At 43.2% G+C, this 269,829-nt stretch overlaps 7 protein-coding genes across 11 annotated transcripts; 2 read left to right on the forward strand and 5 right to left on the reverse strand.

Moving 5' to 3' along the window:
* Positions 1 to 4,825: 4,825 nt before the first annotated feature.
* usp22 (ubiquitin specific peptidase 22) lies at positions 4,826 to 42,233 on the forward strand. Of its 4 annotated transcripts, none has more exons than XM_045209695.1 (13): positions 4,827 to 5,304; positions 22,975 to 23,107; positions 26,352 to 26,465; positions 26,795 to 26,896; positions 29,350 to 29,516; positions 29,883 to 30,030; positions 33,903 to 34,005; positions 34,478 to 34,636; positions 34,870 to 34,996; positions 35,169 to 35,260; positions 36,310 to 36,372; positions 36,528 to 36,677; positions 40,793 to 42,233. In XM_045209695.1, exons 1-13 carry the CDS (start codon positions 5,185 to 5,187, stop codon positions 40,833 to 40,835), a joined length of 1,521 nt encoding a protein of 506 aa, XP_045065630.1. In that variant the 5' UTR covers positions 4,827 to 5,184; the 3' UTR covers positions 40,836 to 42,233. The 4 variants fall into 4 exon arrangements, 3 of the variants coding, with proteins under 3 accessions (XP_045065630.1, XP_045065635.1, XP_041704895.2); XM_041848961.2 differs by having other exon boundaries at positions 4,828 to 5,304; positions 33,900 to 34,005; XR_006657679.1 differs by lacking the exons at positions 36,528 to 36,677; positions 40,793 to 42,233 and adding an exon at positions 35,350 to 35,524 and having other exon boundaries at positions 4,826 to 5,304; positions 33,900 to 34,005.
* A 740-nt stretch (positions 42,234 to 42,973) lies between these two features.
* On the reverse strand, positions 42,974 to 49,122 carry LOC121582118 (tumor necrosis factor receptor superfamily member 13B). The gene is made up of 4 exons (XM_041897703.2): positions 48,985 to 49,122; positions 45,363 to 45,479; positions 43,919 to 44,215; positions 42,974 to 43,685 (listed from the first exon to the last, which is right to left on the reverse strand). Exons 1-4 carry the CDS (start codon positions 49,097 to 49,099, stop codon positions 43,432 to 43,434), a joined length of 783 nt encoding a protein of 260 aa, XP_041753637.1. The 5' UTR covers positions 49,100 to 49,122; the 3' UTR covers positions 42,974 to 43,431.
* Positions 49,123 to 58,412: 9,290 nt separating this feature from the next.
* Positions 58,413 to 62,728, reverse strand: sstr2a (somatostatin receptor 2a). The gene is made up of 3 exons (XM_041848838.2): positions 62,200 to 62,728; positions 59,997 to 60,793; positions 58,413 to 59,801 (listed from the first exon to the last, which is right to left on the reverse strand). Exons 2-3 carry the CDS (start codon positions 60,720 to 60,722, stop codon positions 59,385 to 59,387), a joined length of 1,143 nt encoding a protein of 380 aa, XP_041704772.1. The 5' UTR covers positions 60,723 to 60,793; positions 62,200 to 62,728; the 3' UTR covers positions 58,413 to 59,384.
* A 10,991-nt stretch (positions 62,729 to 73,719) lies between these two features.
* Positions 73,720 to 76,021, reverse strand: LOC121582112 (somatostatin receptor type 5-like). Its single transcript, XM_041897691.2, has one exon. It carries the CDS (start codon positions 75,463 to 75,465, stop codon positions 74,428 to 74,430), a length of 1,038 nt encoding a protein of 345 aa, XP_041753625.1. The 5' UTR covers positions 75,466 to 76,021; the 3' UTR covers positions 73,720 to 74,427.
* Positions 76,022 to 85,125: 9,104 nt separating this feature from the next.
* On the forward strand, positions 85,126 to 242,332 carry LOC121539913 (zinc transporter ZIP11). 2 transcript variants are annotated; one of them, XM_041848589.2, is made up of 10 exons: positions 85,126 to 85,185; positions 85,788 to 85,905; positions 86,628 to 86,666; positions 101,741 to 101,899; positions 167,132 to 167,261; positions 195,969 to 196,151; positions 212,647 to 212,716; positions 238,624 to 238,722; positions 240,358 to 240,516; positions 241,402 to 242,332. In XM_041848589.2, exons 2-10 carry the CDS (start codon positions 85,798 to 85,800, stop codon positions 241,478 to 241,480), a joined length of 1,026 nt encoding a protein of 341 aa, XP_041704523.1. In that variant the 5' UTR covers positions 85,126 to 85,185; positions 85,788 to 85,797; the 3' UTR covers positions 241,481 to 242,332. The 2 variants fall into 2 exon arrangements, with proteins under 2 accessions (XP_041704523.1, XP_041704585.1); XM_041848651.2 differs by having other exon boundaries at positions 167,132 to 167,240.
* LOC121540068 (myosin heavy chain, skeletal muscle, adult-like) lies at positions 227,354 to 228,604 on the reverse strand. Its single transcript, XM_041848725.2, has one exon. The coding sequence runs from the start codon at positions 228,551 to 228,553 to the stop codon at positions 227,726 to 227,728; it is 828 nt and encodes a 275-aa protein (XP_041704659.2). The 5' UTR covers positions 228,554 to 228,604; the 3' UTR covers positions 227,354 to 227,725.
* On the reverse strand, positions 230,312 to 231,335 carry LOC123482382 (complement C1q-like protein 2). The gene is made up of 2 exons (XM_045209795.1): positions 231,258 to 231,335; positions 230,312 to 231,136 (listed from the first exon to the last, which is right to left on the reverse strand). The coding sequence occupies exon 2, from the start codon at positions 231,111 to 231,113 to the stop codon at positions 230,640 to 230,642; it is 474 nt and encodes a 157-aa protein (XP_045065730.1). The 5' UTR covers positions 231,114 to 231,136; positions 231,258 to 231,335; the 3' UTR covers positions 230,312 to 230,639.
* Positions 242,333 to 269,829: the final 27,497 nt, after the last annotated feature.

The raw sequence follows: 269,829 nt of genomic DNA on the forward strand, positions 1-269,829 counted from the left end.
ACAGCACCCGATGTCACAGGAATGCCAAAAAGATAATCAAGGACAACAACCACCTGAGCCACTGCCTGTTGACCCCGCTATCATCCAGAAGGAGAGGTCAGTACAGGTGCATCAAAGCTGGGACCGAGAGACTGAAAAACAGCTTCTATCTCAAGGCCATCAGACTTTTAAATAGCCTTCACTAGCACATTAGAGGCTGCTGCCTATATACATAGATTAGAAATCAATGGCTACTTTAATAAATGGAACAATAGTCACTTTAAAGATGTTTACATATCTTGCGTTACTCATCTCATATGTACAGTGGGGGAAAAAAGTATTTAGTCAGCCACCAATTGTGCAAGTTCTCCCAGTTAAAAAGATGAGAGAGGCCTGTAATTTTCATCATAGGTACACGTCAACTATGACAGACAAATTGAGAAAAAAATATCCTGAAAATCACATTGTAGGATTTTTAATGAATTTATTTGCAAATTATGGTGGAAAATAAGTATTTGGTCACCTACAAACAAGTAAGATTTCTGGCTCTCACAGACCTGTAACTTCTTCTTTAAGAGGCTCCTCTGTCCTCCACTCGTTACCTGTATTAATGGCACCTGTTTGAACTTGTTATCAGTATAAAAGACACCTGTCCACAACCTCAAACAGTCACACTCCAAACTCCACTATGGCCAAGACCAACGAGCTGTCAAAGGACACCAGAAACAAAATTGTAGACCTGCACCAGGCTGGGAAGACTGAATCTGCAATAGGTAAGCAGCTTGGTTTGAAGAAATCAACTGTGGGAGCAATTATTAGGAAATGGAAGACATACAAGACCACTGATAATCTCCCTCGATCTGGGGCTCCACGCAAGATCTCACCCCGTGGGGTCAAAATGATCACAAGAACTGTGAGCAAAAATCCCAGAACCACACAGGGGGACCTAGTGAATGATCAGCAGAGAGCTGGGACCAAAGTAACAAAGCCTACCATCAGTAACACACTACGCCGCCAGGGACTCAAATCCTGCAGTGCAAGACGTGTCCCCCTGCTTAAGCCAGTACATGTCCAGGCCCGTCTGAAGTTTGCTAAAGTGCATTTGGATGATCCAGAAGAGGATTGGGAGAATGTCATATGGTCAGATGAAACCAAAATAGAACTTTTTGGTAAAAACTCAACTCGTCATGTTTGGAGGACAAAGAATGCTGAGTTGCATCCAAAGAACACCATACCTACTGTGAAGCATGGGGGTGGAAACATCATGCTTTGGGGCTGTTTTTCTGCAAAGGGACCAGGACGACTGATCCGTGTAAAGGAAAGAATGAATGGGGCCATGTATCGTGAGATTTTGAGTGAAAACCTCCTTCCATCAGCAAGGGCATTGAAGATGAAACGTGGCTGGGTCTTTCAGCATGACAATGATCCCAAACACACCGCCCGGGCAACGAAGGAGTGGCTTCGTAAGAAGCATTTCAAGGTCCTGGAGTGGCCTAGCCAGTCTCCAGATCTCAACCCCATAGAAAATCTTTGGAGGGAGTTGAAAGTCTGTGTTGCCCAGCGACAGCCCCAAAACATCACTGCTCTAGAGGAGATCTGCATGGAGGAATGGGCCAAAATACCAGCAACAGTGTGTGAAAACCTTGTGAAGACTTACAGAAAACGTTTGACCTGTGTCATTGCCAACAAAGGGTATATAACAAAGTATTGAGAAACTTTTGTTATTGACCAAATACTTATTTTCCACCATAATTTGCAAATAAATTCATTAAAAATCCTACAATGTGATTTTCTGGATTTTTTTTTCTAATTTTGTCTGTCATAGTTGACGTGTACATATGATGAAAATTACAGGCCTCTCATCTTTTTAAGTGGGAGAACTTGCACAATTGGTGGCTGACTAAATACTTTTTTCCCCCACTGTATGTCCAGGCAATCTATATACCAAAAATAATTAGGATCTGATCATTTTAACTTGTATTCACATTACTTGATTCATGAAATGTGTCAAAAGAAAAAAATAAACAGTAACCCAGTGTGTCCAAAGACTAAATATAGTACAATACAGAAACAGCTGTATGTCACAAACAACAATGAGTTGAATCATATATTTGGAATATTTGGCTTAGAACAGGTCAAATAACAATATTGTATGCTTTTAAACAATTTAAGTCTGAAATATATTTAAAAATACATATGCTGAAGTTATTTTCATGATTCTTTTTTGTTACATTTTCTCAAAATCCCAATTTTGACATTGTCATAATCTATCATAATTCCAATCGTAACATTTGGCCAATGTGGCCTGTCTAGATACTTGCACGAACTACAGTGCATTCGGAAAGTATTCAGACCCCTTCCCTTTTTCCACATTTTGTTACTTTACAGCATCATTCTAAAATTGAATAATACAAAAACAAATCTTAAATCTACACACAATACCCCATAATGACAAAGAGTAAACAGGTTTTTAGAAATTGTTGCTTATTTATAAAAAATATAAAACATACCTTTTTTACATAAGTATTCAGAGCCTTTACTATGAGACTCGAAATTGAGCTCAGGTGCATCCTGTTTTTGTTGCTCATCCTTGAGAAGTTTCTACAACTTGATTGGAGTCCACCTGTGGTATATTAAATTGTTGGACATTTGGAAAGGCGCACACACCTGTCTAATATAAGGTCCCACAGTTGACAGTGCATGTCAGAGCAAAAACCAAGCCATGAGGTCGAAGGAAATATCCTTAGCTCCGAGACAGGATTGTGTCGAGGCACCGATCTGGGGGAAGGGTACCAAAAAATGTCTGCAGCATTGATGGTCCCCAAAAACATAGTGGCCTCCGTCATTCTTAAATGGAAGAAGTTTGGAACCACCAAGACTATTCCTAGAGCTGGCCGCCAGGCCAAACTGGGAGGTGACCAAGAAACCGATGGTCACTCTGACAGAGCTCCAGAGTTCCTCTGTGGAGATGGGAGAACCTTCCAGAAGGACAACCATCTCTGCAGCACTCCACCAATCAGGCCTTTATGGTAGAGTGGCCAGATGGAAGCCACTCCTCAGTAAATGGCACATGACAGCCCGTTTGGAGTTTGCCAAAAGGCACCTAAAGGACTCTCAGACAATGGAAAAACAAGATTCTCTGGTCCAATGAAACCAAGATTGAACCATTTGGCCTGTAGTCCCCTGTAGCTCAATTGGTAGAGCATGGCGCTTGCAACGCCAGGGTTGTGGGTTCGTTTCCCACGGGGGCCAGTATGAAAATGTATGCACTCACTAACTGTAAGTCACTCTGGATAAGAGAGTCTGCTAAATGACTAAAAATGTTTTTTTTTTTTTTTATGAATGCCAAGCGTCACATCTGGAGGAAACCTGGCACCATCCCTACGGTGAAGCACGGTGGTGGCAGCAGCATGCTGTGGGGATGTTTTTCAGCGGCACTCACTGGGAGACTAGTCAGGATCGAGGGAAAGATGAACTTAGCAAAGTACAGAGAGATCCTTGATGAAAACCTGCTCCAGAGATCTCAGGACCTCAGACTGGGGCAAAGGTTCACCTTCCAACAGGACAATGACCCTAAGCACACAGCCAAGACAACTCAGGAGTGGCTTCAGGACAAGTCTCTGAATGTCCTTGAGTGGCCCAGCCAGAGCCCGATCGAACATCTCTGGAGAGACCTGAAAACAGCTGTGCAGCGACGCTCCCCATCCAACCTGACAGAGCTTGAGAGGCTCTGCAGAGAAGAATGGGAGAAACTCTCCACATACAGATGTGGCAAGCTTGTAGCGTCATAGCTACAAAGACTCAATGCTGTAATCGCTGCCAAAGGTGCTTCAACAAAGTACTGAGTAAAGGGTCTTAAGACTTAAGTACGTGTGATATTTCAGTTTTATTTTATTTTATAAAAGTGCAATATTTATAAAAACCTGTTTTTGCTTTGTCATTATGGGGTGTGTGTGGCTTGATGAGGAGAAAAAAAGAATTTAATCAATTTTAGAATAAGTCTGTAACATAACAAAATGTGGGAAAAGTCAAGGGGTCTGAATACTTTCCGAATGCTCTGTTTGTCGACCACTAAATGTCATGCCTTTACAAAAAACAGAATGTGTTCTGGACGTGAATGAGTTAACGATGGAACTGTATAAATGTATATTTTACAGTCACAAATAAAAGGGTTAGGTACAGTATCTTTTGTTTAGTCAGTTTGATGTACTGTAATTAACGTATATGCCCACCAGCGCTTTCATGTAGCCAGTGGGAATCGTTTGACAGGCTGATATGGTTTGTAATAAAGAATTGAGCCAATCGCAATATCAGTTTCCGCATAGGGGCGGGACGTAATAGGGACACGCTAATGAGGAATTCGATTAAGCTGCCCCGGGCGCCCGTTTACCGGGTGAAAAGTGATTGCATTTATTTTGGAACCTGGCTGCCTCACGGTCATGAGACCGTTCTCTGCCCCGTTCTGGCCTACGGAGAAATCGGCTCAAACTCTGCTCTTCGGTTAAGCACGCGGAGCAGAGTAGGATTCTGTGTTTTCACATGCAAGAGTGGTTGCTTTTCATAAAAACGCTTTATCTGCCTTCCCAATGAAAACTAGTTTGAAAATGTGAACAAATATTTAATGGAACATTTAAGTTATGTGTCTGGAGGAGACATCATGTTTCCTTGTTGACAACATGACCGAGCGGCGCAGATAACTTCGATGTGAGCAGGTCGTACCTCCCTCACCGGTTTCGCCCTGTGCAACCCGGGCCAATTTAATAGAATCCTCTCAATCAAAACCAGGTACCCCCTTTCCATTGGTCGATAGAGGTATGAATGAGGTGGGGCTTGCAGCAAAGCTCGCGGTGTTCTGTTGAAATGCCATTACCGACCATTAAAACAACTGGGACTGAAAATTTACCGAAGTGGGGACAACGACAAACACGACCCAAAGGTGGATTTAATTGCACGAGAAATGTCAACATTTGGAAATGGGATTACGCAAGGATTGCATTGATGTGTACTGCATTTCCCTCCGGTTTAGCCGTGGCTAGCTACCTCTCAAGCTAGCCGAATCGGAACAATCGGTAGCTAGCCAGCCAGCTATCCAACATAGTTAGCTAGCTAACTACAGTAACTCTATAGACTTAGGTTATATGTAGTAGGACTAGGACGGTGCACGTTTCATCGCTAAAAATACTGAAAACGAATGTTGTTTCTGTCATGAGTCCAGCCGGGTGCCCCCATGTGAACGGTTTCAAAGTGGATAACTGGAAACAGAATCTACGGGTCATTTACCAATGCTTTGTGTGGAGTGGATCTGCCGAAACCAGGAAACGCAAGGTAAAATTGTAAACTGTCGCTAGCTGACTAGCTCAGAACATGCAGCAGCAGACCGCTTCTCAAGAGAAGTTCCCTCGACGTCTCACTGGCTAGCTGTCGCACATCATCACTATGTCTAAGTACCAAGTCACACACGAAGAGGCAACTCATACAAGTGTGTGACAGACCCTGTTTAGTCAATTAGCTAACGTAAACTTTAGAGCAAACTAGTGATATTTGCTACGGTTTGCCACCATAGCACTTGTCGAACGTTGTCTAGGTAACGTTGACTAACTACAGTACACATTTTCAGGCATGTCTGTTTCTCACGGCTTGGGCAGTTGTACGTTTACTAACTAACTGACTGATGCAGTTTTGGACAGGATTGACACTGAAGGGTGTGTGTGATGAAACGGTTAATTTAATACCTAACCCCCTACGTCTCATGCATCACACAATCTTGTGTACATGTGTGCGCGCCTGTTTAAGCAGTCCCATCTGTTTACCATCCTTGCATCCCCAGCTAGCTACATTGCTTGTCTCTCTGGAAAGTATCTCGTAGGCTACAATGAAAATAAGTAAATCTCTACAGTCTGAATAACATGAACACAGTACTTGGGTTATTTCATCCAAATGTGCAATTCCTTTGCTAGTTCTACTTTTCCGTGTGCTATCTGCGCTCATCACCAACCGCCCCCGCGCAACGGTACAGACACACAAAATACGATTATCTTATGTTCCTTATGAGCCAAGTACGGTCGGGTCTGGGGATATTATATAACTAACGTAGTTACCTCTTGTAAAAAAAAAAATTACATGCGTGTATGTCCATATCATGATTAACCCACGCTTCCATTGGATACAGTATTAAGACACGGTTGGAGAGTTTCACCAAATATTTTTTTCCACCAATATATTTTCAAACTGCTTTGGTAGACCATAATCTCAAAGCATATTATCTAGTCTACATTATAATTATCATGCAGTACTGTCTGTGTCCACACAATGCGTCATATAACTGCTGTCATTCTAGCTAGACTAGAGCCTCCGCCTGTTGGTGTCACTGTGTTTGTAGGCAGTGCATCACCTACCATCTCCATATCTTTTCAAAGGTTAGGCCAACTTAAACCCACTTATCTTTATCCCACCGTTGCGTTTTGCCCAAGTTCATCAAGTGATACTGAGAGGCTGCAGTGAAGGATTCACACAAGCACTAAGCCAGCAATGTCACATTTTTTGACCCAATCCAGATATCATGTGTGGTTGGACTAACCCCAGGAGTTTGCATACCTTAGTCCTCATGTAACTGTATTGTTTGTTCAGGGTTGCGCTGTAGACACAGCAGGGGTGCAGGGCTCTAGCATAACTTTTTTACAAGGAGCACGTGTGCGCCTCTGTAGCTCAGCTGGTAGAGCACGGCGCTTGTAACGCCAAGGTAGTGGGTTCGATCCCCGGGACCACCCATACACAAAAAATGTATGCACGCATGACTGTAAGTCGCTTTGGATAAAAGCGTCTGCTAAATGGCTTATTATTATTATTATTGAAAAATGTAGGCGCACACAAATTTAGGAGCACAGTGGAAAATATTTGAGGTAATGAAGCTAGAATCCCTGTCTGTTTCCCCCAGGCCTCTGTCTCTGTGGGTTCAAGGGTTTATTGGTATCATGTGTACAGTGTAGCTTCCTTCCAAATGGTTTCAACATTCTAACTCTTTCATCTCAGGGCCCTCAGCTTGCTAACCGCAACACACACACACACACTGTAGCCAGTGTTTTGTAAGGTAAATGGTAACCATCTCACTATCTAAAAACATTATGAACAGTTTTGTCCTTCTGACTGAGTGAGTCCTCATATCACTTCTGGTTTGAGTTAGGGATGGGCATGGGAACGGACGTCAACTCTATCTTTTACCGGATAAAAAAATTATCAAATACTGGAAAACTATTTGGTGGAATGTGCTTTGTGAAAAAAATGAAATTGTCTCAACTGTTCCAGACAGAGGCACGAACAGATCTACTCCCTATCGGATTATTTAACAAGGGTGTATGTTTCTCATATCGAAGCTAATGACTGAGCACATAATGCATGCATCGCTATGTATCCTACAAAATAGAATATCCGAGTTCAGAGCGTGGTGTCATATCAGAATGCTTCAACCAATATCACGTGTGACAGCTGTGAGCAGTCTGCTGCACCCCCTAACCAGCCATATAGCCTACTCGGCTGCTTCTCTCCGTCTGTTCTTTCTGCGCGTCTCCATCAGTTAAAAAATGTTATGTAGCCGTGATGGCGAGCTGGAGTGTGCAGACAGTGATGGGGTTTCTGTTACATTTGTTTGATTATTGGAGTTGCTTGCAGCGTGAGTGAAGTGGACACGTATCTCCTGTAAGAACAAGCAGGCCAGTCTGACTAGGCTTTGCTGTCACGCTGCCTCTGAGTGCCTCTGCCATAGATGAAAAAGAGAGCTCAGTGAGTCATCCTTGCGCATTTACAACCCTGAAAACCTACTCAGATGTTTCCAAGGTAGGATGCATATGCCTAATCAATGTAATTCGAAGATAAATCAGAGTCAAATCAATCTCTAATTCAGGTGTTACTTAAATTCTGTTTGGTGCCTAACTTTTGGTGTGTGTGAGAGTGAGTGGTGTGTGAGCGAGAGAGGATGTGTGTGTGTGGGAGAGGGAGTAAGTGAGCGAGAGTATGTGTGAGGGAGAGAGTGTGTAGGCTGTGTGTAAAGTTGTCTGAAGAGTAGGCTAAAGATGGTTTCATATTGGCCTAGTGTGTTTTCCCCTGCCGCAATGAAAATGTAGATCATTATGCATTCATATTCCTTACTACATTCCTCCTGCCCAATCATAGGTAGGCCTTTTGGATATGAGCAAATCAGCTATTTTCTGCAATAGCCTTTTCTATTATACAGTAAAAAGTGTGAAGTTAAATAGAGGCGTGACTATCAGGGGAAAGGTTTTTGTGCAGCACACATGCAGAACGTATAGAAAACAGGCTTCCTGGGCGGGGTAAACCCTGTGGTATCTGATATCACATCGGTAGGAACATTTTGCTGTGACAACCCCACTCTGAAAATAGGCCAATTTTATTGTGGTTTACAGATTTTTTTTGTGTGTGTGTATCTGTGCTAAAACGTGTCACCTTTTTGGGCCCTCACCAGTTAGCATCCCTGCTCTCTAGTTGTTTGACTCCACGCAACCCCATCTTGCGTTAGGCCAGGAATCTATATTTAACCATGCGTGTAATGGTAATCTAAACCTACCTGTCCGCTGGGTGGTGATGAGTTATGGGGATACCTGTGTTCAGAGCTGTCATAGACCAGGCTTGTTGTATTTAATCAGGGCTGACGCGACGGTCTGGGGGCGTGGAACGGCGGCGACAGACTGATGATGAATATCTATCTTTTGCTCTGATTTTCACCCACTCTTTCTGTCAGTTTCTTTCTCTGCCTCTTTTTTCCCCTCCTTCAGCTCTCCTTTCCTACTCACTTATCCCCCCCCCCACGCAGTAGCCCCTGCTCCATGGATACCTCAATTAGGGTAAATGGAGTGAGTGATGCATGGATGAGGAGAGAACAAACAAACGGATGGAGCGTCTGGGGTGGACCTCCTAATGAGCAGTTGATTGTCTCATCAGTCTGCTTCATACACGCCTCGTTTCCGCCCTGAGAGGAACAGACCCACAGAGAGGTGACATACCACCCAGGTCGTGTTCACTATGGCAAACTGTAGCAAAAACCTTTGAAACAGAAATGTGTTTAAAGAACTGTAGGTATTACCTCCCTGTATTGCTTTTTCAAACCTGTTCCGTGCCTCAACCTAGTCATTTCTCTTATGATACTGTCTGTTCCCACCTCCTAAAGCCCACTAAGGCAACTCCATTGAAGCAGTTGTTATGAACGCACTGTGTGCTGTCCTCTTCACCACCTTTGACCAGCCACTCTATGCCCCATTTAACTTTGTGAATTTTGCTCGCTTGAAATCGTCTGGCAGGTGGGTCTTTTGAGTGATCTGATTGTTGAGTAAAGCCTAGCGCCTAATACCTTTGGTCAACATCATAACCTTCGTTCGGCCTTGTGTCCCTTCCACCTAAGTCTTTCTCTACTGAAACCTTCAAATCAAAGTTTATTGGTCGCGTACAAAGATTTGCAGGTGCAGCTAAATACTTGTCATACTAGCTCCAACAGTGCAGTAGAATGTCTAGCAAATACAACACAAATAACATAAACATTTAAACAGGAAATGTCAGAATGAGTCCCATGTCAGATTCCAGAATGTAAATATGTGGTGTGACAGTATATCATTTGGGAAAGAAAATTACATGTACAGTAGTAGGTCCACTACCAGTCAAAAGTTTGGACACACCTTCTATATTTTTACTATGTTTTACATTGTAGAATAATAGTGAAGACATCAAAATGAAATAACACATGGAATCATGTAGTAACCAATAAAGTGTTAAACAAATCAAAATATATTTTATATTTGAGATTCTTCAAATAGCCACCCTTTGCCTTGATGACAGCTCTGCACACTCTTGGCATTCTCTTAACCAGCTTCACCTCGAATGCTTTCCAACAGTCTTGAAGGAGTTCCCACATATGCTGAGCACTTGTTGGCTGCTTTTCCTTCACTCTGTGGTCCGATTCATCCCAAACCATCTCAATTGGGTTGAGGTCGGGGCATTGTGGAGGCCAGGTCATCTGATGCAGCACTCCATCACTATCCTTCTTGGTCAAAAGCCCTTACACAGCCTGGAGGTGTGTTGGGTCATTGTCCTGTTGAAAAACAAATGATAGTCCCACTAAGCCCAAACCAGATGGGATGGTGTATCGCTGCAGAATGCTGTGGTAGCCATGCTGGTTAAGTGTGCCTTGAATTCTAAATAAATCACACAGTGTCACCAGCAAAGCACCATCACACCACCTCCTCCATGCTTTACGGTGGGAAATACACATGCAGAGATCAGCCGTTCACCCACACCGTTTCTCACAAAGACACGGCGATTAGAACCAAAAATCTCAAAATTGGACTCCAGACCAAAGGACACATTTCCACTGGTCTAATGTCCATTGCTCGTGTTTCTTGGCACAAGCAAGTCTCTTCTTATTATTGGTGTCCTTTAGTAGTGGTTTCTTTGCAGCAATTCGACCATGAAGGCCTGATTCACACAGTCCCCTCTGAACAGTTGATGTTGATGTATCTGTTACTTGAACTCTGAGAAGCATTTATTTTGGCTCGAATTTCTGAGGCTAGTAACTCTAATGAACTTATCCTCTGCAGCAGAGGTAACTCTGGGTCTTCCATTCCTGTGGCGGTCCTCATGATTATTCTGGCATTTCACATTGTTAAAATAAAGTGGTGATCCTAACTGACCTAAGACAGGGCATTTTTACTAGGATTAAATGTCAGGAATTGTGAAAAACTGAGTTTAAATGTATTTGGCTAAGGTGTATGTACATTTCTGACTTCAGCTGTACATACACAGTGAGTAAACGGCAGTAATTTAAATAGTACATGAAGTGATCAGACCCCTTGACTTTTTCCACGTTTTGTTACGTTACAGCCTTTTTCTAAAATTGATTAAATTGTTTTTTTTCCCTCATCAATCTACACACAATACCCCATAATGACAAAGTGAAAACAGGTGGACTCAAATCAAGTTGTAAAAACATCTCAAGGATGATCAATGGAAACCAGATGCACCTGAGCTCAATTTCGAGTCTAATAGCAAATAAGGTATTTCTGTTTGTTTTTTTAAATAAATGTACAAACATTTCTCAACCTGTTTTTGCTTTGTCGTTATGGGGTATTTTGTGTAGATTGAGATTATATTTAAGTGTGTTCCAAATAAATATCTCCAGCCTGCTGGTTAAGGCGAGGGGCTCAAGGTAATTTCTGTTACCTCTTGAGTGACAAGTCCTGGATAGTTTCAGGTCATTGACCACATGCCCAGTCTCTGCTGGGTTTCAGAGAGGAGGACTGAGTTTATGTGTGTGTCCTAAAGAAAACGTTGGAGTGGCTTACACACACAGTCTTTCACATACACACACTGTTGTATATTAATGCATCTTCATAATTCATGGACACATACATGCTTAAACATGCGGCAGCATTCTTCCTGGAATATGAATTGATGGAATGTATATTCATACATGCTGGCGTTCTGTGTTATTTGATATACACTGAACAAAAATATGAACGTAACAATTTCAAGGATTTTACTGAGTTACAGTTCATATAAGGAAATCAGCCAATTGAAATAAATAAATTAGGGCCTAATCTATGGACTTCTAATGGCTGGGAATACAGATATGCATCTGTTGGTCACAGATGCACTATACAGTGCATTCGGAAAGTATTCAGACCCCTTCCCTTTTTCCACATTTTGTTACGTTACAGCCTTATTCTAAAATTGATATACAATTATTTTTTTCAATCGACACACAATACACCATAATGACAAAGCGAAAACAGGTTTGTATTTTATTTTGCAAATGTATAAAAAAAACGGATACCTTATTTACATTAAGTATTCAGACCCTTTGCTATGAGACTCGAAATTGAGCTCAGGTGCATCCTGTTTCCGTTGATCATTCTTGATGTTTCTACAACTTGATTGGAGTCCACCTGTGGTAAATTCAATTGATTGGACATGATTTGGAAAGGCACACACCTGTCTACGTAAGGTCCCACAGTTGACAGTGCATGTCAGAGCAAAAACAAACAAGCCATGAGTTCGAAGGAATTGGCCGTAGAGCTCCGAGACAGGATTGTGTCGGCACAGATCTGGGGAAGGGTACCAACAATTTCTGCAGCATTGAAGGTCCTCAAGGACACAGTGGCCTCCATCATTCTTAAGTGGAAGATTGGAGTTTGGAACCACCAAGACTCTTCCTAGAGCTGGCCGCCTGGCCAAACAGAGCAATCGTTGGAGAAGGGCCTTGGTCAGGGAGGTGACCAAGAAACCGATGGTCACTCTGACAGCGCTCCAGAATTCCTCTGTGGAGATGGGTGCACCTTCAAGAAGGACAGCCATCTCTGCAGCACTCCACCAATCAGGCCTTTATGGTAGTGGTCAGACAGAAGCCACTCCTCAGTAAAAAGCACATGACAGCCCGCTTGGAGTTTGCCAAAGGGCACCTAATGGACTCTCAGACCATGAGAAACAAGATTCTCTGGTCTGATGAAACCAAGATTGAACTCTTTGGCCTGAATGCCAAGCGTCACGTCTGGAGGAAACCTGGCACCATCCCTACGGTGAAGTATGGTGGTAGCAGCATCATGCTGTGGGGATGTTTTTCAGCGGCAGGGACTGGGATACTACTCAGGATCCAGGGAAAGATGAACGGAGAAAAGTACAGAGAGATCCTTGATGAAAACCTGCTCCAGAGCGCTCAGGACCTCAGACTGGGGCGACGGTTCACCTTCCAACAGGACAACGCTAAGCACACAGCCAAGACAACGCAGGAGTGGCTTCGGGACAAGTCTCTGAATGTCCTTGAGTGGCCCAGCCAGAGCCCGGAATTGAACCTGATCGAACATCCTCTGGAAAATAGCTGTGCAGCGACGCTCCCCATCCAACCTGACAGAGCTTGAGAGGCTCTGCAGAGAAGAATGTGAGAAACTCTCCAAATACAGGTGTGCCAAGCTTGTAGCGTCATACCCAATAAGACTTGAGGCTGTAATCGCTGCCAAAGGTGCTTCAACAAAGTACTGAGTAAAGGGTCTGAATACTTACGTAAATTTGATATTTCCATTTGTATTTTTTGACATTTGCAAACATTTCTTAACCTGTTTTTGCTTTGTTATTATGGGGTATTGTGTGTAGATTGAGGGGGGAATAACTATTTAATCCATTTTAGAATAAGGCTGTAACGTAACAAAAAGTGAAGGAGTCTTTGTTCTCAGGCCTGGAGGGAAGCCAAAGTAATTCCGCTACCCAAGAATGGTAAAGCGGCCTTTACTGGTTCTAACAGTAGACCTATAAGCTTGCTGCCAGCTCATAGCAAACTTTTGGAAAAAATGTTTGACCAAATACAGTGCTATTTCTCTGTAAACAAATTAACAGACTTTCAACATGCTTATATGGAAGGGCCCTCAACATGTACTGCACTGACACAAATGACTGATGATTGGTAGAAAGAAATTGATAATAAGAAGATTGTGGGAGCTGTACTGTTAGATTTCAGTGCAGCCTTTTGATATTATTGACCATAACCTGTTGTTGAGAAAACATATGTTATGGCTTTTCAACCTCTGCCATATTGTGGATTCAGAGCTATCTATCTAATAGAACAGAGTTTTCTTTAATGGAAGCTTCTCTAATGTCAAACATGTAAAGTGTGGTGTACCACAGGGCAGCTCTCTAGGCCCTCTACTATTTTCTATTTTTACCAATGACCTGCCACTTGCATTAAACAAAGCATGTGTGTCCATGTATGCTGATGATTCAACCATATATGCATCAGCAACCACAGCTAATGAAGTCACCGAAACCCTTAACAAAGAGTTGCAGTCTGTTTTGGAATGGGTGGCCACTAATAAACTGGTCCTGAACATCTCTAAAACTAAGAGCATTGTATTTGGTACAAATCAGTCCCTAAGTTCTATACCTCAGCTGAATCTGGTAATGAATGGTGTGGCTGTTGAACAAGTTGAGGAGACTAAATTACTTGGCGTTACCTTAGTTTACAATCTATCATGGTCAAAACATATAGATTCAATGGTTGTAAAGATGGGGAGAGGTCTGTCCGTAATAAAGAGATGCTCTGCTTTTTTGACACTTTTTTTGTCTAATCTTGATTATTGTCCAGTAGTGTGGTCCAGTGCTGCAAGGAAAGACCTAGTTAAGCTGCAGCTGGCCCAGAACAGAGCGGCACGTCTTGCTCTTCATTGTAATCAGAGGGCTGATAAAAATACTATGCGTGCCAGTCTCTCTTGGCTAAGAGTTGAGGAGAGACTGACTGCATCACTTCTTTTTATAAGAAACAATGTGTTGAAAATCCCAAATTGTTTGCATAGTCAACTTACACACAGCTCTGACACGCGCACTTACCCCACCAGACATGCCACCAGGGGTCTTTTCACAGTACCCAACTCCAGAACAAATTCAAGAAAGCGTACAGTATTATATAGAGCCATTATTGCATGGAGCTCCATTCCATCTCCTATTGCTCAAATAAACAGCAAACCTGGTTTCAGAAAAACAGATAAAGCAACACCTCACGGCACAATGCCTCTCCCCTATTTGACCTAGATAGGTTGTGTGTATCTATTGATATGTAGGCTACGTGTGCCTTAAAATAAAAGTATGTACAGTGGGGGGAAAAAAGTATTTAGTCAGCCACCAATTGTGCAAGTTCTCCCACTTAAAAAGATGAGAGAGGCCTGTAATCTTCATCATAGGTACACGTCAACTATGACAGACAAATTGAGAAAAAACATTCTCCAGAAAATCACATTGTAGGATTTTTTTAATGCATTTATTTGCAAATTATGGTGGAAAATAAGTATTTGGTCACCTACAAAAAAGTAAGATTTCTGGCTTTCACAGACCTGTAACTTCTTCTTTAAGAGGCTCCTCTGTCCTCCACTCGTTACCTGTATTAATGGCACCTGTTTGAACTTGTTATCAGTATAAAAGACACCTGTCCACAACCTCAAACAGTCACACTCCAAACTCCACTATGGCCAAGACCAAAGAGCTGTCAAAGGACACCAGAAACAAAATTGTAGACCTGCACCAGGCTGGGAAGACTGAATCTGCAATAGGTAAGCAGCTTGGTTTGAATAAATCAACTGTGGGAGCAATTATTAGGAAATGGAAGACATACAAGACCACTGATAATCTCCCTCGATCTGGGGCTCCACGCAAGATCTCACCCCGTGGGGTCAAAATGATCACAAGAACGGTGTGCAAAAATCTGGATAAGAGCGTCTGCTAAATGACGTAAATGTAAAAATCCCAGAACCACACGGGGGGACCTAGTGAATGACCTGCAGAGAGCTGGGACCAAAGTAACAAAGCCTACCATCAGTAACACACTACGCAGCCAGGGACTCAAATCCTGCAGTGCCAGACGTCCCCCCCTGCTTAAGCCAGTACATGTCCAGGCCCGTCTGAAGTTTGCTAGAGTGCATTTGGATGATCCAGAAGAGGATTGGGAGAATGTCATATGGTCAGATGAAACCAAAATAGAACTTTTTGGTAAAAACTCAACTCGTCGTGTTTGGAGGACAAAGAATGCTGAGTTGCAGCCAAAGAACACCATACCTACTGTGAAGCATGGGGGTGGAAACATCATGCTTTGGGGCTGTTTTTCTGCAAAGGGACCAGGACGACTGATCCGTGTAAAGGAAAGAATGAATGGGGCCATGTATCATGAGATTTTGAGTGAAAACCTCCTTCCATCAGCAAGGGCATTGAAGATGAAACGTGGCTGGGTCTTTCAGCATGACAATGATCCCAAACACACCGCCCGGGCAACGAAGGAGTGGCTTCGTAAGAAGCATTTCAAGGTCCTGGAGTGGCCTAGCCAGTCTCCAGATCTCAACCCCATAGAAAATCTTTGGAGGGAGTTGAAAGTCCGTGTTGCCCAGCGACAGCCCCAAAACATCACTGCTCTAGAGGAGATCTGCATGGAGGAATGGGCCAAAATACCAGCAACGGTGTGTGAAAACCTTGTGAAGACTTACAGAAAACTTTTGACCTGTGTCATTGCTAACAAAGGGTATATAACAAAGTATTGAGAAACTTTTGTTATTGACCAAATACTTATTTTCCACCTTAATTTGCAAATAAATTCATAAAAAATCCTACAATGCGATTTTCTGGAGAAAAAAAATCTCATTTTGTCTGTCTTAGTTGACATGTACCTATGATGAAAATTACAGGCCACTCTCATCTTTTTAAGTGGGAGAACTTGCACAATTGGTGGCTGACTAAATACTTTTTCCCCCACTGTATTTGTGCATGAAAGTTAGGAGAAATACGTTTTTTTTGTGTGAATGGAAATTTTCTGGGACGTTTTATTTCATCTCTTGAAACATGGGACCAAAACCTTACATGTTGCGTTTATATTATTGTTCAGTATACTACCTCAGAGCTATAGCCAAAAGGATAGGGATTCCATTTTTGTTTACTTTAGATTTCGGATGAAGATGGAGTAAGATGCTGCTGTGAACATGGACTCTTCTCAGTAAAGGTTCTTGAGAGAAGGAGCTGAGGATTAGCAACTTTTCAAGCGCAAACCATCAACTATGCTGTATGACCTTTGGCTCCCAAGGTTATCTGAACTCCATTTATCCCTCTCTTCTCTCCCTTTCTCACTCTCTCTTCCCCATCTCTCGGGCACAGCTGATCTCCTTGCTTTCTATCCCATCATGCCTTGCACTTCACAGCCACGCTGACTCACAGCAACAATCCCGCCCCATCTGCATGCGTTTGAACTGTCACTATTCGTCCTACTGCCACGTTCTCTCTCTTCCTCTCTCCTACCCCCCAAGTCACCCTCCATATTTCACATCATCCCTCTGCAGCAGTATGCTTTCCATTCCATATACCCAACCTAACCAGTCACAATGGATTCAGGGTATGGTGGCCCTAGCCATCAGTTATGTGTAGGATGTTCTAGCCCAGTGTTCCCCCTCTGTCTGTCTCGGTCCGAGAACAGTAAGTGGACAGTAAGTGACTCAGTCTTTGTTGGTCAGTACACTGAGGATCTCTCCATCGGCCTGCTGCTCGCCTCTCCTGTGATGTTTGTGTAGTTGGCGCTGTCGCACTTCCTCTGACTAGCCACCTTTCCCCCTCACTGCATCATGCCCCCTCGCCAACACAGAGCAGCCTTTCTCTCACTCCGGCCAAGCCAATGTATGATGTCATCCCGGAAGAAGACCAATCAACATTCTTAGGCCACTCTCACTCTTGTCCAGTTCAACTTCCACAGTGACCCTCAGGATCTAGGGGTGTGTGTGTGTGTGTGTGTGTGTGTGTGTTTAACTAAAAAGCTTCAGCGTGAATGGGTTTGTATCGTGTGTGTGTGATGTATCAGTGTGTTGCGAGCCAGCAGCAGTCTTGTAGGAGGAAGCAGATCTATCTTCAGCCCTCTTTATCAGATGATCTGGTCACGGGGAAAGGCTGCGATGGGATACACCTCCTTATAGGATATTAACACCAACAGAAAATAATGTTGACAACACTGCCATACCCTGGCTTTGTGTTCAGTACGGTGTGCAACGTTGAATTCAACGGCTGTTTGGAGAAATGCCATGACAGCTGCTGTCCATAGAAATGTATAGAGGGGGCACCTCAGATCTGTAATTGATCGCTTCTGTGATGGCAAAGTTCATAGAGGGCTTTCCTGTGCAGTGGCAAGTGTGCCCTCTATACATCTCTATGGGTCCGTGTTAGGGATGTTAACGGTTAACTGCCAAAAATACATTTGACTGGTCATGTTTATCGGGCTAGGTTAATTTTGCTTAATGTAGTTAATTTGCGTAACGTGTGTATTTTCGTTAGTCGTCATGCATCTTATTTATCACACGCGCACAGCATACAGAGAACCTGTTTTGAGGAGTGGAATGGCCTATCACCTGTCAGACAGCGCGAGAGCAGCTCCTCAAAAAGCTGGTACTGGAGTGAAACAGGCTTTTATAAGGCCAGTCATTTTGCCAGAATTAACACACGATTGCATTTAGAATTGTTAACTGTTTTGATGGCCACGATTTTAAAAAGGGCTGTTTTTATTTCTTAACTCGTAATTAAAGCGGGCCTGCCATTCGAGTGCATAGGCTATTGTCAACGATAGGCAAGCTATCAGCGCATCACCCACCACTTTACAGTGAGCTTGAGGCAGTATAGTTGTTTGAAACCTGAACTTTTGACTACTTCAAAGTAACCTCAAAGTAACCTAGCCAAAATCCAACCATATAAATGTGGAGGCAAGACTTCCTCAGGCCATTTTAACCAGCATTTCTCTCCTGAAGAAGGGATGTGTGAAGAAAAGAGAAAATGGGAGAGGGACAGAGGATGGGAAATGCAGATGGATGAAGTGAAGAGGACGATGAGAGGAACAGACGGAAAGGAAGAAAGAAGAGGGGGAGTGAACAGTGGAGGAGAGATGTCAAAGGATGTGGGTGTGTGAGGGCAAGCTGTGAGTCTGGGACAGACCGAGGAGAGGGAGGCTGAGAGCAGCTGTACTGCAGTGCAGAACACCCAGTACTCTGTGTGTGTGTATTTCCTCTGTTTTATGGAGATAACCTGATCCTAGGTCTTTCCTTTGGCTGGATTATATTACTCCAATAAATAGAGGAGGAATCCATTGAGTTCTTCCATCCTTTTTGCAGATTCCACATCCTCTGTATCCTACCGCTCTCTCACGTCTTGCTGCTTTTACTCATTCACCCACTCCCCTTTGCTCCCGACATCATCTCTTTTTACATCCCCCGCTTTACTTTTCTCCCTCCATCTCTTTGTCTCCCTCTGGTCTGGCAGAGATCAGCTGTCTCAAGGCTCTGCTTAGATCAGGCAGGATTGACTTTGGCATCCCTCTTTCTTTCCCTCCATCACTCCTCTCGCTCCCCTTCGATCTCCCTTTTTGTTCCCCTGCTCTAGTCTGTTTTCACACACACACACACTCTGAGATTGTGCTTCCACTGCTGCCACTAGGGACACCTTGGCAGGACAGCTTTCCACAGCAAAATGGTATCGGTGCATAAATGGGGTGCAAAATGGTACAGCAGAGGTTAGCCTTACTGTTACGGTTTCTAACGGCAGCCTAAAGAAAAGGGTCCAAAAATGAAAGCAAGTGGTCACCAAACCGCCGATCGGCATTCCTAGTCAATTGCGTAACATTTCTATAAAAAACCTAACGAAAAAACCTTGCATTCCTACTCTTTTCTGTCTACCGCTGTTGGCAATAGGTGCACTTGTTTCAGCTGCCCTGCGCAGCTGGTAGGCGACGCGTTCCCATTTTGAACCATTTCATTGTGTACAAACTCTGCCTATTCGGCGTGCCCGGAGAGCAAATCAAGTGTACCTATAGGCCTACCGCTAGCCAGTCGGATTGCTCAGATCAGTGTGTGCAGCTTCCGCGTTGATACTGTGATTTCTAAACGTAATTCAAATACTTTGTTTCCAAACTTTGCGTCGTCTTCAGTCCAGCCAGAGTCCGTCGAAGAACAGGAAGTGACCAAACCACAGAAGATGATTACTGTGGTTTTTGGTGACGGCTTTATGGGATAGCTAGCAACTTGTAAACAATTACCCATTCCTGTAAGTGAGTGCTATTTTAATGGTAATGTTAAATAATAGGCTACATGTACATGTTGACTGTTGCCTCCCATTTTAAGTTTATTGGGATGTAATGACGTTTTGTTATTGATGATAATTATTAGGTGGAGGTCGCTAGCTACAGTGGGTATCTCCAACCTAGCCTAGCTTTTAGCTAGCTAGCTGCTCTGCAAGCTAGCTTGACTTGCTATAAAGTTAGAGAAACAAATTGAGGAAAAAGTAATAAACAAAGCATGTTTTATCACCTGAAACAATATATTTCTGTCTTGAATGAAAAGGTCATGTTTTGCAATCTCCCAAAATAAATGCGATCTCTGACGAGCGACAGGTTCTCCTCCATCTTGCGTTACAAAGACTTCACTGTGACGTGTCTGGGGGAAACCCAGACACATCACATGGGCTATGAAGTTGAAGCATCAGTTTAGAAAGTTTTCTCACCCTCAAATATGGTAGTGGGAGGAAGTCCAGTAGTGGGAGAAGATGGAACGAGGTGAAACTGGGCTGACATTCTGCTAATTTTGTCATCGATGAAACATCTGATCTCAATACATTTTCCTGTTCCCAAAACTATAGTGAAAAAATATGTATAAACACAACATGTAAAGTGTTGGTCTCGTTTTTTCATGAGCTGAAATGAAAAATCCCAGAAATTTCATACGCACAAAAAGCTTATTTCTCTCAAATTTTGTGCACAAATTTGTTTACATCCCTGTTAGTGAGCATTTCTCCTTTGCCAAGATAATCCATCCACCTTACAGGTGTGGAATATCAAGAAGCTGATTAAACAGAATGATCGTTAGACAGGTGCACCTTGTGCTGGGGATAATAAAAGGCCACTCTATAATGTGCAGTTTTGTCACAGAACACAATGCCACAGATGTCTCAAATTTTGAGGGAGTGTGCAATTGGCATGCTGACTGCAGTAATGCCCACCAGAGCTGTTGCCAGAGAATAGAATGTTCATTTCTCTACCATAAGCCGCCTCCAACATTGTTTTTAGAGAATTTGGCAGTACATCCAACCGGCCTCACAACCGCAGACAACGTGTAACCACGCCAGCCCAGAGCCTTCACATCCGGCTTCTTCACCTGTGGGATGGTCTGAGATGAGCCACCCGGACAACTGATGAAAGAATTTCTGCACAAACTGTCAGAAACCGCCTCAGGGAAGCTCATCTGCGTACTCGTCGTCCTCACCAGGGTCTTGACCTGACTGCAGTTAGGCGTCGTAACCGACTTCAGTGGGCAAATTATCACCTTCAATGGCCACTGGCACACTGGAGAAGAGTGGTCTTCACGGATGAATCCCAGTTTCATCTGTACCGGGCAGATGGCAGACAGCGTGTATGGCATTGTGTGGGCGAGCGGTTTGCTGATGTCTATGTTGTGAACAGAGTGACCCATGGTGGGGTTATGTTATGGGAAGGCATAAGCTACGGACAACAAACACAATTGCATTTTATCGATCCTGAGGCCCATTGTCATGCCATTCATCCGCCGCCATCACCTCGTTTCAGCATGATAATGCATGGCCCCATGTCGCAAGGATATGTACACAATTCCTGGAAGCTGACAATGTTCCAGTTTTTCCATGGCCTGCATACTCACCAGACATTTCAACCATTGAGCATGTTTGGGATGCTCTGGATCAATGTGTACGACAGCGTGTTCCAGTTCCCGCCAATATCCAGCAACTTCACACAGCCATTGAAGAGTGGGACAACATTTTACAGGCCATAATCAACAGCCTGATCAACTCAATGCGAAGGAGATGTGTCGTGCTGCATGAGGCAAATGGTGGTCACACCAGATACTGACTGGTTTTCTGATCCACAACCTACTCTTAAAATTTGTTTTTAAGGTATCTGTGACCAACAGACGCATATCTGTGTTCCCAGTCGTGCGAAGACCATAGATTAGGGCCTGATTAATTTATTTCAATTTACTGATTTCCTTCTATGAACTGTAACTCGGTAAAGTCTTTGAAATTGTTGCATGTTGCGTTTCTATTTTTGTTCAGTGTAGAATTTGTTACGAACACAGTGCGCTAAGTTTCATAGATTTAACGCTTTGTGTTTAGGAGTGCAAGGTTGAATTGAGTTTGCACTTCACAGAGAAAATATGCAAATACATGCTACAACGCGCCAATAGGATCTCGCTAGCTTGTGCTTGGCTTCGTCCACCACCTTGCTAATTCTGCTTCATTTGCTGCTACTGTAAACGACACAGATGAACTATCTTGGTTTAGTGAATATAAATATATTTGCTACATTTATCTGTTCAGTAGCGGGGCAAGCCTCCGAGAAGATGGTGTACGGCGTAATGAAATATGTCACTGTGTACCGAGCATTCGCAGAGGGGGAGAGCTGAAGGGCGGTCCGACTTTGAGAGGCGGACCATCAGATGCAGACACCATCAGTCCAGTAAAATAAAGAAAGCAAACTATTTCAGTTTTATGCTCATTTAGCTGTGCGTCACAAGTAATACAATAAATGATGATCTATTACCAGTGTGATCATATACCTAATGTTTTGAAATATATAATTTTGATATGGTTTGATAAGAACAACATTGGCAGGGCAATTCAAGCATAGCCAACAGACAGTGATAATGTATTGGGCCTATAGCCTACTGCACAAACCTCATTTCTCCAGAACTGCTTTAAATAGGTTGTTGCATAGGCTTACTTTTTTTAAGTCATGTTAAAACATTTTATCTGAGCGGTAGAGCTAGGCCTGCATTTTGACTCTAAGTGATCTCGGCTCAGAAAAGTTTGGTGACCACTGATCTAGGTCTATTTCAAGAGCAGGTTCTAGGCAATGACGTGTATCAACCCTGGCTGACTGACAGGGGGCACTGTATTGAATCCACCGCGCATGGGTACTCTTGTGTTTAGTGGACTTGTGATCTCCAGACTGATGGTGCCATTGGTGTGGGAAAAGGGAGATTTGGCAGGTGTGGGAACTGCTGATCTGGCAACCCTGTTCTCAATCTTCTCCACTCTGCCAAAGGTGCAGAGATGAGGCAAGGACAGTGAAACTAAAAACGTCAGCTGAAAATGGCACACTGGCGTTCTCTCGCTCGATGACAAAGGGATATGGTGTTTCATCATTAGCCCTCCATCCCTTTTGTGTCTCAGAGATGCCAGGTGTGCAACCTAGCCTGTTTGTCTATGTTCGTTACGATCTTTTCACCAATGTCCATTTGCTCCTCATTTCGTTGCAGCCTTTGTCTCCGTTAGGCTCCAACATGGCTGCCCATATTCACTATAAACTGGGTGAATCCAGTCTAATTGACTTACCAGCGTCTTCATGAGTTTGATGATAATGATTTTTTTGGTTTATCTGTCAGTAATCCTCAACCTGTGGCCCTCTCTCGCCCCCTGCAGGCCAAGTCGTGTATCTGTCACATGTGCGGCACCCACCTGAACCGGCTCCACTCCTGCCTGTCCTGTGTCTTCTTTGGCTGCTTCACCAAGAAACACATCCACGAGCACGCCAAAAACAAACGACACAATCTAGGTAAGATGCACACAAGCACGACAACCGACACAACCCTGCTTATAAGAACATCACAGCAAAGAGCTCACCGTCCTATCTTGGGCGGGGCTGTAGTGTAGCTCCTCCTCCATAGCCCACAGCCTGTCCCACCGTCTCAGCCCTGCCCTCACAGAGAGGAGAGGCCATAGAACATCTGCTCTGCTCCACTGCCTCAGTCTCCTAACTCATTCATATTCAACACATCAGACCTGTCCATCACCATCAGCACCACCACAACACTCACGCCCACTGCCAGGTCTCCCACCTACCTCCCCCTGAAACATCAAAGACTCCTAATTATCCCCTCCGCCTCCTCTACTCACACAAGTAGCTAATTGTACTGTTGTGGAGGAGGGTAATAGAGCACCCAGCCTGCTTCATAAAGCAGACTGTAAATAAACACACTGTACCCTTTTGTTCTCCTCAAGGGAAAGCATGAAGACGAGAGACACCACTGCTTTTTTATTTGCGGCAAAACCTCAAATGATCACCCAGAGACCCCATGTCATGCTGAATGTGTCAACACACTTTGTTTGGTTGTTGTTACCGGCAAATCACCAACTCATTATGGAACATAATCACAACACAATGCAACACTCCAGGACTATTCCCCAGGGGCTATTGAACGTCACCTGTGAATTTGGTCACACCTAGACACTAGGCACCAATGAGTTGGTTGCTGCAGCTTTGTTGCACCAAAGTGCCTGAGTAGGTCAGTGCATTAGCCTTGGCCTCGTCCTTTTATCAATAATGTGGGGGCGACTGCACTGCAACACTAAGTAATGGGCCTCCGGCTCGGAGCTAGGATAGGATATACACTCGCCGGACAGTTTATTAGGTACACTCATCTAGTGCTGGCTCGGATCGACCTTTTGCCTCCAGAACAGCCTGAATTCTTCGGCGCATGGATTTTACAAGTCGGAAACGTTCCACAGGGATGTTGGTCCATGCTGACGCGATTGCATCACGCAGTTTCTGCAGATTGGACGGCGGTACACCACCGCCACCAGCCTGTACTGTTGACACCAGGTAGGATGGGTCCATGGACTCGTACTGCTTACGCCAAATTCTGACTCTGCCTGGTGCGTCATGCTGATGGCAATGTTTTTCCACTCCTGAATTGTCCAGTATTGGTGATCGCGTGCCCAATGGAGACTCTTCTTCTTGTTTTTAGCTGATAGGAGTGGAACCCGGTGTGGTAGTCTGTTGCAATAGCCCATCCGTGACAAGGATCGACAGGTTGTACATTCCGAGATGCTGTTCTGCACACCACAGTTGTCCTGAACCGTTATTTGTCTGTTTGTGACCCGCCTGTTAGCTTGCACGATTCTTGCCGTTCTCCTTCGACCTCTCTCATCAACAAGCAGTTTTCACCCACTGGACTGCCGCTGACTGGATGTTTTTTGTTTGTTGCACCAGTCTCTGTAAACCCCAGACACTGTTGTGCATGAAAAGCCCAGGAGGGCAGCCAGTTTCTGAGATACTGGATCCGGCGTGGCTGGCACCGACGAGCATACGGCGCTCAGTCGCTTAGGTCACTCATTTTGCCCATTCTAATGTTCAATCGAACAGTAACTGAATTCCTCGACGCCTGTCTGCCTGCTTTATATAGCAAGCCACAGCCACGTGACTAACTGTCTGTAGGAGCGATCCCTTTCTGTGAATGGGGTGGTGTACCTAGTAAACTGTCCACTGATGTGTGTGTGTGTGTGTGTGTGTGTGTGTGTGTATAGCTTTTCTCTTCCCAATATAGGGAATAATGGACTAAAAGTTATTGTGTCGTGTTTAGATGTAGGAATGCTTGTTAGGGGGATGATCTAGGCTAGTGTTAGTGATGCGGCAGTGCAGGCTTCCCATGTGCTTGGCAACACAGTCAGTTCAGTGTTATCTCGTAGCCCAGGCCCGTGTGTGCGCGCTCCCTCCCAGCCCCTCTGGAGAGTAATTAGGGTGTTAATTAGTTTAGCTACTGAATACAAATGTGCCAGCGTGCAGATAGATTTACTCTACAGCAGCAGCAGAAGAAAAGGACAGATCTCACTAGACTAGTGTGCAGGGTAATTAACACCTCTTCATAAACGCTACAGAATTAAATTAAAGATATTCCTTCTCTTCTGGATCATACACTCCGTTTTCCTTTCATTTTCATTTTTTTCTTCCTTTCAGATATTTGGTCTGTTCTTCTATTTTAGCTCATGTTATGTTTGTCTTCTCTTTCTCTCCTTCCCTCTTCTGGGTTCCCATGGTTACCTGAAGGTCCGTGGGTTTATTTTAGTTTTAGGCTCCTCTCCAGCAATAAGTCTGGTCTCACCTTGTTACGCAACTCTGTTCGTTCTCTCTCCTGGTCTTATTGTGCCATTTTAACAGCGTGGCTGTCATTCAATCTGGGGCCTAAGGCTAGTGTTTCGCTCTCTCTGTCCTGTTTCTGTGATCGATTAGGGAGTCGCCTCCCTCGTTGATGTGACAATCAACAGGGAAGTTCTCTTTTCACTACAATATCCACGGCATATTGCATCTGTAAAACACTTTTGGTGTGCATTGAGTCTACAGGCAGACTAGATGTTCTTGTATTTGCTATCAGCTACAGCTTGGTACTGACCCACCTGTACCTGCAGGGCCCAGCCTGACATTTCAATACATTCAGTCACACCAGTCAACACCATATCGTATCTAATCCACATAAATACTGTAATTAATCATGCGGGCGACCATTCACACACACACACACACACACACACACACACACACACACACACACCCACCCTGCATGCCCCTTGCTCTCTCGACATACACCTGATGCTCATAACGTCTGCCTCAAGCAGACAATTGAATAGGCAGGTTGTCATGGGAACTGCCAACAGCTATTGGCGCTGCGGTCGCTGAAAAGGTGAGGAGGATATGGTGGATAGAGAGGTGGATCTCTCCCTCTGTCTGTGTGGGTACCTGCATGAATGGTCGTCAACTGGACTCCCATTTCTCTCACTGTCTTTTTCGACTGCGCTAGGGGTGTTAGTAGAAAAGTAAAGATGTCAGCACGTAAGCTGTCCTTGCAGAGGTATAGAACGTGTTCAGGAGGACAAGAAGAGGACTAGCTAGCTGCATACCCACCTTTCTCAACAACTAACTTGAGGGCTACAAATTTGTTGAATGTTCCAACATAGCCTTGAGCTTATTCCTTCCTTCCTCCTCCCATCTCTAATTTCTTCCTCTCTCTCTTTTTCTCTTCCAGCTATAGATCTATTGTACGGCGGGATATACTGCTTTGTGTGCCAAGACTACATATATGACAAAGACATGGAACAGATTGCCAAAGAGGAACAAAGGAAAGTGTGGAAGTTGCAAGGTAGGTTCTTTCCCTTATTCAATCCCTCAGTAGGGCCCTCTGGCTTGCAACATAGCACACTGACACCTCAGCTATAGGTGCAGCTTTAGGGATCCACAGTGTAGTTCATTAAGGCACCTCTCGTTGTGTTAAAAAACACCCATATTCCCTAAAAGATTCCACTGCCTTGGGCCATGTATGTTTCCATATTTTGTATTCCCTTCCGCTTTGGCTTATGGTTCAGCTACCTATACGCTTGTTAAATATAAGTCCCCACATCCACTCTCTCCGCTCTGCACTCGTTTAAAAAAAAAGTGTTTTAATTCCTGTCGTTTGTGTGTGTGTGTCAGGTGTAGGGGAGAAGTATTCGACGTGGGAGCCCACCAAGCGAGAGCTGGAGCTGCTGCGGCACAATCCAAAGCGCCGGAGAATAACGTCAAACTGCACCATCGGTGAGGGCACCTCCAGCGCTGCACAGGCTGGCTACAGCAAGAGTTGTCTCTTACCCTGGTCCCTTATCCTAGCTCCTTACCCTGGTCCCTTTTCCTTGTCCCTTATCCTAGCTCCTTACCCTGGTCCCTTATCCTAGCTCCTTACCCTGGTCCCTTATCCTAGCTCCTTATCCTGGTCCTTTATCCTAGCTCCTTATCCTGGTCCCTTATCCTAGCTCCTTACCCTGGTCTCTTATCCTAGCTCCTTACCCTGGTCTCTTATCCTAGCTCCTTACCCTGGTCCCTTATCCTAGCTCCTTACCCTGGTCCCTTACCCTGGTCCCTTATCCTAGCTCCTTACCCTGGTCCCTTATCCTAGCTCCTTACCCTGGTCCCTTACCCTGGTCCCTTATCCTAGCTCCTTACCCTGGTCCCTTATCCTAGCTCCTTACCCTGGTCCCTTATCCTAGCTCCTTACCCTGGTCCCTTATCCTAGCTCCTTACCCTGGTCCCTTATCCTGGTCCCTTATCCTAGCTCCTTACCCTGGTCCCTTATCCTAGCTCCTTACCCTGGTCCCTTACCCTAGCTCCTTATCCTAGCTCCTTATCCTGGTCCCTTATCCTAGCTCCTTATCCTGGTCCCTTATCCTAGCTCCTTATCCTGGTCCCTTATCCTAGCTCCTTACCCTGGTCCCTTATCCTAGCTCCTTACCCTGGTACCTTATCCTAGCTCCTTACCCTGGTACCTTATCCTAGCTCCTTACCCTGGTCCCTTACCCTGGTCCCTTATCCTAGCTCCTTACCCTGGTCCCTTATCCTAGCTCCTTACCCTGGTCCCTTATCCTAGCTCCTTACCCTAGGCTCTCCCCTTTCTGTGTTTCCAAATCTGAAGAAACCCAATGATGGGATAAGCGATATAGCAGAAGGAAGTTATAATGTTTGGTGGAGCCATTGCCATATTGAACACACCAGACCTGCAAACACAGAAGGGTTAGAGGAAGGAGGCAGACTAACGCAACCCTGGTCTGCATTTCTCTATATGGGTGTAGGTCATTCCCTATGAGGTTCAGTGTGATGACCGCAGCTGCAGTGCAGACTGTGGGTGTATGGAGCACGTGGGTGGATAGAACCCCCAGTCTCTCCTGGGGGGGATCTGAGTTTTATGAAGTGCTTTCCAGTGGGGAAATAAGACCAACCTATCCTCTCCTCTTTTTTTCCATCGCCCTCTCATTCACACCCCTCCTCCACACAGCTAGGGAGCAGCTCTGCTCAGACTGAGATGGAGAATGAATGGTGTTAAACAGCATCGCTGCAGGCTACTGCTAACCGCTCGCTGTCCCTCTGCTCTCCTCTCCTCTCTCTATGCTAAATGTAATGAGGTTGGAAGAGATGAAAAAGCCCAACTCTAAATGTCTTTTTGTCAAGCTGCCTGTGTGTGGCTGAGTCAAAGTACATTGAACCTGATTGAAGCCTATGTGACACACAGAGAATGGTGCATGATGGGGAATGTATTCATGTCCAGAAGGCAGAAGCCTCCGCTCTCTGACAGGATCTGCTTGTCTCTCCTCTTCCCTCTTTTCTTTTAACTAAACTCACAGGGTTGTAGCGTGAGCAGGTGGTCAGGAACAACGGGTTTGGAGCATGTCCAGGCTTCAGAGCATGGTATTTTAGCGTGTGTCTGTGCAAGAGAGAGACAAATATTCAGTAGTATGTTATCGATCAGGGGTTTATGAAGTGGGGAAAATGACCTTCCTTTCTCACCCCTCTCTTTCTCACCCCTCCTCCACACAGCTAGGGAACAGCTCAGAGATGGAGAATGAATGGTGTTAAACAGCATCGCTGCAGCCTACTGCTAGCTGCTAACCACTCGCGTTCCCTCTGCGTTCTCTCTCTATCTCTCTCTCTCTCGGTGAGAAATATAAAATGTGAATTTTTATTTTTTGTCATGATGCCCTCTTGCCCCCGTAGGTGACACACACAGAGAATGGGGTTTGTGTCCGGAAGGCAGCGAACTCCTCGCTCTTGTCTCTCCCTCCTCTCCAGCCCCCCTCCTTTTCCCTCCGTCCCTCTTTTTCTTGTAACTAAACTTCTAGCGTGAGCAGCTGGTCAGGGCCAACGTGTGTGGCGCGTGTGCCTGATCTCACCTGTCAGGGTCTCCCATCTCTGTGGGTCTCTTACCCTGTTGTCCTCCTGCCAGTGTGGGGCTGCTGTGTTCACTTCAACCTTCCTCTAGGGACCACTGTGGCCATCTGTGATAGTGTGGCCTACACTGGTTCTCATTTACTGTGGTGGTTTAGGCACTGGAAATTATATTCAAGATGGGTTTTCTCTCTGTTTCTAAGTGTCTCGCTCTCTCTCTCTCGCTCTCTCTCTCGCTGTCTCTCTCTCTCTCGCTGTGTCGCTGTCTCTCTCTCTCTCTCTCTCTCTCTCTCTCTCTCTCTCTCTCTCTCTCTCTCTCTCTCTGTCTCCCTCAGGTCTTCGAGGTCTGATCAATCTGGGCAACACGTGTTTTATGAACTGCATCGTCCAGGCCCTCACCCACACACCCCTGCTGCGGGACTTCTTCCTGTCCGACAGACACAAGTGTGAGATGCAGTCCAACTCCTGTCTGGTGTGTGAGATGTCACAGCTCTTTCAGGAGGTAAGGGGTTAAAAATATATATATCTCTTTCAGTCTCACACGTTCTCCTACCTCTTTCTCTCTCAGCCCACCTCTACAGCTGTCTAACCTCTTCTAAATCGTCCATCCGTCTCAGCCCAACTACACTCTCTCTTCTTCTCTCCCTCTAAAGCCATGATTGTGGACGTACTTAGTACGTAGTATGGTTTAAGTGCCTGTTTCATCTCCAACCTTTTCTCTCTCCTTGTTTTCCCTTACTTTCTTTCCCTCTCTTCATCCCCCATCTATTTGTCCCATTTTTATCTGTCCCTCTTTTCCACATCCTCTGCCTCTCCTCCTAACGTTTCCCATTTCTTCCCTGCTCTTTTCCTCCTCTCTCTCTGTCAGTTCTACTCGGGCCACCGTTCGCCCCACATTCCCTTCCGGCTGCTGCACCTGGTGTGGACTCACGCGCGCCACCTAGCAGGCTACGAGCAGCAGGATGCCCACGAGTTCCTCATCGCTGCCCTGGATGTGCTGCACCGCCACTGCAAAGGTCTGCATCATGGGACACACACACTACATTATAAGCCTTAGACCTACCTTGTGTATACAGTGCATTCGGAAAGTATTCGGACCCCTTGACTTTTCCCACATTTAGTTACATTTACAGCCTTATTATTAAATTGTATTTTTTCTCAGCAATCTACACACAATACCCCATAATGACAAAGCTAATTTCTTAGAAATAAAAAAACGGAAATGTTACATTAGTATTCAGACCCTTTACTCAGTACTTTGTTGAAGCACCTTTGGCAGCGATTATAGCCTCAAGTCTTCTTGGGTATGACGCTACAAGCTTGGCACACCTGTATTTGGGGAGTTTCTCTCATTCTTCTCTGCAGATCCTCTCAAGCTCTGTCAGGTTGGATGGGGAGCGTCGCTGCACAGCTATTTTCAGGTCTCTCCAGAGATGTTCGATTGGGTTCGGGCTCTGGCTGGGCCACTCAAGGACATTCAGAGACTTGTCCCGAAGCCACTCCTGCGTTGTCTTGGCTGTGTGCTTAGGGTCGTTGTCCTGTTGGAAAGTGAACGTTCGCCCCCAGTCTGATGTCCTGAGTGCCCAGGAGCAGGTTTTCATCAAGGATCTCTCTGTACTTTGCTCCGTTCATCTTTCCCTGGATCCTGACTAGTCTCCCAGTACCTGCCGCTGAAAAACATCCCCACAGCATGTTGCTGCCACCACCATGCTTCACCGTAGGGATGGTGCCAGGTTTCCTCCAGATGTGACGCTTGACATTCAGTCCAAAGAGTTCAATGTTGGTTTCATCAGACCAGAGAATCTTGTTTCTCATGGTCTGAGAGTCCTTTAGGTGCCTTTTGGCAAACTCCAAGCGGGCTGTCATGTGCCTTTTATTGAGGAGTGGCTTCCGTCTGGCCGCTCTACCATAAAGGCCTGATTGGTGGAGTGCTGCAGAGATGGATGTTCTTCCATCTCCACAGAGAAACTCTGGAGCTCTGTCAGTGACCATCGGGTTCTTGGTCTTGGTGGTTCCAAACTTCTTCCATTTAAGAATGATGGAGGCCACTGTGTTCTTGGGGACCTTCAATGCTGCAGAAATGTTTTGGTACCATTCCCCAGATCTGTGCTTCGACCAAATCCTGTCTCGGAGCTCTACGGACAATTCCTTTGACCTAATGGCTTGGTTTTTGCTCTGACATGCACTGTCAACTGTGGGACCTTTTTATATAGACAGGTGTGTGCCTTTCCAAATCAATTGAATTTACCACAGGTGGACTCCAATCAAGTTGTAGAAACATCTCAAGGACGATCAATGGAAACAGGATGCACCTGAGCTCAAGTTCGACTCTCACAGCAAAGGGTCTGAATACTTAAGTAAATAAGGTATATCTGTTTTTTCTGAATGCTCTATATATACAGGGGCAGAGACGCTTACATACACACACACACACACACACACACACACACAGATTGTAGAAAGTAGACTCCTCTACTCAAATGGCACCCACACTCTCTACTTAAGCCGCAGTCAAAGGGTGGGAGGAAAAGCAGGAATGTGAGAGAGGGGGTGAGACTGAACTACAGAGGAGGAGAATGAGGGGACATGGCTGTGCTGGTCTGCTAACTAACTGCCGGGATGAGATGAGGCTACTGACTGACTGACTACCTAGATGAGATGAGGCTACTAACTGACTGACTACCTAGATGAGATGAGGCTACTGACTGACTACCTAGATGAGATGAGGCTACTAACTGACTGACTACCTAGATGAGATGAGGCTACTAACTGACTGACTACCTGGATGAGATGAGGCTACTAACTGACTGACTACCTGGATGAGATGAGGCTACTAACTGACTGACTACCTGGATGAGATGAGATTACTAACTGACTGACAGCCTGAATGAGATTAGATTACTAACTGACTGACAGCCTGAATGAGATTAGATTACTAACTGACTGACAGCCTGAATGAGATGAGATTACTACTAACTGACTGACTACCTGGATGAGATGAGGCTACTAACTGACTGACTACCTGGATGAGATGAGATTACTAACTGACTGACTACCTGGATGAGATGAGATTACTAACTGACTGACAGCCTGAATGAGATTAGATTACTAACTGACTGACAGCCTGAATGAGATTAGATTACTAACTGACTGACAGCCTGAATGAGATGAGATTACTACTAACTGACTGACTACCTGGATGAGATGAGGCTACTAACTGACTGACTACCTGGATGAGATGAGATTACTAACTGACTGACTACCTGGATGAGATGAGATTACTAACTGACTGACTACCTGGATGAGATTACTAACTGACTGACTACCTAGATGAGATGAGGCTACTGACTGACTACCTGGATGAGATGAGGCTACTACCTGACTGACAGCCTGGATGAGATGAGGCTACTACCTGACTGACTACCTGGATGAGATGAGATTACTAACTGACTGACAGCCTGAATGAGATGAGGCTACTAACTGACTACCTAGATGAGATGAGGCTACTAACTGACTGACAGCCTGAATGAGATGAGATTACTAACTGACTACCTGGATGAGATGAGGCTACTAACTGACTGACTACCTAGATGAGATGAGGCTACTAACTGACTGACAGCCTGGATGAGATGAGATTACTAACTGACTGACAGCCTGAATGAGATGAGATTACTACTAACTGACTGACTACCTGGATGAGATGAGGCTACTAACTGACTGACTACCTGGATGAGATGAGATTACTAACTGACTGACTACCTGGATGAGATGAGATTACTAACTGACTGACAGCCTGAATGAGATGAGATTACTAACTGACTGACAGCCTGAATGAGATGAGATTACTAACTGACTGACAGCCTGGATGAGATGAGATTACTAACTGACTGACAGCCTGGATGAGATGAGATTACTAACTGACCTAGATGAGATGAGGCTACTAACTGACTGACTACCTAGATGAGATGAGGCTACTGACTGACTGATTACCTGGATGAGATGAGATTACTGACTGACTGACTACCTGGATGAGATGAGGCTACTAACTGACTGATTACCTGGATGAGATGAGGCTACTAACTGACTGACTACCTGGATGAGATGAGATTACTAACTGACTGACAGCCTGGATGAGATGAGATTACTAACTGACTGACAGCCTGGATGAGATGAGATTACTAACTGACCTAGATGAGATGAGGCTACTAACTGACTGATTACCTGGATGAGATGAGATTACTAACTGACTGACTACCTGGATGAGATGAGGCTACTAACTGACTGACTACCTGGATGAGATGAGGCTACTAACTGACTGACTACCTGGATGAGATGAGGCTACTAACTGACTGACTACCTGGATGAGATGAGGCTACTAACTGACTGACTACCTGGATGAGATGAGGCTACTAACTGACTGACTACCTGGATGAGATGAGGCTAACTGACTGACAGCCTGAATGAGATGATATTACTAACTGACTGACAGCCTGAATGAGATGAGGCTACTAACTGACTGACAGCCTGAATGAGATGATATTACTAACTGACTGACAGCCTGAATGAGATGAGGCTACTGACTGACTGACAGCCTGAATGAGATGAGGCTACTGACTGACTGACAGCCTGAATGAGATGAGGCTACTGACTGACTGACTACCTGGATGAGATGAGGCTAACTGACTGACAGCCTGAATGAGATGATATGAGCTGAGAGGCTACTAATTGACACAGTCACTCATTACATAAGCACTGATTGTGTTAGATTGGCTCTGTGTCCTCCTCCACCATCCCCCTTTCTCTCACTCCGTCTCTCTGATAATGTGGTAAGGGGGACGGGAGGGTTTATATGGTAGTTCTCAATTGTGTCCCTGTGCTCACCAAGGAGATGGTAACGGGAAGAAGGCTAACAACCCCAATAACTGCAACTGCATCATCGACCAAATCTTCACTGGAGGCCTGCAGTCTGACGTGACATGTCAAGTCTGCCAGTAAGCTCCTCTCTCTTTGTGTGTGCTTGTTTGTCAGTGGGGTTTTTTCTTCTATGTTACATTTATGCTTCACCCTTACTTAGTGTGTGTGTGTGCTCTTGGTGCATCATGTTTTACATCACTCACTGTCAGTCCTGGTCTGACCCCCTCTCCTCTGCAGTGAGTCAGGGAGAGTGGGACTGATTTGAACAGACACACACCACCCACTGTTTCACTCCCTCTGCTGTAGCAGTGTTCTACCCCCACCTGGTGGACACATGGAGCATTACACTATATTCGTTTGATACACTGATATAGAAACATTTGTGCAACATTTTGAATACATGCATACATAGATGCATGCAAACTAATATTGTCAAAGTGTTGTGACTACTTATATGGTGGGGTCATAACATGGTTCCATAGGCTTCAGGTCTGTCAAAGCCCAAACGTTAGTGCCATTCCCTCAGACTCCTCCCCTCTCGTCCTGTAGTGGTGTTTCCACGACGATAGACCCGTTCTGGGATATCAGTCTGGACCTGCCGGGGTCGTCCACACCCTTCTGGCCCCTCAGCCCCGGGGGGGACGGCAGCACACTCAACGGAGAGAGCCACCTCTCAGGGGCCACCACGCTCACAGACTGTCTACGCAGGTATCTCATCCCTTTATCTCGATTTCTCCCTCTATTTCTCTATCCCTCTCTCCATCTATCAGGGGCCACCACTCTGACTGTCTACTCCGGTACCTCATCACGATTCTCCACTTCCTGTTTGTCTCTCTAGTCTGCTGTCCAGCTCTCTCCACATCCAAAGGGGACACCACCAATCTCTTTCACACACACACACTCACCCAAGTGTGTTCTGACCATGGTCCCGTCTTCCGCAGATTTACCCGACCAGAGCACTTGGGGAGCAGCGCCAAGATCAAATGTAGCGGTTGCCATAGTTACCAGGAGTCCACCAAACAGCTGACCATGAAGAAGCTCCCCATTGTGGCGTGTTTCCACCTCAAAGTGAGTGTGTGTGTGTGTGTGTTTTCTCTGTATTTGTGTAAAAGGTAGTGAGAGCTCCAGGTTTAGTTCCATTTTCCACTTCAAACTCATGTCCTACCACTTATCGCTCTACCCGCTCTCTTTCTTCATCTTATTTTTCTCTCTCGCTCTCCTCTTTCTCTCCTCTCCCCAGCGGTTTGAACACTCGGCGAAGCTGCGGAGGAAGATCCCTACGTACGTCTCCTTCCCCTTAGAGCTGGACATGACTCCCTTCATGGCCTCCAGGTCAGTCTGAACAATGAGCCAGTCCCACCGTGGAAGAGATGAGGGCTGCATCTCAATAGTCTGAAGTCACTTCCTCATATTTTCACCAGGTGAAGTCACCAAGTGAAAGTCAGCCCACTGATGGTCTCCTTGCCATGTAGCTTTCACGTGGCAATTCTCAAATCAGTGCTAACGAAGGAAGGAGACAAGGAAAGGAAGCCCCAAGGAAAGGAAGCCCCTTGAGTCAACTGAAATGCAGCCCTGCTCTCTCATAGAATTAAATAGGTGTGTGTATGTGCTGTCAGACCAACCACGCCCATTTTCTGTGTATGTAATTGGTGTGTTAACTTAATTAGCCAAACACGTGTGTGTGTGTGTGTGTGTGTGTGTGTGCGCACGCACACACTAACGCAGAACCCCCTGTGCATATCCCCTGATGCACAGCATGTCAAAACAACACCTGCTGCTGAGGGGGACTCAAATGGATTCAGATCGCTCTCCTCCAGAGAGAAAGAGCGATGCCAGGAACTGCATTAATTAATTGACTGAATGAATGTGTGGGTATGTATGAAAGAGATGCGTTATATTGTTGTGGAGGTGGGAATGTAATCTCTAGGGTTAGTATCTCACCAGGCAGTCAGTCAGGGGCCTCATTAGAAACCGTGCATGGCAGGGTGAGGTGTTAATGTCATAGCGAACTCAACTTCATAGGGGTGCTTTAGGATTCATTGTAATGTACATGTGTGATATTAAAGGGATCGTTCACCCAAATTACAAAATCACATTGGTTTCCTTACCCTGTAAGCAGTCTATGGACAATGTGAGATGGCATTCCATGCTTTGGTTTAGTTTCCCTGGTACTGTTAGCGTTAGCATGTGGAAACAGTGCCAGGGAAACTAAACCAAAGCATGGATTGCTGTCTCACCTTGTCCATAGACTGCTTTACAGGGTAAGGAAACCAAAATGTGATTGTCATTTTGGTGAACTATCCCTAGAGTGAAGTCTAAAGATGGCTTAGTATGACAACCTTTGTTCATCGTTTCTGACATGTTGTCTGTGTGTCTTTCAGTAAAGAGAGTAGGATGAACGGACAGTACCAGCATTCAGTAGACGTGTTCAACAACGACAATAAGTACGTGCACTGTCCCTCTAACAATGGTACTAGATTGCATATAAAGAACAATATAATGACAGTGAATTGGCTCTTATGTTCTCTTTTGCTTTGACTTGAACCAATTCTCACCTATTTTCTGCCTCGCTTCTTATCTCTCTTTCTGTCCCTCCCAGGTATTCTCTGTTTGCGGTGGTCAACCACCAGGGTACTCTGGAAAGCGGTCACTACACCACGTTCATCCGGCAGCACAAGGACCAGTGGTTCAAGTGTGACGACGCCGTCATCACCAAGGCCAGCATCAAGGACGTGTTAGACAGTGAAGGGTAAGCCCTGAAAATATAGCCACAGGAAGTAGGGGTTCTGAGGGTGCTGCAGCACCCCCTGAATTTTTTTTTTTGGGGGGGTGAATATTAAACATCAATTTTTTGAAAAATACAAATTGTTCACAAAAGTAGTACACTGGGCTTTTACTAGTATTATCGGACCGATATAGATGTCTGTAGCGTGGGCGTTTCTTTGTTGTTGCAGCATCTCTGCTTTGCCAAAAAAAAGGTAGTTGTATGATTTAAGAACAGTAAGATTCAATAATTGGAATTGTAAGAGTTGTTGCCCTGTCCCTTTCTCTGCAATTGTCATTCTAATGGAATCCAGAAAGAGCAAAATCATGTCCTCAAACATTGACATAAAAATTTGCAAAGTATGGGCAAAGACCCAAAACATCCACATCAAATTAAATATTTTTCTTGATCAAATATATCAAGCAAGTATTTGTATATGTCACAAGTATTATCAGATTAACTGTTTTGTACATATAATTATCAGACTCAAGTTACAAATGCTGTTAAACACTCAAATACATTTAGTTTACATTTTTTCACAAAAGTAGTGCACTGGGCCTTTACTAGTCCTGTATTAGCGTACCGATATAGAAATCTTCAGCACAGCCAATATTTTTTCTTTCTGCATTTGCCCCCACCTCCGCGGCTATGCCTGTAGTGGTTTAAAATTAATATCTGACCCTGTAGTGGTTTAAAATTAATATCTGACCCTGTATTACTGGTTAGGGGCAACTTTTACCTACTTCAGCTACAGTTAATAGGCTGTGGTCAGTCAGTGGAGACGTCCGCTCCAAATGTAATCCAAAACTCCATCTCCCCTTTCTGTTGATTTATCTTGTTTGTTCATTATCATTAATAATTACTTGTATGTATGTATGTATGTATGTATGTACGTACAGTGGGGAGAACAAGTATTTGATACACTGCCGATTTTGCAGGTTTTCCTACTTACAAAGCATGTAGAGGTCTGTAATTTTTATCATAGGTACACTTCAACTGTGAGAGACAGAATCTAAAACAAAAATCCAGAAAATCACATTGTATGATTTTAAAGTAATTAATTTGCATTTTATTGCATTACATAAGTATTTGATACATCAGAAAAGCAGAACTTAATATTTGGTACAGAAACCTTTGTTTGCAAATACAGAGATCATACGTTTCCTGTAGGTCTTGACCAGGTTTGCACAAATTGCAGCAGGGATTTTGGCCCACTCCTCCATACAGACCTTCTCCAGATCCTTCAGGTTTCGGGGCTGTCGCTGGGCAATACAGACTTTCAGCTCCCTCCAAAGATTTTCTATTGGGTTCAGGTCTGGAGACTGGCTAGGCCACTCCAGGACCTTGAGATGCTTCTGGCTGTGTGTTTCGGGTCGTTGTCATGCTGGAAGACCAAGCCACGACCCATCTTCAATGCTCTTACTGAGGGAAGGAGGTTGTTGGCCAAGATCTTGCGATACATGGACCCATCCATCCTCCCCTCAATACGGTGCAGTCGTCCTGTCCCCTTTGCAGAAAAGCATCCCCAAAGAATGATGTTTCCACCTCCATGCTTCACTGTTGGGATGGTGTTCTTGGGGTTGTACTCATCCTTCTTCTTCCTCCAAACACGGCGAGTGGAGTTTAGACCAAAAAGCTCTATTTTTGTCTCGTCAGACCACATGACCTTCTCCCATTCCTCCTCTGGATCATCCAGATGGTCATTGGCAAACTTCAGACGGGCCTGGACATGCGCTGGCTTGAGCAGGGGGACCTTGCGTGCGCTGCAGGATTTTAATCCATGACGGCGTAGTGTGTTACTAATGGTTTTCTTTGAGACTGTGGTCCCAGCTCTCTTCAGGTCATTGACCAGGTCCTGCCGTGTAGTTCTGGGCTGATCCCTCACCTTCCTCATGATCATTGATGCCCCACGAGGTGAGATCTTGCATGGAGCCCCAGACCGAGGGTGATTGACCGTCATCTTGAACTTCTTCCATTTTCTAATAATTGCACCAACAGTTGTTGCCTTCTCACCAAGCTGCTTGCCTATTGTCCTGTAGCCCATCCCAGCCTTGTGCAGGTCTACAATTTTATCCCTGATGTCCTTACACAGCTCTCTGGTCTTGGCCATTGTGGAGAGGTTGGAGTCTGTTTGATTGAGTGTGTGGACAGGTGTCTTTTATACAGGTAACGAGTTCAAACAGGTGCAGTTAATACAGATAATGAGTGGAGAACAGGAGGGCTTCTTAAAGAAAAACTAACAGGTCTGTGAGAGCCGGAATTCTTACTGGTTGGTAGGTGATCAAATACTTATGTCATGCAATAAAATGCAAATGAATTACTTAAAAATCATACAATGTTTTAGATTCCGTCTCTCACAGTTGAAGTGTACCTATGATCAAAATTACAGACCTCTACATGCTTTGTAAGTAGGAAAACCTGCAAAATTGGCAGTGTATCAAATACTCCCCACTGTATGTATGTATGTATGTGCAGTGGGGGAAAAAAGTATTTAGTCAGCCACCAATTGTGCAAGTTCTCCCACTTAAAAAGATGAGAGGCCTGTAATTTTCATCATAGGTACACGTCAACTATGACAGACAAAATGAGATTTTTTTCCAGAAAATCACATTGTAGGATTTTTTATGAATTTATTTGCAAATTATGGTGGAAAATAAGTATTTGGTCAATAACAAAAGTTTCTCAATACTTTGTTATATACCCTTTGTTGGCAATGACACAGGTCAAACGTTTTCTGTAAGTCTTCACAAGGTTTTCACACACTGTTGCTGGTATTTTGGCCCATTCCTCCATGCAGATCTCCTCTAGAGCAGACTTTCAACTCCCTCCAAAGATTTTCTATGGGGTTGAGATCTGGAGACTGGCTAGGCCACTCCAGAACCTTGAAATGCTTCTTACGAAGCCACTCCTTCGTTGCCCGGGCAGTGTGTTTGGGATCATTGTCATGCTGAAAGACCCAGCCACGTTTCATCTTCAATGCCCTTGCTGATGGAAGGAGGTTTTCACTCAAAATCTCACGATACATGGCCCCATTCATTCTTTCCTTTACACGGATCAGTCGTCCTGGTCCCTTTGCAGAAAAACAGCCCCAAAGCATGATGTTTCCACCCCCATGCTTCACAGTAGGTATGGTGTTCTTTGGATGCAACTCAGCATTCTTTGTCCTCCAAAAACGACGAGTTGAGTTTTTACCAAAAAGTTCTATTTTTGTTTCATCTGACCATATGACATTCTCCCAATCCTCTTCTGGATCATCCAAATGCACTCTAGCAAACTTCAGACGGGCCTGGACATGTACTTGCTTAAGCAGGGGGACACGTCTGGCACTGCAGGATTTGAGTCCCTGGCGGCGTAGTGTGTTACTGATGGTAGGCTTTGTTACTTTGGTCCCAGCTCTCTGCAGGTCATTCACTAGGTCCCCCCGTGTGGTTCTGGGATTTTTGCTCACCGTTCTTGTGATCAGTTTGACCCCACAGGGTGAGATCTTGCGTGGAGCCCCAGATCGAGGGAGATTATCAGTGGTCTTGTATGTCTTCTATTTCCTAATAATTGCTCCCACAGTTGATTTCTTCAAACCAAGCTGCTTACCTATTGCAGATTCAGTCTTCCGAGCCTGGTGCAGGTCTACAATTTTGTTTCTGGTGTCCTTTGACAGCTCTTTGGTCTTGGCCATAGTGGAGTTTGGAGTGTGACTGTTTGAGGTTGTGGACAGGTGTCTTTTATACTGATAACAAGTTCAAACAGGTGCCATTAATACAGGTAACGAGTGGAGGACAGAGGAGCCTCTTAAAGAAGAAGTTACAGGTCTGTGAGAGCCAGAAATCTTGCTTGTTTGTAGGTGACCAAATACTTATTTTCCACCATAATTTGCAAATAAATTCATAAAAAATCCTACAATGTGATTTTCTGGAGAAACATTTCTCAATTTGTCTGTCATAGTTGACGTGTACCTATGATGAAAATTACAGGCCTCTCATCTTTTTAAGTGGGAGAACCTGCACAATTGTTGGCTGACTAAATACTTTTTTCCCCCACTGTATGTATGTATGAGTGTGAAATCTTATCGTTGACGTAAGTGTTGATTCTCTCTCTGTTCTCAGGTACCTCTTGTTCTACCATAAACAGTTTCTGGAGTACGAATAGTCACCTTCCTTCAGCACTGATGTCAACAGCCACCAAGAGTCTTGCAACAACAAGATGGCAACCTGAAACTTTACATCAGTGAAGATTTGAAGCTGGGGGAATGGAGGGAAAAGAAAATGAAGCATGCATCCTTTCTGAATAAAGGACACTCAAAAACGAATCTGCACTGAAGCTACTAGGATCTACTTGATAAGGAGGAAGAGAGTGGGGTGGGGGAAGGGAGATTGCAGGATGGAGAGTGAAAGGAGGAGTGTGACTATGGAGGCTTTGTTGGAAGAGAAGGCGCTTCCTTCACTTTCGCTCTCTCTATCGCCCTTTTTCTCTCTTGTTCCAGACAGACAGACAGGCAGATGGAGGGACAGACTGATCGTGGGCACATCTCATCAAAACTGTCAACTTCACATTCAGTTATTTTATCATTTCTGAATTCCATAATTCCACCCACACACACACACCCATCTACAAGTGACCAAGCATTTTCAAAGGAGGAAATACATTTGGTTGTCTAATTTCATTATGCATTATTATTGCGCGGACTGCAAAACAAGCTGACAAATGGTATTTCGAATATTGCAAAGACAAAGTGATTACTATAATTGTTGTTTGTGACTTTTTCGTTTTGAAAATACTGTATGATTAATCTAGAAGACATCTGACTGAGTTGAAGAAGTGGAGTGTGGTTCTGTGAAAAAGCTATCCTCTTTTCTTTTTTCTTTTTTTTTACTTTTCGCGAGGGCAGAGAAAATACATAAGTATATTTTTATAATGAATATGAGTCCTTGTTTATAGTTCCCCATCCTCCCCTCTCCCTCGAACAACCCGTCCTTGTTATGTTGTGCAGTCAGTCATGTCTTTTTCAAAAAGAGAAAAAAAAGTTATGCTTCATCTCATGAGACTGCTGTTGTGGAGCTTGTTTCACATTTGTTTGTTACTTGTGCTGATGGCATAATTCTTGTGTTGCTGACATATGGTTGTGAATTTGTTTCAGGTGATGCGTTTTTGTGAAGAAGAAGAAAAAGACTAGCACTATTCTTACCAAGTGTGTATCCTGCCGGAGACAGTGACTCGATCTGACACTAGTAAACCTTGTCCACATGTTGCTCTAATTCCATGTATGCACACACGTTGTGCATATGTTTGTGTACTGAATCAGTACTTCCATTCAGCATGCTGTCTACGATGGATATAAAGTCGGTGTCGGATGAGTTTTTTTTCACATTATTATATATGTTAAAGTATGTATGTATGCTAAAAAAAGAAACCAAGGTATAAATTGAGTTACGTTATCGGCCAAGGATCAATATGTTCTAGTCAAGACTACATCCCCAACACTTTATTTGCTGCAAGAACTGGACACTGATGGTGAGACCCAAAATAAAAATCTATATCTATACTCTCCTATGTGCTGCAGGGTTTTATTAGCTTGTTCAGGATTTACTGGAGGTCTTTCATGGCACATGGAGGCCACCCACCTGTGAATGTCCAGCCAGGTCACCTGTGATAGTCGGTATTTGATGTCTGAGCATGTCGGGAGATGACGTGGAAACCTGCCACTAGGGGGCAACAGTGAGTGCTTAAGCATCTGCCTCCGGTGCCAAAGGTTGCATGTTCAAATCCAGCAATAGAAATATGTTTTAGAGATTTTTGTTTTAAGCCTATCCCAAACTATAACCCTTACCTTAACCATTCGGAGTTAATGCCTAACCTTAGGCATTAAATCCGAAATCTTAAACTTAACCTTAAACACAAACGTTGTAATTTGACTTTTGAGAAACATGGATGAACGTCTAATTCTGACTGTGAGAGCTAGTTTTAATGTCTCCCGAGAGATGGAGAGGGTGTGGAGCGGCAGGTAGCTTAGTGGGTAAGAGCGTTGTGCCAGTAACCGAAAGGTCGCTGGTTCTAATCCCCAAGCCGACTAGGTGAAAAATCTGTCGATATGCCCTTGAGCAAGGCACTTTTAACCCTAATTGCTCCTGTAAGTCGCTCTGGATAAGAGCGTCTGCTAAATGACAAAAATGTAAAATGTGTGTTTGGGGTATGTACATACAGATGTAGGATCTTAATTTGATCACACTTTAGTTGCTGAGAATCTTCCTGCACAGCAGGAAATATAAACTTGTGTATTCAAGGTTTAAAAAGGCTTCTAAAATGTCATCTCCAAATGTCAGACTTGATTCGCCCTATTGAAAAGTGTATCAACCTCTACAAAAATGTCCATTAATTATAAACCACATAATTCACATTTCCTGTTGCTGCAGGATTATTTTCCTGCTGTAGCGAACTGGCTCAAATTAAGATCCTACATCTGTACAGCCATATATCAGGTTCTCTGTCACTCCCTTCTGTCTCACTCCCTCAATACCGGTTCTCGTATATCCTTCCTTCACCACCTATTAATTTCTGCTCTCCAGACTGCTCACACATCTGATCTTGGGACAGTTTTGCATTTTTCCCCCACTAATTGTTCAGGTTAGGATTGGGGAGGAGAAGCTGATCCTAGATCTGTACTTAGGGGAAACTTCACCCTAGAGTGGGCGGTGTCAGATCTGTCTAGAGTTGTTTATTTAGTGTCCAGTCTGGTTCAGTTCTGCAATCAGAAGCTGGGCTGACAGGGGGAGCAAATTATTCTCTGTGATGAGCCACAATGAGGGGCTCTGGTAGGAGAGTGGAAGTCCTGGGGGACAGCCTGCTGGTAGAGGGTGAGAGGGGGTCTCTGCTTTTTCTCTCCCCTGCCAGGCACGCCGAGGTCAGGGAAGCAGTGGACACACACACAGGTCTCTGTTGGGCTGGACGAACGGCTCGCTGTCACACTGTTCAGCTGGGGCAGGGACGGATCCATCAGGCAATCTAAAGATGGTACGTACACACACACACACACACACAGAGAGATAAGCAATCTAAAAGGAGCCATGTTGAGTTATAAGATTGTGATCTTGGATCAGTTTTGCCTTTTAGATCTTAATGAATATAAATAAATGGACAGGGGGGGACCTGATCCTTGATCAGCACTCTTACTCTGAGTGGCTTTATGAAGATGTGCCCTGGACTACCTTTTAGACTAGATGTGTGCCCAAACTGACCTTTGGAGGACTGGCTGTGCTGGTTAGGCTCTTGGCCCTCCTGGCCTCTATGACCCTGGGTGTGACTGTTCTGTGTGGCCCCTGGTCGGGGGCCCATGGCTCTGGCCCTCCTCAGCAGCACCAGCAGAGCCACAGACAGGGTCAACAGCAGCAGAGCCAGACACAGGCCCAGAAGAGAGTACACCAGGATGACTGAGTTTGGCAGGCCTCTGGGTAGGTAGCCCCCCCTGGTGGTATGGTTCTGGAAGGCATTCCCATCCACAGGCCTCAAGATTGCAATCAAGGCAGGCTGTTGGGCTTGAGGGAATTAAATGACTAAAATTCAATCCTTATGTACCCTGCAATAACATCCATGTAATGTGAAGTGAGTTGTAACATAACTTATTCACCATTTCCAAATGTCAAAGCTCTACTTCTAGACAGTTCTCAGTTCTGAACATCATCAAAGCCAAATGCATTTAATCCCAAAGTTGTCTTATTTAAATTTAACTGAATTAGAGAAAACACCAAATGGCACCCTATTCCCTATATAGTGCACTACTTTTTACTAGGGCCTTATGGGAGGGTACCGTTTGGGACTTAGATAATACATTTGAGCTAGTCCAGCTGTGTAATCCTGAGGTAATGAAGCTGGGTAAAAGGGCTGGGCTGGGTAAAAGGGCATTTGAAAAAGGAATTGGCGAGCCCAACTCAAATGTTTGTAGTAGAAAAAAGAATTTGGGTGCTGGGTTCAAAAGGCATATATTTTAAGAAAGGGAAAAACCTACACTGGAATATTCTTAAAGTTTTCAAATCATATCTTTTTTATTTTTTTATTTTTTATTAAATTGTATTTAACTAGGCAAGTCAGTTAAGAACAAATTCTTATTTACAATGACGGCCTACACCGGCCAAACCCGGACGACGCTGGGCCAATTGTGCGCCACCCTATGGGACTCCCAATCACGGCCGGTTGTGATACAGCCTGGAATCGAACCAGGGGGTCTGTAGTGACTCCTCAAGCACTGAGATGCAGTGTCTTAGACCACTTAGCAGCAGAGGTCAGAGCAAACGGACGCGTTTCGGCCACAGCCTTGACGAAACGCTGACGAAACGCTCGTCCGTTTGCTCTGACCTCTGCTTCTTAAAACAAAAAACAAAAAGGAAAGAATATTCCTGTGAGTGGAAGCTGCTGCACTTGTGAAGGGGTCGCTTGCATGTCAGTTGTTATACATATTGGATCGACTGCCAGAAACTATATTGGAGATGGCTGTAGGCTCAATGAATTACTTAGTAGTGTACAAACTCTTATGATGGTTTGAGAGAGGTGTGTGTGTGTTACAGAGAGCGAGAGTGAGACAAAAAGAGGACATTTAGCACCTAATATTCTCAGTGTCCTATATGTTTTGTGATATCTACAACATACTGGGTGGATGTATAGTACTTTAGAATACTGTTCACTCACTCTGACACTGGTTGGAACACTCTGAGGGATGGTTGCCACACACCGCAGCACACCTCAGACACTTCTTCAGCAGCCTGTCGTAGTACTGCCCTGGGACCGCCTTACACCCCAGAGACACTGGCATAAACAGACACACAATGGCACAGGGATGGTCTGAGTATTATAACATGCATGGTATATTCTTCCTGTGTTTTGACACAAAATGGCTACCATGTATCAACCACGATTCCAGTAGGCTATAAATGTTACTTAACCCTACAAAAAGGGTCTTGAGATTCATTGATCCTTTTACCACTGCTATAGCACCATATACATAGTGTATATATAATTAAGTACAGTGCCTATCAAGAATTCACCCCCCTTGGATTTATTCACATTTTATTGTGTTACAAAGTGGGATTAAAATTGATTTAATAAAGAAATGTTGTCAATGATCTACACATTATACTCTGTAATGTCAAACTGGAACATTAGGAACACCTTCCTATAATTGAACTGCACCCCCTTTTGCCCTCAGCACAGCCTCAATTAGTTTGGGTATGGACTCTACAAGTTGTCAAAGACATTCCACAGGGATGCTGGCCAATTTTGATTTCATTGCCTCCCACAGTTGTGTCAAGTTGGCTGGATTTCCTTTGGGTGGCGGACCATTCTTGATACACACGGGAAACTGTTGAGCGTGAAAAACCCAGCAGCGTTGCAGTTCTTGAAACACTCCAACCGGTGCACCTGGCACCTACTACCATACCCTGTTCAAAGGCACTTAAATATTTTGTCTTGCCCATTCACCCTCTGAATGGCACAAATACACAATCTATGTCTCAATCTCCTCAATGCTTAACAATTATTCTTTAACCTTTCTCCTCCCCTTCATCTACACTGATTGAAGTGGATTTAATAAGTACCTCAAAAAGGGATCATAGCGTTCACCTGAATTCACCAGGTCAGTCTGTCATGGAAATAGCAGGTGTTCTTAATGTTTTGTACACTCAGTGTATATTGACTAGATAAGTATTCACCCCCTGAGTCAATATGTTAGAAACACCTTTGGCAGCGTTTACAGCTATTGAGTCTTTTTGGATAACTCAAAGAGCTTTGCACGCCTTGATTGTGCAATATTTGCCCGTTACTTTTTTCAAAATACTTCAAGCTCTTTAAATGTTGTTCTTGATCATTGCTAGACAGACATTTTCAAGTCTTCCCATAGTTCTTCAAGTAGATTAAGTCAAAACTGTAACTCAGCCACCCAGGAACATTCACTGTCTTCTTGGTAAGCAACTCCAGTGTAGATTTGGCCTTGTGTTTTAGGTTATTGTCCTGCTGAAAGGGGAATTCATCTCCCAGTGTCTGGTGGAAAGCAGAATGAACCAGGTTTTCCTCTAGGATTTTGCCTGTGTTTAACTCTATTCTCTTTAACCTCTTAAGGATTGGACACTTTTTTTCAATTTTGTCCTTAAATGACATACCCAAATCTAACTGCCTGTAGCTCAGGACCTGAAGCACGGATATGCATATTCTTTATACCATTTGAAAGGAAACACTTTGAAGTTTGTGGAAATGTGAAATTAATGTAGGAGAATATAACACATTAGATCTGGTAAAAGATGATACAAACAAAAAACCATGCTTTTCCCCCCCAAAAAAGTTTCAGCATCTTTGAAATGCAAGAGAAAGGCCACAATGATATTGCAGTTCAGGCGCAGTTTAGATTCTGGCCACTAGATGGCAGCATTGTGTACAAAGTTTCAGATTGATCCAGTGAAGCATTGCAATACTGGACTATTTTGTATCAAGTCCGCCCAAATGTGCCGAATTGGTCAATTGATACATTTTCAAATACATAACTATAGAGAACATACAAAAATGATATGGAAATACAAAATGTAAGTTTACACACTCCAAGGAATGTCATACATGATGGATCATTAGCTTATACACTAACTTTCACATATCTAGATGGCTGGGCGGAGTGGGTGTGGAGCCAGAGACAGCAGGGGTTCAAACTGTAGAACCCAGTTCCTAAATTTGAATATAAAAATTGATTTTATCAAACAAAACTATGCTACATTTTATCTCTGAGACTCTTAGGATGACAAATCAGAGTAAGATTACTGAATGTAAGTACATTATTTACCTTCAGAGGTGAATGTATCAAACCAGTTGGAGGACTGGCTGATCCCGTAGAGGTAAATTTTATCCTGAAAAACTCCCCAGTCCTTGCCGATGACAAGCATATCCATAACATGACGCAGCCACCACAATTCTTGAAAATGTGGAGAGTGGTACTCAGAGATGTGTTGTTGGATTTGTCCCAAACATAACTTTTTGTCCTGAACACAAAGAGTTCATTATTTTGCCACATTTTTTGCAGTATCAATGTAGTTTTACATTTTAGTCATTTAGCAGACGCTCTTTTCCAGAGCGACTTACAGTTAGTGAGTGCATACATTTTCATACTGGCCCCCCGTGGGAATCGAACCCACAACCCTGGCATTGCAAGCGCCATGCTCTACCAACTGAGCTACACGGGGCCACGTGTAGTGCATTGTTGCATACAGAATGCATGTTTTGGAATATTTGTATTCTGTACAAGCTTCCTTCTTTTCACTCTGTCATTCAGGTTGTTATTGTGTATTAACTGCACTGTTGATCCATCCTCAGTTTTCTCCTATCACAGCCATTAAACTCTGTAACTGTTTTAAAATCAACAATGACCTCATAATGAAATCCCAGAGAGATTTCCTTTCTCACCGGCAACTCAGTTAGCAAGGACACCTGTATCTTTGTAGTGACTGAGTATATTGATACACCATCCAAAGCCTAATCAATAGCTTCACCGTGCTCAAAGGGACATTCAGTGTCTGCTTTTTTTATTTTAACCCATCTACCAATCGGTGCCCTTCTTCACGAAGCATTGAAAAAGCTCCCTGGTCTTTCTTGTTTAATCTGTGCTTGAAATTCACTACTCAACTGAGGGACCTTACAGCTAATTGTATGTGAGGGGTACAGAGATGGGGTAGTCATTAAAAAAATCATGTTAACCCCAATTATTGCACACAGAGTCCATGCAACTTATTATATGGTTTGTTAAGCACATTTTTACTCCTGAACTTATCTAATCTTGCCATAACAAAGAGGTTGAATACGTGTGCAACCAAGACATTTTAGTGATACATTTTTCATTAATTTGTCAAACAAAAATATTATTTTGACATTATGGAGTATTTTGTGTAGATCAGTGACACAAAATAATCCCACTTTGTAATGCAACAGAATGTGAAAAAATCCAATGGGGTGAATACTTATGATAGGCACTTTATCTCTATGTATAACTTCGTAGATTGAGTCCACAGGAGGTTGGTGCACCTTAATTGGGGAGGAGAGGCTTGTGGTAATGGCTGAAGCGGAATAGGTGGAATGGTGTCAAATACATCAAACACATGATTTCCGTGTGTTTGATGCCATTCCATTTGCTCCGTTCCAGACATTATTTTGAGCCGTCCTCCCCTCAGCAGCGTCCACTGATTGAGTCATATGGACAATCATACGGGATCTCATTGACTTCTCAAGTCAGAGTATGTGTAATTTCCCCCGGCATGCGTTTGTGTGTATGAGAACTTACCACAGTACTCAATGCATCTGAGGTGGCGATGGGGCTGCTGGCAGACCATCTGACAGGTCAGACACTTCCTGACCAGGCCGTCCCAGAAGTAACCCTCAGAACAACCTAACCCCATGGCTCAGTTCGGGTGTCAACTCACACTCTGACTCACTGAATGACAGATGGGGAAATCAGGGTCAGTTCATGGGATCTTTGCATTATTTGTATTTATTAAGGATCCCCATTAGTTCCTGCCAAGGCAGCAGCTATGCTTCCTGGGGTCCAGCAACATTAAGGCAGTTATATACAATAAAAAATATTACATTTCATAACACTTAGTAATCAGTCTTGTATCGGTTGGTTTGGATGGATACAAAACTGTTTTGTTTTACACGATATTATCCTGTCCAACTAGCTCAAGAAGATATCAGAAGAGAGGGCAAGCCTCCATATACAACTTCAAAGATTTAAATGAACTTTTCTTGACAGAGGAATACTGCGCTGCGCTCTACTGGGCACAAAATCACTGAGCTGGAGAAAGTACACAGAACCAACGAATGAAGCTGCGCCTCACCTTGTTCTTCAACTTCATAAAATTGAATAATACATTTGTTCTTATCTGTGCATTTGCTTAAACCATTCTCCAATAGTATCATGTAATGCCTTTACTGATCATTGATTCCTTCACCACACGTGATGTTATCAACAGTGTCTTTGTTGGTGTAACACTCTAGCATAAACAATGGCTCACATGATGTTCATCTTTATGTCTGGATATCCGATTAGTATGTTTTTTTGTTGTTTTCCTTCATTACCATTCCCAGGTGGTCAATTAATAATCAAAGAATCCATCTTTTAAAAAGTTATAAACCATGAACAGCATAACCATTAACCAACTCACATGTAAATAAAAATACATCTCATAATATAATGTAATAAACCAAATATCATATGACTTACCTACAGAGGGAAGCAAGATGTCTATCGACCTTTGCTTGAAATGTGCTTCTCATGCAGTGACATTGGGCTACGTGTATTTGAGTTGGGGGCTGATTTGGGTACAACCACAATGTCTTTTCTGGGACTTCCCCCTTTCACAGAAGGTGAGCTCCTCTCTTGGTATAGTGAGTCAGGCTTGACTTTTACCAAGCAATATGAATTTGCCTACCTTTCCCAAATATTGAATGAGACGGTATGTTATTTACAGTGGTGTGTCACTGGTACATGGTACAATTGGTAAAATGATACATTGGTTAAATGTCATGCAGACTCACAGCAGCCTTGTAGTATGATGAGGATTTGGAGCGCAATATAAAGCTCTTATATTGCAGTGGACTTACATGGCCATCTCACTATGCTATTTGAAAGAGCATGGACCCATCTGTCCTGCGTAACCATATTCTGTTTCATTGGTCAATGTTCATGAATACAGCTAGACCTACATTTACTGTAAATCAATGTTTATGTTTTCACATGCATGTGAGTCGTTTTTAGATTTAATAACAATGCCAGTTCAGTGGTCTTGTGGTTAGAGTGTCCACCCTGAGATTGGAAGGTTGGGAGTTCGTTCCCCGGCCGAGTCATACCAAAGACTGTAAAAATGGGACTTGAGATAGATTCAGGGTAAGGCCCTGCAATAGACTAGTGTCCTGTCCAGGGGGTGTAATTGTACATCAAGCTGCCTCATGTTACAGAAATTCCTATGACCATTCTGGCTCGTGCAAGGCTACTTACTTAATTTAATAATAATAACACATTTCCGAAGGAAGGAATTTGCAATGACTTTACAGCAAAGTAGATATGCATGGGTGTTGAGTCACTGTGAAACTAAAACTGGCGACACATAATTACACCCTCCTCTGCACCTGGTGTACTAGTTCTCTACCAGTGTGAAGTAGATGTCATGTAGAAACAGACAACAGTTCACCTACAGAAAGCTACTAACCCTCAGAATAGACCTACAAGAAACAGATGTTCAGTCAAATAGGAGGAAAAAGGAAGAACCCACAAGTCAACACACACAAATCTCAAAAGCTAACAAATTAGTCAACCCAAATGAGTATAGCCATCCATTTTCAAATGTAACTGCTTTTAATTGCAAGTAGTAGTCGTAGTAACAGCAGTAGCAGAAGCAACAATATGACATATTTACAAAAAACAGACATTTGATGAAACCAAGATAAACGTTTACAGTGGTCTTTGAACACAATGGTTGTGCAGCTATATGGACAAAGAGCCTTCTTCAATCCTATCAGAGTATGCAAAGTCAGGTCCATAATTATTGGCACCCTAGATAAAGATGTGCAAAAAAAACTGTCTAAAATAAAGAATACAAATACTGAGCTATATTGTATGTAAAAAAAAAAAAAAAGAAGAAAAAAAGGAAATTATATTATTTTATACTAATTCAATTGTTTAGCTAAATAGATTTTGTTTAACAAGTAATTTTAAAAAATCTAAAAAAGATAGGGGTCAAAATTATTGGCACCCCTGTTTTCAATACTCCCCTTGCAAGGATAACGGCACTGAGCCTTTTTATAAAATGTTTTATGAGATTGGAGAACACATTGGGAGGGATCATAGACTATTCCTCCATACAGAATACTTCCAGATCCTTGATATCCTATGTCTGCTCTTATGGACTGCCCTCTTCGATTCAAACCACAGGTTTTCAATGAGGCTCAAATCTGGAGACTGAGATGGCCATTGCAAAATGTTTAACCATTTCTTTGTGGATTTTGATGTGTGCTAGGAGTTATTGTCTTGCTGGAAGATCCACTTGCAACCAAGCGTCAGCCTCCTGGCAGAGGCAACCAGGTTTTTGGCTAAAATGTCCTGGTACTTGATAAAGTTCATGATGCCGTTGACCTTAACAAAATAGCCCCATAACATCTTTCTCTGAGCAATTGTATCAGTGTTAAATAATATAATTTCCCTACAATTTTTTTGCATACAATGTAGCTCAGTATTTATATATTTTATTTTATACAGTATTTTTTGCTAATCTTTATCAAGGGTGACAATAATTATGGACCTGACTGTGGATTTTGAGTTTTGAGAATGACACATATTGGTCTTCACCAAGTTTGCTGCTTCAGTGTTATGATATATTTTTGTCAGATGTTACTATGGTATACTGAAGTATAATTACAAGCATTCCATACGTGTCAAAGGCTTTTTATTTACAATTACATTAAGTTTATGCAAAGAGTCAATATTTGCAGTGTTGACCCTTCTTTTTCAAGACCTCTGCAATCCGCCCTGGCATGCTGTCAATTAACTTCTGGGCCACATCCTGACTGATGGCAGCCCATTCTTGCATAGTCAATGCTTGGAGTTTGTCAGAATTTGTGGGTTTTTGTTTGTCCACCCGCCTCTTGAGGATCGACCACAAGTTCTCAATGGGATTAAGGTCTGGGGAGTTTCCTGGCCATGGACCCAAAATGTCGATGTTTTGTTCCCAGAGCCACTTAGTTATTACTTTTGCCTTATGGCAAGTCGCTCCATCATGCTGGAAAAGGCATTGGTCGTCACCAAACTGTTCTTGGATGGTTAGGAGAAGTTGCTCTCGGAGGATGTGTTGGTACCATTCTTTATTTAAGGCTGTGTTCTTAGGCAAAATTGTGAGTGAGCCCACTCCCTTGGCTGAGAAGCAACCCCACACATGAATGGTCTCAGGATGCTTTACTGTTTGCATGACACAGGACTGATGGTAGCGCTCACCTTGTCTTCTCCAGACAAGGTGTTTTCCGGATGCCCCAAACAATCAGAAAGGGGATTCATCAGAGAAAATGACTTTACCCCAGTCCTCAGCAGTCAAATCCCTGTACCTTTTGCAGAATATCAGTCTGTCCCTGATGTTTTTCCTGGAGAGAAGTGGCTTCTTTGCTGCCCTTCTTGACACCAGGCCATCCTCAAAGTCTTCGCCTCACTGTGCGTGCAGATGCACTCACACCTGCCTGCTGCCATTCCTGAGCAAGCTCTGCACTGGTGGTGCCCTGATCCCGCAGCTGAATCAACTTTAGGAGACGGTCCTGGCGCTTGCTGGACTTTCTTGGGCGCCCTGACGCCTTCTTCACAACAATTGAACCTCTCTCCTAGAAGTTGATGATGATCTGATAAATGGTTGATTTAGGTGCAATCTTACTAGCAGCAATATCCTTGCCTGTGAAGCCCTTTCTGTGCAAAGCAATGATGACGGCACGTGTTTCCTTGCAGGTAACCATGGTTAACAGAGGAAGAACAATGATTTCAAGCACCACCCTCCTTTTTAAAGCTTCCAGTCTGTTATTCTAACTCAATCAGCATGATAGAGTGATCTCCAGCCTTGTCCTCGTCAACACTCTCACCTGTGTTAACGAGAGAATCACTGACATGATGGCAGCTGGTCCTTTTGTGGCAGGGCTGAAATGCAGTGGAAATGTTTTTGGGGGATTAAGTTCATTTTCATGGCAAAGAGGGACTTTGCAGTTAATTGCAATTCATCTGATCACTCTTCATGACATTCTGGAGTATATGAAAATTGCCATTATCAAAACTGAGGCAGCAGACTTTGTGAAAATTAGTATTTGTGTCATTCTCAAAACATTTGACCACGACTGTAGTTTGAATCTCTATATACCCGCCCAACATCCTTGGGGCAATCACACTACGAAATCTCAGAAACTAACCAGGTGAGGGAGACATTTAGCAACATTTGGGGTGATATCCCAACCCGATTCGCTGTATTACAGTATAAGCCATTCGACACATTCAGTTTTCCAACGATTTTATAGAATGGCCATTGTGAGTAAAACAGAACCTCTAAACATATTTCTAATAATTGGCTAACAGTGTGCCAATTTAGCTAACTCTAGCTCTTCAAAAACTAAGCAGCCATTTTAGGGGTGCAGGTTTTCAAAGAGAACAAAGTATCAGAGGAGATACATTGTTGTGTTATATACAGTGTACCTGATAACTGTCTGTGGACAGTAAATTACCATCCCAGTAAAAACTATTTCCAGCCCCAGTAGACCACCTCAATAAACATTGAATACTCTCTATCAAACCAATTGGAACACCAGGGGCATCATGCACCCAATATTTTTGAGGTGGCACGATGTATGTGAGGATGGGGGATTTAGCATTTTTCAAACACCTGAAACAGCTTTTTCCTGCAATCTATAGCCATAATCATTATGCCTAATTCTAGTCTACACATTCCAGAGGGTGTCATTCTGACTGTTATAAATCACACATCTCAATATACTGTACTAACATGCCTCGGATATTACATTGAAATTACAACACAGTACATGTGATGATTACACACATCATCAATACAGGCAAATATCATGGCATCATAATTAATACACAAATATCATGATATTATCATAAGGTGCCTGATTACATTTAAACCAAGTATTTTTCTGCATATCTAAGCATATGTCAAGCTGTCTGTATCCTCCTAACTGGTGTTTATTTTATTTTATTTTATAAACGAAATATGCTTCTCTGCTAAAATCTGGGGGAAAATATTGAAAGGAATGTGAGTCTTATTCAGTATATTTAGTAATTGCTTGCTTTTCTAAAGTCTACCAACCTTGTCAGCAGGCATGGCAGCTAAGATAGTTTGACAAGCTGATCTAACTTGATTGATAGCCAGCGGTGGACAAGTCCCCTGTAGCTCAGTTGGTAGAGCATGGCGCTTGCAACGCCAGGGTTGTGGGTTCGTTTCCCATGGGGGGCCAGTATGAAAATGTATGCACTCACTAACTGTAAGTTGCTCTGGATAAGAGCGTCTGCTAAATGACTAAAATGTAAATGTAAGTACCCAATTGTCATACTTTAGTAATAGTAAAGATACCTTAATAGAAAATTACTCAAGTGAAAGTCACCCAGTAAAATAATACTTGAGTAGAAGTCAGAAAGGATTTGGTTTCTAAATTTACTTAAGTATTAAAAGTAAATATAATTGCTAAAATATACTTAAGTATCAAAAGTAAACGCTTCAAATTCCTTATATTAAGCAAATCATACAGACCGATGTTTATAGTATTTTTTAATTTACGGATAGCCAGGGGTACACTCCAACACTCACATAATTTACAAAAGAAGCATTTGTGTTTAGTGAGTCCGCCAGATCAGAGGCAGTAGGGATGACCAGGAATGTTCTCTTGATAAGTACGTGAATTGGACAATTTTCCTGTCCTGCTAAGCATTCGAAATGTAACGAGTACTTTTGGGTGTCAGGGGAAATGTATGGAGTAAAAAGTACATATTTTCTTTAGGAATGTAGTGAAGTAAAGGTTGATAGCCTGAAATGGCTTGGTAGTTACCCACTGGGCACAGGCGTCAATTCAACGTCTATTCCACGTTGATTCCACGTAATTTCATTGAAATTACGTGGAAACAACGTTGCTCCAACTAGTGTGTGTCCAGTGGGTAGTATTGAGGTTGGGAGACAGGGAACCTATCTAGCTGGCTAACTAAAGCCAACTTCATAAAATTGCTAGGTGGCTAGTATTACAGAGAAACAACAAAACATTGTAGTTTTATTTATTTATCAAGATGGAAGCAGTAGGCTAGAGTATCTAGCATCAACTGTGTTTGCCAGTCTGTTTGTGCTATCATGAAAACTCCTTGTCACTCGTTGTCAGGCCAGACCTGTTTGGCTTGACAACGACAGCAATGGAGTTGGCAAGAGCACAAGCAGATCGTGGACCAGGTTCCTGTATTTCACCTTGTAGACCAAGAAGAGGAGCAGATATTGAGAAAAACACAGAGAAAAATACTGTATATCTGATGACGAGAACTACTCCTTCCTTTGACTCTCATTCTATAGTATACGGCCCCTGTATCATTTAGAGGTGAACCACTTGTGATGCTTGAACCTGAGAGACAGACGCTTGACACGATGGAGGTGATGGTGTGGTTTGACCTCTGCACTTTTACAGTTGCTTTAACTCCTATGGAAAAGACTGTGTTTGAGTACAGTGTATGATCGTGTTAGACCCCTTCCTCTAGCTCTCTGTGGCTAGTTTGTTTAGTTAGTAATCATTACACACACAATGGTCTGTACTTATGCCATCTCTCCAGATGACCATCTATAATATAATGTTTGTACAAGGTTCAGGAGCGTTCACTGGGGGCTTTATTCACTAATGAAGTAGATTTTATTGTAACACTAGCACAGCTGATATGTAGTAATGAATGGGCTAGATAGATAAATATGTGCACATCGACTCAGTGTTCTGTACATACACTAGTGACCGTAGTGAGTCATGGCGACAGAAATTATGAGTGACATCAAGCGGCAGTCCCTGACTCCTTGCCAAATGTGATTGGACTCTAAAGGAGATTGAACTGTACACTCACATTTTGCTCTTCTATCCTCGTGGGGACCTAAAATGTATTTATATTCAAAATCCTATCTCCCTAAACCTAACCCTAGCCCTAACCTTAATCCATAATCCTAACCCAAACCCAAACCCTAATTGTAATCCTAATCCTAAACCTAACCTTAAAATAGCCTTTGTCCTCATGGGGATGTGGGAAATGTCCCCACGAGGAAGCATTTCCCTTGTTTTACTATCCTTGTGGTACTTTTGGGGATTTTCGGTCCCCACAAGGATAGAAGAGCCAACACACAAACACACCCACACAAATTGCCCTGTATTATGAAATAATATTATCTCGTTAGGTAGCTAGCTAGCAAATGTAACTTCACACAATAATACCAAAGTCAATATCAGCATGTGAAGTAGCTAGTTAGCTGTAAAATCCCCCCCCCCCACAAAATGCACTATCTCACCATGTTCAACCTGCAGATCGATGTGCCTCACAGAGTGGAGTCTGACATTCGCAATGTCCATGCAACCGCAACATGCAGTGCACCCTGGACTGAAGAGACAGACAAATAGGAGAAATGTGGTGGACCCTCCCTTAAAATAGCCTTTGTCCTCATGGGGATGTGGGAAATGTCCCCACGAGGAAGCATTTCCCTTGTTTTACTATCCTTGTGGTACTTTTGGGGATTTTCGGTCCCCACAAGGATAGAAGAGCCAACACACAAACACACCCACACAAATTGCCCTGTATTATGAAATAATATTATCATCCATCTGAGAACTCACACGTAACAATAAACTAATTATGACACGTCTTTAACAATATTTTACACTGCGCTTACTGTTTACAAACTGAAGGAAAGCAAGCGATTAAGAGAGAAAGAGATCACACATAGAGTACAATAGGTGCTTACTGTAGAATAATATATGAACTCATCTAATATCTGCCCTCCTTGCTCTCATTTAAGTAAATTTTGGGTGAGGCAGAGTGTAGATGGTTCCTCCATACAAACACCACCTGTTCTCCTCAATGCGTCTGAGACTTTTTCTGTGTATCTGTGTGTGTGTGTTCAGGAACAAGATAGTGATTCAGTGGTATACAGACAGTTAATTTTGAATGGTGCACCCATAGGTTAGCAGCTTCTAGCCCTTCACAAATGAACAACACATTGAGAGAAGGCTGAGGTTCCATCCTCCTGATCCTATATGTCTTTATCCTACGCCCTCCTCTTCTTGGGTTAAATCTATGTACAGGTCTACCTAATCTACTGTACATGTGGGAGAAAGTTCTCAACTGCCTCTGGCATAATGTTGCTAATTACAACGCCTGATGTCACCACTTAAAGAAAAAATCCACCCAAAACCACTAATTCCTATAATTTACTGTGTTAAATAACACTAATATGTGAGAACATCATTTTTTGTGAACAAATGTTTCATTTTGTCCTCATAATAAGGTCGGTAGAAAATCGTAATAAGGTCGGTTGAAAATCGTTGTGGAAATCTGTTGCAGCTCAAGTCGACTAGAAAACCCACAATGCAATGCTCTATCTATGGGCTGGCTGGCTAGCTAGCTAGCTAGCTAGCTAGTTAGGTAGCTAGCTAGCAAATGTAGCTTCACACAATAATACCAAAGTCAATATCAGCATGTGAAGTAGCTAGTTAGCTGTAAACCCCCCCAAAAAATGCACTATCTCACCATGTTCAACCTGCAGATCGATGTGCCTCACAGAGTGGAGTCTGACATTCGCAATGTCCATGCAACCGCAACATGCAGTGCACCCTGGACTGAAGAGACAGACAAATAGGAGAAATGTGGTGGACCCTCTGTTAAATTAACAATTTCTCAAGGTAGGAATATCGCAAAAATATGATCAATGGCTCGTTCAAGAGAAGACAACCTCCATATTGAAATCTGACATGTATGATAGACATTTTCGCGATCTAAAAGTCGTATTCCTATTAACTTCCAGTGTAGTGAAAATGCAATGCTACACCATGCCGGACAGATTTCTGCCTGCTTGAACGGCAATAATTCAGATACATAAGAAAACATGAAAGGACCCTGGAAATTGATATAACATCGCTCAGAAATACATAAAAACAATATAACATTCCAAATGGGTGAATCTTTCCTTTAATGGGCTATGAAATTAGTGGCTCACACACACCCTATCACGATGAGGCCTTCCAGCGAACAAACACACACACACACACACACAACCATGGATTCCCCATCTGTACACATTTAGAGAGATAACAACGTTGCCCTTGGACTGTGGTAGTGAAGAACACCCATCTCTCTACCAACCAAAACACTGCTGCTGTAGCTCCCTCCGTGATGCAATGCTGTTAATTCAGAAATCATCAGCGTCACTCTGACAGCATAGAACTGATGCTGAAACACAACTCATCCTGTTGAGTATCAACAAGATTGGCACCACGACAGCTTGGTTATGCTAGGAGCATATCGCCTTTAAGCCAACTAGTGCTGACAGCAGAAGAGAAAATGTCATACCAGATTATAAACTGTACACAGTATATGAACAGCCCATCTCGGAGACGGTGTGTATGTGAGTGTGTGTGTGTGTGTGCTTGGCCGTGCTAGCATCTAAAGGTTGAGCCAAATATAAATCAGAGAGTAATGATCTTGATAAGTGCCTACAGACAAATGGTATTAACAAGGGGAAGTCTATGTACAACATCAAGATCGTTTGAAGTTAGAGAATCAATGATCAATGATCCTGGATGCAAAATTCAAAAGTCTCCAGCTTCAGTCAGAGGACATCTGACTTGGTGAGTAACATCAAGGTGGGGGGGACGACCCTGTTGTAAAGGACAGTATGAACCTCCTTGGTGTTTGGGCCGCTGTACAAGAGATTATAGAAGAATGGCTTAAATATGAGTAGTCCGTCTAACTCTTCCACACCATCCATCTGCTCAAGGAGACGACACACACAAGCAGCCCCACAGTCACCTCAGATCAACCGACTACTGTGGTGAGTTCATACCCGCACACACTCACACACACACCACACACACACCACACACACACCCACAACACACACAACACACACACACTCCTTCACACACTCAGATACTGGTCTGTAGCTCGCCATTGAGCAGCACGGCGTTGTGCATTTCCGCGGTGAAGTCGTTGACCATTCGCGTCCGCTCCATGCGGCTGTCGCTGCGCTCCGCCTCGTCCAATCCCGCCACCTTCTTTAAGCACAGAACATTCTGAAAGCTCTTCTTGAAGTTGTCCGACAGGAAGGCATACAGGATGGGGTTAGCACAGCTGTTGGCGTAGCCCAGCACCACCACGAACTCAAAGGTGCTCTTGAGGACGGGCGTGGTGTCGATGGTGCCAGTCACCGAGGTGACGTTGAACACGTAGAAGGGCAGCCAGCAGAGCACGAACATGGCCACTACGATGGACACCATCCTGGTCACCTTCCTCTCCGAACGCTTACGCTTAGTGGAGCCCACCCGCATGCCTGACGACTTCACCTATTGGAAAGGGAGAGAGGGTGATACTACCTTCTTAGATACCACAACTGTACCTATCTCTATGGTTACAGATAATAGGTAGATAGATAATAGGTTCAACTATATCAGAATGGAGAACTTCACCAAAGACGTCGTCAATAATAAAGATAAGTGAACTTGAAAATAAAACACCATGAACAGGGAGGAGGGGCTCACCTTGACGATGATGAGCAGGTAACAGAGGCAGATGACGATGAGCGGCAGGAAGAAACCCAGAAGGAAGGTGTAGAACATGAAGGCCGTCTGATAGGCCTCCTGAGGCTCCGGCCACACAATGGTACACGCCCACGCCTGGTTATTATTGGGCATCAGACCGCTGAAGATCATGATTGGCAGGTTGACCAGAAGGGACACTCCCCACACGGTCAGGTTGATGATCTTAGCCACGCGTGGCTTCCGCCACTTGGTGGACTTTATGGGGTGGACCACGGCCAGGTAGCGGTCGACACTCATGACCGTCAGGCAGAAGATGGAGGTGAACTGGTTGAGGGAGTCCACGGTCATGACCAGGCGGCAGAGCACGGCGCCGAAGGGCCAGTGGACCAGGGCCAGCTGCATGGCGATGAAGGGTAGACTCAGCATACAGAGGACGTCGGCCACGGCCAGGTTCAGGATGTAGATATTAGTCACCGTCTTCATCTTGGCGTAGCGCAGGATGACATAGATCACCAAGGTGTTGCCGGTCAGGCCCACGGCACACACCGTGAAGTAGACAAAGGTGATGACCACGGAGCTGGTCTTATCGAAGGCCTGGTGGGTCTCGTCCGGAGTGTCATTCCGGGACCCCAGGTCAGACTCGTTCCCTGGGAAGTAGCTGTCGTAGTACAGGGGCTCGGGGATGGAGAGGTTGGGGGGCGACGGGAGGAGAGGCCAGGGATCCATGCTGACAGAGAGGAGGGCTGGGTTAGGTCTGTTTCAGGGTTGAGATAGAAGACACTGTTCTCACATCCCACCTGAGTGTACAGTACATAGAGAGAGAGAAAATGGAGACAGTGGGTGAGAACAGAGCAACTCAAGGATGAGGGTGAATACATTCCTTCAAAGCACCATGGTAACTGTTAGCCTGCTATATAATGGTTTACTCTATGGCTATGTATTTTACTCAACATTAAGTTACATAATAAAGCCTGGCCCTTTATTTATAGGCCCCCACACAATATAGGACTTGCAGGACTCAACACTCCTCCTGTAGGGATTTCTGTGTTTTCATTTGAATGTGTTGAATGGTTGGGACTTTACACCCTTGTGACACACTGATGACAAAATGTTGATCTGAGTTGAACAAACAGCCCCGAGCTGATGTGAAACCCTTTGAAAAACACCTATGGATTCTGTCCAGTAATGAAACTACTCTCTAATGCAAAGGTGTCTGTTTTAGGATAAAGACCAGACCATGCCAAAATAATTGTGTAATTTAATTTGTTTGTTGAGAGTTGATTAAAATGGAAAAACAAAACCCATGTGCAGAGAAAAGGTCATTTATTTCATGTTGTTATTTCTGTTGGGCATAAGGCTATCTGTGGATCTGGGTTTATTACGCAAACACAGGTCCTCTATTGGATTGGTGGTGATTAGCAGCTCGCACTGCATGGGAAACCTGTAGCGCTCTGGTCAGAGACAGCGGCAGCATTTTTTATGTTATAAAAAAAAAACCTTGCCAATAGACAAATGTTAGATAGTAAATACTATGATTTTATTATTAGATTACTCTTTGGTTCAGTATCGATTATATGCATATTTTATGCAGAAATATTGGTATTTTAAAATGCAAGATGGTTATGATTATTCTGTCTTCTATCATTCTAAAATATTTATTCACGCCAAACGAGACTTCACATTATGATATTCTTTTCAATATTGCTGATGGAGAGGTTATTTTGTGTTATCATTTATTGGTTTCTCTGTTTGGCCACCAATTTTAGGCACTAACGTTCAATTAATTTCATATGTCAAGGGCTATATGGCGTTTGGAATTTCAACAATGGACAATTACGGATACATTTGGGGCATTAAAATTCAACAGCGCGCACAATGGCACACAAATGCGCACGATAAATAGCCTAACCTTGATCAGAATATAAAATAACAGGTGCGCTGTTATAATTTACTACAGATATAACATAATTGAAAAGAAGGTGACAATTGAACTAAAGAAGTATGCATGTCCGATTAAAAATATACGTTTAGTTATGCGTTTGGTAGGCCTATTTACCTTTGACGACTGGTTATCGACAATGTCCAGAACGAAATGTTATAGGATTATGCGTGCACTTTTTCCAAAACCAAGATCACAATGAATTGACTTATTGTTTGGTAATAGCATATGTACAATTTCAAGATTCATGTAGGTTAAACTTACCTTAATTGTGAAACTTTAACGTCACATTAAATCCATCTTGGCAAGGTGTTATTTCAGCCAAGAGTATTCCGACTTCCACTTCTGGGCATCAGTGAAAATCCATGGGAAGGCAGCATTCTGCCCCGTGGCTTCCACTTATTAAAGTATGATACACCTGTTCTCCCATTACGCACAGTGGTATCTTGTGCACCAAAGTGGTGACGGTCATCACCACATATCTAACATTGATGTGTAATATGTCAAATAGGCAATAGGCTACAGTATATATTCTATTTTTCTTTAAAATACCTCAGATTACAATTAAAATTGTATAAATCATTTGTAGATCATTTTGAGTAACTGATGTATCCAAAAGTAGCCTACTGGCGCTGAATCAGTGACCAGAGCAAATGCGAAATCTGTTCTAGTAGGACTGACCCGCAAAGTAGAGTGCAGCCTGTTCAGCGCGCTGATGAGCGGTGCACTCACTGCTGCGTTCAGTGGAATTGGATGATGGGTGAGTGCGCGTTTGCTGCAGGTTTCGTCTCTACATGCAGATGGAGCTGCCGATCCGCTATGCTCTCGCCCCCTCCTCCTCCCTCCTCTCCCTCCTCTCCCCTCCTCACCAAACTCCCCCAATGTGCGTCAGTGTCCATCCGCCTGCGTGAAGGAAACTGCCATGCAGAGTTTCTCGCTCTGATATTTTCTAGGTGGGATATGTGCTCGTACTAATGACCTTAATGGAAACAGTTGGCTCAGTCACCAGACGGAGCATTTTCTCTGTTTATACTGGAGCTACAGCGCGACAGACTCTGCGCAACCAGAGTTTATAGTGAACCACTGGAGGACAAGCATCTTCTGAACTACCTCTATCAAAAGCGTCTGAGAAAGTTCCCCTTGTTCAATCACCTTCTTCCGCATGGGGCATGTATTTAACACTAGGTTAACTTAGTTCCCCAAAAAGTTAATTCAGTCGGGGTCTCAAGTTACCATTGAGAGTAAGAATAGTATAATACAACCAGGTGCAATTCGAAATATGGTTGTGTATCAGCAGTTTTTCTCTTCTTATGTCAGTCACTGACAGGCACTCAATTAGGGACATATCGACATTTAGTGAGTGGGAGGGGTGGTCCAAAATAGTGGAGGGTTGTCAAACTTTTTTTGCTTTGGGGAGGGTTGTGTGGTTTTTTATTTGGCACAGGGTAGGGTAGTACGTTTTTCCATAGTTTACATTCGCCCTTCTGCTCATATTTTCCCTATAAACAATGGCTTGACTTACTTTTGGTATTACCCTAATAAAGTTTAGAAACCTTTGAAGGTTTGGTATGGTGTGGCTATTACTAAGCTTTAGCTACTGCAGGCCTATGATATGAAGGCAGTGCGCCACGGCACTCCAACTGACTCTGACAGTTGAACATGAGGTGAGGAAAACTGGTTCAGGCCTACCAGAGTTACTCCTATAATCTAACAATATCATGCTTATCTTTATACAAAATATTCGTATTGAAAATGTACGAATTACCTCCTTCAGTACGTCTATATCTGTATAGCAGACGCAGTAGCCATCTGACATGAAGAAATGCATGTCGGTATCGTAGCATGCCACCGGCATATCTCTACATCTCTATCTCTCTGGGGTTAGGCCTAAGCTTATCATCCTTTACATAGGCTATTAAAAATATAAATGCAACATGCAACAATTTCAAAGATTTTACTGAGTTACAGTTCATATTAGGTAATCAGTCAATTGAAATACATTCATTAGGCCCTAATCTAGAGATTTCACATGACGGAATACAGATATGCATCTGTTGGTCACAGATACCTTAAAAAAAAAAAGTAGGGCCGTGGATCAGTATCTGGTTTGACCACCATTTGCCTCATGCAGCGCGACACATCTCCTTCGCTTAGAGTTGATCAGGCTGTTGATTGTGGCCTGTGAAATGTTGTCCCACTCCTCTTTCATGGCTGTGCGAAGTTGCTGGATATTGGCGGGAACTGGAACACTCTGTCATACACGTCGATCCAGAGCATCCCAAACATTCTCAATGGGTGACATGTCTGGTGAGTATACAGGCCATGGAAGAACTGGGACATTTTCAGCTTCCAGGAATTGTGTACAGATCCTTGCGACATGGATTTGTACATTATCATGCTGAAACATGAGGTGATGGCGGCAGATGAATGGCACGACAATGGGCCTCAGGATCTTGTCACGGTATCTCAGTGCACCTGTGTAATGATCATGCTGTTTATTCAGCTTCTTGATATGCCACACCTGTCAGGTGGATGGATTATCTTGGCAAAGGCGAAATGCTCAGTAACGGGGATGTAAACAAATTTGTGCACAACATTTTCGAGAAATAAGCTTTTTGTGCGTATGGAACATTTCTGGGAAATGTTATTTCAGCTCATGAAACATGGGACCAATACTCTACATGTTGCATTTATATTTTTGTTCAGGGCGTTTATATTTGTATATCAGGGCTGCCCAACCCTCTTCCTGGAGATCTACCGTCCTGTGGGTTTTCAATCCAATCCTAATTTAACACACCTGATTCTACTTATTAGCTGCTCAACAAGACCTTAACTAGCTGAATCAGATATGCTAAATTAGGGTTGGGCAGCCCTGCTGTATATATTTAGCTATTTTTTATGAAGGTCAAAACTATTTGTCTCTTTTCGTTTGTGAGTTCTTTGCCTTTCACCATGGTGATGGATGTCAAATGGATTTTACATGCGTGTAACAACAGTTTTAGACCCCAGTGAAACAGGAAGCCATGGAAGGCCACAATACAGTTCCTTAAGATGAGATGATCTTAAAAATGTAGGATGTTAATGCAGATTTAATTTTGTTTGATTTTATTTATAAGAATCTTTAGGGGTGCCAAGAATTTTGACACCTATCCTATAGAGATGTTTTTGTATTACTTGTTAAAAAAAATATTTCTCTCTGACCAATTGTATTATTATAAAATAATATATTTTCCCCCATTTTTTTTGAGCATACAATATAGCTCAGTATTTGTAATATTTATTTTATTGTCTTTTTTGCTCATCTTTATGAAGGGTGCCAATCATTTTGAAGGTGACTGTATGTCTGAATTCAATTAAATTGGTTCTGGAAAACATTACAAGAAAGTTCTGCTAATGTTCATGGAGACATCATCCAGAACACCCAAAACAACATGTGACGTTATGACATGATTGTTCCAAACATGTCATCTGAACATACAGTACACTGAGTGTACAAAACATTAAGAACACCTTCCTAATATTGCGTTGCACCCCCTTATTTTTCCCTCAGAATAGCCTCAATTCTTCGGGGCATGGACTCTACAAGGTGTCGAAAGCATTCCACAGGGATTGTGGCCCATGTTGACTCCAATGCTTCCTACAGTTGTGTCAAGTTGGCTGGAAGTCCTTTGGGTGGTGGACCATTCTTGATACACACAGGAAACTGTTGAGCATGAAAAACCCAGCAGCATTGCAGTTCTTGACACACTCAAACCGGTGTGCCTGGCACCTACTACCATACCCCGTTCAAAGGCACTTCAATCTTTTGTCTTGCCCATTCACCCTCTGAAAGGCACACATATACAATCCATTGTCTCAAGGTTTAAAAATCCTTCTTTAACCTGTCGCCTCCCCTTCATCTACACTGATTGAAGTGGATTTAACAAGTGACATCAATAAGGGATCATAGCTTTCACCTGGATTCACCTGGTCAGTCTATGTCATAGAAATATAATCTGTTAACATTCTTGCATTCTTGTATAATCATTCTTGATGATTAGACAATACCAACATTGTATAATTAAGCAATAAGGCACGAGGGGGTGTGGTACACGGCTAAGGGCTGTTCTTATGCACGACGTAAAGCGGAGTGCCTGGATACAGCCCTTAGCCGTGGTATATTGGCCATATATCACAAACCCCCGAGGTGCCTTATTGCTATGATAAACTGGTTACCAATGTAATTAGAGCAGTAAAAATAAATGTTTTGTCATACCCATGGTATACGGTCTGATTTACCACGGCTGTCAGCCAATCAGCATTCAGGGTTCGAACCACCCATTTTATAATCATCAACAAAACTGGACAGATTGTGTTATTTTAACTTTTTTGGGCTGGATGGGTCACACTTAATTTGGATAGTGCAGATAGTCCATCTGTAGATGCTCTACAGATGGTCATATTATCAACAAAATATCTGTTGACAAGCAACTTCTTACTAAAGTTAGGATTAGGGTTAGGTTTAGAATGAGGATTTAGGTTAGGGCTAGAGTTAGGATAAGTGTTAAGTTCCGGGTTAGGGCTAGAGCATCTACAGATGGACTGTCCAAACAAAGTGTTGCCGGGGAATGTTCTTACACCTATTCCACAACGTAATGAAATGTTCAGGAAACATTAACAGAAATTAGTTTTGGTTTGCTGGGTATGCTCGTCTAGATTATTTTAGCTGATTTCCAAATCCTCCAAAAATGACTTCAATAAACATGTCAAACCTGTCACAAACAGACTACCACCATTATAAATCATAGATATTCCACGAAACGTGGGTATTTAAAAACTTGTGATCTTTTACAATATCAAGGCTTTGTGATCAATCATTTTGCACCCTGAAGCTTCTAATCCTTCATTGGTGGCCTTGCCAACTTTACAAATGAAACTATGTTAATGTGCCGTTTCAGATATCATGCAGGCTATGATGACATGAATGACTTGTATTTTTTATTTTTTCCCCCATGATCTATCTCATAACCACTTACAGTTGTTTGTAAGGATGCTTGAGTGGATGTGTGAGGGCTAGCACCAGGATTGATGGCTGTTTGTTCCAGAAGGGTCCCCAGGGTCAGAGGCTGAGTGGGGGACTCCTTTACCTCTGAAGGACACCCCGCTGTGCTGTAGTGGACACATCTCATCTTCCTATCTCAGGTCATCTGCAGTCATGTTGTTTTGTTGTGCTTTTTCATTCCCCACATGTCCATGACATTGATTCTCTCCGCTCTGTCTGCCCTCGCAGCACGTCGCAGAGAGTGGCGAGAGTGTGGCGTGTCAAGAGGATATAGAGATAGCGAAGTGACATGTTGTGATTCTTCTCTGACACCTCTGGAACCGGACACACAAGGATTCCGATATCATCATGACCATGATATCCATTGACTCTCCAAACAATACAGACCCTTAGGATAGTTTGGGGGATTCTATGCTAAATGTTTCCCAGGAATGTGCAGGCCAAATCTCAATTAATCAAAAAGTAGCAGTTGCGATGTCATACCTCCATAGTCAATGAGTTATTCTTGGTTTTAAAGCCAGTGGTAGCATAGAGGAGTATGGCTGAAAAATACATTGATTTCCATGTTTATTCTATAGCTTCCTGTTGCGCATGTAGACTTTTAAAGCTGTCATATATGTTTGTAATGAGGAGTGATTTTTATCTCCCTGCTGCCTGAGAAAAATATGGAGTAGACTGCCAGGACAACACACCCCAGGCCCTCCATGAGAACAACAAACCAAGGGATTACATAGCCCGCCTGGGAGAAATGTTATCAGTGTGAGAGTCAGTCTCACTCAGGGAACCCAGTGCCACACAGCTTAGTGATAAGCCCAGTTCTGGTTCTGGAGTTTTGTTGTGCTGTGACTAGAATATGAAAGAATGTTTATCTTATTCGGCCTATATTGGGATATGATATTCAGAGTGGGTCTTTGGTAAATTATTTTTTTAAAGGCTGACATTTAAAAAATCTGAGGATGAAAAACAAGATGCCATCACACTGGGAACACACTGGTTGAATCAACGTTGTTTCAACATAATTTGTCAATGTATTGTGACGTGGAATCAACGTGGACAATACATATGATTTGAAAAAGTCATCAACCAGTACTGCTTTCATCTCATTTAAACCAGTGTTGTGAAAATGTTAATTAGGGTCAAATTGAATCTGAAATATATTGATGTAACAAACTGTTAGTCAGGTTAAGTCAATCTAATTTCAACATAATCATCAGAACTATGTATACATTGAAATTGCGTTGACAATTCCACTTGAAATGTAAAAAAATGAATACAAAAATATCCTATATTGATTGGGTGATAGATGTTATGTTGAATTTGAGATTTGATTAGACATATTTTATTTGACCTTTTTCCAATGTTGATAGTAAAATGGTACGTTTGAATCAACATCATCCCACTGGGCACACACTGATTGAATCAATGTGGTGTCCATGTCATTTCAATGAAATTACGTTGAACCAACTTTGAATTGACGTCTGTGCCCAGAGGGATTGTTTTAACGTCATGATATCAACCCAAATAAAGAGGTATATTGAAATAAAATGTGAAGCCACAGTCCAATGATTTCTTCCTGAACAGTGACTCCTACTGGTATATGACAGGTAATGCACTTCAGTGAGAACAAGTCTACCATCCAGATGCCTACCGCTATGTATCCTGTTTAGCTTTAGAAATAAGCTGTGTTTGTTTTAGCTGAGCCATCATGTCAACACATTTAGACATTGATCAGCTTCCATACTCCTTTGCGTAGACTACCTAAATCACATTGAATAGCTGAAAGTAACTCTAACTTTTCTTACATAAGCTGTATGTGAAAGTACATTTGGAGTGAGGTTGGATTTATGAAGGCTACATTGACATCTGATTTGCCCAAAGGACACCATAATTTCAACATGTAGCTAGGTATACTATCATTCATCCATGGTTGATTGGATCTTTTGAAGTTAGAAGTAGTCACCATTAGCCCTATACAGTGGGGGGAAAAAGTATTTAGTCAGCCACCAATTGTGCAAGTTCTCCCACTTAAAAAGATGAGAGAAGCCTGTAATTTTCATCATAGGTACATGTCAACTATGACAGACATATTGAGAAAAAAAATCCAGAAAATCACATTGTAGGATTTTTAATGAATTTATTTGCAAATTATGGTGGAAAATAAGTATTTGGTCACCTACAAACAAGCAAGATTTCTGGCTCTCACAGACCTGTAACTTCTTCTTTAAGAGGCTCCTCTGTCCTCCACTCGTTACCTGTATTAATGGCACCTGTTTGAACTTGTTATCAGTATAAAAGACACCTGTCCACAACCTCAAACAGTCATACTCCAAACTCCACTATGGCCAAGACCAAAGAGCTGTCAAAGGACACCAGAAACAAAATTGTAGACCTGCACCAGGCTGGGAAGACTGAATCTGCAATAGGTAAGCAGCTTGGTTTGAAGAAATCAACTGTGGGAGCAATTATTAGGAAATGGAAGACATACAAGACCACTGATAATCTCCTTCGATCTGGGGCTCCACGCAAGATCTCACCCCGTGGGGTCAAAATGATCACAAGAACGGTGAGCAAAAATACCAGAACCACACGGGGGGACCTAGTGAATGACCTGCAGAGAGCTGGGACCAAAGTAACAAAGCCTACCATCAGTAACACACTACGCCGCCAGGGACTCAAATCCTGCAGTGCCAGACGTGTCCCCCTGCTTAAGCCAGTACATGTCCAGGCCCGTCTGAAGTTTGCTAGAGTGCATTTGGATGATCCAGAAGAGGATTGGGAGAATGTCATATGGTCAAATGAAACCAAAATATAACTTTTTGGTAAAAACTCAACTCGTCGTGTTTGGAGGACAAAGAATGCTGAGTTGCATCCAAAGAACACCATACCTACTGTGAAGCATGGGGGTGGAAACATCATGCTTTGGGGCTGTTTTTCTGCAAAGGGACCAGGACGACTGATCCATGTAAAGAAAGAATGAATGGGGCCATGTATCGTGAGATTTTGAGTGAAAACCTCCTTGCATCAGCAAGGGCATTGAAGATGAAACGTGGCTGGGTCTTTTTTATTTATTTATTTTATTTCACCTTTATTTAACCAGGTAAGCCAGTTGAGAACAAGTTCTCATTTACAATGACAATGATCCCAAACACACTGCCCGGGCAACGAAGGAGTGGCTTCGTAAGAAGCATTTCAAGGTCCTGGAGTGGCCTAGCCAGTCTCCAGATCTCAACCCCATAGAAAATCTTTGGAGGGAGTTGAAAGTCCGTGTTGCCCAGCGACAGCCCCAAAACATCACTGCTCTAGAGGAGATCTGCATGGAGGAATGGGCCAAAATACCAGCAACAGTGTGTGAAAACCTTGTGAAGACTTACAGAAAACATTTGACCTGTGTCATTGCCAACAAAGGGTATATAACAAAGTATTGAGAAACTTTTGTTATTGACCAAATACTTATTTTCCACCATAATTTGCAAATAAATTCATAAAAAATCCTACAATGTGATCTTCTGGATTTTTTTTTCTCATTTTGTCTGTCATAGTTGACGTGTTCCTATGATGAAAATTACAGGCCTCTCTCATCTTTTTAAGTGGGAGAACTTGCACAATTGGTGGCTGACTAAATATTTTTTCCCCCCACTGTAAATAGGATGCCACATGCATGATATTAATAATACACTTTTACCTTTGGATATTGTCTTGTACATGAAGGATGGTTGTTTGATTTTAAATGTAATCTACAAGTTATAAATATGTTGGATTCACGTCTCCATCTCAACCAAATATCTAAGTTGAAGAATAGGACTGAATCAAATCAATGTTTATTTATAGTGCATTTAAAGTTTGATTTGGTGGTACTCTTTAACTCTTTGGTTGAGATGAAGACGTGAATCCAACATATCAATCATTAATTTGTAGACAAACTGGATATTGAATTGTGAACGCAACCAAATATCAACATTTGAAGGAGATGTATCTTCTGCTTGGATAGTATATACAGTATACTGTATATAATTAATAACATATATAAAAGAGGGGACTGTGGATCTGTCTCTGTCCATTAAAACGTTAGTACTTTAGTATGTTCGTACGTTCATAAGCTCATACATTCGTCCATTCGCCACACGCTATATCTCAGACAGCACTGGCCCAATTTTGACGAAACTTGGGTGAATGATGCATCTTGCCATAGAGATCCAGCATTTACACTGATTAGCCCAAGGCAGGCGCTATAATAATGAACTGAAATGTGTTAGTCACACGCAATATCTCGATTGGCCCAAGGGCAAGTGCTGCATCATTCGTGGGGGACGACATGTTTACTGCTGCCTCAATGTTTCAACGCTGGTTAAAATGAGATGAAAACTGTGCTGTTGATAACCTTTTTTTAAATCCAATGTATTTTCCATGTTGATTCCAGGTCACAATACATTGACAATTTACGTTGAAACAACGTTGATTCAACCAGTGTGTGTGTGAGAAAGAGAGAGAGAGATTGTCACGCCCTGACTCTGGGGACTCTTATTTGTTGAGTAAGGGTGTGATTTTCTATGTTGTATTTTCTATGTTTTCTATCTAGTATGTCTAGATCTATGTTGGCCGGTGTGGTTCCCAATCAGAGGCAGCTGTCGCTCGTTGTCTCTGATTGGGGACCATACTTAGGCAGCCTATTGGCACTGTGTAGTTGTGGGATCTTGTTCTGTGAAAGGTATGTTTGTGTCTACCTTGGACTTCACGTTTCGTTTCGTCGTTGTGTTTATTCGGTTCAAATAAACATGTATGCATATCACGCTGCGCCTTGGTCTGACCCGTTCATCAACGATCGTGACAGAGATTGAGAGTTTGTGTGTGTGTGTGTGTGTGTGTGTGGAGAGAGAGAGAGAGAGAGAGAACGAGAGAGTTATTGATAAAGACGTGCTGACAGCTATTAGACATAAATTGTGTAATTTAACTTTATTGATTAGTTTCCCACCTACACTCCCATGGCGGCCATTACTTTTCTTTACTGCAGTCTCTCACAGGCAGTTAACAGCTGCTTCTTATTACTGAAGAGGGTTCGATCGCATCTAGCAGAAATAACAAGGAAAATGAACCGTCTGCAACACCAAGCCAAGTCTTTAATTAAAACCATGTAGTAGGATGACCTTTTAAATGTTTTAAATGCATTGACCCCTAATGACCCATTTTCAGATACCCATAATTCCTATGGATTTGCACATCATAGAATTGCACATATATGACCTTGGAGTCACAGTAAAGGATTATATCTCCCTTTTTTGTTGTTCAAACCCAGAATGATGACACATTAAGCAAACATGCCCCCATTGGCCCTCGACATTGATCAAGCGGGGCTATGTGTCATTGACCGTCAAACCTTTACCTCGAGCTCCGAGGGCTGGGGGCCCATGCATACACACAGACCACTATGGAGTCCAGTTGTGTGGGTTCACTTTATTTCTGCCTCATTGTCACTCAAATATGGACAGGCAGGGAGCTTCCAAATCTTTTTGAATGTCTTCCCTTTGCAATAAGAAGTTGTTAAAAAAAATACTAGCAAAAAATAAGTGACAATTTACCAGAAGCACAGTTTTTTGAAATCTGTTAGTGAACCCTTGAAGAGGAGCACTTTTTAGCCAGTGGAATGCCAACTCCTCTTAAAACCTTTCTGTAAACGCTACACATTTTATTGCCTCTTAAACATAGTCCACATGCCAGACAAAAGCCAGTCCAAGTCACTACCCACTGGGCACAGACGTCAATTCATCGTCTATTCCACGTTTGTTCAACATAATTTCATTGAAATGATCAGTGTGTGTCCAGTGGGTAGTTAGCAGGTCTTACACTTTGGACTCAAAGCAGCTCTAGACTATGCTTCACATAGAACCACAAATTGTAACAGAGAGTTGGTCAGAATTAGGCTTGCAAAGCTACTGGTCATTTACGAAAGTTACCAGAATCTTCAGTAATTTTGGCAATCTATCGTAACTTTGGTAATTTATACTTGAACTTTAAAAAATATATATTCATATATAGTATTCATTTATTATATCTGTGTCCATATTGTCCATGAGTTCCTAGTAGATACACTGTAGACCGTATGGTTCAAGAGAAAATAACCTAATTAATGAAAAAAGCCTCTAATCAACAACGGCATTATTTTCAATTAACTCTGCAACTCTTCCAACTATTGACTTTTTTCACAACTGCCACCAGTTTGATGTTAAAATATTGACAACAAATACATATTGACATAGTAAAATAAATAAAAGTTTGTAAACAAAAACACATAAAGGATATTTCATGCTGGAACCCTCATATTAAACACCAATCGTATTCACTAAGTTCATGGTTTATGTTTAGGATAATGTTTTACAGCTTTGACATTCTATTTTTTTATTTAAAAATCAACTTATTCAATGATTCCATATATTTTACATGTGATAAGGCCACACAGAGTGCCAGAGATAATTACAGACACCTGTCTTGTGAAAGATTACATCCTTGAAAGTTACCAAAATTCTGGTAGTTTACTGGTAAACTTGGAATGTTTCCAGTAATATACACTCCCTCAGAAACCCTAGTCAGAGCCTCTCTTATAATGCGACCTCACCACACAATCCACCACAAGTAAACTGTTTATATACTAGGTAGGCTACTGTCATACGCGCATGCTACTAAGTAGTCTACTAACTTGAGCCTCACAGATTAATTATTTTTGTAATGAACCTAAGAAGACAAACACAACATTGTGATTTATATGTTTTTAATGCACATTTCCATCAGTTACTTTTCTCTCGTGTGATTTTATATTCAAAACAGAAAGGTGATGATACTGTAGTGAGTAAGTGAGATTCAATCAGCAATATGTAATACGTATCCATAAACAATATTTGTAAATTGTGAAACTAATTTAACACGACAATAAGATGCGCCTTAAATCGATCCTGCTAGAGAGACGGACACATAGCAAACTTGCCATCATTAAGTCACCTTCTTTTGTGGGGTCTTCTGGGAGCTCTTTGTCTTGGCCAGCAGCACATATTGTAGCTACCATCTTGTTTACATGCCACCTGTTGTCGCCTCTCTGTTGTCACAGAATTTATGCCTCATTTAATTAGTTATGGAAAATCGAATTACAGAGGTGTGATAGAGCAGTGGGGCCTCACCGCAGCCTTATTTGAAATGAAATTAGAGAACAAGTCAGAGCGGAGTGGAAATAGAAAGTCTATTATCCAGTAGAAAAACAACAGCTGTACAGAAACGAATGTAGAAACACTTGTATAGAAAAACACTTGGCATTATAATCTTTACCAACCTCCTTTATATACAAAGGACATGTCCAAAGACACAGAATGAAGGTCATCATTTATAGGGAAAGTTAGCGTACATACAAAAAAGTTTCCACAATTCCATATTGCCCCTTTGGGCTGATGTGGAATGTTTTTCAGGATTCTCTATGCCACCGCACTTGTGTCGTTGAGGTCATAGCGCTCCGTGTCAGGGTTGCAGTGCATGCTGGGAGACCTCTTGGTGGGGCAGAGGAGTGTGAGGAAGTGGCGTCCGAAGGTTTCTGAGAGGCAGGCATACAGGATGGGGTTGGCACAGCTCCAGGAGTAGGACAGCAGCACCACAAACTCAAAGCACCTAGCAAAGGTCAGCACCAGGTCCGCATGGTACAGCGAGCAGAAGTTGAAGGCGTAGAAAGGAAGCCAGCACACAGCGAATGCCAGCACCACCGCCACCACCATCTTGGTGACCTGGGTCTCCAGGCGAGGGCTCTCCTGGCCTGGGGAGCTGGCCTGGCGGCAGTTGGTCCTCAGGGTGACCACCAAGGCGGTGTAGGAGACAATCATAACCAGGAAGGGCAGAGCGAAGCCCAGGACAAAGGTATAGGTGATGAAGGCCAGCCACCAGGAGTCTGAGGCCACCTGGGGGTCCAGGTTACACAGGCCGTCCCTAGCCGAGAAATGGATGGTCATGGGGAGGACAGGCAACAGAGAGAACAGCCACAGGAAGCCGCTGACTATCTTGGCCCGCCTGGGCGTGCGCCAGCGGGCAAACCGCAGCGGGTCAACAAGCGCCATGTAGCGGTCAATGCTCATCACGGTCAGGCAGAAGACACTGGTGAACTGGTTGATGCCGTCCAGGACCATGACCAGCTTGCAGGCCAGGTCCCCGAATGCCCAGTGGTTCTGGAAGTTCTGGATGGCGATGAAGGGGAGGCCCACCATAAAGAGGCCGTCGGCCAGGGCCAGGTTAAAGATGTACACTGTGGTGGCAGAAGCCATCTTGTCCAACTTTAAGATGGCGACGATGACCAGGGTGTTCCCGCCCAGCCCTACGATGCACACAGCCAGGTAGAGAACAGCCATGGTCACACTGAACACATCCAGATCCTCCTGCACATACATGTCCTTGTCCACGTAACTGGTGGTGGGGTCAGCTATCGACCCCGCATTGTAAAACATCTCTGAGGCGAATGAGAAGTCCATCTTCGCTCAATACTTCTGTTTTTCAGTGTTTGGTTTGGATAAATTGTGGATAATTAAAAAAATATGATAAACTTGATAAAAAGTGGCAAAAAAGTCACAATAACTGTGGGTTAGAGTTCAAAAACATTTCTGGCTATCTATCTTTTCCTCTGCAAACAGCTTGACAGTGCCTGTCCACCATTAACATTCACATAACAAAAATAACCCCAAAAACCTGGAAGCTACTTAGCCCAAAAAAACATCCATCCTCAAAGACAGGCAATTTCTGTGGTCACCTGCTGTCCAAACCAACTGTTTATTTTTCCTTTAAAACCTTTCAAGCTGAGTCCTGTGGTGTCCTGGAGGAAAGCATTCTCTGTGGTGAGAAACTCACACCCATGTCAAATGGAGCACTTCAGTGAAGCTGGACGCTGTGTGTGAGAGGGCTTTTATATCTCCCCTGCAGCATTGAAGTGTGTGTCCACGGCCGCGAGCTCATCAGTCTCCCTCTGGCTCTCCTTTTAGCCTAATAAGCTCTCTTGGCTCTCCCGGCCCCGCTGTTATGCCGTTTCCAAGGTGTAGCCGGCCCCATCTGTTACAATACTTTTGTTTTCATAACTAAACTAAACATTCTCCACAAAGTGCACTCCAGCTTTTTTTTATTCTCTCTCCTCTTCACCCTCACCCCATCCTTCTGTCTCACCCACCCCACCCCTCTGTCTCACCCACCCCACCCCTCTGCTCTCCTATACTCCCCTCACAGTTCAGTGGGGGGTCACTCGGAGCTGAACTACCCCCCACTTCCACACACACACCACCCCACCACTTCCCGCTAGTGCCACCCACCTTCTAGATTGGCTCTAACGGATGAATTGTGGACAGGAATGAAGCCCCTGTCGGTTATTCGGGCTAGGTTTTTTTTAGCAGTTGTTTTTCGTCTTTTGTCTTTTGCTTTTCTCTCTGATTGGCTTTATTCCGTGGCAGTTCATTCATCGCGGGGAGAGAGAGAGCAAGTGAGTGAGAGAGAGAAAATAAAGAGAGAGAAAGAGAGATGGCAGGCAGGCAGACACAATGCAGGGTGAGTGATTGTCTCTGTCCTGTTTTTCCTCAGACATGCATAGCTAGAATACCCCGACAGCCCACAGACCCAGGAGCCACCTGACACTAAGCAAAAACATCAACACCAATAAATCAAATGTTATTTGTCACATGCGCTGAATACAACAGGTGTAGACTTTACCGCGAAATGCTTACTTGTGAGCCCTTCTCAACGACAAATAATAAGAATAAAAATATTAACATAAGAAAAATTAAATACACAAGAATGACGCTATCTATATACAGGGAGTACCACTACCATATCAATGTGCAGGGGTACGAGGGATTTGAGGTAGATATTTACAGTGCATTCGGAAAGTATTCAGACCCCTTCCCTTTTTCCACATTTACGTTACAGCCTTATTCTAAACTGGATTAAATAAAAAATGTCCTTATCAATCTACACACAATACCCCATAATGATAAAGTGAAAACAGGTTTTTAGAAATGTGCAAATGTATTAAAAATAAAAAACAGAAATACCTTATTCACATAAGTATTCAGACTCTTTGCTATGAGACTCGAAATTGAGCTCAGGTGCATCCTGTTTCCATTGATCATCCTTGAGATGTTTCTACAACTTGATTGGAGTCCACTTGTTGTAAATTCAATTTATTGGAAAGGCACACACCTGTCTATATAAGGTCCCACTGTTGACAGTGAATGTCAGAGCAAAAACCAAGCCATGAGGTCGAAGGAATTGTCCGTAGAGCTTCGAGACAGGATTGTATCGAGGCACAGATCTGGGGTAGGGTAACAAAACATTTCTGCAGCATTGAAGGTCCCCAAGAACACAGTGGCCTCCATCATTCTTAAATGGAAGAAGTTGGGAACCACCAAGAATCTTCCTAGAGCTGGCTGCACTGCCAAACTGAGCAATCGGGGGAGAAGGGCCTTGGTCAGGGAGGTGACCAAGAACTCGATAGTCACTGAAAGAGCTCCAGAGTTCCACTGTGGAGATGGGAGAACCTTCCAGAAGGACAACCATCTCTGCAGCACTGCACCAATCAGGCCTTTATGGTAGAGTGGGCAGACAGAAGCCACTCCTCAGTAAAAGGCACATGACAGCCTGCTTGGAGTTGCCAAAAGCCACCTAAAGGACTCTCAGACCATGAGAAACAAGATTATCTGGTCTGATGAAACCAAGATTGAACTCTTTGGCCTGAATGCCAAGCGTCCCGTCTGGAGGAAACCTGACACCATCCCTACAGTGAAGCATGGTGGTGGCAGCATCATGCTGTAGGGATGTTTTTCAGAGGCAGGGTCTGGAAGACTAGTCAGGATCGAGGGAAAGATTAATTGAGCAAAGTACAGAGAGATCCTTGATGAAACCATGCTCCAGAGTGCTCAGGACCTCAGACTGGGGGCGAAGGTTCACCTTCCAACAGGACAACGACCCTAAGCACACAGCCAAAACAACACTGGAGTGGCTTCGGGACAAGTCTCTGAATGCACTTGAGTGGCCCAGCCAGAGCCCGAACTTGAACCCAATCGAACATCTCTGAAGAGACCTGAAAATAGCTGTGCAGCAACACTCCCCATCCAACCTGACAGAGCTTGAGAGGATCTGCAGAGAAGAATGGGAGAAACTCCCCAAATACAGGTGTGCCAAGCTTGTAGCGTCCTACCCAAGAACACTCGAGGCTGTAATCGCTGTCAAAGGTGCTTCAACAAAGTACTGAGTAAAGGGTCTGAATACTTATGTAAATGTGATATTTCAGTTTTTTATTTTTAATACATCTGCAAAAATGTTTTACAACCTGTTTTTGCTTTGTCATTATGGGGTATTGTGTGTAGATTAATTAGAGAAAAAACCAATTTAATCCATTTTAGAATAAGGCTGTAGCGTAATAAAATGTGGAAAAAGTCAAGGGGTCTGAATACTTTTCGAATGCACTGTACATGAATGAAGGGTAAAGTGACTAGGCATCAGAATAGATAATGATAAGAGTAAAATAAAGAACAGAGTAGCAGCAGCATATGATCAGTGTGAAAGTGTGTGTGTGTGTGTGTGTGTGAGTGGGTGAGTGGATAGAGTCTTGTGAGTGTGCATTGAGTCAGTGCAAGATAGAGTCAATGTAGTTAGTCTGGGTAACCATTTGATTAACGATTTAGCAGTCTTATGGCTTGGGGGTAGAAGCTGTCTCGAAGCCTGTTGGTCCAAGAGCCGATGCTCCGGTACTGTTTGCTAGACGACAGCAGAGCGAACAGTCTATGGCTTGGGTCGCTGAAGTCTGGCAATTCTTGGGCCTTCCTCTGACACCGCCTGATATAGAGGTCCAGGATGGCAGGGAGCTCGACCCCAGTGATGTACTGGGCCGTCCGCACCACCCTCTGTAGCGCTTTGCAGTCGAGGGCGGTGCAGTTGCCATACCAAGTGGTGATGTAGCCAGTCAAGATGCTCTCAATGGTGCAGCAGTAGAACCTTTGAGGATCTGGCCCATGCCAAATATTTTCAGCCTCCCGAGGGGGAAGAGGCGCTGTCGTGCCCTCTTCACAACTGTGCGGGTGTGGACCTTAGTGATGTGGACACCAAGGAACGTGAAACTCTTGACCCACTCCTCTACAGCCTGTCGATGTGGATGGGGGCGTGCTCTCCCCCCTGTTTCCTGTAGTCCACGATCAGCTCCTTGGTCTTACTGACGTTGAGGGAGAGGTTGTTGTCCTGGCATCATACTGCCAGGTCTCTGACCTCCTCCCTACAGGCTGTCTCATCGCTGTCGGAGATTAGGCCTACCACCGTTGTGTCGTCAGCAAACTTGATAATGGTGTTGGTGATGGCATGGCCATGAAGTCGTGGATGAACAGGGAGTACAGGAAGGGACTAACCACACACCCCTGAGGGGCCTCCGTGTTGATGGTCAGCGTGGCGGAGGTGTTGTTGCCTAACCTCACCACCTGGGGCCGTCACGCCAGGAAGTCCAGGATCCAGTTGCAGAGGGTGGTGATCAGTCCCAGGGTCCCTAGCTCGGTGATGAGCTTTGAAGGTACAATGGTGTTGAATGCTGAGCTGTAGTCTATGAACAACATTCTCACATAGTTATTTCCCCTCTTGTCCAGATGAGAGAGCAGTATAAAGTGCAATTGAGATTGCGTCATCTGTGGATCTGTTGGGGCGGTGTGCGAATTAGAGCGGGTCCAGGGTGTCTGGGATGATGGTGTTGATGCGTGTCATGACCAGCCTTTCAAAGCACTTCATTATTCAATTTTTTATTGAACCTTCATTTTGACAGGGAAGACATATTGAGACCTAGGTCTCTTTTCCAAATGCGCCATGATTACAGATGCGTGTGCTACGGAGCGATAGTCATTTAGGCAGGTTACCTTAGAGTTCAACACTTGAACAACATCATCAACACTTCAAACACATCCAGGTGCTAAAGTGGTGCAGGCGAGTGGAACATTCAGTACCATCATAGTTACAGTGCCTGTAGACAGTATTCACACCCCTTGACTTTTCCAAATTTTGTTGTGTAACAGCCTGAATTTAAAATTGATTCAATTTATATTTGTTGTCAATGGCCTACACACAATACCCCATAATGTCAAAGTGGAATTATGGTTTTCGAAATGTTTACAAATGAATAAAAAATGTAAAGCTGAAATGTCTTGAGTCAATGAGTATTCAAACCCTTTGTTATGGCAAGCCTAAATAGGTTCAGGAGTAAAAATGTGCTTAACTGGTCATATAATAAATTGCATTAATATTTCAAACACAGATTCAACCACAAAGACCAGGGAGGTTTTCCAAAGCCTCACAAAGATATAAAATAAAAAAGCAGACATTGATATCCCTTCCTAACTCAGTTGCAGGAGAGGTAGGAAACCGCTCAGGGATTTCATCATGAGGCCTAAGGTGACTTTAAAACAGTTACAGAGTTTAATGGCTGTGATAGGAGAATTAATAATTGCAGCCTTACCGCAAAAATGGAAGAGGAAAGTGGAAGGAGGAGAAAGTAAGGAACTTGTCTGTCGGCCTTACATTAAAGAACATAATTGGTTAAGGAAAACTGTGATAAATAAATAGGTATATCAGTTTCATTTAAGGACCAAAGGATTGACAGCCGTCCCATATAGATTGTAAAATAGTTGGGAAGAGATTTTTGACGTACCGATCCCATGGCATATCGTTTATGAACTGATACGCAAAACGACACCGGATTCAAAACTTAGAATCTTTCAAATTAAATTATTATATACAATTCTTGCTACCAATAGAATGTTATTTACATGGGGTATACAATCTTCCCAGCTCTGCAGATTTTGCTGCGAAGAGACAGAATCATTAGATCATTTGTTTTGGTACTGTCCATTTGTAGCTTGTTTTTGGACACAGGTCCAGGAATGGCTAAAGGATTGCAATATTTACCTGGAGCTAACCCTGCAGATAGCACTACTGGGTGATCTGAAAAGTCATAGTCAATCGATCAATAACATCATAATACTATAAGCAACATTTTTATTTTCAATTCACAATCTGTAGAAACAATGAGAATAGAAAGGTTCAGAACTTTTGTAAGACATCACAGTACAGTTGAAATATATGTGGCAAATAGAAATCCTATATGGATGGTGTTAAAATATAGATGGGAGGTGTTGAATGGAATTGAAGGATGGGACTAATAACAACTAACAACAAACAATAACAAGATAACTAATAATGTAGGCACGCTGTGTCCATAATAAGTGTATGGGTTGTAGGTTGGGAGCTTTTGTGGAAGGAGCACAGTTAGAAAGATATGGCATATAGAAGCAAACCGGATGGACATCATGAAAATAATTGGAGAGGTTGAGAGTAGAAGAAGATCAGGAGAAAGAACAAACAAAATGTAATTACTGTCCATAAAATGTAGATAGTGGGTATGGGCTGGAAGTAGAGGCCTAGGCGTTGTTGTTCACTAGTTTACTCCAAGTGGGGAAAGGGTGGCGGGGTTGGAAAGTAATAAAGGGGAATATATTTTTTTAAAGGATATGTATGTGTATGTATGTGTATATATATATATATATATATATATATGTGTATATGTATATATATATATGTATATATATATATATATTTATATATATATATATATAATAATAATAATAATACTCCACAATACTAACCTAATTGACAGAGTGAAAAGAAGGAAGCCTGTACAGAATAAAAAATATTCAAAAACATGCATCCTGTTTGCAATTAGGCACTAAAGTAAAACTGCAAAAAATGTGGCAAAGAAATTAACTTTATCTTTTGAATACAAAGTGTTATGTTTGAGGCAAATCACAACACTGATTACCACTCTTCATGTTTTCAAGCAGGGTGGTGGCTGCATCATGTCATGGCTATGCTTGTAATCTGCAAGGACTAGGGAGTTTATGATAAAAAGAAACGGAATAGAGCGAAGCACAGACAAAATCCTAGAGGAAAACCTGGTTAAGTCCGCTTTCCAACTGTCAAGGGGTGCTGAAGGTGGGTGTGGTGCAGGAATCAAGCGCAGGACGCAGAAGCTCAGTCCAAACGAGATATTCACGTAGTTAATGAGCACAATAAGCCCAGAGGCGAAATAACGGCGCACACAGGTGTCAAACAAACGGCGCACTAACATGTGCGAAAACCTCTCCAAACACTGGAGGGAAGTACGTAGCTCAAACACCAAAACAGAGGAGCAATCACACACAAACTCAGACACACACAACGAGAACTAAATAGGACACTAACGAGGACTAACTAGACACAGGTGTACAACATCAAGACAAAACCAAACGAACATGAAACATAGATCGGTGGCAGCTAGTACTCCGGGGACGACGACCGCCGAAGCCTGCCCGAACCAGGAGGAGGAGCAGCCTCGGCCGAAACCGTGACACCAACAGACAATGGGAGACAAGTTCACATTTCAGCAGGACAATAACCTAAAACACAAGGCCAAAAATACACTGCAGTTGCTTCCCAAGACGACATTGATTGTTCTTGAGTGGCCTAGTTACAGTTTTGACTTAAAATGGCTTAAAAATCTATGTCAAGACTTGAAAATGGCTGTCTAGCAATGATCAACAACCAACTTGACGGAATAAGAAAAATTTTAAGAAGAATAATGTGCAAATATTGTACAATCCAGGTGTGTAAAGCTCTTAGAGACTTACCCAGGAATACTCACAGCTGTAATCGCAGCCAAAGGTGATTCTAACATGTATTGACTCAGGGGGTTGAATACTTATGTAATCAAGATATATTATTATTATTTTATTTTTTACAAATGTTAGACATTTTCTTCCACTTTGACATTACAAGTATTTTGTGTAGATCGTCGACAATTAAATCAATTTTAATCTCACTTTGTAACACAACAAAATGTGGAAAAAGTCAAGAGGTGTGAATACTTTCTGAAGGCACTGTACCTGTCTGATCCACTGTCTCCTGTATCTGAGAAGATCTCAAATTCTAAATGTTTCCCTAAATGCTCACTTTCCATTACCCACACCCATCAACTCCCGGTGGCTGGCCTTTTACATGCCTCTTCATCTTCATAGTGAGAAATGCCTTTGTAGTCTCAGTACCTGCTTAGGTTGCTAATACTTCCCCAGAGGAGTAGTACTTCATAGAGTGGTGATGGTTTTCCTCTCATAAAACTACTCTAGAGGCACTCGGTTTCATGGAGCTAAATGTTTCTCAGAGGCCTTGGATTTCACATATCATTTTTTCTAGCTGTATTTAGTAAAGTAAGTGCAGAGATGTTGGTTTGTGATCAAGTAATGCTCAGGAACACATATGAAATGTATGTACTGTTTGTAAATAAATAACCAACAAGTACTGATGTCGAGTGTCCTCTGCTCTCTTTTACAGCAAGTGTTGAGCTGTGAAGTCATATAAATGACGGATGATCACTACAGGGGTCAGAGGTCAGACGAAAACTAAAGAACCATGAGGATCTACTAGCCAAAGCTGTAATGAGGTCAAAACTGGATGGAAACTCTCTAAATTTCCACTGTGTCTGTGTGGAAAGAACATTCCTGTGTGCCACTATGTTTACTCTATTCCCATCTTTATCAAAACACAGCATGGACCACTCAAGCAGAGCTGTGATGCACTTTCCACAGCACACACAATACTTAATGCCTTTGGCTCGAAGACTAGAGAGCTGAGCTTCCCTCCGTCCTCTTTGCTGTGGATTGTCAGAAGATTTCCACAGAATGGAATCTAGGGCGATGCGACCCACACAGCCTGACCATTCAATAGCTTCTTAGCAAAGAGCAATTTCTCAAACAATAATTTTGCTAGGACTGTCTTGGAGTGGTCTGAGTGGCAAGGGGAAAACTGAAAACTAGCTGTTATTGGCAGAGAGGTTTGGAAATCTCTTTCTTACTGGTCTAGTAAATAATTTATCACCTGGTGATGTCACCAGGCAGGCCAAAACTCCATCCCACCAAAACAGGCTGAAATTTCAGGCACTATTTTTAAACAGCCCTTACACTAAAAGGGCATGATCATAATTTTCCTGATTTCACAGTATAATTCCAACCTCATAGTGGGGAAATATATATAAAACACAGGAAAATCACGTTTTTGACTGCACTGGGTCTTTAACTGGAAAATAGCACTATTGATTAACAATAAGAAAAAACTAACTGGCTGTCTTGAGGCTTCATGGGCTTAAAAACCCTGAAACATGCATTATTCTCACTCCTTATGCATTTGAGAGCTGGTCTGCACAATCACGTGTCACATAAGAGGGTGGTAGCTCTGACAGCTTAGCCTATGTCATCCATGGTACAGACCAGAAGAAAAGATCCAAGAGCACACTGTGAACTCCCCTAATGATCATAATGTACCTACAGTTCCAATTAGACTAAGCTAAGCAGAGCCAGAACAACTGATCACCAAGAGAACGTTTAAAGCCTTAGAGTAGACCCAATAGGCACAGACGTCAGTTCAACGTAAATTATATTCCACGTTGGTTCAAAGTTATTTAGTTGAAAATGACATGTGTTGAAAATGACAACCAGTGTGTGGAACATTTTGAATTGATCTGCTTAAGGCCCTACTGCCACCACAGGGACAATTTACATATTAAAGCTGATATAGGAAGATAATCACAATGGTTACTTACAAATCATCAAGCACGATAACAGACTATTTATAACAGACTGTGGCAAATAACAGACCTTAACGAATTGTCAGTGGGATATTGACATAAAAAAATTGCTTACAGCTTACTTTCACAGAGGCACTTCATGGGGTGTAACTAGGTTATCTTACCTGAACTGTCCCAAGCAGTGGCACTTCAACCTATTTTCTGTTACATTGCTAAACTGCTTCACCTCATCCGCTGGGCATGACATGAGAGATTGTAAATAAAAATTGCCTCCTGCCAAAATCACTGAAAATAATTAAAATAATACTATGCAGTAAATGATCAGTTTGAAAAAATCTAACATGACATTCATAAAACACAATTTGTAATATTGATGTCAAAGGTTAGTGGTGTAAACTGGCTGTGGCTTTGCGAATAAAGGCTCATTGTCCTATCAAATTCCAATACACGCCTCCAAATGCTGGACAAGCCAATGGCATCTTGCGAGGGGCATTGCTCATCCTGTCACAGACACGTGTACAGGGAAGTAGGAAGTAAATACATTCGGTTTTCGGTGCCAGAAGTGACAGTAAGTATTTTAAAATATTTAATGAATTAAAACCATAGATCGAAATGAGGATATATTAATCTGCCCCCGGATAACGCATGTATCTTGGTAATGCCGAAAAGGACGTGTTTCGTTGCAACAAAACCAGCGAACAAAAGCAAAGTTCCCTGACAGTGACAGTGTTGTCTGATACTAACTGGGCCAACTCTTTTGATGAAACTAGCAAAGCACATTGATTTCAGATATAGAGCCAGTAGAGACAGCTATTTTGGACACATAAAGATGGAATAATGAAAGGCAATAGCAAATGCTTCTCTTCTTGCTTGCCAAACAAGTGTATTTATTTAGCTAGCTAGATATCTAAGCAGTACGCTTGTTGGGTTGGGCAGTAATTTGCAAACATGCCATCCTGTCATGCTCCTGAACCAACAGGATTTAGCACGCACGCCTTTGTTCTACAAAGGGATCTGTTATTTGGAGCACTCATATTACAGGAATTTCCTTACAAATGTACCTTACATTATATTCAAATTAGCTAGCTACCGTGACTGTGTCGTAAAAACAACCTAAAGTATCCTGTGCGGCTCCACTTCACTCCACTGTGTGTATCTCTCTGTCCCCAGGATTGGCACCATGCTTCCAGGCTACAGTCCTGTGACCCAGGCCCTGCTGGGGACTCTGTTCACCTGGGGCCTGACTGCTGCTGGGGCTGCCCTGGTCTTCGTCTTCTCCAGCCGACAGGTAAGAAACTGGCATAACGTTTCTCTGTGTGTTCCTGCTGTATGATGTTTTACTCTATTGTGACACTGGCATTATGTACAGAAATACAGTTTGTTATATCCCTGGTGTACACTTCAATATGTCCCTTAGTTTCACTAAATCAATTAAAGTATATTTGAATGGCTTCAGCAGTTTTAGTTCCATAGAAATTGATTGAATGTTCAACAATATCTTTGAAGATGTGCTTTACTTTCTTCTTTGTCCTTGTGAAGAACAATTCCATGGTAATGGAATTACACTGACACTCAGATTTTTCAGTTTAAAATGTATGCCAAACAAAAAACATTGATTTCAAAGTTTAACAAACCATACAACTCTATACACAATGACTACTTTGAAAAATGTACGGTCATAAAATTATAAAACATTTACTGGAAAGACTGCAGATGCAAAGTTTGGGAAGAGAATTACAATAAAATCTCCCTCAGTTTTATTCTGTTACCAAACTTTGTATCTGCACAGTTCTTCCTGTAAATGTGTTTTAGTAAAATTTGTAGTTAAAATTCTTAAAAGTAGTCCTTGTGCATAGAGTTCTATGGTTTGTTAAACTTCGAAATAACATGGTTTTTGTTTGGTATACATTTTAAAGGGAAAAATCTGAGTCTCAGCGTAATTCCGTTACCATGGTTGTTGATGCCCTTGGTTTGACTTCACTCCTCCTTTCTCTCTGCCCCCCTCTTCAGAAGCGGATATTGGATGGAAGTCTGGGCTTTGCTGCTGGGGTAAGAAAATATGCTTTTGAACTTCACCACACACACACCTGTCCACCCATCTTTTCCCAACCCAGTGTTCCTCTGCTATCTGTCAACACGTGAATACAAGCAGATGTCAGATGTGACAGCCTTTTGAGTTGTTGTGGCAGACTCAGTTCTCTGTTTCCCAAACAATTCTTAAAGATCCTCAAAGCCAAAGGAAGGGTGAGACTTTTCCAAGGTATTGCCTACTGCCTTATAAGAAGAAGTGTAACTTTCTGGGATAGTTTGGCAGACGTATCGCCTCCCTGACAGTTAGGAATTTGATTCAGGATTTTTTGTTGTTGTTTTTGTATTTACCCCCTTTTTCTCCCCAATTTTAATCTTGTCTCATCGCAACTCCCCAATGGGCTCAGGAGGCGAAGGTCGAGCCAAGCATCCTCCGAAACATGACCCGCCAAACCGCGCTTCTTAACACCCACCCGCTTAACCTGGAAGCCAGCCGCACCAATGTGTCGGAGGGAACACCGCTCAACTGACGACTGAGGTCAGCCTGCAGGCGCCCAGCCCGCCACAAGGAGTCGCTAGAGTGCGATGAGCCAAGTAAAGTATCTCTATCCCCAAAGTCTTTTATTTTCTAAGAAACATTAATATACTGATTGATTAAAATTAAATCAAGAGAGCCAAGTGACCGCTATGGTTGCTAAATTTCAGAGAGATTTAGTTATTTTTGAACTGCCCAGAAGTTCACAGCAGCAATCAAGAAAAATTATTGGCCTAATCCTAAAGTATGAGTTCATTGAATAATTCATAAAATTGGGTAGAATGTATTATTATGTTTTGGATTTTCATCTTTGTTTTAAGCCTTTCAAATTCTGAGTGAAATTCATTTAGCAGTTGATGCTTTTACATCATTCTGATGCTTGCATAAAATATTTTCACTGTGAGGAGTTCAGACAGAAAACACCACATTCGTTTAACAATTTTTTACAAGGTATATGACAATACATTAGGTCTTGGCGTTAGGCTCTGCAGCTTCAGGGTAGCTAACTGCCATATCAAAGCTAAATCATTACCATAAAAAACTTCAGGCAGTGAGCGTGACATAGTAGTGGTGGGTTAGCAGAAAAGAGACAATGCAATGTAAGCGACGCATGTTACAGCAACTGCATAGGTAGTAAGAAACCACAGTGCATACTGTAGCCATCAGAGGATGGGTGCGCAGAACTGGTGAACTTACATAGACCGCCATGAGTGATGAACCTAATTGGTGCAATGATCAGCTGATGCTATCAAACACTCAGGTTTCCTGTCTGAACTGGCTTCGCTTTATTTCTGGGCCCAACTATTGTCTAGATTTGAGATGTTTCTGAGGGAGGAAGTAAGGAGCAGACCCAAAGATTGATCACTATAAACATGAATTAAACTATTAGCCTACACAGAGTGTAGAAAAATACTTGAAAAGAAGCTGTAGACATTGAGTATGTTTGTGTACCTGCTACTTTTTCTTGTGCCGGTTAACTTTAGGACTATTTTTGGCTCCTCAGTACTAGCAGAGTGGAATGTAACAGTCGGCTTGTGGTGACTGAGGAGTGTCTGGACTGGAAGGTAATGTAGTGATAACATTACAAGGCAAAATGCCAATACAGTCCTCCAGTCTTGCCCTATGCAGAGGCAAAGCCGAGAGCTGCTTCTACCTGTCTCTCTCATTCGTCACTCCTCCTCATGGTGACCTTCTCGCAGGCAGTGGGGCTCTGTTCATTAAGGTCTGTTCTAGGCATCTGCTCCTCCACTGCCTCACTCACTTTGTATTCCGATGCTCACATTTAGCTCACGCAGTCCCTGAAATGCGCTAGGAATAGTTTTTCACTGAGGAGTTCAATACCATTCCTCTCTCTGCTTTCTCAGTCTTTACTGCTGCTCTTCCCAGCTTTTACATTTGGCTGTAAAGTCTGGCATCTTGGACCGTGGCATAGACATTTAGTTAGTCTTGGCAAACAAAATCATGTGCTTTGTTTTACTATGGGGTGGGTCCCTATGGGAGGAGAGCAGGTTAAAGTAAGTGCAGTGCAGTTCTATTGTTGCTAGTCCCACTGGTCTCTTCAGTCCTAACAAATTAACAGCAGACTAGACACAAAACAAAGGGCTGTATTCAGTCAAGCACCTGTAGAAAGTTTACAGTAGAACACAACTGTGTTTAAGTGTGTCTATGTCGACGTCTTTGGAGTGGTTGCATTTCCTCATTATTTTAGAGGTTCCGGTAGCAAAGCAAGGCTGGATTTGCTCTTTGCATGTTTAGAAGTGTGTGTGTGTGTGTGTGTGTGTGTGTGGGGGAAGGAGAGAGAGATCCTTATCCTACCCATGCTCATTTAAGAGATGCTGGTGTGTGCAGTCAGTCGTGCGCCGTCGTGACTGCTTAAGGGGAGAGGAAATTTAAAGAGACTATTGATCTGAGACAAAGACCTCCTGAGCTCTATAGCACAATGGAGAGCTCTCCCTCAGGGAGATGAGAGAATCAGGATGGAGGAAAGGTGAGCTGTCCCTCAGGTAGATGAGGGAATCAGGATGGAGGAAAGGTGAGCTGTCCCTCAGGGAGATGAGGGAATCAGGATGGAGGAAAGGTGAGCTGTCCCTCAGGGAGATGAGGGAATCAGGATGGAGGAAAGGTGAGCTGTCCCTCAGGTAGATGAGGGAATCAGGATGGAGGAAAGTGAGATCAAAGATGGTAGAAAGGATTGTCAGAAGTAGGTGTCACAGATAGATACTAGGCTATACCAGAGAGGTGACCACTACTGTGACAATGTCTCTGGCTACAGTGTCTCTGGCTATGAACAGAGAAAACAGACAAGAGGGAGGCTGCAGATAAGAAACGTGAGATTGAAGTGTAGGGGAGCTGAAAACAGTACCTTTTTATTATTTTATCGACATTGCTCTCTTTTTTCCCAGCTCCTGTGCCAGCTATGGATGTGCATCAACATTCAATTTTCATCTTTCTGACGTTCACCTAATTTGGCACTGAGTCAGTTAGCATTTTCTAAATGTAATTTATATGTCCACAAACACCACATGTGGAGGGAGAGAGCGAGAGAGAGAGAGAGAGAGAGAGAGAGGTAGGTTAGTTTTAGGTAAAGAGTGTGCCAAGTTGCTTATTTATTCAGGTGTCATGCATGGCATTCCCTTCGCTCAGGAGAAATGTGGCTTATGAGGCATTAGACCCAGGAGGGAGCTGTCTGTGGAATGCAAACACAAGCTCCTGTATAGAAACATGTAAAATAACAGAATGAGATAGGAAAGAGGAGATATGTGTATTCTCTTAATTTGATCACTCTTTTGTTGCAGAGAATTTGGTACTGCAGGAAATTCAAACTTGTAGTGTATTCGAGGTTTAAAAAGGCTTCTAAAGTTGATAATTTCCACTATAACATTTCAGACTTGATTTTCCCTAACGTAAATTGTGTCAACCCCTACAAAAATGGCCATTAATTGTAATCCACATAATAATTCACATGTCCTGTTGCTGCAGGATTATTTTCCTGCTGTGAGAAACTGGTCAAATTAAGAGAGGACATCTGTAGGAAAGAGTGAACTACAGTGAAGAAAGAACTGAGGTTAATGTTAATTGTCTTTCTTCCCACAAGGTTGAAATTGAATAATTGTTGACCTGACGTGATACTGTAGGCGATATTGTAATCCTTCACTGGGTGCAAATTGGAATTTGATATTAAGGAATTTCGCAGTGACTTCACATGATTGGATTTTTGTATGACGGACATTCTTACAATGCGTTTGCATTTTACTTGAGTGGATATGACGGGGTGCATACATAGCCTAGTGTGGGAGAAAGAATGCAGTCAAGGAACATAAATAGTATTGAGGAATGTGGTTATTCCAGCACATGCAAATAATAATTACATTCTGACAACAACAGGATCTTCAATGCATTGAAATTAATCAAAATATATTTGTAAAAAATCATAGGGAATAAAACAGCAATATATATATTTTTTTGCTGATAAAGATCAATCATGTCTCGTTCCTTATCGATTCCAACTTCCATGAGTTATAGGTCTCTGTGCTTACTTTGCATAACCTGCCACATTTTTCAAACATCATAGAGTGATGGAATGTTGTGCTGGAAACTTAAGTTTGTCTAGAGTTGCAGTAGGCGAAAATAAACAGAGCTAGCTACTCTTCAATGTGTCATGTGTTTATTTCTACATTCCATAGTTCGTAATAACAGGCCATCGGTATTACGTTGGTATTTATCAACTTAATGCTGAGAATGTAAGCCTAGACGGACTTTCTGAAATGATGTTTTTCTCTACCGAATTTGAGGCCCATCACTCAGACTTGAGTTTTTTTATTTTAGTCATTTAGCAGACGCTCTTATCCAGACCGACTTACAATTAGTGAGTGCATACATTTTTCATACTGGCCCCCCGTGGGAAGCGAACCCACAACCCTTGCGTTGCAAGCGCCATGCTCTACCAACTGAGCTACAGGAGGGCAAATCTCATGTCACATCGGCTACATTGTTATTCTGACTGTTGGTTGCATATTGTCCTTGGACCTTTATCCATCTACAAGGCATTGTGCTTTATACAGCGATGTCCTCAGCTTTGTGTTGATTGTAGAGATAAACAAACATGATGTTCTACCCCCCAAAAAACAAAAAAGAAACATGATGTTTTATAGGAAAGTTGGGATGAAAAGTAATGAAGGTGATTTAAAGCTCAACCTATGAGAAGTACCTTCACTACAGTGACTGCACACGACCCTGGTTTGATTTAGGTCTACTGTGAATGTGCCTTTGCAATTATAGTGTACTAACAAGCCAACAAAGGTAGAAACATGGTCAATTAATTGCAGGGTTCCATTGTTGCGTCTCACACCTCACACTGTGCTGCAAGATTTTGACCAAATATGTAATTGTGAATTTTTTGGCCAGATATTGCAATTGCGATTTTCATACACTTAGGTGAAAACTTGGTAATTCTATCAGACATGGTTAAAGCAAGTGTCAGGGTAGAGCGCATCACTTTTAAAATGAGTTAATATGAATTAATACATACTGTGCTAACTGAATACAAAACCAAATGAAACAAATATTTTCTAACATTGTTATATATATAGATAGGATTATTAAACCTACATAACAAACAGAAATGTTTAACATGATCATCAAAATAGTGTGCTGTAAGCGCAGCACTTATTAATTAATTCATTCATGAATGACATTGAGTTCCTATTTCCTATTTTACCATTTATGAGTTCTTAAATAACCTAAAGTGAATACTTTTTTCAGGATGGAATAAGGAACTTATGATTGTGTTTATTATGTGTAGGCTTAATCATTATTATAATTGAAATTCTGAGTCTAACATGTAACACGTAGCCTACCTATGCAGGTGCAGCCTGTGTCCAAAACCTTTGGAGTCTGGTCCAGTCATTCAATGTGATGTCCTTTACCACGTTTTCACTGTTATCGTTATGCAGACTTGCTGCTCCTCTTTCAGTCCCCAGGCGGCTAAAGCTTCCCTCAACCCCAGAGCGATGTTTTCTCCCGAGTGATCTCCTGGGAAGTAGCCTATGATGTTTGGAAGCACCGACCTTTCAGTTGAAACTCCTCATCAATAGAGTGTGCTGTGAAACTACTGTACTGTAGGGCTGTTCTACCAAAGGTCTGTTGTGTGCGCTCTGTTTCAACTTCTCCCTTCATTTTGTTATACAGTGTTGGGATGGCGACTTCTGAGAAATATGCGCGAGATGGAATCTTGTATCTCCTGTCCAGCTTGTTTATCATCTTTTTGAAGCCGTCTTTGCTGACTGTGTAAATAGGAACCATGTCTTTGGCTATGTGATGATAGGTGATAGCCTCTGTGATTTCTATGTGACTGCAACATTTATTTTTGAAAACTCATCGCAATGGCATGCCTGTTTTAACATAGGTGGCTGGCTGTGGCTGAGGGCCTTTGCTGCTGTCGGGCGCTCCCCCCCCCCATGCAATCTTTATGAAGTGTGGGATGGTTCTTCTTCAAATGATTGAATACATTTGTCGCCACAGCTCTGAGGCGCTTGCATTTGGTTGACATCGGTTTACCTGTAGCCCGAAATACTGCCATACCACTGAAGATGCGCCCTGCTTTGGCACCAAATTGATCTCATTAGCACTCGCAGCACTCATGTTTCCGAGGTTTACTGAGGTAAAGACCTTTCTATCCTCACCAGCATCTAACTGCACTCTCTAAGCGGGGATGGTTGTGATTGGTCAGAATGTGATTGGTCAGCATCCTCTGTGCATGTAGAGAGTGAATGAATGTAGCGCATCTCATTGGAGGAGGTACTGTAGTCTAGTTTCTGTTGTGTTAATGAAGTGTCAAAGAAAGGAGAAAATCGCGATATGGATATTGCAGATGTCAATATCACAATTTCTATCTGAATTCGATTAATCGTGTTGACCTACCTCACACCCACTTAAATTATGGTCCTGGATACTCCAAGTTATGCTGGCAGACTCGTATTAGGCTTGAACATGCTCAGACTACTGGACCAGTTAGGCAGACATCTATGACCGTTCACAAAGTTAGGACCTTTTCAGGAAGACTACTGTAACTTTTCTTAATTACCCATTGGTTTCATAGGTTCAGCAAACTTCTCTACATTTTTGTTGAAGGTTGTTGACCAACATCGATTGCTTCAATAATGCTCAATGTCGGCCTATGTCGAAGAACGTATGTCGACGAACGTATGGAATTTTTATTATAATTATTCATGAATTTTTGTATACCAGGTCCTTGCAACTTAAACAGTCCTTTCGGTTTTCTCCTACAAAAAAATGCATGTAAATGGATTCTTTGACCTATTCAGAGACAATATGATATAGGTCATTGGTTCTTCTGCCTCGCGCCTCGGTAAACAACAGTCCATAAACGCTATCAAGATTGCATAGCCTGTTTGAACTCTGGATTATGCACAGTTTGTTATTTTTATAGTTGATGTGGAACAGAGTGGAAAGCCTCGGTATCAATAAAATGAGTCTGCTTTAGATTTTTTTTTTTTTCTCCACACGCTGAAGCCAGATCAATCCTGACTGCTAGTCCTAATTGTGCAATATCCTGAGATGTGAAGTGCTCTGACATATAATACAGTACATTCCCACAAAGCTGCATGCAACATTGATTGATTGTATAGCAAATGTCTTTACCAAAGCTCTTCTTGTCTTTGTTCCTTTTGTGTAACGTGTATAAACCTCTGATAAAAGCCTGAATGTCGTCACATACGTATAGCTCTCACATTATATATTCTATTGACCATGTTCTGCTCCAAGGGATGACATGATTTTCAAATAACCCCTGATGAAGAGAGACTGCTCAGCAGGCAAGCTTCTCTGTTTTCAATGTCCTTTCTTCAATTGATGTTGAATGAGGTAGATGGTAAAGACGTACAGTCAGGGGAAAAAAGTATTTGATCCCCTGCTGGTTTTGTACGTTTGCCCACTGACAAAGAAATGATCAGTCTATAATTTTAATGGTAGGTTTATTTGAACAGTGAGAGACAGAATAACAACAACAACAAAAAATCCAGAAACACGCATGTCAAAAATGTTATACAGTGGGGGAAAAAAGTATTTAGTCAGCCACCAATTGTGCAAGTTCTCCCACTTAAAAAGATGAGAGAGGCCTGTAATTTTGAGAGAGGCCTGTAAAAAACAAAATGAGAATATTTTTTCCAGAAAATCACATTTGTAGGATTTTTAATGAATTTATTTGCAAATTATGGTGGAAAATAAGTATTTGGTCAATAACAAAAGTTTCTCAATACTTTGTTATATACCCTTTGTTGGCAATGACACAGGTCAAACGTTTTCTGTAAGTCTTCACAAGGTTTTCACACACTGTTGCTGGTATTTTGGCCCATTCCTCCATGCAGATCTCCTCTAGAGCAGTGATGTTTTGGGGCTGTCGCTAGGCAACACGGATTTTCAACTCCCTCCAAAGATTTTCTATGGGGTTGAGATCTGGAGACTGGCTAGGCCACTCCAGGACCTTGAAATGCTTCTTACGAAGCCACTCCTTCGTTGCCCGGGCGGTGTGTTTGGGATCATTGTCATGCTGAAAGACCCAGCCACGTTTAATCTTCAATGGCCTTGCTGATGGAAGGAGGTTTTCACTCAAAATCTCACGATACATGGCCCCATTCATCCTTTCCTTTACACGGATCAGTCGTCCTGGTCCCTTTGCAGAAAAACAGCCCCAAAGCATGATGTTTCCACCCCCATGCTTCACAGTAGGTATGGTGTTCTTTGGATGCAACTCAGCATTCTTTGTCCTCCAAACACGACGAGTTGAGTTTTTACCAAAAAGTTATATTTTGGTTTCATCTGACCATATGACATTCTCCCAATCCTCTTCTGGATCATCCAAATGCACTCTAGCAAACTTCAGACGGGCCTGGACATGTACTGGCTTAAGCAGGGGGACACGTCTGGCACTGCAGGATTTGAGTCCCTGGCGGCGTAGTGTGTTACTGATGGTAGGCTTTGTTACTTTGGTCCCAGCTCTCTGTAGGTCATTCACTAGGTCCCCCGTGTGATTCTGGGATTTTTGCTCACCGTTCTTGTGATCATTTTGACCCCACGGGGTGAGATCTTGCGTGGAGCCCCAGATCGAGGGAGATTATCAGTGGTCTTGTATGTCTTCCATTTCCTAATAATTGCTCCCACAGTTGATTTCTTCAAACCAAGCTGCTTACCTATTGCAGATTCAGTCTTCCCAGCCTGGTGCAGGTCTACAATTTTGTTTCTGGTGTCCTTTGACAGCTCTTTGGTATTGGCCATAGTGGAGTTTGGAGTGTGACTGTTTGAGGTTGTGGACAGGTGTCTTTTATACTGATAACAAGTTCAAACAGGTGCCATTAATACAGGTAACGAGTGGAGGACAGAGGAGCCTCTTAAAGAAGACGTTACAGGTCTGTGAGAGCCAGAAATCTTGCTTGTTTGTAGGTGACCAAATACTTATTTTCCACCATAATTTGCAAATAAATTCATAAAAAATCCTACAATGTGATTTTCTGGATTTTTTTCCCTCAATTTGTCTGTCATAGTTGACGTGTACATATGATGAAAATTACAGGCCTCTCTCATCTTTTTAAGTGGGAGAACTTGCACAATTGGTGGCTGACTAAATACTTTTTTTCCCCACTGTAAATTGATTTGCATTTTAATGAGGGAAATAAGTATTTGACCCCCTCTCAATCAGAAAGATTTCTGGCTCCCAGGTGTCTTTTATACAGGTAACGAGCTGAGATTAGGAGCACACTCTTGAAGGGAGTGCTCCTAATCTCAGCTTGTTACCTGTATAAAAGACACCTGTCCACAGAAGCAATCAATCAATCAGATTCCAAACTCTCCACCATGGCCAAGACCAACGAGCTCTCCAAGGATGTCCGGGACAAGATTGTAGACCTACACAAGGCTGGAATGGGCTACAAGACCATCGCCAAGCAGCTTGGTGAGAAGGTGACAACAGTTGGTGCGATTTATTTGCAAATGGAAGAAACACAAAAGAACTGTCGATCTCCCTCGGCCTGGGGCTCCATGCAAGATCTCACCTCGTGGAGTTGCAATGATCATGAGAACGGTGAGGAATCAGCCCAGAACTACACAGGAGGATCTTGTCAATGATCTCAAGGCAGCTGGGACCATAGTCACCATTGAAAACAATTGGTACCACATTACGCCGTGAAGGACTGAAATCCTGCAGTGCCCGCAAGGTCCCCCTGCTCAAGAAAGCACATATACAGGGCCGTCTGAAGTTTGCCAATGAACATCTGAATGATTCAGAGGAGAACTGGGTGAAAGGGTTGTGGTCAGATGAGACAAATGGAGCTCTTTGGCATCAACTCAACTCACCGTGTTTGGAGGAGGAGGAGGAATGCTGCCTATGACCCCAAGAACACCATCCCCACCGTCAAACATGGAGGTGGAAACATTATGCTTTGGGGGTGTTTTTCTGCTAAGGGGACAGGACAACTTCACCGCATCAAAGGGACGATGGATGGGGCCATGTACCGTCAAATCTTGGGTGAGAACCTCCTTCCCTCAGCCAGGGCATTGAAAATGGGTCGTGGATGGGTATTCCAGCATGACAATGACCCAAAAAACACGGCCAAGGCAACAAAGGAGTGGCTCAAGAAGAATCACATTAAGGTCCTGGAGTGGCCTAGCCAGTCTCCAGACCTTAATCCCATAGAAAATCTGTGGAGGGAGCTGAAGGTTCGAGTTGCCAAACTTCAGCCTCGAAACCTTAATGACTTGGAGAAGATCTGCAAAGAGGAGTGGGACAAAATCCCTCCTGAGATGTGTGCAAACCTGGTGGCCAACTACAAGAAAAGTCTGACCTCTGTGATTGCCAACAAGGGTTTTGCCACCAAGTACTAAGTCATGTTTTGCAGAGTGGTCAAATACTTATTTCCCTCATTAAAATGCAAATCAATTTATAACATTTTTGACATGCGTTTTTCTGATTTTTGTTGTTGTTATTCTATCTCTCACTGTTCAAATAAACCTACCATTAAAATTATAGACTGATCATTTATTTTATCAGTGGGCAAACGTACAAAATCAGCAGGGGATCAAAAACGTATTTCCTCTGAAGTGCGATCAACGTGTCAACCAAGCTATGTGCAGCTAAGCCATACAACATAAGTATTTGTTTTAAGAGAATAATATCCAGTGATAGGTTTGATCATACGCATTTTCACCAGCTATTTTCATAGCTACATCACAACCCTGTGTTTCAGTGTATCAAACCTCTGAAACTAGCATCCATTATTCTCACCTTGATACCTGAGGCTTGTTGAGACGTTTGGCTGAGAGAGAAATGGCGCTCGGCTCCGGATCGTACAGGAAGGTCGTCCATGCTTCAAAATCTCTAGGACTCCACTCAGTCACAGCTCAATTTCGCCGATGGCTTTTTTTGTGTAAGCCGTAAGGCCGCGTGATCTCTTGGGGGAAATTAATACAGCCTACTCCATCTCCCTAGTCTCCAGACCAAGTCTCAGACACTGTAATTAGCAGCTAAACGCTCAGGTGGAATTGCCAATTTCCCTCCGAGATGTCCGACCAAGGGAGACCAGAGCCATATTACCAATAGGGGACTGATTATGCCGCGACACGCCTCAGACTACTTCCTCTCCTCGAGCAACAGGTGACTCCAACCCAATCATCTATTTCTTGCCAAGACCTCCATGTCAAGGAGGCCTCGTTGCTGTGTGGTATGACTGACTGAGCAATATAATTTACCCCAGATTTGCTGTGGAGACGTTTCTCCTCCAGCCAGGGTGAGGAAGAATATCACGTCGAAATAATAATTGCGAAAATATCTCTGCTCAAGTGTTCAACCAGGTGACTTTGTCATCATCGTTAGTGGAGCCCCTTTGATGAAAGTCAATGAGGAAGAGTGCGTTCAAAAACCTTATTTGAGTTATATAATTGACCCTAGATATACTGAGGAGATGTGCCGTCGTTCCTCCACCCAGGGTGAGGAAAAATGCCTGGGTAAGTCTTAATTACAGGTGACTCTGCAATTGCCAGTGGGGCCCCTGTTGCTGATAATGATAGTCGACAACGAAGAGCCTCAGTGTTCACTTTTCAGTCCCCAAAACTTTCTGTAATGAGAGACTAGATATCTAAATAATTGATGCAGCAGGAAGGAAGTCAGGATAACACAAAAAAAAACTCCATGCAGTGAAGAACTAATCAATCCCCCAGACAGACTGGCTGACGGAGCTGCCTGTTGAAGCTTGCCTGTCGCATCCAGCCGTTGATGGAATAATGGCTGGCATCAATAACAATCAAGGCTTTTCGTCTCCTAGAAGTTAACTTTAAACCTGGTGCCTCCATTTTGAAAAAATAGCATAATAATTGGATGATTATGCAGATGTTCGACAAACCCAGCAAATAGCTCAGAGCCCCAGCCAGTTCAAGTCTTAATTAATCTTGTTAACGGGTGTGGAATGTGTTAATGGTTTGGGCTGTAGGTCATAAATGAGGTTATTAGACTACCTCTATATGAAAGAGAGGGAGAGGAGGTCTGATTACAGTAAGTCTTTAGGGTGGTTAAAGAGCGTTGGCGCTGGATGTGTCAGTCTACAAGTGTTAATCTAGTTGAGTTCACCCAAGACCATGCAGTTTTGATACAGTATTGAAGACTGTAAGACTGTCATTCAAATAAGGTGTGACCAACCAATCTCACACCTTTAGTTGAGGTTCAGGTTGGGATTGGTGCTCTCTGGATGGCGCAAATAGGTAGTTCATTGACAGCTGAGTTCAGGTGAGGCCGAAGTAATGTTGTAAATTGATACCACAGTGGGTTAATTGAAACGGCAGAAATGTCTCTTTGTGCAGGCACTATTGTCATCTCTGTGGCCATGTAACCAAGGCCATCTTATTTATTTGATGCTCATTGGGTTATTTTCAGCCCATTATTGAAAATATGAGTCAGTAAATTGTGAATATTTTCTTCCCATTATGACCAGATAGATGTTTGAGATTCTCTGTAATTAACTTTGTTGTTTGGTCCCAATCCAATAATAGCTTTTTAATTAAATTTTTCTCTATGATGAATAAAAATCGCTTTGAATTTTTTGGGGCGGTGTCTACACACACTTAACGCTGGTTTCAGTTAAGTTACCAGCACACTAAAAGTGCATTTTTGTGGCATTTTAAACAGGTTTACGGTGTAGTAATTTAGGCTCTTACGGGTCTTTCTATAAACTAGTGTACCAGTGAGGATTGCCTACACTGGACAACTTGTTACAGCTGTTGATAAGTCATGTCATTACATTAAGATGTATGTTGGGAACATAGCTATATTCAATCAAATTCACAAGTTGATTTTAAACCTATGTTTAACCCTTTCTCATGGTTGGTGTCTTAACGGATTTGTCTATATTCGTGTGATATAAAACATTACTTTTCTGTCCTTGCATTTATGGCAGTGTAAGTTGCTTTTTTTTTATCATATATTATGCATTAATCAGTTAAATTAGATGTTGAACTTTTTAAATTTATTTCACCTTTATTTAACCAGGTAAGCCAGTTGAGAACAAGTTCTCATTTACAACTGCGACCTGGCCAAGATAAAGCAAAGCAGTGCGATAAAAAATAACAACACAGAGTTACATATGGGGTAAACAAAACATAAAGTCAAAAAATACAATAGAAAATATGTATACAGTGTGTGCAAATCATGGCATTACCAGGATTAATGACCAAGAAAATTACTCCAGTCATCATTCACCATTCAGTTACTATCGTGGAAAACATAATCTGAAACACAACCAAAACAAGCTGCAAATGCATCCAACGAGTGTGTAGTCACACGCTTGATGTAGTCATTGTGTGTTAGCAAATATTGGATCAAATACTAAACTTTTGACTGCTTGAATTTTGTCCAAATACTTGACATCATCAAATGGGGGGACTAGATATTTAAAGTTAATTTCTAAACGGTAAAAAAGAAATTGATGAAAATACCCTAAAATATAAGGTTACATTCTGTACTGTTGCTTCATATGACACATTTGATCCTCAAATCCAAAATTCTGGAGTAAAGAGCCAAATGTAAAATGTTAGCTTCACTGTCCAAATGCATACGAAGGGCAATGTACATGGAATGGAGTGTGAACAGTTATTTGGTTGCTGCTAGTGAGGTGCATAAAGTCAGATGATATGAATCATGCCATGGTTGGTTGTCAGCCTTCACCATACTCTGCATGTGCAGTCAGTGCATTAGTGAGCTCCTCACATAAGTGATTGAATTGCCTTTTCTCACTATCGTCTTGTTTGACACTAGTGCAGCTGTGACATATGTGTTCTAGTATGTAAATGCTAATTGTTCCAGATTGAGGGGTATTTACATGATCACGATCCTCTAATCCAGCCTTACGCCTCATCTCATTAAGCAGAGAAGTGCATGATGGGATGTGTGTTTTATAGGACCACTGCAATGTCCTTGCCTGCCCAACAGTGTTTAAATATGGACATTATTTGAGCCCACTGCCGGTACCGGAGGCACTGTGAACAAGCAAGTCGTATCGATGACTCAGAATTAGGTCTTAATCCATTGCCTGAAGAGAGTCGGCTGGTGACCAATCATGTTCTTGCTGTGGGTTCTACCCAATGCTATTATTTCTATTCCCAGCGGAGCTGGGATAAAGCAACCGGTGAGACGGAAACTCAACAGCAACACACACGCCTCTCTTTGGGCTTTGCTTTTCATTATTCTTCTGCTGTGCCCTAGTGGAAGGTTGAATTAATGAGTGTTTGATCAAGCTATTGGGAAGTAGTGTGTTGGATGCTCTGGGGCAGGCGGCCTTTGTGGATGTTCCCTTTGAACTGAACAGTACAGTGTGTACACACACACACACTCGCACTCCCCGATGGCTCAGGAGGAGCGAGGGCCGATACCCCAGACGTGTGTATGCATTATTCAATCATCCACCCTCTGTGTACTGTGGAAAGTGCCAAGGCCTATAGGGATTGTGTGTGTGTGTGTGTGTGTATCTGTGTGTGATGTATCCCAGAGGACTATTGTGTGTGTGGGTGGGTTGTGTGTGTGTGTATGTGTGAAATCAAATCTTCCATGGATAAACTGAGACTTCTCTAGCTACAAGGTCTAGGAGAATTGTGCTTCCCCTCCAGTTACTGTCCACTCAAAATTCATCCCTCAAAGGAAACTGTCCACTGAGTCACAGTTGCAGACTTGGATAGCCTTATCTCTTTAGCAAGTTTTCTTCAGGCCTTTTTGAATTTTGGAGGCATTGTTTATTTTTTGCCCTCTGCCCCCTTTCATTATTTGTTTTACTGCATTAAATTCAAGCCCTCAGTCCAAATGATTCTGTCACCTTTATCATTCCACAACTTCCCCGTTCCAAAAGAGTGAGATCCCCCAAATACTTTTTCTACCGTCTTTCTGTTTTGGTGAACACTGGGTTGTTTTGACGCCAACTGAACTTCCCCACTCAGAGTTGAAGCCTGACTCACTGCACAGAGCAGATAATAATTCCCGCTAACTGTGACTTCCTTTTTGCTTCGCCCTCAGGTGATGTTGGCGGCGTCCTATTGGTCGTTGCTGGCACCGGCCATAGACATGGCGGAGGATTCGGGGAAGTACGGCTCGTTTGCATTCGTCCCCGTGGCGGTGGGCTTCGCCCTGGGCGCGGCCTTCGTGTACCTGGCTGACCTCATGATGCCTGCTCTGGTGAGTCCTGCTGCTGTTTCAGCCTCCCAGAGATGAAATTCCTTCACACATACATACCACTCTGACATGTCAAACACAATAGCCTAAAAAGTTGGCCTCAATACACTGTTTAAATTGTGCATAAACCACAGGGAATATAGGCCTACCTGTTGGAAATGTGGTATAGGTGGTACAGGATAAGGGATAGCGAGAGAGAGAGAGGGTAAGTTATAAGCCACAGTTTGCTGGCCTGGTCCTTCCTGACAGTAGTGACGTGAGAGTGGTTTGAAGCCCATTAAGTGTAATCATTCAGACAATTACAAGTTTTCTGCTTCACCAAGTCACAACAACTTATTTTTTACATGGCAGTGGATGCTCCTATTTAGATGGGAAATGAGGTTTTATGATATTGTTAAATACAGTGGTTTTTGTTCTGCACTAGCTCAGTGGAGCACCACTGATCAATTTATCAAAAAGGTAAGTTGGATGTTGCAATGAGCCCAATTTCGGTTAAGGTTACCTTTGCAGTTGGTGGTCAATTGATGTAAGCTAAACTGAAAAAAAATAGGCTATTTGTTAAAATACATCCTAACACCCCATATCCTTCCACAGTGATTAGACATAATCACAAATCATTACAGGGGTCCTCACCATCTCCTCCTTCCCCCCTTCTTCCTCATCCGCTTCCTCCTTTTTCTCTACCTACTCTCCTCCTCATCTCCTCTGGTTTCCCCAGTGTAGACAGTGGGAGGACGGAGTAGCGTATAAATGGGGGGGGGATGTGGGGGTTTTGGTGAGGGGGTCGGACCGGGCTGTTTGGACAGCTGCTGGTGTCACTTTTACTGGCTCCTAAGCAAACACTGGGCCCTGAATGAGAGCGAGAGAGGGACAGGGAAGAAGAACAGAACACTGGAGGAGGCAGTGCTAGCCAAGCAGCAGCAGCAGCACCCGAGTCGGTCAACCCCCCTACTGAATCCACTCAACCTGGTGATGAGTGCTGCCCTGTTCCTGGAACTCTCTGCATCTATCTCTCTCTCTTTCTCTCCCCTATCAACGCTACTGTTTCCCCAGTGCCGGTCTTTTGCGTGCCAGCAGCGTCTCTAGGATAAGGGGAAACAAACGTCAGGAGGTCGGGTGACGGTGGAGCAAGCTGTTGCAGGATTAAGTGTCATTGGAGCAGGCACAGTATCTCAGTATCTGAAGGCAAGCGCTTTGTCAGGGAGATGCTACTGACTTAACTGGACCTGGTCAAACAATAGCTAGGCCTACATCTTTTTCTCTGCTACCTGTATTGCACATCTGCTCACCTCTGCTCTCCTCTGCACACCTTTCCTCTCTAAAAGAACATCCTTCTAGACTTGATTAACCTATCAAGCCAGGCAGCTGGGCTGACTGGAGTTTGTATGATATTAGCTTCTTATCACACCTGTGTAATAAGCACACTAATTACCCCATGTCTTGTGGTATCCATGGCAACCACAGCTGTGCAAAAGGTAGAAATCGGGTAACAGAATGTTGCCCCACACAAAGGGCCGAGTGTTACAATGCCAACATGTTCAGCCCATCAAACAGATTACGTCTTCCATGTTTGCCATCTCTCGGGTGCCTGTCTCTTTTGAAATGAATGGTCAGAATGTTTAGGCCAAGTCATTGTGGCCCATATTTACTATAGTACCCTGTTGATCACCGTCCTTGTTGACTTAAAGTATATTCATACCCCAGCTTTTGATGAATGACCATCACTACACCTAGAGACCACTGAAACCCTCTCCTTTCTCTTGCAAAACATTATCTGGTCATTTATTTCATTGGAGTATTTAGATCTTAATCAACCGGGTAAGATGTTTAAAGTTTTATTTCAATTTTTTTACACTCATATAGCAGTCAATACAAACTGAAATCCATGAGCATGCAACATATTAATGGATCAAAGCAACACAATAAAAAAATAAGAGTAAAAGAATGCTAATCAATAATGTCCTGCGGTCTTAAAGTGACTCATTAATCAATGAGCAGAAATGTGGGATTGGTGACCTCATGTACTGTTCAGCTCTACACTTTTGTATAGTCAGTTTGTTTTGGCTGTGGTGTTCTTGCCTGTCACTGTGATTCGAGTCAGGGGGTAGCCAGTCTCTGAATTGAGATTTTAGGAGGCTGACGGCAAAGTCAATGCAGAGTTGTGTCCGTCTTTCATGAAGTTGGGGTAGGGACAGGGTCTGAAGTGCCTCAGTATAACTGGAGTATCCTCCTAGGATGCTTTCCATGCTTTCCTCTGAATACGCTCCAGGTCATCAGACTGAGCCTGGGTCAGTGAGCTGTGCCAAGCAGGAGCGGCATTCTCCAGGTTGGGGTGTATGTAGCCGGTGTAAATGCTCATTTATTTTTAATTTCACCTTTATTTAACCAGGTAAGCCAGTTGAGAACAAGTTCTCATTTACATTTACATTTTAGTCATTTAGCAGACGCTCTTATCCAGAGCGACTTACAGTTAGTGAATACATATACACATATATATATATATATTATTATTTTTTATACTGGTCCCCCATGGGAATTGAACCCACAACCCTGGCGTTGCAAACGCCATGCTCTATCAACTGAGCTACATCCCTGCCGGCCATTCCCTCCCCTACCCTGGACAACGCTAGGCCAATTGTGCGCTGCCCATGAGTCTCCCGGTCGCGGCCGGCTGCGACAGAGCCTGGATTCGAACCAGGATCTCTAGTGGCACAGCTAGCACTGCGATGCAGTGCCTTAGACCACTGCGCCACTCAGGAGACTATTTTGCAACTGCGACCTGGCCAAGATAAAGCAAAGCAGTGCGATAAAAACAACAACACAGAGTTACATATGGGGTAAAAAAACATAAAGTCAAAAAATACAACAGAAAATATATATACAGTGTGTGCAAATGTAGCAAGTTATGGATGTAAGGCAATAAATAGGCTATAGTGCAAAATAATTACAATTAGTATTAACACTGGAATGCTAGATGTGCAAGAGATTATGTGCAAATAGAGATACTGGGGTGCAAAAGAGCAAAATAAATAACAATATAGGGATGAGGTAGTTGGGTGGGCTAATTTCAGTTGGGCTGTGTACAGGTGCGGTGATCGGTAAGGTGCTCTGACAACTGATGCTTAAAGTTAGTGAGGGAGATAAGAGTCTCCAGCTTCAGAGATTTTTGCAATTAATTCCAGTCATTGGCAGCAGAGAACTGGAAGGAATGGCGGCCAAAGGAGGTGTTGGCTTTGGGGATGACCAGTGAGATATACCTGCTGGAGCGCAGACTACGGGTGGGTGCTGCTATGGTGACCAATGAGCTAAGATAAGGCTGGGATTTGCCTAGCAGTGATTTATAGATGGCCTGGAGCCAGTGGGTTTGACGACGAACATGTAGTGAGGACCAGCCAACAAGAGCGTACAGGTCACAGTGGTGGGTAGTGTATGGGTCTTGGAGACAAAACGGATGGCACTGTGATAGACTACATCCAATTTGCTGAGTAGAGTGTTGGAGGCTATTTTGTAAATGACATCGCCGAAGTCAAGGATCGGTAGGATAGTCAGTTTTACGAGGGCATGTTTGGCAGCATGAGTGAAGGAGGCTTTGTTGTGAAATAGGAAGCCGATTCTAGATTTTACTTTGGATTGGAGATTCTTAATGTGAGTCTGGAAGGAGAGTTTACAGTCTAACCAGACACCTAGGTATTTGTAGTTGTCCACATACTCTAGGTCAGACCCGTCGAGAGTAGTGATTCTAGTCGGGTGGGCGGGTGCCAGCAGCGTTCGATTGAAGAGCATGCATTTAGTTTTATTAGTGTTTAAGAGCAGTTGGAGGCTACTGAAGGAGTGTTGTATGGCATTGAAGCTCGTTTGGAGGTTTAACACAGTGTCCAATGAAGGGCCAGATGTATACGAAATGGTGTCGTCTGCGTAGAGGTGGATCTGAGTGTCACCAGCAGCAAGAGCGACATCATTGATATACACAGAGAAAAGAGTCGGCCCAAGAATTGAACCCTGTGGCACCCGCATAGAGACTGCCATAGGTCCAGACAACAGGCCCTCCGATTTGACACATTGAACTCTATCTGAGAAGTAGTTGGTGAACCAGGCGAGGCAGTCATTTGAGAAACCAAGGCTATTTAGTCTGCCAATAAGAATGCAGTGATTGACAGAGTCGAAAGCCTTGGCCAGGTCGATGAAGACGGCTGCACAGTGCTGTCTATTATCGATCGCGGTTATAAAATCGTTTAGGACCTTGAGCGTGGCTGAAGTGCACCCATGACCAGCTCGGAAACCGGATTGCATAGCGTAGAAGGTACGGTGGGATTCGAAATGGTCGGTGATCTGTTTGCTAACTTGACTTTCAAATACTTTCGAAAGGCAGGGCAGGATGGATATAGGTCTGTAACAGTTTGGATCTAGAGTGTCACCCCCTTTGAAGAGGGGGATGACCGCGGCAGCTTTCCAATCTCTGGGGATCTCAGACGTTACGACAGAGAGGTTGAACAGGCTAGTAATAGGGGTGCGACAATTTCGTTGGCTAGTTTTAGAAAGAAAGGGTCTAGATTGACTAGCCCAGCTGATTTGTGTGAAGGAGAAGCGGGGGGCATGGGCAAGTTGCAGCGGAGGGTGCAGAGTTGGTGGCCGGGGTAGTAGTAGCCAGGTGGAAAGCATGGCCAGCTGTAGCAAAATGCTTGTTGAAATTCTCGATTATTGTAGATTTATCGGTGGTGATAGTGTTTCCTAGCCTCAGTGCAGTGGGCAGCTGGGAGGAAGTGCTCTTATTCTCCATGGACTTTACAGTGTCCCAAAACTTTTTGGAGTTAGTGCTACAGGATGCACATTTCTTTTTGAGAAAGTTAGCCTTTGCTTTCCTGACTGCTTGTGTATATTGGTTCCTAACTTCCCTGAAAAGTTGCATATCGCGGGGGCTATTTGATGCTAATGCAGTACGCCACAGGATGTTTTTGTGCTGGTCAAGGGCAGTCAAGTCTGAGGAGAACCAGGGGCTATATCTTTTCTTAGTTCTGTATTTTTTGAATGGGGCATGTTTATTTAAGATTGAGAGGAAATTACTTTTAAAGAACAACCAGGCATCCTCTACTGACGGAATGAAATCTATATCCATCCAGGATACCTGGGCCAGGTCAATTAGGAAGGCCTGCTCGCTAAAGTGTTTTAGGGAGCGTTTGACAGTGATGAGGGGTGGTCGTTTGACCGCGGACCCGTTACGGACGCAGGCAATAAGGCAGTGATCGCTGAGATCCTGGTTGAAGACAGCGGAGGTGTATTTAGAGGGTAAGTTAGTCAGGATGATATCTATGAGGGTACCCATGTTTACGGATTTAGGGTTGTACCTGGTAGGTCTGTTGATAATTTGTGTGAGATTGAGGGCATCTAGTTTGGATTGTAGGATGGCTGGGGTGTTAAGCATATCCCAATTTAGTTCACCAAGTAGTACGAACTCTGAGGATAAATGGGGAGCAATCAATTCACATATGGTGTCCAGGGCACAGCTGGGGGCTGAGGGGGGTCTGTAGCAAGCGGCAACAGTGAGAGACTTATTTCTGGAAAGGTGGATTTTTAGAAGTAGAAGCTCAAACTGTTTGGGCACAGACCTGGATAGTATGATAGAGCTCTACAGTAGATTGCAACTCCACCCCCTTTGGCAGTTCTATCTAGATGGAAAATGTTATAGTTGGGGATGGACATTTCAGAATTTTTGGTGGCCTTCCTAAGCCAGGATTCAGACACTGCTAGAACATCAGGGTTGGCAGAGTGTGCTCATCAGGTCTTCCTGTGGCAAATCAAACCTTTTAAGGCGGCGAAGGATAACTTTTTATGTTGTTTACCAAAGTAACAACCTGCTCGCCCCGTTGCAAGTCGTCCTGTACCATTACCCCTAAAATATTCACACAATCACACACTTTGAGATCCTGGCCCTCGATCTGGAGAAGGCATGGGACAGGTGAATTTGTTGTGAAGATCACTGATGGGACCTTGCACTTGGCAGGGTTCAGTGACATTCTGCTTGCATGAACCCACGTGTCGAAGTTGTTCAGGGCCTGCTGCAGTTTGCTGATGTTTCTTGTTGTTCAGGTGTGGACAAGATTTTAGATCGTCAACATATTGTCTCCTATTGTCGACATCCTGGGCTGTGCTGTCTGTGACCGCAAGGAAGATGAGAGGGCCCAGAAGAGTTCCTTGAGCCACACCTCCCGTCAGCTCCTGCCAATGAGAGGCTGTCTTGGTAGCGGCTGTCTTGGGTGCCTGCAGGCTGACCCCGGTCGCCAGTTGAACAGTGTTTCCTCCGACACATTGGTGCAGCTGGCTTCCGGGTTAAGCTGGCGGGTGTTATGGAGCGTGGTTAGGCGGGTCATGTTTCGGAGCACGCATGACTCCACCTTCGCCTCTCCGAGCTCGTTGGGGAGTTGCAGCGATGAGTTCGAAATTGGGGACAAATAAAAAGTAAAATACAACAACAACAAAAAAGCTTGAAAGTGTAGAATTCGTTCCATGCCCATATTGCTTTTGACGACGAGTGGTCAGGTTCTTGATATCATCTGTCATCCACGGTCTGTCAGTAGGGTGCGTTTTCACAGTTAGGACAGGGACGTCATCGTTACACACAGGTGTCAATGTGCTATAGAAGGCGGCAGCAATCTTGGATGTTGCATCAGGGGCGTTCTGTACTTCTTGCCAGGAGTGGGTTTTGATCAACTTTCCAAAACTGTCCAGGCTAGATTGTCTGATAGAGCGATGCTCTCGTTTCTGTTTTTTTTTGGCTCTTGTTTATGATTCCGAGCGTGTTCTCTGGGTGATCTGGGGAGAACCAGGATTCAGAAATTGCAGCGATGTCAGCTTTAATGGACAAGGTTGCTTGCAACTTACAGTGGGGAATAAAAGTATTTAGTCAGCCACCAATTGTGCAAGTTCTCCCACTTAAAAAGATGAGAGAGGCCTGTAATTTTCATCATAGGTACACGTCAACTATGACAGACAAATTGAGATTTTTTTTCTCCAGAAAATCACATTGTAGGATTTTTAATGAATTTATTTGCAAATTATGGTGGAAAATAAGTATTTGGTCACCTAAAAACAAGCAAGATTTCTGGCTCTCACAGACCTGTAACTTCTTCTTTAAGAGGCTCCTCTGTCCTCCACTCGTTACCTGTATTAATGGCACCTGTTTGAACTTGTTATCAGTATAAAAGACACCTGTCCACAACCTCAAACAGTCACACTCCAAACTCCACTATGGCCAAGACCAAAGAGCTGTCAAAGGACACCAGAAACAAAATTGTAGACCTGCACCAGGCTGGGAAGACTGAATCTAAGCAGCTTGGTTTGAAGAAATCAACTGTGGGAGCAATTATTAGGAAATGGAAGACATACAAGACCACTGATAATCTCCCTCGATCTGGGGCTCCACGCAAGATCTCACCCCGTGGGGTCAAAATGATCACAAGAACGGTGAGCAAAAATCCCAGAACCACACAGGGGGACCTAGTGAATGACCTGCAGAGAGCTGGGACCAAAGTAACAAAGCCTACCATCAGTAACACACTACGCCGCCAGGGACTCAAATCCTGCAGTGCCAGACGTGTCCCCCTGCTTAAGCCAGTACATGTCCAGGCCCGTCTGAAGTTTGCTAGAGTGCATTTGGATGATCCAGAAGAGGATTGGGAGAATGTCATATGGTCAGATGAAACCAAAATATAAAGTTTTGGTAAAAACTCAACTCGTCGTGTTTGGAGGACAAAGAATGCTGAGTTGCATCCAAAGAACACCATACCTACTGTGAAGCATGGGGGTGGAAACATCATGCTTTGGGGCTGTTTTTCTGCAAAGGGACCAGGACGACTGATCCGTGTAAAGGAAAGAATGAATGGGGCCATGTATCGTGAGATTTTGAGTGAAAACCTCCTTCCATCAGCAAGGGCATTGAAGATGAAACGTGGCTGGGTCTTTCAGCATGACAATGATCCCAAACACACCGCCCGGGCAACGAAGGAGTGGCTTCGTAAGAAGCATTTCAAGGTCCTGGAGTGGCCTAGCCAGTCTCCAGATCTCAACCCCATAGAAAATCTTTGGAGGGAGTTGAAAGTCTGTGTTGCCCAGCGACAGCCCCAAAACATCACTGCTCTAGAGGAGATCTGCATGGAGGAATGGGCCAAAATACCAGCAACAGTGTGTGAAAACCATGTGAAGACTTACAGAAAACGTTTGACCTGTGTCATTGCCAACAAAGGGTATATAACAAAGTATTGAGAAACTTTTGTTATTGACCAAATACTTATTTTCCACCATAATTTGCAAATAAATTAATTAAAAATCCTACAATGTGATTTTCTGGATTTTTTTTCTTCTCATTTTGTCTGTCATAATTGACGTGCACCTATGATGAAAATTACAGGCGCCTCTCATCTTTTTAAGTGGGAGAACTTGCACAATTGGTGGCTGACTAAATACTTTTTTCCCCCACTGTATCTAGTTTGTTTAGTAGTGATGGGGGGGGGGGGGGATTTGTTAGATAGGTAAACTGGCCTGGGTTCTTGCGGGTTTACTAGCGGTCTGGATGTGAATTAAGTTTTGCTGGAGTGCAATGTTTAAAGTTCATGGGCTCTCAGTGGAGGGTTTATTTCCAAGAATACTTTGAGTACACCAAGAGTTACGACCTGCTCACATTCCTCTCTGGCGTCCTCTCTGGCGAAGTATACACGGTGAGCCTTTAGGAAATCTTTGAAGTCAAAAGTAATGGGTGTCCGCATCTTTTGAAAACATCTTAAGATTGTCAATGAGTAGCTCTGGGATGCTGAGCAGGTTAATGAAGTTGGTTTAATCATCTAGTTTAGCATTTTCGGGATAGGATTTCAGGATATTTACAATCTAGACTTAATAAGCTACCATAAAATACAAGTTTAAGTTTAATGTGTCCCAGCCACAACCTCAGAGAGGGATGCAGTGGGTTACCATGGTTACATAACCCTCGGAGTGAGAAGCGGCTGTTTCACAAGACAATCCTGACGAGAGTGTGATTTTTGAGATGAGTAGAATGACGATAGTGATAATTATTGTGATGGGGATACCGTGATATGAGGTGTTGCTTGGATAGCCTATAACATAATAGGGATATTTAAACAGGGTTGTTTGTGGAGGCTAGATAGGATTGATTAATTAAATAGTGAAAATTACCTCATTACTATTCCTCTGAACTATGACCTGAATTAATCAGCCCGTTTTAACACAGCAGGCAGTGCTTGCATCCCTGTCCACCCCTAAAGGACTTAATGAGCTCTCCATCTGACTCCATCAAAGGGCCGGGTCACTTGGAACGGCAGCAGGGGTGATGGCAGACCTACTTGCCTTTCTGTCTCAGCTGCTTTTTCATACTGTGGCCATTAAGTATGGTGTTTAATTTTGTTGTTTGTGCAGCCATGGGTGAGAATTGCAGACACCTTGGGGAAAGAGTTAGTGTAGCCGTATGTGGAGGGAGGGAGAGAGAGGGAGAGAATTTACAGCAGACTCATCCATTTCCTCAGTGAAAACAATGTACTGAGCAAATGTCAAATTGGCTTTTTACCAAATTACCATACGACAGACCACGTATTCACCCTGCACACCCTAATTGACAAACAAACAAATCAAAACAAAGAAAGTCTTCTCATGCTTTGTTGATTTCAAAAAAGCTTTTGACTCAATTTGGCATGAGGGTCTGCCATACAAATTGATGGAAAGTGGAGTTGGGGAAAAAACATACAACATTATAAAATCCATGTACACAAACAACAAGTGTGCAGTTAAATTTGGCAAAAAACACAGGGCCGTGGGGTGAGACAGGGATGCAGCTTAAGCCCCACCCTCTTCAACATATATATCAACGAATTGGCGAAGGCATTAGAACAGTCTGCAGCACCTGGCCTCACCCTACTATAATCAAAAGTCAAATGTCTACTGTTTGCTGCTGATCTGGTGCCTCTGTCCCCAACCAAGGAGGGCCTACAGCAGCACCTAGATCTTCTAAACAGATTCTGTCAGACCTGGGCTCTGACAGTAAATCACAGTAAGACAAAAATAAGACATTCCATCTAGACACCATTGCCCTAGAGCACACAAAAAACTATACATACCTCGGCCTAACATCAGCGCCACAGTTAACTTCCTCAAAGCTGTGAACGATCTGAGAGACAAGGCAAGAAGGACCTTCTAAAGGAACATAAAATTCGACATACCAATTAGTCATACAACCCATTGCCCTTTATGGTTGTGAGGTCTGGGGTCCGCTCACCAACCAAGAATTCACAAAATGGGACAAACACCAAATTGAGATTCTGCAAAAATATCCTCTGTGTAAAACACCAAATAATGCATGCAGAGCAGAATTAGGCCGAAACCCGCTAATGATCATAATCCAGAAAAGAGCCGTTAAATTCTACAACCACCTAAAAGGAAGCGTTTCCCAAACCTTCCATAACAAAGCCATCATCTACAGAGAGATGAACCTGGAGAAGAGTTCCTTAAGCAAGCTGGTCCTGGGGCTCTGTTCACAAACACAAACAGACCCCACAGAGCCCCAGGACAGCAACACAATTAGACCCAACCAAATCATGAGAAAACAAAAAGATAATTACTTGACACATTAGAAATAATTAACAAATAAACAGAGCAAACTAGAATGCTATTTGGCCCTAAACAGAGAGTACACAGTGGCAGAATACCTGAACACTGTGACTGACCCAAAATTAAGGAAAGCTTTGGCTATGTACAGACTCAGTGAGCATGGAAATTGAGCTGCACTACCTAACCTCCTGCCAAATGTATGACCATATTAGAGACACATATTCTTATATCTATTGGGTGAAATACCACAGTGTGCAATCACAGCAGCAAGATCTGTGACCTGAAAAAGGGCAACCAGTGAAGAACAAACACCATTGTAAATACACCCCATATTTATTTTCCTTTTTGTTCTTTATCTAGTTGCACAACGTTACAACACAATATACAGTGAGGGAATTAAGTATTTGATTCCCTGCTGATTTTGTACGTTTGCCCACTGACAAAGACATAATCAGTATATAATTTTAATGTTAGGTTTATTTGAACAGTGAGAGACAGAATAACAATAAAAAAATCCAGAAAAACGCATGTCAAAAATATTATGAATTGATTTGCATTTTAATGAGGGAAATAAGTATTTGACCCCTCTGCAAAACATGACTTAGTACTTGGTGGCAAAACCCTTGTTGGCAATCACAGAGGTCAGACGTTTCTTGTAGTTGGCCACCAGGTTTGCACACGTCTCAGGAGGGATTGTGTCCCACTCCTCTTTGCAAATCTTCTCCAAGTCATTAAGTTTTCGAGGCTGACGTTTGGCAACTCGAACCTTCAGCACCCTCCACAGATTTTCTATGGGATTAAGGTCTGGAGACTGGCTAGGCCACACCAGGACCTTAATGTGCTTCTTCTTGAGCCACTCCTTTTTAATTTATTTTTATTTAACCTTTATTTAACCAGGTAAGCCAGTTGAGAACAAGTTCTCATTTACAACTGCTGACCTGGCCAAGATAAAGCAAAGCAGTGCGATTAAAAACAACAACACAGAGTTACATATGGGGTAAAAAAACATAAAGTCAAAAAATACAACAGAAAATATATATACAGTGTGTGCAAATGTAGCAAGTTATGGAGGTAAGGCAATAAATAGGCTATAGTGCAAAATAATTACAATTAGTATTAACACTCGAATGCTAGATGTGCAAGAGATTATGTGCAAATAGAGATACTGGGGTGCAAAAGAGCAAAATAAATAACAATATAGGGATGAGGTAGTTGGGTGGGCTAATTTCAGATGGGCTGTGTACAGGTGCAGTGATCGGTAAGGTGCTCTGACAACTGATGCTTAAAGTTAGTGAGGGAGATAAGAGTCTCCAGCTTCAGAGATTTTTGCAATTCGTTCCAGTCATTGGCAGCAGAGAACTGGAAGGAATGGCGGCCAAAGGAGGTGTTGGCTTTGGGGATGACCAGTGAGATATACCTGCTGGAGCGCAGACTACTGGTGGGTGCTGCTATGGTGACCAATGAGCTAAGATAAGGCAGGGATTTGCCTAGCAGTGATTTATAGATGGCCTGGAGCCAGTGGGTTTGACGACGAACATGTAGTGAGGACCAGCCAACAAGAGCGTACAGGTCACAGTGGTGGGTAGTATATGGGTCTTTGGAGACAAAACGGATGGCACTGTGATAGACTACATCCAATTTGCTGAGTAGAGTGTTGGAGGCTATTTTGTAAATGACATCGCCGAAGTCAAGGATCGGTAGGATAGTCAGTTTTACGAGGGCATGTTTGGCAGCATGAGTGAAGGAGGCTTTGTTGCGAAATAGGAAGCTGATTGTAGATTTAAGTTTGGATTGGAGATTCTTAATGTGAGTCTGGAAGGAGAGTTTACAGTCTAACCAGACACCTAGGTATTTGTAGTTGTCCACATACTCTAGGTCAGACCCGTCGAGAGTAGTGATTCTAGTCGGGTGGGCGGGTGCCAGCAGCGTTCGATTGAAGCGCATGCATTTAGTTTTACTAGTGTTTAAGAGCAGTTGGAGGCTACTGAAGGAGTGTTGTATGGCATTGAAGCTCGTTTGGAGGTTTGTTAACACAGTGTCCAATGAAGGGCCAGATGTATACGAAATGGTGTCGTCTGCGTAGAGGTGGATCTGAGTGTCACCAGCAGCAAGAGCGACATCATTGATATACACAGAGAAAAGAGTCGGCCCAAGAATTGAACCCTGTGGCACCCGCATAGAGACTGCCATAGGTCCAGACAACAGGCCCTCCGATTTGACACATTGAACTCTATCTGAGAAGTAGTTGGTGAACCAGGCGAGGCAGTCATTTGAGAAACCAAGGCTATTTAGTCTGACAATAAGAATGCAGTGGTTGACAGAGTCGAAAGCCTTGGCCAGGTCGATGAAGACGGCTGCACAGTACTGTCTATTATCGATCGCGGTTATAATACCTTTGTTACCTTGGCCGTGTGTTTTGGGTCATTGTCTTGCTGGAATACCCATCCACGACCCATTTTCAATGCCCTGGCTGAGGGAAGGAGGTTCTCACCCAAGATTTTACGGTACATGGCCCTGTCCATCGTCCCTTTGACCCATGGTGTTACAGACCATGTTTAATTTTTGGACAAGTGACTTGAGGTTTCAGACAATTAAAAAATCTGCCCTACTTGTCCAAAGGACAAGTGGCTAAAAAAGTTAATGTCAAGCCCTGCTCAAGGCGCACTTTCAAGACATTAGAGAGCTATCCACCTGTGTGCCTCTGTGTGTGCACGTCATGTGCGTGTGCCTGTGAGAGTCGTACCGTTGCCAGAGGACAGAGCAAGGTAGCCTATACAATTTGATAGACTAACTAGAGCTGGGAGTATAAACCAAAAATGACCGACACTACACTCAAATAAATGTGGCTTAGGTCAGTAATTTAGGTGGTTAGGCTTTCAACGTTCCTGAAGATATTTAGGTTTTAATACCATTATTTGTTAAACAGTAATGTGTGTTAACCTGCTTCCTGCAATGAAAGTATCTGCCCTGTCCCTGTTTTGCTGCTGACTCACCCCCGCTCCCCCCTTTGCACAAGGAGTGAATGGAGACATGCATGCTGACAGTTGAGCAACATTTCGGCTAATTGCGGGAAAGACAGTTTTTAAAACAACTACTGTTACTGTTGTTAAACGAGATGATTGTCAGCGTTATGTGAGTATAATAAGTATTTCTCAACTCTCAATATAGAGGACATAACACCACTTTACAAATGTGATTGAGATGATGCGCCTGTGGAATGGAGCGGAGCGAGCCATTTGCAGTGAATACATCAATTAGCCTATATTGGCCTACCAATGGAATGTTATTTTAAGACTTTCAATGAACTGTTAGATCCATTGCATGGCTATCTAGCAACAAAATCATATTTAGAGTTAGCAATCTAGCTATTGTGTTTTGAGTTCCCACTTCCTCAGGTGGTGAATGATGTAGCATACAGTGCATTCGGAAAGTATTTAGACCCCTTGACTTTGTTTGATACGTTACAGCCTTATTTCTTTCCCCTCCTCAATCTACACACAATACCCCATAATGACAAAGCAAAAACAGGTTTGTAGAAATGTTTGCAAATTCATAAAAAATGTAAAACTGATATCACATTTACATAAGTATTCAGACCCTTTACTCAGTACTTTGTTGAAGCACCTTTGGCAGCGATTACAGCCTTGAGTCGTCTTGGGTGTGACGCTGTATTTGGGGAGTTTCTCCCATTCTTCTCTGCAAATCCTTTAAGGCCCTGTCAGGTTGGATGGGGAGCATCGCTGCACAGCTATTTTCAGGTCTCTCCAGAGATGTTCGATGGGGTTCAAGTCCGGGATCTGGGTGGGCCACTCAAGGACATTCAGGGACTTGTCCCGAAGCCACTCATGCATTGTCTTGGCTGTGTGCTTAGGGTCGTTGTCCTGTTGGAAGGTGAACTTTCGCCCCAGTCTGAGGTCCTGAGTGCTCTGGAGCAGGTTTTCATTAAGTATCTCTGTACTCTCTCATCTTTCCCTGGATCCTGACTAGTCTCCCAGTTCCTGCCGCTGAACAACATCCCCACAGCATGATGCTGCCACCACTATGCTTCACTGTAGTGATGGTGCCAGGTTTCCTCCAGACGTGACACTTGGCATTCAGGCCAAAGAGTTCAATCTTGGTTTCATCATACCAGAGAATCTTGTTTCTCATGGTCTGGGAGTCCTTTAGGTGCCTTTTGGCAAGCTCCAAGCGGGCTGTCATGTGCCTTTTACTGAGGAGTGGCTTCCGTCTGGCCACTCTACCCATAAAGGCCTGATTGGTGGAGTGCTGCAGAGATTGTTGTCTTTCTGGAAGGTTCTCCCATCTCCACAGAGGAACTCTGGAGCTCTGTCAGAATGAGCATCGGGTTCTTGGTCACCTCCCTGACCAAGGCCCTTCTCCCCCGATTGCTCAGTTTGGCCGGGCGACCAGCTGCAGGAAGAGTCTTGGTGGTTTCAAACTTCATCCATTTAAGAATGATGGAGGCCACTGTGTTCTTGGGGACCTTCAGTGCTGCAGACATTTTTTGGTACCCTTCCCCAGATCTGTGCCTCGACACAATCCTGTCTCGGAGCTCTACGGACAATTCCTTCGACCTCATGGCTTGGTTTTTGTTCTGACATGCACTGTCAATTGTGGGACCTTATATAGACAGGTGTGTGCCTTTCCAAATCATGTCCGATCAATTGAATTTACCACAGGTGGACTCCAATCATGTTGTAGAAACATCTCAAGGATGTTCAATAGAAACAGGATGCACCTGAGCTCAATTTCAAGTATCATAGCAAAGGGTCTGAATACTTATGTTAATAAGGGATTTGTTTTTTATTTTTAATACATTTGTAAAAATCTAAAAACCTGTTTTCGCTTTGTCGTTATGGGGTATTGTTTGTAGATTGAGGGAAAACATGTATTTAAACAATTTTAGAATAAGACAAAATGTGGAAAAAGGGATGGGGTCGGAATACTAGGCCAACATGCACAAATATTAGACATGCAGGCAAATTAATTTCTGAAGTGCCAAAATAGATATCTGATTATTCTGGATGCTATTTTGACATGTTTCACATCAAAATATCCGTCATGCATTCCCTGAACATGTTAGATGTCTTACTTAGCCCTGGAAAATGTCAGTCTAGAGGCCTCCTGCTTAGCTACCTTGCCTCGAAGTACAGCCATTTGATACCTGATTCACTGATTTATTTTATTAGACCTTTTGGTTCTAATGTTATAGTAGACCTCTGGCCTGCTGGCTCCCCTTCCTCTGCGGAAGCATAGTTCCCGCTCAGCCCAGTCAAAACTGTTCGCTGCTCTGGCACCCCAATGGTGGAACAAGCTCCCTCACGACGCCAGGACAGAGGAGTCACTCACCACCTTCCGGAGACATTTGAAACCCCACCTCTTTAAGGAATACCTGGGATAGGATAAAGTAATCCTTCTACCCCCCCGCCCCCCCCTAAAAAAATAAAAAAATAAAAAATGTAAAGTGGTTATCCCACTGGCTATAGGGTGAATGCACCAACTTGTAAGTCACTCTGGATAAGAGCGTCTGCTAAATGACGTAAATGTAAATGTAAAATAGTATAATGCCTCCCAGGAGAGCTACTGGGTGTGTAGACTTCTGTTCCAGCCCTACTTTAACTCACCACATTCTACAAATCAGCAGCTCAACAGGACCTTGTTAAGCTGACTTGGCAGTGCTGAATCAAAAGCCTGCACATCCTGTGGCCTAGCTCTCCAGATGGTGAGTTGACCACGTGTTTTTATACAGTTACATCGTTGTATGCTTTACTTTAAGGCATTCTTTCACAGTGGTATCGTTATGGAATTGAGTATCATTATAGCTGGAATTGGTATCGAACCAAAATTCTGAACACTTAGTTTGTGATCTAGCCAATGATTAGCCAATTGGAGTAGCCTAAACAAATGCAATTGGGCACCCCATGCTTCAGCCATCTATAACCTAGCTATTATGCTACTACGTCCGCTAGGTTACAGGAGAATGCTCATAACAAAAATAGCACCCCTGCCTGATAATATGAGCCATGTACAAGCATTACCGCAATAACATCTGCAAAATATGTGTATGTGACCAATACAATTTGATTTGATGTAGGCTATAGCCTTTGAAAGAGCCAGCCAACATGGGCTCATTTCTGGAGAGGAATATTAGCAGGTATGTGATGCGTGCAGGCCTCAAAACTGGTATGAAATGGCATTCCAAGTGGCATTAAAAAGGTCTTAAATAAAACTTGATGGAACCTGCAGAGACCCTGGGATATCTGCTGTAGAGAAGGGCAACAACGTTTTCTTCTCTCCCTCTCTTTTCTCTCCTAACTAAACGTTGTAATTGGCTCTGTAACGATCACACTGACAGCGTCGTTCCATTTCGGTACACCAGAAGTACATTCATTTCCAATGGAATGCCGCGTTTGCCTTGCAGCATTGCGTTACAGAGGCAGTTGCAGTGCTTTCTGTGTGGTGCATACGTTGGATTTATCGAACGTTTTGCATCAAACTGTACGCGTAGACGCCGTGACAGAAATGGTAGCAGAAGGTGAATGTTGAACTTTCGTTGCACATATATCCAGATGATGCTGCGTACCATTTTGCGCGATGACGCTGGCTCCACATATCCTCCTCTCCCCCATACCATTCATTTCTTATCTGACTGGTGTTGCTGTGATTTATTATTCTCATGAATAAGTTATGTTTTCCCCTTGGCAGTATGACGCCCCAGGTTCCCGGAATGGCTGTAGTCTATGTTTAATGACAAACTCTAGGCCAAACTCACTGTCTAGTTGTCCATCTTCTCACACTCTTGCCAGGCAGCACCAAGCTGTTAGTGGGCTGCCGTCTCCACGGGGCCCTGTCCCTAAGCATTAAGGGCCCACTGTGGACTTATCCAGTGTGTGTCTGTGAGTAGCGGCCCCCAACTCCGTCTCCAGGAAGAGGCCCAAGTGAGAGGTGTAATTAATTGGCCTGGGGCGGTTAGATTTCCTCAGCCGGCCCGGTACGGCATCTCTCTTTTCCCCCTGCAGGGTGTCAGGATCTAGGATGTGATGTACTGCATTAATGATGGCCCTTCTGCTGGCATTAGAACCAGCCTTCTTCCTGCGCAGCCATCATTAAAAACGCCACCAGTCCTCTTCCACCGCCCCTGTATCGCCTTCAGTGTGTCTCGATACTAAACAGGAACCTCCCTTATACAGCTCAGCTTCCCCCTCGCAAGGACAGAGAAGGACGCCACCAAGGGCTCTCTCATCTTAAGAGAGGGAGAGGAAGAGATGAAGAGAGGGAGAGACACACAGAAAGATTTTGAATGAGACCTAGAGGAATAATGATATTCCTGCAGTTAGTGAAAAACTTGGTACAAACAAAAGCTGTTTGTGACGTAAGAATAGTGATCTTCAAAGAGGAGATAGGCTAACCGGTTCCATTGCATCTGCTGTTTTGAGGGGGTAGCTTTAACTTAGGGCTTAGGTTAGGAAGAGGAATAAATTGGTTTCTCACTTATGAGTGTAGGGCTTTGAATTATTGAGATGAGCAAAGATTGTGTCTGTAGCATGGGTATGTATGTGAATGAATATGTGTGTGTGTGTGTGTGTGTGTGTGTGTGTGTGTGTACGTGCTTACAGTACATGCTATATCTCAGTGGTGCGAGAGTTTTTTTTTACGAAGGGAACGCTTCTGTGGTGCATCATGCAGCAGGGTGGTGTCGGGTCGGCAGCATTGCTGACGGCTTTGGTTATTCATGCGCTGTATACAGAACTCATTGTGCATACTGAATATCACACCTCGGACCAGGGATCTGCAACACGCCAGACTGTGTTTTTCCTACCGCTGTTGCTCTGAATAGTCATCCACCTTTTTTAAATGTCAGCTCACAAACTCAGTGGCTCCTTAGTTCTCTGCATAATGTGGTGAGAGATGATGATCACCTTTATTAATTTCACCATTGAGACAGGCTATTCATGGGTTGCCCGTTTAATTCACAATATTGTTTTTGAACGTCCTTTTTGAAGACTGACTTCCGACTGAACATTCTACTCTATGTATTCTCAATTGGCAATGATTAAGATTTTCACAAAAGTGCATTATAGTGGCTTGGAAATACGATGTAGTTTCTAAAGAAGGCAAATAATCAGTAGGAAAACCTTTTATGATCATTTTAATGTTTAAAAGTTGCGGGCGCAATACGGTTTCCAAAAAAATCTTTATTCACCTAGCAGTTGACACGATCACATGCAACTTCAAATGCAGCTCGTGCAAGTTAAAGGGTTACTTCGGGATTTTGGCAATGAGGCCCTTAATCTACTTCACAAGAGTCAGATGAACTCGTGGATACCATTTTTATGTCTCTGTGTGCAGCCGAAATCCCAAAGTATCCCTTTAACAAACCTAATAGTATTTTTATTGGAATTTCACAGTTTTCTCCCACATTAAGAGATACAGTAACAAAGATCAAATAAGAATAACAAAGAAAATAAAATTAAACAGACAGAAATTAAACACAAAAGCTCAGTTTAAATAAAGGAATGAGGTCCAATATACGGAACGTACAGTGTAATCCTGAGATAACTAAACAACCACCATTCTAAGAAAATCCTTGCCGCATAATAGCTGATAAATCAGGTTCTAGGTAATTCAAATAAGGTTCCCACACTTTGTAGAACTGATCTGTTTTAGTCAAATATTCCAATGGCACCCATTCAAATAGTATCTTATGCCAATCTTTAATAGAAGGGACCATGTCACTAATCCACTGTAAGATAATGTTTTTCCTCGCTGCGAAGGTAAGGATGTTGTGAAGCATCCTCTTACCCACAGAAGTAACATGCCTACTAGGGACACATAACAGTAAAGAAACTAGGTCAAATTCGAGGTCGACCCCATTTTTAACATTTATTTTACTATTTCTTGAAGAACATTAGACCAGTAACTTTGTAATTTGGAACATGACCATAAACAATGTGTTAGGGTGCATTTTACATTTAAGACACTGAGGAGAGGAGGAGGAAGAGGGGCTAAAAGCATGTCTGTGATTCGGGGATATATGCAATCTGTGTATTATTCCTAATTGGATTGCTCTAGTACGATTACAGATAGATATTGTTTTTGCATATCTCCAAATGTCCTCCCACATCTCCTCGTCAATAGTAACAGAACATGATTTCTCCCAAACTCGCTTGACCCCCTGTGTGTCAACAGTAGAAAAGGAACTTAAAGCATCATAAAATAAACTTAGACATTTTCCTTTGTGAGAAAGAAAGCATTATTTCAATGACAGACACATCAGGGTTGCCAATCAAGGTGGTACTCTTCAAAATATAATGTCTAACTTGTAGAAAGTGGGAAAAAGTCCTGCTTTGGGAGTTGATCTTTTTCAACCATCTGCTCAAATGTCAATAAAATCTTATCAGGGAATAAATCATTTAGTCTGCCTATGCCCTTGTTAAGCCACATGTTAAAGCATCCAGCAATCCTGGGACAAAATCGGGGTTGTTAAGAATCGGGGTAAGAGCAGAGGTTAGTTTGGACCTTCCCAAAAAACGTTGAACTGACCTCCATGCTTTGAGTGTGTTAAGTGTAATGGGATTATTGCAGTAATCTTTTACAGATTTGAAGCATCTGAAAAATAAAAGATTCTGCAAGGGGTATTTTGAAAAAGAAGTCTCAATATCTAACCAAATCGAGGAGTCATCATTTGTGATCATCAGAAATATAACTTAAGTGGGCATACCACTGATAAAACTTAATATTGGGTAGATCCAAGCCCCCCATAGAACCTGGCAGCTGCAATATTGCCATCTTAAGTCTTGGCTTGTGTTTACTCCATATAAAGGAACCAGACATTTAAATATTGTATTACTTTATTGGAAAGTAAGACTGGGATCATTTGGATTTGGTAAAGTAGTCTAGGTAAAATATTCATTTTCAAAGAGGGATATTCTACCCAACCATGAAATCGGAAGAGAGTTCCAGCGCTCCAGATCCTGTCTTATTGAGTCAAAGAAGGGAACAGAATTGGCTTTGTACATTTACTGGAATTTGGGAGTTACAAATATACCCAGATACATAAAACCTGAGGGAGACCATTTAAAAGGAAAGGAGAGGTAGTAGGTACAGAGCTAAGACTACCAAGTGGCATTGCCTCTGATTTAGTTAAATTAATTTTGTAGCCTGAGAATAAGCTGAATAATTCAATAATATTAACGAGATGTAATTGAAGTCTCAAGGCTAGAGATTAATATCAAAACATCATCAGCATACAAGCTTATTTTATGATGAACGTCACCAATGAGCAGATCCTGTATAGGGCGTTACTCTGATGGCGTTACTCTGATGGCCTTGGCCAGTGGTTCCATAGCGACCGCAAATAGGAGAGGGGACAAAGGAGAGCCTTGTCTGGTACCTCTGTGTGTGGAGAAGCTATTTGACCTTAGCCCATTAGTAAGGAAAGCAGCCTGAGGGTCATCATCTAAAACCTTAACCCATTTTATAAAGTTGTCACCTAGACCAAATTTTGTCAGTGCAAAGAATAGGTAGGACCTCTCCACACGGTCAAATGCTTTTTCATAACAGAGAGGCGGGACATACAAACCAGCACTGTTTCTTTGACATCGCTCGCTTTGTGACTGACAGGCACCTGTCGTATCACTAGAAGATGCATATCGTTTGTTCTAGTCGGAGAAGGCTATACAGACTTTTCTGACTAGCTAATTGAAACTTTGATATGAAAAGAAGCCGGCTTACAATGAGTCTTATCGGCTATTTAGCCGTAGGCCGGAGCTTATGGAAAACACTGGTGGAAGGTTTTTTAATTGGCCTCTCCTCACCTATGGGCTAATAGAATGTGTGACGGACGCTCCTGTTTGACTGCAATTGCAGCCACAGGTTGCCTCGTTAATCCTTGGGCTGAGGCCATGTTCCAGGCCACCGCTGCGTCCATCTGGGGAACGGAACGGAACAAACAGACCTGAGATGGATGGCTTTTAACCCTTCCTGTTCCCACTTGTCTATCAAGCTCTCTCTTCCCCTCTCTCTTTCTAACTCACTCGCTCACTCTCTCTCTTTCTCTCGCTCTGACGAGTACTGCCTTGTTCTAAGAACACATTGCTTCTATAATCAAGGTCGGGCCTCTGTTTCGCTCTCCTCCAACTCTAACACAGCAGACAAGCATGCTAGCTGCTTGTAGCGACTTTGTCTGCTCAGTCAGTCACAAGAAACAGGATTCTTGGAAACAGGATTGCGGTGAAACTAATTGTTGGGGGGGTGTAAGGAGTGCTTGTAGAAGTGTTTGAAAAAGTGTTTGATACTGGGTGAATTTTGGTCATTCAGAGAGAGCTGTAGATGTCTTATTAAATTGACTCTCTAGTAAGCTCTGGGAGGCTTGAGTGAACATTTTGTAATCTTCTCAGCCCAGAGTTATTTGAAGAGATCCGTGGACTGATTGCACAGTGGTTTGTGAGCTCATTTGAGAAATCTGCCAAGAGACACTGCTACAGCAACTCACACCCATACCCTTTACACCAGAGCTCTCCAACCCTGTTCCTGTAGAGCTACTATCCTGTAGGTTTTTGCTCCAACCCCAGTTGTAATTAACCCGATTCACCTTATCAACCAGCAAATTATTCGAATCAGGTGTGCAAGCTAGATTAAGGTCGGAGTGATCCTACAGGACGGTAGCAATACATGAACTATCCACATGCATACATGGATACCTGCCACCATGGAGACCAAATTGTTACCTAACTCCTGCCTATGTTGATGTCTGACATAGAAATGTCCATGTTGTTTGCCACCTGTAAAACTTTTACCTCCCTATAGCTCCCCCTTTCCGAAATCTGGACCTCGAGGTCCAAAGCATTGCTGTTTTGTCATCCTTCCCCTCTAATCAAGGACTGATTCAGACCTGGGACACCAGGGGCCTCGTTTATAAACGTTGCGTATGCACAAAATATGGCCCAAAACATGTATACGCTAGTTTTCACGCAGAAGTTGGAATTTATAATAACTGAACTTGACGTGAGAATGTGCTTATCCTCCCGCAAACTTTAGACCATGTGTACGAACAGTTTCTAGTTGTTGAAGTATGGCATTGCAAGAAGGCAAAAATAGCCTAGTATTAGTTTTGTGCAGGAATATGTGATGACACTCCTATTCATAAAAAATAGGCAGCTGAATATAATAACAAGATGCAATAATTTTGCTTTTAGTGAGAAGAATGAAATCATTTTTTAAATCTTTCCATTCAAAAATAAGAAATAGACAGGTAGTCTAGCGTATAAGAGCGTTAGACCAGTAATCGAAAGGTCATTGGTTCGAATCCCCGAGCCGAGTAGGTGAAAAATCTGTCTGTGCCCTTGAGCAAGGCACTTAAACCCAATTGCTCCTGTAAGTCGCTCTGGATAAGAGTTTCTGCTAAATGACTAAAAATGTAAAAGGCATCTATTTCCTATAACTGATTTCATTTCCATGATCATCGCAGAATACATTCCTCAACTTTTCTGACTGTGATGGTTTCATATTTGTGATATAGCCTGTAGGCCTACAACAAGTTAGGATAGTCTACCATTCGTCCCATCTCTCATTTAATTAGACCCACTTCAAAGAAGTAAATAGATAAGCCATTTCAAGTATTTTGCTCTATTTGATCCAAAACGCAGTTTAACGGTAGAACAGACGGTTCACCTTTTCCATTGAAGTTTGTTGGCTACTACGTCTGAATATTGTAATGTCAAATTTCTCATAGACAATATTTCATTTATAAACATTATGTATATGCCATAACCATTGCAGAATAAATTCCTCACCTTTTCGGGCCATGGTGTGTTCATATTCCAGAAGTAGCCATACTACTGTACAAATTACCGTGTGCATATTTGTCTTTCAGACACAGTCTGACACAGCAAATGTCACTGCAAAAGAAAACATTCTGCCAACCCCTCCAAAGACATTTGATCAAGTTCGCCGTGTACTGTATTGCTATTTCCTTAGATGTGGTCTCTGCCTAATTCCAATATGTCCAAAGTATACAGCAAATAAGGGCGTTATTGTCACCATAAAAGGTGAATGATGGCCGTTTTTCAGGTGGAGTTATAATGCTCGTTCACGCTCCCACAGTTTCACGACAGGTCTGATTTATAACGGGAAACATGCGTATGTATGGTGCGCACCAAGTTTGATAAATCTCAATATTTTTGTATTTTCAGAAATGGCTCACGCACATCATTTTTGTTAAATTTACTCAACGGTTATAAATGAGGCCCCTGGTGAGTGGACTCTCACCCTGGCTAATCAATGAAACCCAATCAATGGAACTACCAGGTGCAAAAGTAAACCAGAGGTACTGTGGACTTCTGAGTAGCCCTGCTCTTGCGTCTTGTCATCCCTCTCAAAGTTTGCACTGAGGGGGGCCAATTTAGTTTCAAAATTGGAGCAGATCATTGCAATTCAGACTTGATGGGAAGAATAAATACATGCTTCGCCTACATAATTTCAATATTGTTGTTAACAGGAAAGCAATATTGATAGAGCAGTCATTTGATGGTGACCATTCATAATAGGTTGACTGTTCTAGCTTATTTCTAGATTTGCTGTAAAAAAAAAAAAAAAAAAGGGGGTAGATCAGCTTTAATATTTGTCATGTGAATTTCTATCTCTAATTCAACCTAAGCTTGAATCATTACCAGAGGTTGTAAGGCTCTGGTTTTAATCATCAATGATTCAAGGTCCACAACCCACAAGTATTATCTGTATATTTATTCACGGGGAGCTCTCACGCCAAAAACACATACATACGGTTTTATTCCTCCTGAACTTGACTCCTCCCACCTTTAGGTGGCTTTTCTAAACAGTTTCCGCCTTCCCCTTCACCCTTGAATGTTTAGTACCGCCCCCTCTGTTAGTGGGTTGACACTACATGATAATTCTAACATTTATACTGTATTTGGGGTGAAATCCTTTAGTCATTATTCTTAAAATCCAAATTAATCTAACAATCCACCCCTTTGACTAAATATTCCCACATTCAGGATAAATGTATTTTACAAGCATGATTAATCTCAGAGATCACATCAGAACTAATAAACATTTCATCCAATTTGCGGTCTTTCAGGGTCCAAATCCTTGTCATCCACCAAGCCTGGAGGATCGTTTTTCACATTCCCCTGGTCAGAGTCCGAGTCAGTCCATCTCTCATCATTGTTTAGATACTGCATTTCACCAACGCCTGACTCACCAATCCTCGGACACAGGGAACAAGACAACAACCACATAATACAAGAATACCCATACAAACACTGACCGCTCCTAAGATGGTTACTGCTATGGTTTTCCATTTACCAAACATGGTATCAAACCATTCTGTCCAAGATGTACTAACTCCTGAGTTTTCAGCCCATTCTTCACTCAGCGCAGTTAATCCTGCAAGAGCTCTGGTGACCGTCCCCTCCGGTGCGGTGTTGTTAGGGATAAATGTGCAACAATGGCCCCCCACCATTTTACAGACTCCACCCCTTTCTGCCAGCAACATATCCAGAGCCAACCGATTTTCCCAAGTCATGAGTGAGGTGGCGGATAATTGTTCGGAGATCCCCTTTACTGCATCTCTAGTCTGGTTAATAAATCGTTGTTGGTTGTAATAGATATAATTAATCCAATCCACATTTTTGTTTATTGTCACCCACCAGAAAAATGTTGTGGTAAAACCCTCCCATATTTGATTCATAGCTTTGTATTCGTCTGGAACACCCCTGGGGATGCCTATACCATCTATCCAAATTGGGCTATTTCCTTCCTGACCTATATTTCTTTTTCTCCTGTTTATTCTTCCTTTCACTGGTCTTTGATGACTAATTCTTACAGGTTGGACCAACAATACTGGTGCACAAGTACCCACCCATCCCTCTGGTAATGTCTGCCGGATGCTCCCTTTGTTAGTGCATGCCCACCACACATCAGTCAGAGGGATGGTTAGGCTCCTAATTTTTTCCATCCCTTCCTTATCTAAATCAGTCACATTAATTATCTCCTTACAGCCATCAAAATCACCCAAGTTACGGGTGCCATTTCTATGTATGTAACACTGGTATTCGCCAGGAGTTAAAGTGAATCTAGGTGGGCTGGCCCAGTATGTCAATTTTGCCAGCCCAATCCCTGTGCAATTTGGCTCTTTTTGATTGGACCCCAGGTCTAATACATAGGGAAACATTGCCTTTGGCATTGGGGCGGTCAACATTGTCGGTCGCCCAATGGAGCATGCATAACAATTGGTCTCTCCCAAGGCCCTAGCGGTGTACTTCATCCACTTTAACCAGATTCTCATCAGGGACCCCCTCCACTTCCCCTTGGTTCCATTCTTGGAGGAGAAAATCTTTCATAGTGGACGGGTTAGTCTAATTGACTCCGTCATCCCTTGACTGATTTACTCGGTCTATTGCTGTTAGTGGATTAATGACAGTACCTGTGCCCCCCATATCTTTTGACTCCATCAAATGTTATCTCAGACAAGTATCCCGTCCGTATTCGTCCGCGCAAACCCAGTAAGTTCTTTTCATGTCCTCTTTAGTGACCTTTACTATCATTACTACCATCTCCGTGGGGATGTCGTTATACCTTCTTAACCTCCATCTGGACGTCCAGCCCCCCCCCCGTCTCATATCTCCGTCCCCCAGTATGTCTAAATACCTGAGCCCAGGAACAATCTGCTGAGGGTGCTGAACATAAATACAATGGGATTTTATAATCCCACGTTGCTTGCTTATCTGCCCTGATAAGATCCCTGATCCTAATTTTGAATCTTACTCCCCACCCTTCTCTGACTCCTATTTTGTAGATCATTCGTCCTTGACGGTCAGTATGTTGGGTCGCTCCCCTTTTATTTCTTAATAATGGTAAGGCCATAGCGTAATTGGTGCGAGGTGGTGGTGGATCTTGACATACCAAGACTATTGCCGAGACTATGATGCAGCTCAGGGTCACCCATATTCCCAAAAACCGCCAACCCTCTCCTGGCTTTAGTCCTTCTGCTTGGTACCACCCCATACTCACACCCTAAGAACACACTACAGTGATGATAGGTCGGGGTAGGAGATCTTCGTTGACAGAGGTGATCCCCGGACCCTATTCGGTCTAGTTCTTCTCTTCAACTCTGCGTGTGCTAAGTGGTGCTTGTATGTGGTCTTACCTTCTTGCAGTGGGTAACATGGACCCAGGTTCCTCTCTCTGCTATTCTAATGGCCAAGGCGGTGACCAACATAACCTGATAGGGCCCTTCCCAACAGGCCTGCTTCCAGTTTTCCTTCTAGTGACTGGATGCTCACCAGTCACCTGGTTAGATAGTGGGTCACCTTCTCCTTTAGTTCACCTGTGGGGCACAAAACCTCTGACATATGGGTGTGGTTAATAAACTATCTTCACACATGTTCAGATTAATCTAACAATTTCTGACTGCATTCTCATTCTAGACTGTATCTAAAAAAATGTTTTTTTTAAAGTATTTTGTCCTCTCCTTCATATATTATTTAATCCTACAATTAGCCTCTTCCCCCCTCTTGACACATAGTTCTGCTCATGTGTCAATATTACCACCTACCTAAACATTCCCTTAGGTAATTTATCAACCAATTGCCATGCCTTTCATTTTTGAGATTGTCTTTTGCTTCTTTATTGCTCCTCCCACTTCCTTTGTCTTTATGGCGGCTAAATTCGACTTTCATTCAGTTCAGAATCAATTAGTAATCCAATCAATCAATCTCTTATCTTGTAAAACACTTATGTTTAGTTCAAACTCTGTTCTACCCCGGCTCTCCCGGGCTTGACCTGAAGACTGATTGTTGGACATGACAAGTCCATATTTAGGTCACCTAAGTCTTTCTGCCTAGCAACAAAGAATAAAAACCTCTATGTTCGTGATTAACCCAGTTATCTCTAATAGCCCACCAAAAAAAAAACAAACATCATCTTTAAATCACGACCAATGTCATATCCCTCTTTACTCTCTACCATTTGGGTAACATCCCTGATATATGTATGCCTCCTTAGAGTTCCAAATGATTTTACCATGGGCCGCCATTGCCTTCCCATAGATAAGATCACTTAATTTACCCGTATGCAGTACATAATGGAGTACCCAAGCTTTACAGCAGTCTATCCTTACCAAAAAGCTCATCATTCTTCATCAAAAAAAATTCTCTAGTCCCGATCTACCTGATCCTATTGCTAAATCAATGATCTAGGCAATAGTTGTCTTGCCTTAGATTGTACATTCCTCTGATTACTGCAGCTTATTCCATTAATTTAGGTTCAAATATCCCCCAACAAACCGTTCCATCCTACAGCATAGTAAACACCACCCATGAACTGCTGAAAATCCCCTAAATTCAACATAACAACCCTTTATAAACATCATGCTGGGTGTGTTGTTTTTTTATTTGAAAAACCCAATTGAAAAACAACAATCAAAGATAGCCAGGCTCAACTTAATTTGGTAGCTCCCTTTTATGACCTAACTTTACTACTGCTTCCCCTTAGCAACATTCCAATGAGATAAGCTAATCTCTTTCTCCTGGTTATACATTTTGTTAACCTTCAATTACCATCAGTAATCTAAAGATGGTAGTACACACAAAACATGATACAGATATCCCCAGTCCTAACCCATCAATAATGTTTGTATCAATCTAATTCCTTATAACTAATCCATAAAATCACTCAAAATTCCTCGAGTATACAATGATTATTTAATTGATTACTCTAAATCTGCTACATGTGATCTCATTTCAAATGATCCATTATCAATTATTTGATCCACCCCCTAAGAAAATCTCTCTCCCCTTCTATTCTGGAGTTCTACCTCTACCAGCTATTTCCCCTAGTGGCCATTAAATACTCAGCTCCCGTATGTTCTTTTTCTTACTCTATCCTGTCTACTATTCCGCTCATGATAGATTGCATATCTCTTGACCTCGGCTAACGAAGTAGTTCCCCATCCCACTAAAGTCCTCTTAATATTCCTGCTTATTTCTGGTCTCATTCCACTAAGGAATGCTATTTTTTAGCTGCTGATGGTACGGAGTAAAATTTCCCTGTCCCTGGGGAGGCTCAGGTATGCCACTTGGCTGATGGTCTCACTGTCTTCCTGTTTACATTCATGTACTTTGGAGAAGTCAGCATGTCGATGGTAATGTTCCCTTAAATTATTACACAACTGAGTTATTTTCCCAACATATTGCCCATCATTTGCCCATGGTAGGACTGCTCCATTGGCATCCCCTGAAACCCACTGCCCCTGAACAGCTGCCCAATCTTTCCCAACTAGGGTTCCCTCTCAATTTCCCCTGTGTTTAGCTTAAAGCTTGCTGCTAGACTCTCCAAATCCCTCCTGAACCCCTCTATTCCTGTCTTAGGGTGCACTACACCCTCTATAGCTCTTACTACATCTCCTCAACTCCCTGTGTTTAAACTCTCTGTGTTTACTTTCTCTAGCTCTTCCTGCCTCTTTCTCTCTATCTAACTCTACCCTTAACCTGCCTATTTCCTCTCTACCCTTCTATCATTACTGAATCAATGATAATAACTGCAATAACTATCAATAATAATTATAATAACTATTACGAATTATATTGTGTCCTTTTTCTGATGTTATAATTGTAGTCTATTCCATCACTTTAGTTTAAAATATAAATTTATTTATAACAAATCCAGAACCCACCACAGGCTGGCGCTATTCCCCCAGCACAACAGCCAATGCCACTTGCTTCCCTGTAACGAAAATAAATTATCGTTTTAAAATTTTCCAACTATTTGTATTTTCTCGCTAACCCATTTCAGTTCGCTATTCAATCTCTTTAACCGTTCTCTCTGATTCGGCCCCAATCAATAAAACAAATGCTTGATATCGTTGATCAGCATACACTTAATGACATTCCTACCATCTGAACTATGTACTGTCTCTCACCCCCCCCTCTCCTGCTCCTTCCTACATTATGGGGGAGGCGCGGGAAACTTCCCTACAATCTTCCCTCTTAGGAAATAATGTCATTCGTACTTGTAACATATTTTCATAGACCTATCTAGAATATTACTAAAGCTATCTAATGCAACTTTTAATACACGTAAAAACTATCTCTCCCTACACCCATTCCCCATTGAATAAGTGCGTCTTCCTAGTTACCCCATAACCACGCCTCAAATCTCTTATTCAGCATTTAACCAACCAAATACTAAGTAGTATCCGGTTATCATTCATACCCGCCGTTGAATTCCCTCATACACACATATTTCACCTTATGCCATTCAAATGCCCAACACAACATAATAGTTCAATGCAACCCTCTATTGGTTCTGCAAGTCGCTCCGGACCAGAGCGTCTGCCAAATGACCAAAAATGCAAATGTAAATATTCTCTACTTTCTCACTCATGACGTACGTCTTTGTTTGAGTGAGAAAGTTCATACATATGCATCGTTGGAATTTTATAGGTAACTCTCAAATAATCGCTTCGTTGTGTTTTTAGCCAATTCTTAATTGACACGAATAATTTTTTCAAACATTTTACCCATTGAACCAAAAAATTGACTGTCCTATTCCTTTTCTTTACCCCTGCAGTCACGATGGTTAAATATTCCTTTGTTACCGTTAAAGCACTTTCGCGCTTAAAAAAACACTTGCTGTCTCTAGCCCCTCCTTTCGCTGTTTTTTCAAATCCGTTTTACATGCATCTGCCTAATCATATAACTTCTAACTTTTTTACCTCGAGATGCCCAATAAATTCATACCTCTTCTCCCAAATGGATCCATAAAACATATTTCTTCGATCTCTTCCTAACATATATCTTTCATCCCCCGTTAATTCTCGGACCTCTTTAGAAGATTTCCCATGGTGGAAAAATATGAAATCCCCCCCTTTAGTAATAATTCCCAGAATTATTCTTCTAGGAGCTATTATTTTAGTGCGTCTCTTGAGCCAATGTATGATCTGCTTTTGTAATTAACCATTTAAAATTATTTAACCCCTAACCCAGAGTATATATACTGATGGATTCTCAAGTCTCACACGTACACAACATTATACAATCATTTGCCAAACCTATTTGTAACCTAGAGAAACAGACAGTGTTCTAGCAAATCCCCAGTCGTTTACGCGACTTTTGACCTGTTTTATGTATCCATAGCACACGACAAAAATCATCCCTTTCCCTGTTTATCGTAGCACTGTACCCAGTACAGTCTCAATAAAAACTAGTTTACATTGGTGATGGCCTTTCACCACTTGTCATTTCGGACTAGATTATTTTGGTAATAGCTATTTACCTAGGGTCAATTTCGGACCCTCCCCGTTTAGTAATAATTCCCAGAATTATTCTCCTTCGCAATTTTGGTAACTATTCTCTGCCCTCCACAAGAATCACTATTCTTATAGAAGTTCAAATCATTTCACCAAAAACCATGAATAAAAATTACTGACCTATTCCTTGCAGTTTGGATTTAAATGCTTTTTCAAACTCGTTAACGTCTTTATCGTTCATCAGAGTCATCACCGGCCTGTTTATAACCTTAACGTCGAAGGCCAGGACTATTTCACGGATGCAATCACCCGCCCGTGCACGGGTTTCGGTGTCCTTAGAACGACAAAGACGTGTTTAAGCTCCGCTCGAAAGGACCACACTGTCATGTGAATTTCTATCTCTAATTCAACCTAAGCTTGAATCATTACCAGAGGTTGTAAGGCTCTGGTTTTAATCATCAATGATTCAAGGTCCACAACCCACAAGTATTATCTGTATATTTATTCATGAGGAGCTCTCACGCCAAAAACACATACATACGGTTTTTACCTCCTGAACTTGACTCCTCCCACCTTTAGGTGGCTTTTCTAAACAGTTTCCGCCTTCCCCTTCACCCTTGAATGTTTAGTACCGCCCCCTCTGTTAGTGGGTTGACACTACATGATAATTCTAACATTTATACTGTATTTGGGGTGAAATCCTTTAGTCATTATTCTTAAAATCCAAATGAATCTAACAATATTGCAGATAGATTGTGGCTTCCATAAATGTAATTGTCTGCTTCATTTACAATCCCCCCATATATATACAGTGCTATAAAAAGTATTTGCCCCCTTTCTAATTTTCTCTACTTTTGCATATTTGTGATACTGAATGTTATCAGATCTTCACCCAAAACCTAATATTAGATAAAGGAAACATAAGTGAACAAATAACACAACAATTACATATGTATTTCATAAACAAAGTTATGCAACACCCAAATCCCCTGTGTGAAAAGTAATTGCTCCCTTACACTCAATAACTGGTTGTGCCACCTTTAGCTGCAATGACTCCAACCAAATGCTTCCTGTAGTTGTTGATCAGTCTCTCATGTCGCTGTGGAGGAATTTTGGCCCACTCTTCCATACAGAACTGCTTTAACTCAGTGACGTGTGGGTTCCTGCCTCAGGACCTGGACGACTTGCCTTAATAGAAGGAACCATGAATTCTGCTCTGTATCAGAGAATTCTACAGGAGAATGTCAGACCATCCATCTGTGAGCTGAAGCTGAAGCGCAGCTGGGTCATGCAGCAAGACAATGATCCAAAACACACAATCAAGTCTACATGAAAATTGCTAAAAAGCAACAAATTTGAAGTTTTGGAATGGCCTAGTCAAAGTCCAGACCTAATCCCAATTGAGATGTTGTGGCAGGATTTGAAACGAGCAGTTCATGCTTGAAAACCCACACATCACTGAGCTAAAGCAGTTCTGCATGGAAGAGTGGGCCAAAGTTCCCCCACAGCGACGTGAGAGACTGACCAACAACTACAGGAAGCATTTGGTTAGAGTCATTGCAGCTAAAGGTGGCACAACCAGTTATTGAGTGTAAGGGGGCAATTACTTTTTCACACAGGGGAATTGGGTGTTGCATAACTTTGTTTATGAAATAAATATGTAATTGTTGTGTTATTTGTTGCCTTTATCTAATATTAGGTTTTAGTTGAAGACTTTATAACATTCAGTATCACAAATATGCAAAAGTAGAGAAAATTAGAAAGGGGGCAAATACTTTTTCATAGCACTGTATATACTGCTGCAGAAAAAATTAAGAGACCACTGCAAAATTATCAGTTTCTCTGGTTTTACTATTTATAGGTATGTGTTTGAGTAAAAATAACATTTTTGTTTTATTCTGTAAACTACTGACAACATTTCTCCCAAATTCCAAATAAATATATTGTCATTTAGAGCATTTATTTGCAGAAAATGACAACTTGGTCAAAATAACAAAAAAGATGCAGTGTTGTCAGATCTCAAATAATGCAAAGAAAATAAGTTCATGTTCATTTTTAAACAACACAATAGTAATGTTTTAACTTAGGAAGAGTTCAGAAATCAATATTTGGTGGAATAACCCTGATTTTCAATCACAGCTTTCATGCGTCTTGGCATGCCCTCCACCAGTTATTTACATTGATGTTGGGTGACTTTATGCCACTCCTGGCGCAAATATTCAAGCAGCATGTTTTCTTCCAGGACAACTTTGTACGTGGCTTGATTCATGTGTCCTTCACAAAGACAAATCTGCCTGATTCCAGCCTTGTTGAAGCACCCCCAGATCATCACCGATCCTCCACCAAATTTCACAGTGGGTGCGAGACACTGTGGCTTGTAGGCCTCTCCAGGTCTCCGTCTAACCATTAGACGACCAGGTGTTGGGCAAAGCTGAAAATTGGACTCATCAGAGAAGATGACCTTACTCCAGTCCTCTACGGTCCAATCCTTATGGTCTTTTGCAAACCTCAGCCTGGCTCTTCTTGGCTTCTCATTGATGAAGGGCTTTTTTCTAGCTTTGCACGACTTCAGCCCTGCCCCTAGGAGCCTGTTTCGAACCGTCCTCGCCGTGCACTTCACCCCAGCTGCCGTTTGCCATTATTTTTGTAGGTCACTTGACGTCATCCTACGTTTGTTGAGTGACATTCGAATGAGTTGGCGGTCATCCCGGTCAGTAGAGAGTCGTTTTCGCCCTCTGCCGGTCTGTAGCTTTGTTGTCTCCAATGTCTGCTGCTTGACCTTGCTCTTATGAACCGCTGTCTTTGAAATGTTAAGGATGGAAGCAAACTGACGCTCACTGTATCCCTCTGCCAGTAAAGCCAGAATTGAACCCTTCTTTTCCTCACTCAAAACATTCCTTTTCAACTCTTTTGGCGTGGTCAATAGTTATTTTTTTATTAATATTACTTTTGAGGTACTATTAGCACTGTTTTTGCCATCCAGCTGGTCCTATTGCAAGAGGATAGTGATGACCACAGCAGTGGTTTTTATACTTTTCCTCGTTAAATAAGATTTGGTTCATGTGATCACCTAATCAGTACCTAATTCAGTAGAATGAGGTGTGCCTGTATTGGAATTCAACAGACACTGGAATGGAATGGCTGTCATACATGTAGAGATGCTGATTTAAGAAAAATCTGCAGTGGTCTCTTAATTTTTTCCACAGCTATATATATATATCTGGCCAGGTCATCTAATGCAGCACTCCATCACCCTCCTTCTTGGTAAAATAGCCCTTACACAGCCTGGAGGTGGGTTGTGTCATTGTCCTGTGGAAAAACAAATGATAGTCCCACTAAGCCCAACCCGAGATGGGATGGTGTAGTGTATCGCTGCAGAATGCTGTGGTAGCCATCCTGGTTAAGTGTGCCTTGAATTCTAAATAAATCACAGACAGTGTCACCAGCAAAGCACCCCACACCATAACACCTTCTCCATGCTTTATGGTGCGAAATACACATGCGGAGATCATCCGTTCACCCACACCGCATCTCACAAGACACGGCGGTTGGAACCAAAAATCTCTAATTTGGACTCCAGACCAAATGACACATTTCCACCGGTCTAATGCCCATTGCTCGTCTTTCTTGGCCCAAGCAGGTCTCTTCTTCTTATTGGTGTCCTTTAGTAGTGGTTTCTTTGCAGCAATTCAACCATGAAGGCCTGATTCACACTGTCTCCTCTGAACAGTTGAAGTTGAGATGTGTCTGTGACTTGAACTCTGTGAAGCATTTATTTGGGCTGCAATTTCTGAGGCTGGTAACTCTAATGAACTTATCCTCTGCAGGAGAGGTAACTCTGGGTCTTCCATTCCTTTGGTGGTCCTCATGGGAGCCAGTTTCATCATAGCGCTTGATGGTTTTTGCGACTGCACTTTCAAAGTTCTTTACATGTTCCGTATTGACTGACCTTCATGTCTTAAAGTAATGATGGACTGTTGTTTTTCTTTGCTTATTTGAGCTGTTCTTGCCATAATATGGACTTGGTCTTTCACCAAATAGGGCTGTCTTCTGTATACCCCCCTACCTTGTCACAACACAACTGATTGTCTCAAACACATTAAGAAGGAAAGAAATTCCACAAATTAACTTTTAAGAAGGCACACCTGTTAATTGAAATGCATTCCAGGTGACTACCTCATGAAGCTGGTTGAGAGAATGCCAAGAGTGTGCAAAGCTGTCATCAAGGCAAAGGGTGGCTATTTGAAGAATCTCAAATATTTGTTTAACACTTTTTTGGTTACATGATTCCATATCTGTTATTTCATAGTTTTGATGTCTTCACTATTATTCTACAATTTAGAAAATAGTAAAAATAAAGAAAAAACCCTAGAATGAGTAGGTGTTCTAAAACTTTGGACCGGTAGTGTATATATATAATACAGTGGGGAGAACAAGTATTTGATACACTGCCGATTTTGCAGGTTTTCCTACTTACAAAGCATGTAGAGGACTAAACTTTGTATGATGTGAGGACTCACATTTGTATGATTTTTAAGTAATTAATTTGCATTTTATTGCATGACATAAGTATTTGATCACCTACCAACCAGTAAGAATTCCGGCTCTCACAGACCTGTTCGTTTTTCTTTAAGAAGCCCTCCTGTTCTCCACTCATTACCTGTATTAACTGCACCTGTTTGAACTCGTTACCTGTATAAAAGACACCTGTCCAAACACTCAATCAAACAGACTCCAACCTCTCCACAATGGCCAAGACCAGAGAGCTGTGTAAGGACATCAGGGATAACATTGTAGACCTGCACAAGGCTGGGATGGGCTACAGGACAATAGGCAAGCAGCTTGGTGAGAAGGCAACAACTGTTGGCGCAATTATTAGAAAATGGAAGAAGTTCAAGATGACGGTCAATCACCCTCGGTCTGGGGCTCCATGCAAGATCTCACCTTGTGGGGGCATCAATGATCATGAGGAAGGTGAGGGATCAGCCCAGAACTACACGGCAGGACCTGGTCAATGACCTGAAGAGAGCTGGGTCCACAGTCTCAAAGAAAACCATTAGTAACACACTACGCCGTCATGGATTAAAATCCTGCAGCGCACGCAAGGTCCCCCTGCTCAAGCCAGCGCATGTCCAGGCCCGTCTGAAGTTTGCCAATGACCATCTGGATGATCCAGAGGAGGAATGGGAGAAGGTCATGTGGTCTGATGAGCTTTTTGGTCTAAACTCCAATCGCCGTTTTTTGGAGGAAGAAGAAGGATGAGTACAACCCCAAGAACACCATCCCAACCGTGAAGCATAGAGGTGGAAACATCATTCTTTGGGGATGCTTTTCTGCAAAGGGGACAGGACGACTGCACCGTATTGAGGGGAGGATGGATGGGGCCATGTATCGCAAGATCTTGGCCAACAACCTCCTTCCCTCAGTAAGAGCATTGAAGATGGGTCGTGGCTGGGTCTTCCAGCATGACAACGACCCGAAACACACAGCCAGGGAAACTAAGGAGTGGCTCCGTAAGAAGCATCTCAAGGTCCTGGAGTTGGCCTAGCCAGTCTCCAGACCTGAACCCAATAGAAAATCTTTGGAGGGAGCTGAAAGTCTGTATTGCCCAGCGACAGCCCCGAAACCTGAAAGATCTGGAGAAGGTTTGTATGGAGGAGTGGGACAAAATCCCTGCTGCAGTGTGTGCAAACCTGGTCAAGATCTACAGGAAACGTATGATCTCTGTAATTGCAAACAAAGGTTTCTGTACCAAATATTAAGTTCTGCTTTTCTAATGTATCAAATACTTATGTCATGCAATAAAATGCAAATTAATTACTTAAAAATCATACAATGTGATTTTCTGGATATTTGTTTTAGATTCCGTCTTTCACAGTTGAAGTGTACCTATGATTAAAATTACAGACCTCTACATGCTTTGTAAGTAGGAAAACCTGCAAAATCGGCAGTGTATCAAAAACTTCTCTCCACTGTATATACAGTTGAAGTCGGAAGTTTACATACACCTTAGCCAAATACATTTAAACTCAGTTTTTCACAATTCCTGATATTTAATCCTAGTAAAAATTACCTGTCTTAGGTCAGTTAGGATCACCACTTTATTTTAAGAATGTGAAATGTCAGAATAATAGTAGAGAGAATTATTTCTTTCAGCTTTTATTTCTTTCATCACATTCCAGTGGGTCAGAAGTTTACATACACAGGACTTTGTGATGGCCACTCCAATACCTTGACTTTGTTGTCCTTAAGCCATTTTGCCACAACTTTGGAAGTATGCTTGGGGTCATTGTCCATTTGGAAGACCCATTTGCGACCAAGCTTTAACTTCCTGACTGATGTTGCTTCAATATATCCACAAATGTTTCCTTCCTCATGATGCCATCTATTTTGTGAAGTGCACTAGTCCCTCCTGCAGCAAAGCACCCCCACAGCATTATGGTGCCACCCCCGTGCTTCACGGTTGGGATGGTGTTATTCGGCTTGCAAGCGACCCCCATTTTCCTCCAAACATAACGATAGTCATTATGGCCAAACAGTTCTATTTTTGTTTCATCAGACCAGAGGACATTTCTCCAAAAAGTACGATCTTTGTCCCCATGTGCAGTTGCAAACCGTAGTCTGGCTTTTTCATGGCGGTTTTGGAGAAGTGGTTTCTTCCTTGCTGAGTGGCCTTTCAGGTTATGTCGACATAGGACTCGTTTTACTGTGGATATAGAAACTTTTGTACCTGTTTCCTCCAGCATTTTCACAAGGTCCTTTGCTGTTGTTCTGGGATTGATTAACACTTTTTGCACCAAAGTACGTTCATCTCTAGGAGACAGAACGCGTCTCCTTCCTGAGCGGTATGACGGCTGCGTGGTCCCTTGGTGTTTATACTTGCGTACTATTGTTTGTACAGATGAACGTGGTACCTTCAGGCATTTGGAAATTGCTCCCAAGGATGAACCACACTTGTGGAGGTGTACAATTTCTTTTCTGGGGTCTTAGCTGATTTCTTTTGATTTTCCCATGATGTCAAGCAAAGAGGCACTGATTTTGAAGGTAGGCCTTGAAATACATCCACAGGTGTACCTCCAATTGACTCAAATTATGTCAATTAGCCTATCAGAAACTTCTAAAGCATGACATCATTTTCTGAAATGTTCCAAGCTGTTTAAAGGCAAAGTCAACTTAGTGTATGTAAACTTCTGACCCACTGGAATTGTGATACAGTGAATTATAAGTGAAATAATCTGTCTGTAAACAATTGTTGGAAAAATTACTTGTGTCATGCACAAAGTAGATGTCCTAACCGACTTGCCAAAACTATAGTTTGTTAACAAGAATTTTGTGGAGTGGTTGAAAAACACCTTTTAATGACTCCAACCTAAGTGTATGTAAACTTCCGACTTCAACTGCATATACAGTATATAACATTGTATTGGTTGCAATAATTTTGTATAATAATTTACATTGAAAACTAAGTTTTGAATCCATTGTTGTTTTGTGTATCAGTTCATAAACCATGTGCCATGGAATCGGTACATCGAAAATGTCTTCCCAACTATTTTGCCATCTATATGGCGCAGCTGTTCACTTTTTGGTCCTTTAATGAAACTGGTATACTTTTTCATTCATCACAATTTTCTTTAATTTTGGTCTTTAATGCAGTGCCGACAGACAAGTTCCTTACTTTCTCCTTCCACTTGCGTCGTTCATTTTTGCGGTAATGCTGCAATCAGTTGGTTGTAATGTTGGAGCAGACATTTCCATATATTTTTATTATCTGCATCTGTGACAACTCCACCAGTCCTATTTATGATATCATTTACAAAGATTATACAATTTCCAAAAATATATACAGTGGGGAGAACAAGTATTTGATACACTACCAATTTTGCAGGTTTTCCTACTTACAAAGCATGACCTTCTCCAGATCCTTCAGGTTTCGGGGCTGTCGCTGGGCAATACAGACTTTCAGCTCCCTCCAAAGATGTTCTATTGGGTTCAGGTCTGGAGACTTGTTAGGCCACTCCAGGACCTTGAGATGCTTCTTACGGAGCCACTCCTTAGTTGCCCTGGCTGTGTGTTTCGGGTCATTGTCATGCTGGAAGACCCAGCCACGACCCATCTTCAATGCTCTTACTGAGGGAAGGAGGTTGTTGGCCAAGATCTCGCGATACATGGCCCCATCCATCCTCCCCTCAATACGGTGCAGTCGTCCTGTCCCCTTTGCAGAAAAGCATCCCCAAAGAATGATGTTTCCACCTCCATGCTTCACGGTTGGGATGGTGTTCTTGGGGTTGTACTCATACTTCTTCTTCCTCCAAACACGGCGAGTGGAGTTTAGACCCAAAAGTTCAATTTTTGTCTCATCAGACCACATGACCTTCTCCCATTCCTCCTCTGGATCATCCAGATGGTCATTGGCAAACTTCAGACGGGCCTGGACATGCGCTGGCTTGTGCAGGGGGACCTTGCGTGCGCTGCAGGATTTTAATCCATGACGGCGTAGTGTGTTACTAATGGTTTTCTTTGAGACTGTGGTCCCAGCTCTCTTCAGGTCATTGACCAGGTCCTGCGGTGTAGTTCTGGGCTGATCCCTCACCTTCCTCATGATCATTGATGCCCCACAAGGTGAGATCTTGCATGGAGCCCCAGACCGAGGGTGATTGACCGTCATCTTGAACTTCTTCCATTTTCTAATAATTGCGCCAACAGTTGTTGCCTTCTCACCAAGCTGCTTGCCTATTGTCCTGTAGCCCATCCCAGCCTTGTGCAGGTCTACAAATTTATCCCTGATGTCCTTACACAGCTCTCTGGTCTTGGCCATTGTGGAGAGGTTGGAGTCTGTTTGATTGAGTGTGTGGACAAACAGGTGCAGTTAATACAAGTAATGAGTGGAGAACAGGAGGGCTTCTTAAAGAAAAACGAACAGGTCTGTGAGAGCCGGAATTCTTACTGGTTGGTAGGTGATCAAATACTTATGTCATGCAATAAAATGCAAATTAATTACTTAAAAATCTAATTAAATTTGTGCCAGCAGCACAGTTATAGTCACCAACGCTCTGGATAACATGAAAACAGCCTAACCAGCTCTGCTAGGGCAAGTGAAATGGTCAGAGTGAGGTGTTCTCTCATTTTGGTCTGGATGTAGCTAGCAAGCTAGCCAACGTTAGCCAGTTAGCTTTTGTGCTTGACTGCCGTTGTGAGGTCAGAACGCTCGGATCAACCTAGAGCGAAACACTCTGAATTTACGAACGGACAATCTGACAACGCTCTGAATTTACAAACGGACAATCTGACAATGCTCTGAATTTACGAACGCCCAGAGCGCACTCTGGCACTCCAGATTTAAATTGACGAACACACCCTTAGTTAGAGTGATTTTTCCACAAATGGACAGGTGTTTTCCTTTCCATGGTAGCAAGATCTTATCTGTTTTTGCCAGCTTTCTATTAAAATGTATTGTATTGAGATCATTTCTTTCTTCTGGGATATGAATACCGAGTATGTCCATTTCACCGTCAGACCATTTTATTGGTGAACTGCACTTAATGTAAAAGTAAAAAAAAAAAAAGTGATACTTTATGTAATATAGTAAACTTATCATGTAATATAGTACATTTATCATAATTTGGTTGTAATCCAGAGCGGTTAGAAAAATTATATAGATCGTTTATGAGTCTGTGGAGGGATCCAAATTGTAGATTTAAAAGAAAACATGAATCATCAGCGTACAATGACATCTTTGTTGTTCTAGCTTCTTATAGCAATGTTGTTATTTCCCAGTTTGCTGCACATTACTTTCTACTTCCTGGGGCAACTGCTTTATGTATTAGGCATATGCGTATGAAGTGCCTCATGTGGGGCTACGTACAGCAGGCCTATTTGATTTGAATACTATTCTCCTTAGGGAAAATAAAGTAGATCTTATCAAGGTCAAATGTTAAACATGTTGTCCTCTGTGACCCCCCTCCCCCCTCTCAAGGGATTCCATGTTATCTAAAGAGTTTGTTTTTAAGACCATGGCCCATCCGTCAAAGGGCTAAGTATAAGTAAGTTCTTTAATTATTACGGTGGTAAACTGTTTATAATGGCGCAATTGGCCTTGTATTTATATATCTCACTTTGTCCTCCTGCTCATGGCTTTCCAAACTCCTCATTCTCTCTCGCCTCCTCCGCCTTCTCTCTGTGGTACCCCAGAGACCTGTACTTAATATTAGCTTTTCCCATGTGGTTTTTCTGGATGTAAACACTGTTTGTTGGCAGTTTGTGGCTAGTAGGGCTAAGGTCTGGGAGGCTGCTGTAGAGAGGGGTCCCACGGTACCCCCACAGACCTCAATCACACCCCCTCGTCCCTGTCCAGCACCCAGGGTCCAGCTGCTCTTTCACCCTGTACTTGACTGGGCTGGGACTCTGATGCTGGATCTGCCCAATGATTTATCCAACAGTTTCTGTATTATAGTACATATACATACACTGAGTATACCAAACATTGTGAACACCTTTCTAAACATTAGGAACACCTTTTTCCCTCAACATCCTCAGTTCATCGTGGCATGGACTCTACAAGGTGTCAAAAATGTTCCACAGGGATGCTGGCCCATGATCTGGACATCAGAACAGCGATTACTCACCTCGAACTGGATGAAGATTTTTTCTTTAATGAGTCCGAGGATGTACTGCTTTGTCAACAGAAGGCCCAATTCCCCGTCATCAGCGTGAAGAAAATACGGAGGAAAAGGGGGGGGAGTGCGGTGTGCCTTGTAAGAATTTGCTGACGTATAGGTAAACCACCACTTCCCTCCGTATTATTGGCCAACGTGCAATCATTGGAAAACAAACTGGACGATCTGCATTTAAGACTATCTTTTTACTCCACACACAGAGACTCATACAAAGCTCTCCCTCGCCCTCCATTTGGCAAATCTGACCATAATTATATCCTCCTGATTCCTGCTTACGAGAAGAAACTAAAGCAGGAAGTACCAGTGACTCGCTCAATACGGAAGTGGTCAGATGATGCGGATGCTACGCTACAGGACTGTTTTGCTAGTACAGACTGGAATATGTTCCGGGATTCATCCAATGGCATTGAGGAGTATACCACCTCAGTCACCGGCTTCATCAATAAGTGCATCGATGACGTCGTCCCCACAGTGACCGTACATACATTTCCCAACCAGAAGCCATGGATTACAGGCAACATCCACATTGAGCTAAAGGTTAGAGCTGCTGCTTTCAAGGAGCGCGACACTAATCCGGAAGCTTATAAGAAATCCCACTATGCCCTCAGACGGACCATCAATCAAGCAAAGCGTCAGTACAGGACTAAGATTGAATCCTACTACACTGGCTCTGACGCTCGTCAGATGTGGTAGGGCTTGAAAAATATTACGGACTACAAAGGGAAACCCAGCCACGAGCTGACCAGTGACACGAGTCTACCAGATGAGCTAAATGCCTTTTATGCTCGCTTCGAGGCAAGCAACACTGAAACATGCATGAGAGCACCAGATGTTCCGGACGACTGTGTGATCACGCTCTCTGTAGTCGATGTGAGCAAGACCTTTAAACAGGTCAACATTCACAAAGCCCCGGGCCAGACGGATTACCAGGACGTGTACTCAAAGCATACACGAACTAACTGGCAAGTGTCTTCGCTGACATTTTCAACCTCTCCCTGACTGACTCTGTAATACCTACATGTTTCAAACAGACCACCGTAGTCCCTGTGCCCAAGAAAGTGAAGGTAACCTGCCTAAATGATTACCGCCCCGTAGCCCTCACGTTGGTAGCCATAAAGTGCTTTGAAAGGCTGGTCATGGCGCACATCAACACCATCATGCCAGAAACCCTAGACCCACTCCAATTCACATACCGCCACAACAGATCCACAGATGACGCAATCTCAATCGTGCTACACACACTGCCCTTTCCCACCTGGACAAAAGGAACACCTATGTGAGAATGCTGTTCATTGACTACAGCTCAGAGTTCAACACCATAGTGCCCAAAAAGCTCATCACTAAGCTAAGGACCCTGGGACTATACACCTCCTTCTGCAACTGGATCCTGGACTTACTGACGGGCCGCCCCCTGGTGGTAAGGGTAGAAAACAACACATCTGCCTCGCTGATCCTCAACACTGGGGCCCATCAGGGGTGTGTGCTTAGTCCCCTCCTGTTCTCCCTGTTTACCCACGACTGCATGGCCAAGCACAACTCCAACACCATCATCAAGTTTGCTGACGACACAACAGTGGTAGGCCTGATCACAGACAATGATGAGACAGCCTATAGGGAGGAGGTCAGAGACCTGGCAGTGTGGTGCCAGGACAACAACCTCTCCCTCAACGTGAGCAAGACAAAGGAGCTGATTGCGGACTATAGGAAAAGGAGGGCCGAACAGGCCCCCATAAACATCGACGGGGCTGAAGTGGAGTTGGTCTAGAGTTTCAAGTTCCTTGTTGTCCACATCACCAATGAACTATCATGGTCCAAACACACTAAGACAGTTGTGAAGAGGGCATGATAACACATTTTCCACCTCAGGAGACTGAAAAGATTTGGCATGGGTCCCCTGATCCTCAAACAGTTCTACAGCTGCACCATCGAGAGCATCCTGACCGGTTGCATCACCGTCTGGTATGGCAACTGCTCGGCATCTGACCGTAAGACACTACAGAGGGTAGTGCCTACGGCCCAGTACATCACTGGGGCCAAGCTTCCTGACATCCAGGACCTATGTACTAGTCACCCAAGTCATAGACTGTACTCTCTGCTACCGCACGGCAAGCGGTACCGGAGTGCCCCCTTTGTTTTTACACTGCTGCTACTCACTGTTTGTTATCTATGCATAGTCACTTTACAAATTACCTCGACTAACCTGTACGCCCGCACATTGACTCGGTACCGTTTCCCTCTGTATATAGCCTCATTATTGTTATGTAATTTTATTGTGTTACTTTTATTTATTTTTTACTTTAGTTTATTTAGTAAATATTTTCTTAACTCAATTTCTTGAACTGCATTGTTGGTTAAGGGCTTGTAAGTAAGCATTTCACGCTAAGGTCTACACCTGTTGTATTCGTCGCATGTGAAAAAAACAATTTGATTTGATTTGAGCTGTTGAGTGGGGAAAAACCCAGCAGTATTGCAGTTCTTGACACAAACTGGTGCGTCTTGCACCTACTACAATACCCCGTTCAAAGGCACTTAAATCTTTTGTCTTGTCCATTCACCTTCTGGATGGCATACATACACAATCAATGTCTCAAAGCTTAAAAATCCTTCTTTAACCTGTCTCCTCCCCTTCATCTACACTGATTGTGTTCCTAATGTTTTGTACACTCCGTGTACAGCAAACTGAATTCTCAGCATCTGCAATACTGAGTAATGTCTCCTCAACCCGGTGTTTGGTGTTTCTCTGGGTGATTTATGGGGGAGTCTCAGTAGTGATATCAACTACAGTACCAACCACGTAAGTGGCTCAGTGACTTTCCATCTTCTACTGCGCTTATCTTACAAACCAGGAACAGGAAGCCTGTCAGATTCTAATCAATTGCTATCAGGATTTTAAAAATCCCACTCGAATACTTTCACGTTCAAAAGTGTGTTTAAAAAAGTTTTTACGATGCTTACATTTAAGCCTATATCTAGAGTCCAATTCCAGCTAGTGATTATAATATGCATTTCATATAATTTAAGTTTCACATAAGCTTCATATAATACGTTTAATTTAAGCTGGCGGTTGTTCAGTGCCAGGGGTCTTGTGGAGGAGCTGCTAGAGAGATTGGTTCAGGTAATTACACACACCCAACCGGCATTCTGCTAATTAACCACCCTCTCCTTCCAACTTCCTGTGTAGCCTATGTGTTTATGACCATAGGGATCAGCTGGTCATTAGAGCAGCAACACAGGGGTGTAGTCTTTCACCTCACATGACATGTTCTCCTTCTTATTCTCTGAGATGTTACATGCAAACGCACCATGTTATTTGATATCAACACGGGAACATGAAGAGCACGCTCACCCAGACTTTCTGTGTACTTTATCTGTAATGACTAGAAAAAAACACTTTACATTTTACATTTACATTTTAGTCATTCAGCCGACGCTCTTATCCAGAGCGACTTACAGTTAGTGAGTGCATACATTTGCAAATATGCAAATAACATGAGCTCAGCTTGTGATCGTACATCAGCCTCCCCACATCACAAAGTTGAACCATTGTGTTCTAGTAAACTGCATAGTGTAAGTACAAAACAAATCCTACACATAGTACTGTATTTCTCATAGTACAAAATACTTCTGGAATTTGTCTTGAATTCATTTTCCCAGCTGCTCAACATTTCCAAGCTAGTCATTCAATAATGAAGCAACAAGACACGAGTGTCCGTATGGCAGGTAGCCTATTGGTATTGCTGTGATTCAGTCAAAGGTGTTAGGCTAAGCGTGCGCGGTTAGAACACAAATTGATCAATCAGATTGTATGGCCGGAACCAATTTTTCTTTAATAGACCATAGAATACAGCCAAGCTGTATTAGCACAGCATCACACAAACATCACATCTTCATACAGATCTTCAAGCTTTTCCTCCTCACCCCTCTCCTTGTCAGGTGGTTTGCTCCAGTCAGTGTCCACCCCTCTCCCCCTGGTGGGCTCGTCCTTCTTCCTCTGGCCAGTAGAATCCAACTGGGAGTCAGAATTACAACAACCAAGGTGAACGCAACAAACAGGACAATGCGTGTCAAGTCCATGACAACACTCAGAGGCCATGCGTCTACATCATCTTCCCGACAGTTCTTAACCACTGGGCTTCCTTCTCTGGTCACATAGAGCTGCAGAGGCCGGCTGGTCCTGGAGTCTGGATCACAGTAGTCAGGCGGGGAGGCCAGACAGAGGTAGTCCCCAGAGTCTGACAGGGAGAGATGGGCTGGAGGGTCAGGTAGGACACCCCTGTCCCTGGGCCAGTGTGGTTCCAGGTGAGGGTGTGTCTGGCCTAAGTTCCGGAACTGTACCACCTCACCCTACAGGAAAGAGTGACAGAGCTGGAGACGGGCGATGCACCAACAGCCCTCAGACTTTTCACAATCTCTCACATTGTTAACAATGACCTGGATGGGACAGCTCACCAAGGACTTGGTCTCAGACCTGTACGGTCCTGCATCGTCCATAGATATGTTGTTGAAATGCAAGAACGAAATGCCAGATCTGTTTGTCCACTGGATTTGGATGTGAGCTGTGCGGCTCAGAGTAGTGAAGTTGTTGAATTCGTCCTGTTTTGACAATGCGTTTTTGGTGGGACACAGCAGAATATAAATGCGTTTAATCTCCAGATGCTTGTGGATGAAAGCTGTGAACAACACTGTGTTGCAAGGTACTCTGGGCCCAGAATCACAATCTTGTCCTGTTTACATTTGACATTTACATTTTAGTCATATAGCAGACACTCTAATCCAGAGCGACTTAAGAGAAGTGGCCAGGAAATCTCAGCTTAGTTATTTATTTAGTTTTTACATTTGAAGAACAATGAGCACCACAGAACAAGAGCGTGGCGCTCCTTATCCACAGAACTGGTTGTTATACTATAAGCTATTGCCCTCAGTCTGCAAAGATGGCTTTTGATCACTTTAGAAAAGAACACATGCCATACTGTTAAACATTCCTTTTGAATTTGGGTGAGAAAATACTAGTCGCTACCTTGACACTGTTTCGCCATCAGCATAAGGATGATGCCAGACAAGCCTCTGCCCCCATTAGTCCAATGTAGTCCCATTCTCTTCACTGGAGCCTTGGTACTTTGTCTGCTGGGGTTGCTACAGTAACTGAACTACTAAATGGGGTTGAGGCCTGTATCTGCAAGGCCTAATTTAATCTTAAGCATTATTACATGTTGAGACATAGGCCTAGGGAGTCCTACGCTGGTCCGCTCATCCTGTGACCACTTAGACCTTTGTCACACATACTGTCATATAGTGCCCTTTCAGCTCCCAGCTCATACTGTGAATCAGGGGCCTGTGGTTTTGAGATATTTCTATACTGTCCGTATAGATCTTCTGGTCTTTCTTTCCTAAGTCTTCAAAGACAGTGTACAAAAACCTGATCATGATGGGCAACATTCATAGACCGAATGCAAAAATATCACTTATTTTTGGGAATAGCCTATGCATGATGTATGTTAAGCCTATGCAAGATGTATGTTAGCCTATGCATAATGCATGTTAACCTATGCTATGTATCTTAGCCTATGCATGATGTACTGTATGTTAGCCTATGCTATGTATGTTAGCCTATGCTATGTATGTTAGCCTATGTATTGTCAGTTGCTGTTGAACTAATTTCCACAGAGATTTTTTAAAATTACTAATATATATATATATATATATATATATATATATATATATGGATTCTATATGTAATTCTATGCTTCTTTCCTTCTACCTGGGCAGTTGGAGGTGTGCGTGAATAAAGGAACATGACATGCAAAGCCTTTTAGAAATCTGGCGGTGAGTGAACTGAGGTCTTGGCTCAGACACTTGAGTTGGTCTTTACTGTCATCATGTAGATCAGTTGATGTGGGGTTGTGTCAAGTCTTACCTCATCATTACTTTTGGACAACAAGCACCATGGCTCATTTATCCTTCCATATGCCTGGCTGCATAGGCTACGTGTGTAAATGTGTGTAGTGTAATAGTCAGACCGCTGTGTGTTTGTTAGTTTGGCTCTCTGTGTGTCTGTGTGTCTAAATGTTCATATTCAGAGTGTTTAATAGTCACATGTACAGGGTTGCAGGTGTGATTGCAGGGTACAATGAAAATCAATCTGTGTGGGTGCATCAGGCTGTGTGTGTGTCTCTCTCTCCCCCCCTTCCTCCCCTTTCGGTTTACCATGTCGTTAATCAAGATGTAGGAGACAGTGATTTCCTGACAGAATTTTTCCCTGGCTCCCACCCTGCGCCTGATGCCTTCCTCAATCAGTGGCCAATTTAAAAGGCAGGGCATCGACCGCCACCTTTAGTGAGAGCTAGTTTTGTTTCCACTTTCTCCTGGTAACTAACCTTATGTGTCTTGCCTTGGCTATCATATATCTTAATTTTTTATTTGTATGTTGTGTCGTGAGTGTGTGTGTGGTGGTTTGATACATCTGCAGGTATTCTAAATACACTTCTTACCTCTAAGAAGCTAATTAATTACCAATGACACCGTGCAACACTGTGCGACAGAACAATTAACATTAGGAGCATAGTCAAAGGCCATGGAACACATTTCTCTAATATTACTTGCTCATGTGTTTCTGTGGTACAGAAAGCAGCTGCAGGAATAGAAATGAAGTACAGTCGTGGTCAAAAGTTTTGAGGCAACAGACTTTGTGAAATTAATATTTGTGTCATTCTCAAAACTTTTGACCACGACTGTATTTGTCCCATCTCTGTGTGTTTGCAACATGAATTTCCTCACTCATTATAGTTATCAGACATGCCATTAATTTCTCTGTGAGAAAGACAGGGTGGCATTGTGGAGTGTGAAAAGCAACAATCATCTGGGCACTTTTCTCCCATGTATTTAGGGGGCAGGAAGCAATTATTGTGGGCTGGATGTCTCAACAGGTGGATTTGTTAGTGCCTACAGAGATCCTGGGGAGTGTGATGTCATCCACTGGGATGGCTGTCCTTGGAGCTCTGGGCTGTAGCTGTAAAGAAGGAGACAGGTGTTCTTTTGAAATGATACAAATCCATTCAGAATATAAATTCAGACATATGTTTTTTTCTTTTATGTGAACTGGAATGTGTTCAAGACTCATTTCCAACCACGTGTGATGAACACACGCCGTGGCTAATGAGCTGCCCTGTTCCAGGTGCACCTCTCCCCCTCATTATGTCTCTCTTTTGCGCTCTCTGGCTCACTCTAGCTTTCTCTCCCTTTCCATCTCTCTCCTCTCTTTCTTTATCACTCGCTCCATCTTCCTGTGTTGCTAAAACCTGTCCGATTTTTAGATTGGCTCACTGCACACAACCACTCTCTGTATAGGTCATAGGATGAGGCAGGGACTTCAGACTATCACAGATTGTAAAGGGAAAACCAGCCACGTTGCTGACACAGAGCCGCCGCTGGAGATTGAGAGCACACAGTCCTCGTGATCAGCGGGGGGCCCTGCTCACGAGGGCGGTGGGTGTGCTCTCGATCTCCGTGGCGTAAGACTTTCAAGCTTGTTAATCCTCGCAAGGCTGCCAGCACGGACGTCTTCAGAGCATGCGAAGACCAGCTGGCTGGAGTGTTTATGGACATTCAGTCTCTCCCTATCGAGTCTGTCGTACCCACTTGCTTCAAGCTGTCCACCATTGTTTCGGTACCCAAGCAAGCAAAGGTAACTGAGCTAACTGACTATCGCCCCGTCACTTCTGTCATCATGAAGTGCTTTGAGAGGCTAATCAAGGACCATATCACCTCCACCTTACCTGACACACTCGACCCACTACAATTTGCGTACCGCCCCAACTGATCCACAAGTGACGCAATAGCCACTGCACTGCACACCACCCTATCCCACATGGACAAGAGGAATACCTATGTGAGAATGCTGTTCATCGACTACAGCTTGGCTTTCAACACCATAGTGCCTCCCAAGCTCATCACTAAGCTCAGGGCCCTTGGACTGAACCCCTCCCTCTGCAGGTTGTGAGGGTGGCAACAACACCTCTGCCACACCTATCTTCAACACGGGGGTCCCACAGGGGTGTGTGCTCAGCCCCCTCACCCATGTACTCCCTGTTCAGTCTTGACTGCGTGGCTATACACGACTCCAACTCTATCATCAAGTTTGCTGACGACACAGCAGTGGTTGGCCTGATTTAACAACAACGACGAGACCGTCTACAGGGAGGAGGTTGGTGCGCTGGTGGAGTGGTTCCGGGGAAATAACCTCTCCCTCAACGTCAACAAAACAACGGAGCTGATGGTGGACTAGAAGAGACAGCAGAGAGAGCACGCCCCCATCCACATCGCCACGCCCCCATCCACATCGCCACGCCCCCATCCACATCGACGGCCTGAAGTGAAGAGGGTCAAAAGCTTCAAGTTCCTTGGTGGTCTTCCTTGAAATTCTGCATGGCCCCTAAGACCCTCATGAACTTGTACAGATGCACCATCGAGAGCATTCTGTCAGGCTGCGTCACCGACTGGTACGGCAACTGCACCGCCCGCAACTGCATGGCCCTCCAGAGGGTGGTGCGGTCAGCCCAACGCATCACCATGGGCACACTGCCTGCCCTCCAGGATATCTACAGCACCTGGTGTCATCGGAAGGCCAAGAAAATCAGGACCTCAGCCGCTTGAGCCACAGCCTGTTCACTAGGGCTGGGAATTGCCAGGGACCTCACGATACGATATTATCACAATACTTAGGTGCCGATACGATATGTATTGTGATTCGATTTTCCAAACATATGGCTCACCATACAGTATATCGGCTGCAGAAGGACAAGAGAGAGCCATGAGAAAACGAGTTTTGATCAGTCATGGAAATAAAAGTGCTGAAATCGAATTGGCTTCCTATTTAAAAAGAAGCTGGAGAACAAGCTATGAAGGATAAATACTGGAGTTTTGGTGCAGTTACTGCCAACTAGCCCTCAAATTATATTGCGATATTGTCAAAACGATACGATATATTGTCATAAATAATATCCCAATATGTAACTGTAACGAGTTTTCCCTCCCATCAGTACTGTTCACCCTGCTACCATCTAGCAGACGGAGACACTACAGGTGTATCAAAGCCGGGACTGAGAGACTGAAAAACAGCTTCTATCTCCAGGACATCCGACTGAACAGACCTCCCTAGCCGACCACCGCCAGGTACTCTGCCCAGCACCTAAAGACACTGTCAATAGCCGGCTACCGCCAGGTACTCTGCCCAGCACCTAAAGACACTGTCAATAGCCGGCTACCGCCAGGTACCCTACCCTGCACATTAGAAACCGCTGCTGCATGTAAATAGAGAAATTGATCACTGGTCACTTTAACAATGTTTACATACAGTTTTACTCACTTTATATGTACAATGAGTTCACAACACTTTAGGAAAACCTGCTCTTTCCATGACCTAGACTGAATGGGCAAAACAAAAGATTGAAGTGCCTTTTGAACGGGGTATGGTAGTAGGTGCCAGGCACAACGGTTTGAGTGTGTCAAGAACTGCAACTCTGCTGGGTTTTTCACGCACAACAGTTTCCTGTGTGCATCAAGAATGGTCCACCACCCAAAGGACATCCAGCCAACTTGACACAACTGTAGGAAGCATTGGAGTCAACGTGGGCCAGCATCCCTATGGAACGCTTTTGACAGCTTGTAGAGTCCATGCCCCAACAAATTGAGGCAGTTCTGAGGGCAAAAGGGGATGCAACTCAATATTAGGAAGATCTTCCTAATGTTTTGTACACTCAGTCTGATCTAAAACTGCTGTGCGCACCGTTTCTATTAATAAACTGTCCATACCCACTATATATATACAGTGGGGAAAAAATGTATTTTGTCAGCCACCAATTGTGCAAGTTCTCACACTTAAAAAGATGAGAGAGGCCTGTAATTTTCATCATAGGTACACGTCAACTATGACAGACAAAATGAGGAAAAAAAATCCAGAAAATCACATTGTAGGATTTTTTATGAATTTATTTGCAAATTATGGTGGAAAATAAGTATTTGGTCAATAACAAAAGTTTCTCAATACTTTGTTATATACCCTTTGTTGGCAATGACACAGGTCAAAGTTTTCTGTAAGTCTTCACAAGGTTTTCACACACTGTTGCTGGTATTTTGGCCCATTCCTCCATGCAGATCTCCTCTAGAGCAGTGATGTTTTGGGGCTGTCGCTGGGCAACACAGACTTTCAACTCCCTCCAAAGATTTTCTATGGGGTTGAGATCTGGAGACTGGCTAGGCCACTCCAGGACCTTGAAATGCTTCTTACGAAGCCACTCCTTCGTTGCCCGGGCGGTGTGTTTGGGATCATTGTCATGCTGAAAGACCCAGCCACGTTTCATCTTCAATGCCCTTGCTGATGGAAGGAGGTTTTCACTCAAAATCTCACGATACATGGCCCCATTCATTCTTTCCTTTACACGGATCAGTCGTCCTGGTCCCTTTGCAGAAAACAGCCCCAAAGCATGATGTTTCCACCCCCATGCTTCACAGTAGGTATGGTGTTCTTTGGATGCAACTCAGCATTCTTTGTCCTCCAAACACGACAAGTTGAGTTTTTACCAAAAAGTTCTATTTTGGTTTCATCTGACCATATGACATTCTCCCAATCCTCTTCTGGATCATCCAAATGCACTCTAGCAAACTTCAGACGGGCCTGGACATGTACTGGCTTAAGCAGGGGGACACGTCTGGCACTGCAGGATTTGAGTCCCTGGCGGCGTAGTGTGTTACTGATGGTAGGCTTTGTTACTTTGGTCCCAGCTCTCTGCAGGTCATTCACTAGGTCCCCCCATGTGGTTCTAGGATTTTTGCTCACCGTTCTTGTGATCATTTTGACCCCACAGGGTGAGATCTTGCGTGGAGCCCCAGATCGAGGGAGATTATCAGTGGTCTTGTATGTCTTCCATTTCCTAATATTTGCTCCCACAGTTGATTTCTTCAAACCAAGCTGCTTACCTATTGCAGATTCAGTCTTCCCAGCCTGGTGCAGGTCTACAATTTTGTTTCTGGTGTCCTTTGACAGCTCTTTGGTCTTGGCCATAGTGGAGTTTGGAGTGTGACTGTTTGAGGTTGTGGACAGGTGTCTTTTATACTGATAAGTTCAAACAGGTGCCATTAATACAGGAAACGAGTGGAGGACAGAGGAGCCTCTTAAAGAAGAAGTTACAGGTCTGTGAGAGTCAGAAATCTTGCTTGTTTGTAGGTGACCAAATACTTATTTTCCACCATAATTTGCAAATAAATTCATTAAAAATCCTACAATGTGATTTTCTGGTGAAAAAAAAATCTCAATTTGTCTGTCATAGTTGACGTTTACCTATGATGAAAATTACAGGCCTCTCTCATCTTTTTAAGTGGGAGAACTTGCACAATTGGTGGCTGACTAAATACTTTTCCCCCCACTGTATATATATTTATATTTACATTTTAGTCATTTAGCAGACACTCTTATCCAGAGCGACTTACAGTTAGTGAGTGCATACATTTTCATACTGTCCCCCCGTGGGAAACGAACCCACAACCCTGGCGTTGCAAGCGCCTTGCTCTACCAACTGAGCTACAGGGGACTATATATACAGTGAGCTCCATAATTCATTGGACAGTGACCATTGTTTTGTTATTTTGGTTCTGTACTCTAGCACTTTGAGTTTGAAAGGATACAATGACAATGAGGGTGAAGTGCAGACTGTCAGCTTTAATTTGAGGGTATTTTCATACATGTCGGATGAACCGTTTAGAAATGACAGCACCTTTTGTACATGGTCCCCCCATTTTAAGGTACTACAAGTATTTGTTAAATTGGCTTCACAGATGTGTGTCGTTAGGCAGGTGTATTCATTTGTGTCGTTAGTGAATGCAGGAGAGCTGTTGATGAATAGTAATGATTCTAGACGTTGCTATTGCCTTTGGAGGTTGTTATTGGGGTGTGACAACATGAGGAAGACAGCAGTGTCGATGCAAATGAAGTTGGCCGTCATAAGGCTCAGAAATGAAAATCAATCATTCAGGAACATTGCAAAAACCCTGGCCATGCCCAAGTCAACAGTTTTGTTCATCATTAACAAGAAAAAAACAACCGGTGAACTCAATTATGTCAAAAGACCCGGTAGACAGAGGAAGACCATTGTAGTGGATGACCGGAGAATACTCTCTATGGTGAAGAAAAAACCCCTGATAACAGCCCAACAGATCAAAAACACTCTCCTGGATGCAGATGTAGATGTGTCAAAGTCTACCATACGCAGAAGACTACACCAGCAGGACTACAGAGGGTACACTACAAGATGCAAACCACTGATAAGCCTGAAGAACAGAAAGGCAAGATTACAGTTTGCTAAAAAGCACCTAAAAGAGCCCCAAGAGTTCTGGAAAAAATTATTGTGGACAGATGAGACAAAGATTAACATGTACCAGAGTGATAGAAAGACAAAAGTGTGGAGAAAAAAAAGAAATGCCCATGATCCAAAGCATATCACCTCATCCATGAAACATGGTGGAGGGGGTGTTATGGCTTGAGCCTGTATGGCTGCCAGTGGAACAGGCTCACTTGTCTTCATCGATGATGTGACTGCAGACAGAAGTAGAACAATGAATTCTGAAGTCTACAGAAATATTTTATCTGCTCAGATAAAACCAAAGTCCTCCAAACTCATTGGACGGCACTTAATCATGCAACAAGACAATGACCCTAAACATACTGCTAGAGCAACAAAGGGGTTTTTGATGGCCAAAAAGTGGAAAATCCTTGACTGGCCGAGTCAATCACCAGATCTGAATCCAATTGAACATGCATTTTACATGCTGAAGAGGAGACTTAAGGCAATAAGTCCCCGAAACAAGCAGGAACTGAAGATGGCTGCAGTACAGGCCTGGCAGAGCATCACCAGGGAAGATACCCAGCGTCTGGTGATGGCGATGCATCGCAGACTTCAAGCAGTCATTGCATGCAAAGGATATGCGACCAAATATTAACAATGATTACTTTATTCTACATTATGTTAAACTGTCCAATGTTTTTTGATGCCCGAAAATGGGGGGGACCATGTACAAAAGCTTCTATAATTCGTAAACGGTTCATCCGATATGTATGAAAATACCCTCAAATTAAAGCTGACAGTCTGCACTTCACCCTCATTGTCATTGTATCCTTTCAAACTCAAAGTGCTAGAGTACAGAACCAAAATAACAAAAGAATGGTCACTGTCCAATGAATTATGGAGCTCACTGTATATCTATATATACAGTGGGGAGATCAAGTATTTGATACACTGCCGATTTTGCAGGTTTTCCTACTTACAAAGCATGTAGAGGTCTGTAATTTGTTTCATAGGTACACTTCAACTGTGAGAGATGGAATCTAAAACAAAAATCCAGAAAATTACATTGTATGATTTTTAAGTAATTAATTTGCATTTTATTGCATGACATAAGTATTTGATACAGCAGAAAAGCAGTACTTAATATCTGGTACAGAAACCTTTGTTTGCAATTACAGAGATCATACGTTTCCTGTAGGTCTTGACCAGGTTTGCACACACTGCAGCAGGGATTTTGGCCCACTCCTCCATACAGACCTTCTCCAGATCCTTCAGGTTTCGGGGCTGTCGCTGGGCAATACGGACTTTCAGCTCCCTCCAAAGATTTTCTATTGGGTTCAGGTCTGGAGACTGGCTAGGCCACTCCAGGACCTTGAGATGCTTCTTACGGAGCCACTCCTTAGTTGCCCTGTCTGTGTGTTTCGGGTCGTTGTCATGCTGGAAGATCCAGCCACGACCCATCTTCAATGCTCTTACTGAGAGAAGGAGGTTGTTGGCCAAGATCTCGCGATACATGGCCCCGTCCATCCTCCCCTCAATACGGTGCAGTCGTCCTGTCCCCTTTGCAGAAAAGCATCCCCAAAGAATGATGTTTCCACCTCTACGCTTCACGGTTGGGATGGTGTTCTTGGGGTTTTACTCATCCTTCTTCTTCCTCCAAACACGGTGAGTAGAGTTTAGACCAAAAAGCTCTATTTTTGTCTCATCAGACCACATTACCTTCTCCCATTCCTCCTCTGGATCATCCAGATGGTCATTGGCAAACTTCAGACGTGCCTGGAAATGCTCTGGCTTGAGCAGGGGGACCTTGCGTGCACTGCAGGATTTTAATCCATGACGGCGTAGTGTGTTACTAATGGTTTTCTTTGAGACTGTGGTCCCAGCTCTCTTCAGGTCATTGACCAGGTCCTGCCGTGTAGTTCTGGGCTGATCCCTCACCTTCCTCATGATCATTGATGCCCCACGAGTTGAGATCTTGCATGGAGCCCCAGACCGAGGGTGATTGACTGTCATCTTGAACTTCTTCCATTTTCTAATAATTGCGCCAACAGTTGTTGCCTTCTCACCAAGCTGCTTGCCTATTGTCCTGTCGCACATCCCAGCCTTGTGCAGGTCTACAATTTTATCCCTGATGTCCTTACACAGCTCTCTGGTCTTGGCCATTGTGGAGAGGTTGGAGTCTGTTTGATTGAGTGTGTGGACAGGTGTCTTTTATACAGGTAACGATTTCAAACAGGTGCAGTTAATACAGGTAATGAGTGGAGAACAGGAGGGCTTCTTAAAGAAAAACTAACAGGTCTGTGAGAGCCGGAATTCTTACTGGTTGGTAGGTGATCAAATACTTATGTCATGCAATAAAATGCAAATTAATTACTTAAAAATCATACAATGTGATTTTCTGGATTTTTGTTTTAGATTCCGTCTCTCACAGTTGAAGTGTACCTATGATAAAAAATTACAGACCTTTACATGCTTTGTAAGTAGGAAAACCTGCAAAATCGGCAGTGTTTCAAATACTTGTTCTCCCCACTGTGTGTATATATATATATATATATATATATATACACACACACACAGTTGAAGTAGGAAGTTTACATACACCTTAGCTATATACATTTACTCAGTTTTTCACAATTCCTGACATTTAATCCTAGTAAAAATTCCCTGTCTTAGGTCAGTTAGGATCACCACTTTATTTTAAGAATGTAAAATGTCAGAATAATAATAGAGAGAATGATTTATTTCAGCTTTTATTTCTGTCATCACATTCCCAGTGGGTCAGAAGTGTACGTACACTCAATTAGTATTTGGTAGCATTGCCTTTAAATTGTTTAACTTGGGTCAAACGTTTCGGGTAGCCTTCCACAAGCTTCCTACAATATGTTGGGTGAATTTTGGCCCATTCCTCCTGACAGAGCTGGTGTCAGGTTTGTAGGCCTCCATACTTTTTCAGTTCTGCCCACAAAGTTTTTATAGGATTGAGGTCAGGGCTTTTTGATGGCCACTCCAATACCTTGACTTTGTTGTCCATTTTGCCACAACTTTGGAAGTATGCTTGGGGTCATTGTCCATTTGGAAGACCCATTTGCGACCAAGCTTTAACTTCCTGACTGATGTCTTGAAGTTTCACTTCAATATATTCACATAATTTTCCTTCCTCATGATGTCATCTATTTTGTGAAGTGCACTAGTCCCTCCTGCAGCAAAGCACCCCCATAGCATGATGCTGCCACCCCGTGCTTCACGGTTGGGATGGTGTTTTTCGGCTTGCAAGCTGACCCCTTTTTCCTCTAAACATAACAATGGTCATTATGGCCAAACAGTTCTATTTTTGTTTCATCAGACCAGAGGACATTTCTCCAAAAAGTACGATCTTTGTCCGCATGTGCAGTTGCAAACCGTAGTCTAGCTTTTTTATGGCGGTTTTGGAGCAGTGGCTTCTTCCTTGCTGAGCGGCCTTTCAGGTTATGTCGATATAGGACTTGTTTTACTGTGGATATAGATACTTTTGTACCTGTTTCCTCCAGCATCTTCACAAGGTCCTTTGCTGTTGTTCTGGGATTGATTTGCACTTTTCGCACCAAAGTACGTTCATCTTTAGGAGACCGATCGCGTCTCCTTCCTGAGCGGTATGACGGCTGTGTGGTCCCATGGTGTTTATACTTACGTACTATTGTTTGTACAGATGAACGTGGTACCTTCAGGCATTTGGAAATTGCTCCCAAGGATGAACCAGACTTATGGAGGTGTACACATTTTTTCTGAGGTCTTGGCTGATTTTCTTTTGATTTTCCCATGATGTCAAGCAAAGAGGCACTGAGTTTGAAGGTAGGCCTTGAAATACATCCACAGGTACACCTCCAATTGACTCAAATGATGTCAATTAGCCTATCAGAAGCTTCTAAAGCCATGACATAATTTTTTGGAATTTTCCAAGCTGTTTAAAGGCACAGTCAATTTAGTGTATGTCAACTTCTGACCCACTGGAATTGTGATAAAGTGAAATTATAAGTGAAATAATCTGTCTGTAAACAATTGTTGGAAAAATGACTTGTGTCATGCACAAAGTAGATGTCCTAACCGACTTGCCAAAACTATAGTTTGTTAACAAAAAATTTGTGGAGTGGTTGAAAAACGAGTTTTAATGACTCCAACATAAGTGTATGTAAACTTCCGACTTCAACTGTATGATATATATATATATATATATATATATATATATATATATATATATATATACACACACACACTACCAGTCAAAAGTTTGGACACATCTACTCATTCAAGATTTTCTTTATTTTTACTATTTTTTACATTGTAGAATAATAGTGAAGACATCATAACTGTGAAATAATAAATAAATAACACATATGGAGTCATGTAGGAAACAAAAGTGTTTTATATTTGAGATTCTTTAAATAGCCACCCCTTTGCCTTGATGACAGCTTTGCACACTCTTGGCATTCTCTCAACCAGCTTCACCTGGAATGCTTTTCCAACAGTCTTGAAGGAGTTCCCACATATGCTGAGCACTTGTTGGCTGCTTTTCCTTCACTCTGCGGTCCGACTCATCCCAAACCATCTCAATTGGGTTGAGTTCGGGGGATTGTGGAGGCCAGGTCATCTGTTGCAAAACTATGAAATAACACATATGGAATCATGTAGTAACCAAAAAAGTGTTAAACAAATCAAAATATATTGTATATTTGAGATTCTTCTTTGCACACTTTTATATATAATAAATAGTAACAGCAACATATATGGTGGTTGTGTGTGAGCGTCAATGTGTGTGCAAGAGTGAGTGTGTATATGTACATTTTAGTAATTTAGCAGACACTCCTATCCAATGCGACTTACAGACCAATTAGTGTTAAGTGACGTGGTCAAGGGACAGATTTTTTTTCCACCTATTTTGCTCAGGGATTTGAACCAGCGACCTTTTGGTTACTGGCCCAACGCTCTTAACCTCTAGGCTACCTGCTGCCCACACATTTGTGTGTGAGTATGTGGACACTAAGCTCCATCCATAGAAAATAATAATAAGATGATGTGCTCCTGCCTTTTTCATATTAGCCTCTAACAAAACTGTCACTATTGTCTTCATGACAACCATTTTACATCATTTTATTATTATTATATATATATTTTTACATGTTTTAGTTTTGACCCTTATCCCACTGGTACAGCTGTTCACATTCTCATTCCTAAAGCTGAAAGATATGAGCTACAGTTGGAAAATCATAAGTCTCCCTATAGGTCCTAGGCTGATGAGGCCCACCCAACTGTCCATATTAGTATTTGCATACTAATATATTTACTGGGAGGTAACGGAGAGGGCATGGCCTTGCCTCCCTTGGTTGTCAGGCGGAATTGTTTTTAAATGTCATCGGTTGAACGGCGCTCCAGGGCCCCGTTGACTGGACAGTTACAATTGACTAAACCCCCCCCCGTCGCCCAAACGACCCATAATTTGCTAATGAGAAAGGGCGTTCGGCCAGCAATTTGCATGATAATGATTCACACAGATGAAAGCTGAGAAACACACGTTACTCCATTGCTTGATTGCGTTTGTATAATACACTTACATTCACCGTCCTCTTGGCTTTGTGTGAGCTGTCTATAAAAACTACCCTCCAGTAGTAATTGCCCTGTGTGGTGTGTTATCTGCGTGACCTCTTCCTGACCCTTTGGGTGTGGGGTTTGACCTATCAGGCCTCTGGGATCACTTCTGCCATGATGACACATCACCATCACAGTGACTCATCTTTTTACAACAGAACAATGCTATAAGCAGGGGCTCTATCCCTGATGTGTGGGATAACACACCACACTGTCAAGTAGAGTTCTCCTAACTGATGCTAGTCTGGTATCGCTTGGCATGTGACCTGCATCTTCACAGTTCACACATCACGTCTTCCTCTGACACAAATCCTATATATTTTGTAGGCACTGTCAGTCTGACTATTTCTGCTTCTCCCAGTCGGTCCCAGAGTAGCTGATGTGCAGTTCATGTCTGTATCTCCATTACTAATGTATGTAGGAACCAACAGGGAAACACGATATTGTGATGTAGTCTGATCACTACCAGGATACGTTGCCATGTTCCATCCTATACCTTCAGTAGTGGCGATGGACTTAGGGAGTTTTTTTATTTATTCGTACCATTCCACTCAGAGAGGGATGGATGGAAAGGGAAAACAGGGGAAAAGAAAGAGAGAACCTCATGCTGGGCAGACAGTGACATTTGAGCTCCTCTCCTGGAATGGGTCCAGACAAAGCTCAGCATCAGGACTGGGCCTGCTGTACTGTTAGGAACACGGCACTGTTCCACTGAGGAGTGGAGAGGGAATCTGATCTGGTGTGACTGGAGTCTTTTGAATGGACCTTTTTAATAATAGACCTAGAGTTGACTCAACTGTGTGCCCAGAGTAGGATGCATTTTCCCACAGATGCTGATCCTAGACCAACTTCGGGCAACCTGGCCTGAAGATTTATTTATAGCAGAATGCTGACAACAAAGATGAAATACCAGTAGGTTACCTCCTCCAACACCCCGTTCGTCTGTCCTTCCATCACATCAGAGAGCTGTGTGCTCAGTGCTCAATATAAATGGGTCAGGAACCTTTGTGTTGCTCGGCCGGGCTCTCCAGAGAGGTACTGGTTCTGATGCCATGTTGTTCTGTGCCCCACTTCAAATGATGCCAGGAATAAGTGTGTGTACAGGAAGAGCAAGGGAATAAAAGCGAGAACATGAAGGCCTATGTATCGACTACCAAGAAAGAGTTACAATGGTAAGGTATAAGAGTGATGAGTCAGAAAGAGTTAGAATAGTAAGGTATAAGAGTCTGATGAGTCAGAAAGAGTTAGAATAGTAAGGTATAAGAGTCTGATGAGTCAGAAAGAGTTAGAATAGTAAGGTATAAGAGTCTGATGAGTCAGAAAGAGTTAGAATAGTAAGGTATATGAGTCTGATGAGTCAGAAAGAGTTAGAATAGTAAGGTATAATAGTCTGATGAGTCAGAAAGAGTTAGAATAGTAAGGTATACGAGTCTGATGAGTCAGAAAGAGTTAGAATAGTAAGGTATAAGAGTCTGTTGAGTCAGAAAGAGTTAGAATAGTAAGGTATAAGAGTCTGATGAGTCAGAAAGAGTTAGAATAGTAAGGTATAAGAGTCTGATGTGTCAGAAAGAGTTAGAATAGTAAGGTATACGAGTCTGATGAGTCAGAAAGAGTTAGAATAGTAAGGTATAAGAGTCTGATGAGTCAGAAAGAGTTAGAATAGTAAGGTATAAGAGTCTGATGAGTCAGAAAGAGTTAGAATAGTAAGGTATAAGAGTCTGATGAGTCAGAAAGAGTTAGAATAGTAAGGTATAAGAGTCTGATGAGTCAGAAAGAGTTAGAATAGTAAGGTATAAGAGTCTGATGAGTCAGAAAGAGTTAGAATAGTAAGGTATAAGAGTCTGAGTCAGAATAAGTCAGATAATTGACGATGAGAGAGAAATGTACTGATATTCACATCGATTTGAGACTGTGACATTTGGAATGCTAAGAGCTACACATGGATATATGTTGACAGATCGGGGACAGGTAGCAAATCCATGTAACTTCCTTCAATACTCCAATGACGGATGGGTTGAATCCAGGGTAGTATTGCGTACCGATGTATACGCGTGCACGCACACGCATGCACTTACGATAGAACGAACGCACACACACACAGCACACACACACTGAGCTTCCCGACAGCAGGGTCAGGGGCTGTGATGAATACATCTGGGTCCAGAGCAATTAAATATCTGCCGGATGAAGGAAGGTGCCATAACGAATGGATAGATGAAGCCTTTGTGGATAATTAAAACTCCACCTGGCCCAAGGGACACATCTGGTAAATTGGTCTAAGTTGTGTTCTCACTAGCGCAATGTTTATAAGGGGTGTATTCACTAGTGTGTCTTTTATCAAGCAAATGTTTATCATAGTACATACTCTAGCATCATGATGTGCGTTGTTTTGTCAGGCACACTCTGAGGAATGTTCTGAATTATTCAGACAGTGGCTGGCTAGTGAGAATGGACTAAACAGAAGCAACCTCTGAAACACTAACAATTGTTGACATAAAGAAGAATTCACTTTGGTACACTTCATCATAGGGATTATAGGAGCTTAAATTGAAGAGGCAAGGAAAAGCAATCCATCACCAAGAACTCTCTCTTTCTCTCCTTCTCTCTCTCTCCATCATTTTTCATCTCTCTGCCATAACAACATCTCCTCCCCTGAGAGTTTCTCCACTCCCTGTGTTCATGTTACAGTAGATATTGGACATTGGATGTGATGGACCACAGATGAGCAGTATCAAACATGATGCTGTGTGTGCGTTCTCCCAGACCGTAAATTCCCAAATCGTCCCTCTCTGTAGTTGGGATTGATCCGTTGCGCCACCTCCAATTATTCATACCACACACACACACACACACGTGAGTTCTTGTTGTTTTGACATTGATTGCCATTACCTTGACCGCTGAAGAAGGGCTCATACCCGAAACGTTCGTGCGGCAATAAAAATATGTCAATTTGATTTGTTACGTTTATTTACCAGAGTGCTGTCCTATTTCTGTTCTTTGGATTATATACGAGGATGCAGCACCCGATTTTTAAGTTTATACTGTAAAAAGTCGAGCACATTGTTTATCTTTTCATATCTTATCATTTTGGGGACGCCAGTTGTGAAATTAAACAGAAATTGAACAGGTAAAAATTGATTATGATAACAGAGGACAATGTGTGCACGCTGTAATGAATACTGTTGTCCACTCACTACTGCGACACCTGCTGAATGAGGATTGTGTCCAAGGCACAAATGTAATTACTGGATATAGACTGGAGACTTCCATATTTCCTACGGAAACACAGCACACGCATAAAGGAATACACAGGGTAAACACACACACACACACACACACACACACACACACACACACAGGGTAAACACACACACAGGGTTCATGTTGGACCTGGACGGGTTCATTTCTCCTGTGAGAGAGGTTCTTAGTCATCCACCATCCACTGCTCATCACACACTACCTGACCCCAATATGAAACGACTCTATCTGGGGAGACATTACAGTAACAGAAACAATCTTCAGTGTCCCTCAGTATGTATCTGGAATGGCTGATTGAACCAGTAAACGGAGCCAGCTAACCGGGTTAAATCCGGCTGAATGCTGCAATCACCATTGTTTCAGTCAATGTTTTCTCTGGTTTAACTAGGCTAAGAGCCAGCCAGTCCAGCCAGCCAGAGGTAATGTCATTGGAGAAGGACAAGGGATGCGTCCCAAATGGAACCCTATTCCCTATATAGTCCACTACTAGGGCCCATAGGGGTCTGGTCAAAAGTAGTGCACTATATAAGGAATAGGGTGCCATTAGGGACATAGCCATGGTGTAGTATTGGTGTAATCTGGCTGTGGTCCCATGCTGCAGACACTCAGAGTGCACTTGAGCTCTCCCATCACAGCCAGGTCCTTGTTTGCAGTGTTACGGTAAGCCCTTCCTTTTGATGAGATTGTGTCAGGTCTGCCGTTGAAGGGGACCACTGGGGTTAATTGCATCCTCTGGGGAGGCACATCTCCAATCCCCCAAAGGCACGCACACACGCATACATACATACACACACACATACGCACATACACACTCATGTATGTGCGCATTAACGCACGGATGCGCACACACACACAAACACAATAATTATATTTAAGCATTGTTATGTATAACTTGATGTCAAATCCCTCATCATACTCAGACAAAAACATCCCTCTGCTTTGGCTGTTTTTTTTTTAAGGCTGCTCTGCAATAAGTGGTCTCGCTCAATCCCCAAATGGGCCTGATTTTGTTTTCGAGGTGTTTTGCGGTCTCACAACATTTCACATTCAAGCCAAGACTACCTAGCTGATTAATTTTGGCTCCTCTAGCCCAAAGCTGCGATTTTATGTCCGTTTTTTGTTTGCCGCCTCATCTACCCTGGCGGAAATTTATAATTCTGAAAGCGAGCAGCCACAAACCTCATTACAAATTAATGGAATTGTGAAACCGTACAGGCTAAGCACCAAATACCATTAGTGTTTTACAGCCAAAAAACAACAACCACAGATTGTGATTTGTTCCAGTGTAGTAGAATCCCACAGTTTTATAGATGTGTTGACGATTATTGATAGGTACATTTCCGTTGAGTTTAACAGCTCATCCTAATGTATTATTCATTTTTAATGGGAACATTACAATCTCCTTCAAAGGGATACATCGGGATTATGGCAATGAGTTCCCCAGAGTCAGATTAATTTGTGGATACCATTTGTATGTCTCTGTGTCCAGTATGAAGGAAGTTAGAGGTAGTTTCCCAAGCTAATGCTAACTAGCGTTAGCGCAATTAATTGAAGTTTATGGGTATCTGCTAGCATGCTAGTAGATACCCATAGACTTCATCATTGCGCTACCGCTTATACTTATGTCTGAGATGGGGGACGTAGCCTATTTGAAGGGGAACCTATAGAGGCACCTATATTTGAAGGGGCACCTATAGAGGCACCTATATTTGAAGGGGCACCTATATTTGAAGGGGCACCTATAGAGGCACCTATATTTGAAGGGGCACCTATAGAGGCACCTATATTTGAAGGGGCACCTATAGAGGCACCTATATTTGAAGGGAAACCTATAGAGGCACCTATATTTGAAGGGGCACCTATAGAGGCACCTATATTTGAAGGGGCACCTATAGAGGCACCTATATTTGAAGGGGCACCTATAGAGGCACCTATATTTGAAGGGGCACCTATAGAGGCACCTATATTTGAAGGGGCACCTATAGAGGCACCTATATTTGAAGGGGCACCTATAGACTAAAGCCTTTGTCTTTCTCTACCTGCTTTTAAGGCTGAGCCTTCAAAATGGAGGCGTGAATAGGCTTTAAATAAGTCTGAATCAGTACATACCAAATGATCAATTATTGATTTTCAAATGTTTTCTTTGAAGGTTCATTTTTGTTCCGGACTGAATTGATCGTACTAGGTTACGTAACGTTATTTCGTTTTGGTCCGAGTTGGCGGAAATGTCCAACAGCCACAAATTAAGTTGGCAAGCAGAACATGAATGAATAACCTTCTAATAAAATGATCATAAGAAGGTTTTTATAAACCGACACAAATAAAAGCAGAGCCAAGTTCATTATTTGTCCATGCCAAACTATTTCTCACTGACTGTGTGTGTCTACTGCTGCAGTACCAATGTATCCTCTTGGTCAGGTCTATATTCTCATTCTCTATAACCTAGATAAATAAGTTGGAATATGTGTGTGTTTTTTAGGGTGTAGGGGTGGACCCCCACACAGCCCTTGCCCTGCCCCCAGACTCCAAACTGGCCAAGGAGGAGGACCTCTTGTTCCCAGCCTCAGACGAGATGACCATCAGGATAGGTAGAGCAGGACCGCTCTCAGGCAAGCCTCCCTTCATATACCCACATCATCATCATCAGCAGCAACCTCACCCATCTACCTCTCAAACAACCTATGGCAGGGACTCAACTGAAAGACCGTTTAAAACCATGAGTCTCATTTCTCTGATGGCTTGCTCTTGGATATTTCTCTCTCTTTCTCTCTCTTTTCTCATCTTACCAATCAATATCTATACTGGCTTCCCGTGGTGCTTGAATCATCTCTCTGGTGTTCTTTGTGTTTTATGTTTTTCTTCTGGTTTTATTTATTTTTTATTTAGAAACATAAACGTATAAGCTCCTCTACGACACAAACATTACTCACAATTAGTCACAGAGCGTAGGGCAAAATAACTCTTAGCTTTAATGGCCAATTTTCACATTCTCTATGTTAATAGGCATAGTGAATTGGTTTAAATGGATATTGAGAACGGGTTTATCAAGACTGTGACAATATAATAACAGGAAATTGGCTACCGTTGGCGTGCCAGTCATTTTCGGCTTTGGCTTTATTCAATGTTCTGGACGTTAATTGCTTGCATAATAGTGAAGCCTGCAGCGATTATTAACTTGATCCCTGCACATGGAGTTTAGCTTGGTTAATTAACTGAGCCAAACAAGTGGAAAGATTAAATTTAGACTACAGGAATATAAGTCACTAATTTACTTTGACCCCCTTCTCCCTCATGTACTGTCACAGGGATCCACTCCAGCTGTACGTTCACTGATGATGATGATACGTGTCTTGCCATGTTTTTAAGTTAGGATGACAGACACAATAAGAACGGGGAAGGATATGGGACATGTACTGTTTATAGAGGGGATGTGCAGTGCGTCATAGTTATGTCAGCTGGATGTTGACTCAAATGAGCATATCGACCTACCGCAGAGGGATTGAAACAGAAACATGACCCTCGTTGGTCTAGTCAGCTGCGGTTACATTAACAGTTTTCTTGATCCTCTCTGACCAGCTCCTGTGGTAAATTCACACTGATTACCATCTGTTGCAATTGCTAAAAGCATCCCTATAGAGCTGACTACGTAGATTTGGAGCACATTGAATCAGCTCCCTCTTTACCCCATGTGGATGTAGACATCCAAAGGTACACTATATATACAAAAGTGTGTGGACACCCCTTCAAATTAGTGGATTCGGCTATTTCAGCCACACCCGTTGCTGACAGGTGTATACAATCGAGCACACAGCCATGCAATCTCCATAGATAAACATTGGCAGTAGAATGGCCTTATTGAAGAGCTCAGTGACTTTCAATGTGGCACCTTCATAGGATGCCACCTTTCCAACAAGTCAGTTCGTCACATTTCTGCCCTGCTAGAGCTGCCCCGGTCAACTGTACGTGCTGTTATTGTGAAGTGGCAACGTCTAGGAGCAACAACGGCTCCCCCACGAAGTGGTAGGCCACACAAGCTCACAGAACGGGACTGATGAGTGCTGAACCGTCTGTCCTCGGTTGCAACACTCATTTCCGAGTTCCAAACTGTCTCTGGAAGCAACGTCAGCACAATAACTGTTCGTCGGGAGCTTCATGAAATGGGTTTCCATGGCCGAGCAGCCGCACCCAAGCCTAAGATCACCATGTGCAATGCCAAGCGTCGGCTGGAGTGGTATAAAGCTCGCCGCCATTGGACTCTGGAGCAGTGGAAACGTGTTCTCTGGAGTGACTAATCACGCTTCACCATCTGGCAGTCTGCCCGACAAATCTGGGTTTGGCGGATGCCAGGAGAACGCTACCTGCCCGAATGCATAGTGCCAACTGTAAAGTTTGGTGGAGTAGGAATAATGGTCTGGGGCTGTTTTTCATGGTTCAGGCTCCTTAGTTCCAGTTAAGGGAAATCTTAATGCTACAGCATACAATGACATTCTAGAAGATTCTGTGCTTCCAACTTTGTGGCAAAAGTTTTGGGAAGGCCCTTTCCTGTTTCAGCATGACAATGCCCCCGTGCACAAAATGAGGTCCATACAGAAATGGTTTGTCGAGATAGGTGTGGAAGAACTTGATTGGCCTGCACAGAGCCCTGACCTCAACCCCATCTAACACCTTTGGGATGAATTGGAACGCCGACTGAGAGCCAGGCCGACTTGCTCAACATCAGTGCCCGACATCACTAATGCTGTTGTGGCTGAATGGTTTTGGAATGAGATGTCCGAGGAGCAGGTGTCCACATACTTTTGGTCATGTAGTGTACACGCCACAACCTGCTGTGTTGGTTTCACTGTGGGGCGGCTTGCTCTACTCTGACTGGTGTAGGTGAATCTCCTTACCCCGGATTACTCAGCACTCAGTAGTGTATATGACTGTGTGTGTGTGTGTGTCAGCCGGCATGCTTCTATATGTGTGGGCTAGGGTTGGGCGATTTATTACGATAGTATCGTCTGACGACGGTGATTGACAGCCATTGTTTATGGTGACAACATTGCGACTTGACAGACGATGGTTTAGCTTATTTGAACATGACTGGCACCACGCAGTAAAGAACGGAGTGTCACAGCACACATCAGGGTGTAGTTTAGCACACAAGTGACATTCCAATTTAATTGGCCTTTTCCTATTTGCTATAGCCTATATAATAAATATGTTATGTACAGAACGCAACAGAGGGATGTAGGCTAGACAGAGTGGAGAATTCCACCAAAGCAGGTCAAAAGCTCTCTGTCTGTCTGTCTTGGATGCATGGGCCTTACAGCCTAAACCTGTTTAAATTTATATACAGTGAGGGAAAAAAGTATTTGATCCCCTGCTGATTTTGTACGTTTGCCCACTGACAAAGAAATGACCAGTCTATAATTTTAATGGTAGGTTTATTTGAACAGTGAGAGACAGAATAACAACAAAAGAATCCAGAAAAATGCATGTAGAAAATGTTATAAATTGATTTGCATTTTAATGAGGGAAATAAGTATTTGACCCCATCTCAATCAGAAAGATTTCTGGCTCCCAGGTGTCTTTTAAACAGGTAACGAGCTGAGATTAGGAGCACACTCTTAAAGGGAGTGCTCCTAATCTCAGTTTGTTACCTGTATAAAAGACACCTGCCCACAGAAGCAATCAATCAATCAGATTCCAAACTCTCCACCATGGCCAAGACCAAAGAGCTCTCCAATGATGTCAGGGACAAGATTGTAGACCTACACAAGACTGGAATGGGCTACAAGAACAACACCAAGCAGCTTGGTGAGAAGGTGACGACAGTTGGTGCGATTATTCGCAAATGGAAGAAACACAAAAGAACTGTCAATCTCCCTTGGCCTGGGGCTCCATGCAAGATCTCACCTCGTGGAGTTGCAATGATCATGAGAACAGTGAGGAATCAGCCCAGAACTACACGGGAGGATCTTGTCAATGATCTCAAGGCAGCTGGGACCATAGTCACAGAGAAAACAATTGGTAACACACTACGCCGTGAAGGACTGAAATCCTGCAGCGCCCGCAAGGTCCCCCTGCTCAAGAAAGCACATATACAGGCCCGTCTGAAGTTTGCCAATGAACATCTGAATGATTCAGAGGAGAACTGGGTGAAAGACCAAAATCGAGCTCTTTGGCATCAACTCAACTAGCCATGTTTGGAGGAGGAGGAATGCTGCCTATGACCCCAAGAACACTATCCCCACCGTCAAACATGGAGGTGGAAGCATTATGCTTTGGGGGTGTTTTTCTGCTAAGGGGACAGGACAACTTCACTGCATCAAAGGGACGATGGACAGGGCCATGTACCGTCAAATATTGGGTGAGAACCTCCTTCCCTCAGCCAGGGCATTGAAAATGTGTCGTGGATGGGTATTCCAGCATGACAATGACCCAAAACACACGGCCAAGGCAACAAAGGAGTGGCTCAAGAAGAAGCACATTAAGGTCCTGGAGTGGCCTAGCCAGTCTCCAGACCTTAATCCCATAGAAAATCTGTGGAGGGAGCTGAAGGTTCGAGTTGCCAAACGTCAGCCTCGAAACCTTAATGACTTGGAGAAGATCTGCAAAGAGGAGTGGGACAAAATTCCTCCTGAGATGTGTGCAAACCTGGTGGCCAACTACAAGAAACGTCTGACCTCTGTGATTGCCAACAAAGGTTTTGCCACCAAGGACTAAGTAATATTTTGCAGAGGGGTCAAATACTTATTTCCCTCATTAATATGCAAATCAATTTATAACATTTTTGACATGCGTTTTTCTGGATTTTTTTGTTGTTATTCTGTCTCTCACTGTTCAAATAAATCTACCATTAAAATTATAGACTGATCATGTCTTTGTCAGTGGGCAAACGTACAAAATCAGCAGGGGATCAAATACTTTTTTCCCTCACTGTATATACACTACCAGTCAAAAGTTTGGACACACATATGGAATCATGTAGTAACCAAAAAAGTGTTAAACAAATCAAAATATATTTTATATTTGAGATTCTTCAAATAGCCACCCTTTGCCTTGATGACAGCTTTGCACGCTCTTGGCATTCTCTCAACCAGCTTCACCTGTAATGCTTTTCCAACAATCTTGAAGGAGTTCCCACATATGCTGAGCACTTGTTGGCTGCTTTTCCTTCACTCTGCCGTCCGACTCATCCCAAACCATCTCAATTGGGTTGAGGTCGGGGCATTATGGAGGCCAGGTTATCTGATGCAGCACTCCATCACTCTCCTTCTTGGTAAAGTTGTGTCCAAACTTTTGACCGGTACTGTATATATAACACTCCTTAACTATCTTGTGTCTAGCTGTTATAAACTTAGGCTACATTCCCTTCTCTCGCTCCATTCAATAGGCTTTGAATATGACTTTGGGCTAGGCTTTCATTGTTTTTGTGTTGCTTGCATGGCTTTCTCCCGATCAAACCATGAATGAATCTAATGGAGTTCCATCTCAGTTGTTTGAATAGCCTAAAAACGTGAGGTAGCCAGGGGACTAATATTGAGAGAAAACAAACTATATCAATAGACCAAATGGCCAAACCAAATGGCCAATAACCTATCCTCCTACAGTGGGTGGGGGGTTTGGCCAATAGGCAGCGATACCATCGTATATCACAATGTTTTATGGCTGTGTCTGTACCAGTCTGTCTGAAGCAGGCCAAGGCAGGGAGATGAAAGATCCAGGTGAGAGCCCCGCCGCTCATCAAATACGGCCTCAGCAATATGAATGGAAACACACTCACACAATGTAAATGCATTGTGAATGTAACATGAGAGTAGTTTCGAGACAGAACTGATGAGGCCAGGTATACGTCTTGGTATCTTTTGTGCTTCCTCCTTCCCCCTGCCACTTCTGCCCCTTCTCCCCTATTCTGTCTCTTGATTGGTCCGTCTTAGATCGTGAATGGTGATTGGGGTTTTCTCTGTTGATTACGTTCATGGATTCCTTCTCTTATGGTTTAATGGTACCTACCTGTATAATGGTGATTCCTTTCTCAGCCATCACAGAAAACCCTAAGTCCAACCAACAGCAATTAATTTTTTTACGAAAACTGTATATGTGTGGTATATGAATGTGGACGGTACGTATTGCCATTGTTGACACCAATCACATGCATAATGTCTTGATTTAATTATTGCTTTTTTGTGACTAGCTAAGGGCTGCCTAACATGCTTGTAACTGACTGTATTGTTAACCATGTATCAATATCAATGGGAGATCCAGTGAACACAATAACATTATGTAGCTACAATCCCAACAGGACAGGCTCTCCAGGCTTGTTTTGGTCACATCCTCCACTCCAGAAGGACGTTTGTTATTCAATTGATTTATGTTCCCGTTGAAAGAGCAAACAGTCTCAATATGATTTGCTCCTCACATGTTCTAGCCATTACGCAGAGGAAAAGGTGTGCACAGGAGTGTAGCCAATAATGTACCTGCTGTATCCATGCAATACTGTTACAGTGGTTCTCTCTCTCTCTCTCTCTCTCTCTCTCTCTCTCTCTCTCTCTCTCTCTCTCTCTCTCTCTCTCTCTCTCTCTCTCTCTCTCTCTCTCTCTCTCTCTCTCTCTCTCTCTCTCTCTCTCTCTCTGTGTGTGCGTAGATGAGGTTTTACAGGAGGGGATGAGGGCTCAGTGGGGTTCTGTATACACTTATCATTACACAACACATTGTAGTCCCATTCATATTAATAGGAGCACACTATGGTATCGCTCAGCTCTGTCCGTCCTTCGTCTGCCCAGCATGTGGTGTGTTTGTTTGTGTGTGTGTGTTTGTTCGCTCAGAAGTGTGTTGGTGTGCTCAAGTGTGTATTGTGTGTGTGCAAGAGAGTGTGTGTGCGTGTGACATGCAACATGCATTTCTGCACACGTGTGTGTGTGAGTATTTGTATGTTTGTGAGTCACTGGCCATCTTGAGTAGATGGCATACGTACTGACCTACCGTTCTCTCTCTCTCTCTCTCTCTCTCTCTCTCTCTCTCTTCTTCTCCTATCTTTCTCCCTTCTCAAAAGGCCTTGGTCGGGTCAATGCAACATGAGGTACATCCTTTCCTAAAAAGGGGCACAGCCTTTGTTCAGGTACCATCGCGCAATGCGAGAAGGAGCTGTTTGAGGAAGACGTTTCAACCTTATCCGCTTTGAGTTGGTGTTTTGAAAAGTGTGTTGTCCGCTGTAGTTTATTGCCACACAGTATTATTACACCAAGTACACTGACTATCCCAAGACTTCTGCTACTTCACTGTCACACTCTCTTGTATGCTTTGTCTTCTCTCTCTCTGTCTCTCACACACACCCTCTTTCTCTTTCTTGCAAATACAAAGGTACACACACACACTTATACTCAAACAAACCTTGGACGCTGACGGCTTGATGCCTTGTCCCCTGTGGTTGGCCTATGTTGCCCTTGTCGGGGGAAGGGAGGGAGGGAGAAGGAGAGAGAGAGAGTTACTGTTAATTTTTTATTGTTTATTTCTCTTTTGTTTATTATCTATTTCATTTGCTTTGTCAATGTTAAGATATGTTTCACATGCCAATAAAGCCCCTTAAATTGAATTGAGAGAGAGAGAGAGAGAGAGCGAGAGAATAGCAGCACTCCTAGAGTAAATAGCAACACTCCTAGAGTAAATAGCAACACTCCTAGAGTAAATAGCAACACTCCGAGAGTAAATAGCAACACTCCTAGAGTAAATAGCAACACTCCGAGAGTAAATGGCTACACTCCGAGAGTAAATAGCAACACTCCGAGAGTAAATAGCAACACTCCGAGAGTAAATAGCAACACTCCTAGAGTAAATAGCAACACTCCGAGAGTAAATAGCAACACTCCTAGAGTAAATAGCAACACTCCTAGAGTAAATAGCAACACTCCGAGAGTAAATGGCTACACTCCGAGAGTAAATAGCAACACTCCGAGAGTAAATAGCAACACTCCTAGAGTAAATAGCAACACTCCTAGAGTAAATAGCAACACTCCGAGAGTAAATGGCTACACTCCGAGAGTAAATAGCAACACTCCTCCTTTGTAAGGGTACATTATTCCTTCACTTCCCACAACTCTTATGTTTAGTGCCTCAATTCCACTGGGAATCAAGATAAATGTAAAAAACAAATACTTTTTTTTTTATCACGCCATTTTGTTCCCACTGCACTTTTCCCAAGTTGGCTTGATGCTCCCCAAACAAACAAACAACAATTTAAAAAATGGCCTGCAGTCAAAAAACTAAAGTTAGACTGTTGGTTGTTGATATTGTGATTAAAGCTCATAACGGGATACTTACAGGCGAAAGTTAAAGGATGGTTTCTAATTGTCTCGATTAAAGGCACAGGGATGGGGATTGGTAATAAGAATGGAAACTAGAGGAGGGGTGCAAGGATTCATCGGGTGAGAGGTTGGAGGAGGGAATTACGTTTTTTAACTGCTTCTGTAGGTTGTTGTTTAAAGGCACAAAGATGTGGAGCTATGATGAGGATGGAGATAATGGGAGGTTGGGTGCTTTGAGAGGGGGACGGGGCATAGTGTGTGACTGAAGGATGTGCGTCACAAGTAGGAGGGTGGAGGATGGATGGGGGGGATTTATAGATATTTTCAAATCAAATTAAATGTTATTTACACATGCTTCGTAAACAACAGGTGTGGACTAACAGTGAAATGTTTACTTACGGGTTTATAGATATTTTCAAATCAAATTAAATGTTATTTACACATGCTTCGTAAACAACAGGTGTGGACTAACAGTGAAATGTTTACTTACGGGTTTACTTATGTTCCCAACGGTGCAGAGAGAAAAAAGAGACATAATAGAAAAGTACAGCACGTAATAATAAAAGTATTAATAGATAAACAATGATTAACGAGCACTTGGTTATATACAGTGGGGAAAAAAAGTATTTAGTCAGCCACCAATTGTGCAAGTTCTCCCAATTAAAAAGATGAGAGAGGCCTGTAATTTTCATCATAGGTACACGTCAACTATGACAGACAAATTGAGAAAAAACAAATCCAGAAAATCACATTGTAGGATTTTTTATGAATTTATTTGCAAATTATGGTGGAAAATAAGTATTTGGTCACCTACAAACAAGCACGATTTCTGGCTCTCACAGACCTGTAACTTCTTCTTTAAGAGGCTCCTCTGTCCTCCACTCGGTACCTGTATTAATGGCACCTGTTTGAACTTGTTATCAGTATAAAAGACACCTGTCCACAACCTCAAACAGTCACACTCCAAACTCCACTATGGCCAAGACCAAAGAGCTGTCAAAAGACACCAGAAACAAAATTGTAGACCTGCACCAGGCTGGGAAGACTGAATCTGCAATAGGTAAGCAGCTTGGTTTGAAGAAATCAACTGTGGGAGCAATTATTAGAAATTGGAAGACATACAAGACCACTGATAATCTCCCTCGATCTGGGGCTCCACGCAAGATCTCACCCCGTGGGGTCAAAATGATCACAAGAACGGTGAGCAAAAATCCCAGAACCACACGGGGGGACCTAGTGAATGACCTGCAGAGAGCTGGGACCAAAGTAACAAAGCCTACCAGCAGTAACACACTACGCCGCCAGGGACTCAAATCCTGCAGTGCCAGACGTGTCCCCCTGCTTAAGCCAGTACATGTCCAGGCCCGTCTGAAGTTTACTAGAGTGCATTTGGATGATCCAGAAGAGGATTGGGAGAATGTCATATGGTCAGATGAAACCAAAATAGAACTTTTTTGGTAAAAACTCAACTCGTCGTGTTTGGAGGACAAAGAATGCTGAGTTGCATCCAAAGAACACCATACCTACTGTGAAGCATGGGGGTGGAAACATCATGCTTTGGGGCTGTTTTTCTGCAAAGGGACCAGGACGACTGATCCGTGTAAAGGAAAGAATGAATGGGGCCATGTATCGTGAGATTTTGAGTGAAAACCTCCTTCCATCAGCAAGGGCATTGAAGATGAAACGTGGCTGGGTCTTTCAGCATGACAATGATCCCAAACACACCACCCGGGCAACGAAGGAGTGGCTTCGTAAGAAGCATTTCAAGGTCCTGGAGTGGCCTAGCCAGTCTCCAGATCTCAACCCCATAGAAAATCTTTGGAGGGAGTTGAAAGTCCGTGTTGCCCAGCGACAGCCCCAAAACATCACTGCTCTAGAGGAGATCTGCATGGAGGAATGGGCCAAAATACCAGCAACAGTGTGTGAAAACCTTGTGAAGACTTACAGAAAACGTTTGACCTGTGTCATTGCCAACAAAGGGTATATAACAAAGTATTGAGAAACTTTTGTTATTGACCAAATACTTATTTTCCACCATAATTTGCAAATAAATTCATTAAAAATCCTACAATGTGATTTTCTGGATTTTATTTTCTAATTTTGTCTGTCGTAGTTGACCTGTACCTATGATGAAAATTACAGGCCTCTCTCATCTTTTTAAGTGGGAGAACTTGCACAATTGGTGGCTGACTAAATACTTTTTTTCCCCACTGTACAAGGGGTACCAGTACCGAGTCGATGTGCAGTGGTATGAGGTAATCAAGCTAGATATGTACAGTGAGGGAAAAAAGTATTTGATACCCTGCTGATTTTGTACGTTTGCCCACTAACAAAGACATGATCCGTCTATAATTTTAATGGTAGGTTTATTTGAACAGTGAGAGACAGAATAACAACAAAAAAATCCAGAAAAAATTTATAAATTGATTTGCATTTTAATGAGGGAAATAAGTGTTTGACCCCTCTGCAAAACATGACTTAGTACTTGGTGGCAAAACCCTTGTTGGCAATCACAGAGGTCAGATGTTTCTTGTAGTTGGCCACCAGGTTTGCACACATCTCAGGAGATTTTGTCCCACTCATCTTTGCAGATCTTCTCCAAGTCATTAAGGTTTCGAGGCTGACGTTTGGCAACTCGAACCTTCAGCTCCCTCCACAGATTTTCTATGGGATTAAGGTCTGGAGACTGGCTAGGCCACTCCAGGACCTTAATGTGCTTCTTCTTGAGCCACTCCTTTGTTGCCTTGGCCGTGTGTTTTGGGTCATTGTCATGCTGGAATACCCATCCACGACCCATTTTCAATGCCCTGGCTGAGGGAAGGAGGTTATCACCCAAGATTTGACGGTACATGGCGCCGTCCATCGTCCCTTTGATGTGGTGAAGTTGTCCTGTCCCCTTAGCAGAAAAACACCCCCAAAGCATAATGTTTCCACCTCCATGTTTGACGGTGGGGATAGTGTTCTTGGGGGTCATAGGCAGCATTCCTCCTCCTCCAAACACGGCGAGTTGAGTTGATGCCAAAGAGCTCGATTTTGGTCTCATCTGACCACAACACTTTCACCCAGTTCTCCTCTGAATCATTCAGATGTTCATTGGCAAACTTCAGAAGGGCCTGTATATGTGCTTTCTTGAGCATGGGGACCTTGCGGGCGCTGCAGGATTTCAGTCCTTCACGGCGTAGTGTGTTACCAATTGTTTTCTTGGAGACTATGGTCCCAGCTGCCTTGAGATCATTGACAAGATCCTCCCGTGTAGTTCTGGGCTGATTCCTCACCGTTCTCATGATCATTGCAACTCCACGAGGTGAGATCTTGCATGGAGCCCTAGGCCGAGGGAGATTGACAGTTCTTTTGTGTTTCTTCCATTTGCGAATAATCGCACCAACCGTTGTCACCTTCTCACCAAGCTGCTTGGTGATGGTCTTGTAGCCCATTCCAGCCTTGTGTAGGTCTACAATCTTGTCCCTGATATCCTTGGAGAGCTCTTTGGTCTTGGCCATGGTGGAGAGTTTGGAATCTGATTGATTGATTGCTTCTGTGGACAGGTGTCTTTTTATACAGGTAACAAGCTGAGATTAGGAGCACTCCCTTTAAGAGTGTGCTCCTAATCTCAGCTCGTTACCTGTATAAAAGACTCCTTGGAGCCAGAAATCTTTCTGATTGAGAGGTGGTCAAATACTTATTTCCCTCATTAAAATGCAAATCAATTGATAACATTTTTGACATGCGTTTTTCTGGATTTTTTTGTTCTTGTTCTGTTTCTCACTGTTCAAATAAACCTACCATTACAATTATAGACTGATCATTTCTTTGTCAGTGGGCAAACGTACAAAATCAGCAGGGGATAAAAAACTTTTTTCCCTCACTGTACATATAACTAGGAATAAAGTGACAGATAGTAAACAGTAGCAGCAGTGTATGTAATGAGTCAAAAAAAGTTATACCTTTCTATAGGTTTTTATATAAAGGGACTGAGATGACGTTGGTGGAGGGTGGAAGTTAGCAAATCTGGGTATCATAGAGAGGGGTGGTTTGGGGGTGTTAGGTGTAGGGATGTAGTTTTATTAAAAAAGGTGGGCAAACACTGAATGATTGGTGTGATGTTTGGCTGCTTGTGGCGGGTGAGTAATATGAATACTCTGCTAACAGCACTAATTTAGCATTACAGGCACACAAACAACGCTTATGTGTGTTTTAAGCTTCACTGCATTCCTGTCGAGGTGGGAGAGGTATGAAGTCACCCTACAGTGATGTGTTAATTAGCTGAGAGCTACAGTGGGGTCTGAAATTCTTGACACCCTTGATAAAGATGAGCAAAAATGACTGTTTAAAATAGATCATTCAAATACTTAGCTATATTGTATGCTAAAACAATACGGACATTATTTTATACTAATACAATTGATCAGAGAAAGAAACTTTGTTTAACAGGTAATATATTTATTTTTTATCAAAAGGTATGGGTCAAAATTATTGATACCCCTGTTTTCAATACCTTTTAATACCTCACATTGTGAGGTAACTGCACTGAGCTTTTTTCTAAAATGTTTTATGAATTGGAAAACACATTGAGAGGGATCTTAGACCATTCCTCCATACAGAATCCTTCCAGATGGGTGATATCCTTCGTCTGCACTTATGGACTGCCCTCTTCAATTAAAACCACAGGTTTCAAGTCAAAAAACTGAGATTGCCATTGCTAAATGTTTGATTTGGTGGCCAGTTAACCATTTCTTTGTGGATTTTGATGTGTGCTTGGGGTTATTATCTTGCTGGAAGAGCCACTTGCGGTCAAGTTTCATCCTCCTGGCAGAGGCAACCAGGGTTTGGGCAAACTCCAGGCAGTGCTATGGTCCGATTACATGAAAATAGAGATTTTCGGCCACGCACATCAATGGTGGATTTGGCCTTCGAAAGATCAATGCATATGCAGAAAATACATAATAATTTGACCAAATTATCAGGAAATTCACCAAAAACAACAATTTCACAGCTATTTCTTCATAAAATGCCCCCGGACCACCCTAGAAGGGTGTTGACCCTGGAACCCATGGTCCCTGAGCTCCCCAATATGCGACAAAAATGTACAGTCGTCTGGACACTTTCTTTATGTGCAGTACCGGCCAATAATGTTTCCCTCTCTTTTTCATATCGAACAAATTCAACTGATAGCCTATTGATACAGACTTTGCATAGGCTATTGGTCACTATAGCCTAATCACTATACCCCTCGATGGAAAGGTTTAGTGTGCTGCTGAAAATGAATCATCATGAATTAATAACTCCTTATATGCTAAAGCCAATTATGATGTTTGAGTAGCTAGGCCTATTCAAGGAAATATCATAGCCTTGTTTTATTATATTAATAATTAGACTCTATATAACAAATTGAAAGAAAAGAGACATGAGAGCCTTCGCGAGTTTCCCCACGGAAGAGACATGAGAGCCTTCACGAGTTTCCCCACGGAAGAGACATGAGAGCCTTCACGAGATTCCCCATGGAAGTGATATGAGAGCCTTCACGAGATTCCCCACGGAAGAGACATGAGAGCCTTCACGAGTTTCCCCACGGAAGAGACATGAGAGCCTTCACAAGTTTCCCCACGGAAGAGACATGAGAGCCTTCACGCGTTTCCCCACGGAAGTGATATGAGAGCCTTCACGAGTTTCCCCACGGAAGAGACATGAGAGCCCTCACGAGTCAATACAGAAGAGATATGAGAACCTTCACGAGTTTCACCACGGAAGAGATATGAGAGCGTTCTCGAGTTTCCCCACGGAAGAGACATGAGAGCCTTCACAAGTTTCCCCACGGAAGAGACATGAGAGCCTTCACGAGTTTCCCCACGGAAGTGATATGAGAGCCTTCACGAGTTTCCCCACGGAAGAGACATGAGAGCCCTCACGAGTCAATACAGAAGAGATATGAGAACCTTCACGAGTTTCACCACGGAAGAGATATGAGAGCATTCTCGAGTTTCGCCACGGAGCTACCAGCACACACGCCTTGTTCCCTAGCCAATCGCACACACAGGCGCACGTGTGAACGAAAGAGTTGCAGACAGGGTGTTCACTTCTGCTGCAGCCTCCACTGTAAAATAAACACGTCGTGTGTGTTTGTGTGCGGTGGAGCCAGAGTGTGACGAAGAGGAGAAGGATTAGGAGGGTAATAACTGCCAGGCAACCGAGCGAGGAGGCGAGACTGATTTAGGGTCAGGAGGTCAAGCCATCTGCTTTAGTTGGAAGAGAGGAAGACCGAGAGGGGGAAGGAGGGAAGAATGGAAGATAGGAATCGAAAAAGCAAGGATGGGGGAGAGCGAACAAAATGAGGGGGGGCTGCAGTGTGTCGATGTGGGAAGTTTATTTTCCAAATGGCAAACAAGTGAGTTGTAGGATAGTGTGTAGCCTACTAAAGGAGATGATTGGAGATCAATCCTAAGTATCTCCTCTAAAAGCCACATACAGTGCCTTCAGAAAGTATTCGTACCCCTTGACTTTTTCAATCAATCAATCAAATGTATATATGAAGCCCTTTTTACATCAGCAGACGTCACAAAGTGTTTATACACAAACTCAGTCTAAAACCCCTAAGAGCAAGCAATGCAGATGTAGAAGCACAGTGGCTAGGAAACACTCCCTAGAAACACAGGAAACTAGGAAGAAACCTAGAGAGGAACCAGGCTCTGAGGGGTGGCTTTTTTTTATTCTTGAAAATGAAACACTAATTCGGAAGTTTACATACACTTAGGTTGGAGTCATTAAAACGTGTTCACACATTTCTTGTTAACAAACTATCGTTTTGGAAAGTCGGTTACAGTGAGGGAAAAAAGTATTTGATCCCCTGCTGATTTTGTACGTTTGCCCACTGACAAAGAAATGATCAGTTTATCATTTTAATGGTAGGTTTATTTGAACAGTGAGAGACAGAATAACAACAAAAAAATCCAGAAAAACGCATGTCAAAAATGTTATAAATTGATTTGCATTTTAATGAAGGAAATAAGTATTTGACCCCCTCTCAATCAGAAAGGTTTCTGGCTCCCAGGTGTCTTTTATACAGGTAACGAACTGAGATTAGGAGCACACTCTTAAAGGGAGTGCTCCTAATCTCAGTTTGTTACCTGTATAAAAGACACCTGTCCACAGAAATAATCAATCAGATTCCAAACTCTCCACCATGGCCAAGACCAAAGAGCTCTCCAAGGATGTCAGGGACAAGATTGTAGACCTACACAAGGCTGGAATGGGCTACAAGACCATCGCCAAGCAGCTTGGTGAGAAGGTGACAACAGTTGGTGTGATTATTCGCAAATGGAAGAATCACAAAATAACTGTCAATCTCCCTCGGCCTGGGGCTCCATGCAAGATCTCACCTCGTGGAGTTGCAATGATCATGAGAACGGTGAGGAATCAGCCCAGAACTACACGGGAGGATCTTGTCAATGATCTCAGGGCAGCTGGGACCATAGTCACCAACAAAACAATTGGGTAACACACTACGCCGTGAAGGACTGAAATCCTGCAGCGCCCGCAAGGTCCCCCTGCTCAAGAAAGCACATATACATGCCCGTCTGAAGTTTGCCAATGAACATCTGAATGATTCAGAGGAGAACTGGGTGAAAGTGTTGTGGTCAGATGAGACCAAAATGGAGCTCTTTGGCATCAACTCAACTCGCCGTGTTTGGAGGAGGAGGAATGCTGCCTATGACCCCAAGGACACCATCCCCACCGTCAAAAATGGTGGTGGAAACATTTTCCTATGGTGATGTTTTTCTGCTAAGGGGACAGGACAACTTCACCGCATCAAAGGGATGATGGACGGGGCCATGTACCGTCAAATCTTGGGTGAGAACCTCCTTCCCTCAGCCAGGGCATTGAAAATGGGTCGTGGATGGGTATTCCAGCATGACAATGACCCAAAACACACGGCCAAAGCAACAAAGGAGTGGCTCAAGAAGAAGCACATGAAGGTCCTGGAGTGGCCTAGCCAGTCTTCAGACCTTAATCCCATAGGAAATCTGTGGAGGGAGCTAAAGGTTCGAGTTGACACGTCAGCCTCGAAACCTTAATGACTTGGAGAAGATCTGCAAAGAGGAGTGGGACAAAAATCCCCTGAGGTGTTTGCAAACCTGGTGGCCAACTACAAAAAACATCTGACCTCTGTGATTGCCAACAAGGGTTTTTGCCACCACTAAGTCATGTTTTGCAGAGGGGTCAAATACTTATTTCCCTCATTAAAATGCAAATAAATTTATAACATTTTTGACATGCGTTTTTCTGGATTTTTTTGTTTTTATTCTGTCTCTCACTGTTCAAATAAACCTACCATTAAAATTATAGACTGATAATTTCTTTGTCAGTGGGCAAACGTACAAAATCAGCAGGGGATCAAATACCCTTTTCCCTCATGACTTGTGCATGACACAAGTAATCTTTCCAACAATTGTTTACAGACAGATTATTTCACTTATAATTCACTGTATCACAATTCCAGTGGGTCAGAAGTTTACATACACTAAGTTGACTGTGCCTTTAAACAGCTTGGAAATTTCCATAAAAAAATGTCATGGCTTTAGAAGCTTCTGATAGGCTAATTGACATCATTTGAGTCAATTGGAGGTGTACCTGTGGATGTATTTCAAGGCCTACCTTCAAACTCAGTGCCTCTTTGCTTGACACCATGGGAAAATCAAAAGAAATCAGCCAAGACCTCAGAAAAAAAAATGTAGACCTCCACAAGTCTGGTTCATCCTTGGGAGCAATTTCCAAACGCCTGAAGGTACCACGTTCATCTGTACAAACAATAGTATGCAAGTATAAACACCATGGGACCACGCAGCTGTCATACCGCTCAGGAAGGAGACGTGTTCTGTCTCCTAGAGATTAACATACTTTGGTGCAAAAAGTGCAAATCAATCCCAGAACAACAGCAAAGGACCTTGTGAAGATGCAGGAGGAAACGGGTACAAAAATATCTATATTCACAGTAAAACGAGTCCTATATCGACATAACCTGAAAGGCCACTCAGCAAGGAAGAAGCCACTGCTCCATAACCGCCATAAAAAAGCGAGACTACGGTTTGCAACTGCACATGGGGACAAAGATCGTACTTTTTGGAGAAATGTCCTCTGGTCTGATGGAACAAAAATAGAACTGTTTGGCCATAATGACCATCGTTATGTTTGGAGGAAAAAGGTGGTAGGCTTGCAAGCCGAAGAACACCATCCCAACCGTGAAGCACGGGGGTGGCAGCATCATGCTGCGGGGTTGCTTTGCTGCAGGAGGGACTGGTGCACTTCACAAAATACATGGCATCATGAGGAAGGAAAATGATGTGGATATATTGAAGCAACATCTCAAGACATCAGTCAGGAAGTTAAAGCTTGGTTGCAAATAGGTCTTCCAAATGGACAATGACCCCAAGCATACTTCCAAGGTTGTGGCAAAATGGCTTAAGGACAACAAAGTCAATGTATTGGAGTGGCCATCACAAAGCCCTGACCTCAATTTTATAGAAAATGTGTGGGCAGAACTGAAAAGGCAGGTGCGAGGGAGGCCTACAAACCTGACTCAGTTACACCAGCTCTGTCAGGAGGAATGGGCCAAATTTCACCCAACGTATTGTAGGTAGCTTCCTAAGACAGGGAATTTTGACTAGGATTAAATGTCAGGAATTGTGAAAAACTGAGTTTAAATGTATTTGGCTAAGGTGTATGTAAACTTCCGACTTCAACTGTATATCTTGATTAGATAAGTGTTCATCCCCCTGAGTTAATGCATGTTAGAATCACCTTTGGCAGCGATTACAGCTGTGAGTCTTTCTGGGTAAGTCTCTCAGAGCTTTGCACATCTTAATTGTACAATATTTGACCATTATTCTTTAAAAAATGTGTCAAGCTCTGGCAAGTTGGTTGTTGATTATTGCTAGACGCCATTTTCAAGTTTTGCCATAGATTTTCAAGCCGATTTAAGTTAAAACTGTAACTAGGCCACTCAGGAACATTCAATGTCGTCTTGGTAAGCAACTCTAGTCTATATTTGTTTTTGTGTTTTAGGTTCTTGTTCTGCTGAAAGGTGAATTTGTTCACCCTGTGTCTGTTGGAAAGCAGACTGAACCAGCTCTACAGTATTCTGTTTCTTTTTATCTAAAAAAGCTCCCTAGTCCTTGCCATACCTTGATGCAACGACCACCATTCTTGAAAATATGAAGAGTGGTACTCAGTGATGTGTTGATTTGGATTTGCCCCAAGGATAACACTTTGTATTCAGGACAAAAAGTAAACAATTTTGCCACATTTTTTGCAGTATTACTTTAGTGCCTTATTGCAAACAGGAAGCATTTTTTATTTTTTATTATTCTGTACAGGCTTCCTTCTTTTCACTCTGTCATTTATGTTTTGTATTGTGGCACTCACACAGTTAGGGTTCAATCAGCCTGTAGGTGTTTGGAACAACGGTAGCAATACAGAGATGCGGTGTGAATGCTAAATATGTGTTATGACGAGTTTCTCTGGTATCGAGTACTTCAGGATGTAAGAGAATAGTTAAACACTTAGATGGAGAGTTGATTCATAGTTATTTAATATTACAGTACTGGATTCGCATGACAAGCGGTACGGGCGTAGCCTATTGTCATCCGAATTACTTACATAGAAAACCTCTCAGTTTATATAATGCTTTCCGAGCTAATTCCATCCAACAGTTGCCAACCATTATTGAGTGTCACTCATCACCTACAATAGGATCCCCCTACATGGTATCGTGTTGCACCCTAACCAGGATATTCCATCACGTACTCCTTCTAAGATTAGCACAAGTGGCCCCCAAGCTATCTTGGCACGCAGACCTTCTTGCATCCACCAGTGACAGAAATAATACATGGAATCTTCTTCTCCTCTTACTCCCATACAGCTCAGGAGATCAAAGACATTAACAAATACTGTTTAAAAAAACTGCATATCAATGTGCTACAGTACATTATACATCATATACACATGCATTATTAGGCCTATGCAGCAACAGTCCCAGCGACAGTGCATAACCCATAACACCAAATAGGGCAAAAGGTTTACATCAATTTCTACGATCTGTTCCCAAAGTGGCCAGCACCAGTGTCTATAACAGTTTCTATGGCGATGTGTCAATGGAAAGTGTGTCAGTGTAGTAATGAGATGTCATGGCAACTGTTAAGCGCTTTACGTACAGTGCCTTCGGCAAGTTTTCAGACCCCTTGACTTTTTCCACATTTTGTTATGTGACAGCCTTATTCTAAAATTGATTAAATAATTTATTCCCCCTCATCAATCTACACAAAATACCCCATAATGATGAAGCAAAAACAAGTTTGTAGACATTTTTGCTAATAAAAAAAATACATACAGTGGGGAGAACAAGTATTTGATACACTGCCGATTTTGCAGGTTTTCCTACTTACAAAGCATGTAGAGGTCTGTAATTTTTTATCATAGGTACACTTCAACTGTGAGAGACATAATCTAAAACAAAAATCCAGAAAATCACATTGTATCATTTTTAAGTAATTAATTTGCATTTTATTGCATGACATAAGTATTTGATCACCTACCAACCAGTAAGAATTCCGGCTCTCAAAGACCTGTTAGTTTTTCTTTAAGAAGCCCTCCTGTTCTCCACTCATTACCTGTATTAACTGCACCTGTTTGAACTCGTTACCTGTATAAAAGACACCTGTCCACACACTCAATCAAACAGACTCCAACCTCTCCACAATGGCCAAGACCAGAGAGCTGTGTAAGGACATCAGGGATAAAATTGTAGACCTGCACAAGGCAGGGATGGGCTACAGTACAATAGGCAAGCAGCTTGGTGAGAAGGCAACAAATGTTGGCGCAAATATTAGAAAATGGAAGAAGTTCAAGATGACGGTCAATCACCCTCGGTCTGGGGCTCCATGCAAGATCTCACCTTGTGAGGCATCAATGATCATAAGGAAGGTGAGGGATCAGCCCAGAACTACACGGCAGGACCTGGTCAATGACCTGAAGAGAGCTGGGACCACAGTCTCAAAGAAAACCATTAGTAACACACTACGCCGTCATTGATTAAAATCCTGCAGCGCACGCAAGGTCCCCCTGCTCAAGCCAGCGCATGTCCAGGCCCGTCTGAAGTTTGCCAATGACCATTTGGATGATCCAGAGGAGGAATGGGAGAAGGTCATGTGGTCTGATGAGACAAAAATAGAGCTTTTTGGTCTAAACTCCACTCGCCGTGTTTGGAGGAAGAAGAAGGATGAGTACAACCCCAAGAACACCATCCCAACCGTGAAGCATGGAGGTGGAAACATAATTCTTTGGGGATGCTTTTCTGCAAAGGGGACAGGGCGACTGCACCGTATTAAGGGGAGGATGGATGGGGCCATGTATCGCGAGATCTTGGCCAACAACCTCCTTCCCTCAGTAAGAGCATTGAAGATGGGTCGTGGCTGGGTCTTCCAGCATGACAACGACCTGAAACACACAGCCAGGGAAACTAAGGAGTGGCTCCGTAAGAAGCATCTCAAGGTCCTGGAGTGGCCTAGCCAGTCTCCAGACTTGAACCCAATAGAAAATCTTTGAAGGGAGCTGAAAGTCCGTATTGCCCAGCGACAGCCCCGAAACATGAAGGATCTGGAGAAGGTCTGTATGGAGGAGTGGGCCAAAATCCCTGCTGCAGTGTTTGCAAACCTGGTCAAGACCTACAGGAAACGTATGATCTCTGTAATTGCAAACAAAGGTTTCTGTACCAAATAATAAGTTCTGCTTTTCTGATGTATCAAATACTTATGTCATGCAATAAAATGCAAATTAATTACTTAATCATACAATGTGATTTTCTGGATTTTCTGGATAAAAATTACAGACCTCTACATGATTTGCAAGTAGGAAAACCTGCAAAATCGGCAGTGTATCAAATACTCCCCACTGTATATACTGAAATATTACATTTACATAAGTATTCAGACTCTTTACTCAATACTTTGTTGAAGCACCTTTGGCAGTGATTACAGCATCGAGTCTTGTTGGGTATGACGCTACAAGCGTGGCACAACTGTATTTGGGGAGTTTCTCCCATTCTTCTCTGCAGATCCTCTCAAGCTCTGTCAGGTTGGATGGGGAGCGTCGCTGCACAGCTATTTTCAGGTATCTCCAGAGATGTTCGATCGGGTTCAAGTCCGTGCTCTGGCTGGGCCAATCAAGGACATTCAGAGACTTGTCCAGAAGCCACTCCTACGTTGTCTTGGCTGTGTGCGTAGGGTTGTTGTCCTGTTGGAAGGTGAACCTTCACCCCAGTCTGAGGTCCTGAGCGCTCTGGAGCAGGTTTTCATCAAGGATCTCTCTGTACTTTGCTCCGTTCATATTTGCCTCAATCCTAACTAGTCTCCCAGTCCCTGCCTCTGAAAAACATCCCTGCAGCATGATGCTGCCACCACCGTGCTTCACCATAGGGATGGTGCCAGGTTTCCTCCAGACGTGACACTTGGCATTCAGGCCAAAGAGTTCAATCTTGGTTTCATCTGACCAGATAATCTTGTTTCTCATGGTCTGAGAGTCTTTAGGTGCCTTTTGGCAAAATCCAAGAGGGCTGTCGTGCCTTTTACTGATTAGTGGCTTCCGTCTGGCCACTACCATAAAGGCCTGATTGGTGGAGTGCTGCAGAGATGGTTTGTCTTCTGGAAGGTTATTCCATCTCCACAGAGGAACTCTGGAGCTCCTTCAGACTGACCATTGGGTTCTTGGTCACCTCCCTGACCAAGACCCTTCTCACCCGATTGCTCAGTTTGGTCAGGCGGCAAGCTCTAGGAAGAGTCTTGGTGGTTCTCAACTTCTTCCATTTAAGAATGATGGAGGCCACTGTGTTCTTGGGGACCTTCAATGCTGCAGAATTTGTTCGTACCCTTCCCCAGATCTGTGCCTCAACACAATCCTGTCTCTGAGCTCTACGGACAATTCCTTCGACCTCATGGCTTGGTTTTTGCTCTGACATGCACTACCAACTGTGGGACCTTACGTAGACAGGTGTGTGCCTTTCCAAATCATGTCCAATCAATTGAATTTACCACAGGTGGACTCCAATCAAGTTGTAGAAACATCTCAAGGATGATCAATGGAAACAGGATGCATCTGAGCTCAATTTCGAGTCCCATAGCAAAGGGCCTGAGTGCTTATATAAATAAGGTATTTCAGTTTTTTTATTTTTAATACATTTGCAAAAAAAATCTAAACCTGTTTTCACTTATGGGGTATTGTGTGTAGATTGCTGAGGATTTTTTTGATTGAATCCATTTTCGAATAAGGCTGTAACGTAACAAAATGTGTAAAAGTCAAGGGGTGTGAATACTTTCCGAAGGCACTGTATATAAAGCAGAGGGCTGCGTGGTCCGTTATTTTTAACTTAAGCTAGACGTGGGGCGATATTTTATCCATAGGGGCGGTTCTCATGCACAAACATTATCCACGTGCGAAAAGTACGGCTGAGCGCCCTTCACGTGCACGAGAAAAGGGATTGTGTCAGGGGAGTGTGTGTGTGTGTGTGCGTGTGCATGTGCACGCGGTCTAGGTCAGAATGAGACTCCAGTGTTAATTTTCCTGTTGAGCACGTCCCCCTGATCTGTCACTCAAAGTGATTGACCGGTAGAATGGTTGTACTAGAGATTGGCAATCAAACCTCGCCAAATAGTATCCACAGTGACATTCAGCACACACACTACTGTTGAGCCCTCAGCGTCAGTTAGAGGCGTGGCCATTCCCTCAGGAGCAGAATCAACAATGGCAGTAGAAATTGCTGTGCTATTCCATAGATGCTAAAATTGCAATATGTTTGCCTCATTTCAGTTTGTGACAAAACAATGTATAGTATAGGGAATCATTGTACCATCTGAATCGCTGTGAGAAATATTTTCAGTAACCAAGATGGTGTACAAAACTGAAAGTAAAAAGACGCACAAGTCAAACTTAAGTAAAGAGTATTTTTTTTTATTCAGCCTAAGTGTTGCAATTTGCCTAGTTTCCAAGAGAGTGCTGCATTTCACATGTAACCCCTTTAAAGGGTAGGTAGCATAAACGTAACCACATGTAACATATGGATTTGCATTAGTATACGCATCAATAGTCCCAACGCAAAGTTACACCTCACTTTTCAATTTTTTGGTTATTACATAAAAGCGAACAGAATGCCGAAGTCATGCCGGAAAATGTTTTTGTGATGTGGAGGACCCGGCATGCCAGCCTATTCCCTATAATGTAAACTCCAACAGAAATAACTTCAAAATAATTACCAGCCTGCTAATGTTACGTTAGCACTGCATGAGTCAGCCAGTTGCTATCAACACCTATCTTATTTCACCTTTATTTAACCAGGTAAGCCAGTTGAGAACAAGTTCTCATTTACAACTGTAACCTGGCCAAGATAAAGCAAAGCAGTGCGGAAAAAACAACAACAACACAGAGTTACATATGGAATAAACAAAACGTACAGTCAATAACACAATAGAAAGTGTGTGCAAATGTAGTAAGTTATGGAGGTAAGGCAATAAATAGGCCACAGTGCAAAATACTTACAATTATAATTTAGTATTAACACTGGAGTGATAGATGTGCCGAAGATGATGTGCAAATAGAGATAATGGGGTGCAAATTAGCAAAATAAATAACTATATGTAAATTACAGATGGGCTGTGTACAGGTGCAGTGATCGGTAAGCTGCTCTGACAACTGATGCTTAAAGATAGTGAGGGAGATAAGTGTCTCCAGCTTCAGAGATTTTTGCAGTTCGTTCCAGTCATTTGCAGCAGAGAACTGGAAGGAATGGCGACCAAAGGAGGTGTTGGCTTTGGGGATGACCAGTGAGATATACCTGCTGGAACGCATACTACGGGTGGGTGTTGCTATGGTGACCAATGAGCTAAGATAAGGCAGGGATTTGCCTAGAAGGGATTTATAGATGACCTGGAACCAGTGGGTTTGGCGACGAATATGTAGTGAGGGCCAGCCAACGAGAGCGTACAGGTCACAATGGTGGGGAGTATATGGGGCTTTGGTGACAAAACGGAAGGCACTGTGATAGATTATGTCCAATTTGCTGAGTAGAGTGTTGGAAGCTATTTTGTAAATGACTTCACCAAAGTCAAGGATCGGTAGGATAGTCCGTTTTACGAGGGCATGTTTAGCAGCATGAGTGAAGGAGTCTTTGTTGCGAAATAGGAAGCCGATTCTAGATTTAACTTTGCATTGGACATGCTTAATGTGAGTCTGGAAGAAGAGTTTACAGTCTAACCAGACATCTTATAGCTACATTAAAGTAAACCAACGTTTTGGAAATAAATAACGCCATCTAACCAGTTATCAAATAATGTTACTGGTATGTGCAGTTATCGTAGCCAGCAAGCCAGCCAGCTAAAGTTTTTTTCTTAGCCTGCTAGCTAGCCTAGAAAGCTAATTAGCCTAGCTAGCCAACCACCATGGTTGACATAGTTAGGTATTAAGCCAGAGAACAACACCAACTAGTCTACCACAGGCAGGATTTTTTTTTTTTAAGCCAGCAGATATAAAGTAGAGATGGTGAAGATTTAGCGATTTGACAGCTGAGTTAGCTACCGAAGAAGAGCCAAGGAGAGAGGAGCTTCAGAGGGAGAGGCTGTTTCACCAGCCGAGGGAGAGTCAGCTAATTCAATAGCGATATGTAAATCTAAAATTAGGCAATAATCCAGAGGTGGCAGTGGGCACAGGAGACGCAGGGAAAGAATCAACAATAAGACGACGATCGGAGGAGGGCTCCAGGCAGAGGGAAATGATCACAACAGCACAGTCAGTCAGCTACTGTAGCACGCTCGTACTAAACCTACTAATAGCCTACTTCACGGAGATCATGCGGCCCCCACGTGTAGGGAATCTGATTGGTTGTTAACATCATACCTCATGAATGGTGGATTTTAGCTCACCACTGCCAACACTTAGTCTACATGGCTAATGGCTAACGTTAGCCAGCTCGAGCTAGCTAACGCAGAATAGATTCTCATATGACGTTGAGAAATAGTGCATTGTGGATAGTTTTGAAGATATCCGGAAATAAGTGAATAAATATGTAAAAAACCCAAAACATAACTATTGTTGTAGTTATAGGTTACCAGATCGTGACTACAGCTATGTTATTAAGTCTTTGACCACACTGTAAAAACTCATGCTTCCTACCCTTTAAGTTTTTAATATTATAATCTCTCTCGCTCTTTTGCGCTCGCTCGTGCGCTCTCTCTCTCTCTCGCTCGCTCGCTCGCTCTCCCTACCTTCCGCTCTCCCTTAGCAACTCATAATAAAAATAATAGGCCTAAATGTCCTCTGAGCTCAAATAATCTATATGTAAGGACAGAACATCTAAGTGCTTTCATTTGTCCCAGGATTTTCTTCCTAAGAGAGCAATTACACATGAGGAAGGTTAGACCTTTTCATACGTGTGTACTAGTCTAAACCATGGCTGACCTAGACCCATGTATCTTGTCCTTCTACCCAGTGTAGATGGGTAAGTGGGCTCTTTGTCCCTCTGTTCCCCATTCAATGAAGCGTGTGTGTTTGTTTGTGCGCGCATGTGTTCCTGGCTCTTATTCCCAGTGATCAGAGAGATTAGTAAATTAGTGATAGAATAGATTTGTTTCTACTCTAAAGGGGTTGGCTGTGGGGGTCTGGAACCCATCACTCGGCTGTAATCAATCAGCCCCCCTACACACACACACACAACCCCGTCTCCTGACCACTTCCAGTCTAATTTCAGGATGAGAGCCAGAGAAGTGGCCACCCGAGCACAGCGGACGTCTCTTGGCAGCCACATGCAAATGCGTTTCTCTGGCTTGTGTGCTAGGTTCACCCACGCTAATGTCCCCATATGGGAATATGGTACACACCAGTTAGGGGGCACAGAGCAATGCTGACACTTGTCATCAAGCCCCGAAATCTTCTGAGGACCAGCCTTGAATCTGTTTCCTGTTGCTCTCATTTTCAAATTCTTTATCTCCCCTACTCACATAACTTATGTAATAGTAACTTAAAACATTCCTGTTAGAGTAAGTCATCTTGGTTTAGCTTATTAAAAGGACACCCACTACCTAGAGTAATCAAATGATTAGCCCTACATTGATGATGCATTTATCAGTGTCTGAGGGTGGGAATAGGGGAAAGAGGGATTGGTGGCTATTAGACAACAAAATAAATGTATAGGTCCGATCAGTGGTGGAAAAAGTACTCCGTTGGCATACTTCAGTAAAAGTAAAGATACCGTAATAGAAAATGACTCAAGTGAAAGTAACCCAGTAAAATACTACATGAGTAAAGTCTAAAAGTATCTGGTTTTAAATGTACTAAAGTACAGTGGGGGGAAAAAGTACTTAATTGTCATACTTGAGTAAAAGTACAAAGTAAAAGTAAATGCTATACATCAAATTCCTTATATTAAGCAAACCAGACGGAATGAACTTATCCTCTGCAGCAGAGGTAACTCTGGATCTTCCTTTCCTGTGGCGGTCCTAATGAGAGCCAGTTTCATCATAGCGCTTGATGGTTTTTGCGACTGCACTTGAAGAAACTTTCAAAGTTCTTGAAATGTTCCTTATTGACTGACCTTCATGTCTTAAAGTAATGATCAACTGTAATTTCTCTTTGCTTATTTGAGCTGTTCTTGCCATAATAAGGACTTGGTCTTTTACCAAATAGGGCTATCTTCTGTATACCAACCCTACCTTGTCACAACACAACTGATTGGCTCAAATGCATTAGGAAGGAAAGAAATTCCACAAATTAACTTTTAAGAAGGCACACCTGATAATTGAAATGCATTCCAGGTGACTACCTCATGAAGCTGGTTGAGAGAATGCCAAGCGTGTGCAAAGCTGTCATCAAGGCAAAGGGTGGCTATTTGAAGAATCTCAAATATAAAATATATTTTGATTTGTTTAATACTTTTTTGGTTACTACATGATTCCATGTGTGTTATTTCATAGTTTTCATGTCTTCACTATTATTCTACAATGTAGGAAATAGTAAAAAAGAAAGAAAAACCCTGGAATGAGTAGGTGTTTCCAAACCTTTGACTGGTATTGTATTGAAATGAGGGAATATTGACATGTAACTTTTTTACATAATCATTTGTAGGTTAGTTAGTTAGACTTGCTTTCCATTAATTGACGGCAATAGTAACCGTTTAGATGATGAACATACTAATCAGCTTCTCATCAGACCTACAGTGAGGGAAAAAAGTATTTGATCCCCTGCTGATTTTGTACGTTTGCCCACTGACAAAGACATGATCAGTCTATAATTTTAATGGTAGGTTTATTTGAACAGTGAGAGACAGAATAACAACAACAAAATCCAGAAAAATGCATGTCAAAAATGTTATAAATTGATTTGCATTTTAATGAGGGAAATAAGTATTTTACCCCTCTGCAAAACATGACTTAGTACTTGGTGGCAAAACCCTTGTTGGCAATTTACAGAGGTCAGACGTTTCTTGTAGTTGGCCACCAGGTTTTCACACATCTCAGGAGGGATTTTGTCCCACTCCTCTTTGCAGATCTTCTCCAAGTCATTAAGGTTTCGAGGCTGACATTTGGCAACTCGAACCTTCAGCTCCCTCCACAGATTTTCTATGGGATTAAGGTCTGGAGACTGGCAAGGCCAGGACCTTAATGTGCTTCTTCTTGAGCCACTCCTTTGTTGCCTTGGCCGTGTGTTTTGGGTCATTGTCATGCTGGAATACCCATCCACGACCCATTTTCAATGCCCTGGCTGAGGGAAGGAGGTTCTCACCCAAGATTTGACGGTACATGGCCCCGTCCATCGTCCCTTTGATGCGGTGAAGTTGTCCTGTCCCCTTAGCAGAAAAACACCTCCAAAGCATAATGTTTCCACCTCCATGTTTGACGGTGGGGATGGTGTTCTTGGGGTCATAGGTAGCATTCCTCCTCCTCCAAACACGGCGAGTTGAGTTGATGCCAAAGAGCAACATTTTGGTCTAATCTGACCACAACACTTTCACCCAGTTCTCCTCTGAATCATTCAGATGTTCATTGGCAAACTTCAGACGGGCCTGTATATGTGCTTTCTTGAGCAGGGGGACCTTGCGGGCGCTGCAGGATTTCAGTCCTTCACGGCATAGTGTGTTACCAATTGTTTTCTTGGTGACTATGGTCCCAGCTGCCTTGAGATCATTGACAAGATCCTCCCGTGTAGTTCTGGGCTGATTCCTCACCGTTCTCATGATCATTGCAACTCCACGAGGTGAGATCTTGCATGGAGCCCCAGGCCAAGGGAGATTGACAGTTCTTTTGTGTTTCTTCCATTTGCGAATAATCGCACCAACCGTTGTCACCTTCTCACCAAGCTGCTTGGCTTTGGTCTTGTAGCCCATTCCAGTCTTGTGTAGGTCTACAATCTTGTCCCTGACATCCTTGGAGAGCTCTTTGATCTTGGCCATGGTGGAGAGTTTGGAATCTGATTGATTGATTGCTTCTGTGGACAGGTGTCTTTTTATACAGGTAACAAGCTGAGATTAGGAGCACTCCCTTTAAGAGTGTGCTCCTAATCTCAGCTCGTTACCTGTATAAAAGACACCTGGGAGCCATAAATCTTTCTGATTGAGAGGGGGTCAAATACTTATTTCCCTAATTAAAATGCAAATCAATTTATAACATTTTTGACATGCGTTTTTCTGGATTTTTTTGTTGTTATTCTGTCTCTCACTGTTCAAATAAACCTACCATTAAAATTATAAACTGATCATTTCTTTGTCAGCGGGCAAACGTACAAAATCAGCAGGGGATCAAATAATTTTTTCCCTCACTGCATGTTTCACTTGGAATTTTCATAGAGCCCAATTTGCTGAAATAATGGTTACCATTGCTTAATCGTCTTCTAATAGTGCTTAATCGTATTCTAATCTGAAAGATTGCTTAATTGTCAAGGACTGTTATATATTGTAGGAATGTTGTAGGAATGTTGTCTGAATGTTGTGTCATGTCTTCCTTACAGATAAGATTGAGAACGGAGGAGACGTGTACCAGAGGAGGAAAGGCCCCCACGTCGACGCTGGCTCCTCAGATTCCGAGGGACAGGAAGTGGGCAGCCGGCAACAGGAAGAGGCAGGGCAAACCGGAAGCAGATGGAGGCGCATCGTCCTCCTGATCCTGGCCATCACCATCCACAACATCCCAGGTGAGAAGAAGAACCCACCACAGCCCATTCTGTAGTCCCAAACCAACCCCTGCCACTATCTCCTAGCCCCTAGCCTCTAGCCCTTAGCTCTTAGCCCCTATCATCTTTCCCTAGGCTATTCATGTTCATCTGAATCGAATAGTTTAGGTTGTTAGGAATCAGTAATATGGTAACAGATTGCCTTTGTGACATGTTCACAATATTGCTGAAGCTACACCTCAGAGGGAGTAGTGAGTTATATCTGTAGCAGTGATTTCAAAGAGCCAACACACAGTTTGATATACAGTTGAAGTCGGAAGTTTACATACACCTTAGCCAAATTCAGTTTTCACAATTCCTGACATTTAATCCTAGTAAAAATTCCCTGTCTTAGGTCAGTTAGGATCACCACTTTATTTTAAGAATGTGACATTTCAGAATAATAGTAGAGAGAATGATTTATTTCAGCTTTTATTTGTTTCATCACATTCCCAGTGGGTCAGAAGTGTACGTACACTCAATTAATAAGTTGGGTGAATTTTGGCCCATTCCTCCTGACAGAGCTGGTGTTACTGAGTCAGGTTTGTAGGCCTCCTTGCTCGCACATGCTTTTCAGTTCTGCCCACACATTTTCTATAGGATTGAGGTCAGGGCTTTGTGATGGCCACTCCAATACCTTGACTTTGTTGTCCTTAAGCCATTTTGTCACAACTTTGGAAGTATGCTTGGGGTCATTGTTCATTTGGAAGACCCATTTGCGACCAAGCTTTAACTTCCTGACTGATGTCTTGAGATGTTGCTTCAATATATCCACATAATTTTCCTTCCTCATGATGCCATCTATTTTGTGAAGTGCACCAGTCCCTCCTGCAGCAAAACACCCCCACATCATGATGCTGCCACCCCTGTTCTTCACGGTTGGGATGGTGTTCTTCGGCTTGCAAGCCTATCCCCTTTTTCCTCCAAACATAACGATGGTCATTATGGCCAAACAGTTCTACTTTTGTTTCATCAGAGCAGAGGACATTTCTCCAAAAAGTACGATCTTTGTCCCCATGTGCAGTTGCAAACCGTAGTCTGGCTTTTTTATGGCGGTTTTGGAGCAGTGGCTTCTTCCTTGCTGAGCGGCCTTTCAGGTCATATCGATATAGGACTCGTTTTACTGTGGATATAGATACTTTTGTACCTGTTTCCTCCAGCGTCTTCACAAGGTCCTTTGCTGTTGTTCTGGGATTGATTTGCACTTTTCGCACCAAAGTACGTTCATCTCTAGGAGACAGAACGCGTATCCTTCCTGAGCGGTATGACGGCTGTGTGGTCCCATTGTGTTTATACTTGCGTACTGTTTGTACAGATGAACGTGGTACCTTCAGGCGTTTGGAAATTGCTCCCAAGGATGAACCAGACTTGTGGAGGTGTACAATTTTTATATTGAGGTCTTGGCAGATTTCTTTTGATTTTCCTATGATGTCAAGCAAAGAGGCACTGGGTTTGAAGGTAGGGTTTGAAATACATCCACAGGTACACCTCCAATTGACTCAAATGATGTAAATTAGCCTATCAGAAGCTTCTAAAGCCATGACATCATTTTCTGGAATTTTCCAAGCTGTTTAAAGGCACAGTCAACTTAGTGTATGTAAACTTCTGACCCACTGGAACTGTGATACAGTGAATTATAAGTGAAATAATCTGTCTGTAAACAATTGTTGGAAAAAATGACTTGTGTCATGCACAAAGTAGATGTCCTAACCAACTTGCCAAAACTATAGTTTGTTAACAAGAAATTTGTGGAGTGGTTGAAAAACAAGTTTTAATGACTCCAACCTAAGTGTATGTAAACATCCGACTTCAACTGTGGCTTTCTCCTCTAGTTGGACTGCTGATAGAGTAGAGTATTGTTGAGGAGGATACCACTATCCATCCCCAGCTTGTCTTCTTCTATATATGTTATTACCTTAATAAGCTTAATGCCACCAACTGATTGAGTCAATAGCAGTGTTTTCAGGGGGGTTAGTTTTCAACCTCCAGCACAGCTAATAAGTAGTGACAGTTTGATCCGTGGTCATGGGAGCGTGACAGGCTTTGGAGGCAGGAGCATCCCCGTAATAGGGGCTGTGCTTGTGTGTGTGTGTGTGTGTACGTGCGTTGCGGGGGGCTGCGTGTGTTTAGACTGGCCCTGCAAGCTCTATGGATAATACCCACTGTGGGAGGATGTACAGATGGAGAAATTGATCGATTTCCTTGTTGGAGTCACTGTGGGAGGATGTACAGATGGAGAAATTGATTGATTTCCTTGTTGGAGTCACTGCTCAATATTTTACATTTAAGTCATTTGGCAGACGCCCTTATCCAGAGCGACTTACAGTAGTGAGTGCATACAGTGGCTTGCGAAAGTATTCACCCCCCTTGGTATTTTTCCTATTTTGTTGCCTTACAACCTGGAATTAAAATGGATTTTTTGGGGGTTTGTATCATTTGATTTACACAACATGCCTACCAATTTTAAGATGCAAAAAACAGAAAACTTGAGCGTGCATAACTATTCACCCCCCCCCCCCAAAGTCAATACTTTGTTGAGCCACCTTTTGCAGCAATTACAGCTGCAAGTCTCTTGGGGTATGTCTCTATAAGCTTGGCACATCTAGCCACTGGGATTTTTGTTCATTCTTCAAGGCAAAACTGCTCCAGCTCCTTCAAGTTGGATGGGTTCCGCTGGTGTACAGCAATCTTTAATTTATACCACAGATTCTCAATTGGATTAAGGTCTGGGCTTTGACTAGGCCACTTAAACCACTCAAGTGTTGCTTTAGCAGTATGCTTAGGATCATTGTCCTGCTGGAAGGTGAACCTCTGTCCTAGTCTCAAATCTCTGGAAGACAAACAGGTTTCCCTCAAGAATTTCCCTGTATTTAGCGCCATCCATCATTCTTTCAATTCTGACCAGTCCCTGCCGATGGGAAAAACATCCCCACAGCATGATGCTGCCACCACCATGCTTCACTGTGGGGATGGTGTACTCAGGGTGATGAGAGGTGTTGGGTTTTCGCCAGACATAGCGTTTTCCTTGATGGCCAAAAAGCTAAATTTTTGTCTCATCTGACCAGAGTACCTTCTTCCATATGTTTGGGGAGTCTCCCATATAGCTTTTAGCGAACACCAAACGTGTTTGCTTATTTTTTTCTTTAAGCAATGGCTTTTTTCTGGCCACTCTTCCGTAAAGCCCAGCTCTGTGGAATGTATGGCTTAAAGTGGTCCTATGGACAGATACTCCAATCTCCGCTGTGGAGCTTTGCAGCTTCTTCAGGGTTATATTTGGTCTCTTTATTTCCTCTCTGATTATTGCCCTCCTTGCCTGGTCCGTGAGTTGGTGGACGGCCCTCTCTTGGCAGTTGTTGTGGTGACATATTCTTTCCATTTTTTTTATTATGGATTTAATTGTGCTCCGTGGGATGTTCAAAGTTTTTGATATTTTTTAATACCCCAACCCTGATCTGTACTTCTCCACAACTTTGTCCCTGACCTGTTTGGAGAGGTCCTTGGTCTTCATGGTGCCGCTTGCTTGGTGGTGCCCCTTGCTTAGTGGTGTTGCAGACTCTGGGGCCTTTCAGAACAGGTGTGTATATATACTGAGATTATGTGACAGATCATGTGACACTTAGATTGCACACAGGTGGACTTTATTTAACTAATAATGTGACTTCTGAAGGTAATTGGTTGCACCAGATCTTATTTAGGGGCTTCATAGCAAACGGGGTGAATACAGTGGGGGAAAAAAGTATTTAGTCAGCCACCAATTGTGCAAGTTCTCCCACTTAAAAAGATGAGAGAGGCCTGTAATTTTCATCATAGGTACACGTCAACTATGACAGACAAATGGAGATTTTTTTTTCTCCAGAAAATCACATTGTAGGATTTTTAATGAATTTATTTGCAAATTATGGTGGAAAATAAGTATTTGGTCACCTACAAACAAGCAAGATTTCTGGCTCTCACAGACCTGTAACTTCTTCTTTAAGAGGCTCCTCTGTCCTCCACTCGTTACCTGTATTAATGGCACCTGTTTGAACTTGTTATCAGTATAAAAGACACCTGTCCACAACCTCAAACAGTCACACTCCAAACTCCACTATGGCCAAGACCAAAGAGCTGTCAAAGGACACCAGAAACAAAATTGTAGACCTGCACCAGGCTGGGAAGACTGAATCTGCAATAGGTAAGCAGCTTGGTTTGAAGAAATCAACTGTGGGAGCAATTATTAGGAAATGGAAGACATACAAGACCACTGATAATCTCCCTCGATCTGGGGCTCCACGCAAGATCTCACCCCGTGGGGTCAAAATGATCACAAGAACGGTGAGCAACAATCCCAGAACCACACGGGGGGACCTAGTGAATGACCTGCAGAGAGCTGGGACCAAAGTAACAAAGCCTACCATCAGTAACACACTACGCCGCCAGGGACTCAAATCCTGCAGTGCTGGACGTTTCCCCCTGCTTAAGCCAGTACATGTCCAGGCCCGTCTGAAGTTTGCTAGAGTGCATTTGGATGATCCAGAAGAGGATTGGGAGAATGTCATATGGTCAGATGGTAAAAACTCAACTCGTCGTGTTTGAAGGACAAAGAATGCTGAGTTGCATCCAAAGAACACCATACCTATTGTGAAGCATGGGGGTGGAAACATCATGCTTTGGGGCTGTTTTTCTGCAAAGGGACCAGGACGACTGATCCGTGTAAAGGAAAGAATGAATGGGGCCATGTATCGTGAGATTTTGAGTGAAAACCTCCTTCCATCAGCAAGGGCATTGAAGATGAAACGTGGCTGGGTCTTTCAGCATGACAATGATCCCAAACACACCGCCTGGGCAACGAAGGAGTGACTTCGTAAGAAGCATTTCAAGGTCCTGGAGTGGCCTAGCCAGTCTCCAGATCTCAACCCCATAGAAAATCTTTGGAGGGAGTTGAAAGTCTGTGTTGCCCAGCGACAGCCCCAAAACATCACTGCTCTAGAGGAGATCTGCATGGAGGAATGGGCCAAAATACCAGCAACAGTGTGTGAGAACCTTGTGAAGACTTACAGAAAACCTTTGACCTGTGTCATTGCCAACAAAGGGTATATAACAAAGTATTGAGAAACTTTTGTTATTGACCAAATACTTATTTTCCACCATAATTTGCAAAGAAAATCATGAAAAATCCTACAATGTGATTTTCTGGAATTTTTGTTTTCTCATTTTGTCTGTCATAGTTGACGTACCTATGATGAAAATTACAGGCCTCTCTCATCTTTTTAAGTGGGAGAACTTGCACAATTGGTGGCTGACTAAATACTTTTTTTCCCCACTGTACACTTTTCCGTTATTTATTTTTTAGAATTCTTTGAAACAAGTTATTTTTTTCATTTCACCATTTTGGACTATTTTGTGTATGTCCATTACATGAAATCCAAATAAAAATCAATTGATATTACATGTTGTAATGCAACAAAATAGGAAAAATGCCAAGGGGGATGAATACTTTTGCAAGGCACTGTACCTTTTCATATTTGTTCGTACTGGTCCCCTGTGGGAATCGAACCCACAACCTTGATGTTGCAAGTGCCATGCTCTACCAACTGAGCCACACCGGACCTCTTATGTAGGCTCCTGTATATACATTACAGTGTATTCGGAAAGTATTCAAACCCCTTGACTTTTTTCACATTTTGTTAGGTTACAGCCTTATTCTAAAATTGATTAAATATTTTTTTCTTGGGTGTGACGCTACAATCTTGGCACACCTGTATTTGGTGAGATTCTCCCATTCTTCTCCCCACAGCATGCTACCACGTGCTTCACCGTAGGGATGGTGCCAGGTTTCCTCCAGACGTGACGCTTGTCATTCAGGCCAAAGAGTTCAGTCTTGGTTTCATCAGACCATAGAATCTTGTTTCTCATGGTCTGAGAGTCTTTAGGTGCCTTTTGGAAAACTCCCAAGCGGGCTGTCATGTGCCTTTTTACTGAGTAGTGGCTTCCTTCTGGCCATTCTACCATTAAGGCCTGATTGGTGGAGTGTTGCAGAGATGGTTGTCCTTCTGGAAGGTTCTCCCATCTCCACAGAGGAACTCTTGATCTCTGTCAGAGTGACCATTGGGTTCTTGGTCACCTCCCTGACCAAGGCCCTTCTCCCCCGATTGCTCAGTTTGGCTGGGTGGCCAGCTCTAGGAAGAGTCTTGGTAGTTCTAAACTTCTTCCATTTAAGAATGATGGAGGCCACTGTGTTCTTGGGGACGTTGAATGCTGCAGAAATGTTTTGGTACCCTTCCCCAGATCTGTGCCTCGACACAATCCTGTCTCTGAGCTCTACGGACAATTCCTTTGGCCTCATGCCTTGGTTTTTGCTCTGACATGCACTGTCAACTGTGGGAGCTTTTGTAGACAGGTATGTGCCTTTCCAAATCTTGTCCAATCAATTGAATTTACCACAGGTAAGTTGTAGAAACATGTTTTCGCTTTGTCATTATGAGGTATTGTGTGTAGATTGATGAGAGAAAAAAACCCACTTTAATCCATTTTAGAATAAGGCTGTAACGTAACAAAATGTGGAAAAAGTCAAGGGGTCTGAATACTTTCCGAATGCACTGTATATACAGATGCACAACATTCCAAGCTTCACTGAAATACCTCATCTTCCATTAAGGGGCTTCATTCCCATGAGTGCTTTCATGTCAAGTCAAGAGCCATGTAAATAAGGTATTTCAGTTTTTTTTACAAAATGTACATGCAAATGTGAAGTCTCTGATGACCAGTGAGCCATGGCGATGGCTCAGAGAGAGTGGAGAGAGTGGACTAGTTTGTTTGTACGCATGCTTACGCTAATCCTCAGCATGTAAAATTATGCATGTGAGCGCTCCCTTACGTATCAGCTGTGAGCTGTTGATTGATCACATTTTCCCTGTCTCTGATCCAACACCATTACTAGACAGACAGACAGACAGACAGACCAGACGGCTGGCTGTTCATCGTGTTGGTATAATGTTTCCTCATCCCGGCTTGTGTGGACTGCTGGTGTGGACTGGACTGACATGAACTGCACCACAGAACCCTTCCGAGGCTTATTAGTTGTGGAAGAATGGCTCCGTGACTGACTATGGGGAGGCTTCACCAGTCCACTGTTAAACTTTCCCACATTGAGCCCACCAAGCCATGCTGCTGGCTGTCCCTCCCCTGAGAGGTGTGTGTGCCCGTGTGCCCATAGAGAGCTACCAAGCCTTTACTCTGGCATAATCAACAAGGAGTGTGACAGAGTTGGCTATGTGACTGACAGCTGAAGACTAGTGGTGGTGAATACGGATCACACACACACTCACTATCGCCCGGCTCCAGGCTCTGCCCCAGGCTCAGTGGAACAGTCCAAGCCCCCCTTCTGCCAATGCTTGGCTGTGGCTGGCTGTAGGCCTGTGGCGTTTTCTTTGAAGTCTCGCCGCTCTGCTTAATCTGCACTCATGTTTACAAGAGCTTTGGGGATTTAGCTGAACCTCTGAAGTGTATAGTGTAGGGTTGGGCGGTATCCAGATTTTCATATCGTCCTTCTCTCACACTGGGATTTACGGTATTACCAGTTTAGTACACAAGGGGCGCCAAAAACGTTAAAAAGCATAATTAGCACAAGTAATAGTGAATTTCTATGGAGGCTGCTAGCTAAATATGCTAACGAGTGCAAACAAAAATAAACGCATCGCAAAGACAGGCAATCCAGCTCATGAAGTTATTCAGCTACCGAATGTCATTTTTGGTCAGTTTGGACATTTGCAAGCAAATGTGAACGAGATACATTGTGCAAATGAACAAAGTTTAGACTCATGCAGTACTGGCTCTCCAGCAGCATTTCTGCACGCTGTGTCTGTGTGGAGTCTGCAGTCTCTAGGGCAACAGGCCTGCCTGCAAGGAAATCAAGATGGCAGTGGCAGCTGTACAAATAAGTCATCCAAAGGGCTTTGACTTCTCAAACACAGCAGAAAGCTAACACAATATGATGCCCCGCCACCTTATTAATTCAGCCTCTTATTAGATAGAAAGTTAAACTAGTGGTCGTGTAAACGCATAAGAAATATCTTGCTGTGTTTTGTAAATACAGATCTAAAATGCTTCTTATTGTAATTTCTGCTCGGCATCAGACTAATTTTGTGCTTCAGTTGCACTTCTCCACAGATGAGAATTCACAAACAGGCATTCTATCAGCAGACAGTACTCTGACTGATGTGTATCTACATTTCTCTGGAGCGCTCTGACTGATGTGTAGCCACATTTCTCTGGAGCGCTCTGACTGATGTGTAGCCACATTTCTCTGGAGCGCTCTGACTGATGTGTATCTACATTTCTCTGGAGCGCTCTGACTGATGTGTAGCTACATTTCTCCGGTACTTTCTCGGTGTAGCCAGCCTATTTTTCTCCGGTAAAATGCAAGAATAACTTTAAGCAAAACCTTAGGAAATGTAGTTGGCTACATTCTTTATATGATAGGCCTATACATTAGAAATATGTTGGCCATGCATCGCTTTAGCAAAAAAGACCTTGCTTTTTTATTGTAATCTCATTTACGTGTGGCTGCCAGCCAAACAGCGTTGTACTTCTGTTGTCATCTGATGAAAATGAAGCTATTTTCTGCCGAATGTGTTGCGCTAATGTATTTTCTGTGAAGGAAAACTATAGTTGCACGTCCCTGATCACTCTATTGAAGCCAAAAAACACTTGACTTTCAGTATAAAACGCGACTCCTGTTGTGCTATTTACAAACAAACACGTGACTGGTAAACTATGGTAAGCTTCATAATGTCAAAAAATGTGACAGCTGAAATGAAGAACGCAATCTGCTTTATCTGCTGAAGCATTGCACAAGTTGACTGCAGGTATTTTCTTAAAAAGAACTTACAAATATTAAAATGTATTGAAAAACTTCAAGTAAATACTTTCAACGGTATTGACTTTATTGAAAAACCATTCGGGGCTATTTCCAAATACCCAGGTTTACGGTATATACGGTATGTACGGTATACCGCTCAAGCCTAGTATACTGTTCGCTTCCCTTTATCGCCAAGCCATGTCCTCATGTTTACTCTACCTGACACTGAAAGAGACATGTTTAGATACAGTTATAGATTGGTTGGAAGGTACTAAATGATTGATCTAAATGATTTGTCTTGAAGTTTTCTCTCTCATATTCCTCTACACCTCTGTTTTTCCATGCTGACTGTGTGTGTGCGGGTGTTAGTCTGTACGTGCGCATGTGTGCGTGCGTGCGTGTGTGCGTGCGTGCACCTGTGCTTGAGCGTGCATATACACGCATGTGTGTATCAGCCGTTTTGATAGGGCAGGGCTTGAGAAAAAAACGGCACGCTTCATTTTCCACATCAACTAACTACTGTATGGCTAATACGAAAATGGAAACTGAGCACAGAGAGAGAACACAGGAAGCTGAGAGCGGAGTTATTTACTATACATAGCAGAGTGTGTTTTTGTTATCATGCTCGCTCTCTCTCTCTCTCTGTGTCTCTCTGTGTCTCTCTGTGTCTCTCTGTGTCTCTCTGTGTCTCTCTGTGTCTCTCTGTGTCTCTCTCTGTCTCTCTGTGTCTCTCTCGGTCTCTCTGTGTCTCTCTGTGTCTCTCTGTCTGTCTCTGTGTCTGTCTCTGTCGCTCGCTCTGTCTCTCTCTCTGTGTCTCTCTGTCTCTCTCTGTGCTCTCTCTGTGTCTCTCTCTGTGTCTCTCTCTGTGTCTCTCTCTGTGTCTCTCTGTGTCTCTCTCTGTGTCTCTCTCTGTGTCTCTCTCTGTGTCTCTCTCTGTGTATCTCTCTGCGTGTCTCTCTGCGTGTCTCTCTCTGTGTCTCTCTGTGTCTCTCTGTGTCTCTCTCTGTGTCTCTCTCTGTGTCTCTCTGTGTGTCTCTCTGTGTCTCTCTCTGTGTCTCTCTCTGTGTCTCTCTCTGTGTCTCTCTGTGTGTCTCTCTCTGTGTCTCTATGTGTCTCTCTCTGTGTCTCTCTGTGTGTCTCTCTCTAGGTCTCTCTGTGTCTCTCTCTGTGTCTCTGTGTCTCTCTGTGTCTCTCGCTCTGTGTCTCTCTGGGTCTATCTGTGTCTCTCTGTGTCTGTCTCTGTCTCTCGCTCTCTCTCTCTGTGTCTCTCTGTGTCTGTCTCTTGCTCTCTCTCTCGGTCTCTCTGTGTCTCTCTGTGTCTCTCTGTGTCTCTCTGTGTCTCTCTGTCTCTCTCTGTGTCTGTCTCTGTGTCTGTCTCTCGCTCTCTCTCTCTCTGTCTCTCTGTGTCTCTCTGTGTCTGTCTCTCGCTCTCTCTCTCTGTGTCTCTCTGTCTCTCTCTGTGTCTGTCTCTGTGTCTGTCTCTGTCTCTCGCTCGGTCTCTCTCGGTCTCTCTCTCTGTGTCTCTCTGTCTCTCTCTGTGTCTGTCTCTGTCTCTCGCTCTGTCTCTCTCGGTCTCTCTGTGTCTCTGTCTCTGTCTCTCTCTCTCTCTCTCTCTCTCTGTCTCTCTCTCTGTGTCTCTCTGTGTCTCTCTCTGGGTCTCTGTCTCTCTCTGTGTGTCTCTGTCTCTCTCTGTGTGTCTCTGTCTCTTTCTGTGTCTCTGTCTTTGTGTCTCTTTGTCTCTGTGTCTCTATGTGTCTCTCTCTGTGTCTCTCCCTGTGTCTCTGCATACACTTCACTCCCAATACTAGGAATGGTATTCCCAACTCTCCTCACTAGAAAAGGAGTGTTTATCATCTCTAGGGATTGGAGTGGTGAGAGCTGATGGGGAACCATTGTAATTCTTTTCCAGAATTATTTACTTCCGTATCCTGTCATAGCTGATGCATTAGGGCACTTAGGCTATATTCGTATTTTCTCGGCTACCTCAGCCCTTTGAACATGCCTAGAATGGCATATTGCCAATTACGGGCAATTTTTCTCTACCGCTTTGAAGATGTACATGTCTGTTTGCGGCTTCTCTCGCTCTCGCTAACTCTCTAGCTAATTAGAGATGTTCTATCCAAACCATCAAATCAAGAGTTTTCTTCACGTCACACTTCTTTGCCAACTCCAGTCTTTTCTTAACCTGACTACCCATCCACCGGCCAAATGCCACACCCATTAGCGTTTCTTTCTGGATTTGCTTTCTTCCCTGACATTCTTGTAGAATGCAAACACATTCTGACCACTCTGATTTGACCCAGAAACCGATGGGTTGGGCCTGAGCCGACCTACATGATGACGTTATCATTTTTGATACTCTGATTGGTTAGAGACGATCCAATCGCTGATGATTTTTTTTGGTACAACGCCCCTCATTTTGACGTAACCACAAATGACTTCTAGGATGGCAGTTTCAGACTGAATATATGTAGCGATCGATAGAGAATGAAATTCAGGATAAGTCGTCAGGCAAGCGTTTTCTAGCACGCTGACCAAACTCTTACCTGGCAATTAGAAGATCTAGTGGTATTTCTGTAGTAGTTCTGACCTTGTCAGCACTTATTAGGTAGAGGCGAGAAGATGGCGCTATCTCAGAATAATTATTGCCGTATGACAGCTTTATGGTGACAGCGTGACATTTTTATGATAGCATTGCGACAGCGCTATGACAGGAGCATGACGGCTTTTCGAAGAGAATCGGAGACCGAAATATCTGTGAATGGGTTTTGTAATAAATAAAAAAAAAACGATAAAGATGATTGACTGGATGCTATTAAACTTAGCTTCCACAGTGACTCACACACCCTTATCTCTGATTATTTCATGCATCATAAGATTAGCAGATTAGCTGTATTAGCAAAGTGGCTACTGCTCAGAGCACGTCCATCTATTGTAAAGTCCCACTCTCTTACTAATGGTTCTATCAATCTTGGGACTAACTTTGCACCTTTCCCAGGAGTAGATCCACAAACCCTATATTTGCTGTCATGTATGACACATCAAATGCCATGGTGGTTACGTCCCCCCAAGCACAAGAGGCTGTTCAGTCAGTCGCTGAAGAATCTGTCTGCGCGCCTTGCTCCTTGTCAACATGGTAACTAGCAATGCCAGATGCTCACCTACACACACCTCGCTGTGTGTGTTGTCGTTAAATGTTGATAGTGAGTCATTCAGCAAACTTACATCTCATCAAAGAGCATGGCCTAAGTCTTGGAATAGTACACAATTCTTTACATTTTAGTCGTTTAACAGACGTACTTATCCAGAGCGACTTACAGGAGCAATTAGGGTTAAGTGCCTTGCTCAAGGGCACATCGGTAGATTTTTCACCTAGTCGACTCTGGGATTTGAACCAGTGACCTTTCGGTTACTCACCCAATGCTCTTAACTGCTAGGCTACCTGCCGCCACATCTTTCCATCCCTCCCTCTAAGCCTGTTTGGTCTGAATCAGTCCCTGATCGCCCCTGCGGTCCTTGAGGACACTGCTGTAGATTACTGAAATATGGTTCCCACATGGGAAAGACCACCCCCCTCCGCCCCATCAAACTCAACCCATTCACTGTGCCACTGTGAAGCTAGAGAGTGATCCTCCCCCCAGGCAGCACCCCTCCTAATGTCTCATATGGTGACAAATTAAGGTTTTACTTCCCCTGCCTGAGTTTTTAATGGCTCCTCCAGCACCACCGAGCCCAGACCAGAGCAGCCAATTGAGACTGATGGAGTGTGGGGGCCTCCACTGAAGTGGATCTGTTATGCATCCTTAATGGCCTTAACTGAATACCCTATGTATTTCAATCTGAGGGAATATTCATCACCTGCCCCAACCAACCTCCCCCCACTCCCATGCCTCTCTGGTTAGAGCTATGGGCCGATAGCCAGGGGGTGACATGGGAATGTAATGGTTCTTCCTTCTCTCTCTTTCTAACTCACTTTTATGACTTGTAAGAGTTATTTATGTACGTTCAGGGAAAGAGGGAAGAGATGGCTTAGTTCTCTCTCGGCTGTTTTCTCCCGTCCGTATGCCTACACAGAGCTGCGTGTGTCAGCATTGGTCAGTTGCACGTTCACTCACATTGAGAGAGAGAGGGAGGAGTAATGTAGAGAGAGAGAGATATGGGAGGTGGATGAGGAGGTGCAGAGAGAGAGAGAGAAGATGAGGGATAAAGAGATGGGGAGTGACATGAAGACGGACGAGAAAGGATCAGGATGAAGTTCCTATCATTACTACTAGATGGCAGAGGAAATCCTGAAGCGTTTCACCCTCCGCACATGAACATGTTTGCTGATGCTTGCTCTTACTGTGGGCAATTCAACTTTAAAAAATGCCCATCAGCCAATGATTAGAGAGCTCGTTAGTGAATCAGCCAATGGGATGATGGGATGAGATGGCTCTTGACTTGACATGAAAGCACTCATGGGAATGAAGCCCCTTAATGGAAGATGAAGTATTTCAGTGAAGCTTGGAATGTTGTGCATCTGTATAGACAGTGCATTCGGAAAGTATTCAGACCCCTTGACTTTTTCCACATTTTGTTACGTTACAGCCTTATTCTAAAATGGATTAAATAGTTGTTTGCTCTCATCAATGTACACACAATAACCCATAATGACAAAGTGAAAACAGGTTTTTAGAAATTTTTGCAAATGTATTAAAAATAAAAAACTGAAATACCTTATTTACATAAGTACTCAGACCCTTTGCTATGAGACTCGAAATTGAGTTCAGGTGCATCCTTTTTCCATTGATCATCCTTGAGATGTTTCTACACCTTCATTGGAGTCCAGCTGTGGTAAATTCAATTGATTGGACATGATTTGAAAAGGCACACACCTGTCTATATAAGGTCCCCCAGTTGACAGCGCATGTCAGAGCAAAACCAAACCATGAAGTCGAAGGAATTGTCCATAGAGCTCCGAGACAGGATTGTGTCGAGGCACAGATCTGGGGAAGGGTACCAAAACATTTCAGCCGGATTGAAGGTCCCCAAGAACACAGTGGCCTCCATCATTCTTAAATGGAAGTGTGGAACCACCGAGACTCTTCCTAGAGCTGGCTGCCTGGCCAAACTGAGCAATCGGGGGAGAAGGGCCTTGGTCAGGGAGGGGACCAAGAAACCGATGGTCACTCTGACAGAGTTCCAGAGTTCCTCTGTGGAGATGGGAGATCCTTCCAGAAGGACAACCATCTCTGCAGCATTCCACCAATCAGGCCTTTATGGTAGATTGGCCAGAAGGAAGCCACTCCTCAGTAAAAGGCACATGACAGCCCGCTTGGAGTTTGTCAAAAGGTACCTAAAGACTCAAAGACCATGACAAACAAGATTATCTGGTCTGATGAAACCAAGATTGAACTCTTTGGCCTGAATGCCAAGCGTCACGTCTGGAGGAAACCTGGCACCATCCCTACGGTGAAGCATAGTGGTGCCAGCATCATGCTGTGGGGATGTTTTTCAGCAGCAGGGACTGGGAGACTAGTCAGGATCGAGGGAAAGATGAACTTAGCAAAGTACAGAGAGATCCTTGATGAAAACCTGCTCCAGAGCACTCAGGACCTCAGACTGGGGTGAAGGTTCACCTTCCAACAGGACAACAACCCTAAGCACACAGCCAAGACAATGCAGGAGTGGCTCAGGACAAGTCTCTGAATGTACTTGAGTCGCCCAGCCAGAGCCCGGACTTGAATCTGATCGAACAGCTCCGGAGAGACCTGAAAATAGCTGTGCAACGACTCTCTCCATCCCACCTGACAGAGCTTGAGAGAATCTGCAGAGAAGAATGGGAGAAACTCCCCAAATACAGTTGTGCCAAGCTTGTAGCGTCATACCCAAGTGGACTTGATGCTGTAATCGCTGCCAAAGGTGCTTCAAGTGTCTGAATACTTATGTAAATATAATATTTTCAGTTTTTTATTTGTAATACATTTGCAAAAATTTCTAGAAACCTGTTTTTGCTTTGTCATTATGCGGTATTGTCTATAGATTGATGATGAGGGGAAAAAACATTTTAATCAATTTTAGAATAAGGCTGTAACGTAACAAAATGTGGAAAAAGTCAAGGGATCTGAATACTTTCCGAATGCAGTATACTATACTATACTATACTATACTATACTAAACTATTCAACACTATAGTCTACTCCAGTCATGGATGTGCTGTAGGTACTGTTGCAGGCTTCATGGTTCTCTGTGTGTGAGAGAGCGTTTGCCACTGATGGTGTCAGCTGCCAGTCAGTGCAGGGATTGAAGTATGGAGCTGTGTGTGTTTTTCAGTCAGGCTTTACACGCACATACACACACACACACAGACAGACCTTTAGGAGTCTCATTACCTGTGTGTGTGTACGGCTGTCAGTCTAACCTGTGGTCTTTTCAGCTGTATTTATATCCCAGTGTTTAAAATCAGAGAGTGAAAGAAGAGAGGGGGGAGGGAAAAGAGGGAGAGCGATACCCAGCTGGAAGCTGCTGTGAGTCCAATTAGAGGGAGTTGCTTGCTGGTACAAGTGTGTGTGTGTGTGTGTGTGTGTACATGCTTTCAAGTACGAGAGAGAGAGTGCTTGTGTAAGACTATATCGCACACCCAACCTGCTCATAGTGACAGAATTACATTTGATTAGAATAGGAAATAATACGGTCATTCATTGATAAATATATTATATTTTCACACACAATTCATTGTGAATTGACTGGAGGCATGGATCATGTCTGTCCTGCTGGGTGTGTTGCTTTGTCTTTCCTTCAGTAGACAGAAGACTGAGAGCTCCGTGACTCCTCTTTTTTCTCTCTCTCCTCCTCCCTCCTCCTCCTCCTCTCTCTCTTCCTCCTCCTCCTCTCTCTCTTCCTCCCTCCTCCTCCTCGCTCTTTTCCCGCCTCTCTCCTCCTCCCTCCTCCTCCTCTCTCTCTTCCTCCTCCTCTCTCTCTTCCTCCTCCTCCTCTCTCTCTTCCTCCCTCCTCCCCCTCGCTCTCTTCCCGCCTCTCTCCTCCTCCCTCCTCCTCCTCTCTCTCTTCCTCCTCCTCCTCTCTCTCTTCCTCCTCTCTCTCTCTCTCTTTCTGCCTCCCCCTCTCTCTCTCTCTCTCTCTCTCTCTCTCTCTCTCTCTCTCTCTCTCTCTCTCTCTCTCTCTCTCTCTACCTCCCTCCTCTCCTTTCCATGTTCTCTCTCTCTCTCAATAATACACTCGATATAGATGTTGACTCTTATATATTCTGGTTGATCAGCCAAGCAGCTTGAAAAACTCTGACTGTACTTTCTGACTCACCAGCTCTCTATAACCATTCCCTTCCTATTCTCACTTGTCCATGCGCTTTCAATCTCTCTCTGTCTCACTCTCTCTCTCGCTCTGTCTCCCTCTCTCTCTGTCTCTCTGTCTCTCACTCACTCACTCACTCACTCACTCACTCACTCACTCACTCACTCACTCACTCACTCACTCACTCACTCACTCACTCACTCACACACACACACACACACACACACACACACACACACACACACACACACACACACACACACACACACACACACACACACACACACACACACACACAAACACACATATTTTAACCTCCATGGCTGTATGTGTTTGTGTGTTCTCTTGCAGAGGGCCTGGCTGTGGGTGTAGGGTTTGGAGCCATTGGAAAGACCTCATCTGCCACGTTTGAGAGTGCCAGGTAAGAACACACAGAGACTTATACCACAACTGCCTTCCTTACCGGTGTCCCAACACTCTCTAGATATCGCCTTTGTCACCATATTACACAGGCCCTAGTTTACACTGATCCGGCTATTCTATCGGTGACTGTGACCTATGTCAGGGTTTAGAAACATCTGGTTACTGGTTTGACCACGATCATATGCTCTTGCCTTACGTCTCGGTCATAAGAGCCTGGGATTTGGTGTGTGCGTACGCTTATCTGTGTCATCATAATCCTCCTCCACATACCATTTGGCCAGTAGACAGGAGCATCACTTGTTCCTCCTGGGTTAGAAAGCACTGTTTACTCTGTGGGGATGAGGAGGACAAAACGGCCTGCCTTTGTGCCTGGCTCCTCTGCTTTGTCTGGGCCCTGCTCTCTGTGGTGTGCTGCTACCACCCTGTGGTCACCACTGGTACTGCACATGTAATTTATAAATAATTAATGGCCCTCCGAGGATGCTCAGACCAGACTCCAGAGCCAAGTATTTGTGCGTGAGTGAGCATATGTATTTGTGTGTGTGCATGCATGCGTCTGTCCGTCTGTTTGTTTGTGTCTGTGCATGTTTCTATCTATCTGTGTGTGTATGCGCCTGCATGTGTGTGTGTGTGTGGATATGCTGTTGTGTGCGTGTGTGTTTGTGCGTGTGTGTGTGTCTGCATGTTTGTGTGTCTGGGTCTGTGCGCGCAAGTGTGTGCGTGTATTTGTGTGTCTGTGAATGGTCCAATTGAGAGGCGGGAGGGAGGGGAGCAGGAATCCAGAGGAATGTGTGGAGACCACCCTCCAGATGTGGACCAGCTGCTGGCAGCACCAGGGAGGAAGTTGAGATGGAGGGCACACATACTACCCCTCTCTCTCTCTCTCTCTCCCGCCCCTCTCTCTCTCTCCCCTCTTTCTCTCGCTCGCTCGCTCTCTTTCTCTCACTCTCTTTCTCTCGCTCTCTTTCTTTATCACTTTCTCTCGCTCTTTCTCTTGCTCGCTTTCTCTCCCTCTCTCTCTCTCTCTCTCTCTCTCTTTCACTCTCTCCCTCCTCTCTCTCTCGCTCGCTCGCTCTCTCCCTCCTCTCTCTCCTAGTGAAAGCCTCTCTTGTTCTCTGGTAGCTATGTTACCTGTCCTACTGGTGCAGTTCCTCTGATTATGCTTGGCTCAGCCCTGACCTCTCCCTCCTTGATGTGTTCTAGCAGGCCTGTTCACAACAGGTAGAGTGGCCGCCGTGAGCAGGTTCTCTCCATCCCAGTGGCTTTGCCTTTCCCCGCTGCTGTATAACCGCAGCTGTATGTGTGTGTGTGTGCAAGCTGTCAGCCGGAGGAAAGGGGCGGTAGTCAGGTAACATAGAGTGATTGAACCAGGAAGCCTCCTCAACCATGCTTAGAAAAACACTCCCCAATGTATTTACTTCATTTTTTTCTTTTAGGCTACATTCTTTCACTTGATCAGTGGTATTGCGATGCATTTCTACCTACCTTAACACATGAGATGTTTTGGGGGACAGTCAACAAAAGTCTAAATGTAGGAGTACAGCATGCCTATTTGTGGGATTGTCTGCAAATTGAGTGTAAAGTGGCCTCTTAGAGCGTATAGTAGCCATTTGTGTGAGTTTGACACGTGGTCTAAAGCAGGGTTCCCCAACTGTGGCCTGCGGGTGGTTTTATTTGGCCCCCCATTTACATCGACCAAGTTTTCTTGTTGTTGAATTTTCATTGTTGTACATAAAACATCAAATCAAATAGTATTTGCCACATACACGTGTTTAGCAGATGTTATTGTGGGTGTAGCGAAATGCTTGTGCTTCTAGCTCCGACAGTGCAGTAATATCTAACAATTTCACAACATATACCCAATACACACAAATCTAAGTAAGGAATGGAATTAAGAATATATACATATATGGACGAGCAATGACAGAGCGGCATGGACTAAGATATCGTAGAATATTATAGAATACAGTATATACAGTGGGTGAAAAAAAGTATTTAGTCAGCCACCAATTGTGCAAGTTCTCCCACTTAAAAAGATGAGAGAGGCCTGTAATTGTCATCATAGGTACACGTCAACTATGACAGAAAAATTGAGAAGAAAAAAATCCAGAAAATCACATTGTAGGATTTTTTATGAATTTATTTGCAAGATTTCTGGCTCTCACAGACCTGTAACTTCTTCTTTAAGAGGTTCCTCTGTCCTCCACTCGTTACCTGTATTAATGGCACCTGTTTGAACTTGTTATCAGTATAAAAGACACCTGTCCACAACCTCAAACAGTCACACTCCAACCTCCACTATGGCCAAGACCAAAAAGCTGTCAAAGGACACCAGAAACAAAATTGTAGACCTGCACCAGGCTGGGAAGACTGAATCTGCAATAGGTAAGCAGCTTGGTTTGAAGAAATCAACTGTGGGAGCAATTATTAGGAAATGGAAGACATACAAGACCACTGATAATCTCCCTCGATCTGGGGCTCCACGCAAGATCTCACCCCGTGGGGTCAAAATGATCACAAGAACGGTGAGCAAAAATCCCAGAACCACACAGGGGGACCTAGTGAATTACCTGCAGAGTAACACACTACGCCGCCAGGGACTCAAATCCTGCAGTGCCAGACGTGTCCCCCTGCTTAAGCCAGTACATGTCCAGGCCCGTCTGAAGTTTGCTAGAGTGCATTTGGATGATCCAGAAGAGGATTGGGAGAATGTCATATGGTCAGATGAAACCAAAATATAACTTTTTGGTAAAAACTCAACTCATTGTGTTTGGAGGACAAAGAATGCTGAGTTGCATCCAAAGAACACCATACCTACTGTGAAGCATGGGGGTGGAAACATCATGCTTTGGGGCTGTTTTTCTGCAAAGGGACCAGGACGACTGATCCGTGTAAAGGAAAGAATGAATGGGGCCATGTATCGTGAGATTTTGAGTGAAAACCTCCTTCCAACAGCAAGGGCATTGAAGATGAAACGTGGCTGGGTCTTTCAGCATGACAATGATCCCAAACACACCGCCCGGGCAACGAAGGAGTGGCTTTGTAAGAAGCATTTCAAGGTCCTGGAGTGGCCTAGCCAGTCTCCAGATCTCAACCCCATAGAAAATCTTTGGAGGGAGTTGAAAGTCTGTGTTGCTCGAGCGACAGCCCCAAAACATCACTGCTCTAGAGGAGATCTGCATGGAGGAATGGGCCAAAATACCAGCAACAGTGTGTGAAAACCTTGTGAAGACTTACAGAAAACGTTTGACCTGTGTCATTGCCAACAAAGGGTATATAACAAAGTATTGAGAAACTTTTGTTATTGACCAAATACTTATTTTCCACCATAATTTGCAAATAAATTCATTAAAAATCCTACAATGTGGTTTTCTGGATTTTTTTCCCTCATTTTGTCTGTCATAGTTGACGTGTACCTATGATTAAAATTACAGGCCTCTCTCATCTTTTTAAGTGGGAGAACTTGCACAATTGGTGGCTGACTAAATACTTTTTTTCCCCACTGTACATATGAGATGAGTAATGCAAGATATGTAAACATTATTAAAGGGACTAGTGTTCCATTTCTTAAAGTGGCCAGTGATTTCTATAGGCAGCAGCAGCCTCTAATGTGCTAGTGATGGCTATTTAACAGTCTGATGGCCTTGAGAATATAAGCTGTTTTTCAGTCTCTCGGTCCCAGCATTGATGCACCTGTACTGACCTCGCCTTCTGGATGATAGCAGGGTGAACAGGCAGTGGCTCAGGTGGTTGATGTCCTTGATTATCTTTTTGGCCTTCCTAGACTGCACCACCCTCTGGAGAGCCCTGCGGTTGCGGGGGGTGCAGTTGCCGTACCAGGCGGTGATGCAGCCCGACAGGATGCTCTCAATTGTGCATCTATAAAAGTTAGTGAGAGTTTTAGGTGCCAAGACAAATTTCTTCAGCCTCCTGAGGTTGAAGAGGCTCTGTTGCGCCTTCTTCACCAAACTGTCTGTGTGGGTGGACCATTTCAGTTTGTCAGTGATGTGTTCGCCAAGGAACTTGAAGCTTTCCACCTTCTCCACTGCGGTCCCGTCGATGTGGATAGGGGGGTGCACCCTCTGCTGTTTCCTGAAGTCCACAATCATCTCCTTTGTTTTGTTGATGTTGAGTGAGAGGTTATTTTCCTGGCACCACACTGCCAGAGCCCTCACCTCCTCCCTGTAGGCTGTCTCATCATTGTTGGTAATCAAGCCTACTACTGTTGTGTCGTCTGCAAACTTGATGATTGAGTTGGAGGCGTGCTTGGCCACGCAGTCATGGGTGAACAGGGAGTACAGGAGGGGGCTGAGCACACACCCTTGTGGCGCCACAGTGTTGAGGATCAGCGAAGTGGAGGTGTTGTTTTTTACCTTCACCACCTGGGGGCGGCCCGTCAGGATGTCCAGGACCCAGTTGCACAAGGCAGGGTTCAGACCCAGGGCTTCGAGCTTAATGATGAGCTTGGAGGGTACTATGGTGTTGAATGCTGAGCTATAGTCAATGAACAGCATTCTTACATAGGTATTCCTCTTGTCCAGATGGGATAGGGCAGTGTGATGGCGAATGCATCGTCTGTGGATCTATTGGGGCTGTAAGCAAGTTGAAGTGGGTCTAGGGTGACAGGTAAGGTAGAGGTGATATGATCCTTGACTAGTCTCTCAAAGCACTTCATGATGACAGAGGTGAGTGCTACGGGGCGATAGTCATTTAGTTCAGTTACCTTTGCTTTCTTGGGTACAGGAACAATGGTGGCCATCTTGAAGCATGTGGGGACAGCAGACTGGGATATGGAGAGATTGAATATGTCCATAAACACACCAGCCAGCTGGTCTGCGCATGCTCTGAGGACGCGGCTAGGGATGCCTTCTGGGCAGGCAGCCTTGCGAGGGTTAGTTCCAAGGGATTTTAATTTTGGAAATCTGTTCCCAAGTATTCCCACGCATAATAAAGAATGTAAGCAAGGTTTGAAATGATTATGTTTTAGTCAAGTATTATATCTGTTTGGTCTTCTTGCCATCTACAAATTATTTGTAGTTATGTTCCTGCACCCCGACCATCTGCTCAAGAAAAAATCACTATATACTGAAGAGGGTGCCGTTTCAGACTGTGTGTCGGTTCTAAGATGGTGAGCGTAAAGGCTCTTAGTGTCAATGTTATTCTGTGTGGATGTCAGAGGACATTGTGTGGTGCTCCAAACTGCTGAGGGCCTAGTGGTATGTGAGGTCTGAGGGGGCCACTAGAGTGAACTGTAGGAAGACTCAGAGAGAGAGAGATCCCCAAGGACTATCACTGGACCTTTGTGTGAGGTGGATTAATCTAGCAACTATGAGAGGGGTTGGAGAATAGCACGGTTTTGACTGTCACTTTAAGCATACTGCATGCTGACACCTAGCTTGATAGATTTGTATATTGGTGTATATGTGTACTATGGGTGTTTCTCAATATGCATAGCAGGGAGCTCGGCCCCAGTATGTACTGGGCCGTACGCACTACCCTCTGTAGGGCCTTGCGGTTGGATGCCAAGCAGTTGCTAGTCAAGATTCACTCAATGGTGCAGCTGTAGATCTTTTTGAGGATCTGATTTCATGGCTACAGATGTGAGTGCTATGGGGCGATAGTCATTTAGACAGGTTACCTAGGCATTCTTGGGCACAGGGACTATGGTGGTCTGCTTGAAACATGTAGGTATTACAGACTGGGTCAGGGAGAGGTTGAAAATGTCAGTGAAGGCACTTGCCAGCTGGTCAGCGCATGCTCTGAGTACACGTCCTGGTAATCCGTCTGCGTGGTTCATGCATGGTTCAGTGTTGCTTGCCTCGAAGCGAGCATAGAAGGCATTTTGCCCGTCTGGTAGGCTCGCGTCACTGGGCAGCCCGTGGCTGTGTTTCCATTTGTAATCCGTGATAGTTTGCAAACCCTGCCACATCCGTCGAGTGTCAGAGCCAGCGTAGTAGGATTCGATCTTAGTCCTATATTGCCGCTTTGTCTGTTTGATGGATCGTCGGAGGTCGTAGCAGGATTTCTTATAAGTGTCCGGATTAGTGTACCGCTCCTTGAAAGCGGCAGCTCTAGCATTTAGCTCAGTGCAGATGTTGCCTGTAATCCATGGCTTCTGGTTGGGATATGTACGTATGGTCACTGTGGGGATGACGTCATCGATGCACTTATTAATGAAGCTGGTGGCTGCCACCGGATGAATCCCGAAACATATTCCAGTCTGTGCTAGCGACTGTTTGAGTTTTTGCTTGTAAGCAGGAATCAGAAGGATAGAGTTAGGGTCAGATTTGCCAAATGGAGGGCGAGGGAGAGCTTTGTATGCATTTTTGTATGTGGAGTAAAGGTGATCTAGAGTTTTTTTCGCCTCTAGTTGCACAGGTGACATGCTGGTAGAAATTAGCTAAGACTGATTTCAGTTTTTCTGGCACTAGGAGCTCTGCCTCTGGATGAGCATTTTCTTGTTTGCTTATGGCCCTATTCAGCTCGTTGAGTGCGGTCTTAGTGCCAGCATCGGTTTGTGTTGGTAAATTAACAGCTGCAAAGAATATAGATGAAAACTCTCTTGGTAAATGGTATGGTCTACAGCTTATCATGAGGTATTCTAACTCAGGCGAGCAGAACCTCGAGACATCCTTAATATTAGAGATTGCGCACCAGCTGTTGTTACAAAGAGACACACACCTCCCCCTTGAGCTTACCCGACGCTGCCATTCTGTCCTGCTAATGCATAGACAAACCAGCCAGATGTATATTCTCCATGTCCTTTGTCATCCACGACTCACATAGGGTATCACAGTTCTTCATGTCCCGTTGATAGGATAGTCTCGAACTGAGCTCGTCCAGTTTGTTCTCCAGTGATTGTGTGTTCGCCTATAGAATGGAGTGTAGAGGCGGTTTATGTACTCGCCTACGTAGTTTTGTCAGGGTGCCTGCATGCCGGCCTCTCTTGCACCGTCTTTTTCTTTTCCGTGTCTCTGGGATTAGGGCCTGGTCCGGGGTGAGCATACTACCATGCTCCGAGTGCATTCTCTGAGGATGTTCTCTTGAGTACGTTCTTGTGAGGACGAGAGTGTGGAGAACGCATAAAGTATTACATTTGAGAAGCACTCACCCTCCCCCTACTGTATTACCTCACGCTGCACCGCCCCATTCACTAGCCAGCTAGTTTAACAGGCATAAACAACCTCAAACTAATGTTATGCAAGGTAGATGACTAGCTGTCAATTCTTTGTGGGTACAGTGAGGGGAAAAAAGTATTTGATCCCCTGATGATTTTGTACGTTTGCCCACTGACAAAGAAATGATCAGTCTATAATTTTAATGGTAGGTTTATTTGAAAAATGAGAGACAGAATAACAACAACAAAAAACGCATGTCAAAAATGTTATAAATTGATTTGCATTTTAATGAGGGAAATAAGTATTTGACCCCCTCTCAATCAGAAAGATTTCTGGCTCCCAGATGTCTTTTATACAGGTAACGAGCTGAGATTAGGAGCACACTCTTAAAGGGAGTGCTCCTAATCTCAGCTTGTTACCTGTATAAAAGACACCTGTCCACAGAAGCAATCAATCAGATTCCAAACTCTCCACCATGGCCAAGACCAAAGAGCTCTCCAAGGATGTCAGGGACAAGATTGGTGAGAAGGTGACAACAGTTGGTGCGATTATTCGCAAATGGAAGAAACACAAAATAACTGTCAATCTCCCTCGGCCTGGGGCTCCATGCAAGATCTCACTTCGTGGAGTTGCAATGATCATGAGAACGGTGAGGAATCAGCCCAGAACTACACGGGAGGATCTTGTCAATGATCTCAAGGCAGCTGGGACCATAGTCACAGAGAAAACAATCGGTAACACACTACGCCGTGAAGGACTGAAATCCTGCAGCACCCGCAAGGTCCCCCCTGCTCAAGAAAGCACATATACATGCCCGTCTGAAGTTTGCCAATGAACATCTGAATGATTCAGAGGAGAACTGGGTGAAAGTGTTGTGGTCAGATGAGACCAAAATCGAGCTCTTTGGCATCAACTCAACTCGCCGTGTTTGGAGGAGGAGGAATGCTGCCTATGACCCCAAGAACACCATCCCCACCGTCAAACATGGAGGTGGAAACATTATGCTTTGGGGGTGTTTTTCTGCTAAGGGGACAGGACAACTTCACCGCATCAAAGGAACGATGGACGGGGCCATGTACCGTCAAATCTTGGGTGAGAACCTCCTTCCCTCAGCCAGGGCATTGAAAATGGGTTGTGGATGGGTATTCCAGCATGACAATGACCCAAAACACACGGCCATGGCAACAAAGGAGTGGCTCAAGAAGAAGCACATTAATGTCCTGGAGTGGCCTAGCCAGTCTCCAGACCTTAATCCCATAGAAAATCTGTGGAGGGAGCTGAAGGTTCGAGTTGCCAAACGTCAGCCTCGAAACCTTAATGACTTGGAGAAGATCTGCAAAGAGGAGTGGGACAAAATTCCTCCTGAGATGTTTGTAAACCTGGTGGCCAACTACAAGAAACGTCTGAACTCTCTGATTGCCAACAAGGGTTTTTCCACCAAGTACGAAGTCATGTTTTGCAGAGGGGTCAAATACTTATTTCCCTCATTAAAATGCAAATCAATTTATAACATTTTTGACATGCGTTTTTCTGGATTTTGTTGTTGTTATTCTGTCTCTCACTGTTCAAATAAACCTACCATTAAAATTATAGACTGATCATGTCTTTGTCAGTGGGCAAACGTACAAAATCAGCAGGGGATCAAATACTTTTTTCCCTCACTGTAGCTAGCTACCAATTTTTCGTACCTAGCTTGCTAGTTAGCCCCATTGACTTACTATGGGCGTCATATTTCTGTAAATACTTTACGTTGAAGCTTGCATCAATGCATGCTTCAAAATGATGTACAAATGGAGTACGCATCCGAGAAGTGCCCTCCGTTTCGTATACTTTGATTTGGACTCATACTCCGACCCTCATACTCCGACCCTGTGTCTACTATATGGACTATGAATGTATGTACAGTGGGGGAAAAAAGTATTTAGTCAGCCACCAATTGTGCAAGTTCTCCCACTTAAAAAGATGAGAGAGGCCTGTAATTTTAACCATAGGTACACGTCAACTATGACAGACAAAATGACAAAAAAAATCCAGAAAATCACATTGTAGGATTTTTTATGATTTTATTTGCAATTTATGTTGGAAAATAAATATTTTGTCAATAACAAAAGTTTCTCAATACTTTGTTATATGCCCTTTGTTGGCAATGACACAGGTCAAACGTTTTCTGTAAGTCTTCACAAGGTTTTTACACACTGTTGCTGGTATTTTGGCCCATTCCTCCATGCAGATCTCCTCTAGAGCAGTGATGTTTTGGGGCTGTTGCTGGGCAACACAGACTTTCAACTCCCTCCAAAGATTTTCTATGGGGTTGAGATCTGGAGACTGGCTAGGCCACTCCAGGACCTTGAAATGCTTCTTACGAAGCCACTCCTTCGTTGCCCGGGCGGTGTGTTTGGGATCATTGTCATGCTGAAAGACCCAGCCACGTTTCATCTTGAATGCCCTTGCTGATGGAAGGAGGTTTTCACTCAAAATCTCACGATACATGGCCCCATTCATTCTTTCCTTTACACGGATCAGTCGTCCTGGTCCCTTTGCAGAAAAACAGCCCCAAAGCATGATGTTTCCCACCCCCATGCTTCACAGTAGGTATGGTGTTCTTTGGATGCAACTCAGCATTCTTTGTCCTCCAAACACGACGAGTTGAGTTTTTACCAAAAGTTCTATTTTGGTTTCATCTGACCATATGACATTATCCCAATCCTCTTCTGGATCATCCAAATGCACTCTAGCAAACTTCAGACGGGCCTGGACATGTACTGGCTTAAGCAGGGGGACACGTCTGGCACTGCAGGATTTGAGTCCCTGGCGGCGTAGTGTGTTACTGATGGTAGGCTTTGTTACTTTGGTCCCAGCTCTCTGCAGGTCATTCACTAGGTCCCCCGTGTGGTTCTGGGATATTTGCACACCGTTCTTGTGATCATTTTGACCCCACGGGGTGAGATCTTGCGTGGAGCCCCAGATCGAGGGAGATTATCAGTGGTCTTGTATGTCTTTCATTTCCTAATAATTGCTCCCACAGTTGATTTCTTCAAACCAAGCTGCTTACCTATAGCAGATTCAGTCTTCCCAGCCTGGTGCAGGTCTACAATTTTGTTTCTGGTGTCCTTTGACAGCTCTTTGGTCTTGGCCATAGTGGAGTTTGGAGTGTGACTGTTTGAGGTTGTGGACAGGTGTCTTTTATACTGATAACAAGTTCAAACAGGTGCTATTAATACAGGTAACAAGTGGAGGACAGAGGAGCCTCTTAAAGAAGAAGTTACAGGTCTGTGACAGCCAGAAATCTTGCTTGTTTGTAGGTGACCAAATACTTATTTTCCACCATAATTTGCAAATAAATTAATTAAAAATCCTACAATGTGATTTTCTGGAGAAAAAAAATCTCAATTTGTCTGTCATAGTTGACGTGTACCCATGATGAAAATTACAGGCCTCTCTCATCTTTTTAAGTGGGAGAACTTGCACAATTGGTGGCTGACTAAATACTTTTTTCCCCCACTCTACACGTGTTTAGCAGATGTTATTGCGGCTGTAGCGAAATGCTTGTGCTTCTAGCTCCGACAGTGCAGTAATATCTAACAAGTAATATCTAACAATTTCACAACATATACCCATATACACAAATCTAGTAAGGAATGGAATTTAAGAATATATACATACAGTTAAAGTCGGAAGTTTACATACAGTTTAGCCAAATAAACGTAAACTCAGTTTTTCACAATTTCTGAAATGTAATCCAAGTAAAAAATACTGTATGAAAAATGTATGCACTCACTAACTGTAAGTCGCTCTGGATAAGAGCGTCTGCTAAATGACTAAAATGTAAATGTAAAAATTCCCTGTCTTAGGTCAGTTAGGATCACCACTTTATTTTAAGAATGTGAAATGTCAGAATAATAGTAGAGAGAAATTTATTTCAGCTTTTATTTCTTTCATCACATTCCCAGTGGGTCAGAAGTTTACATACACTCAATTAGTATTTGGTAGCATTGCCTTTAAATGGTTTAACTTGGGTCAAACGTGTCGGGTAGCCTTCCACAAGCTTCCCACAATAAGTTGGGTGTCACGTTCGTTGTGTAAAGGATCGGACCAAGGTGCAGCATGGTATGCGTACATAGTCGTTTATTATATAAACACAGACAAAATAACAAAATCCAACAGAATGTGAAGTTCAAGAGGCTAAACATCCAACAAGCCAAACAGAATCAGAAACAAGATCCCACAACTAAAGGTAGGCATAATGGCTGCCTAAGTATGATCCCCTATCAGAGACAACGATAGACAGCTGCCTCTGATTGGGAACCACACCCAGCCAACATAGAAATAGATAAACTAGATATCTAGCATTCACACCCTGACCAAACTAACTAGAGAATAACAGGGTTCTCAAGGTCAGGGCGTGACATTGGGTGAATTTTGGCACATTCCTCCTGACAGAGCTGGTGTAACTGAGTCAGGTTTGTAGGCCTCCTTGCTCGCACACGCTTTTTCAGTTCTGCCCACAAATCTTCTATAGGATTGAGGTCAGGGCTTTGTGATGGCCACTCCAATACCTTGACTTTGTTGTCCTTAAGCCATTTTGCCACAACTTTGGAAGTATGCTTGGGGTCATTGTCCATTTGGAATACCCATTTGCGACCAAGCTTTAACTTCCTGACTGATGTCTTGAGATGTTACTTCAATATATCCACATAATTTTCCTTCCTCATGATGCCATCTATTTTGTGAAGTGCACCAGTCCCTCCTGCAGCAAAGCACCACCACAGCATGATGCTGCCACCCCCGTGCTTCACGGTTGGGATAGTGTTCTTCGGCTTGCAAGCCTACCCCCTTTTTCCTCCAAACATAGCGAAGGTCATTATGGCCAAACAGTTCTATTTTTGTTTCATCAGACCAGAGGACATTTCTCCAAAAAGTACGATCTTTGTCCCCATGTGCAGTTGCAAACCGTAGTCTGGCTTTTTTATGGCGGTTTTGGAGCAGTGGCTTCTTCCTTGCTGAGAGGCCTTTCAGGTTATGTCGATATAGGACTTGTTTTACTGTGGTTATAGATAATTGTGTACCTGTTTCCTCCAGCATCTTCACAAGGTCATTTTTTGTTGTTCTGGAATTGATTTGCACTTTTCGCACCAAAGTACGTTCATCTCTAGAATGCCTCTCCTTCTTGAGCGGTATGACGGCTGCGTGATCCCATGGTGTTTATACTTGCGTACTATTGTTTGTACAGATAACGTGGTACCTTCAGGCGTTTGGAAATTGCTCCCAAGGATGAACCAGACTTGTGGAGGTCTACACATTTTTTTCTGAGGTCTTGGCTGATTTCTTTTGATTTTCCCATGATGTCAAGCAAAGAGGCACTGAGTTTGAAGGTAGGCCTTGAAATACATCCACAGGTACACCTCCAATTGACTCAAATGATGTCAATTAGCCTATCAGAAGCTTCTAAAGCCATGACATCATTTTCTGGAGTTTTCCAAGCTGTTTAAAGGCACAGTCACTTAGTGTATGTAAATTTCTGACCCACTGGAATTGTGATACAGTGAATTATCAGTGAAATAATCTGTCTGTAAACAATTGTTGGAAAAATTACTTGTGTCATGCACAAAGTAGATGTCCTAACCGACTTGCCAAAACTATTGTTTGTCAGCCTCCTGAGGTTGAAGAGGCTCTGTTGCGCCTTCTTCACCACCCTGTCTGCGTGGGTTGACCATTTCAGTTTGTCAGTGATGTGTACGCCAAGGAACTTGAAGCTTTCCACCTTCTCCACTGCGGTCCCGTCACTGTGGATAGGGGGCGTACCCTCTGCTGTTTCCTGAAGTCCACGATCATCTCCTTTGTTTTGTTGACGTTGAGTGAGAGGTTATTTTCCTCGCACCACACTCCCAGAGGACTCACCTCCCTGTAGGCTGTCTCATCATTGTTGGTAATCAAGCCTACTACTGTTGTGTCATCCGCAAACTTGAAGATTGAGTTGGAGGTGTGCTTGGCCATGCAGTCATGGGTGAACAGGGAGTACAGGAGGGGGCTGAGAATGCACCCTTGTTGGGCCCCATTGTTGAGGATCAGCGAAGTGGAGATGTTGTTTCCTACCTTCACCCGTCAGGAAGTCCAGGACCCAGTTGCACAGGGCGGGGTTCAGACCCAGGGCCTCGAGCTTAATGATGAGCTTGGAGGGTACTATGGTGTTGAATGCCGAGCTATATGTGGTCACCTGATGAGAGAACAGCCTGTGCAGCCTGAGGCAAGGAACAGTGTGCAAGCTTTTTTTGCGACTTTCTGAAATCATCAATAGTCGCATCATGCATCCCATATACCATACATGTTTTGATTTATAAAATATTCTAAGGTTTGTGTCATTCACAACTAAAGTTGCCAAATAACTTTAAATCTAGCGTTTAGGACCTGTTTCAAATGATCACTTTTATACTCAACATAGCCACATCATATGCATACTCACTCTGGAATGGGAAATATATCCTATCTATTTTAAAATCATATAAAATAATGGCACGGAACTTATAAGCATATCTTGTCTCCTAAATGAACAAGCCCACACCCTATGGCATGGCACATAGCCAGATAACATATAGTAGGCCAGCTCATATTCTGTCCTTCTGATATACGTTTATATCATAATGTTTCTTTAGACCTGCCTAAAATAAGTAATATATTAATTGTGATGGTGTATATTAAATTGATTTATTAGATTTTTTTAAATGTAGATGTTCCGAAGGCGCTCATCAGCTGCTTGTATGAGTCTTTTTTTACATTTACATTTTAGTCATTTAGCAGACGCTCTTATCCAGAGCGACTTACAGTTAGTGAGTGCATACATTTTCAGTATTAAATGGTCCTACAAATCCTGATGACAAACCAGCTGAAAAGGCCACCTTTGGTCTGTCTGCATTTTCTCTCTTCAGTTCCTCCACCTCTGTCTCGCTGAATGTCACTCTTGCGCTAATGGCAGACAGTTTGGCTGCTTGTATGCGTGGCCTGGAGATGCTAAACGGGTTTATGTTAATTAACGACAAATTACCGTGAGACCGGTAGGCTTTTACATAACAATAACCGTCTGACAAAATGTAATGACCGCCACAGCCCTAATGTAGACCCATTTGATTCTTGAACAAAGAAACATCAAGTACAAATGTCTTACCCAATCATAACCCAAAATATGTGGTAAACAGTGTCTTTGAACGAACAACACATACACAGTATTATTGCTTTTTAATGCTTTATTCATTGTAGTAAGAGGAGCATTTGGGGCTCCAAGAGGGTCTTACAATACAGACTCTTCACCTGAGACCATTACAGCAGTTGGTGTTCTCACATAGGGAAGAGCAGGAAGCCACTAAAGATATTGTGATAATAATCGCTGTCAAAGAGCTCGTACTCTGAGGGGAGCCTCATGTACACCTCATCTCCCTTCTCCAGCTGCAGACTGACGCCATTAGAGATACATCTAAGATTTAAATCAGCTCGGTATTCAAAATTGTGCATCATTCTCTGTCCATTCTTATACAATACAATATCAGTACGACCCACATCCTGGTTACTACAAGCTCTGAATCTGAAGTTGTAGACCCCTCTCACTGGTGCTGTGAAGATTCCTGTAGTTGGGTTGTAGGTTTGGCCAATGTTTGTGATGACTCTAGTGTAGACCACTGTGGTTTCAGTATTAAATGGTCCTACAACTCCTGATGACAAAACAGCTGAAAAGGCCACCTTTGGTCTGTCTGCGTTCTCTCTCTTCAGTTCCTCCACCTCTGTCTCGCTGAATGTCACTCTTGCGCTAATGGCAGACAGATTGGCTGCTTGGTCTGAAATGATGGAAATGTAAGCTGTTAATGCTCATAAACCAGATGAGTAAGAAAATCTTGTTCATACTAATTCATTCGTCGAGTAAGGATAAATGAATTACCTGCATTCTCTTTCTTCAGTTCTTCTACCTGGCTCTCGCTGGCTGTCAGTCTGGGCCCCATGGTTGACAGTTCAGCTGATTGGGCTGCATTCTCTTTCTTCAGCGCCTCTACCTGGCTCTCGCTGGCTGTCAGTCTGGCCCCCATGGTTGACAGTTCAGCTGATTGGGCTGCATTCTCTTTCTTCAGCGCCTCTACCTGGCTCTCGCTGGCTGTCAGTCTGGCCCCCATGGTTGACAGTTCAGCTGACTGGGCTGCATTCTCTTTCTTCAGCGCCTCTACCTGGCTCTCGCTGGCTGTCAGTCTGGCCCCCATGGTTGACAGTTCAGCTGATTGGGCTCCATTCTCTTTCTTCAGCGCCTCTACCTGGCTCTCACTGGCAGTCAGTCTGGCCTCCAAAGCTGTTTTGTCTTTCTCCAGTTTCTCTACTTCTTTCACAGTGATTCTCTGCTCCACTCTAAGGTCCATCACCTGATCCTCACTGGCTGCCACTCTGGCCTCTGTGTTCCTCAGCTTCTCTCTCTGTTCCACCACGATGGTTCCCAGCTTGTACACCATGTCTCTAAGCTCCTTCACATCAGTCAAGAGGTCAACTTCCGTGGGTGTGCGGTCGTCCATCATGCCCATAGCTTCAGTCCCTCTGCGCTCTATCTGAACTTCTCTCACTATGCCCTCTCTGCCTGTGCTGTGACCCTGTTGAGTGATGTCATTCTCTCTGAGCCCTCCACTCCCTCCCTGAGCCCATGCGCCAGACAGACAGAACAGCAACGCCAGCAGAGCTACAACACCCTTCATTCCGAAACGATGCCTCTTCAGATATGATGCAGTTTGAGGCTCAGTCCCCCTCTTTATATACACACACATTGGGTAGCGCTACATGATACACGTGTCCTCAATGGACAATTTTTACCTAAAGCCAAGGACTTTTGATAACATAAGATCTGTTTTGGCAGTAGTGCGTCATTTTGATCTATGTTGTATAAGACCCATGAGAAGTGTCCAACTGTTGTTTAGTAAATGATCTCCTAATTTCTTTACAGTTTGTCAATTTATTTTTGTGTGGTAAAACGTTTATAGCAGTTAATGCAAAGCAGTTAAAGGTCCAATGCAGCCTTTTTCAAAATCTCGTTATCAAATAATTTCTGGGTAACAATTAAATACCTTACTGTGATTATTTACAATAAAATTGTAAATAAGAAACAAAAACAGCTTCTTAAAAAATAGACATTTCTCAAGCAAGAATTTTGCTAGGACTGTCTCGGAAGTATCTGAGTGGGAAGGGGAAAACTGAAAACGAGCTATTATTGACAGAGAGGTTTGGAACTCTCTTACTTATTGGTCTGTTAACTAACTTACCTCCTGGTGATGTCACCAGGCAGGCCAAAACGCCATCCCACCAATACTGGCTGACATTTCATCTGGTCTTTTAAAAAAGCGCTTACACTAAAAGTGCATTATCATAATTTTCACGTCACAGTATTATTCCATCATCATAGTGTGGAAATATACACTGAACAAATATATAAAAGCAACATGTAAAGTGTTGGTCCCATGTTTCATGAGCTGAAATAAAAGATCCCAGAAATGTTCCGTAGACACACAAAGCTTATTTCTCTAATTTTGTCCACAAATTTATTTACATCCCTGTTAGTGAGCATTTCTCCTTTGCCAAGATAATCCATTCACCTGACAGATGTTGCATATTAAGAAGCTCATTAAACAGCATGATCATTACACAGGTGCACCTTGTGCTCGGGACAATAAAAGGCCACTCTGAAATGTGCAGTTTTGTCACACAAAACAATGCCACAGATGCCTCAAGTTTTGAGGGAGCGTGCAATTGGCATGCTGACAGCAGGAATGTCCACCAGAGCTGTTGCCATATAGTATAATTGATTTGTAATGTTTAATTAATAGTAGTAAGAGGAGCATTTGGGGCTCCAAGAGGGTCTTTCAATACAGACTGTGACTGAGATCATTACACCTGTTCTCACACAGGGAAGAGTAGGATTGGGCATTTGAAATGATTTCTCTATTCGAATATCCCCCCGCCAAAATGTGGATAGTCGAAATGCATGTAATTTTTTGTTGTTGTTTTAAACTTAAATGTGGACTTGCTCACGAGACTCAGGAGAGGTTTTGCACTCTGCTTGTTGTTTCAGCACAGAAGGGTGGAGGAGGGGCGGAGTGGCTGATGAGTGTGACAGAGAGAAAGTAGCCAAACTGACTCGCACGGTGTATGTAAACTATTGCTATATTAATGAAAACAAAGCACATCGCTATTAGGCTTTTACCACTGTGGAATACCTGCTCAATTTGTGTCTATTACAGAAAGCAGTAATAGTTGACATTGGCAATAAGCAGGGAACACTATCACTTCCACTTGTCCCTTCTCATTGCCAATGTTGTGTGTCCCCGTTAGGCGTAAAAGTGTGTTCTGTACATCTGTTTCCTACTGGTCATTCAGCCTTCTAAGCCGAGGCCCCTGGCCAATTGTTCCATTCTAAACCGGCACCTCTTTCAGAGACTACCAACCAACAGATGGCACTCTTTTTCAGTCTTCAAGGTACAATCTGCAATATTTACAACTCTTCAATGGTCATCTCAATGAATGAATGATATTATAGACCCATTGATTCTGGAAGAATAGAACGTAGAAATGCCTTATGAGCCAAATAAAACTGGCTTACCCCATGTCATAACCCAAAATATGTTGTTTTACTTTAATATTTGTAAACAATGTCTTTGTAAACGAACAACACATACACAGTATTATTGCTTTTTAATGCTTTATTCATTGTAGTAAGAGGAGCATTTGGGGCTCCAAGAGGGTCTTACAATACAGACTCTTCACCTGAGACCATTACAGCAGTTGGTGTTCTCACATAGGGAAGAGCAGGAAGCCACTAAAGATATTGTGATTATTATCGCTGTCAAAGAGCTGGTTCCCTGAGGGGAACTCCATGTGTACCACATCTCCCTTCTCAAGCTGCTGACTGACTGCATTAGATATACACCTAACATGGGAATCAGGTTCATGCTCACAATTGTGCAGAATGAACTTGCCATTCACAATCATGGCAACAATTACGCTCTTATCTCTCTGGTTGTTACAGGCTCTGAATATGAAGTTATAGACCCCTCTCACTGGTGCTGTGAAGATTCCTGTAGTTGGGTTGTAGGCTTGGCCAATGTTGGTGAAGACTTTGGTGTAGACCAGTTTGTGTCCAGTATCGAAGGGTCCTACAGCGCCGTCATCGGTCAAACCAGCTGAGAAGGCCACCTTAGGTCTGTCTGCGTTCTCTCTCTTCAGTTCCTCCACCTCTCTCTCGCTGGCTGTCACTCTGGCGCCCATGGCTGACAGTTCAGCTGCTTGGCCTGAAACAAAAGCCGTTGATGGAAACGAAAGCTGTTAATGTTGACAGTGTATATAAACCAAACGAGAACACAAAATCTTGTTCATACTAATTCATACACCCAGTAAGGACAAATGAATTACCTGCATTATCTTTCTTCAGTTCCTCCACCTGGCCCTAGCCTGCTGCCGTTCTTGCCTCCATGATCCACAGCTTCTCTGAAACGATGCCGGTTTAGAATGGAACAATTGGCCAGGGGCCTCGGGGTTAGAATGCTGAATGACCAGTAGGAGACAGATGTACAGAACACACTTTTACGCCGAACGGGCACACACAACATCGGCAATGAGAAGGGACAAGTGGAAGTGATAGTGGTCCCTGCTTACTGCCAATGTCAACTATTACTGGTTTCTGTAATAGACACAAATTGAGCAGGTATAACAGTGGTAATAGTGATGTGCTATGTTATGCTGCTTCCTACAGTGCTACATTATTATCAAAAGGCTAGCAGGCTAACATAGCCTAATATAGCCATAGCACAATGGATAATCACACTATATTTAGAGGATAGCCTAGTACACAATAGGAACAGGGCCAACTAGCGGCTTATTGCAGTAACAGTAAGTTAGCACGCTAGGCTAGTAGTCCAAAGCACAACATCACTATTAGTGTATTACCACTGTGTAATACCTGCTCTATTTCGGTCTATTACAGACAGAAATATATTTCTCTTTCCCTTCTTTCTCTCCCTCCCTCAGTACTGAGGACTGGACAGGCGTGGTTCCATCTGTTCTGAGCCAGTCCTGTCCTGAGACTGCAGCTAAACAAACATATCTGCCATAAAATGCCCCTGTGCTGCGGTGCTGTAATGGGGAAATGTAGCTCACATGTATTAATTAGTACTGTATAAGGAGGTGTTTCCTGCCAATACAGCCCCCATGTGAAGGGCAGTGAAACCAGAACTGGGTGACTGGGTTCACCTCAACCACACCAAAGGCACAGGGTCTCCCTAACTCACTCAGGGCTTCCTGACCTCCTTCTATTCTATCCCTTTACTCTTTCTTTTTACTCCTTCTCTGTCTCTGTCTCTGTCTCTGTCCCAGATGTTTCTCTCTGCCATCCTTCCCTCGTTCCAATACTCCAGCCTTCTCTTTGGTCTCTCTCTTTCTCTCTCCCGCTTTCTCTCTCTCTCTTTCTCTCTCCCGCTTTCTCTCTCTCTCTCCCGCTTTCTCTCTGTCTGTCTCTCTCTCTCTCTCCCTCCTGCTCTCTCTCTCTCTCTCTCTCTCTCTCTCTCTCTCTCTCTCTCTCTCTCTCTCTCTCTCTCTCTCTCTCTCTCTCTCTCTCTCTCTCTCTCTCTCTCTCTATGTGATTGTTGTTGTTACACAATCCAAGATGGTTAATCTATGATGTTATCATTTCTCTTCCTGTTATGGTCATGTGCCCCATCCAAAAGGGCTGGCCCCATGGTCATATCCTTGTTTACATGTTAGCCTAACTGTATTGTGTATAGTAGCCTAGCCCATAGGCGTTTGGCCTACTAGCCTAGCATGCTAACTTACTGTTACTGCATTATTCTGCATTACCCCTATTCTGCTGTGCTGTAATGGGGAATTGTAGCTCACATTTATGAAATAGTACTGTATAAGAAGGTGTTTCCTGCCAATACAGTGACTGGGTTCACCTCAACCACACCACAGGGTCTCCTCCCTCACTCACTCCAGCCTTCTCTTTGTTTTTTCCCCTGTGATTGTATCCCCATTCTTTCCATGACACAGAAACACACACACTCTCTCTCTCTCTCTCTCTTTCTTTCTTTCTTTCTTTCTTTCTTTCTTTCTTTCTTTCTTTCTTTCTTTCTTTCTTTCTTTCTTTCTCTTTCTTTCTCTCTCTCTCTCTCTCTCTCTCTCTCTCTCTCTCTCTCTCTCTCTCTCTCTCTCTCTCTCTCTCTCTCTCTCTCTCTCTCTCTCTCTCTCTCTCTCTCTCTCTCTCTCTCTCTCTCTCTCTCTCTCTCTCTCTCTCTCTCTCTCTCTCTCTCTCTCTCTCTCTCTCTCTCTCTCTCTCTCTCTCTCTCTCTCTCTCTCTCTCTCTCTCTCTCTCTCTCTCTCTCTCTCTCTCTCTCTCTCTCTCTCTCTCTCTCTCTCAATTCCAATTCAATTCAATTCAATTTCAAGGGCTTTATTGGCATGGAAGCGTATGTTAACATTGCCAAAACAAGTGAAGTAATAACAAAAGTGAAATAAACATTACACTCAGAAGTTTCAAAAGAATAAAGACATTTCAAATGTCATATTATGTCTATATACAGTGTTGTAACAATGTGCAAACAGTACAAATGGGAAAATAAATAAACATTAATATGGGTTGTATTTACAATGGTGTTTGTTCTTCACTGGTTGCCCTTTTCCTTGTGGCAACAGGTCACAAATCTTGCAGCTGTGGTGGCACACTGTTGTTTTTCACCCAGTAGAAAATGGGCTACTAATTTGTAATTCTTCAACCTCGAAATCGGATTATCCTTATGCCTTTAGCTAAGACTGTGTACAGGAATGTGTTTGCTGGGTGCAGATCAGGCCATTCTCTCTCTCTCTCTCTCTCTCTCTCTCTCTCTCTCTCTCTCTCTCTCTCTCTCTCTCTCTCTCTCTCTCTCTCTCTCTCTCTCTCTCTCTCTCTCTCTCTCTCTCTCTCTCTCTCTCTTCTCCTCTCTCTCTCTCTCTCTCTCTCTCTCTCTCTCTCTCTCTCTCTCTCTCAATTCAAGGGCTTTATTGGCATGGGAAACGTATGTTAACATTGCCAAAACAAGTGAAGTAGATAACAAAGTGAAATAAACATTACACTCAGAAGTTTCAAAAGAATAAAGACATTTCAAATGTCATATTATGTCTATATACAGTGTTGTAACAATGTGCAAATAGTACAAATGGGAAAATAAATAAACATTATATGGGTTGTATTTACAATGGTGTTTGTTCTTCACTGGTTGCCCTTTTCTTGTGGCAACAGGTCACAAATCTTGCAGCTGTGATGGCACACTGTTGTTTTTTCACCCAGTAGAAAATGGGCTACTAATTTGTAAATTCTTCAACCTGGAAATGGGATTATCCTTATGCCTTTAGCTAAGACTGTGTACAGGAATGTGTTTGCTGGGTGCAGATCAGGCCATTCTCTCTCTCTCTCTCTCTCTCTCTCTCTCTCTCTCTCTCTCTCTCTCTCTCTCTCTCTCTCTCTCTCTCTCTCTCTCTCTCTCTCTCTCTCTCTCTCTCTCTCTCTCTCTCTCTCTCTCTCTCTCTCTCTCTCTCTCTCTCTCTCAATTCAAGGGCTTTATTGGCATGGGAAACGTATGTTAACATTGCCAAAACAAGTGAAGTAGATAACAAAAGTGAAATAAACATTACACTCAGAAGTTTCAAAAGAATAAAGACATTTCAAATGTCATATTATGTCTATATACAGTGTTGTAACAATGTGCAAATAGTACAAATGGGAAAATAAATAAACATTAATATGGGTTGTATTTACAATGGTGTTTGTTCTTCACTGGTTGCCCCTTTTCTTGTGGCAACAGGTCACAAATCTTGCAGCTGTGATGGCACACTGTTGTTTTTCACCCAGTAGAAAATGGGCTACTAATTTGTAAATTCTTCAACCTGGAAATGGGATTATCCTTATGCCTTTAGCTAAGACTGTGTACAGGAATGTGTTTGCTGGGTGCAGATCAGGCCATTCTCTCTCTCTCTCTCTCTCTCTCCTCTCTCTCTCTCTCTCTCTCTCTCTCTCTCTCCCTCTCTCTCTCTCTCTCTCTCTCTCTCTCTCTCTCTCTCTCTCTCTCTCTCTCTCTCTCTCTCTCTCTCTCTCTCTCTCTTCTCTCTCTCTCTCTCTCTCTCTCTCTCTCTCTCTCTCTCTCTCTCTCTCTCTCTCTCTCTCTCTCTCTCTCTCTCTCTCTCTCTCTCTCTCTCTCTCTCTCTCTCTCTCTCTCTCTCTCAATTCAATTCAATTCAATTCAATTCAAGGGCTTTATTGGCATGGGAAACGTATGTTAACATTGCCAAAACAAGTGAAGTAGATAACAAAAGTGAAATAAACATTACACTCAGAAGTTTCAAAAGAATAAAGACATTTCAAATGTCATATTATGTCTATATACAGTGTTGTAACAATGTGCAAATAGTACAAATGGGAAAATAAATAAACATTAATATGGGTTGTATTTACAATGGTGTTTGTTCTTCACTGGTTGCCCTTTTCTTGTGGCAACAGGTCACAAATCTTGCAGCTGTGATGGCACACTGTTGTTTTTCACCCAGTAGAAAATGGGCTACTAATTTGTAAATTCTTCAACCTGGAAATGGGATTATCCTTATGCCTTTAGCTAAGACTGTGTACAGGAATGTGTTTGCTGGGTGCAGATCAGGCCATTCTCTCTCTCTCTCTCTCTCTCTCTCTCTCTCTCTCTCTCTCTCTCTCTCTCTCTCTCTCTCTCTCTCTCTCTCTCTCTCTCTCTCTCTCTCTCTCTCTCTCTCTCTCTCTCTCTCTCTCTCTCTCTCTCTCTCTCTCTCTCTCTCTCTCTCTCTCAATTCAAGGGCTTTATTGGCATGGGAAACGTATGTTAACATTGCCAAAACAAGTGAAGTAGATAACAAAAGTGAAATAAACATTACACTCAGAAGTTTCAAAAGAATAAAGACATTTCAAATGTCATATTATGTCTATATACAGTGTTGTAACAATGTGCAAATAGTACAAATGGGAAAATAAATAAACATTAATATGGGTTGTATTTACAATGGTGTTTGTTCTTCACTGGTTGCCCTTTTCTTGTGGCAACAGGTCACAAATCTTGCAGCTGTGATGGCACACTGTTGTTTTTCACCCAGTAGAAAATGGGCTACTAATTTGTAAATTCTTCAACCTGGAAATGGGATTATCCTTATGCCTTTAGCTAAGACTGTGTACAGGAATGTGTTTGCTGGGTGCAGATCAGGCCATTCTCTCTCTCTCTCTCTCTCTCTCCTCTCTCTCTCTCTTTCTCTCTCTCTCTCTCTCTCCTCTCTCTCTCTCTCTCTCTCTCTCTCTCTCTCTCTCTCTCTCTCTCTCTCTCTCTCTCTCTCTCTCTCTTTCTCTCTTTCTCTCTTTCTCTCTTTCTCTCTCTCTCTCTCTCTCTCTCTCTCTCTCTCTCTCTCTCTCTCTCTCTCTCTCTCTCTCTCTCTCTCTCTCTCTCTCTCTCTCTCTCTCTCTCTCTCTCTCTCTCTCTCTCTCTCTCTCTCTCTCTCTCTCTCTCTCAATTCAATTCAATTCAATTCAAGGGCTTTATTGGCATGGGAAACGTATGTTAACATTGCCAAAACAAGTGAAGTAGATAACAAAAGTGAAATAAACATTACACTCAGAAGTTTCAAAAGAATAAAGACATTTCAAATGTCATATTATGTCTATATACAGTGTTGTAACAATGTGCAAATAGTACAAATGGGAAAATAAATAAACATTAATATGGGTTGTATTTACAATGGTGTTTGTTCTTCACTGGTTGCCCTTTTCTTGTGGCAACAGGTCACAAATCTTGCAGCTGTGATGGCACACTGTTGTTTTTCACCCAGTAGAAAATGGGCTACTAATTTGTAAATTCTTCAACCTGGAAATGGGATTATCCTTATGCCTTTAGCTAAGACTGTGTACAGGGAATGTGTTTGCTGGGTGCAGATCAGGCCATTCTCTCTCTCTCTCTCTCTCTCTCTCTCTCTCTCTCTCTCTCTCTCTCTCTCTCTCTCTCTCTCTCTCTCTCTCTCTCTCTCTCTCTCTCTCTCTCTCTCTCTCTCTCTCTCTCTCTCTCTCTCTCTCTCTCTCTCTCTCTCTCTCTCTCTCTCTCTCTCTCTCTCTCTCTCTCTCTCTCTCTCTCTCTCTCTCTCTCTCTCTCTCTCTCTCTCTCTCTCTCTCTCTCTCTCTCTCTCTCTCTCTCTCTCTCTCTCTCTCTCTCTCTCTCTCTCTCTCTCTCTCTCTCTCTCTCTCTCTCTCTCTCTCTCTCTCTCTCTCTCTCTCTCTCTCAATTCTCAATTCAAGGGCTTTATTGGCATGGGAAACGTTTGTTAACATTGCCAAAACAAGTGAAGTAGATAACAAAAGTGAAATAAAAATAAACATTACACTCAGAAGTTTCAAAAGAATAAAGACATTTCAAATGTCATATTATGTCTATATACAGTGTTGTAACAATGTGCAAATAGTACAAATGGGAAAATAAATAAACATTAATATGGGTTGTATTTACAATGGTGTTTGTTCTTCACTGGTTGCCCTTTTCTTGTGGCAACAGGTCACAAATCTTGCAGCTGTGATGGCACACTGTTGTTTTTCACCCAGTAGAAAATGGGCTACTAATTTGTAAATTCTTCAACCTGGAAATGGGATTATCCTTATGCCTTTAGCTAAGACTGTGTACAGGAATGTGTTTGCTGGGTGCAGATCAGGCCATTCTCTCTCTCTCTCTCTCTCTCTCTCTCTCTCTCTCTCTCTCTCTCTCTCTCTCTCTCTCTCTCTCTCTCTCTCTCTCCCGGGCGGTGGACGCTGTAAGCATTTCCGTGACTAGCTGTCATTAATCTTCTCTCTCCGAGGGCAGGCTCTTCACTCTGTACCAAAGAGTGGTTCACAGGGAGAGAGGGAAGGAGGAAACCCAAAACGTTCCTCCCAAACACACCAGTGTGTGGTATTGCTGAGTTCCTTGCCCCCCGGGAACTGAAGTGGTCCGATTAGGATGCAGTGGAGTGTGAGCAGACAAACAAACACCCTGGTTATGAGCATGTTGTTGAATTACCACCCTGGCTGCTAATAGTGTGGAATGTAGTGTGTGCTGTTAGCCTCAGTTTATTGATGCTTTGGTTGGCCTGGGATGGGGTGACTTGAGTGCTGTGTTGTTGTTTTGAATAGATTTGAGTTTCTTCTCTTCTTCTCTATTGTTTAGCAGTATCCATTTTCTGCCTAACTCCCAACTCTTCACATCCAACTCTCTCCTCATGTGTCTCCTTAGCAATTGTTTCCAGCTCATTTCCTGTCCTGAGAATGAGCCCCTATCCATAGTCTCTGCGGTTTTACTGTGATGATGATGATTTCCTCCAGTGCCGACTCATTCTCTGTGTAATGTAGTCTGAGCACGACTGCCTTATAACTGACCCCGGAAACTGACAGCAGCAAAATAACAGAGTTTTTCCCCATGCTATGTACTGTACATTATCATTCAGATCTAGTTTCCTGCTAGCTAACCAACCACCCAACCACCCACCCACCAGCCACACTTCTACCTCACTTAGCCACGATACAGCTCCAACTCTATTAAAGTGAATGTAATGCTTCACATGCAAACTCGATGCTTTGAAATCTCTTCCACTTAGGCCTCTAAACCAATGTCAATGAACGACCATTGATTAGGGTAATGGTAATAAGAAATGTAATCTGAAAGGCCATCAGACAACAATCTAAGAAGTGGTGTCCTCTAAAGCGTTATCATCACGTGTTTCACAGGAACTTGGCCATTGGCATAGGGATCCAGAATTTCCCAGAGGGCCTTGCGGTGAGCCTCCCTCTGCGAGGTGCAGGGATGTCCACATGGAAAGCCTTCTGGTGAGTAACAACTATTAATATCCAAACAGTATTTCCATATGATCATCACAGTTTCTCTGCATCTTAACTTACAGTGCCTTCAGAAAGTATTCACACCACTTGACTTTTTCCACATTTTGTTGTTACAGCCTGCATTGAAAATTGATTAAATTGAGATTTTGTGTCACTGATCTACACATAATACTCCATAATGTCAACAACAAAAAAAGTATGTTTTTTAAAATTTTTACATAATAATTAAAAATATAAAGCTGAAATGTCTTGAGTCAAGAAGTATTCAACACCTTTGTTATGGTAAGCCATAAAATGTTGCTTAACAAGTCACATAATAAGTTGCATGGACTCATTCTGTGTTCAATAATAGTGGTTAACATGATTTTTGAATGACTACCCCATCTCTGTACCCTACACATACAATTATCTGTAAGTTCCCCCAATCAAGTAGTGAATTTCAAGCACAGGTTCAACCACAAAGACCAGGGAGGTTTTCCATGCCTCGTAAAGAAGGGCACTGATTGGTAGATTGGTAAAAAGAAGAACGGACGCTGAATATCCCTTTGAGCATGGTGAAGTTATTAATTAGGCTTTGGATGGTGTATCAATACACCCAGTCACTACAAAGATACAGGCGTCCTTCCTAACTCAGTTGCCGGAGAGGAAGGAAACTGCTCAGGTATTTCACTATGAGGCCAATGGTGATTTTAAAACAGAGTTTAATGGTTGTGATATGAAAAAACTGAGGATGGATCAATAACATTGTAGTTACTCCACAATACTAACCTAAATGACAGAGTGAAAAGAAGGCAGCCTTTATCGAATAAACATTTTTTCCAAAACATGCATCCTGTTTGCAACAAGGCACTTAAGTAATAATGCAAAACTAATTGGCAAAGCAATTAACTTTGTCCTGAATACAAAGTGTTATGTTTGGGGCAAACACAACACATCACTGAGTAACATGCTTTATATTTTCAAGCATGGTGGTGGCTGCATAATGTTATGGGTATGCTTGTGATCGGCAAGGTCTAGGGAGTTTTTTGGGATAAAAAAACAAACAGAATACAGGTAAGCACAGGCAAAATCCTAGAGGAAAACCTGGTTCAGTCTTATTTCCAACAGACATTGGGAGATTAATTAAACTTTTAGCAGCACAACCTATAACACAAGGCCAAATCTACACTGGAGTTGCTTACCAAGAGTTTGGTAAGAGTTTTTAAAAGAATAATGTGAAAATAGTGTACAATCCAGGTGTGCAAAGCTCTTAGACTTATCCAAAAAGACTCACAGCTGTAAACGCTGCCAAAGGTATTTCTAACATGTATTGTCTCAGGGGGGTGAATACTTATCTAATAAAGATATTAGTGTTTTACTTTTCATAGATGTTTTATAAATGTTGTTATTCTTCTTCCACTTTGACATTACAGAGTATTTTGTGTAGATCGTTGACCAAAAATGACAATGAAATCCATTTTAATCCCATTTTGTAACGCAACAAAATGTGGAAAAAGTCAAGGGGTGTGAACACTTTCTGAAGGCAACTGTATATTTAAAGGAATTGTTTTTGTTTGACAACCAATGACCGAAGGGGACATTAAGGGTACTAACTAGCGTTTTAACTAACTCCTCTCTCCTCAGGTACGGACAGCTCAGTGGGATGGTAGAACCAATCGCCGGGTTGCTAGGCGCCGTTGCCGTGGTGCTGGCGGAACCACTGTTGCCGTACGCCCTGGCCTTCGCTGCTGGGGCCATGGTGTATGTGGTGGTTGATGACATCATCCCAGAGGCTCAACTCAGGTGAGTAGGGAGAGGGAGAGGGAGAGAGATGTTATAGTTACCGCGATCTCCTAACCCATGTCTTAGTCAAGGCTTAGCCCATGTCCAACCCTTTAGAAAACAGTGGAACAACGTTTCCTAGTAAAACATCAACAGATAAAGAGAGGGTGGGAGTAAAGATATGAGACAGACGGCATAGGTAAGAGACAGACAGCATAGGTAAGAGACAGACCGCATAGGCCTAGAACAAAACCAATTTTTTTGTCTCTTATTTTTCTGTCCTTTCCCACCTTGGTTCCAACTCTGTGCGTAGTTGTTCATAGCTCTGTGACTCTGAGCCAGACTAGATCAATCACTGTCTTTGTGTTCATGTGGGAGTGGTAGTGGAGCAAAGACACTGTCCCCCTGGAATGTTTTCACAACCTTGGGCGTATTGTTTGCTTTAAAAAGCGAGACAGGGAGCGAGCTGTCCTTTTGACTTGTCCTCTCTTCAACACCCAACGTACAGTATGTGTGCGTCGAATGTACCTGTGAAGTGTGTGGGTCATCTGTCACTGTGAAGTGTGTGGGTCGTCTGTCACTGTGAGTGTGTGGATCGACTGTCACTGTGACGTGTGTGGGTCGACTGTCACTGTGACGTGTGTGGGTCGACTGTCACTGTGACGTGTGTGCCTGCTCGCGTGTTTAGGGTCTGTGTGTGTATTTTAGGAACCTGACAGTTTTTTAAGTCTGTATATATGTCATTCTATGTCTCATTCTGGCATTATCTCTGTCTGTCTGTCTGTCTGTCTTTTAATCTTTCCATGTGCTCTGCTTATCTCTGTGTTTCAATGTATTGTATATGATTGAAGTACTGTATAACTATACCAACATTGATTAACACTGTCCATGTATTTTGTCTTGAAGTGGGAACGGTAAGTTGGCTTCCTGGACCTCTATCCTGGGCTTTGTAGTGATGATGTCACTGGACGTTGGGCTGGGCTGAGGCCACACCTCCACGTGGAACACCTCGCTGATGTCACAGAATGACGTCACGGCCAATTGCCAGACCTTGGGGGGGGGAAAAAGGACCAAATCTGCCTTCTCTCTAAATGCTTGCTTTTGTTTTATTATTTTTTGTTGTTGAATTATGACATTTTGTGAATTTGATTTTTGTTTTTTGGGATACGGGATCCTTATTATAAAATGTGATGATACTTGAAAAGTGGTGTTTGTATGACTAGTTTAGATTGGCACTGAGACAGCCATGTATGAAAAGTTGATTGTTGATTTTGAATAGATTTTTATGTCATCTAAGGGCTAAGGCCATTTTGGCTCCAGCTGTGTCAGCCCACTCCACAGTTGCACCTCAAGACTGTGTTTTGAAAGCTATTTATGGTCACTGAAGGAAACACAGGGATCTGTGTCTACAGATAAGTCACAAATAACCAGCTAAATGTGTAGGCTTGCCTGATCCTAGAGAAGCATTTTTGCTCAGATTATGATGTAATTTTTTTGCAAATGGTGCACACCCTGATTCATTCAGGATGGAATGGTTTTTTCTTCTTCAATGATCAAACATTTAAATGACCAAGTGATTCTGTGTCTGTTTTCCCTTGCTCTTTTACTTTATTTAGCTTTTCCTCACATACATTCTTGATCAACCTCAGGCTGGCATTGTGTGTGTGTGGATGAAGAGAATGGGAATAGCAACATTTTACAGCTAGCCTCTCCTTTCTTATGTTTTTCTCAACTATAACACACACGTTCCATTATTATTGCATTGTTAGTACATTACTATAATATTATGACATTCTGTTATTCTTACAGGTGAAATTAAATATAATTACTAATATGACGATTTTGTGAAAAGAGAGATATTGCAGCTAGCCAAATGGAATGCTAGCTACACAACCCAAATGCAACCTCCTTTTTGCGTTTTCATTTTTACATTAATGAACTGTACTGTACTGCTGGAGTTGGGTGGGGGCTTTTAAACTGTCTGACCTTATTGTACTGTAGACCCTCTGGCCTTACATCTCTGTATGGGACAACGTCTCAGAGTATGTGTGCTGATCTAGGATCTAGGATCAGGTCCCCCCGTTGTGATTTAAAATGTTAAACTGATCCTAGATCAGCACTCCTACTCGGACACGCTTGATATAAACAGACCCTGAGGGATATACTACAAAGCAGGATCAATGAGTTGGCCAGTAAACTTGCATAAATATTCTGAAATATATGTATATATATATTTTTTAAGATAAGCTTGAAATGAGCATGGTCTAATTGACTCAACAACCAAAAACACATATCAATAGTTATTTCGGGTTGTTTATCCAAGTTAGCTGGCTAACTCAGTGATCCTGCTTCGCAGTATATCCCTCAGGTCTCCCTGCCTGATACTATTCTAGGAGAGGGCTGGATAGAACCATTCCCAAGGAAAAGTGTCATGGAGAGAGTTGGGGTGGTGATGTCATAAACCATAACTGCTTCCACGATGTGTTTTTCTCTGTTAGTTAGAGGGGTCAACCCTGGTTCAGTCACCGCTCCACTGACTCATGATTCACTGGAATGAATGACATATTGTACTCTAGTCCTTCACTGTAATGCAGCTGTGCTCTTACTGTACAGGGTCCAAGCCTATCTGGAAATACATGTCATAACTTGACATTTCTTGTAAATCATGCTTTGATGCCATTGGGAGGTATGTATAAAAACATGAGGTATACTCAGATGTATCCATACAGTGCAATCAGAAAGTATTCATACCCCTTGACTTATTCCACATTTTGTTGTGTTACAGCCTGAATTCAAAATTTATTAAATATTTGTAAAAATCTCACCGATCTACAAACAATACCCCATAATGACAAAGTGAAAACATGTTTTTAGAAATGTTAGCACATTTATTGAAAATTAAATACAGAAATATCTAATTTACATAAGTATTCACACCCCTTTGCGCTCCAAATTGAGCTCAGGTGCATCCAATTTCTAGAGTGTTGAAAGTTTCCAAGAGCACAGTGGTCTCCATCATTGGGATATTGAAAAAAATATGGAACTACTCACACTCTACCTAGAGCTGTCCGTACGACCAAACTGAGCAACCGGGCAAGAAGGAGGTGACCAAGTTTTTTGGCTGAGATTGGAGAACCTGCCAGAAGGACAAGTCTCTACAGCACTTCAACAATCTGGGCTTAATGGGAGAGTGGCCAGACGGAGGCCACTCCTGAGAAAAAGGCACATGACAGCACACTTGGAGATAGAAAAAAGGCACGTGAAAGACAGATCATAAGGCCAAAGATTCTGTGGTCTGATGAGACAATAATTGAACTCTTTGACCTGAATGTAAAGCCGCTGTCAGGAGAAAACCAGGCACAACTCATCACCCATCTAACACCATCCCTACCGTGAAGCATGGTGGTGGCAGCATCATGCTATGGGGATGCTTTTCAGTGGCAGTTACTGGGAGACTGGTAAGGATAGAGGGAACAATGAATGGAGCCAAATACAGGCAAATCCTTGATGAGAACCTGCTTCAGAGTGCAAACGACCTTAGCCTGGGGAGAAAATGTACGTTCCAACAGGACAATGACCCCAAGCATACAGCCAAAGCAAGGCTGGAATGGCTTCAGAACAACAATGTGAAAGTCCTTGATTGGCCCAGACTGGAATCCCCTTGAAAATCTGTGGAAAGACTTGAAGATTGCTGTTTTCCCACCACTCCCAATCTAACTTCATCCTTAAGAGTATAATGACGCAGCAGTGCGTCAATCTAAGTAACATAATAAAAATATCCTCATCAAAATTCGTCAGTTTAAAGTAGAGATATCAGGTTTTTTGCCTGGACTGCGTCTCAATCCACTGCATCTGTCTTTGTGAGCTGGCCCCATCTGCAGTGGAAGGTGGCCGAGCTACAGCGGTGTTTGTCAGACCATGAGACATCCTGAAAATCGGTCTTCTCACAAAAACGTATGTAGCGTCCGAATGGCCTACAAAATATTGTGACCACTCTATGGAAACGGGAGACTCTCATGAACACAGTGGTGTTCTCTGTTTTGCTCTACTGATTCAAGGGTTTTTCTTTCTTTTTACTATTTTCAGAAGACCTGGCCTCCACAATCACCCGACCTCAATCCAATTGAGATGGTTTGGGATGAGTTGGGCCACAGAGTGAAGGAAAAGCAGCCAACAAGTGCTCAGCATATGTGGGTACTCCTTCAAGACTGTTGAAAAGCGTTCCAGGTGAAGCTGGTTGAGAGAATGCCTAGAGTGTGCAAAGATGTCATCAAGGCAAAGGGTGGCTACTTTGAAGAATCTCAAATATAAAATATATTTTGGTTTGTTTAACACTTTTTGTTTACTACATGATTCCATATGTGTTATTTCATAGTTTTCATGTCTTCACTATTATTCTACAATGTAGAAAGTAGTAAAAATAAAGAAAAACCATTGAATGGGTAGGTGTGTCCAAACTTTTGACTGGTAATGTGTATATATACACATACTGTATATATACAGTGAATTCGGAGTGTTCAGACCCTTTTACTTTTTCCACATTTTGTGACGTTGCAGCCTTATTCTAAAATGGATTAAATAAATATGTTTCCTCCTCAATCTACACACAATGCCCCATAATGACAAAGCGAAAACAGGTTTTTAGATTTTTTCCCCCAAAAAAACTATAAAAAACAGATACCTTATTTACATAAGTATTCAGACCCTTTGCTATGAGACTCGAAATTGAGCTCCGGTACATCCTGTTTCCATTGATCATCCTTGAGATGTTTCTACAACTTGATTGGAGTCCACCTGTGGTAAATTCAATTGATTGGACATGATTTGTAAAGGGACACACCTGTCTATATGAGGTCCCACAGTTGACAGTGCATGTCAGAGCAAAAACCAAGCCATGAGGTCGAAGGAATAGTCCGTAGAGCTCTAAGACAGGATTGTGTCGAGGCACAGATCTAGGGGTACCAAAAAATGTCTGCAGCATTGAAGGTCCTCAAAAACACAGTGGCCTCATTCTTAAATGGAAGAAGTTGGGAACCACCAAGACTCTTCCTAGAGCTTGCCGCCCGGCCAAACTGAGCAATCTGGTGAGAAGGGCCTTGGTCAGGGAGGTGACTAAGAACCCAATGGTCACTCTGAAGGAGCTCCAGAGTTCCTCTGTGGAGATGGGAGAATCTTCCAGAAGGACAACTATCTCTGCAGCACTCCACCAACCAGACTTTTATGGTAGAGTGGCCAGACAGAAGTCACTCCTCAGTAAAAGGCACGACAGCCCACTTGGAGTTTGCCAAAAGTCACCTAAAGACTCTCAGACCATGAGAAACTAGATTCTCTGGTCTGATGAAACCAAGATTGAACTCTTTGGCCTGAATGCCAAGCGTCTCGTCTGGAGGAAACCTGGCACCATCCCTACGGTGAAGCATGGTGGTGGCAGCATCATGCTGTGGGGATGTTTTTCAGTGGCAGGGACTGGGAGACTAGTCAGGATCGAGGGAAAGATGAACGGCGCAAAGAACAGAGATCCTTGATGGAAACCTGCTCCAGAGCGCTCAGGACCTCAGACTGGGGCGAAGGTTCACCTTCCAACAGGACAATGACCCTAAGCACACAGCCAAGACAACGCAGGAGTGGCTTCGGGACAAGTCTCAATGTCCTTGAGTGGCCCAGCCAGAGCCCGGACCTGAACCCCATCGAACATCTCTGGAGAGACCTGAAAATAGCTGTACAGCGATGCTCCCCATCCAACCTGGCAGAGCTTGAGAGGATCTGCAGAGAAGAATGGGAGAAACTCCCCAAATACAGGTGTTCCAAGCTTGTAGCATCATACCCAAGTAGACTTGAGGCTGTAATCGCTGCCAAACGTGCTTCAGCAAAGTACTGAGTAAAGTGTCTGAATACTACTAAATGTGTATTTTCAGCTTTTTATTTTTTATAACTTTGCTACAATTTCTAAAAACCTGTTTTTGCTTTGTCATTATGGGGTATTGTGTGTAGATTGATGAGGGGGGAAAAAAACAATTTCATCAATTTTAAATAAGGTTGTAACCTAACAAAATGTGGAAAAAGTCTAGAGGTCTGAATACTTTCCGATTGCGCAGTATACACATATATATAAACATATTTCCTGAGCTTTCTTATATCTATATAGGACAGACACTTCAAAAACGTATTCTTATTTTTTTACTGTACTTTTTGCCTTTTATGAATGTTATTCAATGCGTTTCTATGGGCTATAGTAGTGAAGGCCAAATTCAATATTTTATCAAATATATTTTTCATATTTTGGGGGGATACCTAAAGGGGTCCTAAAATTCTAAATCATATAGCTAAATGATCCATGGTATGATCATGCCAAATGTTAGCTTAGTACACTTTTAGAGGTTTTAACAGATCGTGAGAAAATCTGCAAGGAATAATGGGAGAAAATCCCAAAATCCAGATGTGCTAAACTGAAGAAGACTCAAAGCTGTAATCGCCATCAAAGGTGTTTCTACAAAGTATTGACTCAAGGGTTTGAATACTTATGTTAATTAGATATTTCTGTATTTTATTTTCAATACATTTGCAGAAATGTCTAAAAACATGTTTTCACTTTGTCATTATGGGGTATTGTGTATAGATGTGTGGGGGGAAAAATCAAATTTAATCAATTTGAATTCAGGCTGTAACGCAACAAAATGTGGAATAAGTCAAGAGGTATGAATACTTTCTGAAGGCACTAACCAATGTAAAGTCTTCATACAGTGACAATTGACTGCACACTGCACTTCCCTTTTGGCAGGACTTGTGTGTGTGGCTAGTGATATGACCAGTAGACATGAGACCGTGGAGAGATGGTAAAGTACAGAAAGGGTCTAGTTACTGGGCCTGATGAAAATGCAGTGTGCAGTAAAGGGGGAATTTTCTGTAATGAAATGTTAGGTTCCTGGACAGAGATAGAAAAAAAACATTTGGCAGCTGTCTGGAATCCTGACATGACCTATCCTTTCATCTCTCTCTCTCTCTCTCTCTCTCTCTCTCTCTCTCTCTCTCTCTCTCTCTCTCTCTCTCTCTCTCTCTCTCTCTCTCTCTCTCTCTCTCTCTCTCTCTCTCTCTCTCTCTCTCTCTCTCTCTCTCTCTCTCTCTCTCTCTCTCTCTCTCTCTCTCTCTCTCTCTCTCTCTCTCTCTCTCTCTCTCTCTCTCTCTCTCTCTCTCTCTCTCTTACTTGCCTCCTCTGTCATCCATTCTCTTTCTCCCTCTGTTGTCTTGTAATTTCAGTCCTTAGCTCCCATTGGAGAGAATCTGTGTTGAAAAGTAAAACCCTCTCTGATGGAGGCCTGGTCTTGTCTTGAGTTGAGCTATAGTTCACTCTCTCTTGACTCCGCTCTCTACCCGCTCATTTACAGCCTCAACATTTGTATTTCCCTCACGACTCTGAGGATTGGCGATGTTTCTGAGGTCAAACTCAAGCAAAGGGGCTTGCAGAACTGAATACATGTGCAATGTATACATCGTCCACTCAGGTTCAGTGCTACACAATGATAGTGTACCAGTATGCTGAACCATGACCCATCCTTATGTAACAATACTCAACTCTGTGTAAGCCTAGGACCTGGCAGCTAGTCGACTGGCACACACAGAGAGGTGTATGGTGTGTGGGTTCGCTCCCTCTTTCTCCTGTTTGTTTTTCTTTTGAGCTATGAAACTGATAAGTGTGATAGGGAGAGGCGAGACGCGTTTTTTCCGCTTATTGAGTCGGAATGCCAGTGCAGGAAACACACCTTGCTGCCACGGTGAAGGACAAAGAACCCCTTTCACAGCCGCCATGTGCCAGCGTCGCCCGCGGTGAACATTCCCACCTCGATGTGGGCAGAGATTGGTATAGGCAGGACATCTTCCCTGTCTTTATTGGGCGCCAGAGACGGGGAAGCCACAGGCATGGATCGCACACACACACACACACTATACACATCCACACACAGTTACAAACACTCACATAGTCACATGCGCACACGATCCGAGAGAAGGGACCCTTTCTTTACTTTGTGTTTGTGATCAAACGGCTCCCTTGTTTGGTTCATAGTCCTGTATGAGGAAACAGCGGAGAGCATTGACCACAGGCAGTCTGCTAATAATCTGGTCTGGAGAGCGGTCAAAGAATGTCAGAAATGGCCACTCCAAAGGCAAAGAACAGTACAGCACTGTTAGAGCACTATTATAGTAGAATAGTGCTGAGTAAAGTATGATGTAGGGTAGGTGCTAAAAGTGGGATACGGTGGGGTAAGGGAGCATGTGAGATATAGCTAACGTGTCAGAAGAAGGTGAGTGGATGAGTGCAGAGTATCTCAAGTAAGGTATTGTCTCAATCAGAAAGAGGGAGTCGAGAAAGGAATGATAGTTTAGCTCTAAAGATGGTCTCTTTGTAAGGCCTTGAAAGGCTACAGCGTCAACCAATGACAGTAGTCTTTATTGACAGGTGTTTACTCGTGTGTGTGTGTGTGTGAAAAAGGTATGCACTCACTAACTGTAAGTCGCTCTGGATAAGAGTGTCTGCTAAATGAGTAAAATGTAAAATGAGGAGTCAAAAAGTGAAACGGGGGAGGAGACACTCCAGGGATTGCGTGCGGACATCAAATGTTTACCTGTAGCTGAAAGAAAGGGGGAAGATGTAAAAGAGGAGAAAAAAAAAGTAGGAAAAAATATGTCTGTGGTTAACAAGAGTGGGCGGAGACCCAAAGCTCAAAGAAGGAGCTTTGCACGCAACTTAACAATACTACCTTTATGAAGGCTGCGTCGCAACAGCTGACTCTCTTTCTCTCTCATGCTCAGACAAAAGGGAGATTTCAGTGATAGATCCTAATACCTGAGTCATGACATTGCCTAATACAGACAGAAACATTCCCAATTTATTTTTTACATTTTACATTTTTAGTCATTTTGGCAGACGCTCTTATCCAGAGCGACTTACAGGTAGTGAGTGCATACATTTTTCATACTGGCCCCCCGTGGGAAACGAACCCACAACCCTGGCGTTGCAAGCGCCATGCTCTACCAACTGAGCTACACAGGACTAAATAAATGTATTCTCAAATATGTTGTGTTCTCTGCTACGCTGTGTGCGCTGAACTGACATGCATGATTGTTGTTGACACTGATCGTCAGATGAAGGGAATTAAATAGTCTATAAGGCGCACCACCGTAGTGCTCAAATCAAACAGCGGTGTGTAACTTACTGTAGCTGCTGGCATGAACGCATGAAGCAACAGTACACCCCATCATCAATACTTTTAATCAAAAAAAAGCAATCGTCAGTTTTATAACTGAAAGGGTACAATTATTTGTGTAAAACTAACAGTGAAATACGACTCCGACTCATTCTCTGGCTTAAAAACAGAAGTCCAAACTCTCGCATTAAGGTAGCTCAATGTACGATAGTTGCGTCAAAGTGTTTGGTTGTGTAAGAAACGGAAGAAATAAAGCACAGCTAAATCATAACAGTCTAACCTATAGCAGAGCGCTTTCGACACACCCACACGCCCAACTACTTTCCTTTCTACACACCCACTCCTTTCCACACGCCCAGTCGCCCATACTCCAGTCGCCATATTGGGATGCAGCTACCCACTTCTCCAATAGAGATCTTAAAGTGGCAATGGTGTCTTAAAAGGGCAATAACATACTTTGTAATAGAAACCCTAAAATCCAATTTTTTGAGTGAATAATAATTGTTTGTATAATTATATTTAGAATTAAATAAGTAAGGGATAATCAATGAGGGGCTATGTGTTCTATGGAAAATAATGAACGAGGTGGAAGGTGTGGAACTGACCTCCCACGGAGTTGCATTATTTTCCAGAGAAAGCATAGAGCGCCGAGTTGATTATCCCTTTTATACCATGGCTATAATTGAACACATTCACCTCTAGAAATGTGTTAATTTGCCGGTAGAAATGTGTTCAACATCCACTGAAGTAGCTAGCAAGTTTACTAGATAGCTACAGTAGTTGCTGTGGTAACCAAACAACCAGATTTGCTAGTTTAGCTCACCAAACCATCAGTCCTAGCTTGCCATTATGAAAATCGAATTCAACAATGCCAATAATGTTTTCAATTCGACTGTTGCTTTCAAAAGCAGCTCAAGCATAGAACATGTAAGAATTAACTATAGCCATTGAATTCAAACGTGCAAATATACCCTGCGTAATAGGGAAATAATGCACGCTCTAGAATGCCCTTCAAGCCAATCAGAAACAAGTATTCAACAATGCCATGGTATAATAATTAATAATAACAACAACAATCAGGATGTTGTGTCCAATGGGCTAAATGCAGATGGACAAACCCCATGCTTCAGCCTACGGACATTTTATAGCCTATGCTGCATCAGTTAGGCTACAGGTGATAATGCTTAACCCTCCCGTTGTCCTAGGGTCAAAATGACCCGCCACTGTGTTGAACCAACTTTCTTTAATTTTTATATTTTTTGGATCATTTGTGAGAAGGAGGCAGTGATACTTTCTTTAAAGTCTCACTGCCTCCTTCTCACAAATGATCCCAAAAATATAAAAATTAAAGAAAGTTGGTTCAACACAGTGGCGGGTCATTTTGACCCTAGGACAACGGGAGGGTTAAGAACTCATAACCACAAACACTCACCATCCTGTGTACGTGTGTGTGTTTGTCAGTCTCTCTCACACACACACACACACACACACCCACACACACATTAGTGAAGGACAGACACAGGCAGACAAAAAGAGACATAAAGAGTGTGAATGAAAGATAGAAGAAGATAGAGAATAACTACAGCTCTCCCAGGTAGAGCTCAATGTCAATCCCTCAAGTCTCTGTATACAGCTGTTTCACTTTATCTCCCTCTCTGATAGTTTATGCCCTGAGTGCTCCCAGTCGTGCCCGCTGGCAGCCAGGCTAAAGAGCTGTAGTGTGCTGAGAGGAAAGAGAAGGAGTAGAGGGCAGCCTCTCTTGTGTTGCTCCTAGTGCTGGCGTCCCTCACTGCTAGGCTACATAAGGAAACATGTGTTATTCAGCCTCTGAATGAGCCCTTGTGTCAGTGGAGAAAAACACAGACAGGACAGAGAGAAAGAGGGAGACCAGAGAGATAGAAAGTAGTGTCCCAAAACCCTAAAACATATGATCATGAAGACTTAAGATCTCTCCGAAATTCCTCTAGTAGCGGATCCTTTGGACACACATTTGTTGACCGATTTATGTAATGTTCCCATAGTGACTATTTGTGACTAGGAATCATTTGAAGTTACTGTTTTTAATGTTTAAAATGTTTCCTTTCTAATTGCTCGCTTACATGTTAAGTATAGAAAACCACACAAAGGGCTGGAACAACCATAACACACAAATATAAAAACATCACTTTCGTTTTTCCTGCTTAACCCTCAGCAGCAGCCTGTGCAGTTGTGGAGGGAGGGGGAGGCTGAGGAACGCCAAAGGAATGTTGCTGTGTTACTGGAGAGGCGGACTGACTGACTGATCACACACTGAACAATGTCTTTGTGTTCCCCGGCCTGACCTCTAGTCACGCAACGCCGTGTGAGCACACTTTCCGTAAACGCTCAGCCGTGCTCACACAAGAGCGCGATCAAGTACCTGCATCTCTACAGGATCGCGTGCAGTTCAGGTGCTTGGGGCACGCTGGAGCGAATCCAGGTGTGAGTGTAGGAGGGGAAACGCGGTGCGGACATAACCATTCAGTGGAACCGAAACATCTGGCAGTTTGACTCCCAAGCTTTTTGCTGCGTCTTGGAAATATACATAAACTCAGGGAACCAACCCGAACAAAGGAACAACTGAAAATTATAACTGCTTATATAACGCAGTTTAAAGTTGCATATGTGTCTATAGCAAGAAAAAACATAGAGACAATATGATGTACAAGACAACTATAATCTCATGAATGCATTTAAATATTGTAGCATTTGCGTAAAAATGGGTGATTGTAGCCTAACTGAGACGCAGTGACTGTGAATTAATTATTTCCGACATGTTTGTGACAGTTGGCTTCCCGTTGATTGACCCTTTTATGCACGCTTCCCACACTCATCCAGTCCATTCTATGGAAAGCGCCGCTCCTCTTCTTAGCCAAGCCGAGCTGTTGTATAACAGCATGCCTGAGAGCATGGAGACTTCAAGGTGATGTAAGACAGCGAGCACAGCCTTCATTGGGGAACACTGTTGGAGTAACAAGTTGTTGTCGGTGTAGACTATATATATCCCATCGGCCACTGCCCGAATTCTTTGGGTTAGCCGCTCTCCGCATGGCTCAGTTAAAGGCGCTTCATGGTCAATCTGACGTCTGCATGGTCAATCCGACGTCTGCATTGGCCATGCAGCATTTACGGTGATATGGCCTCTGCAGAAGTCAGGCCAATCATACTTCTTGCGCTTCGCTGAGCAGTACATGGCTGTTGTGAAGGAAGTTGTCAAGGAAGTGAGTTTGTGTTTATACAGGACCTCCAGCCCTCACCTACCATCACCCAAAAAGTTCAATGCAGAGCTATATAGAACCCTCCACATTGTTACAACATTTGAGAGGCGCACGGCGATGCGGTACAGAGCTCAATTTGGCCTCTGAGTGCCTCTGGAGACTCCGCGATTGCGTCACACCATCCATAAGGCGCAACCGACTACATTTTCGGATCAAGCATAAATTGGCTCTCATGCGCTGGCTTTTACCGCCTGAGAAGCGACTCTTTGGATCTGCGGAGATGTGTGAGAAACCACACTCTCCAAGCCGCTGGATTATGCTACAGTCGAACAAGGCAACGCAACGAACTGACTGGACTACGGGAGAACATTTAATCCAAATCACCGGATTTATTCTGTTTAAATGGATTTAATAAATTAAGCAGGTTTCGCCTTCATCTGCTCTGTGGTTTGTTGACTATTGGATAACATTGGATAGCATATCCCTTGTCCCACGACCAGATGTGCGTACCGTGCGTTATGGATAACTTTGTATGGAGTTATGTTCAGCTGTGGATCGATTTACGCGTGCTTGAGGTTCAGCATTTAGATTTTGACATCCGACTTTGGATCTCTTTTTACGCATCATGCTTATGGATATTCATATACCGCGGACCCATAGGCTACAGTTGCCCAGTAGTTGGGCTTTTACTATAGAACGCATCAGCATCAATGAGACACAGGTGGATGTCAACGCGCGCATTTTTTACTACTTGCCACATAACGGCCCTGTGCGTAATGTAAGAAGAAACTCGATTTTGGATTGTAAAATGCCACCCCTGGATGAGACGTAGCAAGAACATCATTTTGCAGTGGCCTTACAGGTAAATCACTTTCCTATTTGTGACGAAGCTGTGAGCCCGTTATTGATGGTATTGTTTATACTATTTGTTTAGTTATTTATTCATTCCGAGGCCATGTGTTGGTTGTAGATCACGTAAATGGGGCAACAGAGAATGCAGGCTTATTATTAAGCGTGGGCATTTGTCTGTATGAGCCTCGGAGGTTTTACAGCAATGTATCGTTATGGACAATGTAAAGATGTCTGACGTTAATTATGTTATGGCTTATAATTGTAAACCTTTGTGTAAGTCATTTAAGAGTACCCCAGTCGCTCGTGTTTGGCGAGGGTTCTGGCGCTGCATGGTTTGGTCAGCTATCAAGTGTCAAACAGATTGTTTGGAGACGAGCAATTTTATCCAGTGTTGGGGGCGCACGACACTGGGATTTATCCCTGTGGGAGGATAGGTTGTATGGTTTCATTTCATGTCCTTTTTACAAGGGTTCACACTATTATTGACGTGTACATTTATGGGAATTCAGATGGTATTACCTGGATGTGTTAATTGTGATTTATTGCCTTATTTAAACCATGTAATTGTTGATTCGTTGATAAGTCATGTTTCCTGTCAGGTAGTTTCCTGCAAGGCTATAATAAGCTGTCATTTGACAGGGAGGAGAGAGGGTTATGCCAGGCCAGAGCCAAAGGCCTTGAAAGATAATACTTTGAGCCTTGTATTCGGAGTGCATTTGGAAAGTATTCAGACCCCTTGACTTTTTCCACATTTTGTTACATTACAGCCTTATTCTAAAATATTTTTTCCCCTCATCAATCTACACACAATACCACATAATGACAAAGCAAAAACAAAAATACCTTATTTACATAAGTATTCAGACCCTTTGCTATGAGACTCAAAATTGAGCTCAGGTGCATCGTGTTTCCATTGATCATCCTTGAGATGTTTCTACAACTTGATTGCAGTCCATCTGTGGTAAATTAAATTGATTGGACATGATTTGGAAAGGCACACACCTGTCTATATAAGGTCCCACAGTTGACAGTGCATGTCAGAGCAAAAACCAAGCCATGAGGCCGAAGGAATTATCCGTAGAGCTCAGAGACAGGATTGGGGAAGGGTACCAAAACATTTCTGCAGCATTGAAGGTCCCCAAGAACACAGTGGCCTCCATCATTCTTAAATGGAAGAAGTTTGGAACTACCAAGACTCTTCCTAGAGCTGGCCGCCCAGCCAAACTGAGCAATTGGGGGAGAAGGGCATTGGTCAGGGAGTTGACCAATGCTCTGACAGAGCTCCAGAGTTCCTCTGTGGAGATGGGAGAACCTTCCAGAAGGACAACCATCTCTGCAGCACTCTACCAATCAGGCTTTTATAGTAGAGTTTCCAGATGGAAGTCACTCCTCAGTAAAAGGCACATTACAGCCCACTTGGAGTTTGCCAAAAGGCACCTAAAGACTCTCAGACCATGAGAAACAAGATTCTCTGGTCTGATGAAACCAAGACTGAACTCTTTGACCTGAATTCCAAGCGTCACGTTTGGAGGAAACCTGGCACCATCCCTACGGAAAAGCATGGGGGTAGCAACATCATGCTTTGGGGATGTCTTTCAGTGGCAGGGACTGGGAGACTAGTCAGGATCGACGGAAAGATGAACAGAGCAAAGTACAGAGAGATCCTTGATGAAAACCTGCTCCAGAGCGCTCAGGACCTCAGACTGGGGCGAAGGTTCACCTTCTAACAGGACGATGACCCTAAGCACACAGCCAAGATAACGCAGGAGTGGCTTCGGGACAAGTCTCTGAAGGTCCTTGAGTCGCCCAGCCAGAGCCCGGACATGAATACGATCAAACATCTCTGGAGAGACCTGAAAATAGCTGTGCAGCGACGCTCCCCATCCAACCTGACAGAGCTTGAGAGGATCTGCAGAGAAGAATTGGAGAAACTCCTCAAATACAGGTGTGCCAAGCTTGTAGCATCATACCCAAGAAGACTCAAGGCTTTAATCGCTGCCAAAGGTACTTCAAAAAAGTACTGATTAAAGGGTCTGAATAGTTATGTAAATGTCATATTTCCGTATTTTTTTAAAAATATACATTTGCAAACATTTCTAAAAACCTTTTTTTCCTTTGTCATAATGGGGTGTTGTGTGTAGATTGATGAGGGAAAAAAACAATTTAATCCATTTTAAAATAAGGCTGTAACGTAACAAAGTGTGGAAAAAGTCAGAGGGTCTGAATACTTCAGAATGCACTGTATAGCCTTTCTTTAATTTGTACATTTTGTATATACATATTTATAAATAGTGTAGATTTATCTTGTGAATCCTGGAACTCTGGCACTTATCAATAAATGCACTCTACCTCCTGTCTGCCTCTTCACTGATCCACCTGGGCTGGTGCAGTGCCAACCCGTTCCAGCAGAGGAGCCGCTGGGGCCTGATCTGGCGATGGAGGTGGCTATTACTGAGGTGATGGAGGACATTGGACAAAGCGGACTACCTTTGGGAGTGGCTCCAGCTGCAGCCGTACTGGGATGAGGCCACTGCTTTCCTGGTTGATGCCCTGGGGAGCAGTTTCCCTGATGGATGGGGGAGCTTGGTGGAGCTCTACCCTGCTGACACTCTCGAGGAGGAGTGCTTCAAGGTCCAGAGATTCCTGCTGCATCTGCTGGGGTCCGACATCTCTCCAGGGTGGGAGCCATGTTCCTGTCATCTTGAGTGTGCAGAGTAGGAGTACTGCAGGTTCTGTCTGGAAAGCGACCATGGCTCTGGGCCTGATGTCCCAAATTGTCTCCCTACTGGTGTGGCCACTATCGTCAGATCAGGCATGGGCTAGCCAACTGTGTTTTGCACCAGCCTTGGAGGGCTGAGGCGTCTGCTGATTCCCTGTCTGCTGGTGAGGCCCCTGATCGTCTGCTCCCTGCTGGGGGTGAGTCTGAGCTGCAGTGCTGCGGAGCTGTTTGATGGTAGTGAGGCGGAGGCTCTGCCCGGTTCTGGGGAGAAAGTGCCTCTCCCGCTATCCCGAGCTGTTCTGACTGAGATGTTGCCGGGTCTGTTTCCTGCATGTAGATGGGAGATGGATAACTCCTCTTCTACATCTGCTACAAGTGAGGTTGGTGGAATGCCAACGAATGGTTCTGGAATGGGCAGACTACAGACTTAAGCAAATACTACCCTTCAACTCTTTTGCCCCCTTTTTCTCCTGAATGGCTAGTGCATCCATTGTACTGGTTGACAGTGTAGGCTACAATCTACTACCAGTGTGTGCTGCGCAATTTTACCACCCATGGACAGTGGTAAATGTAAAAAGGGCTTTATAAATAAAAATGGACTGTTTATACGCTACTGTTTGTTTATTTATTTACTCATTCCGAGGCCGTGTGTTGTTTGTAGATCATGTCTGGGGAAACAGAATGCAGTTTTACTGTTACGCGCGTGCATTTGTCTGTATGAGCAGCGGAGGTTTTACCGCAATTTATCTTTATGGACAATGTCAAGATGTCTGCCATCAAGATGTCTGCCGTTAATTATGAAACGCGACACTGGCAATTATCCCTGGGGGAGGATAGTTTGTATTGTTTAATTTAATGCCCTTTTGACAAGGGTTCACACTATTATTGAAATTTTTACATTTATGGGAATTACGATGGAATTGCCTGAATTAGTTGTGATAGCCTTATTGAAACCATGAAATGTTGATTGGTTGATCAGTCATGTTTCCTGTCAGGTGGTTTCCTGCAAGGCTATAAGAAGCTGTCATTCATCATTTGAAAGGGAAGAGATAGAGTTATGCCAGGCCAGAGCCAAAGGCCTTGAAATATAATACTTTGAACCATGTATATCAGATGAGGCTGGTGGTAGGAACTATAGGAGGACAGGTTCATTGTAATGGCTGGAATAAATGCAACTTGCATGACATAGAATTATAATGTTTGTTGTTGGATCAAAGTGGTCCAAAGAGTTTATAATCCTATCATAAACGTAAAGGTAGCCTATGCATTTTCTCCAAAACTTCTCATGTCATGTCAAGCAACTTTGTGCATGTCGTTTCAATGGTGATGTTTAGAGAACTAAAGTTCTTATTGTCTCTGCTGCTCTGAAACGGTGGTGACTTGTCATACAATTCAATATCAGTTTGGCCTCCCTGTGTGGAAAGGTTTCATTACTTCTGCCAAGTTAGCTTGACCTTTATGGCACAGGTGGTAGTACATTGTTATGTAACGGCAGGGTCACTGCTTCAAGTCCCACTTGGCCCCCTCATAGCCTGGTCCCAGATTTGTTGGTGCTCTCGCCAACTCCATTGCTCATTGTCAAGCCAAAATAATGAGTGACAAGGATTTGACATGATAGCACAAACAGACTAGCACTCCGAGCCCCCTCAAATGCAACAACTGTGAAATAAACAAACTTGTAATGATGGGACATTGACTCCTGTTATTCCTTCAGACCTGGTAAAGGGATTCCTGACTCAGCCTGCCCCCTGTGGGTGTGTGTCGGCTGGAGAGCAGGACCTGTTCTCCCCCTGGAGTAGCCAAGTTAACTTGTTCAATGTGGGTGATGTTCTCTGTGTGGAATGTCATCACTGAATGGCCTTTGTCTTCTCTCTCCCCTGGGTTCTTTATAGAATGGTGTCCTTATAATGTTTGGCAACTATGATCTGTTCAGTATGTGATTAAGTAATTCTTTATCAGACCTTTACATGGACCTTTAGAACTAAACAGTGGACCTAAACAGTGAAACAGAACATGACGTTTGTGTGTATTTATTACCTGTTGAAGTACACGTGCATCTATCATGTCTGTAGTAAAGGCTCTGCTTCCACCTTGTGGTTTGAACGGCCTACAACATCTTGGAGTCTCCTTGATCCTACTCAATGTACCACAAGATACCCAACATAGTCAAATACACCCACCTCCTGGTGATGAGAGAGTACTGCAGACAGGGCATTTTTATATTAGCAGGAAAATAACCGCGCTTGTCACCACCACTTGGGTGTACTAAATCAAATCGGATTGTATTGATCACATGCACCGAATACAGTGAAATGCTTGCTTATGAACCTTTCCCAATGATGCAGATAATAATACAAAATTAAATAGTAACTAACACAAGGAATATAATAAAATACACAAGAATGGAGCTATATCAGTGGCGGTCATTGCCGTTTAAGATGAGGGAGGACAATTTTTTTTTTTCATGAGCATGGCCTTATTTCTATTACAGCATATTGGATGACTGTCATTCATATTCCATTCACCCAGTTCAATGTAACAGCGATAGGTTTAGGCTACTACATGATACTCAAATTCTCCCTATACCCATCATGAGGTTGCTACAACCTAGCCTATGAATGAAAGTTTACAACGTAGGTGCACACAGGTCGAGATACATTTTTTGAGGTGACAGACAGTGACACATTCAATACCGCCTTGCACACTCTTGTGTGCATCTAGCTCATACAGGGTGTAAACTTTAGCAACAGCTGCAAAAGAGAGTTTCTATTGGACAAGTTCAGTTATGTTCATCCCCGTTTTGTTCTGTTTGCTTCCATTTAAGAAAGGATTTCCAACAGAATCAGTGGAATGAATACATCTCTGATCATGTGTAAACACAGTTCACTTTCATAGCATCCATGTTGTATTCCTTCTCGCATCTATGCGCTCTCATCTCACCTCTTCCCTTCGCTTGTGGACTTCAATGCACAACACATCAGCTGTATGTGACCAGGTGAACAAATCTTTCCAAGCCAAACCGTATAATAACTGCAACACATAGCCTACATTGTTGTCACTATATTAGCTAAAGTAATATCATTGTCAACATAGCTAATAGAACTAATGCGTTAGTAAACCCGCTACAATCATGCAGTAACGTTAGTGTACAGTCAGTGAGCAGTTACACTGGCGGGCCCCGGTGGCAATAAATTAGTAAAACCAAAAGCTTACCTTGACTTGGAAGAGTTCCAGTGTTGTGTTGGATAGTGATAGCCAGCTAGCTAACATAGCATATCCCTGTTTGAGCAGGGTGTTTGAGTAGGCTAAACTAGCTATCTGCATTTGCTAGCTAAGTAAGTGAAACTGAAAGTGAAAAAAAATTACAATCTCTCTTTTGCTTCTCGTTCATTTTTGGAATAAATTAATTTGTTCAAAACTGTTCAACTATTTTCTTTCTCTCTCTTTGAGTCAACTACTCACCACATTGTATGCACTGCAGTGGTAGCTAGCTGTAGCTTATGCTTTCATTACTAGATTAATTCTCTGATCCCTTGATTGGGTGGACAACATGTCAGTTCATGCTGCAAGAGCTCTGATAGGCTGGAGGATGTCCTCCGGAAGTTTTCATAATTACTGTGTAGGTCCATGAGCCTCCTAGGTTGTGTATTGAAGTCAATGTACCCAGAGGAGGACGGAAGCTAGCTGTCCTCCGGGCTACACCATGTTGCTACCCTACAGAGGGCTGTTGAGACTACTGTAGACCTTCATTGCAAAATAGTGTTTTAATCAATTATTTGGTGAAGTTATTATATTTTGTATAGTTTTATCTAAAAAGGATAACTTTTTTTAAAATATATATTTTTATGAAATTCACTGAGGAGTATGGTCCTCCCCTTCCTCCTCTGAGGAGCCTCCACTGAGCTATATACAGGCAGTACCAGTACCAGATCAATGTGCAGAGGTACTTGGGGTAGATATGTACATGAAGGAAGGGTAAAGTGACTGCTAGGTATCAGGAAAGATAATAATAAGAATCAAATAAAGAACAGAGTAGCAGCAGCAAATTATGAGTGTAAAAGTGTGTGTGTTTGTGTTGTGTCGGTGTGTGTGTGTGTGTGTTATGTGTGTGTATGTACTGTTTGAATGTGTGAGGGATTTGTGTGGGAGTGACAGTGTAGTGTGTGTGTGAGTGAGTGAGAGTGTGTATAGGGTGTGTATATAAAGTCTAGTGAGTGTGCGTAGGGTCAGTGCAGATAGTTTGGGTACTGCCTTTTGGTCCGAAGGCCGATGCTCCGGTACCATTTGCCGGACGGTAGCAGAGTGAACAGTCTATGGCTTGGGTGGTTGGAGTCTTTGGCAATTTTTCGGGCCTTCCTCTGACACCGCCTGATATAGAGGTCATGGATGGCAGGGAGTTCGGCCCAAGTGATGTACAGTACATGGCTGTCCGCACCACCCTTTGTAGTGCTTCGCAGTCAAGGGCGGTGCAATTACCATACCAAGTGGTAATGCAGCCAGTCAAGATGCTCTCGATGGTGCAGCTGTATAACTTTTTGAGGATCTGAGGGCCCATGCCAAGTCTTTTCAGCCTCCTGAGGGGGAAGAGGCGCTGCCGTGCCCTCTTCACGACTTTGCGGGTTTGTGTGGACCATGTTAAGTCCTTAGTGATGTGGCCATCTACACCTCTGGTGAGATATTGTAGATTGTGGATACTTTTATTGTAGAACTGTGTAGTGAAGAAATGCATGATCAAAAGTTAGAAACTTCCAACTTTGAAGATTTTACGCTCGCTCGTTTGCATGCTTGCACACACACGCAAACACACACATAAACACGCACAAACACACACACACACACACACACACACACACACACACACACACACACACACACACACACACACACACACACACACACACACACACACACACACACATTTGAGTTCAGATGGCTACAGCCTAATTCCAAATCTTACCCCTAGAGCAGGGTTTCACAAACTCGGTTCTGGGGCCTCCCCTGTGTGCACATTTTGTTTTTTGCCCTAGCACTACACAGCTGATTCAAATAATCAACTCATCATCAAGCTTTGATTATTTGAATAAGCTGTGTAGGGCCCCTTGGGGTCCCCAGGACCGAGTTTGGGAAACGCTGCCCTAGAGGCACCTGAAATAGTTCTGAAATGACTTGACAGGTATAAGCGGTAAGGTACAAGCTCCTCCTTGTTCCCTTATAGGCTAGAGACGGAGCAGGAAGGGCTAGAGGTCTATTAAGAATTGGTCATGCAGGGGAGATGTTATACTCCCGTCGACCACCAGGTGGAAACAACGCTCCATGCATTGCATGAAGTGCCCAGTGGTTCAAGAATCACTGAGGACAGGAATTTGTGGGTTCCAAATACAATTTTATTCGTCACATGCTTCGTAAACAACAGGTGTAGACTAACATTGAAATGCTTACTTACGGGCCCTTCCCAACGATGCAGAGAAAATAAAGAGAGAAATAATAGAAACATAGAGAAATAACACGAGGAATAAATTCAAAATAAGTAACGATAACTTGGCTATATACACAGGGTACCAGTACTGAGTCGATGTGCAGGGGTACAAGGTAATTGAGGTAAATATGTACATATAGGTAGGGATAAAGTGATTGGGCAACAGGATAGACAATAAACAGTAACAGCAGCGTATGTGATGAGTCAAAAGTGTTAGTGCAAAAACGGTCAATGCAGATAATCCGGGTAGCTATTGGTCAACAGTCCCACCCAGAACAGTCGTCTGGCCTTATTACCCAACTCACAGATTCCAGCACTGCCAGATACCGACACAGATATAGTCCTATTCAGATACTAACTCTTATAAACAGCAAGAGGAACGATCCAAAACGTATGGAGTTGTCTGCATCGTTGGCAACGCAATCAGTTTTTGATCAAAACCAGACAACAGCTGAAACACCCAAGAACCATGCTGCACTAATTAATCAACACCACTCCACTTTATGAACGACTCGCTCCCCCTCCCCTATCTGATTATAGCCTATATCCGAGAAGGTGCTGTTTATATAAGGTGTTATTCCTGCGGTGTCACACACAACTCATCATGTCCTGACAGCCAGCTCATTAAAGCATTAACAATGCTTGATTGACTGGAGAGAAACCGCCAGTGTAGTAAATCACCCAGGTGAGCCTTGACACATGTTTGTGTCCTTACCCAGAATGCTACGCTACCAAACGTGTTCCCACAGCGCCTCTTCCTCTGTGCGAAGCAGAGGTTTTATTCGATTTTTTACAGACTGATGATGCATGTTGTTGTTTGAGCTATGTTGCTGTTTGTCTGTTGACATCCCAGTATCAGTCTCTATCAATGACCCTGTTGACATCCCAGTATCAGTCTCTATCAATGACCCTGTTGACATCCCAGTATCAGTCTCTATCAATGACCCTGTTGACATCCCAGTATCAGTCTCTATCAATGACCCTGTTGACATCCCAGTATCAGTCTCTATCAATGACTCTGTTGACATCCCAGTATCAGTCTCTATCAATGACCCTGTTGACATCCCAGTATCAGTCTCTATCAATGACTCTGTTGACATCCCAGTATCAGTCTCTATCAATGACCCTGTTGACATCCCAGTATCAGTCTCTATCAATGACTCTGTTGACATCCCAGTATCAGTCTCTATCAATGACCCTGTTGACGTCCCAGTATCAGTCTCTATTAATGACCCTGTTGACATCCCAGTATCAGTCTCTATCAATGACTCTGTTGACATCCCAGTATCAGTCTCTATCAATGACCCTGTTGACATCCCAGTATCAGTCTCTATCAATGACTCTGTTGACATCCCAGTATCAGTCTCTATCAATGACTCTGTTGACATCCCAGTATCAGTCTCTATCAATGACCCTGTTGACGTCCCAGTATCAGTCTCTATTAATTACCCTGTTGACATCCCAGTATCAGTCTCTATCAATGATTGTGTTGACATCCCAGTATCAGTCTCTATCAATGACCCTGTTGACGTCCCAGTATCAGTCTCTATCAATGACTGTGTTGACATCCCAGTATCAGTCTCTATCAATGACTCTGTTGACATCCCAGTATCAGTCTCTATCAATGACTCTGTTGACATCCCAGTATCAGTCTCTATCAATAACCCTGTTGACATCCCAGTATCAGTCTCTATCAATGACTGTGTTGACATCCCAGTATCAGTCTCTATCAATGACCCTGTTGATGTCCCAGTATCAGTCTCTATCAATGACTCTGTTGACATCCCAGTATAAAAAGTCTCTATCAATGACTTTGTTGACATCCCAGTATCAGTCTCTATCAATGACTCTGTTGACATCCCAGTATCAGTCTCTATCAATGACTCTGTTGACATCCCAGTATCAGTCTCTATCAATGACTCTGTTTGTGAGTCCTCTACTAGCGAATTAAGTTGTGTGTTTTTGAATCACTCCAATGTGCTGTGATATCTCCAGTGCCAGGCCCTCAGGCTCCTATCATCTGTTGAACCAGGTCCTGTTTATGGGAACCACTAAGCACTTCTATTATCTCCTCTTCCCCCTCCTCTTCCTCCTCCTCCTCCTCCTCCTCCTCCTCCTCCTTCTCTTCTTCCTCCTCCTCCTCCTCCTCCTCTTTTTCTCCTCTCTATCAATGACTCTGTTGACATCCCAGTATCAGTCTCTATCAATGACCCTGTTGACATCCCAGTATCAGTCTCTATCAATGACTCTGTTGACATCCCAGTATCAGTCTCTATCAATGACCCTGTTGACATCCCAGTATCAGTCTCTATCAATGACTCTGTTGACATCCCAGTATCAGTCTCTATCAATGACCCTGTTGACATCCCAGTATCAGTCTCTATCAATGACTCTGTTGACATCCCAGTATCAGTCTCTATCAATGACCCTGTTGACGTCCCAGTATCAGTCTCTATTAATGACCCTGTTGACATCCCAGTATCAGTCTCTATCAATGACTCTGTTGACATCCCAGTATCAGTCTCTATCAATGACCCTGTTGACATCCCAGTATCAGTCTCTATCAATGACTCTGTTGACATCCCAGTATCAGTCTCTATCAATGACTCTGTTGACATCCCAGTATCAGTCTCTATCAATGACCCTGTTGACGTCCCAGTATCAGTCTCTATTAATTACCCTGTTGACATCCCAGTATCAGTCTCTATCAATGATTGTGTTGACATCCCAGTATCAGTCTCTATCAATGACCCTGTTGACGTCCCAGTATCAGTCTCTATCAATGACTGTGTTGACATCCCAGTATCAGTCTCTATCAATGACTCTGTTGACATCCCAGTATCAGTCTCTATCAATGACTCTGTTGACATCCCAGTATCAGTCTCTATCAATAACCCTGTTGACATCCCAGTATCAGTCTCTATCAATGACTGTGTTGACATCCCAGTATCAGTCTCTATCAATGACCCTGTTGATGTCCCAGTATCAGTCTCTATCAATGACTCTGTTGACATCCCAGTATAAAAAGTCTCTATCAATGACTTTGTTGACATCCCAGTATCAGTCTCTATCAATGACTCTGTTGACATCCCAGTATCAGTCTCTATCAATGACTCTGTTGACATCCCAGTATCAGTCTCTATCAATGACTCTGTTTGTGAGTCCTCTACTAGCGAATTAAGTTGTGTGTTTTTGAATCACTCCAATGTGCTGTGATATCTCCAGTGCCAGGCCCTCAGGCTCCTATCATCTGTTGAACCAGGTCCTGTTTATGGGAACCACTAAGCACTTCTATTATCTCCTCTTCCCCCTCCTCTTCCTCCTCCTCCTCCTCCTCCTCCTCCTCCTCCTCCTTCTCTTCTTCCTCCTCCTCCTCCTCCTCCTCTTTTTCTCCTCTTTCCTTTCCTGCCCTATCTCTCTACCCCCTCCATCTCCTTCCTGCTCCTACTATGTCGTTCTCTCTCCCCTCCTTTGTTTTTTCTCTCCTCTCATCTCTCCTGTCCTCCCCAGGGGGTCTCTGGTCTTTTCTCTAGCCAAGTGGAACTGTCTCTGGCCCTCACCCAGCAGCTGTTCTCCATTGAGACACACAGGGAGTTAACCCCCTACTCCTTCCCTCCCTCCCTCCCTCCCCCAGAATTAAAGAGAAAAGAGAGGGTGGGGAAACTCAGTAAAGATGTTTCTGATTGAGAAGTGCACATTATTAACCCCCTCTTCCTCCCAAAACAAAAACACACCAGCTCTGCATGTGTGACAGAGGGAGAGAAGTGTTTGTGTGTGTTCGGTGTGTGTGTGTGTGTGTGTTCGGTTTGTGTGTTTGTGCATGTGAGTGTGTGGAGTAGTCTCCATGTTTCTCTTTGGAGACTGGCAATTGAGGCTGAAAGTACTGAATTTAGGGTTTACTGTCATATTTCTTGAGGAGTAAATTTGATTGGTTTTGCCTGTGGTTCATCCAGATTGATGAACCACAGTTGTTCTGCATACCGAATCCATAGTGTAATCCTTAGGGATAGTTGGGTTAGCTTTACCCCTCTTGATAATTGTATGAGCTAATGATTGATACTCAGCACACCAGTTTATTTTATACACAATTAAAATAGTTCTCAGAAAAACAACACAAAACCAAGTCCCCCTCCGTCCTTCTCTCCCCTCACCCACAAAACACACTCCTCGTCAGGAAGCAACACCTCCTAATTGGGATGGATGGTCCTCATTATGTAATGTAAAGACAGAGAGAACAGAGAGGGAACCAGAATAACACAAAGTGCTAGAAAAACAAACAATAAAAGGAACACTCTTCATTTATTTCCACTTCTGAGACACCCAAGGCCGACCCGGCTGTAAGTGGGTAACTAGTGAGTGTGCAGTCTCTCTCTCTCTCTCTCTCTCTCTCTCTCTCTCTCTCTCTCTCATTCTGCCTCTCTCTCTGCCTCTCTCCCTTTCTCTCTGCGTCTCTCTCTCTCTGCCTCTAACTCTCTCTGTTTCGGTGGTTCTGAGGATGAACAGAACACTTTCCTCCCTCTCTTAAATGTGTTTAAAGAGAGAGAGGCCCTTGGGATAGACTTGTGGCCCTTATGGCCATTTCTCTTTGGGGCCTTTAAGAGCTGGCATCATAGCTAATCGTCCCCTTCCTCATGTACCTGCCTCATGATGTCCTCTTGATGTGTTAATGATGTCCTCAATGTTCAAATGTTATTAATAAGGATAATAATGCATGTTATTGATCAAGTGCTTCCCTCAGACCTCAAAGTGGGCTACATAGCATAAGAAAGCAGCATCTTCTTTGATGTTCTCCCCGGTCATTGACCCTTCTTTTCTTAATCGGAAGCTTTTACAATACTCAGTTTTCTTCCTTCTGCTTTGTACTGAGAGTATCTGTGGTTTGCTGTGATTTTCTCCCCTGTGTCCATACAAAGGGTTAACATCGCCGTCGATTGGCGACCTCGTTCTTCTTTGCTGCATGGTACATTCTGTATTCATATCATACTGAGAACAATACAAATTATGCCCTGGCTTCAGAGAGAGCTGAGCGGAGTGCACCCCCCTCTCCTCCTCTCCTTCACCCCTCCGCCTGTTCGCTGGGTTCCTGACGAAGCGTGTGAGAGGGAATTGGGTGGTTTACTTTCTTATACTCTGTACTATCCACCAAACTATGCAAAGCCCTACACACAAGGGTATCGTTTAGATGGATCTGTTAGGCTGTACAACATTAACCTGGTTTGTGTGTGTATCTACGCGCGTGTGTATGTAGGGTTGCCTTTTTCATGGCGCTGGCTGCTGCGATAGTTCTTTGGACCAGTTAAAGTTTGTGATAGACACACGCCTGTGTAGCAAAGTCCAACATTCCTTTACACTCTCATGCAGTTTATGGCTTTGGGGCAGAATGTTAAAATAATCAGCATTTCGCACATTGCTGTATTTCTTAGCACTGTTAAACCACTATAGGGCCTGTACTTTATGCCAGTGAAATGATCTGCAGATCTGTGTGTATACTGAATCCTTCTCTCATGACCAAGTAACCAAGCTGAGATGCCGTGTCGACACTTACTTACCTAACCCACTACAACCACACGCACGCACGCACACACACGCCCCCACACACACACACACACACACACTTTGCTTTAGCAATGCACATATTTAGATTTCTACCAGCGTGTAAGCCAAATGAATGTAACTAATGTGTCACTGTGTTCCTGATCCAGCCTGGGCTTGTAACTGGGATTGTTGGAGTTGGAGCGCGATAATTCACAGCTTTAAGTGAAATTGTTCTCCTCACTCTTATGCTCACAGCAGTTCTGATTAATAATTATTTCCTGTTCAACCTAGAAAGCCAAGCGTCTTGATTGGGCTGTGAGAAAGATACGTTTTGCTGGCCCTCTGGACCTGTAGCCTAGTTCCAGGGGCCCCTGTGAAGTGGAAGTAATAATATTCGCTCACCTTTTCTTTCCTCTTGTGATATCAGAGCAAGGTTAATTTATTCACACCCTTCAGTGTAGCTACTCATGCCTCAGTTCACTACGTAAACCCTGTCGCTTCCGCATTCTACACAAACCCACAGGTCTTCATGTTGCTGCTATCAACCCCTGCCTCGTTGATATGCCCAGTCATGGAGACTTGGGTTACTATGGTAACGTGTTGGCACAGGATGTGGCCCAGGATTGGTCTGAATGAGAGGCATGCTGATTGCTCAGCTCTGTTCTGTTCTGGCTGTTCTGTTCTCTTCTGCATTGTTGGGATGCAAATTACACAGCCTGCCTCTCTGCACTAATGATGCCTGTGGAATGGCTTCTGCAGGCCAAGAAGAGAGGGATATCAGAGGAATAGAGGAGAGGAAGAGCAGGAGAAGAGGAAAGAAAGGTCTGCAGATAGACATTAGGATGGGGGTAGTGGATGAATCCATTGCATTCTACCCTGTCTGCAGAACTATTGTGACATGGCTTACTAGATAGCAAGTGCCTGAGTACACTTGGGTGGCTCAGACAAGACTTCTGATGCCAGTGTCAAATAGGCTCCCTTTTGAACCCTTGTGCCGTATGGAAAACCCTGAACAATTCTGTCATTGTTGAGGAAGAGGAAGAGCCTCTCACCTGATCCAGTGTGCAGTTTTCCATGTAATCTGCGGGTAGGCCAAAGGCATGCTTAGATAAACAGACAGTATAGTTACCTGCCTGTACAGATCTGTCTGTCTCTCTGTCTGTCAGAGAAGGTCTGGATCTCAGCCTTATCTCCCCAACCTCAGTTGGAATTTCCCTGGAACTTGAGCACATTGATTGAACACCTAATGGCATTAAAGGGGTACTGTGGTAAAATAAAAACTACTGGAATGGATGACACCTTGGCTTGTGTGTGTGTGTGTGTGTGTGTGTGTGTGTGTGTGTGTGTGTGTGTGTGTGTGTGTGTGTGTATGTTGTGTTTGTTATGTGTGTTTGTGATTTATTGTTTTAATTTCCAATTAAAGCTGGGGTGTAACTTTTTATGGAAATCCTAACCTCAATATCAGAACCAAGTATTTAGTGGGACAATCAATCAATTAAGTTCTGACTGTGTGTGCTACTTGATTTCACAATGTGTGTGTGTGTGTGCATGCTTGAGGTCATGTGTGTGTGTGTGTGTGATTATGTGCTCCATGTATGTGTGTGTAACCAGGGAAAGGCTCTGTGTGTTGGATGATGGAGAGCGCTATAATGGAATGTTCCCACCCCGTAAGTGGAGATAAATTGCTGTTTATGTTTCCGCGTTGTCTGACAGAAATAATGTTCCTGTGTTTACGTTTTGGGCCAGAGGCTCCCCTGCAGAACAGTGTACATGTTGGAACAGAGAGAACTGAGGCGGTTGGATTTATGCCTGCTCACATCTCCTCAACAAGATTTATTAAAGCCAACCTTAGAGCAGAACATAGCCAAGCTGGTGTTGCAGTATAGGTGACTCTAGATAAGTGCACTTGCATAGGAGCAAACTCTGTGCGTTTAAGTGCATTGCATTTTTTCACCTGTCCCAATTCAAGTATATTTGTCTTGGTATCAATGTTCTGGTTTCGTGCATGCATTGAAGACAGTCACAAGCCAGATCATTAAGTAGATATGAAGGGGACAAGGCACCTTAGATTGTGAAATATAACATGCTGTCAGTCATTTTCTGACTCAGGACAAGGTTAAGTTGAAGAGAGCGGGGCTAGAACTTCCATTCGATTGCATGACAGATCTGTCCTGTTGCTAAGTCTCATTTCCTTATCAGCCGTGTGATGGAGCTGCTGAGTGGGAAGCTACAGGGGGTCTCTTTAATCTGTAGCTCTGTACTGGGGTGTACCTCCGCTCCCCGCTGCCCTGGGGGACCCCCGTGTCCGCCCCTCGA

Source organism: Coregonus clupeaformis, chromosome 1 (assembly GCF_020615455.1).
Source record: "Coregonus clupeaformis isolate EN_2021a chromosome 1, ASM2061545v1, whole genome shotgun sequence".
Classification (NCBI taxonomy): Eukaryota; Metazoa; Chordata; class Actinopteri; order Salmoniformes; family Salmonidae; genus Coregonus; species Coregonus clupeaformis.

Excerpts from the sequence above, each read along its gene's own strand:
- LOC121539913 (XM_041848589.2), top strand. The coding sequence starts at position 85,798 with ATGCTTCCAGGCTACAGTCCTGTGACCCAGGCCCTGCTGGGGACTCTG. Across the intron at positions 86,667-101,740 it reads GTCTGGGCTTTGCTGCTGGG|GTGATGTTGGCGGCGTCCTA; the intron begins GTAAGAAAATAT and ends CTTCGCCCTCAG. Across the intron at positions 196,152-212,646 it reads CACCATCCACAACATCCCAG|AGGGCCTGGCTGTGGGTGTA; the intron begins GTGAGAAGAAGA and ends GTTCTCTTGCAG.
- LOC121540068 (XM_041848725.2), bottom strand. The coding sequence starts at position 228,553 with ATGAAGGGTGTTGTAGCTCTGCTGGCGTTGCTGTTCTGTCTGTCTGGC.
- LOC121582112 (XM_041897691.2), bottom strand. The coding sequence starts at position 75,465 with ATGGACTTCTCATTCGCCTCAGAGATGTTTTACAATGCGGGGTCGATA.
- LOC121582118 (XM_041897703.2), bottom strand. The coding sequence starts at position 49,099 with ATGGGGTTAGGTTGTTCTGAGGGTTACTTCTGGGACGGCCTGGTCAGG. Across the intron at positions 44,216-45,362 it reads GTGTTCCAACCAGTGTCAGA|CCCAACAGCCTGCCTTGATT; the intron begins GTGAGTGAACAG and ends AATTCCCTCAAG. Across the intron at positions 43,686-43,918 it reads GCACAGCCAGTCCTCCAAAG|ATTGCCTGATGGATCCGTCC; the intron begins GTCAGTTTGGGC and ends TACCATCTTTAG.
- usp22 (XM_041848961.2), top strand. The coding sequence starts at position 5,185 with ATGAGTCCAGCCGGGTGCCCCCATGTGAACGGTTTCAAAGTGGATAAC. Across the intron at positions 34,006-34,477 it reads GTGACATGTCAAGTCTGCCA|TGGTGTTTCCACGACGATAG; the intron begins GTAAGCTCCTCT and ends CTCGTCCTGTAG. Across the intron at positions 35,261-36,309 it reads ACTCCCTTCATGGCCTCCAG|TAAAGAGAGTAGGATGAACG; the intron begins GTCAGTCTGAAC and ends TGTGTCTTTCAG.
- sstr2a (XM_041848838.2), bottom strand. The coding sequence starts at position 60,722 with ATGGATCCCTGGCCTCTCCTCCCGTCGCCCCCCAACCTCTCCATCCCC. Across the intron at positions 59,802-59,996 it reads ACCTGCTCATCATCGTCAAG|GTGAAGTCGTCAGGCATGCG; the intron begins GTGAGCCCCTCC and ends CCTTTCCAATAG.
- LOC123482382 (XM_045209795.1), bottom strand. The coding sequence starts at position 231,113 with ATGGGCGCCAGAGTGACAGCCAGCGAGAGAGAGGTGGAGGAACTGAAG.